Below are 274,882 nucleotides of genomic sequence, written 5' to 3'. Positions count from 1 at the left end.
TAAAATGCTGCTTTCCCTTCCATATAGCTCTACAAATCCTCTTTTCCTTCCATATTTCTAATACATCTTGTGTAAGAACGTATTTAAAGTTTAAAAATAGTCTGCCTGGCCTCTCAAGCCAGAAACAGGCTGTCAGCTAAGACTTCTTGTACCTTATCTCCTATGTTTAAAATAGTAGCTTTAGAACCAGGTCTGGACTCTGTCACTAGCTAGATGAGGATAGTCTATCCGCACTAAGCTTTTCAGTTTGTAGCTCATAGTAGTACATCATGGAGTTACCATGAACACTTAAATGTGAAGGTGTACCTAGCAGTGTTTCCAGTACACAGAAAACCTAAAATCAGAAAAGAAAGTTTGATATTATGTAACCACTCAAACTGAAGTAATTGCAGGCATACCTAAACTGAGTTGTTCCTAGTCCCATAATTAAGTTCCTCTAACTGTCCTCCCTCTCAGTGAGTGGCCTGCATTTCCCATCCAGTTCCCCAGGCCAGACACCCAGGGACCATCCTTGGCCTCCCTCTCCCTGATAATTCTGAAATCTACTTTGCTTTTCCTCTAGGACACATCTGGAACACACACGTCCCTTTTCTGATTATCAGAAAGAGGTACTTTAGAATAATAGGCCCATGGGGCACCTGGGTGGCTCAGTCGGTTAAGCATCTGCCTTGGGCTCAGGTCATGATCCCGGGGTCCTGGGATCGAGCCCCTCATTGGGCTCCCTGCTCAGCAGGGAGTCTGCTTTTCTCTCTCTCCCTCTGCAGTTCCCCCTGCTTGTGCTCTCTCTCTGTCAAATAAATAAAAATAAAATCTTTTTTAAAAAATAGAGTAATAGGCTCTGCAGCCAGAATTCTTGAGTTTATATCCAAGGGCTGCTACTTACTGTGTGACCTTGAACTAGTTTCATACTTTGTAACTAGGCAGTACTTTTGTTGTAATGATGTAAATAATATATGCCTAGGACATGCCTGAAACATAGTAAAAGTTGAGTACATTTACTTTTTGTTCAACTCAATTCAACAATATTTATTGAGAACCTACTACTATACTCCAAGCACTATTCTAGGCACTCTGGGGATACAGTAGTGAACAGAACAGACAGAAAGCCCCATCTTTGTGGAGGTTGTATTCCAACGGGGGAAGAGAGAATCATATAGTGAGTAGATTTTACAGTGTGTTGGAAGATGATATGTCCTAAGGTGAAAAAAGGGCAAGGTAAAGGAGACTGAGAATATGAGGGAGGTACAAGGAAAGTTATCACGATTTAGTATCATTACCACATTATCTAATAATTATATTCATTAATTGTGCATGTTTCTTATTAATAACATTGTTACTATTTATAATTACTATGCCAAATATTATGCAGTATAATCAATAATTATTTTTTATTATTACCATTTTTATCATTGCCTTAATTCAGGCCTCATCATCTCTTACCTGCCACCAAAGAGCTGGATCTAAAATTAAATATAAGCACATCACATCAATAGTCTTTCCTCACTTAAGGAATAGAGGCCAAGCTCCCTAATTTAGCACAAAGTCCCCCCTGACCCCTCAACCTTGGACCTATGTGACCTGCTGGGCTCACCAGCTCCATCTCTTAGCCCTCCCACTGGAAGTACCCAAGCTGCTTCAGCTCATCCTCACAGCACATTATTTCCTGTGATGTGATAGAGTGAGAGGACAAGGTCACTGTGATCTCATCTGAAATGAGAGAGAAGGATGCTCTGCAACGACAAAAATAACAAAACATTGAGGTACAGGGTAATGACTGTTCTAGCTTCAGGTACTCAAAGTAAAGATAAGAACTGTTTCAGTGTTGATAAACATAATAGATTACATTTAGAAAATAAAGGAACATTTTAGAGTCCATTTTAGTCACCAAAGTTTCTTGAAACATGCAGATAATGTTCAGTGTGAAAATTAATCATGACTCATAATTGTTTGCCTGACAGAAAGGATCTTCCACTTCCTAAGATAGGGTGTCAAGGTCATTAGTTCACTTGGTCAACTTCCTACTTTCTATCCTCATATGTCCCCAGTGGAAGCGTTCTCTCTGGGGACAAAGATCTTCAAATCAGCAGAGTTCAAAGTTTCCAGGAAAGTAAGGAAAAATTCTGCCAGTTATTGGGTGTAACAATGAGAGGAGCCACTCCTCCTTCCACTCTTTGATTCCCAGCTCCATGTATTTGGCTATGGGGGAGACAGCACCATATGATGGTCTCTGAGTCAAAGCATATACTAAATCCTGTGAAAACAGAACTCCATCTTTCCAGGTTGTTGACTCCCAACTGGCGCCATAACTGAGTCTTCAGTAAGTTATTCCACCTTTCAATTGGGCTAGCTGGTGCCAGATGATAGGGTATGTAGTTAGACCAAGTAATTCCACAGGCATGAAACTATTATTGAACTTCCTTTGCTGTGAAATGACTTCTTTGACCAGCTTCAGTGCTGTAAAGAATGTCATGATGGCGAATAAAGCATTCTGTGAGTCCACCTATAATGGCTCCAGCACAAGCATTATGGGCAGGAAAGGCAAGTCCTTTTCCAGAATATAGGTCTATTCTCATGAGGATAAATCTCTGCCCAACTAACCTGCCACCAAGTGTACAGGAGAATGATTAGCTGCAGAAGATGACATAATTGGCTCCAAAATTCTAGAACTCTGCTTTGTGATTCTCCTGCTGGTGCTTACCAGAGCCTCCGATGGTCCCTACAGGGAAGATTCCTTATCAGGGACACTATGTCGGTGTCTTTTGTTAGCAGATTAAGCACTTGGCATTTAACTGGTTAGTATTAACCAGGTCAGCCCTGATGAGGGAGGTCCACATTGCTGAGCCTATGCATAACTTCCATCCATGCCACCATGACCACTTTGTTCATGGGCCCATTAAGAAAGCACTGGCTGGCTGGGGAAAGAAGGCTGACATCCACAGAATGTGTCATTTTTGTCTACCTGATTATTAAGAATCTCCCTCTGCAGTGGGTGTTCTTTAGTGGGCATTCATATGGAAGTCCTCCTTGAAAGCCTGTGCTCATCAGAGAGCTCAATGAATATACCTCTTCTCCAGAATTCCTTGTCACCAATTTCCCAATATTGTTACTTCCGAGTCCCTGACCAACACTAGCAACTGCCCACAAAACCATGCAGAGTCATACTTCTGGCTATCTCTCTAAGCCAGCCAAATGAGAAAAGCCAAATATATTGTTCAAAGTCCTCCCCACTGGAAGGAATCATTCTTCACCATTGTCCTTCAGGATTACCTCTGAGTAGTGTTGTAATGCCATAGCTATCAACTTCTCAGGCGGCACCATATCATGCAGACCCGTCTGTTTTCCAGGCTCATGTTTTTACCTCCTCAGTCAGCCCATTGTAAGGAACATTCCATGTGACCGTAGGCATGGAGGAGTCAATGCCATAGGAGTTGGTGCCGTATGGATCTGAGCCACCTGTTTGTGCAGCTCACTGGTACCTTTTGTACGTGCCAAGTTTGGTCTCTTCTGTACCATTCTTTTTTTTTTTTTTTTTTAAGATTTTATTTATTTATTTATTTGAGAGAGAGAGAGAGAAACAGCATGAGAGGGGATAGGGTCAGAGGGAGAAGCAGACTCCCCGCCGAGCAGGGAGCCCGATGCGGGACTCGATCCCGGGACTCCAGGATCATGACCTGAGCCGAAGGCAGTTGCTTAACCAGCTGAGCCACCCAGGCGCCCCTATTCTTCTGTACCATTCTTATCTGATGATAGATTACTGCTGCTCACACCCAACCTCATGGCCAGATGGGTCAGACAACACACAGCTTATGATGGAAAGCTCAGGCTGAATGGTCACCTCACGCCCCACAGTCAGGGTTTCAGTCTCTACCAAGGCCCAGTAGCAAGACAAAAGCAGTTTCTCAAAAGGAGAATGATTAGCTGCAGAAGATGACATAACTGGCTCCAAAATTCTAGAGGTCTGCTTTGTGATTCTCCTGCTGGTGTTTACCAGAGCCTCCGTACAGCATCCCTACTTACCATAAACACTCAAGTACTTCGGGATCCTCTGGATCATAAGGCCAAGTGGTCGAATGGCTTGTACTGCAGCCTCAACTTTCCACAGAGCCTTCTCTTGTTCTGATCGCCACTAGAAACTTGCAGTCCTAAGTGTGACTATAAGCACATTCCAATGTCATATATGTTGCCTCCACAATCCAAAGACCTGCCAAACTTTGTGCCTCTTTGTTCATTGTAGGTGATGTACTTTGGAGGAGATATGTTGACATCCTCCAGACCACGGAACCCAAGAAATTTCACTGAAGTTATGGCCCCTGATTTTCGGGGAGTTTGTTTCTTACCCTCTTATGTATATGTTTTACTGAGGTATGTAAAGCCCTTCCTACTTCCTGCTTCTCAGATCCAGTCAGCATAATGTCACCAATGTAGTGCACCAGGATGATCTTCTGATCAAGATTTCTGCAAACTGGGCGCCTGGGTGGCTCAGTTGGTTAAGCCACTGCCTTCGGCTCAGGTCATGATCCCGGAGTCCCTGGATCGAGTCCCGCCTCGGGCTCCCTGCTCGGCAGGGAGTCTGCTTCTCCCTCTGACCCTCCTCCCTCTCGTGCTCTCTGTCTCTCATTCTCTCTCTCAAATAAATAAATAAAATCTTAAAAAAAAAAAAAAGATTTCTGCAAACTGCTTTATGTCAAAGAACAGCAGAGCTGACATAACCCTGAGGCAACACCGTGAAGGTACACAGGTAAAAGAAAATTGCTTCTGGTACTTCTTCCAAATTGGTATCGAGAAAAAGGCATTGGCCAGGTCGGTAGCTGCAGCCCAGGTACCTGGGGATATGTTGATCTTTTCTAGTAGAAGTACTACATATGGGACAGGAGCTGCAATGGGAGCCACCATCAGGTTAACTTTACAATAGTGCAGCCAAACTGGTGAATTAAATAAAGGCATCAATTTATCAAGTAATTACTTTCTGCAATTCCTTCAAGGATGCAATATTGCTTGCTATTTACTGTCTTTGAAGGGAAAAGAAGTTTCAGGAACTTCCATTCAGCCCTTCCTAGAATAATGGCCTTCATCTACCAAGGGTCGAGATACAAGGCTCAGCCTTTTTGTCCACAGGCAGCTCTTGTAGGGCCAGCCCATCCCAGTTCCACAGCTTCCAGTGGGTTGACAAAGGCGTGTTGCTGTTGCTTTGCAGCCGGACTTCTGCCCCCAACCAGCTCTGCTGCCTTCAGTCTCCCAACAGATGCTGATTCCGTAGCACCACCTGTCAAACATCCTGAATGCAGACCTCTTAGAGTCTGCTTCCTGTGGACCTTGAGCCTTTCTAATATTTTCAGAGCAAGAGAAAGATCAAAGTTCTCAGCTCAATATTTTAATTGTGCTATGAGTGTTAATGAAGAAGTCTTATTTTTATTGTATTTAATTATATCTGGCATGACAAGATATCAGTCAATATTCTTATTTTATTTTGGTATATTTAATGAAGTATATAATTTTTCAGGGACAAATCAACTGTGATAAATTAGGAACTCTACCTCTCAGTGATAAGACTGTATCTTATCAAATCTAGACTATTATTTGATAACAACCCAGCATCCCAATTCTTGTAAATATAAGCAATTTTTTTTAGGCACTTAAGTCTGGCATGGAATTGATAGTCTATTTCCTTAAAGCACTAGTACTTCACGCTGTACAATACTTTCCACTAATGTTATGTATCAGGCAAGATACGTAAACCTCCTTTATGGAGGTTTAACTGTATTTAAGTTTAACTTTATATGCACAAGACCGAATACACTAATAGGATTGGGAAGAGACACTGTTAATCAGTATACATTAAACTGGCAAATTTGTAAAAGGAATTACAAGTGATGGACCTACAAGCATGACCAGAAAACCCAGGGGAGCTATTAAATTGTTGGAAGAATTGTAGGAACAATTCTTCATATAACAAAGCTCTGGCACTCAAAGAGATTCTTCTGAATCTCATTAAGTGGCTTCGAAAATGCAGCAAGAATTGTTTAAATAAAGCTCATCAAAGAACTGATTATTTATTTATTTATTTATTTATTTATTTTTATTTTTTTAGATTTTTTATTTCTTTATTTGAGAGAGAGACACAGCGAGAGTGGGAACACAAGCAGGGGGAGTGGGAGAAGGAGAAGCAGGCTTCCCGCAGAGCAGGGAGCCCGACATGGGGCTCGATCCCAGGACCCTGGGACCATGACCTGAGCTGAAGGCAGACGCTTAACGACCGAGCCACCCAGGGGCCCCACTTCTTCATTTCTATGACCCACCCTCCGCAAACTTGCTTCATCTACACTCCCACTCACTTTTCCCCCATGATGGGTTTCAAATCAAACCAAGACATCCTATCATTTCATCCATAAATACTAAAAGTTGCATCTTTAAGTGACAACTCCCTATTACCCCTAAACAATTAACATTAATTCATTAAAACAATACAATATCCAGTGTTCGCATTTACTTGTTGGGTCATATACATATTTATATATTTTTTTTGTTCAAAACATACGCACATTGTCTGTTCAAATCAGGACCAATATTATTGAATGAATCTGCTGATTTCAGGAATTAATTATTCTTTTATGACTGAGAAGGCTGAGTATATTTTGGGGGTATTGTCATGTTTTTGGGGGGTGCTGGGTCTTGCTTTTGTTTTTTTATATACACATAATATTTCCCTGGAAGGATACACAAGATACAGATAACATGGAATTGTTCCCCTGGAGTCTTCAGGGGAATAAGACTTCTCTCCCTATTCACACTTATGAATTTTATTTTTAAATTCAGTTAAATTTAATTTAAATTCAATTAATTAACATATAGTGTATTATTGTTTCAGAGGCAGAGTTCAGTGATTCATCAGTTGTATGTAACACTCAGGGCTCATTACATCACATGTCCTCAATGTCCATCACCCCGTTACCCCATCCCTCCACCCCCTCTCCTCCAGCAACCCTCAGTTTGTTTCCTATGGTTAAGAGTCTCTTATGGTTTGTCTCCCTCTCCGATTTCGTCCTGTTTTCTTTTTCCCTCCCTTCCCCTAGGCCGCTCTGTTTTATTTCTTAAATTCCACATATGAGTGAAATCATATGATAATTGTCTTTCTCTGATTGACTTATTTTGCTTAGCATAATACCCTCTAATTCCATCCATGTCATTGCAAATGGCAAGATTTCATTTTTTGGATGGCTAATATTCCATTGTATATACATCTTTTTTTTTTTAAGATTTTATTCATTTATCTGACAGAGAAAGAGAGAGCACAAGCAGGGGGAGCAGCAGAGGGAAAGGGGGGAGCAGGCTCTCTGCTGAGTAGGGAGCTGGATGTGGGGCTTGATCCCAGGACCCTGGGATCATGACCTGAGCCGCAGGCAGACGCTTAAAGACTGAGCCACCCAGGCGCCCCAGAATTCAAAAGTTTTAAAAATCAAGTCCTAGGGGGAGGTCTGGGTGGCTCAGTTGGTTGAGCCTCTGGCTCTTGATTTCAGTTCAGGTCATGATCTCAGAGTTGTGAGATCGAGCCCTCAGTCGGGCTCCACGCTCAGCATGGTGTCTGCTTGAGATTCTCTTCCTCTCCCTCTGCCCCTTCCCCTGCTTGTGTGCTCTTTTTCTCTCTCAAAATAAATAAATAAAATCTTAAAAAAAAATCAAGTCCTTGGGGTGCCTGGGTGGCTCGGTTGGTTGAGTGTAGGACCCTTGATTTCAGCTGGGGTCATGATCTCAGGGTCCTGGGATGGAGCCGGGCATTGGGCTCCATACTCAGCGGCGAGTAAGCTTGAGGACTCTCTCCCTCTCCCTCTGCCCCTCCTCCCACTCTCTCTCTAAAATAAATCTTTAAAAAATCAAAATCAAAATCAAATCCTAAAACATTATGGAACAGGATCAGTGTGGAAGGTCCAGGTGGGAGGGGTGACTGTTCTAGGCCTGCCACAAGATGGCAGCAGAGCGACACCAAAGCTTGGTTCTGGACCCTGGAAGGGTGTCTGAGTCAGTCTCCCTCCCCACCCACAACGGGCAAATCCTGGGGGGTTCCTGCCCACTTTTGCCCTGAGTTGTTGACTGTGGCTGGGCTAAACCATCCCCAGATTCCTTTTTTTTTTTTTTTTAAGATTTTATTTATTAGAGAGAGAGCCCATGAGTGGGGGGAAGGGCAAAGGGACAGGGAGGACAAGCAGACACCCTGCTGAATGGGTTAGCCCAAGGCAGGGCTCCATCCCAGGACCCTGAGATCATGACCTGAGCCAAAGTCAGATGTGTAACCCACTAAGCCACCCAGGCATCCGCATCCCCAGATTCCTGATCCACAAAAACTGTATAAGATAATAAGATGTTTGAAGCTGCTACATTTTGGGGTAATCTATTAACTGGCAGTAATTAATACACTGGACATCATACCAAAAAATATTTAGGTATGTGGGGTGTGCGTCTTACGACTTTTATTTTGGTGGGGGGCAGCTGGGTGGCTCAGTTGGTTAAGCATCTGACTTTGGCTCAGCTCATGATCTCAAGGTCCTGGGGTCAAGCCCCATGGTGGGCTCCCCGCTGAGCGGAGAGTCTGCTTCTCCCTCTCTCTCCCTCTACCCCTCCTCTGGTTCGTGCTCTCTTTGTCTCTCTCTCTCAAATAAATAAAATCTTTAAAAAATTATTTTTTTAAAGTAATTCTACATATAGCCTGGGGCTTAAACTCTTAACCCCAAGGCCAAGAGTTGCAGGCTCCACAAACGGAGCCAGCCAGGCTCCCCTAAGTATGAATTTCTAAAATATAGATTTTTTTTAAACACAACCACCAAAGCCATGTCACATATAAAAATTTCAAATTATTTTGAATATTTTGTATAATATATATATTTTTTATATTTTATATATATATATTTTATATATATATATAATATATAATGAAATATTCAGGCATTTGGGGGAAGTATCTAGAGGAAGAATATGGATATCTGCATATAAAAAAAGATATAGATTGACAGAGATATAGATGGCTAGTTATATGATAAAGCAAATACAGCAAATGTTTATGGTAAAATAAAATCTAGGTGTTAGGTATATGAGTGTTCACTCTAAGATGCCTTCACCTTCTCTGTACCTTTGAAAATTTTTTTTGTACTAAAATGTTGAAGGAAAAGTCCATCATTGTTCAAGTTTCCAATTGTCTCAAAAATGTCACAATTTTTCCTTTGACTGTTTGTTCCTATCAAGATCCAAAAAAGGTCTACATATTGACATTGGTTGGTATAGAAGTTGCATGGTCTTTAGACCACAGTATTTTGTCGCCTATTTGTTACAGCAACAGGGTCTTCAAGCTAGCTAATACAGGGCAGCATAGTTTATAACCCCCAGCTGGCTCTTAATCCAGAGTTTGAGCTCTTTTGTCCTGCAAGCCGACAAAACCATTTCTAAAAGAGATCTGAGCAATGACAGCAGCAGCTTCTTGATTCAGGCTTCCTGACTCCAGGTCAGTGCCACAGGGGGGTGTGTTCTCCACCTCATCCCTGCAGGCGCCACTTCAGAGCAAACGGCTTTCTTTCTTTCTTTTTTTTTTTTTAAAGATTTTATTTATTTATTTGAGACAGAGAGAATGAGAGACAGAGAGCACGAGAGGGAAGAGGGCAGAGGGAGAAGCAGACCCCCTGCTGAGCAGGGAGCCCGATGCGGGACTCGATCCCGGGACTCCAGGATCATGACCTGAGCCGAAGGCAGTCGCGTAACCAACTGAGCCACCCAGGCGCCCGCAAACGGCTTTCTGAGGTCAGCTTTTAGATGTTTCCAGTCATTCCGGGATCGCGAGCCTGGAAGCAAGATATGTGTTGGGAGCCTGATATTGGACTCAAACAGGACCCGAGAGGAAGGGAGAGGCTTAACCGACAGAGCCACCCAGGCACCCCTCCCTGAGGCAAGCTCTTGGCTGCCTGTTCTGCCTCCCTGGGGCCTGGGACCTGTGCAAGGGCATTGGGAGGGTCAAGGTCCAATACGCGTCCATTGTCTATGACCTCTGAGGGCAGGGCGGGGTGCCAGCCCCCCCTTCAGTCACCATGCCATGGCACATTCAACAGGTAACCCAGCAGGAAAGAATGTTTTGCTCACCTTTGATCCCTGGCTCTTCTCGGCACTTGAGTTGCATTACCCCAGGCACCAAGCCCATGGGAAGGGCAGATGCCTGGTTCGACTTCTCCACCTCTGGCCAGAACACAAGGAGTTGGTGCAGTGGCCAGTGGGGAGAGGGGAAGCCGGCAGCCAGGGGGCAGTCTAGTTAATGACACATGCTGTCATGAGGCACATTTGTGGGCATACACAAAGTTGCAGGGCAGGTGCCCCAGATGCCTGTCCCTGCTCACCCCAGAAGTTATCCATTGCCCGAGGGAGCACAGGATTAAATAGCAGATTCAAAACACTACAACAGGTTGAGAGAGATAACAGAAAAAAAGGAAAAAGCTTTATATTTTAGTATTCTTAAATAGATTCTTTCAAAAGATTTTATTTATTTATTTGACAGAGAGAGAGAGAGAGAGACAGCAAGAGAGGGAACACAAGCAGGGGGAGTGGGAGAGGGAGAAGCAGGCTTCTCGCTGAGCAGGGAGCCCAATATGGGGCTTGATCCCAGGACCCAGAAATCATGACCTGAGCTGAAGGCAGATGCTTAACCATCTGAGCCACCCAAACACCAAGACTCACTTTAGACCCAAAGACACATATAGTTTCAAAGTGAAATAACGGAAAATTACATTTAGGCAATTGGTAACTCAAAGAGATCTGAGATGGCTATAATAGCATAAAAAAGTAGACTTTAAATGAGAAAAGGTGGGTGCCTGGGGGGCTCAGTTGGTTAAGTGACTGCCTTTGGCTCAGGTCATGATCCTGGAGTTTCAGGATCGAGTCCCGCATCGGGCTCCCTGCTCAGCAGGGAGTCTGCTTCTCCCTCTGACCCTCTTCCCTCTCATGCTCTCTATCTCTCATTCTCTCTCTCTCAAATAAATAAATAAAATCTTTAAAAAAAAATGTGTGGGAGTGAGCAAATGAGAGAACATTTGGGATTACATTTCCTTCAACAAATATTTATCAAATCCACCCATGTGCCAGTTGCTAGGGATGCAATGGAGTCTAAGTCAACAGATGGATAAATAGAAAAGCTACACTGTTTTCCAGGGTGACAAACTGAGCACAGAGGTGGGGTGAAGACAGGAAGCAGTGAAGACAGTTGCTTATGCAGCCGAGTCATTTTGTATGCATGTTTAACAAATGCAGAGTCAAATATGGATTCACAATAAACCAAGACATCACACACACACACACACACAAATACCCATTCAAACAAGGAAAATTATGCTGACCTCCATTCCACTCAAGGAGTGAACAACATATGCTCCCGAGGGAGTATGAGATATGGGAATAATCTACTACTTCCTTGGTTCCCATGTCTCACCTGGATGAATGTGTGTTGAGTGTATTTTTCATACAACATGTCCCTAAATCCAAACCTAACATCAATGGTTAGCGAAAGCCACAGCAATCTGTTTCAACAGGGGAGGAAAAAGGACTGTGCTCGACATTATGAAAGATGGAAAAAAAAAAAAAAAAAAGATGGTATCTTACCTTCCAATATGGTGTCATCTTAAGGTATTTTCTTTCTTTTTTTTAATTACTTATTTATTTATTTGACAGAGAGAGCACAAGCAGGGGGAGCGGCAGGCAGAGGGAGGAGGAGAAGCAGTTTCCCTGCTCAGCAGGGAGCCAGATGTGGGACTTGATCCCAGGATCCTAAGATCCTGACCTGAGCCGAAGGCAGATGCTTAACAAACTGAGCCACCCAGGTACTACCCTTAAGGTATTTTCTTTCTTTCTTTCTTTTTTTTAAAGACTTTATTTATTTATTTGACAGAGAGAGAGAGACAGTGAGAGAGGGAACACAAGCAGGGGGAGTGGGAGAGGGAGAAGCAGGCTTCCCGCGGAGCAGGGAGCCCGATGCGGGGCTCGATCCCAGGACCCTGGGATCATGACCTGAGCCGAAGGCAGACGCTTAACGACTGAGCCACCCAGGCGCCCCTCCCCCACTAAGGTATTTTCAAGGGAAGTTTTAACTATACACTATTTTCACCTCAGGCGCTGACTTGAAGGAATCCAGGTACAAGGAGATTCCACTGTGCCCAGGAGCCAATCATTGCTGGCTTTGTCCTGACCCCCCCCTCCTGTCCCCCTACCTTTCCTGCTGCCTAGTAGTTGAGACATCCTGTCAATGCTGACTGGACTTCACCTTTCATGCCTAAGCTGCCAGAGACCGAGGACATGGCCTAGCACAGAAACAATCAGGTCCTCTTTCTCAGCATTTTGAACAAAAACTATAGAAAAGGTTGGTCAGGAGACTATTTTCATTTGAAATTTAAAGATCATGCTGTAAGAGTCACCAAAGAGATCACTGCAAGCCAATGTTATAAGGGAGCAGAAATTATAAATAAGCAGACATCGTTGGTCTCAGAACAGAAAGAAATAGACAATGTGGAATGTGACTGAATCACATTTTTTTTTTTAAGATTTTATTTATTTATTTGACAGAGAGAGACACATCGAGAGAGAGAACACAAGCAGGGGGAGTGGGAGAGGGAGAAGCAGGCTTCCCACTGAGCAGGGAGCCCGATGCAGGGCTCGATCCCAGGACCCTGGGATCATGACCTGAGCCGAAGGCAGACGCCTAACGACTGAGCCACCCAGGCACCCCATATTGTTGGTTTTTTTAACATTCATCTTTATTAATTTAATAATGTGAACATGCACGTGAGGTATAATGGATTAGAGACAGATTTCTTTCTTTTCTTTTTTTATTTGAGAGAGTGAGAGTGAGTGAGAGGGAGAGAGAATCTAAAGTAGACTCCGCACTGAGCACAGAGCCTAACACGGGGCTCGATCCCACAACAGCGAGATCATGACCTGAGCCGAAACCAAGAGTTGGATGCTTAACCAACTGAACCACCCGGGCGCCCCTAGAGACATTATTCTTATTAAATACCTCAAAGTAAGGGGCGCCCGGGTGGCTCAGTTGGTTAAGCCTCTGGTCATGATCCTAGGGTCCTGGGATCGAGTCCTGCGTCGGGCTCCCTGGTCAGCAGGGAGTCTGCTCCGTCTCCCTCTGCTCCTCCCCCTACTTGTGTGGTCTATCTCTCTCTCAAATAAATAAATAAAATCTTAAAAAAAAAAAAAACCTCAAAGTAAGTAAGTGCATCAGCTCCCTCTGCCCTAGTCCTTACTCTTAGGGCGATGTGATGAAAGCCAGGTCAGTAGTCCTGTGTGAGTAGCCGGGTGGCCCATGGGCAAGAGACAATGAAAAATAATTTTTCTCTGCTTAACAATGAGAAGGAGGCAGCTCTGTGCCTACAGATCTATGTGGGAAGAGAAGAGACACTGGTGCAGTGAACCAGGAGGGAGAAGACAGGGTGGCCTGGACCAGGGTGAAGGAGCTGGGGAAAAGAGGTGAACGGAAGTGAGAGACCCAGGATCCCTCCTCAGGAATTAGGAATGGGGAAGTAGGGAACAATGCTGAAAATTGGAAGCAGCTGGCCATACCAAGCCCTGTCCCATGAAAGGCCAACTCAAATGCCTACCAGGACAGGGCAAGGAATATTAATAAGTGAAATAGGTGTAAGATATTAGGGGTTGGTGGGGACTTGGGTGAAGTGGAAATGCATGTCCCTATGTCAGTAGCAAACTACCCCAAATTTAGTGACTTCAAATAATAAGCATCTATTAATTTCCCCTGATTTGGTGGGTTGGCTGGGCAGTTCTGATCCGACTCAGCTGGGGCTGGGTGGTCTAGGATGCCCTCACTCATGCCATGTCTTGGTCTCAGCTGGAGCAATGGGGAGTGCCGGTCCCAGTGCCTCTTGTCAGCCAGCAGGCTAGCCTGGGCTTGCCCACACGGCGGTGGTCACAGAGTTCAGAAGAGTAGTAAAAGAGGGCAAGTCTCCGTGCACAAACATTTTTCAATCCTGTTCGTGTCAAAACGGCTAATGTACTACTGCTTTTGGCCAAAGCAACATAGACATTCCCTTATCAAGGCTGACTTGGCTACTGTTAAAGAAAAAATTTATTCTGACACTTATTAAAATGCCAAATGTCCTTTACTCAGGACAGTTGCAATATAGGGACTACTGCAAGGGAGTTTTTTTGCAGTGGAGTAGAGAGATTGGGCTCAACTCTGAATACAAGGAAAAGTGGGATTTAGAGCCAAAGGGGTGGGGTCAGTGGATGGAAAATTACTAAGAGGGTAGGGTAATTCTTTGCTAAATAGACCTAACAGAATTCTTGCTGAAGGCCGGTCAGGGTGACCAAATATTGCCTGGGGGTTGGCATGGGGGGGGGCAGGGGGAATGAAGAATTTGGTCAGGTGTCAAGGATGATCAGGTGTAGGGTTTCAGGAGGTTCTGGTTAAACTGACTTAGCAGGATTCTTGCTAAAACTGGACTCTATAAGCATAGACAGAGAAGCTCAAGGTCAGGCCGAGTCAAGCAAAGGGCTCAGAGGTGTAATAGATAACTGACAGTCTACCTCTTTGCCTGCTCAGCTTCCCTAAGCACCCATCTAAACACATTTGATCTGTCTTAAAATAACAATAAAACTCTGTATTTTTACCTATCCCTGTTCCAGGTGAAGGAGTTGTACTTTCCCCCAGAATGAGAAGAACCACAGTTTCAACAGTCATTGTATCCATCACAGCCTATATTAATCACTCCTCAAATTCTGTCACAAAACTTATAGTAATTATTGAGCAGATTCATCTGTTAAATTAGCCTACTGTAGCGTTTAAATGGAAAAGTGTAAGGTATTAAATTTACAAGCATAGTTTGAAAGTGTTAGTTTAATTGTTATAAAAGCCCTCTTTAGAAAGAGATTGTTAAACCCTTTTAGACTATGTCACAATCATGACTAAAATCATTAGGGCAACTGTACTTAACCCTGGCGGCACATCAGGATCAAATAGTATGAATATAGAGGTGCCTGGGTGGCTCAGTCACTAAGCGTCTGCCTTCGGCTCAGGTCATGGTCTCAGGGTCCTGGGATCGAGCCCCACATCTGGCTCCCTGCTCCACGGGAAGCCTGCTTCTCCCTCTCCCACACCCCCTGCTTGTGTTCCCTTCCTCGCTGTCTCTCTGTCAAATAAATAAAATCTTTAAAAAAATAGATATGAATATAGATATATAATTTGTTTCTTAATCATCTCAAGGTAATAAGTTACAGATACAATACCTTTTACTTCCAAATACTTCAGCCTGTATTTCCTAAAAACAAGGACATCCTATTACATAACCACTGCACAATCATCAAAATCAGGAAATTAACACTGATACAATGTTATTGTCTAATCCACAGACCTTTTTTTAAAATTCACCCACTGGGGCACCTGGGTGGCTCAGTCGTTAAGCGTCTGCCTTCGGCTCAGGTCAGGATCCCAGGGTCCTGGGATCAAGCCCCGCATCAGGCTCCCTGCTCGGTGGGAAGCCTGCTTCTCCCTTTCCCACTCCCCCTGCTTGTGTTCCCTCTCTTGCTGTCTCCCTCTCTGTCAAAAAATAAATAAAATCTTTAAAAAAAATTTTTTTTAATAAATAAATAAATAAATAAAATTCACCCACTGTCCCACAAATAAAAAGTTTTAAATGATTTTTCCTAATCCAAGATTCAATCTATAAATTGTGGATCATCAGGTTTTTCCTTTTTTTAAGCCCTGATCTGTTAGCGATACATACGTAAATATGAAATATGATGTTGGCATTTGCTTTAAAATACTTCAATAAAGGGGAAAAAGAGTTGAATGGGGCAAATACATGAAAAACACTGTAATGGTGATCATTGTTGAAGCAGGTGATGGGTCCTTTCTCCCTGCTTTTTCTGTTTTGAAATCTTCTATAGTAAAAGGAAAATTAACTAAGTATAAAAATACTTTTTTTTTTTTAAGATTTTATTTATTTATTTGAGACAGAATGAGAGAGAGAGAGCACATGAGAGGGGGGAGGGTCAGAGGGAGAAGCAGGCTCCCTGCCAAGCAGGGAGCCCGACGCGGGACTCGATCCCGGGACTCCAGGATCATGACCTGAGCCGAAGGCAGTCGCTTAACCAACTGAGCCACCCAGGTGCCCTAAGTATAAAAATACTTGATATAGAACTCTGTTAAAAAGAAAAATCACAGGCCCAAGATAGTCACTTGTGCTAAGGCCCCACTTCAGTAAACCAAGACTTAATACCTAACCTAACTGTAGTTTCCATGCCCCAAGGAATGTAAGGGGAATTTACTGGTCAACACTAGGAGGTAACCCCATAAACCTCAATCATTCCGCTTAGGAGGGAGACCTAGCCTAAAACAATGCATTCTTTGCTGATTCCTACCCCCAGCCCCACCCCCGGGAGGCCTTTCAAGGCTTTTTCTTTTTTTTTTTTTCTCGACAGAGAGAGACTCAGCGAGAGAGGGAACACAAGCGGGGGGAGTGGGAGAGGGAGAAGCAGGCTTCCCGCTGAGCAGGGAGCCCGATGCGGGACTGGATCCCAGGACCCTAGGATCCTGACCTGAGCCGAAGGCAGACGCTTAACTGCTGAGCCACCCAGGCGCCCCCCGAGAGGCTTTTCAAAACCTTTCCCTTTCTGTAGCTTCAGGTGCTCCCTAACATTCACTGGATGAAATGCTGCCCAATTCATGAATCATTTAATGAAATCTTTCAGATCTTCACATTTACTCAGTTAAATTTGTTTTTTAACAAGCCTACCGCTAGAAAGCAGTAAAAATAAGGGCTCTTGTTTCTGTGTAGTTGTTATTAGCTCAGTTATGCAGTAATTTTGCAAGTTATTACCATGATTGTAACTGTTAGCTCAGTTATGCTGTTCTATGAGCTCTTTAATGCTCTCAACACACCTCTGAAGAAGATCCTGACTTAGCCCCCACGTTACAGATACGGTAACTAAGGCTCGGAGGTGCAATCACCCCGTCTATGTAGATAGAACAGAAGTTGGAACCCGTTTATCTGCTCCCTCACTCGCTCTCCAATACGAACTCCGGTAAGGATAGATCTGAGAGACCCCGGGAGAGGAACTGCACTTGCCGCAGACGAGTATCTCCGCAGAAACAAACCAAAAAATGTATTCCCTGGGGCGCCTGGGTGGCTCAGTTGGTTAAGCGTCTGCCTTCAGCTCAGGTCATGATCCCAGGGTCCTGGGATCAAGCCCTGCATCAGGCTCCCTGCTCCGAGGGAAGCCTGCTTCTCCCTCTCCCACTCGCCCTGCTTGTGTTCCCTCTCCCGCTGTGTCCGTCAAATAAATAAATGAAATCTTAAAAAAAAAAAAAAAAGGCTATCAAGGGTATTAAGACCTACTGGTAAAATACAAATAAGATTTGTAGATATAGGTGGCGCCTGGGTGGCTCAGTCGTTAAGCGTCTGCCTTCGGCTCAGGTCATGATCCCAGGGTCCTGGGTTCGAGTCCCGCACCGGGCTCCCTGCTCTGCGGGGAGCCTGCTTCTCCCTCTCACACTCCCCCTGCTTGTGTTCCCTCTCTCGCTGTGTCTCTCTCTGTCAAATAAATAAATAAAATCTAAAAAAAAAAAAAAAATGTATTCCCTGGTTCCACTTACCTCTCTCCACTTGGACCAGCAGAAATTCCGAGTAACAGATGGATGCTTCGGACCTTTTGGCGCGGAGGGCGGGATTGGAGCGTCCCCTCGGCGCGCCTATTGCACGAATCCGAATCTGGCAGCCGGATTTGCCCCGCTTCCCCCACACCCCGCCCGCCACCACAGACCCCGGGACGGGGCTGTCACGCGGCGCGCCGAGGGCGTGGCCTGGGATTCCCGGGGAGGGGAGGGCGCTGTGTGTCCTTGGGCCGAGAGGGGAGGTGACTCCGGCCGAGGAGGACGCAGAATGAGGGCCCTGCGGGTGAGGGCCCCCAAGGGCCGGGCTGGGGAACCTAACCCGAAGCCCTCGCCCCAATACGAGACTCACTAAACATCCCGAGATCTGGGGCCTTGGAACGTGAGCCCCCCTCAGGGTTTGGGACTCCCTCCTAAACAGCCTGGGACCCTCAACCCCCGCCTCCTAACCCAAGGGCTTCTGAGACAGCTGGGGACCCCTAACATGGCCCAGCGCCCCAGTGTGAGCTTCTTCCCTTCATCCAGGGCCCCTTTAACATCTCGGGACGTAGGCCCTGGGAACTTAACACCGCTTCCCCTCCCCCGGACTTCTTAGGCAGTATGGAAACCCCACTAGGCACCCGGATCCAGGAGTGGATCATTCCCGGGACTTGGGCTCCTCCCGTTAATCTAGGAAACCCTCCCCATCAAAAAACAAAAAAACCCCACCGTCTCGGGACTTGGACCCGCAGAACAAGTGCCCCTTCTGGGTCTGCTCCTCTTCCAGGACCCTCTAGACAACCAGGAAACCTCTAAGCCAGACTCTCTAGGCGCGAGTCTCCTTTTTCTGGGCCTTTCTTGGCAGAAGCCCTTCTCGCCCTCGCACTGGCAGTTCGGATCTTGCCTTTGAGACATACGCAAGGAATAGGGCAGTCCCGGTGTCCGGGCGTCAGAGAGCCCGTACCCTCTTCCCACCCCCCACAGCCAGGCCCTTTGGGGACACCCTTTCAGGTGTCTCCGATACCCATCCACTCCCTCCCCGCCAGGTCTCCCAGGCGCTGGTTCGCTCTTTCAGCTCAACTGCCCGGAACCGCTTCCAGAACCGAGTGGCTGAGAAACAGAAACTCTTCCAGGTAGGCGGAGCAGGGGTGGGGCGAGGGGGAAGAACCCAGACCCCAGGCTCGGTCCTGGAGCAGAGTAGGGGGAGACGGGATATAGGGATATAGTCCACAGAGCAACCTGTACCCGTTTCTCATCGGATGCCTCCACCACCCAGGCGGACAATGACCTTCCAGTGCACTTGAAGGGCGGGGGAATCGACAACATCCTGTACCGAGTGACCATGGGGCTCTGTCTCGGGGGTGAGTACCGGACAGCCACCGCCTGAGCTGTTGGGGGAGGTGGCAAGGCTCGAGCTGGAGTGAGGAAGGGGCTGGTTCTCAGGCTGAGGTTTGGGGAGAGGGCTAGGGGCTGGGCAGGGGGCTTAGGGGACTGAATTCTGAGCTGGCCAGGTTTGGGGATGGTCCAGGAGTCCGGGCTAGCAGATAGGGAGGGAGCACCTAGGGCTTGGGCTTCTGTCTCAGGAGGGGGTGTGGGGCCCAGGCAGGAATTGTGGAGAAAGCTGGCAGCCTGGTTTGGATCAAGGCTAGGGGATTCTCCACCTGAAGTGCAGTTTGGGACGGGAGCTGGAGCCTGAACTGGAGCTGGGATCCAGACTGATGATTGAGGAGCCTGCAGAGGGGCTTAAAAGCTGAGATGGGGTCCAGGGAGGCGATTAGGATCTCACGCTGTCACCTTCCTCCCTCCCTAGGTACCGCCTACAGCCTGTACTGCCTTGCTTGGGCCTCCTTCCCTCACAAGAAGTGAGACCAGGAAGCTTGCAGAACCTGAACAAGCATCAATAAATGTGCTGGCTTCTTGGGGAACCCAGTCCAGCTGTGGCCTCCATTTGTTTGTACCCCCGCCCATCCTCCCACCACCAAGGAATTGCCACACTAGGACAGCCCATTGCCCTAGCCCTGAGTCCCTCATGCTGGAGGATTACTGATACTACAAGGCTACTCATGGGATATTGCTGCCTCTCAGCCCTCCTGAGGGGCTGGGGAGCCCAAACAGTACCCCTGGGCTGCCTCGCAGGGCCTGGGGATCTGGGATCATGTCCTGGAATTCGAGAGGGGCTCTATTCTGGGATCAGGCAGCCCCTCTCCCTGCGGAGGCTCGAGGGCGGGAAGGAAGATACTGAGCATGGTCCATGACACAACAGAGGCAGAGGTAAGTGAGGACAGACTCACTCAGGACAGAGCCAAGAGGAAGCAAGCATGGCCTTGGGGAACAGAGCGGGAAGAGGGGGTGCAGTACTGAGACCTCCCAAGGGCCTGGCTCTTGCAGCAGAAGCAGAGATTGCCCAGGCTTCTGGGTCCCAGTTTCAGCCTCCACAGGATCTGTAAGGGATCTCAGCAAGAATGTGCAGCTCAACTGGAATCCAGTAGGAGAAAAAGGACAAAGACAAGAAGAGGACTAGGGAACACGCAGATCCAGGCCTGGGGATAGACATGAGACAGACCAAACCACCCCCATCCTCTAGGACCTAGACTTCCCTCTGCCCCTGACAGAGACAGAGCCACCCCTCAACGCTCAGAACAGGAAGCAGATCTCAGAGCAGCAACTGGGGTGCTTTTATTTCCTCCTGGGCCTGGCAGGCTGAGAGCCGAGTACAGACAAAGGCACAGGGGCGCCTGGGCCTGTTAGGGCCTAGAGTTTGGCTGCCAGGGTGGTAAGTGTGAACAGGTGTGCCAGAGTGTGGAGGGACTGGAGTGACCCTCCTGGAACTGAGAGAAGGGCCCTTGGGGTGCGGAAACAACGTAACTGTTGGGTTTGGCACAGGTGCATGAGGCGGGTTGTGGAGAGAGTGTGGGATGGGTGTGCCGGGGGTGGGGTGACCCTCGGGACAGGGTGTGTTGGAGTGTCTCAGAGCCACGGGTAACTCGGGGCATGGCATGTCAGGCATGTTGGGCCCTGGCTGTTGACTGAGAAGCTGAGTGCCAAGGGCTGGGGGAACCAAAAGACCTGTGGGTCAGTAGGGCCCATGAAGACGAGACTGCAGCCTGGCTCAGCCCTGGGAGAGATGGAAGAATCCAAGGTGACTCCTACAGTGAGGTGATGAGGGGGCAGGTCTGGGGTTCCCATTCAGGAATACATCGTCAGCTGCAGCCACTGGGGAGAGGAAGGGCACAGGGTGAGGAGCAGGGAACCAAATAGCAGACACCTTTCTCTGCTCTCCCCCAGGGGTTGTTAGTATATATGGGAAAATAGGAGGGAGGGAGCCCAAGCTCTGAGTTGGTACAAGGAGCTGAGGGGAGGGGCTCCCCTGCTGGGCACCCACATCCCAGAACGGGAGTTCTTACCTCCTGGATGTTCACCTGAATTTGTCCAGTGCCATCCTTGTCAAGAGATTTGAAGGCACCTAGAGAGGGAAAGGGTTGGGGGGATTTGGCTTTTAGGATAAAAATATACAGGGGCACCTGGCTGGCGCAGTCCGTAGAGCATGCGACTCCTGATCGCAGGGTTGTTTGAGCCCCATGTCAGGTGTGGAGATAACTTAAAAACAAAATCTTAAAAAGAAAAAGAAAGATAAAAATATACTAACATATGGGATGATGGTAAATAGTGGCTAGTAGCACGTGGGGCACCTGTCTCGTTCAGTTGGTGGAGCACGCAACTCTTGATCTCCGGGTCATGAGTTAAAGCCCCACATTGCATGTAGAGTTCACTTAATTAAAAACAAAATCTATCTATCTATGTATCTATATGAAAAAAAAAAATAAGGGCACCCACTTCCTGCTCCTACTGTAGTCCCCACTCATGTCCTGAAACCCGACTCCATGTTCCCCACCCAAAGCCAAACCTAGGCAAACCAGGGTCTACACTGTCTTTGCTCCCTCTCTAACAACTCGGTTACCGCCCTCAAGTATCCACACACGTGGTGTCCCGGACGCTGCACTCACTGCAGTTCCTCCTGGCCCTCTTGCTGGTAAATCTAATGGCCATTTCTTGGGCCTTCTCATAAGTGACTTTTGGAATCATCTGCCCTTATTGTCCATTCCCCCTTCCCTTCATGTCCCTGACATACCTGCCCCTTTTTCTTTACCCATGGTTTAAATGCTTTGCCCTCCCTGGGCTCTTCCGGAGGCTAAGATCTTCCTAAAGCCAAACCTGACCCCATCCCTCCTCTGCCTAGAACCTGCTATGGCTCTCCATTGCCCCCAATAATGTCAGAGCACCCCTGAACATGGCACTCACAGCCCTGCATGGCCTGACTGTGCCCATTGCTCCTGCTTCCTTTTACTCAGTTCTCTCAGATCCAAGTTCAAAATCTGGCTTTGCAACTTCCTAGCTGAGTGGCTGGGGGCAAGCAGTTTTGCCTCCTTGAACCCTAAGTTCCTCCTCCAGAAAATGGGGACAATAATTCCCACTTGACAGTGGTCTTAAAGATTCAGTGCATTCATGTTCATAAGAGCCCTCACAATCCAGCCCCTACTAACCCCTTCCAGCCTTATGTCTCTGCATCCCAACCCCTCTCCAGCATTCAGAATTGAGTTCAACAAAAAACACCAAAAGCACCGCCTTCTCTTTCCCTTCGCTCAGGCTGTTCCCACAGCAACAGTTGTCTCCACTCTCTCCCTGGGGTCACTCCTCTTCATCCCTCAATTCACATCTGTCCTCCTCCAGGAAGCCCTTCTTGATCTCGGAGTCTGCATCGAGTGCCTCCTAGGTTGAGATAGCTCACTGGGCTTTCCCATTCACAAATCTAAACCCACTCGGCCCTGAGCTTCTCCTCCCAGGCCTGATCACTGCCCTGAGCTTCCCGTAGCCCAACTGTAACCATTCTGAGCAGTCACTGTCTGGTGATGTGCATCTCCTCCAGTGGACTGTGAGTGACATGAGGGCAGGAACTGGGCTGTTGCTGTCCCTGGAATTGCTCGCCTCGGGGTCAGGCTCAGAGGAGACCCTGGCCAAAGGAGGTGGGACAAATTCCCACCCAGGAAGAGAGCTAGGGTGTCACTCACGGAACATGGCATCCAGCCTGACCAGGCAGCTGATGAAGTTGTCAAAATCCATGTTCCCTCCTTCATCCGCGTAGCGTCGGATGATCATGTTGTAGAGATGTTCATTCAGGTGGAACCCTGAGAATGGTTTCCTTTCTCAGGTGTGGGGGCCACAAGGCCCAACCCACTCCCACCCCTAGGATTCAGGCTCACGGGGGGCTGCCTTACCAATGCCACCCCCAGTCAAACCATATCCCTGCCAGCCATACCTGCTGCCTCAAAGGCCCCTGGGAGTTCACTGCTGCAGATGGTACCTGAACGGTCAACATCAAACTGTTTGTATATGGCCTGTGGGGACAGGGAGGTAAGGATTCAGTTGAACATCGTGGGGCGTGGCATCTTCATGGCTTGAGGTCTTTTGAGTTTGAGGTCACCACGCACCTGCCACTTTTTGATGTTGTTCCACAAGTACTTGAATTCTTGGAAGCCCAGCTTGCCAGTGGTGTCACTCTGGTGGAAGGGTGTTAAGAATAGTGTAATGACCGTACCGAGATGCATGTGCTGTATGCACTGTGATCATGACCAAGCAGGGGAATCTAGGCTAAAACCTTGGATATGGTTTGACTTTTCTTTTTATCCATACATAATTTAGTTCATGTTTCTTTTTTTTTAAGATTTGGGGGGCTCCTGGCTGGCTCAGTTGGAAGAGCATGCAACTCTTGATCTCAGGGTCGTGAGTTCGAGACCCACATTTGGTGTAGAGACTACTAAATAAATATATATTTTATTTTTAAGTAAAATAAATTAAAAATAAATAAGCATAACTATAACTTCTCTAAACTATAAATTCCTCACCTGAAAATAGTAACTAACTCCTCATTTATAAAAAATTTTTTTAAGTTCCAGCATTTTTTTAAATTTTTTTAAAAGATTTTATTTATCTGAGCGAGAGAGAGAGAGAGAAGGATAGAGAGAGAGAGAAGGAGCAGGGGGAGGGGCAGAGGAAGAGGGAGAAGCAGACTGCCCACTGAGCAGGGAGCCCGCCGTGGGGCTTGATTCCGGGACTCCAGGATCATGACCTGAGTGAAAAGCAGACGCTTAACTGACTGAGCCACCTGGTGCCCTCATTTATAAAATTCCTTTTTTTTAAAAAAGATTTTATTTATTTGACAGAGAGAGACACAGCGAGAGAGGGAACACAAGCAGGGGGAGTGGGAGAGGGACAAGCAGGCCTCCTGCAGAGCAGGGAGCCCGATGCGGGGCTCGATCCCAGGACCTGAGCCCGAGGCAGACGCTTAACAACTGAGCCACCCAGGTGCTCCGCCCTTAAAATTCTTAATAGCAATTCAGTTTCATGAATGTCAGGACACATGAAAAACAAGGGTATCTTAAAACTCTAAGGAAATCAGGTGATGATAGTACACACCTGCTGGGTTTGTGATATAAGCAGAATGAGATAAAGCCCTTAGCTCAGGGGCTAATGTTTGATAAACTCTCAGTAATAATGATGGCCAAGATTTACCAAGTTACCTAGTACATGCCAGGCAGTGCTAAGCTTCTCAGGAACATCACTTTTCTCACTAAATCCGTAAGACATCAGCCTCACCAGTATTATTCCCCAGTCACAGCAAAAGAGACCAATTCATAGATGAAAATCTACCTAAGATCATAGTAGCAGCTAATTCGTACAGACCTCTTACCATGTGCTACGCGCTGTGCTAAATAAACCTTTTGCATGTAGCTCCAATTCAGTTTCACCATTATCATTCACTTCATTTTATAGACAGGCAAAATGAGGCACAAAGAGGCTCAGTAACCTTGCTAAGCGGCACAGCCAAGCTTGTAGAACTCTGTGCAACGTATGTATGTGATCACATGACAACACACGTGTCTACATTTTCTCTATGTGCTGAGCATGCACGTATCCAAGGTCAGCTAATGACCGGCCCATGTGCAAACATGCACGTGTGTTCCTGTGAACATGCCTCACTTATCTTCACCTGTACGGTGTGCCCTCGTATATATGTGCATGTATTTGGTCACACCTACAGCAGTTATAAGCTTGGGTTCTTGGGGCACCTGGCTGGCTCAGTCAGTAGAGCATGCGACTCTTGATCTCCCTGTCATGAGTTCAAGCCCCACGTTGGGTGTAGTACTTACTTAAAAAAAAAAAAAGAAAGAAAGAAAGAAAGAAAACAAGCTTGGGCTCTCAAGCCTAAAAGACCTGAGTCCAAATTCCTGTCCTGGCACTTACTCTTTTCATATACCTTCAGACAAATGATTGCCTCTCTCTGAGTCTCAATTTCTTTGCCTACAAAATGGACTCTAACAATTCTGCCTTTTTGGGATGCCTGGGTGGCTCAGGAGGTTAAGTGTCTGTCTTCGGCTCAGGTCATGATCCCAGGGTCCTGGGATCGAGTCCCACATTGGGCTCCTTGCTTGGCAAGGAGCCTGCTTCTCCCTCTGCCTGGCTCTCCCCCTGCTTGTGCTCTCTCTCTGTCAAATAGATAAAATCTTAAAAAAAAAAAAAAATCTGCCTGTTTAACACCATGGCTGTGACGTGCCAGCTGATGTTACTATTTATTGCCACAAGTCTCTGGGTGTGTGGTAGTGGGTGTGTGTTCTGATATATGCCTGTCCACGTTTGTGGGTATGCAAGCTATACCCTGGCTGTCCCAACTGTGCTCTCACAAAACTCCTTCTTCACCCAGGGCTCCAGTCAGATTGCCCCCAAGGATACATCCATCACGGCCACCATGCTGCGACATGTGTCAATGCCAAAGCCATCAGTTTTCAGATCAGGGTCTGCGGGGGACAGGTTGAAAGTCAGAGGCCAGAGGTCACAGCTACCCCAGCGCCCATGGTTCTAAACCTGCCCTATATGTTGAGCCCAGTAACTCACGTCGGGTCACGACCTTGTTGAGAATGTTCATGAGTTCTGTGGCACTGACCTCCATGTCCTGTGGGGAAAAGTCAGGGATGGTTAAAAGGGAAGAGCGTCATGCGGGAGAATGGGGATTCTTTGGCGATTTCCATTGTTGAGTGTGTGTACAAGGGCAGCCCAAAGGAAGGAATGGAAAAATGAGGACAAGGATGGGGGCCCAGGGTTACTTACATCTCCAGCCAGCTGGGCAAACAGCCTCCGGAACTGCCGGACCTCCTCGCTCTCATTGGCCTCAATGTTGGAGTAATGGCTGCGTGGAGGCTGCAGAGGGAGAGGATCTCAGAGCAAGTGGGGGAGGGGTGCCCTGGCCAGGACAGCCCTAGGTGGGAAAGTCAGAGTGGGCTGGGTGGCTGGGTGATCAAAGGAATGAGAGATGGTCAGTGGACAGTGGCTATAGCTAAGATCCATGACTAAGGTTGGGGACATGGCAAGGGAGAGACTTAATGAGAGGAATTTCATAAGAGGGACAAAGGGACAATGATGGATGCTGAAAAAGGAGTGAGCAGCAGGGTCTCTGATTCTGGAGGGTGGCTTACCGGAGGCTCTGGGTTGTACTGTGCAGCTGCCTCACTGAGGGGAGACAAATACGGGAGTTAGCGCCAGTGGGCGGGGCCTCCAAAGACCGCGGCAGCCCCCGCGCCCCAACCCCCCAAACCCCAGCCCACCACCCTCCCTACCTCTCCCTCTGCTTGACTTATCTGTCCTCGTCCTCACCTGTTCCTATCTTTGCTGCTCTGGTTGCACCTGGCAGGGAACTCTGAGCCCCAACCCCACAGCAGGCGCCACTCCTGCCAGGGCACACCTGCCCAATGGCAGATTCCTCAACAGATCCAGCCCCTTCGACAGCTCAGCTTCATAGAAGCTCTGACCCAGCTTCCTGGGCTCCACCCTCCTCAGGTCCCTTCTGTCTAGGAACCTACTCCATCCCATGGCTTCCTAAACGCCTGTGTCTTCCCAACATTCCACCCCAGCTCCATGAGTTCCCACCCCTTCGAGGGGTGGCCATGGTTGATTAGGCCCCTAACGACAACCTGCTCCACCTCCACCAGGTCATATTTCTATTTTAATCCAGACGGTTCCCAGACAGACCCAGCCCCTTCAAGATCATTTCCCCTAGCGCATTAGGCCTAGGCCTCTTCTGGGTCCGCCCCCTCACCGACCCACTACGACGGCCGTGCGGGTGCCCATAAGACAAGTCTTGCCCGCATGAAGAGACCCGAAGCCTCATTGGCTCCGCCCCCTAACGTTCGTCGCCCGGGTAGCTGGAAGCAGGCCGCCCCAGCCCCATTAAGCCCCACCTCCCGAAACCCCAGCCGCGCCCCATCAGATCGTCCCCTCAACAGTCAGACTCCGCCCATGTCAAGCCCCGCCTCCTGAACTGCCATCAGCCTCCTCACGGTCCGCCCCCTCGAGCCGGGTCCCGCAGCCCACGCCCAGCCCAGCCTAATTAAGACTGCAGGTCAGCCTCCAGGTTACCTCAATCTATGCAGGCGGGACATCCTCCTCCGCCAGGCCCCTCCCCTATTCGGGCCCCGCCTTACCTGATGGCACTAATGACCCCGCCCAGGATGCGCATGGCAGTTCCGCCACCGCCGCCGCCGCCGCCTCCTCCGCCGCCGCCGCTGCCGCCGCCACCGCCTCCTCCTGCTCCGCTGATCAGGCCTCCGATCATATTCCCCAGGCCTCCGCCCAGGCCCCCGCCTCCCCCGCCGCCGCCGCCTCCCTTCAAGAACGAGTTAACCAGGAACATGGCTGCAAATTAAGATTCCTGAGGGGGAAAAAAGGGGTCAAAAGGCCGTATCGCCATTGAGCCCGCGCCCTCCACATAAAAATACGCATTTCTGGCAGCTGGACTTGGGGGGAATAATATGAGGCCTCCGCGCGGGGACTTATCCTCCGGCTGGGGCTTGAGGGTCCATTTGGGATGGGGTCGGGGCTTCTGGAGGAGGGTAGTTCTCGGATGGGTGGGATAGGGACGGAAGATCGGATTTGAAATCCCCTCTGGGTCCAAAGGATCCCCCAGAGGGACCCTGGACTCCGTCTATGCATAGGCATCATTAAAGGGTCCCGGTCTGGTGGGGTTCTCAAGATGGGGGACCCAAGTTGGTGTAAGGCATCTTTGACGTGTCTGGGCACACGAATCTGAGATCGAGCCCCAGAACTGGACCTTGGGATCTTGGGCGGGTCAGGGGCGCCGATAAGAGATTCTCCGCCTGGAGGCCTCTGGGGCAGGGTTTAGGAAATCCCAGAATGTGAGCCTGAGGGTTTCGAGTACTCCCAGCAGCGGGATTACTGTCACCGCTGGTTCTGTGGGCTCGGGTCTAAGATTGTTGTTATGAATTCCGGGGCCCGGGATAACGGGGTTCCCATTATAATTGAGAAAACGGATCTAAGGATCGTGGTTCTGGGGACCCCACCCTGGGCAGAAATTTGTGGGATCTCTCAAATCCATGGGCTCTTATTTTAGATCCTGAGGTAGAGGGTAGAGGAGTCCCCGGGGCGGGATAACGGGGTGCCGGCAGACTGGGGCTTCAAATCTGAGATCATGGGTCTGGGGGACCCCTGAGATCAGGACTTAAGGGTTTCGTGGGCTATGAGGGCCGCAAGGGCCGGGATTACGGAGTACGGGGTAATCCAGATCGGGCGCTCACCGCCTCGTTCACACGTCCTCTGGTCGGTTCGTCCGCGCCGCTCCCGGGCCTCTGGCCGCGTCCGGCTCCGTAGGGCGGGGCCCGTGACTCAGGCTGCCCGGACCGGGTCAGGCACAGCGGGGCGGCCCACCAAGCATCCGCGCGGTCCTAGAGCCGGCATTGAAGCTGCGCCTGCGTGCGCCGGGCCCGCCTCACGTAACGAGATGCGGCCGCCGCGGCTCCGCCCCGCTCGCCTCCTGAGCTGTGGGTTCCGACCCTGCCCTGACGCCGAGGTCTGAGTTCGTTCACTGTTCTCCGCTCAGGTGAATTAATCCACCGGGGAAGTTCAGTCGCCGCGCCCGAGGTCACCCCCTACTGCTGCAGTGTGGATTCGCTTCCATGCGGCCACGGGTGCGGTTTTCGGCCCGCTGGAAAAGGGACTCCTGGCACGCGGCCCCTGTCCTAGCCTTGTCGCGACAAAGCATCTGGACACCCCGAGTTTTGTTTGGCCCACGGCCCGGGGACAAGCGCCCGCATTTGGGGCAGGGGCTAAGGCTAGACTAGATTTCCCGGGACCCTGCAGCAACCCGCATGGCGGTCAAACTGCGGGAGGCACTTTGTCGCCTACAAAAGTTGCCTCTGCCTCCTCCACCCGCACCTTTTTACCCCGAGTCAGGGTCGCCAATGTCGCCTCCTTCCCATCTCTATAGAGGGGCCTGGGCACTAGAAGAGTCCCTCTGGCCACGGCCTGGTTTCTGAGGCTAGATGTTCCCGAGATCCGGTGGAGGAGTCGGGGGCGGGGAACGCAGAAGCGGGCAGGAAAAATGGCGACTGAAACCTCCTTTGGAGACCTTTCGCTCTCGGGCTCCAGCCTCCAGACTTCACGGCTCCGCAGAGGGAGTTAAATCTGGTTCCCAGGCATTCTGGATGTCTGGCCCTTAGAATCTCCCCTGGAGGCTGGCTTAGCTTGAGTCTGAATCCTGGCTCTGCCGTTTCATAAGTGGGATCCTTTGGGCTCTGAGCAAGGCTGTTTTTTGTTTTGTTTTGTTTAAGCAAGGACTTATTAATCTGTAAAATGAGAACAGGGGTTCCCATTCCCCTTCAGAATTAAGTGGTAAACGCTTAGTAAAGAAGAATCATTTTGGGCGCCTGGGTGGCTCAGTTGTTTGAGTGACTGCCTTCAGCTCGGGTCATGATCCTGGAGTCTCGGGATCGAGTCCCGCATCGGGCTCCCTGCTCATCGGGGAGTCTGCTTCTCCCTCTGACTCTACCCCCTCTCATGCTATCATTATCTCTCTCAATAAATAAATTAAAAAAAAGAAGAAGAATCATTTTGTGTGCCTGTACCCATGTTCCCTCCTGCAGCCCACCTGGATTCCTCAGGTGGTTGACTGACTCACCCTTAGGTACTACTAATAAAAATAACTGCTAAGCCCTCTCCTGAGCACTTTACATATAACCTCATATGCCCTTATAACAGTCCTATGGAATGGATGTATGCAGCATTTCCATTCTGCAAGTAAATAAACTGACTCTGAGGGTAAACTCCCTAGCCTGTAACCTTAACCACTACCCTAATGCACTGACTTTTCAATAATATAATTAGTATTGGGGCACCTGGCTAGCTGAGTGGGAAGAGCATGAAACTCTTGATCTCAGGATCATGAGTTCGAGCCCCACATTGGGTGTAGAGATTACTACAAACAATGAACTTAAAAAATAATATAATTAATATGATAATAGTTCATTTAACAAGATCACCACAGACAAAACTGCGTTAGCAGCCAGGCCAAGGAATTGCTACACAAGCCTTGCCTATGAGGCAGGAACTTACAGGAGAGAAAACTGGAGGCCGGGTCACTTGCCTGAGGTCACAGAGGATGGCAGAACCAGGTGTGAACCTGGGCATGGCTGATGCCAAAACTTTTGGTGATGACTCATCCAAATTCCCTTCTCACCACACCCTTCCCTGCCACACTGGAAAGCTTCCACTGTCTGCCCTCTCCAGGACTCACCTGCTGCCAGGCCTTTCATGGGCTGTGCCCTCAACCTAGAACACTCCTGACTTTTTTATCTGGTGATATAGGTACTCAGGCTTGGGTGTCAGCTCAGGAGTCACCTCTTCTAGGAAGCGCTCCCTGTCTCCACCCCAACCCGAGACTGGGTGAGGCTTGCAGTAGCTTGCTTGTAACTTACACTCTCTCATAACACACACTGCCATCTCATGCCACTTACAGTCACCTAGATCAGTCTCCCTGGCCAGTTCCAAGCCTCAGGTCTTGGTCCTCCTCTGTATCCCACTCATGCCATATCTCTCTGTGTGTCAAATAAATAAATAAAATCTTTAAAAAAAAAAAAAAGTCAAAGTCCTCACCATGGTCACCAAGCTAGGGATCTGTCCTGTCACCTCTTTGACCTCAGCTCCTCCCTCTTAAGAAAGTGAGAAGAAACCCTACTGGCAGCTTAACCTGGATGTTCCCAGCTGAACACTGACAAGGAGGCTCTGCAAGTGCAGCAATACCCAACCAGCCCATCTCCTGGTGCCTTGAGGGCTGCTACCCCATTACCAAGGCCCTCTCTAGCCACGCCTTAGTGCCTCCCCTCTTAGTGCCTCAAGTCTGCACATTAGTCGTCTCAGGAAGGTCCTTTCAGATCTTTGATTTAATGCCCACACTCCCCACCCCACCCCACCCTTACACTGCTTTATCATTTATCACCTATTTTTTTTTTTTTAAGATTTTATTTATTGGGCGCCTGGGTGGCTCAGTTGGTTAAGCGACTGCCTTCGGCTCAGGTCATGATCCTAGAGTCCCTGGATTGAGTCCCGCATCGGGCTCCCTGCTCGGCAGGGAGTCTGCTTCTCCCTCTGACCCCCCCCCCCTCATGTGTTCTCTCTCATTTTCTCTCAAATAAATAAATAAAATCTTTTAAAAAAAAAGATTTTATTTATTTATTTGACAGAGAGAGACACAGCAAGAGAGGGAACACAAGCAAGGGGGGTGGGAGAGGGAGAAGCAGGCTTCCCGCCGAGCAGGGAGCCTGATGCGGGGCTCGATCCCAGTAACCTGGGATCATGACCTGAGCCGAAGGCAGACAGACGCCTAACGACTGAGCCACCCAGGCGCCCCTATCATTTATCACCTATTAACATAATGTATAGTTTATCCAGTTCTTTGTTTTTCTCCCCCACTAGAATATGAGCTTCTCAAGGGACTGCTGTCTGTCTTGTTCACTGCTGTGTACCTACTTCCTGGAACAGTGCCTGGCACATCTTAGGTACTCAGTAAATATTTGTTGAATGAATAAAATGTTCTGTGTGAATTTTCTCATGTATTTCAGCACCATTGATGAGATAGTGCAGCAAGCCTTACTAAAGCCCTCCACCATCTTCCAGATTCCTTTGAACTCAGGCTTGGTTATGTGACTTGTTTTGGCCAATCAAATGTGAACAGAAATATTGGGAGTGTCACTTTTAATATTTTAAATTTTATTATTTATTTAGTTTTTTAAAGATTTTATTTTTAAGTAATCTCTACACTCAATGTGGGGCTCGAACTTACGACCTGAAGATCAAGAGTTACATGCTACACCAACTGAGCCAGGTAAGTGCCCCTTATATTATTTTATTTTTAAGTAATCTTTATGCCCAATGTGGAGCTTATACTCACAACCCAGAGATCAAGAGTTGTATGCTCTACAGACTAAGCCAGCCAGGTGCTGGTGGGAGTGTCACGTTTTTTAAAAAGATTTTATTTGTTTATTTAAGAGAGAGAAAGAACAAGTTGGAGGAGGGCAGAGGGAGAAGCAGACTCCCCACTGAGCAGGGAGCCCGATGCAGGGCTTGATCCCAGGACCCTGTGATCATGACCTGAGCTGAAGGCAGATACTTAACCGACTGAGCCACCCAGGCACTCCCAGAGCATCACTTTTAAATGTAGCATTCAAAAGCCAGTGCAGGATGCACTATGCTTTCATCCCCTGCCTAGGCAGCTTTGGGAGCCAGACAAACAAAAAAGGTGCCACATGAAGGAAGCTACCTGGAGCCATGGCATGGAGGACATCTGGTTGTTTCTATGAGCAAGAAATAAAATTTGAGGAATTAGTCTACTAAGGTCTAGGGCTCATTTGTTACTACAGCATAACCTAGCGTATTCTGACTGATGCAGGTAGAAGTTATTACTATCATGCCAATGAGAAGAGAGATGGGATTACTTGTCCAAGATCACACAGCTGGTAAGTACCAGAGTCAAGATTTAAACTCAGTGGGGGGCCTGGCTGGCTCACTTGGTAGAGAATGTGACTCTTGATCTCGGGGTTGTGAGTTCGAGCCCCACATGGGGCGTAAAACCTATTTAATTTAATTTTTTTAAAGATTTTATTTATTTGAGGGGCGCCTGGGTGGCTCAGTCGTTAAGCATCTGCCTTCGGCTCAGGTCATGATCCCAGGGTCCTGGGATCGAGCCCCACGTCGGGCTCCCTGCTCTGCGGGAGGCCTGCTTCTCCCTCTCCCACTCCCCCTGCTTCTGTTCCCTCTCTCACTGTGTCTCTCTCTGTCAAATAAATAAAATCTTTAAAAAAAAAAAGATTTTATTTATTTGAGAGAGCATGAGCAGGGGGGAGAGGGAAAAACAGGCTCCCTGCCGAGCAGGGAGCCCGATGCAGGGCTTGATCCCAGGACACCGGGATCATGACCTGCGCTGAAGGCAGATACTTAACCAACTTAGCCACCCGGGCATCCCAATCTTTGAGTATTCTTAACACTTCCTGAAATGTTGTTAAATTCTGCTTGGACATTTGGGCCTTCCTTTCTCAATCCCTCCTTCCCTCCCTCCCTCCCTCCCTCCTTTCCTTTTTTTTTTTTTTTAAGATTTTATTTATTTATTTGACAGAGAGAGATAGTGAGAGAGGGAACACAAGCAGGGGAAGTGGGAGAGGGAGAAGCAGGCTTCCCGCTGATCAGGGAGCCCAATGCAGGGCTCAATCCCAGGACCCTGGGATCATGACCTGAGCCGAAGGCAGACGCTTAACCGACTGAGCCACACAGGCGCCCTCCTTTTTTTTATAATAAAAAAAATGGTGTCATGAAAATCCTTTTAGTAAAATATTTACCCACTTCCCTGATTATTTCCAGGGGCTAAATTCCTAGCAATGTCAGTGATGGATCAATAGATGGGCATATTTTCAGGCTTTGGACTCAAGCTACAGAGTCATTCTCCAGAAAGGTCATTGCCATTCACATCCCAACTGTGGTGGATGGAGACTCTCATTGCCCTGAACTGTCCTCAGCCTTGGGGTACCATAGTTTAAGATCTTTGCTGATTTGCCAGACAAAAGGAGGTGTCCCAGTATTTTAAGTAACATTCTTGGGTGAGTGCTTGCTTCGGCAGCACATATACATTCTTGGGTGAATGTGGCTTTCATGATTTTTTTAGCCATTGATATTTCTTCTACAAATTGTTTTTTCATATTCTATGCCCATTTTTATTTGTTGGTTTTTCATGTTAATTTCACATTATTTTGTTAATATCTTCATTCATTGAGGGTGTTAACCAATTGTCTATCATTTTTGTTGCAAATATACTTCTCTAATGCATATTTACTTCAATTTTGCCTATGCCCTTTTTGGACATATAAAATATTCAGCTCTGAGGTGCCTGGGTGGCTCAGTCGGTTAAGTGTCTGCCTGGGGCTCAGGTCATGATCCCAGGGATGGAGCCCCACATCAGCCTTCCCTGTTCAGCGAAGAGTCTCTTTCTCCCTCTCCCTCTGCCCCTCCCCCCCCTCTCATAAATATAATCTTTAAAAAAACCCAGAAGATTCAGCTCTTTGTACATCCTAATTCATCAGTCTTTTCCTTGATGGTTTGTTCCCCTCACTGTGTTGAAGTTCAGAATGTCTTTCCCCATCCAGAAGTTATTCAATATTTGTTGGTAAAAACCTCCATTAGATTTTTTTTTTTAAGATTTATTTATTTATTTGAGAGAGAGATTGAGATAGAGAGCATGAGACGGGGGAGAGTCAGAGGGAGAAGCAGACTCCCTGCTGAGCAGGGAGCCCGATGCGGGACTCGATCCTGGGACTCCAGGATCATGACCTGAGCCGAAGGCAGTCACTTAACCAACTGAGCCACCCAGGCGCCCCTCCATTAGATTTTCACTGTGCAATTCTCCCACACACATATTATTCAAATCCAACTGGAATTTATTTTGTTTTATCATGTAAGATGGTATTCCAAACTGATATTTTTCTCCAAATAAATGAGAGATCAATCCAACTGATGCGACACAATGCTTCTATCTTATAAATTCATCTTTTTTTGAAGATTTTATTTATTTATTTGACAGAGACATAGTGAGAGAGGGAACACAAGCAGGGGTAAATGGAAGAGGGAGAAGCAGGCTTCCCTCCGAGCAGGGAGCCCGATGCGGGGCTCAATCCCAGGACCCTGGGACCATGACCTGAGCTGAAGGCAGACGCTTAACGACTGAGCCACTATTTGACAGAGACATAGCGAGAGAGGAAACACAAGCAGGGGGAGTGGGAGAAGCAGGCTTCCCGCAGAACAGGGAGCCTGATGTGGGGCTCGATCCCAGGACCCTGGGATCATGACCTGAGCTGAAGGCAGACGCTTAATGACTGAGCCACCCAGGTGCCCCTATCTTATAAACTCTTATGTTCTCTAGTCTGGCCAACCATTCTGTTACATTATCCAGTACATTGTTCTTACACTAACACCACATTTTAGATTGTGTGAACTCCATGAGGACAGGGACTTTGTTACTGCAGTAGCAACAGTACCTGGTAAGGTTCCTGGGACATGGCAGAATCTCAATAAATATCTATGGGATGAATGAGTAAATGAACACGTGATTGAATGAGTGGATGGATGGGTGAATGAATACAATATGCCAGGCCCTGTGCTGGCATTGTGATTATTTATGTTGTGAAAAACATATAGTCCCTTCTGCAAAGCCCGTAGGTAGCCAGAAAACATTTCCTTAATCCTGTATCAGAATTTCAATCCTGTATCAAGCTTTCACTGCATAACAAACTATCCCAAAATTAGTAGCTTAAAGCAACAATAATTTTTATTATTCTTCATGATTTTGTGGTTCAGAAATTTAAATTGGCACAGCCTGGTTTTTGAGGTATCTAAGCAACACCTAAGGCAGGAGCAGGGAGCTGTCCTCTTGGCAACCACTCTAAATCGGGAAAGGATCTAGGCTAGAGATAGACCTGGGAATTGCAGGTAGATGGCAATTAAAGTCACAAGAATAGATCAGAGGAGAATGTGTAGAATGGGGAGAATAAAAGGACCCAAACTAGTGCTTTAAGGAACGTTCTGTATTGGGGCGCCTGGCTGACTCAGTCGGAAGAGCGTGTGACTCTTAAATCTCAGGGTTGTGAGCTCAAGCCCCATGTTGGGTGTAGACATTACTTAAAAAAAAAAAGAGGGGTGCCTGGGTGGCTCAGTCAGTTGAGCGTCTGCCTTCGGCTCAGGTCATGATCCCAGGGTCCTGGGATCAAGCCCCGCATCGGGCTCCCTGCTCAGCAAGAAGCCTGCTTCTCCCTCTCTCCCTCCCCCTGCTTGTGTTCTCTCTCTTCTCTCTCTGTCAAATAAATAAAATCTTAAAAAAAAAAATAATAAGTCCCTTGGGTGCCTGGATGGCTCAGTCGTTAAGCATCTGCCTTTGGCTCAGGTCATGATCCCAAGGTCCTGGGATCGAGTCCCACATCGGGCTCCCTGCTCGGCAAGAAGCCTGCTTTTCCCTCTCCTACTCCTCCTGCTTGTGTTCCTGCTCTCGCTGTGTCTCTCTCTGTCAAATAAATAAATAAAATCTTAAAAAAATAATAAGTCCCGCTACCCTGAGACTGCAATGCTGGAAGGCCATGTAGAGGTGCTCTGGTTTTAGTTTCTGCTGAGCTCCCAGCCAACAGCCAACATCACTTGCCGCCAAGTTACTCAGTCACTTTGACAACCAGCCTAGTCGATTGGACTAGGGATTGGACTCCAATCCCAGCCAACTTCTGACTCAGACACATGAGAGATCCCAAGCTAAACCCTTCCTAAATTCTTGATCTACAAAAATGCGGGAAAAACAAAATGTCTGATTTAAGTTGCGGAGGTTTCGATCATACTTAATCCAGCAATAGGTAACTGGAACACAGGTACATTAAGTTCTGTTGCTGCTAACAAATTAAGACCAAAATTTAACAGCTCGAAGTTCACTCATTTATTTAAGTAATCTCTACACCCAACATGGGGCTCGAACTCCTGACCCTGAGATCAAGAGACACATGCAATTCTGACCGAGTCAGCCAGGCACCCGGAAAATGTAACTGCTTAAAACATTTATTATCTCATTTTCTTTGGGTCAGGAATTCAGGAGTGACGTAACTGGGTGGTGTGGCTCAGGAGCTCTCATGCGGATGCAGTTGGGTTGTTGGTCAGGACTGCATTTATCACAGGGCTTGACAAGGGTGGAGGATCAGCTTCCAAGCGGGCGCACTCTCAGGACTGCTGACAGGGGGCCTCAATTCCTTGCAGACTCTTTGCAGACCTCAGTTTCTCACTACATGGACTTCCCTATAGGGCTGTTTGAGTGTCATCACAATATGGGCAGCTGGCCTCTCCCCAGGCAAGTGATCCCGATACAATGCCTTTTATGACTTGGTCTTAGAAGTCAACACTGTTACTTCTGCCATGCTCTATTCCTTAGAAGCGAGGCACTAAGTCCAGCCTACCACACTCAAGGGAAGGGCTGTTAAAAAGAGAAGTGTCAAAGAACATGGAACTTTTTTTTTTTTTAAGATTTATTTGAGAGAGAGAGAGAGCACAAGTGAGGGCAGGGGTAGAGGGAGAGGGAGGAGCAGACTTGCCACCGAGCACAGAGCCCAACACGGTGGTCCAGGCAGGGCTCGATTCCAGGACCCCGAGACCATAACCCAAGCTGAAGTCAGATACTTAACTGACTGAGCCACCCAGGCGCCCCCTAACTTGGAACATATTTTAAAACCACCACAACAGGGGTTGCAAACTCAAGAGGCACATATGTACCTCTTCATGGAAGAATTCAAACAACACCCATAAATTATATGTACCCGAAAATTGAACCTGCATCCGACCTAGTTTCTGAATGTACCAGTTTATAGAATATACAGGAGTAGAAAAATATAGTAAAGGATACCAAGAGGTACAAACAGCCAAATCAGACTGTAAGAAATCCCACAGGAAGCTTGAGAGGGAGGAGGAATGTGGTAGAATAAAAGACTTATATATCAATCAAAAACAGTGTGTGAACCCTGTCTGTGATAAAATTTGGAAGTTTTTGGGTTTGCGAGTGAGCAGGTAAGAAAGAATTCTTGAGATGTTTTTGGTGCAAAAAGGTGATTTTATTACAGCATAGGGACAGGACCCATGGACAAAAAGAACTGCACTGGGATTGTCTGATTATATACTTCTTATTTATTTTTTTAAAAGATTTTATTTATTTACTTGACAGAGAGAGAGCACAAGCAGGGGGAGCAGCAGAGGCAGAGGGATAATCAGGCTCCCTGCTGAGGGAGCCTGATGCGGGACTCCATCTCAGGACCCTGGGATCATGACCTGAGCCCACGAAGGCAGACGCTTAACTGACTGAGCTGCCCAGGCACCCTAATTATATACTTTTTAATTAGTGGGGGTTAGGGATAGCGTAGGTCTCTAAGGAATTTGGAAGCAACGCTTTCAGGGCCTTGAGGGGCTAGCTGCTAAGATAAGGTTACCTTTAGGCTTTAATAAAACATAAACATTAAGGCATTAAGGCAGTATGACTTTCTTGAGGAAGGTCATGCTCTGCATGTTTCAGGTATCTATCAGTGGGCTACAAGCTGTAAGGAGACTTAATTTAATCTACATTTCTCTTACCTTTGTTTCCCTCATCATCTGGATTGTGATCTGAACAAACCAACAGGAAAAAGACATTTATGAGGGGTGCTTGGGTGGCTCAGTCCGTTAAGTGACCAACTCTTGATTTTGGCTCAGGTCATGCTCTCAGGGTCATGAGATCCAGCCTTGAGTCCAGCTCCATGTGGAATCTGCTTGGGATTCTCTCTCTCTCCCTCTGCCTTTGCCCCTGCTCCCTGCTCATGCTCTCTCTCAAAACAAATAAAATCTTGGACACCTGGGTGGCTCAGCTGGTTAAGTGTCTGCCTTCAGCTCAGGTCTTGATCCCAGTCCTGCATGGGCCTCCCTGCTCAGTGGGGAGTCTCTTCTCCCTCTGCCCCTGGCTTGTGCTCTCTCTCACTCACATTGTCTCTCTCAAATAAATAAAATCTTTAAAAAAAGACATTTATGAAACACCCGGAGACTTCTGAATACTGACCTATATTAGATGTTAAAGAATTATTGCATTTTTTTAGGTGTGATTGAAACTATCTTTTAGAGATAGGTACAGAAACATTTCCAAATGAGACGATATATTGCCCGAGATTTGCTTTAAAATAATGGAAGAGGAGAAGAGGAAGCGGAATAAATAAAACACGACTGGCCGTATGTTTGACAGCTACAGAAGCTGGGTGATGGGTCCTTGGGAAATCCCTAACTATTCTAATTTAAAATTATCTTAATACGTTGGGGAAAAAAGATTTAACTGTTTAGAAGACAGAGAAGAGGGAAAGGGGGATATTTTGTCATTTAAGATGTGAGCGCCTTAATAAGTCAAACAGAGAAAGACATGTATCATATGATCTCACTGATATGAGGAATTCTTAATCGCAGGAAACAAACTGAGGGTTGCTGGAGTGGGGGGTGGGGTGGGAGGGATGGGGTGACTGGGTGATAGACACTGGGGAGGGTATGTGCTCTGGTAAGCGCTGTGAATTGTGCAAGACTGTTGAATCTCAGATCTGTACCTCTGAAACAAATAATGCAATATATGTTAAGAAAAAAAAGAAGAAGAAGGTAGCAGGAGGGGAAGAATGAAGCAGGGGAAGTCGGAGGGGTAGACGAACCATGAGAGACGATGGACTCTGAAAAACAAACTGAGGGTTCTAGAGGGGAGGGGGGTGGGAGGATGGGTTGGCCTGGTGGTGGGTATTGAGGAGGGCACGTTCTGCATGGAGCACTGGGTGTTATGCACAATGAATCATGGAACACTTCATCTAAAACTAATGATGTGATGTATGGGGATTAACATAAGAATAATTAAAAATAAATAAATAAATATATAAATAATTGATTAATTAATTAATAGTGGGGAAAAAAAAAAAGATGTGAGCGCCTTCACCCGGCTTGATTGCCGACCACAAGCCTAGAGAGTGAATGACCGGTGGAGATGCAGGAAAGCCGAAAGGAGGGAAGACGGCCCAGCCAGCTCCAGGCCACAGAGTGACCTCGTCTGGGTTCTTCCAAAAGGCCACAAGGGCCGCTCTGGCGCCCCCGCCAGGACGTCGGTTCCCACCCTCTATTAAATCCGACGGCGGACCTGCAGCCGTCCACGCCTGCGCAACACCGCCCTCCGCGGAGGAGCCCACGTCCCTTCACCCCAGAATTCCCCGCGACCTCCGCTTGAGCTTCCGCTGAACAAAACGAGGCTGAGGTTATCGCATGGTTTTCTGGGAAATGCAGTTCGCATGCCAGGCTGGAACCACCGCCCAGCGCCAGCGAGAATCCACGCTTCACGAGGCCCTGGCGCGCGGTTCGCTGAGCAGTGCGCGGCTGCCCCCACGTGGCGGCTGGTGGTTATTGCACGCGTCTGGGCCGCCTGAGGTTGCAGAGACGGGAAACTAGCGTCGATCTTGGAATCTCTTCCGGAGACGGACTCACCCCAGATGTGCAAAGGTGGGGCGAGCTAAGAAATTAGGGTGAAGAAATTAGGGGCAGGTCCCTCTGTGAAGCTTAAATAAAGCCAGCATTACTATTGTTGGCTGTGAGTAGTCGTTATTTATTTTTTTTTAAAGATTTTATATATTTGAGAGAGAATGAGACAGAGAGAGCGAGCATGAGAGGGGGGAGGATCAGAGGGAGAAGCAGACCCCCCGCCGAGCAGGGAGCCCGATGTGGGACTCGATCCCGGGACTCCAGGATCATGACCTGAGCCGAAGGCAGTCGCTTAACCAACTGAGCCACCCAGGCGCCCAGTCGTTATTATACCTACTGGTAATATCTACTGAGTAGGCATTTACCTATGTGCCTGGAGCTGATTTAAGCGCTTACTACGTAGTAGCTCACTTAATGCTTACAACAGTCGTTTGGGGGGGAAGTGCTGTCATTACCCCCGATTTATAGGAATGAAGCTGAAACCTGGAGAGAAGGAATACTTGTTCAGTCCCCCAGGGGCCGCATGACAGAGCTGGGGTTTGAACCCAGGCTGCCTGGCTTCCCAGTCTGTGCTTTTCCTCAGTAAAGTTACACTACCTCTCTTAACCTACTGAATAATCCCAAGTTTCTAATTGGTACATGAATCAACTCCAGCAAGCCATTAAGCATGTTCAGTAACTGATTTAGCTCAGCTCCAAGACAAAGGTTGCATTCAGCCTAAGTTTGTGTTTAACAAAGGGATCAAGTTCCTGATGGGCATGAATCACCAAAGGGATGATTTCAGGCCTACAGAGCCCTGTCCCTTCTTGTTCAGGTGATTCCTATTCAAATGTCCCTATCCCAGCACCACTAGCCGATTTAGTGATTTTGTTCTCCTTCCCCCACTGCCAGCAACCTGATTCGTAATTATCACAGTGGGAAAAAAAAAGAGAGAGAGAGGGACAATCTGTCTGCCTTTACCTCCCAGGCAAGGACTGTTTCCACTTCATGAACATGTCCCCAATATGAGGCCTGACATACAGTGGGGGGCTCAAAAACTGTAGACAGTGTTGGATATTTACTGTCTTCCATCTGCAATGACCTGAGGACTTACGAAATCAAGGTTCATGGACTCTGGCTGAACTTAAATTGGTAGGTGCTGGTTGGGAAGTTGGGGGACCTCCCCTCTAAGGCTCCTCACTCTGACAACTCCCTGACACTGTAGAGGCCTAAGCCTTGGGATCTTTTTCTAAAGTAACCAGTTATTTTGGTTTGGGTTTTTATACATTTGACAGTTTCAGTAGATGTACAGGTACGTATCTATCACTGTGGGTGTCTGATGTGAATCTCAGTGTTTCCTGTGTATATGTGTGGCTTCCCCGTGTGTGAATCTGTGAGTCACCCCAGGAAAAACTTCAAGGAGTTAACGAGGGGCTTCTGCACATTCAGACACATGCACAGTGTGACCCAAGTTCCCCAGAATGCAGGGACTGCATGCGTACAAGTCATACCTGAGGGCACAATGTGCTTTGCCCAGCTTGACAATGCTATGAGGGGCTCCATGCTACTTCCATTTTTTTTTTTAAGATTTTATTTATCTGACAGAGAGAGACACAGCAAGAGAGGGAACACAAGCAGGGGGAGTGGGAGAGGGAGAAGCAGGCTTCCCACTGAGCAGGGAGCCCGACGCGGGGCTCGATCCCAGAACCCTGGGATCATGACCTGAGCCAAAGGCAGACGCTTAACGACTGAGCCACCCAGGCGCCCCTATTTCTAGTCTTTTGATTTCTTTCTTTTTAAAAGTATTATTAAATGAACAGGTAAGGTCTCCCACCCACAGGAACTGTGGTGGAACAACTTACTGACCCCCAATATCCCTTCTCCCCAGCTTCTGTAGTATAGGAACTTCTGATATTTGGCTAGGAACATGGTTGCCCAGAATAAAAACTACATTTCCCAGTCTCCTTTGCAACTACAAGTGGCCATGAGACAAAATACTGGTCAATGAAATAGAAACAAGTTTTGAGTTGCACATATTCCTTAAAGGCAAGAGGTATCCTTCCCCTTCCCCTCTCCCTGGTGCCTGGAGCTGATGATGTGGAAATCATGAGAAGGGAGAGCAATAAGATATATGTATGGAGACTGGCCTCTGACACAGAGGGATCACCAGCTCTTGGTGATTACATGAGACTTTACATGAGAAATAAACTACCTTGTTTAAGCCACTATTATTTTGGGCCCCTCTGTTATAGCAGGAAAAACATTACAGTAACTAATAAAGGACAAAGAACAGTCTCATGGGCCCCCAGCTATCAGCTAAGGAATAAAGCCTCATCCTGCCCAACCTCTTCTTTACCCAGCCTCCTATTTCACCCTCACCTACCCAGCCATCGCCCACCCCTCTGGTAATCATCAAGTCCTCCAACACCTCCCAGGTTTCCAGCAAATTTATTGCATGAGTCTCAAAAGTCAATGGCAAGGTAAATAAAATAAAAATGGGCTCAGGGAAGAGGGCCATGGGCACACACAGGGAGGGGCAATGAGTAGGCGAATTAGTTGGAGCAGGGGGATGCCTTTCCTTGGGTGTCACATCTCATCCAACCCATAGTCTTCCTCGGGAAAGTCCCCCACTGTCACAACCGAGGGCTTGACGAAGGCGCCATACTTGGCCTGGCATTCGAAGTAGCGTTTCCCATTCACGCTGCAGGGCATGATGGGGGAGGCAGTGGTCAGAAAGGGCCCCAACATGGCTCCCACCCCAGATGCTCACCCACACGCACTTATGCGTATAAGGACACATATGCACACACAGATGCCCAAACGGGATTGCTTATTACCTGCCATCGTTTTTCCCTAGTGGCTCATCATAGCGGACGCCAACCCAGTAGCCAGGCTTGAAATCTGTGAGTCCTGCCCAGGGAGGAAAACCCAATGAAACCTCTGGATGCAGCTCACCCCAGATTCATTCCCACCGAGTACAAAGCCTATCCTGGCAAAAACCTCTCCTTGCTACCACCCAGGGCTACCTCCATCTCCTGCCCAGACTAATATCGTAGCCCCCTTCACTGGTCTCACTGTTCCTAACCCGGATGCCCTATTTACTCAACACCCCCAGTTGGAGGAGTCTGTAAAAATTTAAAGTAAACAGCACCACTACCTTGCCCCAAATTCCTCAAAGGCCGCCCATCCCACTTGGCATAAAATCCACACTGCTTATGATCAAATGACAAGGGTGCTAAGACTATACAAGGAGGAAAGAATAGTCTTTTCAACAAATAGTTCCGGGACAACTAGATATCCACACACAAGAGAAGTAAGTTGGACTATCTCACATCACACACACAAATTAACTCAAAATGGGCCTAAGACCATTATGCAAAACGTAACGCTATAAAACTCTTAGAAGAAAATATAGGAGTAAACCTTTATATTGGGCACTGGTTTCTTAGATATAATACCAAAAACATAGGCAACAACAACAAAAAATAAATTGGATTTCATAAAAATTTTAAGATGTTCTGCTTCAAAGGACACTATCAAGAAAGTAAAAAGACAACCAACCTACAGAATGGAAGGAGAAAAAAAAGAATGGGAGAAAATATTTGCGAATCATATATTTGATAAGAGAATTGTATCCAGAATATATAAAGAATTCTTACAACTTATGGGCTGCATTGTGCCTGCCAAAATTCACATGATGATGTCCTAACCCTCAATACTTCAGAATGTGACTGTGTTTGGAGACAGGGCCTTTAAAAAGGTGATTAAGTTAAAGTGAAGCCATTAGGGTGGGATATAATCCAATCTGATTGGTGTCTCTGTAAGAGGAGGAAATCTGGACACCCAAAGAGACACCGGGGATGTGCCCCCACACAGAGGGAAGACCACGTGAGGCCCCAGCAAGAAGGCAGCCATCTCAAGCCAAGCAGGCCTCAGAAGAAACTAAACCCGCCAAGGCCTTGATCTTGGGACTGCCAACTTCCAAAACGCAGAGAAATACATTTTTGTCATTTAGGCCATCCGGTGTGTGATTCCTTGGTTAAGGTGGCCCCAGAAAACTAATACACAACTCAACAACAACAACTAAACAACCCAGTTAAAAAATGGGCGAAGGATCTGAATAGACAGTTCTCTAAGTAAGATACACAAATGGCTCGTGGAAAGATGGTCAATCTCATTAGCCATCAGGAATGCAAATCAAACCCACGATGCTGTCCCACGTCGTACCTACTAAAATGGCTGTAATTAAAAAGACAGATAATAAGTGTGTTGGCGAGGATGTGGGGAAGCTGGAGCCTTCATACACCGCTGGTGTGCCCATGACATGGCACGGCTTCTCCAAAGTTAAACAGAGTGACCATGTGGCCCAGCAAGGCCACTCCTACGTGCAAAAACATGAAAACCCGTGTCTACACAAAAACTCATACAAGAATGTCCACAGCAGTATTATTCGTAACAGACAAGAAGTGGAAAGACCCAAACGTCCATCAACTGATGAACGAGTCCGTAAAATGGGGTGTGGCCAGTCAACGCGGCATCAGTCGGCCATAAAGAGAAACAAAGCACCGACTCGTATTACAACACAGATGAACCTCGAGAACTCAGTGAAACGAGCCAGTCACGGAAGACCACGTCTTACAGGACTCCAGTTATACGAAACGTCCAAAACAGTCTCTGTCTACAGAGACAACATTGATTAGTGGCTGCCCAGGACTGGGGGGGTCGAGGTTTCAGAAATGGGGAGTGGCTGCTAATGCTTACGGAGTTTCTTTCTGGGGAGACGAGAATGTTCTCAAATTGACTGTGGTGATGGCTGCACAATTCTGTGAACATACTTAAGGCCAATGAACTGTATGCTTGAAGTTTTATGGTATCTGAATTAATAGCTCAATAAAGCTGTTATAAAAAAACAACCCAGGCACCTGGGTGGCTCAGTCATTAAGCGTCTGCCTTCGGCTCAGGTCATGATCCCGGGGTCCTGGGATCAAGTCCCATGTTCGGGCTCCTGCTCAGCGCGAAGCCTGCTTCTCCCTCTGCCCCTCCCCCTGCTCATGCTCGCTCGCTCTAATAAATAAGTAAAATCTTTAAAACAACAACAACAACAACACCCAACTGCTCTCCACTGTCTTTGAGGCCCTGCATGGTCCGGCCTCACTCCTGCCCGGACCTTACCTCTTACCCCTCCCCTCATTTCCTTCCCAAGAGCCATGAGCCTCCCTCACTAGCTTCCTTCCTGGGCCTCAGACAGGCCCAGCCTGTTCTCGCTCCCGGCCTTTGCACTCCCCGTGCCCTCTGGCTGGAGCACCCTTTCCTTCATGCAGTCCTTCCCCCAGGAAGCCTCTGGGATCCCTCTCGAGGACGGGTCTGGTGCTGCCTCTCAGCTCCCACAGGCCCCTGAAGCTTCCCTCCTCCCCGCCCCCATCACCTTGGCCCGTGCCTTCCCCATCTCAGCTCTGACACGGCACCCTGTGCATTCACCTCTGAACTGACCTCTCCGGCCTCCGTCTCCTCCATCACAACACACGCTGTTCTGCCTCTGCATCCCACTGCCCTGCATGAACACTCTGGGCTGTCACTGTCATTGCTGGGTCTGTCTCTCCTGCTGGACTGGGATCTCCCTGAGGGCTGGGTCGCCAGCACTGCCCACCTCCAGGCCGAGCAGAAAGCCTCCATGGGCCACATACCTACATACATGACGGTGCCCCGGCGAGGGAGCTGCCCCGGCACCTGCACTTCACAGCGGCTGCCCACGGGGATGGCGCTGGCCTGGCTCTTCTCCTCGTTCAGGCGCTGGCTGGTCTCGGCCTCCTGCTGTGCCCGCTCCTCTTCGTTGTAACGGCCTAGCTTGCTGCGCTTCAGGAAGGAGCGGACTGAGTCTGAGGGTAGGGTGGGGGACAAGGCTTAGACATGGTTTCCCTGGTGTGGCCTCTGGCCTAAGGGGATCACCTTCCACCCGTACAGGGCCAACATGCAGAGAGAAACTCTTCTGGGAGTTGGAGGGCCCCGAGTCTCCCACTACAGCCCTGGCTTCTCCCCAGGACTCCTGGGGCCTCTCCACAATCCAGAAACTAAAAAGAAGGTGCCTGCCTCCAGTCTTCCCATTACCCCATCTTCCTACATCCCTTCAGTATCATATTCCCTCCATCCAGCCTCTCTTCATCTTACTCATACACATTCGGATCTGTTTTGCTCATGCCCCCAGGGCAGTAGCAAAACTACCCTCCCCACCCCAGACTTCCCTCTCATGCCCCCGTCTGCTGGCCCACGCTCCCTCACACCTCCCAGCCCCAACTCACACCCCACACCCTGTGCCCCTCCAAGCCCTATCTGTCCACACACCAACTTCATCCTACGCCCTCCACTTGCCATGTCTGTCTGTCCCCACTGCCCACACCACCAACCTCCCCACAGTGTCCCTGTCTGCCCCCAACCTCTATCCACCCACACAGATGCCTTCTGGCCCCCACAGGCCCCCATCCATCCCTCTGTGTCTGTACCTTGCCTCTGGTCATAGGCTTCTTGTGAGATCTGGTATTTCTCCACCTTGGACACATCCTCATACTCCCCAAGGTGGGCACCACTGTGGTCAATGACCTGTAGTGAGGGGAGGGAGGTCAGTGGGGAGCAGGGCCTGGCCTGGGAGGGTTGGGATGCTGGGGGCTGCACGTTACAGCATTCCCTGGATTTAAGTCTCTCCATCTAGGAAAGGCCACATTCCTCTACCCTCACCTTTACCCAGGCCTTCTCTCCTCTCCTGAGCCTAGCAGAAGGGATGAGGACAGGTGGCCACACTGGCCATCTCCCCTTCCTCACCCCCATCCAAGCCCTCAGAGGCTGGATCTGCCCCCAGGCAATCGCCACATGCTGCCACCATCACCACTGATGGTCCCCAAGTCACTGGAACTGAAGGGTAGAGCTCAGGTCTTGCTCATGAGACTTTTGGGCAGCACATCTGCCCTCTTTGGCTATCTGGGACCCTCCTAAGCTGGTCCCAACCTCCAGACCCGGAAGCATCTCTTCCTGTCCCACCCCACAATATTCATTCACTCATTGTTACTAAGCTCTTCCACGGCACCCAGCTGGGCTGGGTGCTGGGTGCTAGGGACACAAAGAGTGCTTATTCTGCTGGGAGACCAACCCTAAACAAACACATCTATTAAACACCAGACGAGGGGCACCTGGGTGGCTCAGTCGGTTAAGCGACTGCCTTCGTCTCAGGTCATGATCCTGGAGTCTCGGGATCGAGTCCCGCATCGGGCTCCCTGCTCAGCAGGGAGTCTGCTTCTCCCTCTGACCGTCCCCTCTCTCATGTGTGCTCTCTCTCACTCATTCTCTCTCTCTCAAATAAATAAAATCTTAAAAAAAAATAAACACCAGACGATGACAAGGTTCTACATATATAAGTACCACAAAGAGGCTTAGGAGCATGAAGAGTGGTCAGAGAAGGTTTCTTTTTTTTTCTTTTTAAGATTTTTAAAATTTATTTGACAGACAGAGACAGCGAGAGAGGGAACACAAGCACGGGGAGTGGGAGAGGGAGAAGCAGGCTTCCCGCTGAGCAGGGAGCCCGATGGGGGACTCGATCCCAGGACCCTGGGATCATGACCTGAGCCGAAGGCAGACGCTTAATGACTGAGCCACCCAGGTGCCCCCAGAGAAGGTTTCTGAAAGGAGGGGATGCCTGAGCCAAGGTCTAAAGGCTGAGAAGGAACGACAGGCACCAAATCTCGGGTGCAGAAATGTCCTTAGCCCTTTTCAGGAACAGCAAGGATGCCATGGCGGCTGGAGTGGAGACCCAGGGGAGGCTGGGAGACACAACAGATCACTGCAGACTTTGGCTTTTATCCAGACTGAGCTGCAGCCAGGGAGGCTCTGAGCCAGGAGCACCCTGACCTGACTCAGGGCCTCACAGCCTCCTTCTGGCTGCAGGTGGGGAGCATACTGCAGGCCCCCCCTCCCCCAGGAAGGGCTGCTGTGGAGTCCAGGAGTGAGATGGAGGTTGGGACAGGGCAGGCGCAGTGCGGGAGAAGAGCGTAGACTCCAGATAGATTCCGGAGGTGGAGTCCACAGGGTTTGCAGACAGACTGGATACAGATGAGAGGGAAAGACAGGGGTCAGCAAAGACCCTTAGGTGTTTGGCCTGAGCCACTGGGCTAACACAGCAAAACAGAAACGGCCCTTTTCTCTGGCCAGGATCACTAAGAATTTCTACTTTCTGTATTAAGGATCTTGTAAATTTGAGGTGGCTATTATTTAAGGCAACAAATACAGGTTAATATATTTTATATACATACTTAAAAATTTTTAATAATCTCTGTGCCTAACATGGGGCTTGAACTCACGACCCTGAGAGCAAGAGTCACATGTTCTACCGACTAAGCCAGTCAGGCGCTTCAAATACAGGGAATATTTATAAACAGGAAAAGAATTTAAAACAAAAAAAAATTCCCCAGAGGTTCCACCTCTAGGAAACCTTCCTCAACTGACCTGAGGAGTGAGAGGCCTGTCTACAGCTGAATCCATGTGTGAAAACCTCCTGTTTGAGGATGCCATGACCCGTGCCGGGCCCACCAGCATCCGGGGCTGAGGCTGCCCACTTGTCAGCCCGAAGTCTCAGTCCTGGGGGCCCAGCACTATCCTGACCCACGCCCACTATGATCCAGGCCCCACTGCACCACCTGGACTATGGAAGAAGCCGCCTCCCTGGTCTCCCTACTCCTCTGGTCTTCTGCAGTCTGCTCCCCACACACAGTCAAAGGGAGCCTGTGAACACCTGAGCCAGACCAGGACTCTCCTGGCTCAGAGGCCTCCCCTGGCTCCCACTTCTGTCCACCAGAGGAGAGGCCACTCCTCAGTCCTTGTACTTAACTGTGCTCCCTTCCACCTCAGTGTCTGCACATGCTGTGCCCTTCTCCTGGAGTATTCTTTTCCTTTCCTCAGTTAACTCTTCCTATTTTCCAGGTCTCTGCTCAGGCATCACCTCTTCCAGGAAGTCCTCCCAGACCTCACTGATAGGTCAGGTTCCCCCAGTGTCAGCTCTCCCAGCTCTGTGAGCTCTTCCTATATGGCTCTCGTGTCTCTGACATTTCATATTTGTTCCTGTGAATGTTTAGCTAACATCTACCTCGCACACTGGACAGAGCTAAAACAGAGACCTCGTCACACGTGGCTCACAGCTATAGCCCCGGCATAACACGGATGCTCAATGAACACTTAAGAGGTAACAAAGAACCAGTTCTCTGAGCACAGTGACTTCCAGGGTCATGCAGATTGAGGCGAAAATTCTAACTATAGTTCATCCTTAGGAAAATAAATTCCATCCTGAAGCTAAGTTTTATCTTGTGCAAAATGGGGTTAATCACACCATCTTCCAAGTCTTATTTTACGGATTCAGGTCAGTATCCAACAATGATTCACTGAGCATCTTCTCTGTACTAGGCATTATTCCAGGTGCTGGGGGAAATGCACAGTATGTCACTGGGTGCTAGGAGCTAAGGACAAAAACCAAGTAAAGTGGCAAAGAGAGGAGATTTAAATTTTATACTGAGGTCAGTGAAGGCTTCACACCCTCCAAGTGTGTGAGGAAGGGTGGAGTGAGCCATGTGAAGCCATATAAAAAAGAACCATGCAGGCTTAGGGTATATAGCACTTGCAAAAGCCCTGAGGTGGAGGTCACCTGGGATGCTGGGATATCTGAAGAGTAAGGGGCGCCGGGGGGAGGGCGGGGACAGAAAGGATGATGTGAGTTGATGCATGCAGAGGTCCTCTGTGTTCCAACTTCTCCCAACGCATCCAAGTCTCATCACTCACCCTGACCCACCTCAAACTATGCCTCTGTACCCTGTTCCCTCCACCTGGCATGCTCCTCCTACCCCTTATCCTAAGTTGCCCTTTCCTCATCCTTCGGGTCTCAGCTCAGGCATCCCACCTCTCAGGAAGCCTCTTCTGATACTTCCAGGAGTCAGGTACCTCTCTGAGGGCCCCCAATTCCCTGGGCTTTTCCCAGCCCAGTTCAGACTACTCTGGCTGTCACTGTCCAGTGATGGCTCTGTCTCTCTCCCTGCTGAACTGGGGGCTCCATGAGAGGAGGGCCTATCTTGGTTATCACACAGAACAACGTACAGCAAGTATTTGTTCAACAAATAAATGAATGGAAGGGACGTCTCACGTGGATGCGGCAGCCGTCGTCTACGGGGTACGAGCCCAGCAGTGCATCCTCCTGATCCAGCTTGCTGTAGAACTTGTCGTCAGGTCCATACAGCTCCAGTTCCATGCAAGAAGCAGGACTGCCCACCACCAGCTCTAGTTTACACTGCGCAGGGAGCAGCCGGTGGAAGGCTGTTAGCGGCCCCACCTCCGCCCTGAGGCTCCACCCCTTTTCTTTTTTTAAGGTATGTACTTGCAAATTTATATATTTTTATATTTTTTAAAGTAAACCCTACGCCCAACGCGGTACTCGAACTCACGAACGGAGATCAAGAATCGCAAGCTCTACCAGGGGAGCCAGCCAGGCGCCCCTAAGCTCCACCCCTTGTAACAACCATCATCCCATCCTTGCTCCTCCAAGAAACCCACCATTTAGGACCCACCTGGTTATCCCTGGCCACGCCCTATGCAACCTGTGATTTCCCCTGGCTTCGCCCCCAATTTCTGGAACCTCAGGTTCCCTCTAGCCCCGCCCCTCCGAGGCCCAGTCCCCAATCTGTTCAACCTCGGTTGATCCCCGCCCCTCCCCGCGTTCGGGAAGCCCCTCCATTTCTCCTTTGCCCCGCCCCCTCAAACCCTACGCCCCGCCCTCCGGACCCCGCCCCCACGGCCACACCTTGAACTCAGCGATGGTGAGGCTGCGACTGTACCGCTTTTCAGAGCGGAAGCTGTTGAGAGAGCTGCTGATGAAAACGGTCACTGTGGGCGCCGACAAGCCCGTCACCTCCATCTCGCCACACCCTGCCGGGGTCCGCAGCCCGGTCAGTCGCCTCACACCAGCTCCGCAGCCGCCGCCGCCGCTTCTGGGATATCAGCCCCTCCCTCTGCTCCCGACCTGGCCAATCCATGCTCTCCCGCAAACAGGGTCCGCCAATCGTCGCCGTCTCTTTTCCACGCCAGGAAGCGGGCTCTCCCGTACTCGTGGGTAGGCCCAGCCAATCCTGAGAGGTCTTCCATGGTGCCTAGTTCTTCCAATAGCCGCCCGGGAAACTGCCCGGGCGAGAGAAGGCTGAAGCCCACAGGAAGGACTGGCAAGAGTTACCTCGTCCGCGCATGTGCAGCCAGCAAAAAGCAATAGCTTCATTTATGCTCCCGGCCTTGCATATTACGTAAAGCATCGTATTCCTGGCTCTCGTACCATGCTATTCTACAAACGGGGGAAGCGAGGCTCAGAAGTTGGAGCCAATTACCGCAGGATATCAAAAAACTGAAGCAAGTTACTAATCGAACCTCGGCGCAGAGCCAAGCACAAAGCCCAGGGGGACAGTATGTGTTCGTAGCTCCGCCCCTCCCTTGGCGAAGCAACTAGGCTTGACCCTTCCCGCGACCGGTCGCGCGGCGGAGCAAGTGCGGAAGGCTTGCTTGGCGGGCAGTGCGTAGCTATGGAGCCAGACGGTACTTACGAGCCGGGTTTCGTGGGTATTCGATTCTGCCAGGAATGGTGAGCCTGGGCCTGCGAGTGTGTAAGGGAAGCAAGTAATGGCCCCAGGACTGACCTCTGACCTCTCCCTCCCACAGTAACAACATGCTTTACCCCAAGGAGGACAAGGAGAACCGCATTCTGCTCTACGCGGTGAGCACGAGTCTGCGCAGTGCCCGGGTCTTCCCAGAACGGTCCACCTGTTCCCAGTGTGCCCCCAACCTACTCCACGTGACCCTTACTCCTTTTTACGCCTCCTACGCCTTTTGGTCTCGCCTCCTATCCCCCGAGTGAACCCTACTCTCTTGTATTGCCCATCCCCGAAGTGATTCTCAATATACCCCGTTCTCCCAACTTCGAGACTCCATGCTCTAGTCATTCCCTCCGGGGAAGACCCAGCCTTCCCTTCCAGTCGCTTCCCGGATCTCTCCATGACCCCCTCCCCGCCACACTCGCCCTCTCGTAGTGCCGGAATTGTGATTACCAGCAGGAAGCCGACAACAGCTGCATCTACGTCAACAAGATCACGCACGAAGTGGAGTGAGTGGCAGCACTAGAGCCGGGGGACGGGGTTGTTGGCTTGGGAAAGGCCTGGTCTGGGCATAATTATTCACCTTCTATTCCCTCAGCGAACTGACCCAGATCATCGCTGACGTGTCCCAGGACCCCACGTTGCCGCGGACCGAGGACCACCCGTGCCAAAAGTGAGAGCGCGCTGTTGGTATTGGGGATGGAGAGTGGCTCGTCCTCACTGGGTGAAGGGAGGAGGGAAGGGTATGGTTGGCTGAGTGGCTGACTGTCCTCCCAGGTGTGGCCACAAGGAGGCGGTGTTCTTCCAGTCACATAGTGCCCGGGCCGAGGTGAGCGACAGGAGGAAGGCTTTCTGCGTGTCCCAGGGTTGGTCCTCCCCGGGGGCAGGGATACCAGTATTGGGGGGGACCCTTACCAGTGGGGAAGGCCCCTTTGCCTATTATCTTGGGGTGCGGTTCTGCTGGATGGAGGTGGTGTGTCGTACACATCCATGGGGTGCAGGCCCTTCCTAACCGTGCACCCTTTCTGGCAGGACGCCATGCGCTTGTACTACGTGTGCACGGCCCCACACTGTGGCCACCGCTGGACCGAGTGAACTGTTCTCTCCTATGTGTAATAAATTCTGTGTTTTGTGCGTGCATTTCCTGCGTTTATTTGCCTCCCGTGGGTTGTGTGAGATGCACATTCTCAAGCAGCGCGATGTAGGGCGCGGTGCTGCACGTAGGCGTCCGGCCTCGAGCAGGTGAAGCCGCAGTCCTCGCACACATGCAGCTTCTCACGGCGCTCACGATAAGCGTAGCTGGCCGGCTGCCTGTGCACCTTGGCAAGATGAGCTTCCAGTGAGCAGCGCTGTGTAAATGCTTTTCCGCAAGCTCCACAGCGGAATGGCCGGATCCCTGTGCAGAAGGGCGGCGGGGGGGAGGGGAGGAGGACAGACAGGGCAATGGCCTCCAAACCAAAGCCTCTCCACCTTGCCCTCCATGAGCATTCCTGCATTCCTGCTCCGAGGTGTCCAGACTCTGCCTGTGTCCCACCATGTGCTACCTCCACCCAGTGCAAATGTGGGCCAGACGCCTGTGTTCCCCACCTGCTCATCAGGATATTCCTTCCCCAGGAGGAGGAGGGAGGCTTTTCCTTGCACCCTTCCGTCTAGGACCTGAATCCTGTAGCCACTACTGTCTTCACGCTGCACCCCTCAGCAGGCCTCCACCCTGGCACCACCTTAGCACCCAGTGGCTGGGGGCCTAAGTAGGAGGTGTTCCAAGCCGCCTGATGGCTGAGTCTTCACCCCATGAACACAAACGCTGGAACATCCTGGGCACCTCTCTCCCATTTCATTCCAGACTTCCCTGGGGCCCAGCCGCCCTGCCCCGCCCCTGCCCCTCCTCACCGGTGTGAGTCCTCATGTGGTGCTTGAGGTCGAAGGCATCGTGAAAGCCCTTACCACAACAGTGGCCCACGTGACGGCGCGCGGGGCTGTGGCACTTGAGGTGTCGCGTCAGCATGCGCTGCAGAGGGAAGGCCTTGAGGCAGAGCAGGCAGCCAAGTGTCCCCAGGCCCCCGGGAGCGGAGGCCAGCCTGCCCTGCATGGGCTGTGGGAGGGACATGGGAGTTAGACCCCCCGGCCGGAGCAAATGGAATACCTAGAACCAGGAACCAAGGAGGGCTGGGAAGGCTGCTATTCGTGTGTGCAAAGGCCTTCCCTGACCCTTCCCCGTTGCCTTTACCTTGCTTTATATTTCTCCATAGCACGTCTTCCAACGTAACATAGTTACGTAACATAGTGGATGGCGATTTCCTTTTTTTTTTTTTTAAGATTTTATTTATTTATTTGACAGAGAGAGAGCGAGAGCAGGAACACAAGCAAAGGGAGCGGGAGATGGAGAAGCAGGCCTCCCGTGGAGCAGGGAGCCCGATGCAGGGCTCGATCCCAGGACCCTGGGATCATGACCTGAGCCGAAGGCAGACGCGTAATGACTGAGCCACCCAGGCACCCCGTAACTAGATTTTTCTAATTTTATTGTCTATCCCTGTAGCCCCCACCAGATTATAAGCTCCAGGAAGGATGGAATTTTTGTCTTATTCCTGGTAAATCTCCATTGCCTAGAACACTTCCTGGCTTTGAACAAATACTGAAATAATTGCAGTCACATTTCTATTCTGGCTAGTGCTTTCCTTCTTCCAGGGCATGCACAGCTGAATATCCCTTCTGAGAACCCCCAGTCTTCCCATCCTGCTCCTGTCACCTTTTCTGGTCTGACATAGAGCAAATCGCCAGGGGCGCCTGGGTGGCTCAGTCGTTAAGCGGCTGCCTTTGGCTCAGGTCATGGTCCCAGGGTCATGAGATTGAGGCTGTGTCGGGCGGGCTCCATGCTCAGCGGGAAGCCTGCTTCTCCCTCTCCTACTCCCCCTGCTTGTGTTCCCTCTCTCACTGTGTCTCTCTCTGTCAAATAAATAAATAAATAAAACCTTAAAAAAAAAAAAAAGGAAATCGCCATCCACTTGGCTTGAATCTTGTTCTGCCCCACTGGACGGAGGGATCTTGGGATAGGAAATGTGACTGCCCACGCTAGGGAAATGGTGCCTGGGATGAAGCCGAACGGTGAGCTCTACTAAGAAAGGAAAGGCATTCCCAGCAGAGAGAACAATAAGTGGAAAGGTCCTGAGGCTGGAGGGGCATGTGCAATGGGCTTGGGAAGTAAGGGGCAGTCAGGTTATGTTGAGGCTGAGAGTGGGCAGGGATGAAACTGAGCAGGGTTTTGTGGTCCAGCTGCAGACTTACCGCTACCCAAGGGTCTCCGAGGCCAGAAGACTGGTGTGCTGGAGGGCCCTGCTGGTTGCTGCAGTCTGAGGAGAGAAGCCAGACGGTGATGCTTTGTGTCTCACCTACCCCTCACCTCCAGGCCCAGTGAGGGGCCCACCTGGGACATAGGCATCTCCCTGGAGCTGATCAGGCAGGTGGCCCCAGTTGGGTGGCTGTGGATGCCGACTCCTGACCAGGAAGGCACGGGGCATCACCTCCAGGAATGGTGAGATGGCCCCACACAGACGACTGCTTCTTCCACCTACAGTCACACCTCAGCCCCAGGATGACTGGAGGGGGAAGGGAGGGAGGGAGGGGGGAGCCCTGGAGGAGACTCATTCTCTCCATGCAAATTTTGTGACCAGCCCAGGGAGCCGACTTAGCTGGCTCCAGTTACCTTTGCCTCGGGACCCACCATTCCTCCCCCTTCTCCTACACCAGGTTCCTGAGGGCACTCTCCAGCCACCAGGGGCGGCCAAGCGCTAGGACCCCCGAGAACACCAAGCAAGGGCAAGATTGAAGCTTAGCTCCTGGGAGTGGGAAAAAGGAAAGACTGCAGGGAGGCTGTCCTCTTAAAGTAGCAGGGCTAAGGACCTGAGGGTCTGTTTGCCAGGCAAATCAGTTACCAACCGGACATCCAACAGCCTGTTTGGTTATTCAAATCACAGCAGCTGTCTGAGGAAGCGGGGGTGAGGAGTGGCTGTGATTGCTTGCTCCAGAGGGTGGAGAGACAGCACAGTGCAGTAGGGAAGGACAAGGGGAGGATATAGGCTATGCATCTTACAACAGGAAGCTCTACCTCTCTGATTTTCAGATGCCCAGAGCTGATGTTCAGCCAGAAACACTGTTCAGTTGTAGCAGGTATTAGAATATTGGTGTGTTAATAGTCCAGCTCCTAGTGATTGCCTGGGACACCACTTCCCCACTCTCCCACAGTCCAGGAGCCAAAGGGGGTCACCTGACACAGCCAGGGGCTCCCAGAACCCCACCCCTACATTCAAGCGAGTCTGTGTTCTAGATTGATCATTGTCTGACCTCTTAACCCCTGGTTAAGGATTTTGAATAATCTCTGTGCAGTTACTTCCTCTCATTTATCCAGTCAGCGACTTCCTGAGCTCCAACTATGGGCCAGGCCTAGCTCAGCACTAAAAATGAACATATAACTTAGCCCATGAGGGAGACACGCCAGTAACAGTGCAGAATGACCAAAGCTATGATGGGGGATGCACAGGCAAAGTGATCCCAACTGCAACAGAGAAAACCCAGGGGGCTCAAAGGAGCCCAGAAGAGGCTCCTGATCCAGCCTAAAGGTTCAGAGATGACTGCTGGGTGTAGCCCTGAAGGAAGATGAGGTTTCAGGTGAAAGGGGAGGGTGTTCCAGGCAGAGGGAACAGTCTACACAAAGGCTTGGTGGTGAGAGAAGCATTATTTCTTCATTTCTTCACACTCCCTGAGAGTCAGTCCTGCTGATTCATTTGGGGCAGCAAGGGAGGCGGGACTGAGAGTCTGTTAGCCCAGAGCTTTGCCACTTTATCTCTGCAGAACCCAGGCAAGTCACTTCTTGCTTAGCCTCAGTTTCTTCATCTGGAAAATGGGACTAATGTGTCTCCCTATCACTGGTTTGTGTCAAAGATCCATGTAGATCATGTGGGGAGAGCGCTTAGCATGCAGCATATAAACAGGGTGGTTGTTAGGAAGTCTTGAGGGGTGGCTAGGCAAGCATGTGAGTTTCAGTCGGTCCATCTGTAAGTGGTAAGTGTCAGGACACCTGGGTGGCTCAGTCAGTTAAGCATGTGTCTTTGGCTCAGGTAATGATCCCAGGGTCCTGGGATGGAGCCCCACATTGGGCTCCTTGCTCAGCAGGGAGCCTGCTTCTTCCTCTGCCTGCCACTCCCCTAGCTTGTGCGCTCACTCTCTCTCTCTCTAGCAAATAAAATCTTTAAAAAATAAAGTTCTTTAAAAAGTGTTTGAAGTGTCTCCATCTCACAATTGTTGGATTTCATGCACCTGTGACTGGTGTGTGCAGCACAGGTCTGGCAGCCCAGTATCTAGGATCGGTCCAGCGGGGGAGTACAGGGCGGAAGTTGCACTGAAGAATGAGCTGGCAAACGGTTAGCGGGAGCCATCTTGTCTCTTTCCCCGTGCCCAGTTCTCCCTGCCCAGCACCATGTCTCTTGGGGCAAGTGGTTCCTGTGTTACTGAAAACACATTAGGGAAGAAATTCAGGGCTGGGGGTCTTTGTCCCCATACCCTTTCTGTCCCACTCCTCCCGTACCCCCTCGCTCCCAATAGGATTTCGACAATGGGGAGCCCCACAGAAGATGGGGGAGAGGATTTCTCCAACTCTCTCCCTATGAAGTTGCCAGGCACACAGCTCCCCTCACGGCAGCCCTCTCTCCAGGATTGGCTCTTCTGGGTCCCACTTTGCTCCCTTGTATCTACAGCTCAAGGCTAGGGTGGGAGTAACAGCTCTTCTCTGGGACCAGTCCAGGATACCGTAGGGGCCCTAGGATTTCCCTATCCCCTGCCCACTTCTTTGTAAAAGATCCCTTCACTGAACTCTCTTTGAAACATCCTGTGTGAGCATTCTGTCCTCTTCCTGCTGGGGCCCTGTGGGTCCACAACCCGCATGCGCACACATTCATCAGCAGTGGTTTCTTAACCAGCCAGTTTGTCGGAGGAGAGATTCTGGTCTTTCCAGGGCAGAAGAGCTTAGCATTAAGAAGTGGAGAGTGGCAGACACACTGGGTCCTCTCTACCAGCCCACCCTCTTGTGCTGAGAGAACCCAATTTTGTTTGAACAGCGATATGGTCAGGACAGGAAAGATGGTTGGTCCAAGTGAATCAAAGCCATCTCCATTCTTGCCTACAACTGCTCTGAAAGAAGCGTCTAGGAAGGCTGAGCACCTTTCTTACTACCCTGGCAGCTGCCCTCCTTCGGGCCTTTGCTCCTGGTTAGCTGAGAGCATACTGCCCAAGTGCCGGTATGGCAGCCATGTTGCAGCTCTGAGGGCCTAAGCTGGGGGGTGGAACTCAGCCTCAGAAGGTAACGGGGCCAGGAACATAAGCAAGAGTAATAAATGTCCCTGCAGCGTGGGCCCCCACAAGCCAGCCATTTGCTACTTGTGCGTTGAAGACTTTTTAAAAGTTTATTTGAGAGAGAGGGAGCAGAAGCAGGGTTAGGGGCAGAGGGAGAAGCAGACTCCCCACTGAGCAGGGAGCCCAACGTGGGACTCGATCCCAGGACCCCGAGATCATGACCTGAGCCAAAGGCAGACGCTTAACCGACTGAGCCACCCAGGCGCCCCTGAAGGCTTAATTATGATACAGGGTGGGAGGAGGGGTACATTCCACTAGGGAAAGGCTCAATATGGTCCTCTGGGTATTCAGGGGCCTGGATGCCAAGCCTTGCCTCAAGGATCTTCGGTGGCCAGGCAAGGCAGGGGCAAGGAGAGAGGGTCCCCAGGGGTCTGTAACCTGTGGGGCAGGGCAGGGGCAGGGCCTCTGAGAAATAAACAATACTGGGCATCTCCTTAGCTACCAAGATCAGGCATCTTATTTAGGGGGGAAAATTGTGTTGTGAATATTTCTTGGATTTAAATGTCATGAAGCAACAAGGCCCTGCCCCCTTGAACCCCATTCTTCCATCTTCTCTCTTACCCTTTCTCCTAGCTCACTCCATTCCTTCCATATATGTTTGATCCCCCCAGCGGGGTGTTCGCACTGGCTGCTCTGTCTGCCCGGATATCTTCCCAAGATGTCCACATGGCCTGTGCCTTCTCTCCGGCCTCAGCTCAAATGTCACCCCAGAAAGGCCTTCCCTGGCTCATCAACCAGCACAATGAACTCCCTTAGCTTACCTACAGTTCCACAGATACTGCTTCAGTTCCTGTTTTGCTCTCTAGAAGGCTAATGCCACGAGGGCAGATGCTTTGCTGGTCTTGTTCCTCCCACTACCCCCAGCATGTACGACAGACAGGAACCCCGCGGGACTTTTTGAACAGCACCATTGGTTGTGATGTGTGTTAGTGTTTCAAGAGACAGCAGAGGGCCATGGCCTTATGCTGAATGGTCTGGCTCTGCCACGAGGCAAGCCTGGGTTTGAGTCCCAGCTGTGTGGGATCCGGAGCAAGGCTGGATCTCTCTGGGCTTGTTTCTGGTGGGCCGTGACCATCCGACGGAGCAGAGAGGGACTCAGGCAAGTGGTGGTTGAGGCCACAGCAAGCCACACGGTGGGGCTGTGGTTCAGGGGAAGGCCCTCCCTTGCCGGCTTCCTTTTTATAGAGAATTGGGACAGTGGGGGCTTTTGTGGTCACAAGAGTGGCCTTCTTGGCAGACATGCCACATGGCTAGATGCCGGCTGCCTGGGGAAGCTGCTACCACAGCTGGGAGCTCATGGGATGAATCTGGATAGAATCTTCCTGCTGGGGAGAGAATTACTTGTCCCAGCTGCTGGATGGCCTGGGCATGCTGCCCGATTGTCCAGTCACTGAGTTGCTGGTCTCTCCTCAATTTCCCCTGCTGTAGGTGGGGACAAAAGCCTGGACCTCATAGGATCCAACCTGGGCTTGGCCTGGGGGCCCCGAACCAGTGGGGTGGCAGTGTTTGTCCTGGGAGCCAGGGTCTGGCACATGGTGATGGCAGTGGCTCCAGTGGGTTCTTGGGCACCAGTAAGGGGGCAGGGAGGAAGGGTTGGCCCCTCCTTGGGGAACAGCTGGGCCCCACTGGGCCAGGACCCCAACTGACCCCATAGCAGCTCAGGGGGGATGGACGACATGGCATCCAGGTGTTGGGATCATCATTATTGCAGGTCCCTAATTTCTTGGGAATGTTGGTCCCATTGACGGAGTCCTGCACTGGGGCTGATGTCCCCCAGGTGAGACAGGAAGAGGAAGAGCAGGTGAGGGTACAATGCTACGTGGCCAAAACCTGCTGCATACAAATTTCATCCCTTGCAAAGTTCATCCACCCACGTTCCCCAGGCTGGTCCAACACAACACTGCTGTCCACCCTACCCTCCTTCCCCGCATCCACCTGAGGGAGCTTCGTGCATACGCCCCGACAGGCACCAGGAACCATTCCTCTAAGCTGTCAGTTTATTTGCTTAAGACACCGATCTCTTCAGAAGCAGCAGGGCTGGCGTGGAGAGGAGGCTGCTGGCCCTCAGTCCCCCCGCACCTTCCTCTGCACGGCCTGCACCAGCAGCTCCGAGTAGTGTTCCAGCAGGGCATGCAAATCTGGGCTGGCCAGGGGGCACAGTGTAGTCGGGGAGGGGGAACCCGGGCTGCCCTGGGCCTGGGCCACGTCAGTCCCAACCAGCCAGTCATTGGCCTCTAACTGGTTATGGATCCAAAGAAAGGTGGAGGCCAGCTCAGTCCGTGCCTGCCACTGCTGCTCAGTGCTCACCTGGTCGCTGGAGACCATCTGCAAGGGGTACAAACCTTGTCAGGGGCCACCCAGCCCCGGCAGTCCCGGGGAGCCACCCAGCCCTCTCCCCTGGCCCCGGGGCTGGGCTCACCAGGCGGTAAAGGTCCAGGGCTTCTTGGAAGGTGGTCTGCAGTCTGTGCACGACAGTGCTCAGTTCACGGGGAGCTGGGGGCAGGACCCTGGCCGGCACCCCAGGCTCCTCCCAGTGTCCAGGGCTGCTCTGGACCAGACTGAGAGCATCTGGGGTGAGAGGGGAGGGAATGAGAAAGACACCTCCACTTTCTAACTGGTCTGAGAGAGGCTGGGGTGGCTGGGCTGATCCCTCTGCCTGGGATGCTTCCCTCAGTCCCCTAAGGCTCACTTCCCTCCCGCTCTGCTCAAATGCCCCCTTCTCCTTGAAGCCTTTTCTCATTATCTGGCTGAAAACTCTAGCCACTGTCCCCCCCCTTCTCACTCCCTAAACCCTTTTATTTCTGTCCTTAGCACATACTCCTTCAGGATACTCTTAACACTTTGCTTTACATTTAGTCTGGCCATCTCCCCAGTGAGGGTGCCCATTCTTTGTAGTCTTGTTGACCACCAAGCCCCATGTGCCCAGGGTCTAGAACAAAGCCCAACACATATGAAGTGCTTACTAAATATCTAAGTGAAAGAACGAACGAACGACCAAATGAATGGCGCAGCTCCTGAGCTGGGTCAAGTGCCCAGCTTCAGAGCTAAGCCAGCTGTACAGGGGATGAGCTCGGGGTACAATCCCTTGCCCCAAGAGTGGTACTTACCAGGGGTGGGCTCCAGGAGAGAGGTGACGCTGCCAGGAACCCGAGGCCTGGCCTCCGGAAGTAGGGCACTGCTGGGGTGGGCAGGGGCTTTGAGGGGCTCGGGGGCCAGGAGCCTTGGGAGAAAGGTGGAATTGTGGAGCCTCAGGGAGCTTGCATCCATGGGGCTGGGGACTGGGAAGGTGGCTGTTGTGACGGTGACACTGGGCTGGGTGGCTGCAGGTTCCAACGGGGGAGGGGGCAGCAAGAGCCGGTCAGAGATGCTCGACAGGGTCAGCTTCAGGCTGGCCCGGGCCTCGTGGTTGCCCCAGGAGGACAAGGCAGGTTCTCGGCCCTCGCTGTTAGAGCTGGGTGCTGCCGTGGTGGGGATGGCCTGGAGCTCCTGGCCCAGGGATGCCATCTCCCCCGGGGAGGAGGGCCTGTGGAGGGGCCTGGCCAGCTCAGCCAGCACAGGGTCCTCACTGTCCTCGGGGGAGGTGCTGCGTGACATCTTGGCCCGGGAGCTGGCAGTGGCCTCCATGTAGGGGTGGGTGGAGGAGCCGTGGACAGCCTGAGGCAGGCGTGGAGTGGGTAGGGCCGTGGGCGTCGGAGGCTTCCTGTCAGTGGGCAGCACTGAGGAGGGGGCACAGGGCACCAGGCCGGGGAGGCGGGGGGCTGTAAAGGAAGAAGTTGGCTCAGTCTCACACCCCAGCCGCAGAGCCGAGGGAGAGGGGCCCACCCCAGATGGCTTTCGGGCCTGAGTGGACCCTGCCCATCCCCACTGCCCCATGGTTCGGATGGGCATCCAGGACCGTTTGCTGAGAAGCCCAGGGCTGTTTGTCTGCGGATAGGGGCACTCACTCAGTGGGCGCCAGGCTTCCGGGGTCTCAAGGGGCTCCTCAGCCTTTTTCCCAGCGAGGACCTACAAGCACAGCATGCGGTGAGGACAAGGCCTCCAGGCTCGCAGCCCTAAGTCCGGAGGGAGGCGGCCCCAGTACTCACGTTGGTCCTGCCTGGGGACGTGTAGCCAGGGCCTGCTCTCAGGGGCTCTGCTCTGAACTGGCTGCCCCCAAGCTCCGGGAATTTGACCTCTGGGGACTTCACCAGGTGCAGGGGCAGCCGGGGAGGGAAGCTGTGGGTGAACCTGTGGGAAGGAAACCAGGCGGTTGTGGCTGTCCTGGGGGTCCCTGAGGGGACACAGCCCCCCCCGGGGGGGGATAGAGAGATGGGGGCAGGGTGGGGGTTCACCAGCTTCTACCTGGATGTCTTCTGGAGGCGTGAGAGGAACTGGGCTGAAATGCTCAGCCGGGGATTGAAGAAGTCCTCAGCCTCAGGGGCCTCCAAGTCTCTCAGGGATCCATGGAAGAGCTCTAGGGGAAGACACCAAAGGAGTCTTCAGAATCCCTCCAGCCACTCAGCCCTGGGCCCAGGAAGGCCCGCAGACCAGCAGGTGGATCCCCAGAAACGCCATCAATAGACCACCCACATGCCTGGGGGAGCAAACACAGCAGGGAGAAGAGCCTGCACGGCTCAGTCCTTGAGAGAAAACGCAAGCCCTCTTACCACCCCTGCCAGCTCTGCAGGGAAGCCCTACCCGAGACACCCACGCTGTGCCCAGCACTGGAAGGCCTGCCCGGGCAGGGCCCTACCCTCGGGGTGAGCGTCAGTAAGCGTCTCGAAGTGGTGGCGGAGGAACTTCTCCTGCTCAGGGGTCTGGGGCAGGGAGCCGTTGGATATGCCCAGCACCTCGGGCTGGGATAACTCTTCTGCAGAACCTGGGCATCCTGGGGAGAGGCGAAGGGGAGGCCAAGGGGGTGGGCAGGAGAGAATCGTCAACACCATGAGTCACGGCAGACGCCCAAAGACGCCAGACGCTTAACAATGGAGAAAGCTGGACTCGCCCATCACACACCCTGTTGCCACTAGACCGAGGAGAGGCTAATGGCTCTGCTTCCTAGACAAGGAAATGGGGGCTTAGTGGGCACCAAGTGCAGGGCTGATGTGGGGAAAGTGATTATATATCATGACCAACCCCGAGCAAGTCCCATGCACCGTCTTCCCCACATCTGGCCTCTGCTCACCCAGCGTGGGGGGCATCATCATGTCAAACCGAGGGGCCGGGGCCGGCCGTGGAGGGGGCGCATGGTTGGTGGTGAAGCTGCACTCCAAGTCAGCCTCTGACTCCCCCGAGTCTGGAGGGGCAGAGCGGGAGTCAGGAGCCCAAAGCCAGGCCCTCACTGGGTGAGTCAGGTAAGTGGCTCAGGTTCCCAGGGCTTTGGTTTTCCAATCTGAAGAGTGGGGGGTAATAATACCCACTCTCTGTTTTTATGGACCAGCAAGTTTACACTTCAAGGAAGTGGCAGAGCTGGGCTCCTGCCAGTCAGCAGTTGGGCTCGAGAATCCTCAGGGAACAGCAGGGACCATGTCTGCCTCCGTGATAGACTCTGAGCTTCAGAAAGACTGAGTCAAGGTCGCCATTAATACCCAAAAAGGGGCCTGGCTGGACAGATTACTGCAGGGTCTCCGCCTGCCACCACTCACCATCAGGTGGTCTCTGATCCTTCGGGCAGAATGAGGAAACTCTGAGGTAGGAGTCACCTTGCTGGTCTCTGGACTCCCCCTTGATGTCCTTTGTGCAGTACTCGCTGCAGTGCCGGGGGTGGGGCAAGGGAATGAGAACATACTGGTAGTAAACAGCTAGCCCCCACCCTGACCCCCTAGACATCTGTGCCCTGCTCCTACAGAGCACTGCCTCGCCTCTCCTGCCTCCTGCAAAGGCTCCCTGCACCTCCACCTGGAACCAGGGCAACTGAGGCTGCAGGGCCGGGCTCCCGTCCCACCCGGGCCTTACTGCTCTGCCCCATTCCCACAGGCCCATGGGGAGAGCGGAGAGCAATTCTTCCAACGCGTGCCTATCAGCTGAGGCCTCCTCTCTCCAATGCCTTAAGGCTTCCCTGGGTGCACAGGACACTCACCTGTCTGTCCCTGTGACTGTCACCTCCGCCTCCAGGGAGTAGATGATGAGCTCGCTGTCCTCAGAGGACTCCCTCTGTATGGGCAGGAAGGAGGGATGCCCCCCGCCGACCTTCTGGGGGCTCTCCGACTGCAGGGTGGAGAGGACACAGCCATCTGAGGCGATCCTGGCAGCCAGGGCCCTTTGCAGGCCGCCAGGCGTACCACCAACACCCACGATAACAGGGAAGACGTGCTGGAGCATCCCGCTGAGCCAGGGCCTGGGCCTGGTGAGGTGCTCATCCTGAGCTCCCTCTGCGCTCCTCCTGCTGGTCGGCAGCCCCTCTACAGGCAAGGCTCCAACCCTCCAGAAGCCGATTTGGGTGACGTTCAAGGACAAACTAATCCTCGGTGAGAGGTTAAAAGGCTGTGCCTCGGGTGGGGGTACCGATTAGGAGGGGCACAAGGCGGTCTTCCAGGAGGTAGAAGATACTCTCTATCTTAGGGCCTGGGTGGTAGATACATAGGTGCATACATAGGCAATAACTTGTCAAGCTGTGTACCTAGGATTTGTACACACAAGTGTATGTGTATCATTTCACAATAAAAAAGACGGTTTATACAACAGAATAAAAGATAATTTTGTTTGGAAAATAACAGAACAAGAGTTAAAGTTGCTTCAGCACTTCTGAGGGCCCAGGCCCTATTGGTGCTGGATTCCTATCAAAGCCCTCTGAGGGCTTTCTTTTTATGACCATTTTTAAGAAATCTTTCTTTCTTGGTTATCTTTTTTTTAATGACCATTTTTTTTTTTTTGAAAGCAGAAACCTAGAGAAGCCAGCCTCACAGCAAGTGGTCACACAGCAAGGAAGGGGTAAGGTCAGGGCTCTACCTGCTCAAATGACCCCCTTCCCCCCCACCGTCCCCAGCCAGCCACAGGCCTGCTCTCAGGCCCAAGCTCTTCACCCCCAAGGGACCCACCTCCCAGACTCCTGGTCTGCCTGGGAAGTCTCACTTGCACTAGGCCCAGGGCCTCACCCTCCTGCCCTCCACCACATCATGTAATCATCTTGCACCCCTAGAGTGGGAAAATCAGCCTGATTTTCAAAATGATACTGCCGAGGCCCCAGGTCCCGGGTGGGCAGTCACAGTGCAGGGACCGTGGGCCGGGCTGGGGTGGTCTGTACCTCACTCAGCAGGGCCGCCAGGCTCTGGGGCTCCACTGTATCCACAATAGAGTCCTCCAGGCTCTCGGGCTTCGTGGGGGTGAAGTAGCAATCCAGGTCCTGGGCATCCAGGATGGTCTTGAGGGGCTCCTGGTCAGCACGCTCCGCCCAGCGTCCATGGGGCTTGTAGCTGCGCTGGGCATGGAAGGCTGAGCCATCTGCCACATCATCATCTCCTAGCTGAGGGTGACAGGAGATGGTCAGACAGCTAGCCAAGAGATCATCAACTCCAGTGGGAGCCAGGGACTCTGCATGGACTCCATCCAGTCTCGGCTTTAAACACCACTCAGCAACGGCCTCCAGAGAAACATCTCCAGCCTGAATCTGTTAAATTTCAGAAGCGCACGTGCAATTGCTCTCCATCTATATGGATATTTCAGAGCGAACACATGTTGAAAGCAACTCTTGATCTTCCCCCTCTGATTGACTCCTCCTAAAGCCTTCCTTATCTTATTCTTGCCTGCTGCTTAGGCCCCAAACCTTGAGGTCATCCTTCATTCTTGTACTGTCCCTCATACTCTCCACCTTGTATTTCTTCAGCAAATTCTGTTAGCTCTGCCATCCAAACACATATGGCCACCTCTCCCACCCTGGTCCTGCCCAGCACTGCCTGCAAATAGGACTGTGGCCTGAGAGACAGTGGAGGGTGGGTACTTGAGAACTCAGCTCTGGAGCAGCCCATGTCCTCGAATTCCCAGCTGTGTGACCCTGGACAAGTCACTTAACCTCTCTGGGCCTCAGTTTCTCCATCTGTGAAATAGGGATATGAAAAGGTCCTATACTTCAGTGGGGATTAAATGAGATAATACATACAAAATCCTTAGAACAGCCTGTACAGAGTAAGTGTGCTATCCATGTTTGTTGAATGTAATTCCACTCGTAGCATTTACGGATAAGGGGAAGCTTGGGGTCTTGAGAGACCTGGTCTGCAGGGGAGGGGATGGCAGGGAGGATTTCCCTGAGGAGCTGACAGTTAGGTTTTGACTGAGGACTGACATTGTTACTGAAATAAATCATCCCACCTCGGGTGTAGGATTCTGCCGCCAGCTCCTAACCCACTGGCTCCTAGCCTGCGCCTCCCCTAAGTAACATTCATGCAATCCTAACATCATCTTCTTTCTCTCACAACCAGTCATTTGGTTCCACCTTCGGAATCTATCCAGCCTCCCACCTCTCCTGCCTGGATGATCCCAAGTCTCCTCCCTGGCCCTCTGCTTGCCCCTCATGTTCACACTTGGCGCCACCTCGTGGCCTTCCTCAGCTCAGAGCCCCCCTTTGCCTCCATCTCACTCGGTGCCAGGGATGAAAATAAGTGGGGAGGACAACGAGAACTATTCAGGGAACGCACCACAGCCCACACGGTGCCACACCATCTGGCCCCCATCATCTCCGTGAGCCCTTCTCCCCCCAACCCTCATTCACCCTCAACCCAGGCAGTTGGGCCTCCCCGTACCTCTTCGAACATGCTAATAAGCATAATCCTGCCTCATGGCCTTTGTCCTACATACTGTTCTCTCTGCCTGGAACATTCTTTCCCATGAACTGCATTTCTCCCTTGCTTCAACTCTGTTCAAATATCACCTTCCCAGTAAGGCCTTTCTGTTCATCATAAAATTGTTGCCCCCTCCCCCCAATACTTGTTATTTTCTTTCTCAATTTTTTTCCTCCACAGCACTTATCAGCTCCCAAAATACTATACAACTCATTGGTTTGATGTGGATACTGCCCATCTCCCACACTAGAAAATAAGCCTGTGAAGGCCGACGTTTTGTCTGCCCTGCTCCCTGCCGTCCGGATAGTCAGAACAAGACTGGCACAGGGAAGGTGGTCACTATACGTGTTATAAGCATGAAGGACTGTCTAAGCTGAGACTGGAAGGATGACAGAGTTCTCTAGGGAAAAGAGAGACACAGAGAGGGAAACGCGCTCCCAGAAGAAAGAAGAGCATGAAGGAGAGCACACCCACTTTGCCAGCCCTAGGCGTCCCGATCTCTGGGCAGACTCACCAGCCGCTTTGCCCAGAGTGGCAGTTTGCCATTGGTCAGCAGACACCGAGGATCTAGAGAGACACATGGAATCCATCAGGAGAGAATAAACAACCCAACAGACAAACGGGCAACATACGTAAATAGGCAATTCTCCAAAGAGACAATACAAGAAACAACAGACATATTACTCATTGTCAGGAAAAGGCAAATTTATACAATGGACCAAAACTAAAATGCTTCATATGATCAAGTGTTGGCCAAAGTGTGGGCCTGCTAGGTGGGGCAGTAACTGGATGTGGAGGGCCCTTGGGGTTCTCTTTTGAAATAAAAAGTGTACTAACCCCAGAGCCGGCAGCGCCAGCCCTCACCTCCGTCCTGGAGAACCACCCTCACATACGCCAGAGGAGGCCTAGGAGTGGTCAGTACGGCCTTATCCACCAAGGGGTACAGTTAGAAAACCCTAAATGTCCAGCCAGAGGCAAATACCTTAAAATATCCCACCATGCTGTTGGTTAAAAGAGGGAGGCCTGCGGCGCACCTAAGTGGCTCAGTCGGTCGAGCATCTGACTTGATTTTGGCTCAGGCTCAGGTCATGATCTCAGGGTGGTGAGATCCAGTTCTGCGCCGGGCTCCCCGCTCAGCATGGAGTCTGCTTGAGATTCTCTCTCTCTCCCCCTCTGCCCCTCCCCCGACTCATACTCATTCTCTCTAAATAAATAAAATCTTAAAAAAAAAAAAGAGGCCTCTGTTTTGTATCCACCAATAGGTGGCTATTTCTTTCTTCTTTTTTTTTTTAAGATTTTATTTGAGAGGTTGATATTTCTTCTCTCTTTTTTTAAAGATTTTATTTATTTATTTGACAGGGAGAGAGAGAGCACAGCAGGGGGAGCGGCAGGTGGAGGGAGAGGGAGAAGCAGGCTCCCCACTGAGCAGGGAGCCCGATGTGGGGCTTGATCCCAGGACCCTGGAATCACGACCTGAGCCGAAGGCAGACGCTTAACGACTGAGCCACCCAGGCGCCCCATTTCTTCTTTTTTAAAAACAATTTTATTTATTTATCTGAACAAGAGAGAGCTCGAGAAAGTGCAAGCGCGAGGAGGAGCAGAGGTGAAGGGAGAGGAAGAGGGAAAAAAATCCCAAGCAGACTTCACAATGAGTGCAGAGCCTGATGCAGGGCTTGATCTCACGACCCTGAGATCACAACCTGAGCCGAAACCAAGAGTCGGACTGACTGAGCCACCCAGGCGCCCTGATAAGATACTTCTGAGAGGAAAAAAGTACTGAATGTCTACAGTAGAATACAATTTATGTACATAAATATGACATGTTCTGATGACTGTGTACATATATATATTAATGTTCAGGAAATGGCCTATAAGGATTCATAAGAAACTGACAGAAGTGGCCACCCTGGAGAGAACATGGGGTTGGGTGTGAGGGTGGCAACAAAGAAAATTTGCTTACTCTGATTTTTTCCAAGGCTGAATTCTTATATTACTGTTGCCTACTGTCTAGTCAGCCCCTGTTGGTAGAGGCCCCCGCCCCACACTGAAAGCTCCCAGCCTCTCTTAGTTGGAGCAACCATGGCCAATGGGACCTGAGAGAAGCCTGCCGGGAGCTTGTGGGCAAGTTTCCTCTCCAAAGGAGGTTGGAAGAGTGACTGTCCTATGCAAACAGCAGCCATCTTGCAACCATGAGGGCCTAAGCCAAGGCAACACGCAGAAGGGCAGAAATTTAGAGAAAGCCTGGCCTCCTATAAAGTCATTGAGCTACTATTCTCCCTTTTGCCTGAACAACAGAATCTGTTGTCTCTGGTTAACAGCACCTTGTTTTCCCCCGGGACATCCCCTGCACCCCTTCCCACCCTCTTTTGTCAGGTGGCTCCAGTGGAGCTGGGTCAAGCCTCCCCCTTCAGGGATGACATGACTCAGGCCTGGCCAATCACAGCTACTGGCTACATGACGCACACCAGAAACAGGAGTCACGAACCCAGGATTTTGCTTGAGCTACTGGGAAAGAGATGTTCTCTTCTCTAGAGTTCGATTACCTAGAGCTGCTGGGAGAATCTCTGCCATCAGGAAAGGGAGAGTCTGCCTGACAGCAAAACCAACATGGAGAAAAGCAGAGCCAAAAGACGGAGGAAAATTATATTCCTTTAACATCACCTGACTACAGGGATCCAGCGATTGCCTGAAGCCAAATTCTCTGATTTTCAGGTATATGAACCAAGAAATTCTCTTTCCCGCTGAAGCCAGTGAGAGTCTGGATGCTATTACACTGAGGGAGTCCTGACTGATGGGATTACTGAGCTTCATTTCCAGGTAGTGGGCGAAACCCAGCAATGATCCCTACATGGAGAGTTCAAAATAGGGCCCCTTTGAATGAACCCCTTTCCCAACCTGGGTCCAAGCTCTCTTTGGATGGTGTCTTCAGCAACTCTTCCGGCTCACACTGTTCCTCCAGCTCATCCTCCGTCTGCTCTCCAGGGCTTAAGGAGCAAATCTCGCTGGGCACGGATGTATAGGTCTCCTGCCTGAGGCCAGGAATGAGAACGGCAAGGAGAGAAATAGGTAAATGGGGTGGTGGCGGGAGGCACAGGGATCTCCCTAGGGCTGGGCCCTGTGCTAGCTTCCATAGGAACATATTGCTGACTTCCAGTCAAGATGGTGCCGGGAGAGCTCCCTGCTGCACCTGCTCTGCTGGAAATATCACCACAATAAATGAGATATAACAAAGACTGCACTCAAAAAATACAACAAACTCTCTAAAGGCCACAGCAATGGGACAGAAAGCAAAGCAGATAGTGGGGCTTGAGTACTAAGCTGCTGCACTCCATTCTGGGGAGTGTGTGTGTGGCGGGGGCAGTGTGTGGGGGTGGGTAGCAATAAGGTTTTATCTCCTTTGGAGTACAGGAGCCTAAAACACGCCTGACACAAGGTGGGCACTGGAGGGCACCTGGGGCAGTGTGTAAGCCTCAAAACCAGGAGCCAAGAGGAGCTGCCCATTCCCTTGGTACCTAGATCTGCAAGACATCCAATACTACGCAGGACGGGAGACTCATGTTCAGGCCTGGTCCCCGTGGGGAGGCAATGGCAAAGCCTCAAGGCAGAGAAAGGCAAGGACAGCTCCAGAGGCAGGAGAGGGAATAAACCCCCAAATCTCCCACGCAACTGAGACCTCCAAACTAAAATTCCCTAGCCAGAAATTAGAATATGACCTTACTCCAAATGAAACTGGTCTTGCAGCATAAAAACTTTGAAGAATAAGGGTCCTCCACTGGAGCCTTCTCTGACTACGTCCCTCCCCACTGCTTGCTGGGGCAGGGGCCTCCCCTGGTCCCCACAGTGCCCCGGAGCTTCTTCTCCCAAAACAGTGCTCACAGGCTCTCCACTTCACTTTTCCACTTCAAAACCCTTCTCCTATATACTATCATAAATTTGTACTCAAAATCTGTCTCCCCGACAGGGCCACGGGTGCACAAAGGGCAGGGCCTAGGGCTGTCCTGGCCATGGCTGTCTCCAGCATCACTCCTCACGGGGCCCCGGGCGGGAAGATGTTTCTCTGGCAGACAGACAGACGGATGGGGGATGGCCGGGTCACTGCCAGGACCTGGGCTGGCTGCTCCACTTCCCATCCTGCATGTTCTGCTGCTGTGGCTGCTCCCGGTGGTCAATCTCCAGCAAGTGCTGCTTCATGCAGTTCGTGATCTCTGGGCCCAGGTGCCAGATGAACACGCAGCTGCAGAGGCCAAAGAGAGATGTGGAAGGGGAAGGAACAGTAAACATGGAAGCCATCTGACTCTGGAGCCCCCTAGGTCACCACAGCCAAGACCCCATTCCCTGGCCCCTCCCAGAAAACACCCCCCTTCCGCTTAGGGCCCGGGGTGGGGGCTCCAGGCCACGTGGGCTCTACACCCTGGGCGCGGTTCAGAGCATCCCAGCAAACCAGGACCTGTTCTGAAGTCCTCAAGACCCAAGGAAGGGGGCTGCGGAAGGACTGTAATAAACTGGAGGGAGCGACAAAAGGGACTTCTTTGGGCACCAACCACATGCTAAGGACTTTATATGCCATCTCATTTGATTCTCACTGTACAGTTGTCCAGGACGTTGGGGTCATCTGTCTTTTACAAAGGAGCAAACTGAGGCTTAGAGATGGGAAATGACCGGCTCAAGGTGCCAAGTAAGTGGCAGATCTGGGATTTGAACTCAGGGCTGGGTGTGACACCAAGGTCCATGCCGTTAAAGGAGAGAGCAGTAAGCTGGAACCCTCAGCAGGGCTCTCTGCGTGGGCAGGGCAGGCCGGGAGCATGGTGTTCCCGCTGTCTGAGCCCCTGTGCCCCCCACAGTACCAGTCTTACCCACTCCCAGAGGGAGGCCAGCCAGGGGCGGCCTCCAGGCCTTTCCCACCTGTCTCCGGATACTGTGATCAAGTGACGACAGTCATAGGTGAACTTCATGCCGGTAACGATTTCTGAAAGCAGAGCAGAGAAGCTGTACTGACCTCCTGAGTCACAAGGCAGTGTGGGGGCGCGTGGGGAGGCGTCCACGTAGGGAGGCACACCCACCTGAGTGACCAAACATCTTGGCAACGCACTCGCCTGAGTAAAAGTCAATCACTGAGATGCTTTTGTCTGAGCAGCTCGTGGCCAGGAAGGTGCCTGAGGGGTCCACGTGGACCTGGGGAGAAGAGGACCCACATGACAGCGGGGCTGCCTGCTTCTTCCCTGTGGCGAGGCCAGGTCAAACCCCACAGCCTCCATGGATGGAGGACCCTCTCGTGCGGGACACTGGCACGCTGACTCGTCCCAGGTAGCCCGCAGGACATAGACCCTGGTTAGGATCGAACTCCTGCTCCCATTTCACAGGTGAAAAAATTACCAACCAGGCCCTGTGCAAAGCACTGTATGCGTGCAAACTGATTTCTTCCAGAGAAGAACTCTATGATAGAGGTTCTTTCTATCTGCATTTTACAGGTGATGAAATGGGCTTCAGAGGAGATGACACTTGCCCATTTGCTTCAGAGGAGATGACCGAGGTCATAGCCCGAGGCAGAGCTGAGAGAGTCTGACCTTGAACCCTGAACTCGTTACAACTCCCCTACTCCAGAGGCTCTGAGAAGGTCCCCCAAACTTGTCCTGATAACACAGCAGGGGGCAAGCCTGGTAAAGGAGCCCAGGCCTCTTTGATTGTTCTCACCACACCATGGCCACTCAAAATAGAAACCACTTAAATGTCCCGGTTTGGAAAAGGGCTCATAAAGGTAAAATAGTCTGTGACACCCCCAGCTCCCAAGCAACCTCCTTGGTCAGCCAGGCCAGAGTGGATGCTGGCCAGCTTGTGATCTTTGATCAGGTGCCCAGGAGGCCACAGGTCTCAGGTGGCCCATCAGGGCAGCAGACGGACAGGGGGGAATGTGTGTACTTTTCACACGGGGGTTCCAGCTACTCACCTTCAGCAGGGACCCTTCGTCACCCTGAGAGCCCTTGTAGCACTTCTTCTGCTTCCCGTTCATGGTGTTGTAGACTCTGCGGAGGTGGGGGCACAACGTGGCCAACGTGGCCCTGCCCGCCTGCCCCCTCCTGCATTCTGGTTTCAGCCTTACCGGACCATCTTCCTCGCCCCTGAAAGCCCCTTGCCACCTCTCATCCCCCATCTGATGCCTGGACTGAGATCGCCCCTCAGGAAATGAGATGCCATCGCAGGCTGAGGTCATGCACGGGGGTTATGCACTGGGGTGTCCATGGAGTTAGCGTCTGCTGAGTTCATGTCTGTCTTCCCTGCTACCGAGCAAGCAGAGTGCCTGGCACTCCATCTGAACGAGCAGATGAAAGAGGTGGAGAACCTCTTTGCACAAGCCCTCCCCTCCCCTGGCTCATTCCTCCACATCCTTCCCAGTCTCAGTTCAGATGTTCCTTCCATCAAGCCCCGCCTGATCCCCACGTAGGATCAGGTGTCTCGCCGGGCCCCCCAAGTCCCCCGGGCTCTCCCAGCCCTGACGGCTCCATGCTGTCACTGTCTAGTGAGGTGTCCATCTCGCCTCCCTTGGACTGAGTTCCGTGAAGGCAAGGCCTGGGGCTGCCCTGCTCACTGCTGTGTCTCCGGCACTGTCCAACCCAGCTTGGGTGCTCAGGAAATGTAGGTGAACGAACGAATTTATGAGCCACACCAGCACCTCTTAGTCACCCCACAGGCTTCTGGAGAGCCAGAAGGAACCCCCTTGCTGACCTGGAGGCTAGACCTGGGTGAGCCCAGCTCCTGAGAAACACGCACTGGGTCCCTCCACGCAACCCAGTTCCCGAGGGACCAGATGAGCAGGGGGAAGAAAACAGACGGCTCACGAGCAGACAGACCCGACAAGGTCTCATTCAGGCCCTACTCAGAAACCAGGGGCCAGGCCGACTCAGAGCCCAGGGCAGCTCCTCACCTCACGTTGCGGTCCTGGCAGGCCACGGCCACGTACTTTTGGGTGATGTCAATGTCCATGTCATACAAGGTGGTCTTCTCTGCCACGTGGTGGGTGCGGACAAAGTGTAGTCCATCCGAGGTCTGGCAGGGCAGGCAGGGCCTTCAGAGGACGCCCCTGACAAGCTGCCCACCCCAGCCCCCAAGGAGGCCAACCCACTCTACCCGCTGGGCACTGCGAAAGTAGATGCTCTTGTCAGCCCCACAGCTGATCATCTGGATGTCTCTATTGCCTGGAGGAGAAGGAGGTGGTACATTAGGTGAGGCTGGGCCACTGCCGAGCCTGCCTGGGGCCAGGGATCCTAGCTAGGGAACTCTCTGCAAGGGAACTCTGCTGGGGGTTAGGGAGGGATTCCTGGAGGAGGGCAGTGGGTGCTGGGTGCAGGTGGTATTCTAAGATGTGAGCTGTGTGCATGAGGTGGGACAGCTAGAGCAGTGGCTTGGCAGGCCTCTGCAGAGCAAGGGCGGATAGGGAACAGGCCAGGGACACCGAATGGGCACCATGTCTGATCTGGGATTTGGAAAGATGATCTGGGCAACCGAGTGGAAGCGGGACCAAAGCAGGGGGCAAGCGGAGACAGGCAGACTGTTGGGAGGTCCATGCCATCCTGAGCAATCAGAGCATCCACATGCACCTCAGGCCAGGGCCCGAGCCACCGGTGCCTCCCCTCCTGACTGCTCACCGGCCACTCCCCTGTACAAATGTGAGCCCGGGGCTTAGAGTCACACAGTCTTTGGCCCAGGGTGTGCAGAGAGTCAGGACAGGGCCAGGATTAGACTCAGGCATTTTCTGGCTAAACACTGTGCTCTGAGCCCTGGCTTTCTCTCCATACCTGTTTCCTGTCTGTACAATGGGCCTATGAGAGCCCCTGCCCCACGGCGTTCTGTGAAGCCTGTGGAACAGTGGCTGCAACCTGGTAAGCACTCTACATATTCTTGCCTTTCTTCTTTCTTTATAGACTTAGAATGATAACAGCACAAATACCTCAGAGTTGTGGTGACGATGCAGAGACGGAATAGCTATAAAACACTGAGGATAAATAAATATGAAGCCCGGGCACCACAAACCTGCTGCTTCGTGGCAGGACATCGGAGAGAGCTAGGGCCTGATACACAAGTTGTTACTCAAGCAGGAGTCACTGGCCCACAGAAGGGAGTGAGTCCTGTGTGGGAGAGGGAGTGTGACCTGGGAGGGACCCAGAGAGGCCTGCAAGTTACTGGTAATGTTCTGCTTCTGAATGTGGGGTGGGGAGCCCAAGTACTTAGCAATGTTAGAACACAAGCAATCAGAACAGTCACTGGTTATAAACAATGGGTGTGTCTGTTCTAGTTCATACCCACTGATTATGAACCTTGATGGGAAGTTCATTGTATTATTCTGTAAACTACACATATTGTATTCATTTGTTCGGATATGTTTCAGATAAAACTGTTAAAGACAGAATCCTTCGTTAGCAGGGCAGCTGCTGTTAGGTTTCGACTGGCTGGAGCCCAGTTTATACTAAAATTGTCAATGTTTTGAGCAAAGATCAGCCGGAACGGGAGTTGGGTTGAGGATTTACGTCTTATCAGACTGGCTGGGGGCTCTGATGAAAACCCATACCCTGCAGAAGGTGGCCTTAAGGACCAATTCCTGGGCCACCCCTTGGACTGTCATCACCGCTCTTGGATCCATACCATTCATGAAAGCTGAGGTCACTGGTGGCCAAACGGCTAGACTCACTGATTTATTCTAATTAACTCTATCCCATGAAATGAATAGGTTTTTAAAGATGTCTGAGAAATTTTAGCTGATCAGCTTTGGAGGTCTTCATCAAGACACGTCAAACATTGTTAACTTTTGTCCATTGTTAACGTGTTTTAGCTACAGAGAGGTAGGGCCGGAAGTAGGGAGGATCAAGGGACATTAATACCTTTTCAGTCACAAGATTACATGTAAAAAAAATTCTTCATAGTCAAGAACTTAGAATGAGTACGTGGATATATTCTCTCCATGAACAACTTTCTTCTGGAATATAGTTTTGAATATGCTCTTGGGTTCTGATCAGTTAAACCCTACGGGACCCACCTCCCCTCCCCTCAGAATCCTTTAGGGCCCAGGATCTCCATGCTGAATCTTTCAAGTCTAGAGGAAATCCCTTTGATTTCCTCGTTGAGTGTGGGCTTTGCAGGGCATCCCGAGGCAAGATCCTAAGCCTGCACCTCCTGGCTGTGTGACTCTAGCTGTAAGTGGGGTAAGGAAGGGGCAAATTGCAGTGCAAGGATCCTTGCCAGCACAGAATTAGCTTCCAGCAATTTTCACGGTCACCTATTTTTCTGTCAAGGTCATCAGTGTCCATCCTGCCCTCTCGCAGGACTGGCACCCCGATTTCCTTTTGGGGAACAACATTCACCTAATTTCAGTCCTCCTGGATCAAAGGCAGAGGGAGGTGTGGGCTGGGGGCACATGAGTCAGACCTGGCCCAAGAAAACACCCCAAAGCCCTGGCACCCATAACCGTTCTGAAAAGGGCAGGTGCCTCAAACCAGCACAAGGGAAGTCAGCACTCGATTTCTGCCAAAACTGACAGAAAGAGGGGAAATCTCCTTCCAGTGGCACAATGATAACCAAGATGCCGCCCACCGCAGAAAGGTGCAGCTGACAGAGGGAGTCTTGATAAGGGGGAAAAAAAAATCATCAACCTTGGGATCCAGCTGGGCCTGAATCCACAACTTGCTTTTCCCTTTTTTGTTTAAGCTAAAGGGAGTTTTGCTGTTACTTGTAGCCAAAGGAGCGCGCACCAAACAAGGTGGAGCAAGCAGGAAGGGGCTCACCAGCAAACTTGATGGCCGTGATGGAGGAGGAGTGGTCGTCCAGGGTCTGCTCCAGGTTGTAGTTCTTCTCCACGTTCAGCACGTGGATCAGTCGGTCCCGACTGGCCGAGGCCAGCAAGGTCAGCCCTGTGAGTGGACAGAGTAGCCCTGGGTTCCCAGGAGGCCGCTTGATGACTTGGCCTCCCAGATGGCAACATGACTGAGCTTTCCAGGCCTTGAAGAAGGGGTCTTTGGTTCTATACCTGCAGCCAACTTGCCCCAAACCCAGAAAGGGGCCATTCCCTCAGCTCTCTGTAGTCTTTCCCCAGAGCCCCCCAAACCCTGGCATTTCCCACCCCATGCCACCAATTCAGTGGATGAACCTTGAGGTGCACACGGGCACTCTGCCACCTGTGCCCAAAGCAGCCGTCCTAGCAGAGCCCAGCACTCCTTCCTGCCAAGTCCGACTCTTAGGCATGCCACGAAGCCCTACCAACTTCCCAGCCTCCCCGGAACACCGTTCCCTCACTCTCTGAGCTCTGGCTGGGGTCTCAACCGGGTCCTACCGGCGGCTCGCTGCCGCACCTCCTTCTGCCAGGGCGTCCCCTCAGACAGCGCTTACCCTGGTCGCCTGGCATGTCTGAGGGCGAACACATGACCTGAGGCAGACGGGAGCTCAGGAAGGATGGACTGAACGAAGAGAGATCTCAAGAAAAACTGGTGGGCCAGAGGGTGCGGGGAAACGAAGGAGGAGGAAAGAGCATGGGAAAGATTGCTTACCTATCAGGACATGACTCCACCTAAGTTCTATTCCTGCCAAAAATGTATCAGGGGCATGAAATCATGAGGAAAACAGACAAACTCAAATGGAAGGAAATTCTATAAAATGACTGGTCTATACTCTGCAGAAAGCCAAGTCATAAAGACAAATTAAGGCTGTGGAAATGTTCCAGAAAAAAGGTGATTTAAAGAGTTGAGTTTCTGGACTGGAAAAACAAAGGTGCTACAGAGGACAACATTGGGACAGCTGGCAAAATGGGAATAAGGACCACAAAAAAGAGAGGACAGTACAAGAAAAAGTGAAACTTCCACATGGTCATGTAAATGGATGTCCTCACAGACCCAATGAAGAGTGAAAGGTCATACCGTCGACTTATTCTCTAACAAGTCAGCAAAAGAAATGTATATGCTAGGGGCACCTGGGTGGCTCAGTCGTTAAGTGTCTGCCTTCGGCTCAGGTCATGATCCCAGGGTCCTGGGATCGAGCCCCGCATCGGGCTCCCTGCTCCACAAGAGGCCTGCTTCTCCCTCTCCTACTCCCCCCTGCTTGTGTTCCCTCTCTCGCTGTGTCTCTGTCAAATAAATAAATAAAATCTTTAAAAAAAAAAGTTTACAAAAATTACTAAAAAAAACCTGTATATGCTAGTATTTTATTAATGCGAGCATATGTACACATGCGTGCACAAACATGGAGACAGAAGTGGAGATGCGGAAGCAGATAAAGTCATACACACAGTCATAGGGTCAGAAAGAATTCAAAAGAAAAAAACCTGAGGAATCTGGGTGAAGAGAACGCAATGTTTCTGTAGGCATCAAACTTTTTCAAAATAATATGTTTGATATTATTTGATATACGATACGATATTTAACTGTTGATCTATCTATACATTCTCTCATTCCACACTCACCTTTTTAACCTGAGTGCTTTTCAGGACACTGGGAACCAGAGCAAGTCCAGCCCAGTCCTGCTGCCAGTCTTGCATTCTAGAGTCCCAGATACGCTGGTCTCAGGGCCCAGGGACAGGGGCACTTACTAAACATAGGACTTGCAGCTGTCACTCACAGCCCCACCAGACATCAACTCCCCGTCTCTGTGGCTCTGCCAGGGGGGCTGCTCCCCTGCCTTCCCCCGGCCACCCCGCATAGGTCTACCTGTCTCAGGCTTGGAGTACTCCAGGCACAGCACCTCAGCATCATGGGCCTCCACCTTGACCAGCTCATCCATGAAGTGCAGCTCGTGGATCCTGGGAGACACACACTGTCCACTGGACCCTGCCCGTGCCCCCAGCCCTCAGCTCTGGGTGCCCTGCCAGCGAGGCAACATGGGGAACTTCCTGCCCTGGCCAACTAGTCCAGAGATGCCCAACCAGTCTGCTCACCTAGAAACCTGCTACCTTCAAGGCGGCAGTGCCAAGCATGGGCCATCCAAGTGGGCACCCAGCCCCTTAAGGCTCCATGGAGCAGGTCTAGGACAGTCCTCTGGGGGAGCAGGAGTTAGGGCAGGGCTGTGTCAGAGGAGATCCCTGGGGGTGGGGGAGGGACCAAGGGCCAGAGGTCATACTCAAGGATAGGACCTATGGGTGAGGAGTACTTGATTCCAACCTCCCATTCTTAAAGACTCTCAAATCTAAATTTCCTCATTCTCTCCAAATAAAATCAACCAACCAACAGGCCATCTAGGATGATATAAGAGACAGTCATCTCAGGTCCTCCACTCTTCCTGTGTGATCTTAGCTTAGCCACTGGCCTCTCCTGCCTCAGTTAACCCATCTGGAAATGGAGCTAATACCAGCATTCCCATCAGAGGGTGGGGGAAAGGGCTAAGTCGGTCGGTGTGCACGGCGGCAGGCGGGTGGCCAGCCGGGGACGGGTGCTATACCCGAGTTAGCTCGTGACTGGTCTCACCTCGCACAACAGAACGCTGTCAGTGTGCGCAGCCCACGGACACATCGGGCTGCCTCACACAGTGACTGGTGTCAAAACAGTTGCCACCATTTTAAAACCATAGAATTTCACGAAAAACCATGCACTTCACTCTTCTTGGACAATGGGGACATCGGACAGTGGAGCCTGTGATCCCGCTACTGTGTGGGAGCTGCCCCTTTAAGATGGAGCCCATGCTCCCCCCATCCCTTCTCTTCCTCAACAGCCTCAGCACCCAGGTGGTCACAGCTGTCATTTGTCAACGTAAACCTGGTCCCTGTGAGAGCGCTCATATTCTGTCAGCACCTACTGCACCAGAAACATCTTAAAAAAACTTCCGTAGTGTGGGTAAACAGCCTACGCCCTCAAATGTCCCATCCTCCCAGCCCCCCTCCCAGTGCCACCAGGGCCCCCCATGCTCCAGCTGGCAACCTGACTATTCAGCACTGGTGTCACCTGGGACTAGAGTCCCAGATACGCTGGTCTGGGACTGTGGTAAAAGTGTCACCCTACCCTAGAATGCAAGCTTGCCTGTCTACCACGCAGGCACGGTTCACAAGCCCCAGCTGCTGAGGTCCTGGGACCTCCCCTATCTCAGCCCTCTGGAAGATACTTCTCAGCTTCGGTTCTCAGGGATGGCTGTTTTCCAGACTGCCATTCACAGTCCCTCATTCCCAATGGGGAAGTGGAGGTGCCCAGGCCAGGGCTCCTTCCCACCACCCTCAGGACCCAAGCCTGAGCTGGGAAGCGTACATTAGTCACCCGCCAGACCTCACTTGCCTCAGATTTCCACTTCGGTCGCCTGAAGCCAAGTGTTGGCCATCAGGACTGACCTGCATGACTCGCACCCCAGCCTTCACGTCCATAGGTGTCCCATTCTCATTGCCCCGGTCTGGGAAGTGGGACATGTCCTGCAGGTGCTGGATGTCATTCTCTACATATACTACCTTCAGCAGGGTCTGCAGGAAGGAGAGGGCTGAGGTCAGTGCTCTGGGAAGGTGTGAAGCACCTCTGCAGTTCTGTCTCCCAATAGCCCACCTCCCATTCTTCATTAGTAACAGAACTCCAGATTTAACCTTCCCTACTCAGAATAACTGTTTCCTAGCCTCCCTTGCAGCTAGGTGAGGCTCTGGGAATAAATTCTGGTCAATGAGATGTAAAACAAATGAGAACCCTTCTGCTCCCTTTTCCTTTGTCCTGCTCCCTGGAGCTCCAGCACCCATATTGGATGACAAGGACAAGAGCTACTCCAAAAGGGCAGAGTGGAGAGCTGAAGGCTCTTGGGTCTCTAAGGGCCTCCTGCAGCTACCAAAACAGCTTGGACTGGTTATCTCCAGACTATTTTCATGAGTCAGAAAACCAAATTTTCATCTCTTGTTTTGGGTTTTTCTATTCTATGCAGCCAAATATAACATGTATATCACAGGTGTGGAAGAGAAGATGGTAGTACTGGGTTGGGGGGGCGGGGGGAAGGGGCACCTGCTATACACACCCTGCATTAAGGGCCTTTTCTGCTCCAGCCACACTGACTGCTCAGGTTTTCCAACTCACCGAACTCTTTCCTACCTCAGGGACTTTGCACAGGCTATTCCCTTGGCATAGGACACTCTCCCCTCCCCTTTTTACTCATTCCAATCCTCCATATCTCAGCTCAGTTGTCTCCTCCTCTAGGAAGCTGCCCCTGACACCACAGATAAAATCAGATGACTGTTATATATCCTACCAGCACTTCCAATTTTCTTTCATGGTGCTTATCATGCTTATGATTCTATCATAGGGGCGCCTGGGTGGCTCAGTTGGTTAAGCATCCAGCTCTTGATTTCGGCTCAGGTCATGATCTCAGGGTTGTGAGATTGAGCCCTGCATTGGGCTGCACACTCAGCCCCTCTCCCCACTCCTTCCCTCTCTCAAATAAATAAATCTTTAAAAAAATTATTATTTATGGGGTGTCTGTGTGGTTCAGTTGGTTGAGCGTCTGCCTTCGGCTCAGGTCATGATCCCAGGCTCCTGGGATCGAGCCCCATGTCAGGCTCCCTGCTCAGTGGGAGTCTGTTTCTCCCTCTGCCCCTTCCCTGCCTGTTCTTTCTCTCTCTCCCAAATAAATAAATAAAATCTTTAAAAATGATTCTATCATAATTTGTATAGTTACTGGTTCACTGCCTGTCTGCCTCTCCTTACTAGACTGTGGGAGCCACAAGAGCAGGAGGAGGGTCTGTCTTAGGCATTGATGTGTCCCCAGCAGGTAGCACAGCACCTAGCAGAGATCTTAATAAGCATCTGCAGGTTAAATGAATGCATGAGTCACGTCTCAGCTCCTAAGAGACGCTCCCTCACTGACCTAGCATTAGCAACCATTTCTTCAGCAAGGTATTTTCTCCCTACCCTCCCATCACGGCTCCCTTTGGGTCCTGCCAGCACCCTCACCCAAGACTTCACAGTGTGGCAGCGAGCTAGACAGGGGAAGCCCCTCCCTGGTTTGGTCCTTCCAGGGAGCTCTGACTCAAGACTTAGGGAACTTCATTTCTTTTGAATGTGTCAGGTTGCCCGGAGTAGCTCTGTTGACACATACCCAGAGAGCAGGAGTTGACTGGCAGAGAGAAGCAGGAAGGATAGGCCATGCTACCTCAGAAAGAAAAAGAAGGAAAAGAGAGAAGCAAGAGAGAGGGAGACACAGAGTGCTTCCTGGTTCCTGCCCCCAGTGAAGCTTAATACCAAGGTCCACAAGACTCTCTCTTGCCCCTATATCCTAGATTAAAGGACGCCTCTGTTCCTCCTAAAATATGGTTCACAAGCCACTCACGTTACTGAAGATATTTTTCTGCCAGTGAGAGTCAGGGCTGTTATCCACATTCCAAAAGCGGATGGTATTGTCTGAGGAACAAGTAAGAAAAGTTCCTGATGGCAGACAAGCTCTCTGATCTTCAAACTCAGGATACACCTACAGTTCCCAGAGAATAAGGCAAAGGGCAATTCATTACAACCATTTCAATGACAGCATTATGATATTCTATTGCATTTTGGTGAAAAAAAAAAAAAAATATGTTGCAGATAAATAGGCATAATGTAATGTCTTCTATGTTAAAAATAAATAAGAAAAAAAGGACCCCAAATGCTACTATATATTGTCCATGCACCGTCTTCAGCCCAGGTCACGAAACATCCCCAAACATCAATTTCCAAGGCAAATGGTTCAGCTCAGTCAAAAATCACTAAGCACAAAAGGAAACAAGGTACCATGAGCAAGAAGCAGCAGAAACAATAGTCCAGCTTCAAACACTGACATTATTAGACAGAATATAAAATAACTATGTTTAATATGTTTAAAGAAATAGAAGAACTTTGACAAAAGTAAAAGTATGAGTGGCCAGCCATAAACTATAAAGAATAACCAAGCAAAGCTGAAAAAGAACAAAATAGAACTATTTCTAGAAACAAAATGCATCTCAGAGAGTGAAAGAGATAACATATAAAGGGATTTCAAAATACAAAACACTGGGTTCTGAGAAGATGATAATAGCAACAGCATAGATTTTTAATCTAAAAATCCTATCTTATGAGTAATTACTTTAAATGTAGCTGGATTAAACTCTCTAATCAAAAGGAAATTACTGGCAAAATGTATAAAAAAAAAATCCACTACGGGGCGCCTGGGTGGCTCAATCAGTTGAGTGTCCCACTCCTGATTTTGGCTCAGGTCATGATCTCAGGGTTATGAGATCGAGCCCTGCATCGGGCTCTGTGCTTGGTATGAAGTTGGCCTGAGATTCTCCCTCTTCCCCTTCCCCTGCTTGAGCTCTCTCCCTGAACAAATAAATAAATAAATAAATACAATCTTAAAAAAAAAAAAAAAGATCCATTATCTGTTGTCCATTAGAGGGTACTTTGTATCCAGACACATACAGAGTGAAAGTGAAGGTATAGAAAAATATATTCCATACAATTAGTAACTAGAAGAGAACGTTGTATGTATATAGTACTATCAGACAAAATAGATTTTAAATCAAAAACTGTTACAAGTGACAAAGTAGGGCATTATATATTGATAAGGGGTCAATCATCAAGAATATGTAACAAAGGGCGCTTGGGTGGCTCAGTTGGATAAGCATCTGCCGTCAGCTCAGGGTCCTGGGATCGAGTCCCACATTGGGCTCCCTGCTCAGCAGGGAGTCTGCTTCTCCTCTGCCTCTGCCCCTCCCCCTGCTCGTGCCCCCCCAAATAAATAAATAAAATCTTTAAAAAAAAGAACATATAACAAATACAAACATACACATAACAACAAAGAACCAAAATACATGAAGCAAAAACTGATAGAATTGGAAATACACAGTTTCGTAACAGTTGGAGACTTCAACATTCCATTTTCAATAAAAGACAGATCTAGAGAGATTATCAATAAGGAAACAGAGGACTGGAAAAACACCATAAACCAAACAGACTAACAGATTTATAAGGAATATGCCACTCAATTAACAGCAAAATCCACATTCTTCTCAAGTGAACATGGAGCTTTCTCCAGAATAGACCACACATTAGGTAACAAAACAAGTCAATGCATTTTTAAAGACTGTTATCATACAATCTTCTCCAACCACAATTGGAATGAAATTACAAATAACACAAGGAAATTTGGAGAATTAACAAATACATGAATATTAAACCATACACTCTTACACAATCAATGGGTTAAAGAAGAAATCAAAGAGAAATTAGAAAATACTCTGAGACAAATGAAAATGAAAACACAATAGACAAAATTATGGCATGCAGCAAAAGCAATGCTTGGAGGGAAATTTATAGCTATAAATGCCTACATTAAAAAAAGAAGACTGAGGTGCCTGGGTGGCTCAGTTGGTTAAGTGTCTACATTCGGCTCAGGTCATGATCCCAGGGTTCTGGGATGGAGCCCCAAGTCGGGCTCTCTGGTCAGCAGGGAGTCTGCTTCTCTTTCTGCCCCTCCCCCTGCTCATGCTCTCTCTCAAATAAATTAAAAAAAAAAAATTAGAAAAAAAAGATCTCAGGGGTGTCTGGGTGGTACAGTTGGTTAAGTGTCTAACTCTTGGTTTTGGCTCAGGTTGTGATCTTGGAGTCATGGGATGGAGCCCCACGTGAGCTCTGCAATCAGCGCAGTCTGCTTGGGATTCTCTCTCCTTCTGCCCCCACCCACCGCACTCACTCTCTCTCTCTCAAAATAAAAAAAATAAATCTTAAAGAAAAAAAAAGATCTCAAATCAATAAGGTCTCACCCTAAGGAACTAGAAACAAGAGCAAACTAAACCAAAAGCTGGCAGGAAGAAGAAAATAAAGATTACAATGGAGATGAACAGTCTTTCCCCTCGCCCCAGAAATGGAAAAGGCGATCCTAAAATTCATATGAATTGTAAGGGACCCCAAGTAGTCAAACGAATATTGATAAAGAAGAACAAAGTTGTAGGAAACATACTTCCTAATTTCAAAATTTACTACAAAGCTACAGTAATCAAAAAAATGTGCTCCTGGCATAAAGATAGACCTACATCAATGGAATATAATTGAGAGTACAAAACTAAACCCATACATCTATGGTGAATTGATTTTCAACAAGTGTGCCAAGGTTATCCAATGGGGAATGAATAGTTTGTTCAATAAATGGTGCTTGAACTATATATTCACATGCAAAATAATGAAGTTGGACCCCTGCTTCAAGTATATACAAAAATTAAGAGAGATCAAAGACCTAAATGAAAGAGCTAAAACAATAAAACTTTTTTTTTTAAGTAGGCTCCACACCCATTGTGGAGCCCAACACGGGGCCTGACCTCATGACCCTGACATCAAGACTTGTGCTAAGATCAAGAGTTGGACACACTTAACTAACTGAGCCACCAGGCGCCCCTAAAACAATAAAACTCTTAAAATAAAAGTAAATCTTCATGATTGTGGATTTGGCAATGGTTTGTTAGCTATGACACCAAAGATACAAGCAACAAAAGAAAAACAGATAAATCAGACTTCATCAAAATTAAAAACCTTTGCACATCAAAGGATACCATCCAAAAAAAAAGTGAAAAGATAACAAAGAATGAGAGAAAATATCTGCAAAGCATATATCTAATAAGGGTGTAGTATCCAGAATACATAAAGAATTCTTACAATTCAACAGCAAAAAGACAAACAACCAAAGTAAAAAATGGGCAAAAAATTTGAATAGGCATTTCTCCAAAGATATACAAATTACCAACTGGTACATGAAAAGATGCTCAACAACATCATTAACCATTAGCGAAATGCAAGTCAAAACCACAACACAGTACCACGTCACAAACACTAAGATGGCTATAATTTAAAGGCAAAAAACAAAAAACTAGTGTTGATAAGGATGCAGAGAAATTGGAATCCTCATACATCACTGGTGGGAATGTAAAATGGTGAGGGGCGCCTGGCTGGCTCAGTTGGAAGTGTGCGACTCTTGATTCAAGGTCGTGAGTTCAAGCCCCACATTGGGGTGCAGAAATTGCTTACAAAGAAAAAAAGAGGAATGTAAAATGGTACAGCTTTGGAAAAGTTTAGTGGCTCCTCGAAAGGCTAAACAGAATTACCATTATGACCCAGCAATCCTGCTCATGGGTATATACCCGAAAGAACTGAACACAGATATTCAAACAAAGCTCATACATGAACATTCAGAGCAGCACTATTCCTAATAGCCAAAAGGTGGAAACAACACAAATGTCCATCAACTGATGAACATATGAATAAAATGTGGTATATCCACACAATGGAATATTAATCAACCTTAAAAAGGAAAGAAGAACTGAAACATGTTACAACATGGATAAACCTTGAAAATATACTAAGAGAAAGAAGCCAGACACAAAGTCCACATATTCTATTTTTCCATTTGTATGAAATATTCAGGACAGGCAAATCCAGTGATAGAAAGCAGATTAGGGCTGAGAGAGTGGGAGTAGGGAGTGATTGCTTAACGGGTACAGAGTTTCCTTTTGGGGTGATGAAAAAGTTCCAGAACTATATAGTAGGGATGGTTGTGCAGCATTATGAAGGTACTAAATGCCACTGAGTTGTACGTTTTAAAATGATTTAGGGGCATGCCTGGGTGGCTCAGTCAGTGAAGTGTCTGACTCTTGATTTCAGCTCAGGTCATGCTCTCAGGGTCGTGAGATGGAGCCCTGAGTCAGGCTCTGCACTGAGCTTGGAGTCTGCTTAAGATTCTCGCTCTTCCTCTCCCTCTGCCCCTTCCCCCCAACCTGCGCATGTATGTGTGCGCGCACACACTCTCAAAAAAAAAATAAATAAAATGGTTTAAATGGCAAATTTTATGCTATATGTATTTTACCATAATATGTATGTACACTTACATCCGCCTAAATAAATGGGGTCATAAGGGAGAGAATATGGTATATAACAGCTACATGACTAGATCACGTAGATGTAGTATAATTATTTTAAAAAACTGAGGGAGAATGGAAAGAACATATGCAAAAAAACTGTTTTAACTCTTTTCAAAATTGAGTAATGGTCATTCTTAGACTGTTGTACCTATAATGTGGGAATAAGTAAATGATTAACGGGGATATTCTAATTCCATCATCCCCCACATCTTTAGCTTTCCAAAAGCATCAATCCAATACCTATGAGCATCCCCAGCACTTAGACTGTGAATTTGAAACACCAATTCAAGCTGAAAACAGAACTCTGGGCTTCTTTAAGAAATGGCCTCAGTCTGGGATAGGAAATGTACAAGATGAGGCTGGAACATCTTGTCATCTCAAATAGCAAGGTAGCTCCCAAAGAAAGACTACTAGGGTCATGTCCAAAGGACTCAGGAGCCAACTTGGAGAGGCTCCTAATAGTCAAAGATGGGACAATCTGAGCTTCAATAATGTTAATAATTGCAATGGATTAAAATATATCCAATATATTTACATATATGAATATATAATGATATTAAATAAAAACAACTAGTTACCTTTAGAGGACAGGGAACCAATTCATTATCTTGAAAACTGGTAAATAAAGGGAAAGAATCAAGCATTTATCCTGCCTTTCCTATATGAAGTGTACCACTGGGTGACCAAATGGTAGATGAGGGGAAGTGTTTCTTCATATAAGTAGTCCAACTAATAAAAAGAAATGATAGAATTAGAATATCACCATACTGCAACCCCCAAGGAATAAATGGATCTAGGCATTGAGCATCAACAGCTGCTAACAATAATCAATAAACTGTACATTTCCTTCGTGTGGTTTTCTAGATCTGTGTTATTTAAAAAAAAAAAATATGAAGGATAGAGAGTTAGGACATTGGGAGTTGCAGAAGAAGAGAAAGAATCAGGTAGAGGCAATTTTTAAATTGTACTGGCTGTTCTTTCCAGAACTGATAAAATGATGCACCCACAGATATTTTTGTTGAGGAGACAGATATATATATAAATAACAGGCAGATGCAAAGGAAATGAACTGAAAGAACACATAATAAACTAATAACAAAGGTGAGGGTGAGAAAGAGCAGGATTGGGGGGGTGGGGAGGTGATCAAAATAGACTTTAGCTTTATAATATTTCACCTTTTTTTTTCCCAAAGAGAATATATTTATATATAAAATTTTAAAGTTATTTCAAAAACATTCTTGTTAAGTGAGTAAAGTGCTATCAGCAGAAACGTCAGATCCATGAAAGCAGATGGATTCAAGCAGTCAAAGGGCTGAATAATGCTCATTCAAAAGGATCAAGTTATTTCTCCCAATTCTGAATTGGGCCACTGAAAACATAATTTCTCCAGGACAAATGCTCCTAGCAGTAAGAAATTTTCAGGGGCAGGGGGAGGTAGAATACAATTATTTCCCCCACCAGTTGTCTTATTTGCAAGGAAAACAGAACAGCTTTAGAGAATGAAAACACCCCAAAGACTCATTCTCCGAAAACCTCAACACTTGACAAAGCACTCAGCTACACAAGCAGCCCTCCACAGCTAGTTCTCCGAGGTCCACACGCCCCTGCCGCCGTTCTCCCCAGTGGCTGCCTGCCTCTGCCCCTCACCTCCTGCAGGTCTCTGCTTCACTCTCACGTCCTCAGAGAGGCCTTCCCTGATCAGTCTCCTCTCAAGAACAGCACCCTTGGTCCCCTTTCCCCTACACTGTTTTGTCTCTGCAGAGGTAGTGTCGCTTGGCTGTTACTGATGATGTGTGTGAGTTTACTCTCCCACCCAAATGTGAGCTCCAGCAGGGCAGGACTTTTGTCAGTTTCCTTCCCAGCTGTGTCCCCAGCACCTAGAACAGCATCCGGTACCAAGCTGGGGCCATGAGTATCTTGTGAAGGAAGGGCTGAATGGGTTCCCCAAACTGCAGAAGCTTTTCCCAGCTGAGCCCCGGATGGGAGCTGAGCAGGGGCAGAGGTAGGAAAAGAGGGACTCACCTCCACGTTCCAGACGTAGGAGCTGTGGAAGAGCTCCGACCATATCTTGCCTACTTTGTTGATGTCTTTGACATCCCAGATGTAGATGCTGTGGTCCTTATACACGCAAGACAGCCACTGATGGATGGGGTCGAAGGTCAGTGCCACTGTATCCGGGTAGACTGCTTCTGCCTTCCTGCGGAAGAGGAAGCTAACAAGGCCACATGGTCATCAGTCACCATCAATGTCAGTGTGAGCAGTGACAGCTGTCTCTGGTGACACTCGAGCTGCCTCTTGCCTGGCAATGCCATCCCTTATGGTAACTGGGGTGGTTCATCTCCCACTCCAACTCTACTCTCTTCCTCCTTCTTCCTTTGCTTTTGCTTCTAGTACAGAGGTTGTAAACTGGAAGCTTCTGCCTGGCCCCTGAGAACATCTGAATTTTCACCTCCCCTCATTTCACCCACCCAAGCTCCATCCTCTCTTTGAGCATGGAAGAATGATGGGCACGTACCTTAGTTCTTTCTCATTAGCCCCATCAGCACATGACCAAAAATCCCTATGCCAGGGGGACTGGGGAGTTGTCACCTGGCCTGGGGCCTCCCTGCAAAGGCTACAGTTTACTGAGCACTTACTACGGGCCGATCTGAGAGCTTTAGCTACGCTGAATTCCCACAGTCTCCACGAGCAGTAGGTACTATATTTCACAGATGAGGAAACTAAAGCACACACAGCGAAGGTGGCAGAGCTGGGTGGCCTGGCCACCGCAACACAGCACTGTGGGTCACTCGGAAAATGTACCCAGGAGGTAGTGTCTGGCGGTCTACAAAGAGGCAACCCCAGGCACCCAGCACCCCCTGGTTAGGTGGCCCCTCCCCCCAACAGCCTTACACCATAGCTCAGCCCTTCCACCCACTCTCAACATGACAGCCAGAGGGCTCTAATGCTTAAGGCCGACCGTATAACTAACTCCAATGCCTGAAATCTCCAGTGGCTACCCACTGACCTCAGAAAAGACTACAAAGCTCCCCCTGCCAGCCTCCATCAATGTTCAGAACTGTCTAACATCCTCCCCTGGCGCACTCCAGCCATGCAGCCCCTAGCTGTTCACGCAACATGCCAAGCCCAGGGCGTTTTGCCCATCAGGTCTTTATACTTGCTGTTAGGACCCACCTCTCCACATAGCTGGCTCCTCCTCACCAGAGACACCTCCTCTGGCTCCCAAGCAACACAGCCCCACCGCCAGGCACTTTCCTTCCTGAGTTCCTGGTTTATGTCACCAGAGCACTTAGGGCTATCTGAAACGACCTTGTTTGTATACTTGTTTATCATCAAGCTCCCTCACTAGACCGCAGACTTCATGGTGGCAGAGATTTTGCTGCCTCGCTCTAACTCTATCCTTCCAGCCCAGGGCTGGCCAGGTGGGTACGTTAAGCTGGAAGCACGAACGGATGTCAGCAGACAGACTCTGGGTGGGCCCCTCTCCCACCCTCTGCAGGGCAGTACCTGGGCTCCAGGCCCTGGGCCACGTCCACCCCAAGGTAGTGTGGTTTGGGCAGGTTCGCGAGGTACTGTAGGCTGTGGGCCTGGAAGATGCGGACTATCCCATCTGTGCAGCCGCAGAAGATGAGCTCTTGGCTGACACAGAGGCAGGAAGATAAGGAGACCTGTGGGGGCAAAGGGGACCCAAGTGGACTTGATGCTCCATGTAACCCAGTGCAGAGACATAGGGACTAACAGAGCAGACGTCAGCCTCCAGAGAAGCCTTAGAGTTCCTTGGGTCTAAGAAGCCCATTTCAGCAAATTGTAAACTTCTGGAATCAGGAATATTAGCAGTCACTACTGAAGGAAACGTGCCAGCAGGCAGGCAGAGGCACAAACAGCAAAAGAACTGTCATCACTGTCTATAGAGAAACTCAGCTGTGTGTGGAAAATCATCTGCTCAGCAGACTATGACCTTGGAGAGGTAACATGCAGAAGCACGGTGGAATTGGGGGCTTATGTTTTATTCCCTATTGTTTAAAAACAACTTCAGAGAGATTAGACTTCAGAGCAACACGGAAAAATGTGACTGTATACAGAAAAGGCTCTCGGACCCGCTATCCCACCAGGATACCCAGATAGAAGGGGCAGGAAGTGCCAGACCTCTGGATGCTGATTAGAGGAGCTTTTCCAAATCTAGAGGGACTTAATTTATAAGTCATTTAAGACAACTGCTCAGGGGCTAATCATCCATCTGTCGAAAGCTTTGGACTTGCTTAACCTGCTGAAGTTCTAGAAAGAGGATTCAAACGAGAAAAAAACAAATGATGTTTAACCATCTAGGAAAAACAGATGAAACTCCCAATTCTTCCACAGGCCTGATGCCATTAGCCCTAAAGGTGAGTTCTAGAGGGGAGCCACAGGAGCAGGGCTAGGAAAAGGAGGTAAAACCATGATGCTCCTGCTGAGAGCCATCCAGTCTCAGAACAGGAAAACGGTTTGGATTCAAACCCTCAGAACCTGAAGAAAAGTGGTTCTGCAATTTATAAGTATGTCATCCTTTAATTTAAAATGTTACGTATTTCGGGGCATCTGGGTGGCTCAGTTGGTTAAGCGACTGCCTTCGGCTCAGGTCATGATCTCAGGGTCCTGGGATCGAGCCCCGCATCGGGCTCCTTACTCGGCGGGAAGCCTGCTTCTCCCTCTCCCACTCCCCCTGCTTGTGTTCCCCCTCTCGCTGTCTCTCTCTCTGTCAAAAGAATCTTAAAAAATAAATAAAATAAAACGTTATGTATTTTTAAAATAGTCCTTTTTTGACTGAAAAACAAAGTGAATAATACCTTAGATTAAAAAAAAAAAAAAAGATGCAGTCTTCCCACCAGCTACGAGTACTCAGTGAAGAAGAGAAATGGGGACTGGGTCAAACAGTGATGGGAGAGAATTGTAACCTTGAGCCCATGACAGGGAACCAGGAACTGTGCTGCCTGCCTTCTATTTATTATCTCATGGGACTCCCTGATCAACTCTGTGAGGTAGGCAGCAGGATTTCCATTTTACAGATGAGGAAACTGAGGTTCAGAGAGGGAGAGTCACTCACCCAGAGTCTCACAAGCAGAACTTCTGAGGAGTCAGACCCAGAGTGAGTGGGATCAACTACCAGGCAGGGATATTACTGAGTATCCTGGGAAGAGTGTTTTTCCCCTTGTTGGCAGGGAGGAGGGGTGGGGTACCTTCAGGTTGATCCACTTCTCCAGCACCCTCTTCTCGTTGAACTGGCAAAGGAGGCCCGAGTAGGACACACAGAAGGTACTGCCTGCCATCTGGCCCCGGCCGCAAGCCACGCCGCAGAAGATGTTGTTGTGCAGCTCACCCAGGATGCCTGAACGCCCTACAAGGGGCACCGTGCCCGTCACCTGGAGGCATAGAAGGGCACGGTAAGACACTGTCCACATGGCCTAGATCCCAGCAAGGTCACAATGGGACTCTTACGGCCAGAGACTATGACACAGAGCTCAACAGAAGGACTCTAAGACATTCCTCCAAATGGAGAAGGGAAGAAAAAAACAGAATACACACTTCCAGGCAGAGGGGCTGGAAGGCAGCAGTCCAGGAAAGAGATCTGGCCCCAGGGTCAGTGGGTGGGGAGGAGATTTCCCAGCAGGGCCTGACACCACCTACAGAGCAGGCCCAGAAGCAGAAGTTGAACCAGAGGCCAGACAACCTTTGAGGCCATTGCCTCCAAATCTCAGGTAAAAACAGTAGTCCATACTGCTCCTAAGGTTACTCCCCCAGCCTGGCTAAGGGGGCAGGGTAAGAAACCTACCTTTGCTTCTGTGGAGACTTCCAAGAACCAGAACCTCACGTGCCGGTTCCCTACAGTGACAAAATAGCTGCTGTCCTCTGAGAAGGAGAGGGCGATGACCCTGCACGATACCTTGTTGGAAGCCACCACAATGTCTTTCTGGAAAAAATCAATGCAGACAAATTTATGCCAGCACCCATCCATTGGATCATTTGTGCCTTTGCTCTCAGCCCTATATCTCCTCACCCTCCCCTGCTCCAAGTCGGTTTTCTTTGGGTCCTCCAGTGAGCTGCTTTATGGAAAAACCTATGTGTGGCACTCTTATCTTTCCCAATACAGAGGAGACTTGAGGCTTGGAAAGGTTTCCACATGTAAGTTCCAGAGCTCTCCCCAAGAGTCCATGCTCTACAGCTCACACACGGCTGAGCCTGCACAGCATGAAATCCTCTCGATAGTCCTATGTGGAAGGTGCTTCTCCCCACCTCTGCCAGGCACAGAGAGGTAGTGTCATGTGCTTAAGGTCACACAGCAGGTAATGAACAGAGCCAGGATTTGATACCCACCTCTGCCACCTCCAAGTCCTCCCCTAGCTGTTCCAAAGTCCAGCCTTCCGGCACATAACTCATTGAATTCTCACAACTCAATGAGGTAGATGCTAGCATATCCATCTTACAGATGAGGAAAGACTCACAGAGAAATAAAGTCACTTGCTCAAGGTCACAGCTGGTCTATATGAAAATAATTATGTAGGGGCACCTGGGTGGCTCAGTTGGTTAAGCAACTGCCTTCAGCTCAGGTCATGATCCTGGAGTTCCAGGATCGAGTTCCGCATCGGGCTCTCTGCTCAGCAGGGAGTCTGCTTCTCCCTCTGACCCTCCCCTCTCTCATGTGCTCTCTCTCTCAAATAAATAAATAAATAAAATCTTAAAAAAAAAAGAAAAGAAAATAATTATGTAATTCCACTAGTTGAGAGCTTGTCATATGCCTCACAGTAAGTGTCTAGAACGGGGATCAGCATGCAATAGGTGCTCAATAAATATTTTTTTTGATAAATGAACACTTTCACCAAATTATTTCATTTAGTTCGCTCAACGCCTGAGCCTCAGAGTGCTCTGGCAGCTGGCTGCCGGCCCACACCCCCACCGGTCATCTCACCTTCCAGTTCCAGACGTTGAGTACCATGTCGTGCTGGTAGCCCATGGACACAATGTGCTTCATATTGGGGGAGAAGGCCACACAGGCCACGCCGTACTTGTGGCCCACCATCTCTGCCACCTGACTCTTCTCATCCACGTCCCAGATGCGCACAGCAGGCCTGTGCCCGTTCTGGGGAAGGTGGGGCCGTTACTGCGGATAGGTTCTGCGCCAGGCAGGGCTAGAAGGGCTATTAGGGCTGAAATTGGCATTGCCCCAGGATGTGTCCAAAAGCCGCCTCCCCCATCTGCCATGGGACTTTCTGGTCTGGGGAGAAGCTATTCTAGGGACTTCCCAGGCCTACTGGGGGGTAGAAGGAATGGCCCCAGATCCCTCCCCACCCAGTCACCATCACAACTCACCTCCCCCGTCACTATGTACTTCCCATCAGGGGAGAAGGCCAGAGCACTCAGAGACTTCCTGGGGGTAAGGAAAGGGGCTGGTCACTGGTTCCAAGGTGGGGTAGGCAGCCGGACCCCTGTCTGGCTGTGCTCACAGAACTCTGCCCACTCTCTGCTTCCAAGCCTTGAGAGAGGCCAGGAGAGGGGAGTGCCAGCAGGTCCCACAGAGCCACAGCTGCCTATGGGCCCAGCACAGCACACAGGGCGTCCCTTGCATTCCCTGCTGCCAGAAGGGGGTCAGTGGCACAGGGAAATGGGAGTCAAAGCAAAGGCTGCAAACCCAGATGGGGGCGTCACTGGACAGGGACCTTCCTTTCCTCTCCCTCAGGAGGGGTGGGCTCCCTAAGACCCCACCCACCCTGTAACCCCGAGAAATTCAGGTACAGGAAATGGCACAGATCTGGCCTAACTATGGGGGGTGGTACTGAAGGGCAGATCCTGGCAGACCGCACCCAGACACAAGCCTGCAGCATGCGCTCCACAGCTAAACACGCATGGTGTTCTGGAAAACCCATGAACAATTAACACCTTTCTCTCCAGCCTGCACAAGGACGGAGTCACCAGACTCGTCTGCGTGTTTTCTTGGCAGCAAGTTTCAGGGTTCCCGGACTACACTGTTGTTTTCTTCTCCCCTCTCTTTTTTATCTGTGCTCCTTAATAGTCTAGTAATTGCCTCCCTCACCTGAGTTAATTGGTGTGCAAATCTGTAAGTAAGTCCTGCGTTCTGACAATCTCACAGAGCATTTATCATCATCACCTCAAGTCTGGTGGCCTCCCATCACTCCTACAGCAGCAGACAAGGCAAGCCGCCTGTCCGATGGCCACTTGCCCCTGCTTCCTCACCGACAGAATCCGAGTTTTAATTAGGATGGCTGCACCCCCAGCGCGAGCGCAGTCCCTCACGTCTCTTGCAGCCACACGGGCACAGCTGCAGTTCACTCTGGCCAACGAGACGTAAGCTGAAATGCTGTGTGTGGTTTCCAGAAGGGCTTCTCAAAGGGAACTCTTTGCCCTGATCGCCAGTCACGCTCCTTCCGAATCAAGGACATGACAGCCAGAACTCATCTCGGACCATGAGACGGCCTCGAGAACAGGAGCCGCCCAACAGGCATGGTGGAACAGAAAGCCAGGCAGCCAGGGGTTCCTGATGCTCGCAGAGACACCAGCCGCCTGGGTGCCCACCTCCAGACCGCATCCGCGCAAGAAGGGTACGTGCCCTTGCGTTTGAAGCCAAGCTTGCTGTGGCTTTCTGTTGTCTGTAGCCACTGCTGACCTGTCGCCTGCCTTGAGCCTGGGCCCGGCTCTCTGCAAAATGCTATACGGACATCACTGCACTCATTCCTCAAGGGCACTCTCTGGAGTCAGGACTCTCAGCCAGTTCTGAGATGAGGAGACCTCAACACAGGGAAGTCCTGCCCATGTGACCTAACCTGACAGCGCAGGGCCCCGGCCGCACATCAGAATGCCCTGCAGAGCCTTTGTAAAATGTCAAAGCCATGCTAAGACTAGTGAAGGAAAGTCTGATGAGGAACAGGGTAATATCTGCAATTTCAGAGAAGCTCCCCGCAAGATACTCACTAATCGCCAGAGGAAAAGAGGCTTCACAGCGGGAAAGCCTGGCAGACACCACCTTCACCAAGGGCCCGAGCGAACACCACCAGTCATAGGAGAGATCAATATCTAGCCTCTTGCCAGAATGCAGAGGCGAAAGCAGCATTCCTTCTGCTACAGAACCTCAGTCTATGAGGAAACATCAGACAAGCCCAAAGGCTGGGGCATTCTACAAAACACCTGGCCTGTAATCCTCAAGTGTCAAGGTCATCGAAGTCAAGAACAGATGAAGAAACCCTTCAGACTGAAAAAGCCTGAAGAGACAACTAAATGCAACGTGTGATACTGGACAGAACCCTTTCGCTCTAAAGAACATTCTTGGGATAAATGCTAAAACTTGAAAGAGGCTTAAATAGTAGTGATGTACCAATTTTAATTTCCTGCCTTTGCTGATCGTATTGTGGTTTTGAAGGCTAATGCTCCCCCCACTGGAAATACACACTGAAATAATCAGAGGTACAGGGGTGTCATGTCTGCAGCTTGCTCTCAAATGGTTCAGAAAAAAAAATTACCACATATATAGACCAAGAATGATAAAGCAAATGTGGCAAAAGGTTAACATTTGGGGAAAATGGGTGAAAGGTATACAGGCATTTCTTTCTACTGTTCTTTAAAGTCTAAAATTATTTCAATATAAAAAGTTTAAAAATTGCCAGTACCCAGAAGTGGCTTCTGTCTCCGCCTCATCTCGCCCTCACTCACTTCTTTATTCCAGGCACAGGACTCCCTGGCTGCTCCTCAAAAACTCCAAGATTCTTAACCACTGCAGGGCCTTTGTGCTTGGGGCTCCCTCTACCTGGAACACTCTCCCCACACTTTCACAGGGGTCACCCCCTTACTTCTCAGCCTCCAGGAGGCCTTCCCTGGGCCCTCTGATATGGTTCCCCTGTCCCCCACCATTCTCTGCCTGCACACCCACCCTAACACGTCCTCATTCTTTCCTCCACAGCAATGGTCAGAGTTGCCTAGTAATTTGCCAACTGGTTTAGTCGTCCCCCGCTGCTGAGCTATCAGCTCTACAAGAGCAGAGATTCTCACTGTCCTCAGCACCTGGAATACTACCTAGCACAAAGCAGCAGAATGTAGCTGAACCAGTGGGTAAGTGAATGAGTTAGTCACCCACCTACAAGCTTCCAAGCAATGTGGGGAAGGGGGTAGGTGCCAGGACCCTGGTCCCACCCCTACCCAATGCCCAGGGCCCAGCCTACCTGGCAGTGTTAAAAACGTGCTGCTGCTTGTTTTCCTTGGGATTCAAAATCACCACCACACAGCTGGGGAGAAAGAGGAAAATGTGCCCAAACTAAAGGACGTACTAGGGTCCAAGGATGATTCCATTCCCGATAGAAGAGCCCACACATAAATAAGGCTCCCTCTGAACAGAAGAGTCTCTCCTCCGCCTCCAGGTATCTACGCTGAGAATTCTAGGGCACTGCACATTATTAAATAATATATTCTTAAACAAAAACCAACACTTCCTCTGTGGTAACTATTCTGTCAGACCTTCGGCTAATAAAGACCTTATGGGCATAAGCTCTTTAAATCCTCATAATTGCCAGGTGAAGTTGGACATCTTAGCCCCCTTTTAGAGATGAGGCAACTTGCAGCCCAGAGAGGGAAAAATCCTTTGCCCAGGGCCACCCAGCTGGTCAGGGACAGAGTGGGGATATGAATCCATACACTGTCAGATTCAAGAGCCCACCGCTGTCCTCTATCCTGGACTGCATCCCAAAGACTGAATAACGGGTATAGTTCATTAAGAAAGACTACAGGTCTGGCTTGCCCTATAGGCATGAAAGGGTCCCTTCAGTGCCTAGAACAGTGCCAGGCTAGATCAGTATCTGTGTAATCAACAGCAGGAGGATATCTTTCGGTCCTCTCAACTACCCAAGAGGAGGATATCACTAGTTCTGTTTTATGGATGAAAAATGAGGTGCTCACAGAGGACCTCACGTGGTGGATCACGTGGTGGAGCTGGGCCATAAATCCAGTTGTCTGACACCACGCCTTGGGTCTTTCCCAGGATTGCTGCCACCTCCCACCTGCAGTCACAATAAGGCTTTCATAGTGCTCACCACAGGCCAGGTACTATTCTAGACACGGATGGGCCCAGGGAATCCTCTCTGCAGCCCTCAGGGGCAGGTAGCTTGTCTGCAGTCTACATATGGAAAAGCCTCCATTCACTCACCCTGCTAGGTAGGCCACGTGGCCTGTGCCGGGGTCACAGGTTAGGCCACTGCTGTTCTGGGCTGTGATGCCAAGTACCTTCTCCAGTGACACCTGTGGAGAAAACATCCAAGTCAGAAGGACCTGTCCCAGGAGGTCCTTCGTGGCACCAGTGCTTCAGCCACCCATTCAGTCCCTGTGACCTCCAACACCAAGCTTCTACAGACAGGCTACCAACAGCTGACATTTGTTCTTCTCAACATGGCTTTGAAGGACACAGAATGGTGAGGAAGACAGACAAAATCCCTGCCCTCCTGGAGCTCACATTCTAGTGGTGATGGGATGGAGGACATAAAAAACAACAAATATGTAAAATAGATGTCAGGTGATGATAGGAGCAAAGAGAACAATAAAGCAGAGAAGGAGACTAGGAGTATAGGGGAAGGAGAGAAGGCCTCACTGAGAAGGTGACCTCTGAATAAGTTTCTTTCTAAGTATTTTATATGGATGAAAGGTTTGAAACCCTACAACAACGCAAGGAAGAAGGCGCAATTGTCACCCCTATTTTTTTTAAGATTTTTTTTTTTAATTTATTTGACAGAGAGAGACACAGCGAGAGAGGGAACACAAGCAGGGGGAGTGGGAGAGGGAGAAGCAGGCTTCCCGCTGAGCAGGGAGCCCAATGTGGGACTCGATCCCAGAACCCTGGGACCATGACCTGAGCCAAAGGCAGACGCTTAATGACTGAGCCACCCAGGCGCCTGTCACCCCTATTTTACAGATGAGGTCATTGAGACTCAAAATCCCACACCTGTGGAGTGGCAAGGTTGGGCTACAAACCCAGCTAGTCTTTGGCTCCAAAGCCAGTACCCTGGGCCCTGCAGGAGGGACAGCAGTGAGCAAGAGTGGACACCATCTGTTCCCTCAGCAAATTCACAGTCTAGAGGTTCAACAAGTAAAGAAACAAGTGAACAGTCACATTTAAAATTTAAAAATTCTCTAAGCAAAGCAATTTAAATGGGCGAGTCTCCATCACGGTTGATTAAAACTATTTAGAATATGGACTATTAGAACTGTGGTACTTTCATATCCTGAATATACTAGCTTCCAATTATTACAAAGTAAAGCATTCTCAAGCAAGTCCTTGGCCTCAGAAATGAGAGGCAAACATAGGATAATAATAGCTCACACTTCTTGAGCATTTACCAAGAGCCAGGCACTGTTTAAATACCTATAGCTGTACTGACTTATCTAATGTTCACAATAACCCTGTGATGTAGGCATTATCATCATCATCATCATCTCCATCTTACAGATGAGGATATAAAGGGGCCCAGAGAGGTAACCCATCCAGGAAGGAGCAGCACCAGAACTCTAACCCAAGCAATCAGGCAATGGCACTCACATCGTTTTTTATATCTGTCAATCAGCATTACTGGGTATTAATATAATGGTCATTTTTTAAAAAGATTTTATCTATTTATTCGACAGAGAAAAAGAGAGGGATCACAAGTAGGCAGAGCGGCAGGCAGAGGCAGAGGGAGAAGCAGGCTCCCCCCTGAGCAGAGAGCCTGACACAGGGTTAGATCCCAATGCGGGGCTCGATCCCAGAACCCCGGGATCATGACCTGAGCCAAAGGCAGATGCTTAACCAACTGAGCCACCCAGGCACCCCATAATGGTAATTTTTAAAGTAGATCTTATGTTAGCCAGAGGGACTCTGTGCCACCAAACAAGAAAAATAAATAAATGACACCAATTACCCAAAATACAGAATCAAAGCAGTAGTAGCTACCACTAATAGAGTAATTGCAATGTGCCAGGTATTGTTCTAATGCTTAAGATATGTGAGCTCACTTAATCCTCACAAATACCCTACAAGGGAATCTTTATATTATATTTATAAATATGTATTTACATTATTATTCTCATTATTCTCATTTATATTATATCCGTATTTCCTCAGATGAGGAAATTGAGGCACAGAACAGCTCATAACAAGAACAGAATTAAGGGGGCACTTGCGTGGCTAAGCATCTGCCTTTGGCTCAGGTCGTGATCTCAGGGTCCTGGGATAGAGCCCTGCATCGGGCTCCCTGCTCCACGGGGAGTATGCTTCTCTCTTTCCCTCTGCGCCCGGCTCACGCTTACTCTCTCTCACTCTCTCAAAATAAATAAATAAAATCTTAAACAAAACAAAACAGAATTAAGGTTTAAGCCCAGGCAGTCTGGGTCCAGAGGCTGCTTAACCACATTGCTTACTGCCTCTCTGAAATTGCTATTGCTATTCCTCTATTTTATACACAGGTTAGAGCTCACAAGGCACTTTCAGGAACATACAAGATAAGGGCTATGAAGTACAGGATGCTAGGTAAAAGATTAAAGTAGATGTCTGTCTTAGGCTGGGGTTCAAGAAGACCTCTCAGGGTAGGGATATTCAGGCTGAGAATTGAGGGATGAAGAGCCAGCCAGGTGGACTGCAGCGAAAAGCCCAGAGGACTCAGCAAACACTTAGGAGGTGGTAAAGATCTTGGAGCCCCAGGAAAACAGAAAGCAGGCTAGGGTGACTGACCATTGGTAAAAGAGAGGACAATGGAGGTATGGCCAGAGAGGTGGGCAGGGTCCACTTGCCCAGGCCTTGCAGCCAGGAATGGGTGATATAATCAGAGTGCAGCAGGAATCTTTGTGGCAGGAACAAGATCCACCAGCATCTACCATGTTTGCATCCTCTACCTGGACTCCGCCAAGCAGGTCATAGTCACAATTTCATTTCTGCTCCCTGCAACTCCATGGTATGGTTATTGTAACTTCTATTTTATAAAAACAGACTTTGTAGCTCAGAGAGTTGGAGAACAATTTTTTAAATTGCTGCTGTGCTAATGGAATTCCTTCTACCTACTCTAAAATCTTTGTTTCTCTAAGGACTCAGGGAACTGTTCTGTACGCCACCCCTCCCCCCCCCGGAAGCGGTGCTGAGATTTTACAATCACTCAAATGGTCTCCATAATTTGGGGTGGCAATATGTAATAATTCCACACTGGTAAGGGAGAAGGAAAGAGAAGGCAGGTAAGGCGAGAAGGTGGAGCGAACTGAGGGACAGACGAGGTAGGTAGGATTGGGGACTGAACACTGGTAGATACCCTAAAGATCCAGCGAAGAGAGAGGTCAACAAAAACGGAAGGGCCCAGAGAGACCTCTAAAGGTGACTGAAAGGATACGCAGGAAGGAGGGAGCCGATGGTGATTAGAACTAAAATACACTCGGAGGGAGGGGAGAAATGAGCTGGGAAAGGTGGGCACTGCCCGAGAGAGAAGGAAACGGGGGAGTGGGAGGAGCCCTGGCTAACGGGGCGGGACCTTGAAACGAAGCCGGCCAGAGAGGAGCCTGAGGGGACGAGCCGAGGGCTGATAGGCGGGGCCAACGATCTAAGGGCGGGACCAGGGGAGGCCCAGGGACCCCGGACCTGGGGTGGGCAGGGCAAACAGCTCCTCACCCGGTTCTGCACCGTGTCCTCCAGCGCCGCCGAGAATCGTGTCCGCCGCCGGAGACAGAGCGGCGGAGCGGGGGGCGGAGAGCCCTGGCCCCTCCGCGCCGGAACTCCCACCGTGACGGATGGCAGCTTCTCGACTGCATCGTTCCGCGCGTAGCCTCCGGGCCCCAAGGCTGCCATCGTCGTGCCGGAGCCCGGCGACCGTTACGCTCTTCAACCGCCGCCGCCGCCTCCGCGACCCACTAGAAGAGCAAACGGCCGCGGGAAAAGCCGCCGCCGCCGCCGCCGCTTCCTCCGCGACCCACTAGAAGAGCAAACGGCCGCGGGAAAAGCCGCCGCCGCCGCCCATTGGACGCGGCGGCCCGGGTCTGGCCAATGTCAGGGCTGCCGGGCGGCAGTTTAGACCAATGAGGGCTGAGAGGCGGAGCGAAGTATATGGCAGGGTGGAGCCATAGCTAGTTTACTTGATGTCTGATCAAGGGAAGTGGCGTTTTTTATGCGGTTTGTGTTTATCATTAACAGACATTAAGGTTTTAACTTTTACGTAGCTAAGACCAAAGCCTCCAGTTCGCTTTTTACTGCACTCCCCATCCCCGAGCAACTACCCACGCAATGGCAGTCACCCGGATGTAAGCGTAGGGTGGAGCCGAACGAGACGGACCACTTGGCGCAGGCTCAGAAAAGCCGTGACGCCACCTCTCCCCCAACACGTGGTAAGGTCAGGGTGGCTAGGAACCGGCTTTGCGCCGAAGGCGTCGCCTCTCCCCATTTGCCACGTGACCAGGGCGTAACGGGTAACACAGCTGGGCGCGTAGCGCGCAGGCGCTCTCTTCCCTCCCCCGCACGTGATGAGGCACAAGGGCCCATCACGTGAGTCAGGCGGAGAGCGGCGAGGACCAAAGCACGACTGCAGACTGGGCAGGACTCAATGGGGTCGAACAGCCATGCCCAAGTACTGCCGGGCTCCGAACTGCTCCAACATTTCGGGCCGACTGGGCGCTGACAACCGCCCTGTGAGGTTCTACAAGTGAGCGCAAGGGCGGGGCGGGGCTTCTGGGGGCGGGGCCCAAGGGTAACTGCAGCTGTGCCGGGCGCCTGGTCCAGCTTGCAGGTGTCTAGAAGTAAGGCTAGCAAAGTGAAGAGACGGTCTTCTTAGCACTAAATACGGCACAGGCGAAGGTGCAGATGTGTTAAAGCGCAGGGGTAGACGATTAACTACAGGTAGTGAAAGGGGCGAGCGTGAGAAGTGGGACTGTGGAGGGAGGAGCCTAAAACTGCCCACTCGTTATCTCCACGAATTTGAGGTCTCTCAAACGTAAAACATCCGAAACTGAGCTCTTGATCTGATCTTGTCTCCCAAACCTTCCACAACCTTTCCTATTTCAGTTAAGAGCTTCCTCCCAACCTTACAGTCATCCCTACCTCTTTTCTTTCCTCGCACTTGAGAAAGTAAAAATTAGCTTGAACTGTTTAAAAAAAAAAAAATCTGTCTTCCCATTTATTCCCCGGCTGGACTAAAAGACACGGGAAAATCTGGCTGAAGAGTTAATAGGAAAATATTTCTGTATTTTTCTCAGGACATGCTGCAGATGTAAAGTGAAAAAAAAAATTCCCCTTTGAGTGACTGCTGCTTTTTTACTAGGAAACTTTGTTCTCTAAAATCATAGGCTGTCCTAAACTTCGCCATTTGGAGTTACATCAGGAAAAATGAAACATCTCACTTAATGCCTGGAGGAGTTGTCACTTTGACACTGAGAAGCAACCTCAGTCGCTTCTGTCCAGGTGCAGAGCTTCAGGTAAGGCATTTCTGGACACAGTTTTCCACATCTACCTAAACTTTATTACTTTCAAGGAGACAGGACCCTGGACTCACTTCACAATCCAGACCTAATATCTATCCACACAGTTCTGCTTTGCTTTAAGCTTATACAAACAATTTCATTTACATTTCACCTAAAACTCACCCTTCTCTCAAATCCAAATAATAACCGGTTTTTTCCTTTGTTGGGTGGGACTCCTCATAGTACCTCCAGTGTGCAGTTTCCCTCATTGCCATAGTAAATAAACCTGACTCTGTTGGACTACAGGTGTGTCCCTGGTGGCCTTAGTCTAAATGGGCCGGGACGCATTCCTCATCCAGTCCATCAGCAGATCCTGTTGGCTCTCCCTTTAAAATATATCCAGAATTGACCACTTCTGACCCTCTTCTCTGTATTCTGGTTCTGACCATCACCATCTCCTGACTGCACTATTTTAGTAGCCTCTTCGTTGGTCAGCCCACTCCCACACTCTGATCCCCACACACAGTCACAGGGAACCTGTGTACCCCTGAGTCAGATCAGAGTCCTCCTCTGTTCAGATCCTCCCCTGGCTCCCACCTTGCTCTATAAAAGACAAAATGGTGAGACTGGAGCAGACAGAAAGCCCTACAAAACCCTACAGGAGCTGGATCCCCAATATCTGTATGACCTCATTTCCTTCCTCCTCCACCTTACCACTGTGCTCTAGTGTCACTGGTAACTCTGTGTCCCCCTAGCACGCCAGGCACACTGTTGCCCCAGGGACTTTGCTTGTGCTTTTCCTTCTGCCTGGAAAGGTCTTACCTTTATGGTCACCACTCAAGGTAAAATGATAACCCTCTCCTGCTTTATTTTTCCTTTTAATGCTTATCGCTATCTGGCATATCACATATTTGATGTATTCATTTATTGACTCCCCCACTAGAATGTCAGCTCCATGAAGGCAGAGATTTTTCTTGTCTTGTTCTCTGTTATTTCCCCAGCCCTCAAACAGGACCTGGCATAGGGGCGCCTAGGTGGCTCAGTCATTAAGTGTCTGCCTTCGGCTCAGGTCATGGTCCCAGGGTCCTGGGATCGAGCCCCGCAGCGGGCTCCCTGCTCAGCGGGAAGCCTGCTTCTCCCTCTCCCACTCCCCCAGCTTGTGTTCCCTCCCTCGCTATGTCTCTCTCTGTCAAATAAATAATAAAATCTTTAAAAAAAAAAAATTCCTGGCACATAGTGGGTGCTCAGTAAATATTTGTTGGATGAATTTCATTAATGCCTTTCAGATGGCCTCCCCGAGGAAACCCAGCAATCCGTGTCCCTTGAGGGACCCTGGTGCAGAATAGGAGTAATGCAGAGGGGTCTTTAAACCTAAATCAGTGCGTCCAGATTTGCTTTTTAATTTTTTATTTTATTTTTTTTAAAGATTTTATTTATTTATTTGAGAGAGAGAGACTGAGAGAGAGAGCACATGAGAGGGGGGAGGGTCGGGAGGGTCAGAGGGAGAAGCAGACTCCCTGCCGAGCAGGGAGCCCGATGCAGGACTCGATCCAGGGACTCCAGGATCATGACCTGAGCCAAAGGCAGTCGCTTAACCAACTGAGCCACCCAGGCGCCCAGATCTGCTTTTTTAGATATGTCACTCTGGTACTGTTTATTAATTCAGCAACTCTGAGTGTCTCCTGGAGTAAGGAAGCCCCTGCTGGACACAGAGGATCCTGACAGATCTTGTTCCTATCCGGACAGAGCTCATGGATAGGTGAAGGGTCCAACATTGAAGAACTGAACACCCAACCTGGGAGTAACTCCCCATCCTTTCTTCAGCACTGCTGTCCCCCGTCCAGTCCATCAACCCATCCTTTGACTTACCCTCCAAACACATACCCACCCTGCATCAATCACAACAAAACCCCTAACACCTTGGCAACACAGTTATAAATGCAAATGGGAAAATCCTAATTGAAGTATTAGGAAATAACAGAAAACCCTACATTTCCAGCCTGATCACTTCTCATGACCTCTGCTCTCACAGTTAGTTCAGACTGCCATCCTCTGCTAATGAGACATTGAGATGGCTGCTTGCTGGCCTCCCTGCCTATACTTCTGCGTCCCTTACAAAAACAACAATAACTTATTTGGAGAGCACTTATTGTATGCCAGGCACTGTTCTAAGTGCTTCACATATAATAACGAGGAGAACAATGACAATCGTACAGAGCAACCAGATGACTTTATAAAAATCAGTTCACGTCTATGCTTAAATCTCATCAATGGCTGCCCATTTCCACTTCAAGGCTCACCCCCGAGTCAGTCTTGCAGAAGTCACATGGTTAAGAGTTTGGTGAGGAGCTGTTTCCTAAGGAGATTCAGGAGAAGGCATGGATGGCAGGAAGGAACAAGGTGAAACCTATCGAAGGAAGTGGCTGCCAGGGAATAACATAAAGAGCCTGCCAGGCAGCCAGAGGAAACATTTATTAGTTCTGTTTTCAGCCCTTTCGGAACATACGAGAGTCCTTTCTGATGGGAAGCCTATGAGTCAGGCATTGCATTTGGGTGGCAGTAAGAAAGTTGTGAAATATCATTGGCTTAAAAAAAATTATGGAGGTGATAGGATACAGCATGGTTAAGTTATGCTGCAATAACAGACACAAAATCTCTTACTATAACAAAGGTTTATTTCTCATTCACGCTATGTCTTTTGCAGACCATTTGTGGACCTACTGTACAATATCCTAACCTGGGACTCAGGCCGAAGGAGCCTCCCCTGCTTAGAATATTGCTGGTCTTGCAGGAGGGGGAAAAGAGAAAGTAGGAAGAATCACCCAATGGCTCCTCATAAATGTTATATTTAGAAGTGGCTCATGTCACTGTCAGTCCTTTGGCCAAAGCAAGTCTATGTCAAGCCTCAGGTCACTGCAGTAGAGGTATGTAATCCTCATGTGGGGAAGGGCAGCAAATATTTTGAACAATAGTAGAATCCACCAAGGGTTTATTTTTCTCTCAAATAAAACAAATACAGAGGTTGACAGACCAGCACTTGTGTGGCAGGTTCACAATCATTAGGGCTGAGGTTCCTATCTTTCTGTGCTGTCATCCTTAGCATGCAGCTTCCTTGCAAGATGGCTGCCAAGTGCCCCAGCCATCATCACCTGGTAAGAAAAGAGAAGGAAGAGCAAAAGGCTCCAACTGTAAACTGAGTTAGCCCCCTTTATACAGCCTTCCCAGAAATCCCACCCAATGGTGAGTTCTTCATCATTGGTCACCCCCAACTACAAGGAAGACTGGGAAATGTAGTAATTTAGCTGGGCATTTAACCATCCGGAAAACATTTTGAATTGATTTTAACTTTTTTTTTTTTTTAAAGAAGGACTTCTAGCAGCGTATGCCACTACATGATCTAGAAAGATGAGCAACGAGACTACACTATTCTGTAGAAAAGGAAGACACTGGCTGTCCACTTAAAGTCGATTTTTTTTTAAATTTTTATTTTTTAAAAGATTTATTTATTTATTTGACAGAGGGAGCAAGAGAGCACAGGCAGGGGGAGCAGTAGAGGGAGAGGGAGAAGCAGGCTCCCCACTGAGCAGGGAGCCTGATCTGGGGCTTGATCCCAGGACCCTGGGATCATGACCTGAGCCAAAGGCAGACGCTTAACTGACTGAGCCACCCAGGTGCCCCTAAAGTAGATTTTTAGATTGCCCATTATAAAAGTGTTGCTATCCAGAGGAACAAAGGAGAATAAGAAAAAGACCAAGTGAGGAAGAGGGTTTTCATGATACTTTCCTCCTTTGCCCCTTGAACCGCCCTGATCCATTTGAGGACCCTTTGCATTTAAGGTACCATCCCAGATTTCTCGCACAACACGAAAGCGTTCACTGGCCAGAACATGGCCCCACCTACACAAAGGAACCTGGTGTTCTTTCAGCACAGCACATGCTGACCTCAACTAAAGTTGGAGTTTTGTTAGTAAGGAAGAAGAAAAGGAGGTGTGGAGTAGTCACTTGTCAGTCTCTGCCAAGGAGGAGGGGGTGGGGAGTGCTGCTGTAAGAGATTTCTTGTGTGTGTCCAGGCAGAATGGGGTTGATGGGAGGATTTGGATCCCAAACAGGCGAAAAGGACTGTGGCAGCCAGAGTTCCTGGCTGGGTGCCCTGGGGTTCTGCTCTTTGGGTGCCACAGCTCAGATTCTGAGTCAGCCCCTCTGTTCTCTTTCACCAGCTGCAGCCCCACCCGCCCTGTCCGTCGGCCCTTTGGCTGGGAAGTCTTGCTCCCATGCCCATCTCTGTTCATCCTGCCCACCTCCTTTCTAATGTGTCTTTTCCAGTTTCTTTATGCAATACAAGCAAATCTGAAAACGTGTTCTAATTTCCCCCTTTATCACTGTATTGGTTTCCTGTGGATACTGAAACAAATTTGATGGCTTAAAACAGCAGAAATTATCCTCTCACAGTTCTGGAGACCAGAAGTGCAAGTCAGTTTTACTGGGCCAGAATCAAGGTGTTGGCAGGGTTGCCCTCCCAGCGAGGCTGGCTGTAGGAGAGAATCTGTTTCTTGCCTCTTCCGATTTCTGGTGGCCACGTCACTCCAATCTCTGCCTTTGTGGTCACATCACCTTCTCCTCTTTCATCTGTCATAATATCCGCTCGGCCATCCTCTTACAAGGACCCTTGCGATTGCATGTTGGGCCCAAATGAACGATCTAAGATGACTTCCTCATCTCAGGATCCTTAACTTAATCACATCTTTTGTCGTGCAGCGTAGTATTCACAGGTTCCAGGGATTAGAACATGGATATCTTTTGGGGGCTGTTACCGAGCCTGACACAATTACTAAAAGCAGATATGCTCTGTTTAGAACTTTGCTTTTTTTCATGGAATGTATATGCCTGAAAATAGCATGTCAGTGCAGAGTGCCTCCACATTCTGTTTTAGGGCTGTGTGGTATTCCTTTGTGTGTTTGTGCCTGAATTTGTTACCTTGACTCCTATAGATGGTGGTGTCCCCCACTGTCTGTCACCCCGACTCTGCCCTTTTAACAAAGAGAGGGCCTCGGAGCCCTCAGCAGATGAAGGTATCCAGCTATATTTCTGGTCAACGTCTGTTCATGGAATTGATACTGGTCTTCCATTTTCAGTTGTAGTATAAAGTTTTTCTTTGAGGTATCTTTGTTTCATTTTTTTTTTTAATTTATTAGAGAGAGAGAGAGAGTGAGAGAGAGAGCACAAGAGGGGGAAGGGTTAGAGGGAGAAGCAGACTCCCCGCCGAGCAGGGAGCCCGATGTGGGACTCGATCCTGGGACTCTGGGATCATGACCTGAGCCAAAGGCAGTCGCTTAACCAACTGAGCCACCCAGGCGCCCCTCTTTGTTTCATTTTTAAAGTTGGTCAATTTTAAGAAAAATATTAAGTAATGTGACAGATATGGAAGGTATTGCACAGGTGGAATGTGAATGACTGACTATTTAGTTATCTAATGCCACATAACAAACTATCTCAAAATTTAACTGCTTAAAATAAACATTTAATGTGTCACAGGTGCTGACAGTCGCCACAGGACAGACTGGCCAGAACTCAATTATGTGGCCACCCCTGGCTGCATATGAAGCTGGAAAATGAGATCTTCATCTTGGACAGTCTTGAGTCTCAGATGATTCCCACCCACTCCCACAGGGAAAGCTTTTATTTAGTTCATTTTTTAAGCTTTAATTTTTTAATTTGTATTTTTAATTGTAAAATACATATAAAATCTACCATCTTGGCCATTTTTGAATATACAGCTCAGTAATATTAAGGATATTCTCATTATTTTGCAATCTTCAGAACTTTGTCATCTTGCAAAACTGAAACTCTATACCTGTTGAACAACAGATCCCAATTTCCTACTCCCCCCAATCTCTGGAAACCACTGTTCTATTTCTTTTTCTATGAATTTGACTACTCTAGATACCTCATATATTTTGTGTGTGTGACTGGCTTATTTCACTTACCATAATGTCCTCAAGGTTCACCATATTATAGCATGTGTCAGAATTTCCTTTTTAGGGGCACCTGGGTGACTCAGTCGTTAAGTGTCTGCCTTCGACTCAGGTCATGGTCCCAAGGTCCTGGGATCGAGCCCCGCATCAGGAAGCCTGCTTCTCCCTCTCCCATTCCCCCTGCTGGTGTTCCCTCTTTCGCTGTGTCTCTCTCTGTCAAATAAAATCTTTTTTTTTTTTTTTTTTTTTTAAAGATTTTATTTATTTATTTGCGAGAGAGAGAATGAGAGACAGAGAGCAGGAGAGGGAGGAGGGTCAGAGGGAGAAGCAGACTCCCTGCTGAGCAGGGAGCCCGATGCGGGACTCGATCCCGGGACTCCAGGATCACGACCTGAGCCGAAGGCAGTCGCTTAACCAACTGAGCCACCCAGGCGCCCCACTGTCAAATAAAATCTTAAAAAAAAAAATTTCCTTTTTAAGAATAATACTCTGTTGTATGCATATACCACATTTTCTTTATCCATTCATCCATTGATGGATATTGGGTTTCTTCTAGCTTTTGGCAATTGTGAATAATGCTGTTATGAACATGAGTGTGCAAATATCTCTTCGAGACCCCACTTAACGATACTTTTAGGTATATACCTAGAAGTAGAATTGCTGGATCATATGGTAATTCTATTTTTACTTTTTTTGAGGAGGTACCATACTGTTTTCCATAGTGGCTGCACCATATTACATTTCCCACCAGCAGTGCACAGGATTCCAGTTTCTGCACATCCTCACCAACACTTGTTTTAATTTTTATTTATTTTTTTAAAAGATTTATTTATTTATTTGAGAGAGAGAGGGCGCACACACACGAGTGCAAAGAGGGGCAGGAGAGGGAGAGAGAAACTTTTAGCAGACTCCTCACTGAGCTCAGAACCCAACGTGGGGCTTGATTTCATGACCCTGAGATCATGACCTGAGCAGAAACCAAGAGCCGGACACTTAACTGACTGCGCCACCCAGGAGCCCCTCAGTTTTTATTATTATTTTTTAAGATTTTATTTATTTGAGAGAGAGTGCGTGAGCACGAGCAGGGGTGGAGAGGGTGAGGGACAAGCAGACTCCCTGCTGAGTATGGAGCCCAATCCCAGGACCCGGAGATCATAACCTGACCTGAAGATGCTTAACCGATTGAGCCACCCAGGCACCCCCCCCGTTTTGATTCTTTTATAGTATCCATTCTAATGGTTATGAGGTGATATCTGATGGTTTTGAGTTACATTTCCCTAATGATTAGTGATATTGAGCATCTTTTCATATGCTTGTTGCCCATCTGTATATCTTCTTTGGAGAAATACCTGTTCAAGTCTTTTGCCCATTTTTAATGGGGTTAATTTTTGTTGTTGAGTTGTTTAAAAACCTTTTAACAGGTGTTTTCAAGCATACACAAAAAATAGTTATATGAATGGATTCTCATGCATCTGTCACTCAGATTCACCAGTTGTCAACATTTTGCTGATCTTTTCCATCTTCCCCCACCCACTTATACCTTTAATGCATGATTTTAAAGTAAATCCCAGATGTTACTTCTTTTACCTGTAAATATTTCAGAATGTTTTTCCAACAGATGACTATTTTAGAAGCATAAACCAATGCAATTATCATACCTAGCAAAATTAATTTCTTACAACTATCCAATACCCCATTCATGTTAAATTTTCCCCAACTGTGTTAAAATGTCTTTTTATGGAATGATTGTCGCAGACGAGGTCCACAACCTGCAATTGGATGTTTCTTAAATCTCTTTTAATCTATCACCCCACCCCACCCCCACCCGCATGAATGTGGACACATTCTAGATTTGTCCAGTTTCATAAACTCTCTCTCAGACTCATGTGGAGGAACAGATTGTGGGGGAGGGCAGAGTGGCCACGGGTGGGGAGATCCGGAAGGAGGCTGCTGCAGAAGTCCAGCCAGGAGAGGATGAAGGCTGGATGGGAGGGGCAGCAGAGGTGGGAGGGGTGGGCTGATGTTGGGTGTTTAAAAGGTGGAGCTGAAGTAGGGGATGCGGTTTGGTGGTAGAGAGAGCCTGGGAAGGAGGCAGGGCCAGCTTCTGGCCTGGGGAGACTGAGGTTTGGAGCCCAGGGATCTCTGGGTGTACATATCCTCAGAGAGGGCTGGGACTGCACCTGATATTGCTGACCCCGTAACCCCACGGTCCCTGGCAGGTTCCCACTGAACCTGCTCAGGGTCATGGGATCAGGGACTGGCTGCGGCACATGGGCCATGAAGACTGGGTGCCCAGCTGCCGCCAGCACCTGTGCAGTGAGCACTTCACACCATCCTGCTTCCAGTGGCGCCGGGCTGTGTGCTCCCTGCAGCCTGATGCAGTGCTGTCCATTTTCTCCCCGGCACCCCCCTGCTAAGGTGAGCAAAAGGAGGTCCCACTGCTGGAGTCTGACCCCCAGTCTTCCCCACCTGGAAATAATCCGTGGAGTCTGATCCCCAGCCCTCCTCTCCTGAGAGAAGTTCCTCCTTGAGGTCTGGCCTTATCTGAGGGCAGTACCCCTCGGAGTCTGGCCCTGATGCCCCCACGCCTGCCCCCCCCCCCAATCCCATGCCTTGTCTTCCAGAGGCAGCAGAGTTCCCGAAGCACTGAGAAGCCAGGCGTGCCTCCCTCCCCACCGGAGGCCACGCCCCTATCCCCAGGGCCAGCTGCGTGGCCCCTGGTCCCTTGCACCTCGTGGTACTGGGGTCAGCATCCGGAGGCCCTGAGGCCACGACCACCGTGTTCCTGACCCCCCTGCCCCCTGCTCCTGCCGGGCCACAGCCTGGAGTCCGGGCCCAGCACCCCCTGGCCAGGCTGGGCACAGTCCTGGAAGCGCTGCAGCGGCGGGTGCGGAGACTGCAGCGGCGCCAGGAGCAGCCCCAGGGGCAGCTGCGGGCTATGGAACAGCTGGGGCAGCAGGTGTGCAAGGAGGGCCTGCCACCTAGGGGCATCGGGGCCTGCCGCGCCTGGTGAGTGGGGCCACCTGGCCCCCATAGCATATGTATTTTCTTTTTTTTTTTTTAAGATTTTATTTATTTTTTGAGAGAGAGACAGCGAGAGCGGGAATACAAGCAGGGGGAGTGGGAGAGGGAGAAGCAGGCTTCCCGCTGAGCAGGGAGCCCGATTTCGGGGCTCCATCCCAGGACCCCGGGACCATGACCTGAGCTGAAGGCAGACACTTAACCGACTGAGCCACCCAGGCACCCCCATATGTATTTTCGTTTAAACTAGAGTCCAGTATTTAAAAGTCAGAACATTTCACTCATGTTTCCAAGTTTCTAGCTTGTCTTGAAAAGAGTCCATCTGGCAACGCCTACCAACTATTGGTCAGAGCAGGGTAATGGCTGCTCTATTTATTAATAATATTTAAGGAGCCCTTACTCTCTGCCAGGCAGCATTAATAACTTACTGAAAACTCACTATGACCTTGATGCGGCTCTGGTCCCCATTTTTCAGATGAAAAAACAGGTGCCAGGATGCTACAGTCACTTGCCCAAAGTCAGGCAGCCAGGAAATTGCAGAACCAGGATTTGAACCAGGTATCTGACTGCACAGGAGGCTAGCTCTCTCCTGTTGGAGAGCTCCTTGCCTGGCTCCTAATAGAGCTTGAGTTTGCAACCTATCTCCTAGAGGCTCCCCGACCCCATCTAAAGGCCCTTTTACTCCTGTATCTTACTACTGAGTATTGGAGGAGGGTATCCTGTCTTGAAGAATCAGTTTGACCAGGACTTTTCCCTGCTTAAAACCCCCAGAGCCAAGTTTGAGGTCCCAGGGCTCTCAGCCCTGGCTGGACAAGAGAAGTGGGAAGGGGTTTCAGAAAGGAGCCCCTCCGGAATGCCTGGGTGGCTCAGTGGGTTAAACAATCTGCCTTTGGCTCAGGTCATGATCCCTCAGTCTCAGGATTGAGCCCCTCATTGGACTCCTTGCTCAGCAGGGACCCTGCTTCCCCTTCTGCCCCTCACCCCACTCATGTTCTCTCTCTCTCACTCTCTCTCTGTCTCTCTTTCAAATAAATAAAATCTTAAAAAAGAAAAGGGTCTTTAAACAAAAAGGAGCCCCCCAAAGTAGCCCTGTAGCTAAGGTGTCTCAGCCTGACAGCCAATGGGTTGGACATGGCTCACAGATAGGATTTTTTCTGGCCTCAACAACAGTGTTTTAAAATAATTTTTGGTCTTTCCTGAAGGCTCAGCAGATGTAGCAGCACTGGGTTCGTATTCGCAGCTAGTAGCAGTCAGCCGGAACTGCAATGTGCCTGCCCCTGGACGCTCTGTGTTTGAGACAATGGCCTGACCATGCTGGGGCATAAAGGAGACATACAGAAGAGCAGGGACAGAGCTCCAACTCAGGCCTGGGACTCTTCATGAAGCCTGCCAGGGCCCCTGGGCTGACAGTGTCTCTCTGCCTCCGCTGCCCCCATTCAATCCTATTTTTCCATGTCCTTCTCTCTTCCCACATTCATCTTTATGTTTTTGCTGCCCCATCTCTCTGCCCTCCTATCTGTCTCCCCATTTCCCCACTGCTCTCTTCACCTGCATCTTTCTGTGTCCCTCATATCACTGTCCCTCTCTGTCTTCCTCTTTGTTTGGCCTACCTCCATATCTGTCTCTCCATGTCCCCCACATTTTCCTCTGTCCCCATACTTCTTTATTCCCCCCACGAATGTCTCTCTGGCCTCACATCTCTTCCCGTCTCCCCACAAATCTCTCTGCCCACATCTCTCTGTGTTCCCTGACATCCCCCTCCCACCTTGGCCTCCCTATTCTTCATCATTTCTTCCCCCGTCCTCTCTGCCCTCTCTCCTGCCCTCCCCTCTTTCCCCTATGTTCTCCATCTCTATCACTTCTTTGTCTGGGACTGCCCAGCTCCCTGGACCTGAGAATCCCATCATCTGTGGAGGGCCTGACATAGCTGTGGTCATTGCCCAGAGTCCTGCACCTCCCACACTGGATGCCAAGCCTGAGCTCCTGGACACTGAGACCCCCAGTGCATAAGGACCAGGACAGATAATGTTGTGGGACAGATGACAGAAAACAAAGGAAGAGGGGCGCCTGGCTGGCTCAGTCGGTAGGCGGCTGCCTTCGGCTCAGGTCATGGTCCCGGGGTCCCGGGATCAAGCCCCACATCGGGCTCCCTGCTCGGTGGGAGGCCTGCTTCTCCCTCTCCCACTCCCCCTGCTTGTGTTCCCTCTCTCACTGTGTCTTTCTCTGTCAAATAAAATCTTAACAAAACAAAACAAAACAAAGGAAGAGATAGTCCTCATACATGGGCCTACCTAGCCCCACCACCCATGCCTGGGCCATTGTAGGACCTCCTTCAAGGGCCTGGCTCCAAGCACCCCCTTCTACGGACCCCTTGAACCTTGGGGCTGACCTGAGCCCAAGCCCCATCAATCCTTATTCCCCTTGGTGCCAGGTTCCTGCTACCCCTAGCTTGAACCTTTGCAGTCAGTAAAACAGTCTCAAAGCAGAACAAGGATTGTTTATTTGGGAAGAATGGTACCTGGTTCTGAAGAGCCCCTCATATCCTTTGCCAAGTATGGTGCTGAGCTGGGTATATAGCAGTGAACACAGCCAATAAAATCCTGCCCTCATAGTGCTCCTATTCTGCTTGAGTGGAAGTCAAACTAGTAAACTAATAAACAAAATAATTTCAGATTGTGATAAGCGCTGTAAAGACTAAATGAAAATGTAATGGGGTGGGGGTGGCAGATGGATGGATGAAGAGGACTGTCTAAGGAGACAGTGTTTGAGCAGACACCTGGATGAGAAGACCTGGTGTGGAGGCATACGGGCTGGATGCTCCAGGGAGAAGAACAGCCCCTGGAAATGCCCAACATCCAGGGGGTCAGCTGGAGGAAGGCGGTGTTGCTATGGCAAAAACTGAAGCAGGGGAGGGAGTGTATGTGTGGGGGGGTGCAATTTTAGAGCAGAGAAGGTGCCAATAAGTAAAATCCTAAACGAGGGGAGAGAGGGAACCAAGTGTCTGGGGGAGGAGCATTCTGGGCAGAAGGAAAGGTCAGTGCAAAAGTCCTGCACTGAGGAGGAGAAAGGAAGCCAGTGTAGTGCAGTAGATTCGGGGGAAAGTGAGAGATGTTGGAGAGATGATGGGGGAAATTTCACCTAGGGCCTTGTGGGCTGCGGTTGAGAACATTGGTTTTTAATCTAGAATGAGGTGCAGCAAGCAGATGTCTCCGAGTCAAGGAGGGCCCTGATGGGGGTGTGTTAGGTCCCTGTGGCTGCATTATAGGGAGCAAGTTGCGGGGGGGAGAACAGGGAAGAGGCTGCTGTCATAGTCCAGGTGGGAGAGGATGACGGAAAGACCAGGATGAGGGCCTGCGTGTGGGGTGAGGGGGTGAGGGACAAAATTCTGGAAGGAATATTTTGGAGATGGAACTTACCAGCCCTGACCATTAGAAGGATGAAGGGTGGAAGGCAAAGTCACCCAGTCCTCTTTGGGCTGGGGTTGTGGGCAGTGCAGGCCACAGCCAGGCAGGCGTGACAGCCAAACCAAGATGAAGGAGCCAGGAAGGCCTGGACCCTGGGCTGGCTCCAGGTCTTCTTGGGGGATATTCAGGTTTGGAGAGGTTCATTGGCAGCTCTGCCCCTAGACACTGCTACAGCCATGTAGCATGGTGATTAAAAACCCAGACTCTGCAGCCAGGCTGTCTGGTTTCAAGTCTTAGCTCCATTACCTATTTGCTGTGTGCCCTTGGGCAACTGGCTTAACCTCTCTGAGCCTGGTAAGTTCTCTGTGAGCACTCTGTGATGATAACCACGATGACTGATGACCAAAGAGGATGAAAGGAGTCTACAAAATCATCCCTCTGAGACACCCTTTATATGCGGTGAGCATGGAGAAGGGGTTAGGTCTGAGACCTCAGAGAGAGAAAACATCATCACCACCACACCAAGACCCCTGCCCTAACTGGCCTGGTTTGCGGGCCTGCGGGAAGCCTCCATCCCAGGGGTATGCACAAAATAGAACTGGGCCCGCTTTCCCATTCCTCTCCTTTTGCCCTTGTTTCTGCTTCATCTCTCTCTGTTTTGATGCCTCACATCCTTTTTCGTGACCATCTCTTCTTTCTCTCCCCATCCTCCGTGTCTCTCCCCTTCCCGACGCTGCCTCAAGTCTTTTCATCAAAGCGAGGAGCCTCCCAGTATCTCCGCCCCCGCGCCTGGTTGGGGGTAACATTGCGCATGCGCCGTCTGCGCCCCTCCCTCTCCACCCCCATCCCCTGTCGGCGTCTGGGCCTCGTCCCCTTCTGTCTCTCTCTGCTCCCCCATCACTTCCCCGGACACTGACACCCCATTACTCCAGTCTCTCCAGTCTCAGCTTTGGTCTTCAGCCCCATCCGCCCCAGGTAAGATGGGTAGAGGGGAGGCCCGCGGAGAAGGGGAGGGGCGAAGCATCCTGCCTCCCGAGATAAACAAACCCGGGGAGGGGGCGGCCTAGACTGAGGAGCCTGACGCGGGAGGAGAAGAATGGGGGGCTGGACCTGGGGGAAGTGCTAGGCGCTGGGCCCACATACCAGGGTCCTCTGAGGGGTAATGGTCGTCGCTATGATTGCCCAAAATCCAGAGCTGGGGGCGTGGGAGCCACTGGGGGCCTTGGAGCTTCTGGGAGCTTTTGGGGGCTTAGACCCTGGACCCTGTGAGGCGCTCTCTATAACTGACCGCTGTCTCCAGGATTTGCCTGAAAGCCGCCCCCAACTCTGCACCCACCCCCCGGAGGGCCATTGAAGACTATGACTAAGACAGATCCCGCTCCGATGGCCCCTCCACTCCGGGGGGAGGAAGAAGAAGAGGAGGAGGAGGAGGAGCTGGTCCCCGAGGCCCCCAGCCCCACCCAGGAGCGCCGGCAGAAGCCTGTTGTGCACCCCTCAGCACCTGCCCCCCTCCCCAAGGACTACGGTAACCACCCTCCCCACCCTGCAATTTGGTCTGGAGCCTTGGGTGGCCAGGGAGGTTGGGCTGAGCTCTGCTGGTGATTCTGGGGGCTTTGAAAGTGGTCCAGGGGAGTCTTGGCCCTTGGACCCCCCCTTCATTAATTTATTCATTCATCCGTTGGAGAATGCAATTGGAATATCCTAATCTTTGATTCATGACACATCATTCAGTCATTCAACAAACATTTGCTGAAAGCCTGTCATGGACCTGGCTCTATGCTAGGAGCTTGGAGCAAAGCATGGAGCCACACAGACCCAGTCTTTGCCCTGAGAGAACTTACAGGCCTCAATGACAACTTACACAGATATAATATAAATATATAATTACAAGACATGATGAGAATTGTGTTTGCCAAGAATCGGATGCTGCAGGAGCTTTTTAAGACATGGTTTCCATGAGGAGGTAGCATTTGAGGAAGACCCAAGAATGAATTGGGGTTTAACGAGGGAAAGGGCCAGGGGAAGGGAATACCCAGAGAGATAACTGCAGGAGTAAAGGCTCTGAGGTAGGAAGTTGTGGAGCAGGGAGGATGGCCTCTTGGAGAACCTGAAAGTGTCTAATCATTCACCAAGCATATTTATCCATTGCTACTACTCTGTGGCAAGCCTTATTCTGGGTGACAGATTTAATGGTGAGTGATCCAAGCATGATCCCTGTTCTCAGGAGGGAGCAAGTAATAGTTAAATCTGAAAAGTTCAGATGGAGTGAATGCTATGGAAGAAATAAAAGAAATAAAAGAGGGACATATAATAGGGGGGCAGCACCTTGAGATGGAGTGGTCAGAGTGGGTCTTTCTGATTATGGTGGCATTTAGGCTGAAGCCCAGAGCATGAGGAGGAATCAGCTGTAGGAGAGCTGGAGAAAGATAGTTCCTGGCTGTGAGCACCAAGTGCAAAAGCCTGAGGCAGGAACAGAAGACCATCCTGGAGCTGTAGTTAGGGAGTGATGGGAGTTGAGGTGAGGGTTTGGCAATGACTAGATCTTGGAGGGCCTTAGGGGCTACTGTGAGGACGTTGAATAAGTGTGATGAAGAGAGAGCAGTTGGTAGGGAGATACTTAAAAGCAGTGGAGTGGTGGATCTGATTTATATTTTTGATTTATATATATATATTTTAAAGATTTTATTTATTTACTTGAGAGAGAGAATGAGAGACAGCACGAGAGGGAAGAGGGTCAGAGGGAGAAGCAGACCCCCCGCTGAGCAGGGAGCCCGATGTGGGACTCGATCCAGGGACTCCAGGATCCATGACCTGAGCCGAAGGCAGTCGCTTAACCAACTGAGCCACCCAGGCGCCCTTGATTTATATTTTTAAAAGTTCCCTCTGGCTACTGGATACAGAGGGTGGAGGGGGCTTTTAGAAGATGTTGGCTGGGAATCCCCAGCAGCTGTAAGTTCAGAAACTAGACACCAGGTTCAAAGAGCTGGCATCGCTAGGATAGGGCAGGAGGGATGGCCTCTGTGGCCATATCACCCGCTAGAGGTGGGTCAGAGAGGCTCCAAGTTGAGCTCAGTCTGATAGAAAAATAAGAACGTTATCTGGGTGTCAGGTGCAGGGAATCCATGCCAGGAAACTGGAAATCTCATTTGGAAATGTAGCTATATGTGGCTGGGGCCTGTGGCCTGGTGGGAAGTCAGAGGGTGTAGGCTGCTCCCTGTGCCCCACCCCCACCTCCCTCAGAATCTTGCTTGTAGAACAAGGAGGGTTTGGTCACAGAACATGAAGGAATCTGGAAATGTGGTCTAGGAGAGAGAGACAGCTAAGGTGGACTCGTTGAAGAATTTGTGTATTTGTGTATTAAATGTGTGCAATTAATTCAGCAAACATTGATTGAGCACCTACTGCATGCCAGCCGCGACGGTGGGCCTTGGGGGGCAGGGAGTGAGCAGACAGCACGGAAGCATAGTCCTTACATCCTAGTGAGGGAGACACGTGAGAGAGGAAAAGAGGAAAAAAGAGGGAAGAAGAGAAACAGGAAAAGAGGAAGGGAGAACGGGAAGGAAGGAGCAAACAAGTTAATGTTAAGTAGTGGGATATGCTGTGATTAAAGAAAGAATAAAGGGCCCGGGATGGAGAAGGGCACAGGCACTGATTTACACAGGGTAGTCTGGGGAGGCCTCCCTGAAGAGGTGACATTGGAGTAAAGCCTGCAAAGCCCCGAGAAGGCTTGGGGAAAACACTGTCCCAGGCAAGCAAAACAGCAAGTGCAAAGCCACTGAGACAGGAATTTGCCTGGTGTGTTGGGAGGACAGAAGGAGTCAGTGTGGCTGGGTGAGAGGGAGAGGGCAGAGAACAGACAAGGCCAGTTTGTGCAGGGCTTGTGGGCTGCGGGGAGGACAGTGGTCAGTACTTGGGAGTGTGTCGGGGGAAGCCAGGGCCAGGTCCTGAGCCAAGGAGGGCTGTGACGTGACTGGGGTTCCAAAAGGAGCACACAGGCTGATTTCTGGAAACGCGGTGTCTGTGGCCCTTTCCCGGGCTGTGTGACATCCAGGTGTTCATTTCCTCGTTCATTCATTACGCGCAGAGCTCCTGCCTCGGGCCAGGCCCTGTGCCGAGTGTTGACAATACTACAGAGAGCACCAGTCATCAGAGCCTGGTCGGGGGAGATGCAAGTTCCTCTAGACTCCCACCCTGGCTGGCTGCAGGTTGGATCCTGCGCATGGGTACATTTTAATGTGTACTGCACGGTATTTGAAAAATGGAGATTTTTCTTAAAAACCAGGTTTTTCTGGCCTTTTTACTTGGGATTTAGCCAAACTGTGCCCATTCTGAGCCAGGGTCGTAGTGCGCTAGAGCAGTGACCCCCCCCCCAGGGCCCAACCCCCCGGGTGGGGGGCACGTGCAGACTCAAAATACCGCACTCCTTCCACACTCTTGTTTCAAGGAGTGGAGTTTGCTGCTCTGTAGGATTGTTGGATCTTCCAACTTTGCAAGACACCTGAGGCATCCAGAGTTTGATGTGAAACCTCCTGATCTTGAAGCCTCATGCTGGCCACAGAGAAAATGTCTGTGGCTCATGCACCATATGGTTTGAGACCATGCATTAGAGGATCTTAAAGGCAAAGGCCTAGAGCTGCCCTGCCTCAGGATGGAAAGAGGGGGTCAGCTTGCCTGGGGTGACTTTGGACCTCTTACTACCCTAGCCTTCACATTCTTCGATCCCAATGACCCGGCGTGCCAGGAGATTCTCTTTGACCCCCAGACCACCATCCCTGAACTGTTCGCCATTGTGCGCCAGTGGGTGCCCCAAGTCCAACACAAGATCGACGTCATCGGCAATGAGGTAAGATACTTGGGAAGCCAGGGAGGGAGAGGATAGGGTCCCTCACATGTTTGGGTAAACCTCTCTGGACCCCGGTTCTCCCAGATTCTGCGTCGAGGCTGCCACGTGAATGATCGTGATGGGCTGACCGACATGACACTGCTCCACTATGCGTGCAAGGCTGGGGCCCACGGAGTTGGTAAGGTCCAAACCCCCAAAGCATGAGCCCCTGCACCTAGGCCCCCAGACTGGACACCCTCAAAACCACTCAGAATCCCGGCCTTCAGACCGCCACCCTGAATCCACAGCCTAAGATGCCAAAGCGCGGTCCCTGAGGCCCAGGGCCTTCCCCATGCCTTGGGCCCAGGCTCTGGAGGAGGGGACGCAAGTTGAGCTGGGCTGTTGCGCAGGGGACCCCGCTGCGGCCGTGCGCCTTTCACAGCAGCTGCTGACGTTGGGCGCTGATGTAACGCTGCGCAGCCGCTGGACCAACATGAACGCGCTTCATTACGCTGCCTACTTCGATGTGCCCGACCTGGTGCGCGTGCTGCTGAAGGGCGCACGGCCAAGAGGTGAGTGGGAGGGTCTGGGCTGGGAGGGGATGGGACCCAGGCTAAGGAGGAGGCTGGAAGCAGGAGGAGGGTGTGTTTGGGGGAGGAGGTGGGGGAAGGGTGAGGGGACCGGGATCCGAGGAGATAGTGGTAGGTTGGAGGCAAGAGGTGTGGGAGACGGGGCCCAGACATCCGTGACCCATCCCCAGGGCTGAGCAGGAACTGGTTGGGAGGGGCGGGGCTCTGCATGCGAGGCTATGGGAGGCACTGGGGCCTGTGGGTTGTGAGATGGACTTGGGGAGGCTGTAAGGTGGTGTTGGGGGGCCAGGCGGGGTGCTGAGGCCACTCATCCGGAACCCTCCTCTCGCCCACAACCCAGTGGTGAACTCCACGTGCAGTGACTTCAACCACGGCTCAGCCCTGCACATCGCTGCCTCCAACCTGTGCCTGGGTGCAGCCAAATGTTTGCTGGAGCATGGTGCCAACCCGGCGCTGCGGGTACTACACCCCTGGCCCAGCCCCCAGTGTCTCCCTTCTCCTTCCTTCCCCACCCTTTCCAGCCAGCAGAGGATGAGGGGGGCCAGGACCATTTGCGTTTCTGGAAGCTCATTACAAAAATCATTTGTACATTCAACAAATGAAGTGATAGCTGGTATTTACCATCACATGGTCTCATTGCAGGCTTGGGATCTCCCAGGGCACGGCTTCCCTAAGATCATGACCCAGAGACTGAAGTGTGACCTTCATTCCCTTGGCTCCACCCCTAGTTCCACCCTCAATTACTTGGGATCCCTAGCCTTAGGTTGAGGGTGGATTTCCTGGGGGACATGGTCTATACCTCAGTGCCTCACCCCTTCTTATTCCCATGTTGGCCTAGGGTCTGACCTAGTTCTACCATGGCTTTACCTAGACTGGGGTCTCTGGGAGCATGGGCTCAGCGGAGGTTCAGCCTGTGCCCCGAGTCCTCACTTCCTTTCTTCCCATTGGCCCCCAGAACCGAAAGGGACAGGTGCCAGCGGAGGTGGTCCCAGACCCCATGGACATGTCCCTGGATAAGGCAGAGGCAGCATTGGTGGCCAAGGAGCTGCGAACCCTGCTGGAGGAGGCTGTGCCGCTCTCCTGTGCCCTCCCCAAGGTCACGCTACCCAACTATGACAACGTCCCGGGCAATCTCATGCTCAGTGCACTGGGCCTGCGCCTGGGAGACCGCGTGCTGCTGGATGGCCAGAAGGTCAGAGACTGGGGAAAGGTGGGGAGGGCAGGCCTCCATGCCTCAGGGCTGGGTCCTTGGACAGAGTGTAGACCCTCTCCTTTGGCCACCCACCCTCCCAATCATTCCCACAGTTGTTCTGTGAGTGCTTCCTTTGTGCCCCACCCTGGGCTGAGCTCTCGGTCCAGGGAGGGAAGACAGATCTGTCACCTGACAGGGACAGCCCATAATAGTCATGGCTGTCACCAGGAAGCACAAGCAGAGTGATCAGTGCAGCTCTGCACCTGTGAGTTCCCCTGGGCCTTGTGGGCCCCAGTCAGGGCCCACCTCTGCTCCCAGAGTGGTCAGTACTTTGGGGAAAAAAAGGACAGGTCAGAATGATCAGGGGTATGATGGGACGAATGCACCCCCTTGAAGATAAGGAGGGATGAGCCAGGAAAAGAAAAGGAGAAGGGGGGGTCCCACGTAGGAGGAGCAGGTACAAATGCCCAGAGGGCAGAGAGAATCTTTATTCATCCAGGTATTCCAGCTTTGATTTCTTTATCTGGTGTCCCTCAGGCTCCATGCTGGACCCAGGCTGCCCTTGGAAATTAAGGGCTGTGTGAGCCCAGACCCACTCTTGTGGAGCTTTTTCTCTGATGAAGGAGACGCAGCCAGTCAAGTAAACCCATCGTTAAAATAATTTCTGGTAGCAGCAAGGGCTTTGAAAACCATTAAATGCTTGAATTTAGGGGCGCCTGGCTGGCTCAGTCAGTAGAGCATGTGACTCTCGATCTCAAGGTCGTGAATCTGAGTTGGACGTTGAGATTACTTTAAAAAAATTTTTTTTAGCTTAAAAAAATGTTTGGATTTAGTAAATTGCCTCTGGCTGAGGACATGTGCAGTCAGTTTTGGAGCTGGGGTGTTCCAAAGGCTTCTGTGAGGAGCTGATGTCTGAGCTGAGCTGAGAGGGGAAGGAGCTCACCTGCAACAACATGGAGGCAGAGGAAACAGCAGGTACAGAGGCCAAGAGGAGGTAAGGGGTAGCGTGACAGGAAGGTGAAGTGGAAAGGTCAGCAGGAGCTGGATCACACCCGACCTGCAAGCCACTGGAAGGAATCTGAATTTCGTTGCTTGTACAGTGAGAAATCGTAAAAGTCACATTGTGTTTCCTGATCAAGGGTTCTGCACGCATCAGCCCCACCTGTAACACCTTCTGTACCTGAACTAATCCATGTGACAATTCTGAAAGCAAAATGGGTTGACTCTCCCCATTTTACAACCCAGAAGACTATAAGAGGCTCAGAGAGGTGAAACCTTTTGTTTGAAGATAAGAACAATAATAACAGTCTTCCCCTTAGAGAAACAGCATAACACAGTGGTCACACGCTCAGGCAGATCTCAGCTTTGCTGCTTTCCAGCTGCAGGGCCTGGGGCCACTGATTCTACCTCTCGGGGTATCAGTTTCTTCATCTCTAAAATGGAGCTAATAACAGTACCCACCTCAGGTAGTTGTATGATGCTCAAATTAATTAAAATCCGGAAAACCCTTAGAATAGGGCTTAGTGCATCTCAAGAGCTCTGTGTATCGCAGGTCCTATTCTGATCCCAACACCAATCCTCCAAAGCAGGCACTATTAATTCACCCATTTTATAGACAAGGAACTGGGGCTTGGAGAGTGAAGCAGCCTCACACGATGATCATAGCCATAACCACTGAGGGCTCACAGCAACTAAGTGAATTTACATATATTGCAGATGTTTCAACCAGCCAACCAGCCTATGAAGTGCTTTGCTATCTCCATTTTACAGGTGAAACTGAGGCCTAAGAGGTCATTGGACCCAAGCCGCAAGACCATAATAATCAACACTCACTGATCCCTCACTCAGCACCAGGCCCTGTTCTGAGGCTCTGACAGCCCTGTCCAATAGCCCTTTCCATCTGTGAGGATGGAAATACTCTGTGTCTGTATTGCCCAATAAAATACCCGTAAGTCACGTGTGGCTATTGAGCACTTGAAATGTGGTGAGTGCAACCAGGGAAATTAAATTTTAATTTAATTTCAGTTCATTTAAATTGTTATATGTGGCTAATGCCTGTTTACTGCACTGAACAGGGCAGTTCTATAACCATCCTATAAGGTAGGTGTGACTTCTGTTCCCATATCATAGATGAGGACACAGAGGCACAGTGAAGTTAAGTCATACAGCCAGTAAATGGTGATGTCCAAACCGATTTGAGCTTAGGGCTCCCTCATCCACTCTCCATGCTGCTTGTGTGCCAGTGATCTATCGTGGTCTCTCAAGGACCGCCCCCCCCCCCCCCCCCCCCGCCTCCAAACCATATCCTCCCTTGTTTCCTCAGACGGGCACACTTCGGTTCTGCGGGACCACGGAGTTCGCCAGTGGCCAGTGGGTGGGCGTGGAGCTGGATGAACCTGAGGGCAAGAATGATGGCAGTGTTGGGGGTGTCCGGTATTTCATCTGCCCCCCCAAGCAGGGTCAGTCCCACCTGGGGCTCAAAAGGGGTGGTGGTGGGGTCCCCTCAGTAGTTCTGATGCTGGTGATGGGGGTGGGCAGAGGGCAGAGGCTTGGACCACTCCCAGAGCAGGCTCTGTCCCCCCAGGTCTCTTTGCCTCTGTGTCCAAGATCTCCAAGGTAGTGGATGCACCCCCCTCATCCGTCACCTCCACACCTCGGACTCCTCGGATGGACTTTTCCCGTGTCACTGGCAAAGGCCGCAGGGAACACAAAGGTCAGAGGGGGAGCCTTCTGGGTGAGGAAGGTGAGGCAAGCCAATTTGAGATATTCAGTGGGTAACCCAGCTTCAGTGACTCAGTTTCTCCTCAGGCCCAAACTCCTGTGTCAGAGGACAATCTTTGAGTTCTTCACTTCTATGACTCCGTTTCTCCTTTGACTTAGTACTGGCCCCACACCCAGTTCTTCAAAGGATCTGTAGGTTCTCTGCCTTCTATGACTTAGTCTCCCCTCAGGTCAAAGGTTTTCCCCCAGTTTTAGGGAAGCATCTGTGGGGTTCCTGGCTTTAGTGACTTGATTTACCTTCACACCCAACTCCTTCCTTCATTTTAAAAGGATAATTTCTGGGCTTCTGACTTCTGTGACTCAGTTTTTCCTTTGGCCCAAATAACCTCAGCTTTGAGAAAGGATTTTGGGGTTCTCCAGGTTCTTGACTCAGTTTCCCCTCAGGCCTAACACCCCCCCCCCCCCCCGTTTTCTGGCAGTTGAGATTGTTTCAAGCCCAAAGCCCTCTTGGTTCTGGGGAAGGCTCTAGAGTTCCTGATTGGAGTTAGGACAGAATTTCTATCTTGGGTCTTTCTGGGTGGCATGGGGTCCCCAGGGCTGGCATCTGGGGACCCCACTCCCTTCTCCTGTACCCTTTACTCCAGGCAAAAAGAAGCCCCCGTCATCCCCATCTCTGGGCAGCCTGCAACAGCGGGAGGGAGCCAAGGCTGAGGTTGGAGACCAAGTCCTTGTTGCGGGCCAGAAGCAAGGGATTGTGCGCTTCTATGGGAAGACAGACTTTGCCCCCGGTGAGGACAGTGATCTGGCGGGGCGGGGGGGGGGAGGGGGGGCGCAGGCAAGACCTTGAGACAGCCTGACACCCCGCTGCTGCAGGTTACTGGTATGGCATTGAGCTAGACCAGCCCACTGGCAAGCATGATGGCTCTGTCTTCGGTGTCCGGTACTTCACCTGCCCCCCACGGCATGGAGTCTTTGCACCAGCATCCCGAATTCAGAGGTGAGCCCAAACACCAACCCCAACCCAGGGCACCTCCCAGAACCCTGACTGCCCACCCCTCTCAGGTGTCTCTTCCTCTTGGACCAGGAGGACAGTGTGGCTACCCACCTCCACACTCTAGCTCTTTCTGTGTAGGTCCTGTGGGTTCAGCTCTCCTGGCCTCTCATGACTCTGACCCCTCCACTCTTCTCATGTCTCCCCAGGATTGGTGGATCCACTGACCCCCCTGGGGACAATGTCGGAGCCAAAAAAGTGCATCAAGTGACAAGTGAGCTGGGGCTGGGGTGTAGGAGGTAGAGGAGGGGTGAGGGTTTGGGGATAGGAGGAAGGGTCATGGGTTCTCAGGTATATGCTGGTGACAGAATCTCCAGTACTTAACAGGAGACACAGGGTCCAGGAAAATGATGAGACAGGATCCCAAAGAGGATAAGTGCTATGGGGGGTAGGGTATGGGGATGTTAACGACAAGGCTCTGGGCAGGCACCGGGGACATACATAGGTATGGGGGGATACAGGGAATATTACTGACATGAAATCCAGATGGGTATTGAAATGTGGGGTCCAGGTGGGTATTGGGGACATGGATAAGTATCAATGACAAGGAGTCTGGTTGGGTATTGAGGGTCTGTCATCCCCTCACCCAAACCTTGCGCCCCCTTCAGTGACACAACCCAAACGCACTTTCACGACAGTCCGGACCCCAAAGGACATCGCATCAGAGAACTCCATCTCCAGGTGGGTAGCCAACCCTTGGCCCACCTCCTGTGGGATGTTCAGGAGAGGTTGCACAAGGCCATTGGACATAGGGATCTGGACTTCTGGTTGGGGCTGGAAATAGAGGTTAGGAAAACTTGTGACTAGTCAGCTTACCCAGAAATGGTTTTTAGGGAGTGAGGTCCCACACTGAATTCTGGTGTCTTCCACTCTTACGGGGAAGGTAGAGGAGGCAGAACACTTTCCACTTCACAGGAGCCTGAGAAGGCATAGGCCAGGCAGGTAGAGACAGAATCCAGAAAGGCCGAATCCCAGACACTTGGGGAGGAGCAGGGGTGGGGGTGGGGTGGGGTGATTAATCCAGATGTTCCCGTATCCTGCATCAAGGTGTGACAGATGTGATTCTCCTTTCCAGGTTGCTCTTCTGCTGCTGGTTTCCCTGGATGCTGAGGGCGGAGATGCAGTCTTAGAGGCCTGGCTACCTGATAGAGCATCAAAGAGTCCCCTCTAGCATCTCCTGACACAAGGAGCCCCCGAGTCACCCTGAGATAGAGATTCCCAGTAACACATCCAGAATAGAGACCCCCATTAGCCAGCCCTCGATCACTGAGGCCCCATTAACAGAGTCCCTCATGATAACCCCCAAATACAGACCCCATGGTACCCAGAAAGAGATTCCCTGAGTGTAGCACCTTCAGGCTAGTCCCTGTCCCCAACCCCCAGAGCAGACCCCCCAGTAACGTATTTCCACATCACCTCAAATGATGGTGACCTCTACATCATGCTCCAGAGCAGAACATTCCTGAGTCATTCATCACTGGATCAGAACCCTCCCCCATAACAAAGACCCCCCACCCCCCATCAAATCCCTTTGAAATAAACACAGGTCATACCTCCAGAGCAACAGAGTAACAACTACATTTAACATCAGTTCCCTCAAGATGTTGTGACCCCCATGGTCACCCCAAAAGCTTACACTGCAATCAAAGACACCCTACATTAATAAATCCCTGCTCTTACCCCTCAAGAAGAGACCCACATTAACTAGCCCACTCTCACCCCCAATTTACAGACACCAAAACAGTCCTGGAAGTGCTAATTACAGGACCCCTAAGTCTTCCTACCCTCTGCGCCCTCAAGAAACCCCCAGTGCCTTGTATGAAGCCCACCCCACACGGCCCACAGCCCCTGTGCTGGCCAGGCTCCCAGAAAATTCTCTATTTTTTAAGTAATGACTTCCCCCTTTGGGGGACCCCAAAATTTGGAGGCCCCATTCTGGGACTCTGGGGATCCCAAATCCCAGAGTACATGTCCCAAATTCCCCTGTGCCCCCAAGTCCTACAGCCCCTAGAGGACCCTAAGGCCCTAACTCCCAGGATCCTCAAATCATGGAATCCCCAAATCCCCAGGGAATCCCAAATTTAAAAATTCAATCCCAAGCCCCCAGGAAACCCCAATCATGGAGGTCCTTGTGCCTGGGATGGAGGAGACTGCAGTCAGGATATGCATCCCGGGCTCCCAGGGCACCTCAAGCCCTATTCATAGGCACCAGGAGACCCCAAACAGGAATTCTCATCCCTGGAAACCAGAGCACTTCAATGCCGAGTCGATGGATCTCAAGATACCCAAATGCAAAGAGTCCCAGCCCCCAGGGAACCCCAAATCCTAAAGCCTCCATCTCTAATACATGAAGGGCCCCAAGGCCTTGAGGGGATCCCAAATCCTGGACCCCCTATTTCAATCTACGTTCTGGTCACAGGTCCAAAACACCAAATGAGTCACTGGCCCCAAAGGACCTCACAGCACCCGGGCCAGACCAGCAGCCTGAGGGAGAACCTAAAGGCCCAGGGGGTCTAGGGTGGACCTGGGGCCCTGACCAGCAAGGACAGCTCACGACTGCCCCTTCACTGCATGTCCCCAAACTCAGCATGACCCCTATCCCCTTCAATAAAGACGTTTCTATGGCTTGTCTGCGTCAGGTCAGTGTTTGGGGAGTTGTGGGCTTGCCTCTGGACCCTTGCCGGGGGAGGACGAGAGAGGAAGTCCTTCCTTCAGTCTAGCTTCCCTGTGGAATGGGCACGGAATGATTTAGCCTGCGGGAAGTCGTTCTAACAGTCTTGTCTCCTTCCGGCGGCCTCCCTTCCCATCTGGCCCCTTCCAAGGCTACCCCTCCCATCTGCGGCCCGTTCCGCAATGAGAACTGGCAGGGTCCTGGAGCCTGATTGGCCGGTGCCTGATGAAGACCCGTCTCCGAAGGATCCCCAGTGGCTCAGGGGCCAGGAGGTGCAGCCTATCACTGAAAGAGGGCGAAGGGGCGGGGCAATATTGGGTGAGAGCGCCGATTGGGTGGAAGGCGGACGCTTAGAACCTTTGAGAGTTCCCGTTGGTCTGAGGAATCCTGCGTCGGGAACGTGGGGCGGAAGTGGCTGGGACGGGAATGGGGGTGTTTAACTCGGGTGCTGGAGGGGACACTGGTGGACGGTCAGTTTTGGGGTGGCTGGGGATGGAGATGGGGGTCCGAGAGGGCTGAGAATGGGGACCTGAGGAAGCTCAGATGGGAGTCCAGGGAAGCTCAGTGTGGAATTCTAGGAGACTCGGGGTTGGGAGTCTAAGGGGTTCAGGTAGGGAAGAAGGTTGGAGAGGAGTCAGGCTCCGGACTGAAGGCCCAAGGTTGCTGCGGGGAAGGGGCTCTCGGGAGGAGAAGTGGGAAAGGGGCCGGAATGGGGAGATCTGAGGAGACTCAGATTGGGGGCACATGGGTGTTGAGAATGGGGCATCTGAAAGGGTTTGAGGCGGGAAGAGGGTGCGTGGTGACTTTGAATATTGTTAGACAGCCAGACTCATGGTTGCTTGGTAACCTGATGTTGTTAGGATGGGATCTCAAACTGTTTGAAGGGGCTTTGGGTGCAGCCATGGAAGCTATGCGTGGAGCTCTTGAGAATGGCTCCCAGTGAGGTCAGAGGATGTTCTCTGTGAGAGCCTTAAGAGGGCAAAAATGTGTGTAGTTTGATGGGCCGTTGTGGATGGAGTTTGGGGCAGTGGGTCAGCGTTCTGGGTGCACTGTGCCGGGTGGCTTTTGAGATGCTGAGGACTCGGGTTTTAGAAACCAAGTAAGTTTCCCTGTAGGGCTGAGGTGAGGCCCTGGCCCTTGATAAAGCAGAAAATAGGATCATAGCCTGAGGGTGGGAGGCTTGGTGACTTCAGAGTGTCCTCCCCTCTCCCACAGGACTGGGTGCATGGAGTTGGTGTCGATGGAGGATCAGGACGCCAGGGTTCCAGCCCTGGAACCATTCAGGGTGGAGCAGGTTGTCAGGACTGGGGGTGCAGAGGGTGAAGGTGGGGACTAGAGGGTGGGAGATAAGAGTGGGGATAATGACTCCTGCGTCTGTGGGCTGGGACTGCTCCCTCCCTCCAAATTCCTTCTTACCCTCAGGATATAGCCCCACCCTCATCCCCACTTCCCACCCCCAAAACGGACATTAGTCCTTTGAGGTCAGGCCCTGGCCTGTCTGGGAACATCCGGAGCCTCTTTCAGAGTCTGCTCAGTGATACTAGGGCTCCTGTGTAGGTCTAAGGGCTGCACGTTCAGGGGGCTCTCTATCCTAGGCACCACCTATAATCTACTATGTCCCTGACTTCATCTCCAAGGAAGAGGAAGAGTATTTGCTTCGACAGGTAACCCCAGCACCTTTCTGGTTTGTTTTTCCCTCCTTCCCAGATCCCTCCCCAAACCCTCGGTTCTGTGTGAGAGAGCCTAAGGCTGCAGTGAAGATCCTGGCAGGAAGGAGAGTGCCACCCAGCACCCATCCCTCATCTTCCCTATTTCTCTCGCAGGACCTGCTGGGGCCTGTCAGAAAGAGCCTTTCCCAGGAGGCTTAGGGGAAACCAAAGTGATTCTTAGAAAGGTAGTTATTACGCAGCTCAGACTCCCTGTGCCCAGTCCAGCCTCCCAAACAGATGAAATTGCTAGAAACAGATTCCTTATGCTAGAAACAAGGAAGTTACAAACCTCCTGCCCTCTGTGCTGAGGTAGCTCAATCCTGCTATCATAGAGAAAAGGGGGTTATAAACATAGGCTGAGATAGCCCAGTTTGGGCCCTTGAGGTTGGGGGAATTAAGAATTTGCAGTTTCAGATTTCTTTGCTGACATAACCCAGGCATGAGAATGCTACAGGGTAAATTCTTCCCTCTGCTGAGATAGCTCAGCATAGACCCAGCCAGAGTCTTGGTAACAAGGTCACCAAGCACGGATCATCTGTGCTGAGATGGCCCAGTATTCTGTATTCTATTCTTAAGGTTTGGGGAAAAAAGAATTTACAAAGCTCAGAGCTTTTGCAGCCTCAGACTTTAATTACAGAGCACAGATCTTCCTTATGCCATCCCAAGTAGTCTTGTCAAGTTGAGTTCCAGGAGTAAGTTAGCAACAGAACACAGACTCTTTTTTTTTTTTTTTTTTAAGAGAGAGGGAGAGAGAGAATCTCAAGCAGACTCCCCGCTGAGCGTGGAGACTGACGCAGGACTCCATCTCAGGACCCTGAGATCGTGACCTGAGCCAAGATCAAGAGTCAGATGCTTAACCGACTGAGCCACCCAGGCACCCCACAGAACACAGACTCTTGTGCTGAGGTAGCCCATTCCAGCCCCATAACTGTGAAAGGAATGAGGAGATTATCGAGTAGATTACAGACTTCTTGGAGATTGCCCATTCTAGACTCTTGGGATCTTGGCAGCGGAGAATTTTCAAAGTACTCTCTTTGCTATGCTGAGATAGCCCAGCCTAGCACATTTCCTCCCCCAGGTGATAGGAACAAAGAGGTTCCAGAAGTCAGGCTGTGCCGAGATAGCCCACGATTCAGGAAATTACAGAGGGCACACTATTTGCTGGGTTAAAAGAGTCCAGTCCATGGAGGGTATTATGTTGAGTGAAATAAGTCAAACAGAGAAAGACATGTGTCATATGATCTCACTGATACGAGGAATTCTTAATTGCAGGAAACAAACTGAGGGTTGCTGGAGTGGGGGGTGGGGTGGGAGGGATGGGGTGACTGGGTGATAGACACTGGGGAGGGTATGTGCTCTGGTAAGCGCTGTGAATTGTGCAAGACTGTTGAATCTCAGATCTGTACCTCTGAAACAAATAATGCAATATATGTTAAGAAAAAAAAAAGAAGAAGAAGGTAGCGGGAGGGGAAGAATGAAGCAGGGAAATTTGGAGGGGTAGACGAACCATGAGAGACGATGGACTCTGAAAAACAAACTGAGGGTTCTAGAGGGGAGGGGGGTGGGAGGATGGGTTAGCCTGGTGATGGGTATTGAGGAGGGCACATTCTGCATGGAGCTCTGGGTGTTATGCACAAACAATGAATCATGGAACACTTCATCTAAAACTAATGATGTAATGTATGGGGATTAACATAAGAATAAAAAAAAAAAAAGTCCAGTCCAGCCCAGAGCTCTGAGTAGATTCAGACCACGATTGTGTAGCTCTGGTTCCTTTCCTTGATCCTGGTAGACACAGGGGCGAGGGCAAACAACAAAATCCTGGGAACACTGTCTGAGAGAATAGTCCCACAGACTTTGAGATGACCCATTCCCATCCCAGGTAGAGGGCCTTATGTTGACCTGGGTGGGAGAATCAGAGTGGTCCTGAAAAAGGACTGACCCCTCCCCACCTCCTAGGTCTTCAATGCCCCAAAGCCAAAGTGGACCCAGCTCTCTGGGAGGAAGTTACAGAACTGGGGTAAGTGTCCCTGCCTGGGGGCATGGGCAATTTGGGGTGTAGGCTGGGGCAGGTGGCTCAGGTTGGTGACACTGGGTGGGTCCTTGAGGGTTCAAGGGGTTCCAAGGGCCAGGAGGATTCTGAGGGGTGAGCAGAGGTTCTGAGAGATGAGGGATTTCCTGATGAGTTGGGGGATATCTCAAAGTGTCCAGGGGTTTGAAGAAGTCAGGACGCCTTGGAAGCGTCGGATGGTGGTCTCCAGAGTCAGAGGTTCCCCAGGGTCAAGAGTGCTCCCAGCCACTGGGATATCCCTAATGGGGGCTGCAGGTGCCAGGGCTCCTCGGTTGGGCGTCCTCAGGACCCCATTGCCCTCTCCCAGGTGGGCTCCCCCATCCCCGGGGGATGGTTCCTGAGCGGCTTCCTCTGTGGCTCCAGCGCTACGTGGACAAAGTATCTGACCTCAGCCTTTTTGGGGGTCTCCCAGCCAACCACGTCCTTGTGAACCAGTATCTGCCTGGGGAGGGCATCATGGTAAGCACACACCTTCGCCCCGACCCTCAGACCTCTGACCCACCATGGGGCAGGGCATTGTGTTGACCCACCTCTACTCATTAAGCAGCCACATACTCCAACCAGGCATTCACCCTCCATCCCAAGCAGGGGCACCCTCCTTGAGCCCCAGAGGGTGGGGGGTGGGGACTCCTGCCCTGTCCAGCCTTGGTGCCCACTCCCTAGCCCCACGAGGACGGGCCACTCTACTACCCGACCGTCAGCACCATCAGCCTGGGCTCCCACACCATGCTGGACCTCTACGAGCCGCGGCAGCCAAAGGATGATGACCCTGCAGAGCAGGTGGGCCCCGAGACACTGTCCCAGCCACTCGTGGGCATCCCGACATCCCACCTCCTCCAAGAGGCCCCAGGGTACCCCTGATACTCTTCCAGACACCTTTCCCCCGTCCCCTCATGGAATGCACCCACATCCTCCCAGACTCCAGCCCCATCCATTTGCAGGGTGCCCTAGAAATGATATCTGTAGACACCCCAGTGCCCTCACCTGCTAAATCGGTGCCCCGATGCCCTACGGATCCCCTGGTCCCACATGTTCAGAGTGCTCCAATAGCCCAAGGTCCATATTCCCTAAGCAGGACTCCCCAGTACTCCAACAGACACTGGTATCCTCAGATACCCCAATACCATTTACTCGCGAGTGTCCCTGACGTCCTCTTAGACATCCTCTCTTTGCCCACTGCACAGGGCAGCCCAACACAGACCTCTCTGCCACTCCAGTAGTGTAGATCTGCCTTGTAGGACAACCTCACATTCTCCTTGGGGCCTCAACCCGTGACTCGCTGCTCACGGACCCCCCAGATACAGCGACTCCCTTCTGTGAGGGCTGCGTGTAATAGCAGCTTCCCTGACCTTTTTCTGAGGAATGCGCTTCGATGCCTCAGGGTTCACAGAAACTCCCCTGGACACCCTGATCCCAGCTGCTCCTTTTTCGCCCTACATGCTCCTGGATAGGCTGACACCCCCTTCTACTGTGGGTGTCCTCAAACATCCTGATGTTTGTAGACAGGCCCAGACCACACCGGCTCCTCCCCACCTCACTGCGGCCCCTTCTTCGCTTCAGCCAAGCCCTCAGTCCAGTTCCATCCAGTTTCCTAGGACTACTGAGCCCTGGGTCCAAGCTGCAGCCAAGGGACTGCTGGCCCTTGCCCCCCACCTGCGCCCACTAACCGAGTCCCGTAGGATTTCCACTCCAGAGCTTCTCCCAGGGAGCACGCTTGCCCCTCAGCCTTGGCCCCTGGGAACTCGCTGACCTACTCACCGCCCCCACCTCACCTTTAAAGTCCCCTGATCACTCTGAGCCCCTGACTTCTGGGGACCCGCTGACCTTCAGCCCGCCCCGCAGCCCCGGTCCCCGCCCCGGCCAGCTACCTCGCTGCTGCTGGAACCGCGCAGCCTGCTGGTGCTCCGAGGCACCGCCTACACGCGCCTCCTCCACGGCATCGCGGCTGCCCGCGTGGACGCGCTGGACGCCACCTCCCTGCCGCCCAATGCCGCCGCCTGCCCGTCGGCGCGGCCCGGAGCCAGCCTGGTGCGGGGCACGCGCGTCTCGCTGACCATCCGCCGCGTGCCCCGCGTGCTGCGCACCGGCCTCCTGCTCGGCAAGTGAAGCCAGGCGCCCGGCCCGCTCGCATTCCCCGGCTCTGCGCCTCTTCCCTCCAGGCAGCTGCGACCCTGTGACCTTGGAACCCTTGGGCCGAGGCGGGAGACCCCCCTTCCCCCGCCGCGGGTTATTTATTTTCCCTGTAACTTGGTGGAAACTAAAGGAAGAGGTTGCATTTCAAATAAACCAATAAAAATCTCTCTTTGGTCTCGGATTGGTGGGGGGGGGGGCAGATGCATGGGTTCCTGAGGGGCAGTGTCTGGGACCTTGGATGGTGTGGGCCCTGGGGTCAGATGTATGGGCCCTGAGTGGGGTTAGAATCCAGGACTCTTGGGTCAGGGTTCTATCTGGAAACCCCTTAGGTGGGATGAATGGGGTGAGCCTAGGTTCAGCTAACTGGCCTGCTCGGGAGGAAGGAGTTAAATGGCACTGCTGTCACCTGAGCTGGGCATCAGGTTACCTGTGTCCAGGTTCTGCTTGTTAGAAGGTAGAGCTGAGCCTGCTCCTGGGCCTCTGGCTGCCCAGGAGCCAGGGAAAGGACTCTCACTGGGGATCCTCACTGACTCTGTCCCCAGGCTCCCAGGTATGGCCCTGCCCCCACCTCTGGGCCCTAGACTCCCCTCAGAGCCCCTCAACCACCCCCCTGGAGCCCCTAGGGAACTGGACATTGCTGGATGTACCATCTGCCCTGCATCTGGAGAGGAGAGAATCAGGTAGGGGCTGGGGCTTTTGAAACTTGGGTCCCAAAAGGGTGGGGGCAGTAGCGGGCGCATTTTGAGGGTGAGAGGTACTGTGGCTATGATCACCTAGGGACGTGGCAGAGGGAGCTGCAGACAGGGGTGAGGTAGGGTGGATAATAGGCATCTAGGCACCCAGAGGCCTGTCAATGCTTCATACCACCCAGACCGGACCAGGCCCAGAAACTGGGGCAAGACGCCTTGGACCCTCCCCAACACTTCCAGGGTGGGTTGAGGGGCACTGAGCCTGCTGCTGGTCCCCTCAGATTGCCAACACCCTCTTCCAGTGAGGACCCAGCTGGGGGCAAACCGTGTGAGGTAAGCTGAGGTGATCCAGGCCCCCTGTGGCAGCCCCCACTTCCTCTCCCCTAGATTCTGGGGATGAGATGATGATTCTGGAAAAGCGCTGGGTATCTGTGGGGGGGGGCAGGGGATGCTCTAGAAAATGACTTACCAATCACAATAGAAGATTTTCATTATTTTACCAACTGGGAGAGAATTATTTCATCATTGACTCTGGTACAGTCCCATTCCTTGTGGGGATATCCAGCTCCATCACCCCTCCCTGTCCAGGCCCCCAGGCCCCATATGTCCATGTTTCTAGGAGCCTTGAAAACCTGGAGGCTTTGAACTAGAAGTCTTCAGGCCTGGGTCCCCCAGGAAGGACTCCAGGTGGCAGCCACCCTGGTGCAGACCCAGAGATGGACGCTGCGACAGGAGGAGCAGCAGAGGGGTGGCCCACCGGCCCTAACTCAGTCCCCTGTATTCCCCAGCACCTCAGCTCCGGCCAGGAGGTATTGGAGGCCGAGCAGGACAGCCTAGCCCTATGCCTGTTGGGGCTGGGCCTCCGGCTGCAGGACCAAGAGCAAGGCCTGGGGCCCTGGGCATCAGCCCAGAGCAGGATGGGCCAGCTGCAGGTGGGCAGCGGGAGGCCAAGATGTGGGAGGGTGAGCAGGGCCTCAGGAGTGGGTGCCAGGTTCCTGGGCTGGGAAATGGGTCTATTCCACGTGCCAGGTGTCTGGGTAGGAAAGACAAGAAGGGATGTAACTCCAGGTCCCAGACCTCTGGTGCTACTGGTGTGTGGGGGTACGGGTGGGGGGTGGCGGGTGGTGTCTGACCTTGTATCCCCAGGCCCTCCAGGCAGACCTGCGTGGGGCAGCTGAGCGTGTAGATGCCCTGCTGGCGTTCAGTGAGGGGCTGGCACAGCGGAGTGGGCCTCGGGCCCAGGCATCGCTGGAGCAGGTCCTGAGGGCCCTCAGAGCCCACCGAGGCAGCATCTTCCGGCGACTGTGGTGGCTGGAGGCCCAGCTGGTCAGCTCTAGCCTGGTATGGCCCACCCTGGCAGGCCCCGCCCCAGGTACCAATTCCACATCCCCCATGACTCTGTCCTCTGACCAGGTATTTGAGGAGGCCAGCCCACTGGATCAGGACTTGGAAGTCGAGGGGGACTTGGACGGGCCAGGACCTGGTGGGGTCTGGGGGCCCTGGGCACCCAGTAGCTACCCCACTCCCGCAGAGTTGGAGTGGGACCCGGCAGGGGATGTTGGAGGCCTCAGGCCCTTGGGGCAAAAGACAGCCTGGACACCAGGAGCTCCCTGTGAGCTGTGTGGCCACAGAGGCCCCCAGGGCAGGGGACAAGGCCTTGAGGTGAGAGCAGGTGGGGGATACCCCCTCCCGCACAGGTACCCTTGGGACACCTCTGTGTGTCTCTTATTAGGGTACTTCTTGGTGGCTCTGTCTCTCCCTCAATCTCTCTGTGTCTCTTTCTCTCTTGCCGTCTCAATGTTGTCCTCCCTCCCTCCCTACCCCCCCTGCCTCTCTTGGTCTCTGTGTCTTCTCTTTTCCCTCTTGTGGTCTCTGTCTGCACTTCCCCATTGCCCCCGCTCTCCCTCACTCTCCCCTCTGCAGCCACGTTAGCCTCCTTGTTCTTCATTCCAAAGTCACTCCTATCTCAAAGCCCCCAGACTCATGCCCCTTCAACTCCTCACTTCATTCCAGTCTCTCCCCAAATGTCACAAAAAATTTTTTTAACTGAGTTTTATGCCCAACGTGGGTCTTGAACTCACAACCCTGAGATCAAGAGTCACATGCTCTACCAACCAAGCCAGCCAGGCGCCCCTCCCAAATGTCACCTCTTCAGAGAGGCCTGCCCTGACTTCCAAACATGATCACTCCTTAACCTCTTTATTTCCTAACAGTACTTACCACATCTTGTCATTGTACATTTATTTATGTGTAGTCTCTCTCTGCTAGAATATAAGCTCTGTGGACACTAGGACTTTGCCTGTGTATAGATTCTAGAACAATGCCTGGCATGTAATAGACACTCATTAAATATTTGTTGAATGAATGAATAAGTAATGTCTCTTTTCTCTTGGTTTCTTCGGCTCTGCCCCCTCTCTTTCTCTCTCCCTGAGATCTTTTTCTTCCCCCAGAATCTCATCTCTGTGACAAGCCCGTCTTGGCCCTTGCCCAACTTTGTGTCTGTCCCTAGTTCTCCAAGGACCCCACACCTCTCTTTCCCCACAGGACATGCTCATGTTGGGCTTCAACCACCGGAAACACTTGGCAGGTCACCAAAGATGTTCCCTGCTCCAGAAGTCTCAGGTGAGCAGGTCCTCAGCCAGGGCTATCACTCGGGTATCTTGATGGCAAGTGACAGAAACCTAGCCCAAATTGAATTACACAAAAGAAAGGGATGCTATTTTTTCATGTAAGTGAAAAGTCCGGGTGCTGCTGAAAAGATCTCAGGTGCTATCAGGGCTCAGTCCTTCCCTCTCTCGGGCTCTTCTTCTCCAAGGTAGTTTCCTTCTCAGCAAATGGCGGCCCCAGCAGCTAAACACTCACATCCCACTGGTTCACCCACCCAAGGAGAAGCAGAGCGCCACCAACCTACTGGCAGCAAAGTCCCAGGGCTGACTCCCACTTGGCCAGCTTGGGTCATGACCTACACCCTGAACCAATCACGGCGGCCAAGCTGATGGAGTGCTCTCATTGGCCAGATCGGGCTCACATGCCCAGTCATGGAAGTGGGGAGAGCCTGAAGGCCTGAGGGTGGGGAGGCAGGATGCCCTCCACCCCCTGCACACATCGAGCCACCGTTATCAGGAAAAGGAAGATTGGATGGAGGGCAGGCACAGATATCCACCCCACTTGAAGATATTCCAAGCCCATGTGGGTTGGGTCCTGAGGGTTCAGGGGGCGCCAGGAAAGGAGGAAAAATAAACTCAGCCCTGTAGGTCTGTAGTAGTAAGGAAGAGTCCAGACTAAGTGTTACTTCCATCCATTCTGCTGCTGGCTGCTGTCTCCCCTTAGGACAAGAAGCAAGCATCTCCCAATCTCCAGGACTTGATGTTGGAGGTAGACCCCGGGTGAGATGCCTGGGAGATGGGTCTGGGGTGGGGGTGGGGGGGAGCAGGGCATGATCATGGTGGCAGCGCACCACGCACTTAACACTGCATTTCCCTTCACAGAGCCCCTCCTCCTGCATCCGGGCCCTCCCTGACCTTCCTCCTCCTCCTCCTCTTCCTTCTCCTGGTGGGTGCCATGTTGCTCCTGCCACCTTCAGGGAGCTCCTGCTGCTGTCCTGCCCGACTGACCAGGACACCTTACCTGGTGCTCAGCTATGTCAATGGTCCCCCCCCAATCTGAGTATGTAGCCCAGACATATGTAATAAACGGTCACTGTCAAATGATGTGTCTTAGTCCGTGTGGTCTACGGTAATAAAGTCACAGACTGGGTGGCTTAGAAACAATAGAAGTTTGTTTCTCACAGTTCTGGAGGCTGGGAAGTCCAAGATCAAGGTGCCAGCAGATTGGGTAGCCGATGAGGGCTGCTTCCTGCTTCACAGATGGTCGCCTTCTCGCTGTCTCCTTACATGACAGAAGGGGCAGGGAGCTTTCATACGGTCTCTAAATCCCTTCCATGAGGGCTCCACCATCATGACCTAATCCCTCCCTAAAGGCGTCACCTCCTAATATTATCACATTGGGGGTTAGGATTTCAGCATATGAATTTTGAGGGGGCACATTCAGACCATAGCAGAATGTGCGAAGATATTGGGTGTCTGAGTTCAGAATTTGGGATACAGCTCTGATGTCTGGACGGCCCGCTCCACAGATCCCTTTGCTTTGAGTGTACAACACAGAACGAAATCACCCCATCTTGGATCAGGGTCCCCCAGCCCCTGAAACAAAGATTCAAGCACAAGTAGTTTATTGGGGAGGTGACCCCCTAAGCAGACTGATTAGGGGCGTGGGGGAAGTGAGCCAGGGAAGGCAGTTAATGAGCTGGTTGCTGGGCATCTGGGGCTCCATCCCACTAGGGACCTCTGGGAGAGTCAATGGAACACACTCAAAGTGGTTCCACCCAAAGGGTGAAGAAGTTGTGGCATTTATGTACCAGCTTCTGTGTCTCATTGGTTAGGGACTGTTCCTGGAGATGCCAACTCCCCAGCACATCCCGCCTCTCCTGCCTGTCCAGGCTCCACAGGCAGAGAGGCACAGGTGCTTGCCCCAGGAAGCTCAAAGTGTGTGCGGGAAGGATGCAGGTGACGTGGGCCAGCTGCCGACACCTGCTACAGCCCCTGTCCGGCATCCATACAGGTGCTCTGTTCAAATATTCTACATGGGGGTGGGGGCGCCATGTTGTTTGAGCATCTGCCTTCGGCTCGGGTCATGGTCTCAGGGTCCTGGGATCCAGCCCCGCATTGTGCTTCCTGCTTCACGGGGAGCCTGCTTCTCCCTCTCCCTCTACCTGCTGCTCCCCCAGCTTCTCTCTCTCTCTCCCTCTGTCAAATGAATAAATAAAATCTTAAAAAATTCTACATGGCGGTCTCCCAGACTGGGCCATCCCTGGCGTAGGACTATGAAATCCCACTTTCCCGGGGTCTTGACGACACCAAGCTGAATTGTGAGGGCTTGGTCCCGGAGTCCAGTCCTCAGCCTCAGGTGTCTGAGCTCATCCTCTCCTCAGAGTTTATGCAGTCAGGACAAGAGGAACAGGACCAGACTCAAGAACAGAGGCAGGAGCCCTGTGCCAGGCTCCTGGATGTGCACTAAACACACGTCCCTTCTTTAATGCTCACAACCACCCAATGGTGTGTCCCCACTTAACAGAACATGAAACTGAGGCTCTTGGGGGAAGAGAGGAAGCCTCTAGCTCAAGACCACACAGGGAGCAAGTGGCTGAACCCAATCCCCACTGATGTAAGCAGAAATGGGAACTAATTTGTGGGTAACTGAAAAGTTCAGGCCGCAAGTACCGTTGGGTCCAGGGGCACACATGGTATTTCCATCTCTCAGTTCTTTCCACTGGTTTGGCTTCCCTAGTGGTAGCCAGAGTGCCCCTCAAAGCCTCCAAGCACACATCCCACCAATTTAGCAGCCAATAGGACTTCACTCTTCCCTTACAGCTCCAACCAGAGTCCCAAAGCTGGCTCCCCTGGCCAGTGTCACCTGCTCCCCTGGCAGCTGCAGTCAGCCCTCCTAAACCATGTGTACTGAAAATGGGGGGGAGCGGGTTTACAAAGAAAACTGGGGGGCTGTCACCACAAGGTGGAATGGACACCGAGGGAGGGAGGCAGGGAGCAGCAGATTCCAAGAGACTCCAGGTTCAGGGAAAAACCAGAATGCAAACCAGGGTCTGTCTTGTTTCCACACCAAGTCTCTGTCCCCAGTCAAGGAAGAGCCATGTCTCCCTAGAGTCACCACACACAGTGTGGGCAGAGTCTTGGTAATACTGACCCAACTGACTGGGTAATGGAACAAGTCTGTGCCATTCATTTATTCATTCACTCAAAACTAAGTGTCTGCTTTGAGTCAGTCAGTTCCTGGTCAAAGAGCAGGACTACCACAGTGAACAAGACAAGTGAAAATCCTTGTCCCTGTGGGGCCAACATTCTTTTTTTTTTTTTTTTAAAGATTTTATTTATTTATTTGTGAGAGAGAGAATGAGATAGAGAGCACATGAGAGGGGGGAGGGTCAGAGGGAGAAGCAGACTCCCTGCCGAGCAGGGAGCCCGATGCGGGACTCGATCCGGGGACTCCAGGATCATGACCTGAGCCGAAGGCAGTCACTTAACCAACTGAGCCACCCAGGCGCCCTGGGGCCAACATTCTAATGGAGGCAATCATCAGTCAATAAAAGGACTAGGTAAAATATGTAACAGGTCAGGTGGTGATTAAGTGTTAAGGAGAAAACTAAAGTAGGCAAAGGGAAAGAGGATAATTTAATTAGGGCAGTTGAGGAAGGCCTCAGGGAGACAATTATGTCATTATGTTGTAATTATGTGATTAGGGTAAATTGTAGTGAGGAAAGAAGCCACAGGACTCCTAGAGCAGTGCTGTCCCAGACAGATAATGTGAGGCACAAATATAATTTTATTATTACTTTTTAAAGGAGATAGAAGTTTACTGAATACACCACAATGGAGCAGTGAGCAGGACAGCAAAGGAGAGACTCTGCTAAGAGGCGGTGGTGAGGGGCTATAGTTACAGGGTGGAGTGAGAAAGTATGGGAATGTATGGAATTTTCCCCTTTTTGGTAATTGTGCCTGCTTGAGGTAGCCCATTGGTCAGTGAGGGCCTATGATTATTTCCAGGTGGGTCGCTTAATGAGACTTTTTTGCATTCAGCTTGGTGGCCGCTGTGGGCCCTGTTGCCTTGCTCAACTTTCCATCACTCAAGGCTGTTGCCTAAAAGTGGCCTCTACATACCACCCTCCCCCACCCCGGGGCCCCCAGCCCCCAGATCTGGCATTTGCATGGAGGGCCCATCTCCATGGGGCACCTGGGTGGGTCAGTCAGTTAAGCATCTGCCTTTGGCTCAGGTCATGATCTCAGGGTCCTGGGATCGAGCCCCGCATAGGGCTCCCAGCGTCTCCCGCTCCCTCTCCCTTTGCCCTTCCCCTCCTGCTTGTGCTCGCTCGCTCAAATAAATAAATCTTTAAAAAAAATAACTTTTGGGCGCCTGGGTGGCTCAGTTGGTTAAGCGACTGCCTTCGGCTCAGGTCATGATCCTGGAGTCCCGGGATCGAGTCCCGCGTCGGGCTCCCTGCTCAGCAGGGAGTCTGCCTCTCTCTCTGACCCTTCCCCCTCTCATGCTCTCTATCTCATTCTCTCTCTAATATAAATAAATAAAATCTTTAAAAAAATAAAAAATAAAAAAAATTAAAAAATAACTTTTCTAGTAAACAGTAGAAACAGGTAAAATTAATTTTAATAATTTTTACTCTATTTAACCCTGTATACCCAAAATATTATCACTTCAATATGTAATCAATCTAAAAGTGTGATATTTTACAATTCTTTTTTCTTACCAAGTCTTTGAAATCTCGTGTGTATTTTATTTTATTTTTTTAAAGATTTATTTATTTGAAAGAGAGTATGAGCGGGAGGGGCAGGGGGAGAGGGAGAGAGAATCTCAAGTGGACTCCATGCTGAGCATGGAGCCCGACACAGCCTCAATCTCACGACCCTGAGATCATGACCTGAGCTGAAACCATGAGTTGGACGCTTAACCGACTGAGCCACCCAGGCACCCCTGGTGTGTATTTTATACTTTAGAGCACATCTCAATTCGGACACTTTTCAACAGATAAAATGAAATGTAATCCTACCAAAACAACAAAGTTGTGTTTAATGGAAAAAAACATTTTACGCTGCTTGTTTTAAAATTTAAATTACTGGGGCGCCTGGGTGGCTCAGTCATTAAGCGTCTGCCTTCGGCTCAGATCGTGATCCCAGGGTCCTGGGATCGAGCCCCACGTCCTGGGATCGAGCCCCACGTTGGGCTCCCTGCTCAGCGGGAGGCCTGCTTCCCCTCTCCCACTCCCCCTGCTTGCGTTCCCTCTCTCGCTGTGTCTCTGTCAAATAAATAAATAAAATGTTTAAAAAATTTTTAAATTACTTAAAATTTATAAAATTTTGGGGGCTCCTGGGTGGCTCAGTCAGTTGAGCACCCGCCTCTCGGTTTCGGCTTAGGTCATGATCTTGGGGTTGTGGGATCGACCCCAGGTTGGGCTCTGTGCTCAGTGCAGAGTCTGCTTCAGATTCTCTCTCCCCGTCTCTCCCGCTCACTCTCTCTCTTTAAAAAACATTTATAAAATTTTTTTTAATTCCTCAGTCCCAAATCATATTTTTTAAAAGTTTATTTAAGTAATCTCTACACCAGACATGGGGCTTGAACTCATGACCCCAAGATCAAGAGTCGCATCTTCCAACTGAGCCAGCCAGGTGGCCCTCAATCACATTTCAAATCGTCAAATCTCAGGTTGCTCCCTGTTATATTGGACAGTGCAGACCTGGAGGAAGAGTGTTCCAGGTAGAGGGAAAAAGTGCAAAGGCCCCAGAGGTAGAAGTGTGCCTGGCAAGGGGGAAGGCCAATGTAGTTGGAGCATGAGTGGTAGAGGGAGAAAGTAGAAGGAGGTGAGGTGAGAGAGGTGATGGGGCCAGATCAGATGAGGCCTTGTGGACCACAGTGAGGACCTCTGAGTTAGGCTGGGGACCAACAGAGTTTGTTTTGTTTTCCCAACTTCAATTCGGATACTTTGAGAACTTGTACAAAAGAAGGGACAGCATTACAAGTCTTCGTGGACTCATCACCAGCTCCAGTCATTATCAGTTCAGAGCCAATCCTATTTAATCCTCCCAGGCACCCACTCCCCTCTCCCTAGACTACTCTGAAGCCAATCCTAGACATCATATCCTTTTACTCATGAGCAATTCATGGAACATCTCCAGATCAGGATTGCTTTAAAATCGAATCACACTGGGGTGCCTGGGTGGCTCAGTTGGTTAAGCGACTGCCTTCGGCTCAGGTCATGATCCTGGAGTCCCGGGATCGAGTCCCGCATCGGGCTCCCTGCTCAGCAGGGAGTCTGCTTCTCCCTCTGACCCTCTTCCCTCTCGTGCTCTCTGTCTCTCATTCTCTCTCTCTCAAATAAATAAATAAAATCTTAAAAAAAAAAATTAAAAAAAAAATCGAATCACACTACTTTTATGCTGTCAAGAAAATCCTAGTCATTCCTCCACATCATTCATATCCAGGATTGTCCAATGCTGTCTGAGGGAGGGAGCTGAGCAAGAGTGGTGGTAACATGGAGCACCTGGCTGGCTCAGTCGGTAGAGCATGTGACTCTTGATTTTGGGGTTGGAAGTTTGAGCCCCATGTTGGGTGTAGAGATTACTTAAAAATAAAATCTTAAAAAAAAAAAAAAAGAGTGGTGTAACTTGTTGGTGTGGCTAGTGGTTCCTCATCAGGTACTCTGAGTTTCCCAGACGTCCCCAAGGCCCCACTAGATCACCTCACGCACCTGGTCACTGGGTTGGCCCCTTGGGACAGCTGTTCAGGGCAGGAAGCTGGCTGTCTCCTGGAAACCCTCTTCTTCAGTTCCAAGTGGACCCAAGTAGGCAAGAGGGTCATGGAGTTGGGGCACCATCTGGTGCCACAGCACATATTTAATCCATTGTATCCTAACAGCCATATAAGGGAGGCCCTATTATGATGCCCATTTCACAGATAAGGATATTGAGGAACAAAGAGGTTAAATCACAGGCCCATGATCATATAATTAGTAAATGTTGGAGTTAGGATCCGAAACCGGGCACTGCAGTTCCCGAGTCCATGCTCTTAATTACCAATGACCTACAACCTCCTCCCTCGTATCAGGCACTCCCCTCCCTCATTCTCTCTACCACACAATCTCTATTCATCTGTAATACCTGGATGGAATGTCTCCCCTCCTGACCCAGGTCACCCAGCCCCAGTGGGAAGTTGCTCACTGCCTACAGCCCTGCCAGAAACTCCCATCCTGGAGCTTCTTAGCACTCAAATTCTTGGAGCCAGGAGTGAGCAAGAGGGAGAGGTGAGTGCTACTGGGCCATTAGCCACTTTCAAGACTTTGGCTTTTATGGGGATGGAGTCAGGCCAGGATTAACAGAAACACCCTGGGGCGCCTGGGTGGCTCAGTCGTTAAGCGTCTGCCCTCGGCTCAGGTCATGATCTCAGGGTCCTGGGATCGAGCCCTGCATCGGGCTCCCTGCTCTGCGGGAAGCCTGCTTCTCCTGCTTCTACTCCCCCTGCTTGTGCTCCCTCTCTCGCTGTGTCTGTCTCTGTCAAATAAATAAATAAAATCTTAAAAAAAAAAACAAAACAAAACAGAAACACCCTGATGAAAACAAAACAAAACTGAGGCTGAAGAGAGATGAGCAAGCCGAGACAACTGAAATAGAAGCCATGTGTTCAAGCCACACAGCCTGAGCTCTGGGGCAATCCAGGCCCCAGCTGGAATCCTGCATTTCTCCCCTTTGTCCCCTCCAGACCTTTGCCCACACTGGTCCTCCCACTTAGAAGCCTAACTCTACCATCTGGGAAACTCCTTATAATTCTTCAAATATCAACTCCACTTTATAACTCTTTGTGCACCTGTGTCCCCCATGGGGATTAGAGCAGAGTCACGTTTCTCTTCTGTCTATCCTCTCTTTGGTCAGAAGTCTGAGTTCCTTTCCTAAGGCTCTCCTCCTCTTCCCAACAGCATTTGCTAAGAATTCATCTGCTTTCCACTTATGTAACCGACGTGGGCGCAAACAGAATTCAGTGCTGCAAAATGCAGTACCCAGAGAATGTCTAGGGAAGATCAACACAGGAATACAGGAGGAGGTATGCCTGGGCCTTGCGGACAAAAATCCTCGCTTCTAGCTGAGGCTGGACTCTTTAGCCATGTTTGGGGTTACCACCCAAGCCGCCTCAGCTCCACCGTTTTCTCTCCTACCTCACTACCTTCTATGAAGGAGTCAACTAGGGTTTCTTTGGGGTCAAATCAGGGTGGGTCCCAAGGATCTGCCCAGGAGCAAGAACTAGGCTGCTTTCAACCAATCTGCTAGTCTAGAGGACTCCAGCATGGAAGAGACAGCTCTTCTCTATCCCTCCCAGGGGGTCACTTCTTGGTGTGAGGGTGCTTTCAAAAATCCCCAAACATGTGAAATCTTTAAGACCACCAAAAGGGAAGTAATCACATCCCCGATTTTATTCCTTTTGTTCAAGAGTCTTGGGAGAAGGGCGCAGGAGTCAGGGTTCCCCCTTAGAATTACCAAGTATAGGTCCTGAGGGGTCTTTACTTGATCAGATGGGGTAAGATAACCCAGCCCCTTCTTTCCAGGTCCTAGTATGCCGCAACTAATGGGAAGAAAGTTTTCCAAAGGGGGGTTCGGGGCTTCTCACCATCCATCAGGGTATCTTCCCAAACTTCTCTGCAAAAAGTCTGCTCTTCTCAGAGTTAAATACAAGAGAGGGGAGCCCAGGGTCAAGAGAAGGGTGTCTCTTCTGTCCGACGGCGGGCGTCCTGGCTCCCCAACCTTTCCGGTCAATAGCTCTCAGCTGGTCACAGTTCAGCCAGCCAGCAACCAAGCCGCCCGAAACCCTCATGGGGAGAGTAGACCCGTCATCATGGATTGGGCAAGGTCGGGCATCTCTCAGCATCCATCATAGGGATCTCTAGGACTCCACGTCGCTTGGAGGGCTCTCCGATTCCCCCAATCCAGACAGCCGGTCTTCTCAGGACATGTCTTCTCAAGACATCTCACCCTCCATCAGGCGGGTTCCCCGGTTTCCCCACGCAGTCAGGCGGGCCCTCGGTTCCCTGTGCTACCGGGTGAGCTCCTCGGCCTGTCATCGCCCATCGGGAGGGGGCTCTGGTGACTCCATGATGCCGAGGGGGTTCCTCGGACAAGCACCATTGTCAGGCTGGGTCCCTGGAGCCCCCGCGCCGCTGGACTCCTCGGCTGGACCCCGCGGGCGCACGAAGGCACCCATGGCCGTGGCGTGGCCGGAGCGTAGCAGCTGCAGCTGGCGCCGCCCGCGGCGGTACAGGTACTCGATACGCAGCACGTCGGAGCGTGGCAAGCAGGCGTGCTGCCGGAACTCGGCCCGCACCCGCGCCTCGGCGCCCGGCTTCCCGCGCCCGGCGCGCAGCAGCTCGCGGTACAAGCTCAAAACTTGCCTCTGCAGCCGGCTGGGCCGGCTCATGGTAGCAGCCGGGCCGCCGGCGCTCGCGGGCAATGCCCCACGAACACTGGCGCCGCGGCACCTTTGGGAGAAGCGGCTCTGCAGGGCAACGGACACTTCCGGCCCGGGCACTCCAAAACTTCCGCCTCCTGCTTTGTTGTCCCATTGGCTGTCGATGCAGTTACGTCACAATGTTGCGGCTCAGGGGCGGAGCTGCTGATTCACAGGAGGCCTGCCCCACGAGGAATCTGTGTCCTTGAGAGGTTACTGCGGGTCTGGGAACGCGGAGGAGGAGGGGGCCCAGGCGCTCCCACTCAGATTTTTGGGTCTGAAGGGGACAAGATCCCGACCTAACTCTTGGGGTCCTGGGAGACGGGGGAACTAGAGGTTGGGACCTTTGTGGGTTTTTTTAAGATTTTTTTTATTTGACAGAGAAAGAGACGGCGAGAGAGGGAACACAAGCAGGGGGAGTGGGAGAGGGAGAAGCAGGCCTCCCGCTGAGCAGGGAGCCCGATGCGGGACTCGATCCCAGGACCCTGGGATCGCGACCTGAGCTGAAGGCAGACGCTCAACGACTGAGCCACCCAGGCGCCCCAGGTTGGGACCTTTGTGTCTCCCGGGGCGCAGGGGCATTGGGAAGAAGATAGAGGCACAAGCAGGTTTGGTCAGAAGTTATTTATTAAAACAATCTCGGGGAGGTCCGTGGGTTCCCATCCCCAGGGCAGGTGTGCGTCGGGAGGTCCCAGCCATGGAGACACACAGAGGGACGGCGTCAGGCGGTGAAGTGTTGTGTCACGGCTGGCATGGCAAGCTTCTCCGTGCTGCGGGAAGACCGTCAGAGACGGCGTGTGAGCTCCCAAGTGCCCAAAGGCAGCCTGGGGCGCAGGGAGTTGCGTTGATCGCGCCCTCTGCCGATGTGAGTCAAGTACCGCGGCAGGAGAAGGGAAGGTCCTCACCAGTTGCTGAAGCCCCGAGCTCGGCACGCCTGGAACACGTCGGTTAGGCTGGCACCCTGGAGTCCTCCTGGGAGTATCAGGTCGTCGGCTGCAATTCCATTATAGTCTCCGCAGGCTGCTCGGAGGCGTCCTCGGAGCGCGGGGGAGGCCCGTAAGGCCACGGCCCCCTCGGGCCCCACCAGCACCCGCAGCGTGGGGGACCGCTCGATGACAACCCGGGAGCCCTCCGCCCAGCGTGCGACCACGCCCGTGCACACTTGGGCGGGGAGCCGCGCGGGTTGTCCGTTCACCTGCAGATTGGGGAGGCGGGCCGGGGAGGAGATTAGGGTTTGAGTCCCAACGTGGGGTCAGAAGCCACTGTGAATCCTGCTGCGTGTCTCTATCAGAAACGCATATGCAGGTCTTCGCTAGAGGAATAAGGTCTGGGATTTGCTTTAAAATCCTCCAGCACGAACAAAGCAAAAAGAGTGGGAGGAAAAGATGAAAGCAAGAATGGCAAAATATTTGTAACTGTAACAGGGTTTCATAACACCACTCTCTTGTGATACTTGAAATTTTCCATAATAAACTCCTTCCTAAAAGGGAGCTTTAGAGAACAAAAAGCCTTTGGAACCTGTCACATCTCTCTCACCTGTGTCTTCATAATCTAATACTGTTTACACACACTCTGTGCCAGGCACTAGTCCAAGTGCTCTAATATTTGGTTATAAGATAATGTATGACAGTATATTGCAGTATATGATGCAATTGATATTTTTATATATTGTCACCTAACTTGTTTTATGTCATTAATGATATTAAAGTATTTAAGTGATATTAAATCCTCACTAACACTCTGACAAGGTAGATCAGTACTTTAGGCCTATCTGCCTCTTGCCTTTTACTGATTAGGAAACTGAGGCCCAGAGGGCGCCTGGGTGACTCAGCCTTTGGCTCAGGTCATGATCCTGGAGTCCCAGGATCAAGGCTCACTGCTCAGCAGGGAGTCTGCTTCTCCCCCAGACCCTCCCCCCTCTCATGCTCTCTCTCTCTCAAATAAATAAATAAAATAAGAAAGAAAGAAAGAAAGAAGGAAGGAAGGAAGGAAGGAAGGAAGGAAGGAAAGGAAAGAGAGAGAGAGAGAAAAGAAAGAAAGAAAGAAAGAAAGAAAGAGAAAGAAAGAAAGAAAGAAAGAAAGAAAAGAAAAGAAAAGAAAGAAAGAAAGAAGAAAGAAAAGAAAAGAAAACAGGCCCAGCAGTGAGCCTGCTTCTCCCTCGGACCCTCCCCCCCTCTCATGCTCTCTCTCTCTCAAATAAATAAATAAAATCAGAAAGAAAGAAAGGGAGGGAGGGAAGGAAGGGGGGAAGGGGAGGGAAGGGGAAGGGAGGAAAGGGAAAGAGGGAAAGGGAAAGGGAAAGAGGGAGAGGGAAAGGGGGAAAGGGGGGGAAGGGAAAGGGGGAGGGAAAGGGAAAGGGAAAGGGAGAAAGAAAGAAAGAAAAGAAAGAAAGAAAGAAGGAAGGAAGGAACTGAGGCCCAGAGAAGTAACATAGCTTGCCCAGGTTCACATAGCTGGTAAGTGGCAGAGCCAGTTTTGAACCAAAGGGGTCCAATTTCAGGACCTGTGTTCTTAACCATTCTGCTATATGTACTGTCTCTCCATTAATAACATAAAAGCGGTTGCAAGAGCAATCACAGCTTTAAAAAAAAGTTTTTTTTAAGTTTATTTACTTTTAAGTAATCTCTACACCCAACGTGGGGCTCAAACTCATGACCCCAAGATCAAGAGTTTCAAGCTCTTCTGACTGAGCCTGCCAGGTGCCCCAAAGAGCAGTTACAGCTTCTACTTACTGAGCCCTCAGTATATGCCACACACTTTGCAGGAATCCTCACAGCTACCCTAGATAGTGAGTACTATTCTTACCACCACTTTTTGCGGCAGAGCAAACTGAGGTATAGAGAGGTTGAGTCACTTACTTGCCCATAGTTACATTAGAAGTTTAGGAGACACACAGTCAGGGTCTCTTGACCCTTTAACCAAAGGCTCTGGCTTAGCTTATCTGCCGGCTTGTGGCAGATACCCCAACTGTTCTCTTGCTGGACCGTCCACCCACTCTTAAAATTAGTCTCCACCGCACAGCTGTATTCTGTTTCTCAGCATGGGGTTTCAGGCTTGTTTTCCTCTTATAAATACTATCCAGTCTGCCTGCCCAGATTCCAATTCTGCTGCTCCCCTGCTTCCATGTTCCTTAGGAGAGGCAGGTGCCCTCTACCCTGGCATCTCTCTCTGCTGGATTTCCAACCTCTGTCTGGCTTCTTCCCATCAGCACGTGAACATCCCTGAGTGTCTCCCATCATAAAATCCTAATTGTAAATCAGTTCTAACATACCCTTGCCCTCTGCCTCTTCCTAGCTTAGCTCTATTCTCGTCTGTTTGACAAGGGGAGTTTGCAACTTGTCAAGAGAGGTGTCTATTCCTGCTAGTCCTCAAACCTGCAATCCAGGAGCTGCCCCCCTGTTGTGATTCCTTTTTTTTTTTTTAAGATTTTATTTATTTATTCATTAGAGACAGAGAGAGAGGCAGAGATTGAGGGAGAAGCAGGCTCCCCGGGAGCCTGATGTGGGACTCGATCCCAGGACCCTGGGATCATGACCTGAGCCGAAGGCAGATGCTTAACTGACTGAGCTACCCAGGCGTCCCCCTACTGTGATTTCTTTTTTTATTATTAAAATATTTTATTTATTTGAGACAGCAAGCGAGCACGAGCTGGGTGAGCGGCAGAGGGAGAAGCAGACTCCACGCTGAGCAGGGAGCCCGACACAGAACTCGATCCCAGGACCCCGGAATCATGACCTGAGCCAAAGGCAGCAGCTTAACCGACTGAGCCACCCAGGCACCCTCCCTGCTGTGATTTCTTAAGTCGCTAACAACCTCCTTGGCCCTAAGTCCACAGACATTTACTGGGCTATTTTAAACTCAATAGTTGATTTTTGCCACTATTCCCCAAATATGGTCCCTCCTTTTCCCTGGCCTTGTTCGGCAACACTCCTCCCTGCTCTCTTCCCCAGCCCAAGATCAGGTCCCAGCTCATCTGTCACCTTCTCCAGAAAGTCTTCACTGGTCTCCTAAACTGAGGGTACCTCCTCTGGGCTCCCACTGTTTCCCCATTCCAGCCCTGATCACTCTGCCTGGGCTCTCCCCCATTAGAGCTCTGATCACTCAGTCAGTAGTTCCCAGGAGTTCAGCAGGACCTGAGTCAAGGTGGAGTCAGTGGGTCCTGAGAAGTCCAAGGTGTAGTTTATGTGGGGTCTAATGGGTCATGGGACATCAGGACAAGGACATTTAGCCAATGAAGGTCAATGTGCGATCAGGGTGATGGGACAGTCCTATGTTAGAAGGCTACGGAAGGCCAATGAGGGATCAAAAGGCCCCAGGGATCAGTTCCAGGTTATGAAAGAGTCTTGGCTAGAATTGAGGAAGTCCCTTACCCATATTTCCTGATTGGTTCCCACAGCTGCACAGCCATCCCTGAAGCCGATGATCACTCGTGGTTTGTGAGCAGTGCAGCCAGGACAGGGCAGGAAGTCAACAATGACATGAAACCAGTCAGGATCCTCAGGCCTGGAACCCACCAATGTGGCTAGCTCATAGGCACAGGACGTAACAGGCATGGGTGTGAGCCCACTGAAGCCATCAAAGGTGATGAAGAGGCCCCCTGGCTCTAGGCGGCATGTAGCACCCTCCCCAGCCTCACAGCACCGCACACCCCCATCCAGGATGCAGCCTGTGCCCTGTGGGCAGGAAAAGGGCTGGCACTGGAGGCCTTGACCACGCAAGCACATACAGCGTTCCTGGCAGCCAGGTAGGACCAGTGCCTCCCCAACCTGCAGAGACAGACAGACTCAAAATTGGATTAAAAAAACCATTATGAATATCAACAAAGCATATGTGTAAAACATATATCATGAAGGACTAAATTCCCTCATATATAAAGAGTTCCTAGAAATCAAAAAAAGACCAATGAGTCAGCATAAAAACATGGGCAGAGGCTATTGAGAAAGTTAATAGAAAAGGAAATACAAATGTTTCTTAGGCATTTGAAAAAATGCTCAACCTCCTAATAAGACAAATACAAGTTAAAAATCCATTGAGCTATTTTTTTTCTCTATGAGATGGGCAAAAATAAAAAAGTTTGATGAGTTTCTCCAGTTGTCTCTCCAAATATCTATAAACGATATTTTTTGAATTAGGATCTAATCAAGCTTTGCATACTGCATTTGACTATTGTGGTCTTTTAGTCTCTTTTAATCCCGGACAACCCTCCTGCTTTTCATTGGTGTGTGAAAAGCCTTAAGAGCTCTCTGCAAATTCTGATGTGGGGCTAGCGTCAGTGCTGGTGTGGAGTGGACAAGCAATGGCTGAGGTATCAGCTCTTATGCCCTGTTCCTCCCGGTGTGGGCATCTCTTCATTTCCAGGGTGGTCTGGGGTTTAAACATTCATGTTTTTTCCTATCCAGTGGCCCCTAATCTCTAAGACAACTATGTCAGCCATCCTGGGGGTCCTTTCTTTATTTCTGAATGGACTCCCAAGAGCTGCAAAACCTTAAAGGGAGCACTTTGCCTGCTGAGGGTCCATCCACGGTCTTTTGGAAACAGGCTTCCACTTTCTTTGGGGAACTGGCCCCACTCTCAGTCTGTGGGGTTTCCTAGGTGGTATACCTACTCTCTGGCTTAGCTCTAGGCACATGCCCCAGGCCTGGCCAGTCAGAGACAAATCAGAGTACCCCATCTCCCGGCTTCTGTGACTGGCTTAGGGATAGAGGCAAATGACCTACACTGAGATAAGAGGAGTCAGCACTGGGACTTCTGCTGTAACTATTGAGAGAGAAGCCTGTCTCTCCACTGGGATGGCTAAATGTACATCATACGCTTGGAGCAGGAGGAGACAGCCGTGCCCTACATACAGGTGCGGTTGGAGAATGAGGCCAGGCATGTCTTCAAATATCCATTCTCCATTTCTTCCCCAGAATTAGTATTTATAGCTGCATTCAGGACCACCCAGCACAAGATGTCTTCCAGCCTCCTCTGCAGCCAGATGGGGCCCTTCTGTGAAGTTCTGGCCAATGGGATGTGAACAGAAGTGGTATGTCCTACTTCTGGGTTATGCCCTCAAAGAGAGGAGGCCTGACCTCCCTGTCCCCTCTTTTTTCCTGGCCAACTTGCATGAATGTAGATGTGGTCGGGAGCAGATGATTGCAATACTACAGGGGAGGCAGAACCACATGATAGAAGGAGTTTGTGTCCCTGACTTGAAGGAACGAAACTGGTTATTCTTGGACTGTTCATGAGAGAGAAATAAGCTGCTATCGAGTTTAAGTCACTGCAATTTTGAACCTCTGTTGTAGTATTTGGACCTAGAGCCTACTTCATATAGAAGCCAACATAGAAAAAGGAAAAGGCAGGAATGAAAGACAGAAAGAAACTTGAGTCCTAGTGACATCATTTGAGGCCCTGAATCCAGCCATGCCTGAAGGCCTCAAATTTAAACAATTAAAGGTAGATATATCCTTGTTGTATTTAAGATACTTGGCATCATTTTCTGTTATTTACAACTGCAAATGCTGACTGATACAGTGTGGTCCAGGGAACATCTTATGACGAGATATGGGAAACTCTGCACCCACCCGCCCATGCCTAGGGACCTCTCTTACAGGGATGTAGCGTCCACTGTGAAAGCAGCCGCAGTGGTCCTGAGACACACAGTCTGTGCCATCAAAAATGAGTCCAGGGTCACACTGGCAGCCCTCATAGCATTGGGTAGAACAGTGTGCAGGGCTGGTAGGCTGGACACAGCCCCCATCACAGGTCCGTGCGCAGATGCTGTAGCGGCTTCGGGGTGGACAAGCCATGGCTGCAGGTGGATGGCAAAGGCCCGTGCTTAGGATACAAGTTTCCCTCTCCAATCCTGTTGCCTCCTGCTCTGGTCAGGCTAGCTTCCCATTGATATTTTCCAACCTTCACACCTTTGCAATTACAGTTCTCTTTCCCTTGGATGCCCTCCCCCCCCACACTCTACTTAGCCAACTCCATCTATGTCTGGGCACATCTGATCCCCATCAGGAGGGGCTCTTCCTGCTGCCTGCAACCTGCCCCAGATACATTCCAGACCCAGCCAGAGCACTCACGGCAAAGCTTGGGTCCCCTCCAGAGCTTCACAGGGATGCCAGCTTCCTGACAGGCTGCAGTAAAGGCGGTGAGGGCATCACAGAGACCAAGATGCTGGCCATGGGTATGACATATGTCTTGCAGGCATATCCTGAGGAAAGGCTTGGGGCTGATATGGCCCAGGCAGCGGCCAAAGGGACCATCTGGTGCCTGCAGAAGTCTACACAGTTTGGGAGCATTGATGATCTGGGCAAGTTGCGTGGGGCAGCTGATGCTAAAGTCAAGATTGGGCTGGGGCAGCGGGCAGGGGTTAGTGACCAGGCCTTTGGGCCAGGATCTTTTGTCTAGAGGCAGGTCAAGGGGGCCAACTTTGCCACCAAAGGCCCCACAGATCCCCACCAGCTGGCCGTGGAAGGTGGAAGGCACAGTTAGGCGCACCTGGCTGCCCCAGTCATACATGAGATGTAGCCCACAGGCCGTGTATACCACCACATGGCGGCCCTCCAACGTGGCCCAGGCCCTGCCCTCTGCCAATACCCAGGGCAGCCGGCAGTGCTCACCATCCACCTGTGGATGAGGAAAGGGGTCAGGATTGGGGCTGTGAAGGCTGAGCCTGCTTCCACGCCATTTCCCTGAACTTTGCACTTTGCGTTCCCTCTGCCTGGTTTGCCCCTTCCCAGATGTCCACATGGACCCCTCCCTCACCTCCTTCAGATCTTGACTCAAATGTTACTTTCTCAGTGGGGTCTTCCTCATCACCTTATTTAAATGCTAAACCTCGGGGCGCCTGGGTGGCTCAGATGGTTAAGCATCTGCCTTCGGCTCAGGTCATGATCCCAGGGTCCTGGGATCGAGCCCCACATTGGGCTCCTGGCTCAGCAGGGAGCCTGCTTCTCCTTCTCCCTCTGCCCCCTGCTCGTGCTTTCTCTGTGTCTCAAATGAATAAATAAAATCTTAAAAAAAAAAATGCTAAACCTCTTTACTCTGTTCGTACACTCTCTCTCTTCCTTGTTTTATTTTTCTTCATAGTTCTTATACCCATCATCAGATGTACTACTTATTTTACTTATTTATTTACTTATCATCTGTTTCCCTGGAGGTATGTGAGCTCTCCCAGGACTTGCTCCCCATCAAATCCTCCAGGGCTTTCCCGGACCACAGGGAGACTCTCCATACAATTTACTGAAATAATCCTGAATGATTGATTTTCTCCAATCCCGGGTAGGAGGTGATAATGCATACCTAACAGCTATGCTTTAATGAGTCATTACTGTGTTCCAGGTAATGCTTTTCTACCTTGTCACATACTTGCACCATCTCGTAAGCCTTGAGGGACAGAGATGCCCCTTTTTTTTTTTTTATACACGGTGGGGGAAACTGAGGCGCTTCCAGGAGGGAGAGGGCGGGGCGTGGGCGCAGCCCAGTGGACGCATACCGTGATGACGCCGACAAGGGTGCGGTCTAGCTGCAGGCGGTGCTCGGAGAGGTTGAGGTGCAGGCTGCGCAGCCCGGCCCCGTCGCGGGCCACGTCTAGGCTGAAGGGACAGGGCCCCTGGCTTGCAGTGCGGGCCAGCACGTGCAGGCAGCGCTCAGAAGGGGAGGGCGCCGGCGGGGGCAGCGTGAGCACGCGGCCATCGAAGGCGAGCACGTGCGCGCGCCCGGCGAGGGCGCAGCTGCTTCGGCCTTCGGGCAGACACCGGCGCTCGCCTCCGCGCAGGCCGCACACCCGCCCGCGCCGGCACGGCCGCGGCGCGCACGTCACCGCGCCGCCGGGCCCGCAGCGGCAGCGGCGCGCGCAGCGGGGCCCGGGGTACCACGCGGCCCCCAGAGCTCGGTAGCGGCCGGCGCGGAAGCAGCCGCACTTGGCCTCCGGCACGCAGGCGGCGCCGCTAAGCACGAAGCCCGCGTCGCACACGCAGCCCTCACAGCAGCGGCTGCCGCTGGCGCCGCGGCCGGAGCAGCTCTCTCCGCCCGCGCACGTGGCTGGACAGCACGGGCCGCACAGCTCGTAGTGCGAGTGCGGCGGACACCGCCAGGCTGGGGAGAGGCGCGGCGGTGGGAGGGTCAGAGCGAGGGGAGGGAGATGGGGAGACGCGGGGAAGACATAGCGAGGGACAGAGAAAGGGGTAAGCCGGTTGAGAGGAACAGACCGTTAGACGGAGACGGAGGATGGGGGGCCGGGGCGGGGGGCGTGGAGAGCAACACCGCGGGGAGAGAGAACGAGGAACAGAGAATGGGAACGCGAGGTAGAGACAGTGAGGCACAGAGAAGCACCGGGGAGACAGACAGTGACAATGAGACAGGCACAAAAGACAGGAAGATCTCGTTAATTAAACTGCTGCCCCTCCAGGTCTAACTCCTCTGCAAGTCCCACCCTTCTGCGCCTGGCTCCACCCACCCAGGCCTGAACTTCCCCATTGGTCCTCTCGCGTCCGGCCCCTGGCGTCCCAGATCCTAGCTCTTCCGAGCTTCACCCGCTATCTCTGCCAACCCCCGCGCACTCACGACAGAAGTCAGGCGTCCTCCAGGGCCGCAGGTGCACGCCCAGAGCCTGACAGGCGACAGTGAAGGCGGCCAGGGCTCGGCAGACGATGTGACGAGCGCCGTAGTGGCGACACACGTCGTCCAGGCAGTTGTCCGTGAAAGGGAGCGGGTCCAGCGCGGCGTGGCATGGCCCGAAGGGACCCTCGGCCGCCGCCAGCAGCCCGCAGTACGCGTCTCCAGCGAATTGAGGGCGCTTGGTCACTGGGCACGGGCTGGGACAGAGGGACCCGCAGAATGGGCCACAGCCCGGCACTTCTGCCACCTTCCAGGTGTCGGGCACCGGCACGGTGGAGCTGCTCGGGCCGTGCTGGCCACAGAGTCCGCACAGGTAGGGTCCATAGGGCCCCGGCAGCGTTACACGTGCCAGGCTGTCCCAATCGTAGGTCAGGGAGAGGCCGAAGTCCGTGTCTACGCAGAGTTGGCGGCCTTGGTAGTAGGCACGGAGGCAGTGGCCGTGAAAGAAAGGCAGCGATTCCAGAATTCCATCCACCTACAGGGAGGGCATGCAGGTGGCGAAAACAGCGGGAGAAGGATGTAGGAGATTTCAGTAGAAATCTTGGAAATGTCAATAAAAGATCAGAGAAGGATCAAGGGGAACATTGGTTAATAGGGGTAGTCATTAGGTATCATAAGGAGATCCAATGGACCATCAGTGGAGGCTAACTGGAGGGTAAGTAAAGGATTCCATGGGGCAGGGGGTTCAATGGTAGAGTGATTAGATAAGAGTTCATGAGGGGTCCGTGGGAGATCAACGAAGGGTAAAAAGAATAAATAGGGAGTCAGTAGGGAGGAGTCAGTAAGGGATCAATGGGAGGATCAAGAAGAGGGATAATGGGGACGCCTGGGTGGTTCAGTCGGTTAAGCATCTGCCTTCGGCTCGGGTCACGATCCCAGGGTCCTGGGATCGAGTCCCGCATCGGGCTCCCTGCTCCGCGGGGAGCCTGCTTCTCCCTCTGCCTCTGCCTCTCTCTCTCTTTATCTCTCATGAATAAATAAATAAAATCTTAAAAAAAAAAGAGGGATAATAGCGATGTGGACAGACAAATATAAGGGGTATGAGGATCAAGAGAATGCTTAAGGTGGCTTTGGGTGGCAATGGGGAGGCTCAGCTGGTGGGTAAAAGGGGGTGGAGTCAATGAATTTTAATGGAACAGTCTAAGGAAGGCTCAATGGGTGAGACTAAGAATCAAAGACAGGCACAATTGGGATAATAGAAACCCTTAAAATTCAATGGCAATAGGAAGCTCAATGGGAAGATCCATAAACATGTAAATGGTATCAATGGTCCAGTCGGTGGATTACTAGGAAGGTTAACTGATAGCTCAGTACATATCTATGGTGTTTGGGGTGAGATCAAGAGGACAGTAAATAGGGTTAATGGGCAAGTCAATATAACAGTAGTAGGATCAGTTGGGGAGGGGCAATGAATGGGTTCATGGGATATTCGATGGGGGAGAAAGGGAAGGTCAATGGGAAGATCAAGGCTGAGTCTATGGTTAAAGGGGAGTCAACTGAGGACTCAGTGGAGGGTTAATGGGAAGGTGATAGGAGACTCAAGGGAATAGGAGTCTTAAATAGAGAGTCTGTGGGAAGGGGTCAACAGGCAAGTCAATGGGCCACTAAGAAATTGGAGGACATCTTTGAGGACCAGTGAGAGAGTCAATAAAGGGGGCATCAGTAGGAAAAGAGGGGTCACTACAGGTTACCTGTGGGTAGTGGGGATGGTAAGAGATAATAGGCTGATCTGGAGCCTTTGAAAACTCACCCGGATGCGGTTGAGATCTTTTGGACTCATGTCCAGCCTCAGGCCACAGGCTAAGAGGGTCAGGGCCTTGGTCCAGCCACGTGGCCACAGCAGTGGGGTCAAATCCAGGCTGAAGTGCTGAAGGTGGGCAGGGGCTGTGCCACAGAGACCCGCCAGGCGGTAGACACAGGAGCCAGGGAATTCATAGTAGGTTCCTCCAAATGTGTGGAAGTGGAAGTCTCCAGTGGCCATGCAGACCAGTGACTTCTCCAGGACAGTGGGACTGGGTGGGGACTGGGCTAACAGGCAGTGGTACCAGCCACCTGTAGAGGCCTTGCAGTGACCATGGCACTTGTCAGGCCAACACTGGGGAAGCTTGCTCACCGGGGCACCAAGGGTCGGGCAGTGGCATTGCTGAGTACAGTTGTCTCTCCAGAAAGTCCGGCCTTGGTGCAGGAAGCAGGAGCAGTGGTCACGGGGCACACATCGGCCCCCTAGCAGCAGGTAGCCAGGTAGGCACTGGCAGGCCGGAGCACAGGGGTGGCTACAGTGATCTGGGGCAGCGGGGTTGGCACACGTGGCTGGGCACGCGGAGCCACATGGAACAAAACGGGAGTTTTCTGGGCACTGGGGACTGGGGCTGGGGAGCAGGGATGGGAAAGGTGAGGAAACCAGTGGTGGGGCCACAGAGCTCGGGGCAGGGGCCAAGGTGGCTGTGGGGGAGAGAGAGAAGAGCAGGCACATATGAGTCCCAGGAGTCTGGGTCACCAGTCCTCTCCTTCCCAGGACTTAGGAGCCATGCCCCAATCTCTGACCCCTCAGACCACAGCCCCGGGCACCTGGCAATCGACAGCCTAGGACTCCATCTGTGATGCCACAGACCTCCTCCATAGGGCAGCTGAAGGGCACACAGGCCACGCCCTCCCCTAGTTGGCAGGTACAGGAGGAGGAGCAGTTCTGGATGAGGACAGTCTGGCCAGGCTGTGGAGGAGGGGAGGGAGGGTGAAGAGGGAGGTAGCATTGAAGGGAGGGTGCAGCCAGAGGTTCTGAGATGAGACCCATACAAGGAAGTGCGTGGAGATCTGAGGCAAAGTGGGAGGACCCAAGTGAAGCTCTGACAAGGACCCAAGTGAAGCTCTGACAAGAACCCGAGGGGATGCTCACAGGGAAGTACTGGCCATTGTGGAAGCAAGGACAGTGGTCCGCGGGGACGCAGTCACGCCCGGCTGGGAAGAATCCATCCTCACACTCACAGCCCTCAGCGCAGGGAGTGGGGAGCCGCACCACTTCCTGAACACCCGGACAGGCCGCAGGGCAGGGGTTCGCACACAGACTGTAGTGGCTGTTGGGGGGGCACCACATGGCTGTGGAGAGGGGGCTTGTCAGATGCAGGCAAGCCAGGGGCCTACCCTCCGCTGACCCAGCACCCTCAGAATGCAGACCTCCCCCTCGGATTAACCTCGACGGCAATAACAACCAGCAGAGACTGAGCAGTGTCTGCATGCTATGCGGGGTGCTGGCTCCTTGAATGCATCCCAGATAGGACTAACACGGCTTCCCTGCTCTTTGTCTTTTCTGGGGTTTTCCCCCCAATCCCAGCCCCAGCTGAAGGGGTTGACTATTACTTGAACCACCAAGTGACCCCACCTTTTATCCTGCTTATTTGGGTCCATTGGGAACCTGTCAGTGGATTCTAGTGGTGGATGTCTTTTCTTGCCCTCTCTACCCTTCTAACAATAATACTCCCACTTGCTTTTTGACAACTACCCATCCTTACTTTCAACATGTGGACTGAGGTGATTTCACATCCAGGTTCCAGGGATGTGTACAGAACCCAGAGCTGGCTAATCAGATTATTCTTCCCTCCTCTGGATCACAATAACTGGACAGGCAAAACCTGTGGGTGGGGGACCCTGGGACTTTTGCTGGGGCCACTGGGAAAAGGGTGTTACATTTTTGCAAAGGCTTTGAAGCTGATCGAATGGTCAGCCTGAAGTTGCCAAAGCCTTGCTGTTACCACCAGAGGAGAATCTGCTTGAGAATAAAGCTAGCACAGAGAGAGGATGGAAGGGATGAACAAGATGGATAAGGAGAAAAATTGACTTTTTTTTTTTAACTGCAGTTGAAAATTCTTAATCCCGCCAAGCCTGAGGATAGGAACACCCCCAGTCTTCGCAGTTATATATGCCTCAGATTGTTTGGTCTTTCTTCCTTCGGTTTGAGTTGGGACTCTGACATTGCCATTAGGAGTCCTGCTTGACATAGTGGCCACATTGTGTATCCATGACCAGCTAGTTGGGCCAGGGCTGGGAAAATGACCATGACAGACAGAGGTGGAGGTGTCCATCAGTCTGTAAGTAAAGAGCAACCCATACAGATTTCCTCCACGAACATTTGAACCTAGGGGCAGAAAGAGGTCAGAAGGAGATAGATACTGATACCACAATGATAAGTCAAGGTGGGGCCCAGAGTCCATGAGGATTATGGAGGATACATGTGGACAGAGAAATTGGAAGTTGATGAGAATTTGTTAAATGAACAAAATATTCAGGTGCCAGCTAATAAGTCATTTTCTAGGTGTGTGACTCTGGGCAAATTCCTTAACCATCTATGCCTTGGTTTCCCTCACCCATAAAATGTACTTGCCTGATGGGGCTGTTGGGAGAATTGAGAGCTTAGCACTGAGCATGTACACAGTAAGGTCAGCTGTTGTTTTCATGTTACTACTGGAACTATTTTTACATTATTGTTGGGAGTGAAACCATAGCATAGCATAGGGTGTCAGAGAATTTGACTGGCGCAGTGGGAAGTACAGGGTGTCAGAGAGAGGATTCTGGAGCCAGGTGACAAGCCAGTTCTGCCCCCTGCTGGCTGTGAGATCTGGAAAATTCTCTGTGCCTCTGTCCCCGACTATAGGAGGCAGACAATTTGTCCCTCTCTCCTAGAGCAGTTCACAGATGGAGTGAGCTGACTTAAAGCAGGTAAAACAGGTTCTCAGACCCAGCCTGTGTCCAGGTCTCCTGGAGGGCTTGTTAAAACAGGTTGCTGGGTGCCACTCCAGAGTTTCTGACTCAGTAAGTCTGGGACAGGGCAAGAATTTGCATTGTAAACAAGCCCTGAATATTGCTGCTGCAGCTGCTGGTCCAGGGGGAACAATTTTAACACAGCACCTGATACTGAATGAGTGCTTTGTAAATGTTAGCTAAGGGATAAAATCAAATCTGTTTTCCCAACCATAGGGTGTGCAGGACGCGTCCTTTTTGGTGCTGTATCATTAGCGTGGGCCCGACACATAGTAGGTCCTCAACTAACACCTGTGTTATGAATGAAGCCCAGACCGCGGTCTCCCGCCGCGGACCCCACCCGGCCGGAAAGCCCTCTGGCTGGGGACGTACGGCAAAAGCTGGGAGCCCTCCAGGGCCTCATATCCGCACCAGCCGTCTGGCAGGCAGCCACGTAGGCTTGCAGGAAGGCACAGAGCACTCTGCGGTTCCCGCGGGCGCGGCCCATGTCGGCCACGCAGGCCTGGAAGAAGGGCTCGGGCGGCAGGAGTGCGTGGCAGGGTGCCAGCGGGCCGCTGGGCTCGCGCAGGAGGTCGCAAGAGCCACGCCACGCTGCATCTGCGCCCGCGTCCTCGGCGGCCGGTGGACAGCCCGAACCCGGGCAGGGACGTGGCGCGGCGCAGGGCCCGGGCCTCGGCAGCTGCAGGTCATCCGACGCCTTGCCGTTGAAGTTGCCGCAGAGGCCGCGAGTGAGGCCGCGGTAGGCCGCAGGCAGCTCCACGCTCAGGTGGCCACCGAGCCCGAAAAGCAGGCGCGGGCCCCCTCGCACCGCGAGCACCACCGAGGCGCCCCGCGCGAAGGCGCGCACCCTGCCCCTGGTCAGCGCGAAGGGCAGGCAGCGCCGCACGCCGTCCACCTGCGGGCAGGGGTGGGGCAGCCTGGAGTGAGGGGGGAGGGCCGGGTCTGGGGAGAACTGGGAGGAGTCTGGGAGGAGGGGTGGTGCGGGCAGTGTGTGCAAGGAGGAAGAGAGGTGGTGTACCAGAACGGGGGAAGAGTGGACAGGGACTGCTGGGGTGATAAGAGGGACAGGGGGTGAAGGAGAGGACTCAAGGGGTAGGGACATTCGGGGCAGTGCTTGGGAGTGGGTATTGTGGGAAGGTGTGTGGAGACCTGGAGAGAGGAAGTTGAGTGAGGGGAGGGAGGATGGTGAGGTGGGCCTGGAGTTCAGGGAGAGAGGGGAAACTCCTTACTCAGAGACCGGAGATGGACCTGAGGGCATCCGTGGACCTGGGGGCTGGGAGGCAGCAGAGGACGGTAGAGCGGCGAAAGAGGAGGGAGGGGATGTGGGGACAGGAGGAGGAGAGAGGGGAGGGACCACTTTGGAGAGAAAAAGAGGGGGAGGCCTCGAGAGGAAGGGCAGTGGAGAGGCAGGGGCACCAGAGAAGGGGTTGGGCCAGCAGGGAGCAGGGGTCAAGGAAGGCTGGGTGGGCTTCGTGGCGAAGAGGTGATGGTAGTCGTGGAGCAGGAGAGGGCACATGGAGACCCCGATGGAGGAGGAAAAGAGGCCGAGATGAAGATTGGGGGTGGGGGAGATAGGCGGGGTGGGCGTGGGGGGTGAAGAGAGAGAGGAAGGAAGTGGGAGAGACAGAGAGCCTGAGCAGCATGGAACGGGGATGTGCAGACCCAACTATTGAGAGAGGGATTGAAAGGAGAAGGGGCAGGAGGAGAGGGTGGGGGAAGTGGAGAAGGGAGAAGGAGGAGGAGAGTGGAAATGAAGTTGTTGGAGAGAGGCGGGCATCAGGCGGCGGTACTCAGAGATCCCACCCGGCAGAACAGAGACTGCCAGGCAGCTGAAAGGAGGAAGAGCACAGGGCGGGGGCTCACCGTGATGTAGCCCCAGTCCTCCCAGTCTAGGCCGAAGCGGTGGCCATGCACGCAGAGCAGCGCGCGGCGGACCTCGGGCGTCCGTGGGCTTTTCTCCAGCACCACCTCGAAGGGCCACACACCCCGAAGGCGGCCCGTGCCCGTGCTCACCAACGAATAGGTGCAGGCGCCCGGGAGGTGGAAGGTGGTGCCGTCGAAGGTGCGGTAACGGAGGCCGTCTGAGGCGAGGCAGAGGCCTGGGCCGCCCGCGGCTGCGCGGCAGGGTTTGCAGACCACCTGGCCGCCAGGGCGGCAGCGGCAGCAGCGGCCGGTCGCGGGGTGCGGGGACGACAGCGGCGCGCCGGGTTCCAAGTAGCGGCCGGCGCTCAGGCAGCCGCACTGAGCCGCGGGCACGCAGTCGGAGCCACTCAACAGAAAGCCCGCGTCGCACACGCAGCCCTCGCGGCAGAGCCCAGGGCCGTCGCAGCCAGGCGGTGGCTTCAGCCCCGCGCAAGTGGCTGAGCAATCCGGAGCGCACAGCGTGTAGCGCGAGTGTGCGGGGCACAGCGGGCCTGCGGGAGCAAGTAGGGTTGGAGGATTACTTCGAGGCATGTGGCTGTTGGGAATCTCATCCTCCCCCTTGGGCCTAGGATGGGGCATCTGGGGCCCTGCAGGGGTGAAGCTCTACTTGGGCAGAGCTGCGGGAACCTTCAGATAGCAAAAGACCAGGTGGTGTGGATCAGAGGCAAAGCTAATCTGTAGGACTTGGACGGGTAAGGGCTCGGGGGCTGGACCATGAACAGGTCTGAGTCCCTGAGAGGTAAGGGCCGAAGGGCTGGACCATAATCAGGGCTAAGAAGGAGGAAGAATGAGAGCTGGGGGCTGGACTTTCATCAGGGTAGGCCGGACACTTTGGATGGGCCAGTCTCTGGTGGGGAGTGGAGGGATGGGTGGAGGCTGGCACAGTGGGAAGTACAGGGTCTCAGGGATACATTGTGCAGGGATGAGCTGGCACCCTGGGATGGGCAACAGCCAAGGGGCTGAACCTCTGTCAGGAGTGGGACCAGGTTCCCCAGATGAGCAAAGATGGAGAGGCTGACCGAAGCCCTAGGCACTCACTGCACAGACTCGACTTCCGCCAGGGGAAGACTTGGCCACCCAGCAGCTGGCAAGTTTCACAGTAGAGGCTGAGCATGGGGCAGGGTCCAATGCCTAGACATACATCCACCATGCAATCTTGGACATAGGGACCTGGTGCCAGCATCTCATGGCACAGCTGGAAGGGCCCCAGGGGGTCCAAGAGGATGTCACAGATGTGGGCAAAGTGGGCTGGGGTGCTGGTGGCCGGCAGTGTGACACAGGATGGTGGCAGTGGCGGCATCTTGTCAGCAACATTCAGGCACCCGGTCGGGGAGCCCACCACATAGCTATGGCCGAAGGCCCAAACCAGTGCATCCTCAGGTAGCTTGGTGTCCAGCACAATTCCAGGCACCTGGAGGTCATCCATGGGATCCCCATTGTAGTCAGCACACAGCCCCACCACATGGCCCATATATGCTGCTGGAAGATCCACTACCACGCGGATCCTGGGGGCATAGGTCACCCGCAGGCCAAAGCGGCAGCTGACCACGGTGTCCCAGCCATGGCGAAAGATGAGGGTACTGTTGCTCAGAGCCTGGAATGGTAGATTCTGCCAGTCTCCATTCACCTGTGTGAAGAAGGTATGTCAAGCTGGGGCTCTAGGGACCCAGTATCAGTACCAAGGATGCCTATGTCCCTAGGTAAGAGCAGGGCCTCCAGAAGGCCTTTTTGAGGCACTAGGGGTCTGTCTACAATGACCGGGGGGGGGGGGGGGGGGGGGGGGGGGGAGACAGCTTGGGATGCTGTCCATGGTACTGCTATTTTTTCCAACAAATACTTGGATGGTGAGAACTGTGGATTCTGGGATTTGGGCCTGTAGTATTCCTGGATCAGATTTGGGGATTTGAAAGTGACAGCCTCTGAAAGTGACACATGTGCAGTGTCTGGCACTTAGTCTGTATTAAATAAATATTTGTTGAACTAATGCATAGATGAATGAATGAGGCTCCTTGGCTTGGTCAGGCTGTAGAGTCCTAGGGATGCTGGGATTTCTAGATAATGGCAGGGGCTCCAGGGTGCTATGCAAATGGCTCAGGGCGGGGAGGTTATCCACAACATATACAAATGTTGAAGCTGCTATCCGTGGTCTAACCATATTTGCCCAGAACAGCTGGGGCTGGGGCTATAAGAATTGGGGATGAGGGTTTGTAAGCTTTGGGAATTGGGGATTTGGAATTCCTGGATTGGGTCTGGGGATGCCACTTGGACTGAAATTGGGTCTGAAATTCAGTTAACACATATAACCTATGTTACAGTGCCTGCAATACAGTAGGTATTCAATAAGTGATTGTGATTGTTGAATGAATAAATGGGATCCTTGGGTCAGGACTGGGGTTTCAAGAGCCCAGAATCAGGACTAAAAGCTCTGTTATACTGGGGCCCACAATAAAGGCTCTAGGATTCTTGAGTCCAAGCTAGGAGTTTTGTCCCAGACACTCCAGGCCAGGAGTAATTGTCTTTTATTACACTTAGGTTGAACTATATGAAACTGCCACATTTGTAGGGAAAAAAAAATCAAATATTGGCAGCTTCATATGGTCCAATTTTAATAACTACATGTGTCAGGACAGTGAACTGTGGTAATTAAGAGTCCTTTGACTTTGGAGTCAAGTTATCTGGGTTCAAATCTTGGCTTCTGGTTTGTTTAGCTGTCTCACTTTGGCAATTTATTTAACTTCTCTGTAAAATGAGAAAAATAATAATATTCACTGAGAAAAAGTTGTTGTAAGGATAAAGTAAGGATTTGTAATTGTGGGGCAGTGTTCCTTGGGGCAGCAGAGGGATCTTAGGTTCTGGGATTAGGGTCCCTTAGGGCCCCCTAGGGCTAGACCCCTGGTCCCAGGAAAAGCATGAAACCCGGTCCTAAATCACATGCCTCCAGGGGCCAGACAAATAACTAAATGAGTGAAGTGGAGAGTGTGGGATTGATGGGGACTGTGGCAAACTGGAGAGAAAGTATGTGCCCCTGGCTAGAGAGGAAAGTCCCAACCATGAGTGGCCATTAGAATAGGAGACCGGTTGCCAGGGCTTCTCGTTTCTCAAGAGATACTATACATCCAGCCTTCCTCATTTAAAAGTGGTAATTCAAATTAACAAGTCAGGAAACAGCAAATGTTGACAAGGACGCAGAGGAAAGGGAACCCTCTTACACTGCTGGTGGGAATGCAAGCTGGAAAACAGTATGGAGGTTCCTCAGAAAGTTAAAAATAGAGCTACCCTACTACCCAGCAATTGCACTACTGGGTATTTACCCCAAAGGTAAAAATGTAGTGATCCGAAGGGGCACCTGCACCCCAATGTTTATAGCAGCAACGTCCACAATAGCCAAACTATGGAAAGGGCCCAGAGGCCCATCGACAGATGAATGGATAAAGAAGATGTGGTATATATATATACAGTGGAATATTACTCAGCCATCAAAAAGAATGAAATCTTGCCATTTGCAATGACGTAGATGGAACTAGAGGGTATTACACTAAGTGAAATAAGTCAATCAGAGAAAGACAATTATATGATTTCACACATATGTGCAATTTAAGAAACAAAACAGAGGAGCATAGAGGAAGGGAGGGAAAAATAAGACAAAATCAGAGAGGGAGACAAACCATAAGAGGCTCTTAACTATAGGAAATAAACTTAAGGTTGCTGGAGGGGAGGAGGGTGGAGGAGGGGGTAACTGGGTGATGGGCATTAAAGAGGGCACGTGATATAATGAGCACTGGGTGTTATATGCAACTAATGAATCACTGAACTCTACCTCGGAAACTAATAATACACTATATGTTAATTAATTAATTTAAATAAAGTAAAATAAAATAAAAGACTTATAAAAACAAAAATATACCATGTTGGTGGGCTGGCAAACTCAACAGTCTCCCCATTTGGAGTTTTAGATTCAATGCAATCCCAATAAAAAAAATCCACCCAAAAAGAAAAAAGTGGTAATTCAGTAATAAATTAAAAATATTGCCAAGGCAAACTCCTGATGCAAAATAACTGTCGGTGTCTGGGTCCTGTCCTCTGTGGTCAGTGAATATTCAGCCCCACGGCCCCACAGCTCCTCTCCCAGTGTCTCTTCCCAGGGCCCTTCCTACCTTGATGAGAAAATTTGCCATGTTGAAGTGGTGTCAGAATCATTGGGGACTCTGAATTATATTTCACAAAGGAGGTAGTTGAGGTCATGTTTTTTTGTTTTGTTTTGTTTTGTTTTTATTTGCAGAGACAGCATAATAGACCCTGGAGCCAAAATGCCAAGGTTTAAATACCAGCTCTGCTATTTATCAGCTGTGTGACCTTGGGCAAATGGCCTCACCTCTCTGGGCCACAGTTTCCTCATCTGGAAAATGGCAATGCCAATTGTATCTACCTTAAGAGGACTCTTGTGCATTATGTGTTATTATATTGGCACCTAGTGAGCGCCTTCCATGTAGCCTTTCCAACAACACTACAACCTCTTTTCCTTTGCCACAAGAAGTTATGGGGGACTGGGTAAAGGGCTTCTGGACTTAGGGTTTGGTCCTAAAGAGTTAAGGTTTGAGTTCTGATTTGGGGGTTAGTTTTGGGGGGTTAAAGTTAAGCAGCTGCATCAGAGATCATGGGGCAAGAGCAAGGAGGTGGGAGTCCTAGATTGAGGGCCCAGTATCATAGGACAAAAACTCAAGGTGTGATCCTAGGGTGAGGTTAGGGGGATCTTGGGATCAGGGTTCAGAGTCTTGAGGTGAGGACCCTGGGTCAGAGGTCATAACGTGGGATCCCTGGGTGCATGTGTGGGCAGGGTTGGATTTTCTCACCAGGACACGACCGGGTTCCTTGGGGTCCAGCCTTAGGTGACACCCAGACACGAGCACTTCGAGGCTACCCGGGAGGCCATCAGGTCCGGTGCCCAGGAGCACACGGAAGTCCGCCAGTTCCTGCGGCGCCGGAGAACTAAGGCCGCTCAGCAGGTACACGCAAGAGCCAGGAAAGCGAAACCGGCGCCCATCGAAGGTGATATAGTGGCCTCCGCCGGCCGCCACGCATGTCGCCATGCTCCAGGGCACACACGTGCGCAGGCCGAGTGACAGAACGCAGCGCTCGCCTGGCCTGCAACCGGCCTGGGTGCAGATCACACTCCCTCCTGAAGCTGGGCAGACGCAGCGGCGTGTGCAGCCCACGCCCTCCCATAAAGTCTCGCCTGGTCCCAGCAGACGTCCCTGGTGCGTGCAGCCACAGCCACCAGGCCCGGGGCGCCGCAGGACGCAGGCAGGGCCGCTGTGAACGTAGCCAGCATCACAGGCGCACGTTTCCCCGCAGGGCAGTGGGCACGACGCTCGCAACCGACCCATGCACGTCTCTGGGCAGGAGGAGCCACACGGCTCGTAGTGGCTGTTGTGGGGGCACTCGATGGCTGGGGGCAGAGGAGGAAGGTGGAGGGGAGAGAGTGTTCACATCAGGATCTCCTAGTCTGGTTCCAGAGACCTAAGTATTCAGCTACCCCTGGAATGGAGACGTTCGCGCCCTCCGCTTCCAAGAGTCGTGCCCGGGATCCTGGGGATCCTCCTCCCCTAGAATGGAGGCTTTTCAGCAAACTCCATCTCAGAGTAAAGAAGTTTCTATAATCAGAAACCAGAAGTCCCCTTTCCAGAACATAAAAGTCTGGCCCTGGGACACAGAACTCTCACCCCAGAGCCTGGAGTCCTCGTTGCCTAGAGGACTTTTCCATCTACCAAATCCAGGAAACCTGCCTTTTAGAATGAACTAATTCTGGACCCCAGGGTCCGGAAGCCTTCGTCCTAAGACCCAAAGACCCCAGACCCCAAGACCTAGGTGTTCCAGGTCCCAGAAACCAGAAATCCCACCCCTAGGGTGGAGAAGTCTCCATCCCCAAACCCAACGAACTCTGCCTCTGGGGCCTCCGCAGTCCCACCCCAGGAATCAACTCCAGCATCAAGGAGTACCACCCCCTAAGTCCCAGAACCCCCTTCCCCAGTAACCCATAGCCTTTTCCATCTTAAGGCTCACTCACGGCAGCCAGTCTGGAATCTCCAGGAGTCGATGCTGACACCCAGGCGCTGACACGCGTGCGCGTAGGCCTGGAGGGTCAAGCAAAGCGCAGGTCGGTAGTTGGGCAGGGGGCAGATCCAAGCACTGCAGCTGGTCTCGAAGGGCGCAGGCAGCAGCACGTCGTGGCAGGGGCTAAAGGGCCCCTTCGGAGCTGCCAGGATGGCGCAGGGCCCCGGGGTCTCCGGTGGGGACGCTGGCTTGGCGCAGGGAGCAGCCCAGAGGGCGTGGCACGGGGCATCCGGCGGCTGCAGGGCCCAAGTGCGCAAGAAAGCGCGCGCGTCCGGACCGCCCACATCGTCCGTCGGGTCGCTGTTGAAGTTGCCGCACAGGCCCACCACGTGCGCACGGTAGCCGTCGGTCACTTGCAGAGACAGCGCGTACTGCCAGTCGTACACCAGGCGCAGCGCGGGCGGCTCATGCTCCAGACCTGCCTCTGCCCAGAGTTCTGAGCTGCGGAAATGCAACCTCAGCCTCCCGTCGTGCAGCGTCGCCGGCAGCCGGAGCCACTGCTGGTTCACCTGCAGGGGTGACCCAAGAAAGGGTGCATTCCTGAGCATTTGAGGAGACGTGGAGGATGGAAGCTGAGGGGGTTGGATTTGGGGATACTGAGGGAGTGGGGACTTTGGGGCGGTAAGGTGGGAATGAGTTAATATGTGAAAAGCACTTGGAACAGAGTCCACCTGGCGGTTCATATGAGGAAGGTTTTCGATGTCTATTGTCTGCTAACACTAGCATGTGGAACCTCCAAATTCTGTGAGCTTTGGACCTATCCTAGGACCGCATGCAGCCTGGGATGTCTGAAATTTCTCCTCAGGGAATGTTTAGAGGCACTGTTCTGGTTGGAAGGTCACTCCATGCACTAACCCAGAGTCTTTTTATTTTTAAATTATTTTGTATTTATTTATTTTAGCCAGGAGTCTTGTTACCAATACCCAGATGCGACCTCATGCAAAATTCAGAAATCTTCCTCTCAGGAATCTAGATAAGTGATTCTACTAAGGAACCTCCAGTTCATTAGAGAGCCTTCAGCTAGGACCCCAGTGTCCTTTCCCCAATTACCAAGAGCCTCCACAAAGAGCTTCCGGATCATATGATATCTCTCCTCCCAATCCATGACTTCCATTTTTTTTTGCGTCCACCCACCAAGAAGGTTACCAACCCACCTTTTACTCTAATTCACCACCTCCACCCTGGTCCAATCATCATCTCCTGCCCGGACAATGGCAGTGACCTCCTCACTGGTCTCCTGGTGCATCCTTCACAAGCCCCATAGTCTGTTCCCCACATGGCAGCCACAGGGATCCTGTTAAGACCCAAGTGATATTTCATCCCTCCTCTGTACCACAATCCCTCCTCTTCAGCCTGGCTTCTTGCTATTCCTCGAACATGCCTGTGAGATTCCCCCCTTAGGCATTTGCTGTTCCCTCTGCCTGAAATGCTCTTCTCTCAGATGTACACATTGCTCTCTCCCTCATCTCTTTTAAGACTTGGCTCAAGTTTCATCTTCTCAGAGAGGTGCTCCTACTTAAAACTATGCTCTCAGACATCCTGATGCCACTTTCGTGATCCATTTTTTCCTCCTTAGCATGTATCACCTTCGAACATAATCCATTTTTTCCTCCTTAGCATGTATCACCTTTGAACATACTACGTAATAACTTCTATTTATTGCTGATCTTTCTCCACTAGAACATAAGTACTGTGAGAACAAGGATTTTGTCTGTCTTGATCACTGATGTGTCCTCAGTGCCTTAAGCAAGGTCTGGTACATAATAATAAAACATTCCTTAATCGATGAAGAAACTCAGGAGTGTCAGGTCCTTTGGAGATGGGGGCTCATTTGATGAGAGAGTATAAATCTGGCGCCCTGTGGATGTGAAGGTGCTAGATACCTGGGTTGGGGTGCTGGTTGCTGGGGAGCCATAAGAGCACTTGGGGAACTCCTGACTCCTGAGTGACAGTGTGAGTTCCCAAAAGGTGTGTGGAGGGGAGTATGGAGCATCTTGGGCTCATGCATCAGGTCCTAGCATCCTGTACTTCTGTGCTTTCCATATATTAGCCTATTTGATCCTCCCTACAGTCTGATGAGTTCAATCTTTTTGTCATCCTGATTTCACAGATGAAGAAACTAAGGCCCAGAGAGTTTAAATAATTTGCCTAAGGTCATACACATAACAGGTGGTCAACCTGGGACTTGAACTCAGGCCATCAGTTTCCAGAGTCCATTGTCTCTCTATAGTGGTGCTGAGGAGTGGCTTAGTATATCCATAACCTCATAGGTTTGCTCCCTCTAGTAACCCTGATTAAACATATTCTAGTCCCCACAACCTTCCAGAGTAATGCCTCCAAACCTTCCCTGAGGAGAAATTTCACACATGCCGGTGGCTGCATGTGGTCCAAGGATAAGTCCAAAGCTCACAGAATGTAGAGGTTCCAGTTGTCAGTGTTAGGGAACAATAAACATGGCAAACTCCTCAGATGACACTTACCATGAGGTGGACTCTGTTCCGAGTGCTTTTTGTATGTTAACTCATTCCCACTTCACAGGAACCTGTTAACATAGGTGCTAGAAATCCATGGTCCCTTAGCCACAATCCCCAAATGCAAAAGTGGCCTGAAGACTAAGATGTTTTGTGTATTTGATGTCAAAAATGCAATTGGCAGCAAAAGCTGACCTGAACTCATGGTATGGCTGCTTAAAGTCTTATTTATCCCACTTAGTGTGAATATTCAGACATTTCACTGCAGAGATATTAATGCTTGTAATTATGTAACACCTATGGGGATTATTATATGACATATGGCATTTGCATGGGATGACCACTTGAAATTCTAAAATCTGAAATGCACCGGGCCCCAAGCATTTTGGATAAGGGACTGTGGACCTATATAATTGCCTCCACTGTAGAGTTGACAAAAATGAGGGATGGAGAAGGATAGAGTTTCCCAGGATTCCATACATAGTGATTCTTACCTGGACAAAGCCGAACTCATGCTTAACAGCAGTGATGGTGACACCAAAGATGCGCATCATGACAAAGTGCATGGGCTGCCTCTCTCCAGAGCTGGCGATCCACAGCTGGAAGGCAGGGAGGCCACTGGGGAGGGCCTGAGGGCAATGGCTCAGCATGTAGGTACAGCCTCCAGACACAGGGAAAGAGTAGCCATCGAAAGTGTAGATGTATGGTAGCCCGGAAGCCCAGCAGGTACCCCCTGTGATGCCCCCCTGCCCCTTACGAGAGACGCCCACTGTCTCCGACTTGGCCTCAGACACCATTTTGGACCCAGCCACAGTTCCAAGTTCTTGCTTTGCCATAGTCACAGCCTCCAAGCCTGGTTCAGTCACTGCCACCACCTTGAGCCCCAGCTTGGCCACTGAGATGGTTTCTGACCCAGCCTTAGACACTGTCTTGGGTTTGGACTCTCGTTCAGCCATGGGCACTGGCAGGGGGAAAGGTGCAGCTGCTGGTTCAGCCACAACCAGGGTCTCAGGAATTGGTTCTTTTAGAGCCAAAGGTTCAAGTTCTGGTTTAACCAAAGCTAACGATTGAGGCTCAAGTTCATTCATGGCCACAGATACAAGCCCTGGTTCTGCTTCAGGTGTGCTCTCTGATCCCGGTTTGGCCACTGCCGTGGTTTTAGAGCTGGAGAAGGACACTGTATTAGAGTCCTTCAGAGATATTGTCTTGGGACTGAACATGATCTCGGTGGCCTGGGTGCTGGCCACACACTCAGGTTTGTGCTTCACAAGGTGACATGTGGTCCCACTGGAGCATACATGGTCCTTACAGGATCCTGGGAACTGGAGTGGCATCACCAGGGAAGATTCTAGGAGGGGATAGAATTCTGTAGGAGGGTTCAGATCTTCCTCAGTCAGAATATCTGGAGATGAGATGAGATGAAATGATGCAACAGAACTAGATCCTGGCATTTGGTCCCATCCCTTTCCTGCCTTCATGCCCTAGGCCTCCAGGGTTGATGGAGACTCAAAATTCATAAGCTAGCAGGGTTCCCAATCTAAAATGAAGTGGGCCTATATCGTCAGAAAGAAAAAGGTGGGGCTGAAGGACAATACAGAAATGGTCAGCACAGTGTGGGTATACATAGGGTTGTGATGAGCTGGAGAGCAGACTCCATCTAAGGACACCAATCAGTTATTAACAAAATCTATGTGCCAGTAAGTCTAAACACATCTGTGAGTTGATTTTGGCCAGTGAGGACTTCCAGCTTGCCATGTTAAGCAGCCTTAAAAATGTGGGGGGGGGGGGGGGGCGCCTGGGTGGCTCAGTCGTTAAGCGTCTGCCTTCAGCTCAGGTCATGATCCCAGGGTCCTGGGATCGAGTTCCACATCGGGCTCCCTCCTCGGGGGGAAGCCTGTTTCTCCCTCTCCCACTCCCACTGCTTGTGTTCCTGCTCTCGCTATCTCTGTCTCTGTCAAATAAATAAATAAAATCTTAAAAAAAAAAATGTGTGTGTGTGTGTGTATGTATTGTGTATTGTGTATGTGTGTGTGTGTGTGTTCTGTTGGGATCTAGCCACCCCATTTCCCAGGGAGGGGAGTTATTTTTTTCATAGCTATTGATGCATGATACTAGACACCTACAAAGTGAACTTTTAAGAAATAACTTTGTTCTGTAAGGGTTTGCATATTTTCCATCAAAACATAATACAGACTTCTGGTATGGATTAGAATATGAACTAAAGTATCAGCTCCTTTCAGTAGGAATGTTTCTATGTTGTACATTGTTGCATCTCCAGTACCCAGAACAGGCCTAGCCTGAAGTAAATCTAAAATAAATCGTTGAAAATTAATGATAGCAAATGTTTACTGCATGCCAGGCACTCTTCAACCTTCAACTGCTTCCTCTATAAAATGGGGATAACAAGGGCTCCTGGGTGGCTCAGTCAGTTGAGCATCCGGCTCTTGGTTTCAGCTCAGGTCATGACCTCATGGGTCCTAGGATCTAGCCCCACGGTGGGCTCCGCTTGGCAGGGAGTCTGCTTGAAGATTCTCTCCCTCTGCCCTTCCCCCCACTCTCTCTCCCTCTCTCAAATAAATAAATAAATAAATCTTTTTTTTTTAATGGGGATAATAAAGAGACCTGCCTCCAGAGTGGCTGTGAGGAATACATTGTATAATGTACATACATTATATATAAGAGCACTTACCGCTTAGCTCATAAGTCTAGACTATAAGTCTGTGTGAAGCAGTACAAAATAAAACAACACAAAAAGGTGGTTAAAAACTTGTGCTCTGGAAGCAAGTAGACTTGGGTTCAAATCCTGGCTCTGCCACTTTCTAGCTGTGCAAACTTGCCAAAAGGTTTAACCTCTAGCCCTTCCCCTCCCCAGAAAAAAAGGAATTATTACAATACTGTTCTACAGTCAACCTCAAAGACTAGCGGGAAGGTCAAGCACCCATTATTTTATCCCTTCCCCTGACCCCAATGTTTACAATTTACACTGTAGTAAAGAAAAAGAACATGTGACCTTCAACAATAACTTCCTTTTTGAGCCCCGTGCCTGGCATATGATTTGGTGCACATTTAACAACTTATAACCATTATTATTCATTCCACAAATATTTACTAGGGGTTGGACACTGTCCTACCTAAAAATCGTACAATTAACTGTGTATCTTAGAACTTACTTAATTTTTTTTTTTAAAGCATGGACTTCAAGGAACTGATGGGAGACAGAGAAAGATAATAAGTAAGTATATAGAAAGTGATATGAGCTGGAAAAAAATCAGGGAAGGGCTGGAGTTTGCCAGGGATGGGGAATTGCGATTTTAAATTGAGTGGTCAATTTGGCCTCGGTAAGAAGGTGGCATTTGAGCAAAGACTTGAAGGAGATGAGGGTGAGATCTATAAAGATATCATGGGGACAGTCAGTGTTAAAGGCTCTGAGCAGGGAGAAGAAAGTAAGGTGGCTTGTGTGGCTGGACTGGAGTGAGTGAAGGACAAGAGTAACAGATGAGATCAGAGAGGTAATGGGAACAGATTGTATGGGGCCTCATAAAACACTGTAAGTACTGGGGCGCCTGGATGGCTCAGTTGGTTAAGCATCTGCCTTCTGCTCAGGTCATGATCCCAGAGTCCTGGGATTGAGCCCCACATAGGGCTCTCTGCTCGGTGGGGAGTCTGCTTCTCCCTCTGCTCCTGTTCTCTCTCTCAAATAATGAAATCTTAAACACACACACACACACACACAACACTGTAAGTACTGTGCTTTTGCTGGGTGTAATAATAATCGCATGGAAAGATTTTGAGTGGAGGAGGGAGTGATTTGCATGAAAAAAAAACCCTGCCCCTCGGGCTGCTATGTGAACAATTGAAGGTAGTGTTATGATTTTCCCCGTCCCTGATCTCCTGGAATCCCATCGTCTGCTCAACTTCCCACTGTCCTGGGCCCCAGTGCTGCTCACCCACGCTTGGCTGCCCCATGGCCTGGGTCCCGAAGCCCGCGCCAGGGGCGGTGCCGAAGCTGAGCACGCCCACGGGCGGCCCGCGAGTCTCCAGGAAGTGCACCACTCCGGGCTCAGGTCCATATGCCACCTCGGTCCAGACGAAACCCGGAGCGGTGGCGTGGCTTTCACCAGAATGCTGCCCGTGACCCGGTTCTGGGCCGCCGGGGATTAGGCGCCAGTGCAGGTTGGGCAGCGGCTGCTGATCAAGGAGCACCGGGGTGGGCTCGCGCGCCAGCAGCACCGCCACGTTGGAAAAGCCCGGCTGCGCTGTGAGCGCAAAGCTGCGGCTGAACGCGTCCACCGGAGGCAAGAGAGCGAAGAAGGGATTGTAGGCGACGCCCCCGCGGGCCGCAGCTGCGGCCAGGAAAAGCACCTGCAGGCGGGCAGAGGAGCGCAGCACCAGGGGGCGCACTGGGTCCACGGCGAAGTGCAGCACGACTCCACCGCGCAGAGCCTGGGCCCCTTCGGCGCCGCCCCCCCAGAAGCTCAGACTGCCCAGGCTGTCCGCCACCACGTACACGTGGTCTTTGGGTCCGGGAGCCGCGGGCGCGAACGGGGGTACGGCGTAGACGCGGCCCCAGTAATCCTGCGGCAGGAGTTGCTCGGACACGTGGCCACAGGCCTTATTTCTCGCTTGCAGGCAACTGTGGCCAGCCAGCAGCGCGACGGGATGAGTGGCCACGACGCGGGTGCCCGACAGGTCGCCTGCGCTCTGCACCTGCAGCGCCTGGAAGGGCTCAAGGCGCACGAGGAGGGGCCGGCCGGCAGCATGCTCGACGCCATCCAGCAGGACGGGCACCGGAGGCGTGAGGCGCAGGCGCGTGGGCCAAGCGCCGGCCACCACCGCAAACTCCTTGTGCCGGTCGTGGGGCTGCAGCGACGGCGTCACCACCACGTAGCGCGTACCCAGCAGGCGGCGCGGAAGCGCTAGTGCCGTGTCCAGGGAGGTGCGCCCACGCGCGTTCACCACGGTCACTCCCACCGGTCGCGACGCGGCTAAGCGCACCGCGCCCCCCGCCGCCCGCCGCGAGCCCCGCAGCTCCACAGCGCTGGGCAGGCGCACCAAGGCAGTGGTGCCTGGCTGCAGGCTCAGCGCGCGCCGAAGGGGCGGTCCCCCCACCGGGTGCGCCCTCACTTGCACCGCCGTCGGGGGCCCCTTGGGCGGTGGCGACACGTACAGGCGGAAGTTGGGCTTCTCAGCGCCCCCATTCTCCAAGAAAGCCGTGATGAAGTAACGGCCCTGGAAATCCACAAATGCAACCGTTGGGCCTGAGGGAACCCAAGGGGAAAGGAGGGAGTCAGCGGAATCTGTTGGATTTTGAGGTCAAATACATCAGGTTTTAATCCTGACCGCCATGCTCTAGCCATGTCAACGTGGTCAAGGTACCACCTCCGGGCCTCAGTTTCTTCATCTGTCAAAAGGGGGTGTTGGCAGAGCTATGAGAATATTAGATGAGATAATATATGTAAAGGCCATGGAACAATATCTGGTAAATATTAACTTTAAAAAAAGCTGTTTTCTGGGCGCCTGGGTGGCTCAGATGGTTAAGCGACTGCCTTCAGCTCAGGTCATGATCCTGGAGTCCCTGGATCGAGTCCCGCATCGGGCTCCCTGCTCGGCAGGGAGTCTGCTTCTCCCTCTGACCCTCCCCCCTCTCATGTGCTCTCTCTCATTCTCTCTCAAATAAATAAATAAAATCTTTAAAAAAAAAAAAAAAGCTGTTTCCTTTGAACCATCTGTCCCAGAAAGGCCTGCTCAGCCCCCTTCCCACAACCGGTTTGGCCAATTCTCCGCCACAGAGTCTACCCAAACAGTCCCTGGACCCAGCGGGCCAGGGCCCTGTCCCAAGAAGCTCCACCGCGGCTAATCCCCTGTTACAGAACCATGCCAGGCAGCCCCAAACCCCAGCCAGCACAACCAGTCCCCTGCTGCAGATCCAGAGCAGCTCACCAGTCTTCTGCATCCCCCATGGATCACTCACCCCACAGGCAGCCCAGGGCACCAAGGCACAGCAGGGCAGAGGAAAGGGCAGCCATGGCCGGGGAGAGGGTGGACAGTTATGGGCTGGAGCAGTCTCTCAGTGCCAGTCTGCTTCAGCCCTTGCACCGCAGGAGCAGAAGGGGGCACAGGGGGAATCCCAGAGAAGGGCTCAGGCCTCGGAGCCCAGGCAAAAAGGCAAGGCTGCAGGTCTCACCTGCAGGAGCTGGGCTGAGGCCACAGTGCGGGGGTATTTATAGTCCCAGATGCCTGAGCCCAGACCTCCCATCAGCACACCGGATGTCCCCATTAGCACTGGTTCCAGTCTGACCTGGTGCCATTGATTGTAATGAGGCCCAATTATGTGGGTGGGGGCAGGGAGATGGGAGAGATGGAGAGACAGAGGGGGAGCATCACAGAGAGAAGGGAGGGACAGATATGGGGAAGTGAATTAAGAGATCAAAGGGGGCAGGGCAAGAATTCCATGGTTTCCAAGAAAAGCGAGACAGGACTCCTGAGCCTGCCAAGGGCAGAGAGCCTTCAGGCTTGAGTTTTAGGTGTCCTGGGAAGCGGGAGCCTGGACTCCTGGATTCTGAGGAAGGAGAGAAATAGACACTGGACTTCTGTGTCTCAGGGAGGAGGGGACTGGGGACCTGAACTCCTAGGTCGTGGAAGTGACAGAGGCAGGAGAGGACATGATGTGCTGGATGTGCAGGTCTGGAGGCTATGGGGCGGAGTTGCCCAAGGAAAGACAATGGCTTCCACATGACTCCCCTCCTTCCAGAACGTCCTGAGCTGGAGAACAATGGGGTTGCACCCTATGTGGAGGATCCGGGACGAAGGACAGGCTGGCTCTCCAGACAAGGAAAGGCCTTGGATTCAGTTTCCAGCCCCTTCTTTCCCAGGTCCTAGGAACCTGCACCCCTAGCCCCTTTCTCCCCCCAGAACCCTTGCCTTTGGTAGGGAGGGTAGAGGGAGAATTCAAGAAGGAATTCTTTCAAAGCTTCATTTCTCACCTGCTTAAGATCCTTCCTCTGCTCTTCAACACAAGCAGAGGAAGTGAAGGAAGGCTCCCCCCAGGGCACAGGAACAACGTGGGGGTGTAAAAGGGTGGGCTTTTCAGGGAGTACTTCCTTCCTTCCAGCCTGAGGTGGGGAACATATATGCTAGAGGTGGAGCTGAGGGCAGGTGGGGGAGGGGCAAGGCCTGTACTGCCAGACTGAGTAGCTAGAACTTTGTCCCAGGAACCTAGGAGAGCCATGGAGGGTTTTAAGCAGAGGAGGGTCAGGTTTGGCTTTACGAAGATTCCCTGGACCAGAGTGGGAGACTGAGGCCAGGACTCCAGGGGGAGGAGATGCAGGGACCCAGGTGGGTGAGGCAGGAGCTAGAACAAGGTGGAGCCAGAGAAGGGAGGAAGGCTAGGTGGGAGGGCTGCCAGGAGGCTGAGTGGAGGGTCGCCCTGAGAGGACCTGGGGAAGAGGGGCAGGTTTGGGAGGAAGCTAAGGCCAGTGTGGCACCCGGTGGATGTGAGAGGCCTGGGGGCTGTCCAGGAAGCCGAGGGAAGCCAGGTTTAGAGGAGGGGCCAGCGCTGGGGACAGAGATGTGGGGGTCTTCGGCAGAGAAGGAAAACAGGAGCATGGGGGCGTGTGGAGAGGGGCCACCCCAGAAGGAGGTGAGTGGAGAAGCAGGAAGGGGGTCAGTTCCCAGCCCCGGGGGGTGGGGGTGGGGGTAGAGGGCCCACAGCGTTTAGGGCTATGGATGAAGAGGAAGTTCCGAAAGATCTGATGTTTTATCTGGAGGACCGGGGAGAGGGAATCGCCCTCCAGGGGTTCCACAGAGTTGAAGCCAGAATATACCCAGAATAAAGTCCTTTGAAGTCTTACATTTTATACTCTAAATTCTTGTAAATTTTGTATTCACTTTCATCAGTCTATCCATGTGAGTTCTCATATAAAGATTTTCAAGTACCTACCGGTGACACCCATTAACCCACCCTTGTGCACCCCACTCCCCAACAGTGAAAATCTTCAAGTGAAAATGAAGCTCTGGATTCAGCCTGTGGCTTTGGGTCTCCCTGGCCAGTCTCCTGGTGCATTGGGTGACTGTCACCCAAGTATTCAAGGCTCTTCATGAGCCTGCATCACAGTGACCGGACACTCTGACCCTTTCCACAGGCAGCCCAGCCTCCCACCCGGACCTTGTTCTTTGTCCTGTGGCACTAGCCACCCTCCCCACCACAGACAGATGGATCTTTCTGAAGTCCAAGCCTGACCCCGACCCTCCGCCATGGTTCCTTAGTGCCTCTGGAATGGTGTCACTGATCGCCAGCCTGGCAGCTGACATCCACCTGCTTCCTGAGCTCACCCCTCCCTATCCCCCATCCTCCGCTCCGTGCTCCAGCGACACAGAACTTCAGCCAGCTCTTCAAGAGTACAATCCTCTCTTCCTTTTGTGTTTTGCACACAGTGTTCTCTATCCTTGGAAGACCCTCTCCTCTCCTGGCTCTTTTTGTATATCCCACAAGTATGCAGGGCCCAGTGTGAAATGAAAATGTGGAGTCCTTTGTTCAAAAATTATTAAGAATTTCATGAGGGCGACAGCAGGGCATTCAACCATGCACAGGGCCCTTCCAAACGTGAGGTGCTGTGGTGGGACGCTACAGGTCACACTGCCATGAAGCTGGCCCCACATTCAGGCCACCTCCCAAGCCAGGCTCAGTGAGGAGCCCATTCTGGGCTCCCAAAGTCCCTTGCGCTTAGACAGGCCCTAATCAGTCTTCCCTGCGCTTCCCCTATCCCAGCCCTCTCCACTTTGGGGTGCCATTGTTTAGGGAACATGTATTTCCCCCATGGGCCTGGAGCTCTGTGAAGGCGGGGTCTGGGGCTGGGTTGGTCCCCCTCTGCCCCTCCGGGTTCCCAGCATCGCTCTGCCGGGTCATGGCAGCAACCAAGCACAGATGCCCATCCTTGTTTTTGTGAAGCATATAGGGGGACAGGCACCAGGGAAGAATCAAAGGCAGAGGCCACGCTCAGGTTCAACCTGGAAGAGAAACATCCCTTTTCGGAGGACCCCTTTATCGGACTCCCCCCAACACGTGCCCACAGAACGAGCTGTGAAAGCTTGGCATTAGCTGAGGCCTGGCAGGGAAGGGACCCCAGACACGGAGACACTCGGGGCCTTTGTTATCTTTGCCGCTAAACCCAGACACAGGTTGGATGTGGCAGCATGCAGACAGGAGAGCATCCTGGTATGAGGACTATAGTTACTTCGAGAAAACGCTCCAGGAGCCTGGAACTTTGGTTCCAGGAAACCTGGTCTCAAAAATATGCAAGGCATTCTCAAAGCCACACAGGGGATGGGCCATGGGAGGAGGAGGAGCATTCCCTGGGCTCAGGAAATTGGTGGACTCAGCTGGGCAGTGTTGGACAAGCTACATTTTAACTTTAAATTCTAGATACATGTGATCATTTGTCCATAGTAGTATTGTTCCTGCATGGGGGTGGGGAATGATCCAGGCACTCTGTTGGGAAGGCAGAGGGGAGCCATGCTAGAGGAACTAGCCTGCCCCCATCTCTCTCCTCCCACACTCTTTGCTTCTAAATGTATAATCAGCTACCGCTGGGTGTGTGTCCCCCTTCCAGGCCTGCATTTCCTGGAAGGAAACTCCCCCCAACCAGTCATGGTCTCTGCCTTGCAGAGCCAACGTCCACGGTCTGCCTGGTACTTGAGCCTGGAAAAAGTTCTTAATTCTTATGCTACAGACAGGTGAGCTTCCTCATCTGAGGGACGTATCCTTGGATATCACACACCTGGGTCCCACAGCTCTTTTTTCCAGTCTCTGCAACCTTGCCTGAGAGCCAGATCATTGGATAGTCCACACTGTCCTCCTTTGCATAGGGGACAGAGGCCCCTGGCGAGGTAGTCTCAAATCTCTCTCCAGTCCATCCACTTCAGGCCCCAACCTCGTTTGGGTCAGCGTTCTGCCTGGACCATTGCAGTAGCCCCTTCCTCGGTCTCCCTTCTCCAGTTCTGTCCCCTACATGCAAACAGACCTACCACTGGAGCTTCCTGAAGAAAGAAGCTTCTCCTCCTTGTTCAAAACCTCCAATGGCTTCTCATGCCACTTATAATAAAACCCAGATTCTTCCCGGCAGCCTACAGTGTCCTGCATTATCTGCCCCCTTCCCACTTTCCAGCCTCAACACAGCATCCTTCCCTCACCCTGCCTCAGCAGCCCCCTTCAGGCCCTGTTACTCATCATGCACCCCCCAGCCCCTACACTTCTGCACGTGCTGTTCCATTTGCATGGGATGCCCTTTCCACCCCCGGGGCAGTTAACTCCAACCTGAGCATCCTTCAGATCTCAGCTGAGTAGTCACTGCCTCCAGGAAGCCTCTCTCAACCTCAATTCCTGGGTCAGGTCTCCTGGTTATAGGGTCTCATGATTCCATGGATCTCTCCTGCATGCCCCGCCCCTCCCCTCGCCGTCACCACAGATGCTTTACACTGGCTTGTGTGATGATTTCACATGTTTCCCCACCAAATGGTGAGATATGTGAGGGCAGGACCTGCGCCTGAATTTGCTCAGTACTGAATTCCCAGTATGCTGCACAAGTAGGCACACAATAAATTATTCAAATTTAAAAAGAAGGGTTGAGGGGGGCGCCTGGGTGGCTCAGTCGTTAAGCGTCTGCCTTCCGCTCAGGTCATGATCCCAGGGTCCTGGAATCGAGCCCCGCATCGGGCTTCCTGCTCCACGGGAAGCCTCCTTCTCCCTCTCCACTCCCCCTGCTTGTGTTCCCTCTCTTGCTGTGTCTCTCTCTGTCCAATAAATAAATAAAAGTTTAAAAAATAATAAAATACTATGAATCTTTAAAAAAAAAAAAAGGGTTGAGGAATGGTGCACTCTGGCTCCCCCTCGTGGCAGCAACTGGGTATTTTGTAGTTGGCACTAGACCTCCAATCTTCCCACTCCCTAGGCCCCCTTGGCCAAGACACCTCACTCACCGATAGCTTCACCTGACCTCAGCCACCAAGGGTAACAAACAAGAAGGACCTCATTATGCTTCTGGGGGACTCAGGAGTCAGACCAGGTCCCTGGGACTCAGATTGTTCCCATGGCTGGTGGAAGATCATTTTCAAAGCCTACACCCACCAAGAAAACTGTTGCAGAATCTAGGATGTTATCCCACGAGGACAGGGTCATGTGCACCAGGTCTTGAGAATGGCCAGTCCAGTCTTGGGCCCTCTTCACCATGCTCCTCACATCAGCATCACTCCAGAAAACACTCACAGCACTTCAGTCCCTCTCCCCTACCTCCATCTTCTCTGCCTCTGGACCCACCACCAGAGGAGGCCTGGGGTTAAGGAACACTATTCCTCTTACTGCCTATCCCATTCCTGGCTCTCCAACGAGGCATGGTGTTACCAAAACCCAGGGTTTGGTCTTCCAAACCTCCAGGTCTGGTGTCTGAGGGGGGCCCAAGGCAGTCCAAGACAGAATGAGGACCAGCCTTGCGGAGACACAGGGCTGATAGGTCCAGATCAACCTGAACCAGGTCCGAGGTCCACAGAATCACAGGGTTTATGCTCCCTAACTACACTTTTTACTCCTACTCTCAAATCAGCTGAATCTGGCACCTGCCCAACCAATCCCCTAACACCGCTCTCACTGAGGTCACCATGGCCTGATATCATTAAACACAATAGTCACTTGGGTCTGACTTGCCTGGTTTGCTTCACTCTGTCCCTCCATCTGCTGTTCCTATTTAGTCTTTGTTAGGTTTTTCTTTGCCTGTCCCTTAAATATGGAAAGTCCCAGAGGCTGTCTCATCACCCCAGTGGCCTCATTCTCCATCTCTGCTGACATAGCCTTCTTTTCGGTCCCCAGCTCCAGCCTCAGACCAGGGTCCTGAGACCTCCTGGCCACCACCCCCTTGAAAAGTCTTCTGGGGCCTCCCACATTCACCAAGTCCCCCCATTGGCCTCAGCATATTCCCCAAACCTGTACCTTCTTCCTGATTCTGTATCAGGTGGCTCCACTGTCCCCTCCCTTGGCCAGAGCCCTGGGCCTCACCCTGGACGCTTCCCTCCCCCACAGCCCTTCAGCTCCACAATCTGTCCATTCAGCTTCCTCTCTCACCTATCCCCTACTCCTTTCCCCCAGCCCTGCCCGGTCCAGTCTTGTCCTTAGCCACCTGGGTCCCTGCCTTGGCTTCCCCCAGGCTCCCAGCTTCAGTCTTCCCCTCTGGTCCATCCTCTTCATGACAGCTAGAAAGAGCTCCCTAAAGCCCATTCCTGACCCTGTCCCTCCCTTGCATAGAATCCTCCATGGCTCCCGAGTACTATCAGACCAGAGCTGAGTTCCTCAGCCTGGAGATCCTGGACCCTGCCTACCCCTCCTGCCTTACCTCTACCACAGTACCCCCAATGTCTGGCATTTCCTAAATCCTTGCTTGTGCTGGGCCCTCTGCCTGGGACAGCTCTCCCTTTGCTCTTTGCCCAATTATCTCCTTCTGATGTCATGCTCAGATCTCATCTTTCCTCCAGGAAGCCTCCCTGACCACACCCTAGGCTGAGTCAGGCACCTTTCCTGGGCTCCCGCAATATCTTAGGCTTCCCTCATCACCACATCTCTGCTAACTCTGAACTATTGCTCTCTGAGCAGGGATTGGGGCCGTTCTGGGTCATGGCAGCATCACCCAGCACAGGGCACACCCAGGGGGCATGCTCACGGAATTCTGTCGACTGAATGGATGACCGTCCTCAGTCTCATCCAGGAACCTCAGACAGAATGGAGTGGGGTGGGGGTCTCTCCCCAGAGGAGGCATTCCCAACTCCAGACCCCTGCATGATCCCCCCCAACCCCCACAGACAGAGACAAGGGCAAGGGCCTAGGCCCAAGCTTAGAAAAATAGGACTTTCTTGTTGTGCCCCGGTGCCCCCGACACCCTCCCCATCAGAGTTTTAAAAACCGTGAGCAATTTGGTGAGTCTGAGGCCAGGTCCCATGGGGTGCCTGGGTCCTCCCACCCCTGGGGCCAGAACGGCCGTAGAGGTGGGCGAGAGGCTAGGGTCCCATGGGTTCGTGGCTGGGCCTCCAGGGCTCACAGTCCAGCTGGACCACAGTGTGGGCCCTGGGCGCCGCGGGCTCAGGGGCGGGCGGGGCCGGTGTGGGGCCCAGGGCGCCGTTGGTCTGCGAACAAACGCTGCTGACGGGTGCGGGTGCCTTGGCCTTGCCGGGGGGCTGGCCGCCGTGCACCTTGTAGCGCATAAGCAGCACGAAGATGAAGACCAGTACCGAGGCCACGATGACTCCACCAAGGGCGATGATCATGGTGCCACCCAGGAAGGGTGCGTGCGGGGCCCCGCAGGGCCGCAGCGCCGGTTCGGTGGAGAAGCGGGCGCAGCCCACGGGCCGCGTGGCCGTCAGCCCTGTGGCGCCGTCCTCGTACACCGCCAGCACGCACAGATCGTAGGTGCGGCCCGACGCCAGGTCCGACAACAAGAAAGAGCGGCTGTCGGCAGGGATCATCCTGGAGGGACAGGCAGGTGGGGTGTCAGGTCTCTGGCTGCCCAGCACCCACCCTGCACTGTGCCCCAACCCTCCAGTCCGATTTCCCCCCAGCCCGCTGTTAGCCCAAGTCCCTTCCCACCGCGGCTCAAATTCCCTTTGGTCTAATACCGGGCCAGCCTCCTGACTGATAACCCATGGATCGTCTTAGGTTGCTGGCGCCTGCCACTCAAATCCCCCAGTTTAATCTCCCTCTAGCCCCAGTGCCCAGATTCCCTCCTGGGCAGGCTGTTCACTGCTCCTCTGTTTGGGCTCTTCACCATGGCCTCAGGGCCCAGCTACCCTGCAGTGCAACTTTCCCTCCAACCCCAGCTCTAGACCCTTGCCCAACTCCCCAGGTTCCCCTCCCTGCCTCTCCTCCAGTTGGGGCCTGATTTCCCTTTTCCAGCCGCCCCACGCTCCTCCAGCGTACAGCTAGAATTCTCTCATCTGCCTGCCTGATTCCCCCATACTGCTGCCTGATTTCCTTCTAACCTGCCAGTGAATGTCCCCCTAGCCCCATTGCCTTATTATCATTATTGTATCTACAGCGCGCTTTCCATTGAGCTGGTCTCTGTTCTCGTGAAACTGATGTGCCTCAGCCATCACAGCTGATTTCTTTTTCTCCCTGTTGCCTTATTTCTTCCAGCTCCGGCTCTCGATTCCCTTTTTATCTCTGTTGCCTGTTTTTTATCCTTACCTTTCCCATTTCCTTTTATCCTTAGCACCCAGTTCTACTCTATTTCCTTTTGTAGCAGAGCACCCTGTTGGAGATTTAACTTGTTTTATAATCTGTTTTATTCCTAAACTGCTTTAATGTGGGAGTTACAGGGAACCCCGTGATTGTCTCTGAGAGGGTGACTATCTAGGAGAGCATTTGTCTCATCCCCTGCCAGGCAAGGTGGGCAGGATTTGTGGGATTTCTGGGTGTGGGCCCTCCATGGAGCCGACTCCCCCTCCAGGGACTACGGCCATCTGAGAAAGGGAACAGAATAAGCTCGCTAGATTTCCAGGACTGAAAAGGAAATCAATTGATGACCTCTTGAGATGTGGGCCCCTGGGGAAGGAGAGGGACCCAGGTACTGGGTTTATAAGGCGCACACTCCAGGCGTTGGGAGGCCTGACTCTCTGCAGCCAGGCCTCGGGGACCGCACCCTTGGCCCAGCCTGGCAGTGAGAAGAGGGAACCATCCACAGCCACCCATGCAAGGTTAGACTCGGGTGAGAAGTGTCAGCAGCCTCTAGGTCGGAGCCACCACTCCTGACCACATGTGGCCGGCCACAGCAGATGTTCCAAATGCTCTCCAGCTCGGGGGCGGAAGATGTCCTGATCCACCTCTTGGAGGGTAGAAGCCCCAGATTTTCTTCTATCGCTTGCAACAATTAAATAGAGAAGGGGATCCCCAACAGTGGGCAAAGCGAATGTTCCCGTTCACCTAGCAGGTGGAGCATGAACTAGGTTGAATTTGATTTAGAAAATCACAAATTGAGATGTCACCGTATTAGAACTCTAAACATCTGGAACAGTTCACACTGCATAGGCCCAAAGCCTGATCTCTGTTTTGCCTCCTCCCTCATTTCATTTTCCCCATGAACGCTGTACCTTCCTGTTTGATCTCCTTTTCTTCTTGCAACTTGGCTTATATCTAGTCCTGTCCTCTGGAAACACCTGGTTCCTCTCCACCTTTATATTCCGTTTGTTTGTACTCCTCCAACCTTGCTCCTCCCCTCCCCCCCGCCCCCGTTAACTTTTTATTCTTCTGGCCTGATTACTTTCTACTCTTGCTGCCTGATTTCTTTTTTATATCTGTTACTATTGACTTTTGCTGCCTTATTTCTTTTTATCACTACTGCCAGATTTCTTTTGCCTTCTCTGCCTGATTTCTTTTACCTTTGCCATCTGATTTCCTTTGTAACCATTTCAGCCTCATTTCTCAGCTGCGCTGCAGCCTGGGGTGTCAACAGATGTAGCTCCAGCCCTCCCTCCACCTCAGTCTGCCACCCACTCTGCCCACTGCCTGGGCCCTGCACCTGTAGACGAGGATGTCGTCGGCTGAGCTGTTGTACTGGATCTGGTACATGCGGATGCCTGGGATAGGCCTCTGATCTGGCCACTGGACAAGAGCAGCTGTGGCGCCATGCTCAGTCACCTGGACACCACGGTCGGTAGGGGGCCCAGTGTCAGCTGCCTTGGCGGAGGCGGAGGCGGAGGCAGCAGAGGGCGGGGTGAGGGCATCAGGATCCCCGTCCCGCGGGGGGTCACAGCTGGTGCTGTTGGCTAGCTGGGGAGGTGGGGGGGGACCCACGGTCAGCTCAACAGCCGCGGTGGCCTCACCAGCCGCATTGGCCGCAATGCAGGTGAAAGTGCCACCATCGCCCGGCTCGGTGACCAGCAGCTCCAACGTCCCGTTAGGGAAGGCACGAGCACGGCTCGAATTGCCCACCAGCCGGCCCTGGGGTGACACCCAACGCACGTGAGGCTCGGGGTCCCCCACTGCCCGGCAGCGCAGGGCAGCTGGCCGGCCCGCAGGCACCGCCAGTGGCGGCGAGCGGTGAGTCACCACGGGGGGCTCGCACACAAATTCCTCCTCGCCCACGGCCCAGAAGTAGCGGCCGCCCAGAGCGGGTGGGGAGGCGCAGGCCTCCAGGTCGTCCTCCCGGGCCAGCCGCCGCAGCCACACCAGCTCGCAGTTGCAGTGCAGGGGGTTGCCGCCGAAGGCCAGCACCAGGGCGGAGGCAGGGGAGCCGCGGGGCCTGGCCAGCAGCGGCAGGCGGGAGAAGAGCGGGTCGGGCGGGATGGTGGTCAGGCGATTGGAGGTCATGTCCAGCCGTGCCAACTTGTGCAGGCGGGAAAAGGCACCAGCAGGCACGGAGGCCAGCAGGTTGTGGTCGAGGCCCAACGTATTGACGTTGCCCAGGCGGCCCAAGGCCTCCCAGGGCAGCTGCTCCAGGTTGTTGTAGGACAGGTCGAGATCCTCGAGTGTCTCGGCGCAGTCGTCCAGGGCGCCGGCCGCCAGGGCCGCCAGCTGGTTGTTGCTCAGGATGAGGTGGCGCAAGTTGACCAGGCCACGCAGCTGACCCTCGCCCAGCGAGGTCAGCCGGTTTCCGTCCAGGTGCAGGGCCCGCAAGGCGCGCAGGTCAGCAAAGGCGCCGGCTGCCACATGGCGGATGGTGTTACGTGACAGGCTCAGATGCAGCAGGCCGGTCATGTTGGCCAGGTCGCGGCGGCGCACGGCCGCGATGAAGTTGTCCGCCAGGCGCAGCTCGGCTGCCCGGCGGTCCAGCGAGGGGGGCACGAACAGGAGGCCTGCCCCCGGGCAGAGCACGCTGAGGGGCAGGGACTGTGTCTGGCAGCGGCAGCGGCGGGGACACGGGCTGGGAGTGGCTGGCTGCGCCGGAGACGAGGCAGGGGCCAGCGGCAGCAGGCAGAGGAGCAGAGGGAGGACGGCCATTGCGGGCAGGGGCGGCCTACAGGGAAGAAGAGAGGCATTAGGGCAGGCTGAGGCCAGAAGGGGGTGTGCCAGAGGGCATCAGGGTGGTTCAGGACCGGGAGAGAAGGTCTCAGTGGGCTGGGAGCAAAATATTGGGTCAAAGATGGTCAGCCAGAGGAGTGAGAGTGGTCAGACGGATCAAAAGCCAGAGGAGCTGGTCAAAGACTCAGAGGGATGTGTCAGAGGGAGCAGACATGAACAAAGACAGTCAGAGGAGAGGGAGGTAATTAGAGATGGTCAGAGAGAGAGAACGGGAGGGTTGATCAGAGTGGGTAGAGGGAAGCCAGAGGGCTTGAAACATGGTCAAAGACATGGTCAAAGACGGCCAGAGAGAAGAGACAGTCAAGGTGGTGGGAATGATTAGAAGTAGTCAAACATGACCAGAGAAGGGAGATGGTTAGAGATGGCCAAGAAGATGAGAGGTGGAAAAGGAAGGGACGTGGTCAGGGGTGCTTAGATCTAGGAGACATGGTCAAAGATGGTCCAAAATGGTCAAGAGCCAGAAAGGTAGTCAGATAGAGGAGACAGCTGGAGATGAGGACAGCAGGGTAGGATGGTGGGTGCGGGGAGAGGTCATCAGAGAGAGGAAAGGCAGCCAGAGATACTAGAGATGATGGGAGAACTCCAGTGCTCAAGAGAGACAGAGAGAAGAGAGGTGGTCAGTAAGGGTCGCAGACTGGCAGTTGGGACAGGCGGCAGGAGGAGGGCGAGAACAATGGCAAAAGATGGTCAGAGACAGCCAAGGCTCAGAGTCAGGGGTGGACAAGAGCAAGAGAGCTGGTGAAAGATGATTCGAGAGAGGCACGGTGGACAGAGATGCCAAAGGTGGTCACTTGAGTGAAGCAGCAGACAGAGGTGGCCTGAGAGAGCAGCGGTGGATGGAAGTATCAAAGATGATTAGAGCGAGGAGTGGTGAGCGGAGATGGTCAGTGAGGGGGGCGGTGGCCAGGAGAGGCGTCTGGAGACGGTCAGATGAGACAGATGGTGGGAAGAAACTGGAGAACAGAGTGCGAGATCAGAGACCTGGAGGTGCCATAAACTGGGGAAGAGGAGGTCAGAGAGGGGCAGTGCTGGTCAAATAAATACCCAGAGAGTATCTGAGGCACAGCGGGAGCTAGAGGCAAACCCCTGGAGGAGGGGGGCAGATATTTGTTTCCTGGGAAAACCCCAAGGGTGCCCAGGGGGACCTAGTCCTCACTTACCTCCACCCCCAGGCACAAAGTTCCTCCCAGGTCCCTCCCCACCATGGGGGTCCCCCAAGAGCCTTACCTGAGCTGGAAGCCGCCCCAGGGAGCAGAGTCCTCAGGCTCCAAGGGGTCAGGGGTCAGGGCTCTGGACGGGGGGCCTGGTCATGCCTTCTCTGTCCCCAAGGCCTCTGTAGAGGGACTGTGTTGTATCTCAGCCCAGATCTGTGGCCATGGAGTCTCTAGACCTTGATACTTAGGGTCCTAGATCTCTAAATATAAGGCCTCTAGGGGCCAATTTTAGAGACCCAGGCTCCAGTTTGGGTTGGTCAGAGCCAGTGTCTCCTAGTTCTGGTCTTGGGAAGCTAAACAGCCAAATGGAGAGTTTAGGGTCTGAGTCTCAAGCCCAGTCCTGGGATCCGATACTGGGGTGCTGGGTTCAGATATTGGGGTGCCGAATCAAGATTTGGAGGTCTCTAGCCCTCAATTTCAGCATTCGGGTTTGCAGCAAGGACTTCAGGCTCAAACTCAGGTTTAGGCCCCTTGGAATGCCAGGGTTCAGATCTTGGAATTTGAGGCCTAAATCTCAGGGTTTGGGTCCCAAATAGTGGGTTCCAGAGTATAGATATGAGAATCTGGTCCCAGATTTCAAGGTCCCAGGCACAGCGTTCAGAGTTCAGTTCCAGATTTGGGGCTTTAGATGCGAAATCTTGAGGTTCGGGCTCCAAATTTGGGGGTCCATATTCCAAGTCTTGGGGTTCCAGAGACTGATGTTGAGATTCCAGCCCCAGATACTAGGTGTTCGGGCTCCAGGTCTTGGGGTCCCAGCCCCAGATAAGGGTCTCAGGTTTTCCAGATCTCTGGATCCAATCTTGGGGTGCAGGCCACCGATGTCGGGGTGCGGGCCCTGGGTTTGGGGCGGCGTGGTCCCGGCTTGCTTCCCCGGCTGCGGCGGGGACTGGCCCGGAGGGATGAGGGGGATGCGGTCGGGGGAGGGGGGCGGCAAGGCAGCCCCGGGAGCCGGGGTGGGGCGAGGCCTGGGCGAGGACAGACGGACAGACTGGGACACTCTGGGGTGGAGACACCGCAGCGCAGGTCGGGGCGCAGGGGGGAGGGGCCGCGCTCAGAGACCCCTCCCCCGCCGGGGCCGGGGCGGGGGCCGGGCGGGGGCCGGGCAGGCGGGCTGGGTCCGGGCGCTCCCGCGGCCTCCTCGCAGGGAACCCAGGGCCGCGCGCGCGCCCGCGCTTAAAGGCGCAGGCCCCGCGCGTGCCCGCGCTTAAAGGTGTAGGCAGCCCCCCTCTCTCAAAGGCGCGCGTCCGACCCCATCTCCTTTGGAGTCGCCCTGGCGTTGCTTGGGAGTGAGAAAAAATCCTTGGATACAGAGAGACATAGAGAGAGACACAGAGACTGAGACAAAGAGACACACAGATTGGGAGAGACAGAGACAAAAAGATGGGCAGGTTTAGATGGAGAGACAGAAGTAGAATGAGAGAGGCAGATAGAAAAACACATATTCAAGGAGAGATGAAAATACACAGAGACAGTGGGAGACCCAGAGAGAAATAGACAAGGACATGACAGAGATAGACAATGACAGAGACACAGAGAAAGTCAAAGAGACAGAGACACGGGTGGGCCGGGGGTGGGGATGGCAGAGACTGCACGGGGGCAACTCAGCTATGAGGATGGGTATGTGTATTTGTGTGTGTTTCCAGTTCCTCTTCACAGCTTTGAATATGGCCTTCCATCGCAGAGTCTCGGGCCCCCAAGCCTGTCTCCTCTCCTTTGTCTTAGCACCATCTCCCTGGGATGTCCTTCCCTAGGTGGGGTTTCCTTACATGGACCCTGCCCAGCAACAGGCCTGATCTTTGAGGCCAGAGAGGAGACTCTGCTCCTTCCCAAGTCTCCTTGCCCTGGCTGCAAGGGGGAAACTGGCTCCCAGACCCTGTGCCCTCTGGAATTACAGCTAGACCTCAAGAAACACTGGACAGATAACCCATAAAGGATGGAAAAGATAGGAAATGGGACAGAGGCAGAGGACTGGACACGATAGGAAATGGGACAGAGGCAGGGAGCTGTACAGGTTGACCCAGAGAAGTGTGTCCACTGCCTTTCCCTCTCCCTGACTCAGGCCCATTGCCCCACAGAGGACTCTGCTAGAATTGTACTAACACATGACTCACCAGGAGTGGGGGCTGCCTGTCCTGACCATTGTAAGAGGGTAGTGGAGGGGAGGGTGGGGAGTTCCACATGTCTCCTGGCACATGGTATCGCAGGAAGAGGGATGTGGGTAGTGGTTTTACAAGCCTGCCCTGGGAACTTGGTTATAGCAATATGGGGGACCTGATCTTTGGGACCCCTGGTCTGAAGGGAACACAGTCTTGGCCTTTGGTCATAGCCCTAACCCTGGGGGAACCTGAATGGTCACATACCACCCCCAGGGATGCCACCCTCCCTTCTGAGTAGAGGAGTAAAGCCACCTGGGGGTAGGAACATGGATGCACATCACCCTGCATCCCTATCTCTGCTGAAGATTTCTGAACAGACTTTTGGCTCCTTCCACACATGTGTATTGAAAAATTGCAGCTAAAATTAACTCAGTTCTAAGGCCTGCTTTTCCAGATCATTAGCAAAGTTCATCAGTGCCCTGGCCCAGCATAGTGGATACCGGTTACTCAGACACTCAGAAAAAGGATGCAGAAGTCTCAGAGACACTACAGAAGTGGTGGAGGTGGGCAGATAGACAGAAATACCTGGAGACAGTCCAAGAGCAGAGTGGGATTAGAATTCAGTGGAACTGGCTGATTTGGGGGTGACCCCAGGTAATGGGCAAGAGATTGGGGGAGAAAGAGGCAGAGGAGGAAGAAAGTTAATAGAGGGTGCAGGTGAAGAGCAGATTACCCCTCTGGGCAACTGGGGCTCAGTTCAGCTGGGGAACATTAAGGAACTTGTAGAACACATCAGAATTATGGTTCCTCCCCTTTCTTCCCCCCTGCAAAATTTCTTCCCCCTGCCCCTGCATTTATACACTAGTCCTTACCCCTTTGGGTGATGGTCATCTCTTTGGTGGAGGGAGAGGGTGGTACTGACAGCCATCTGAGATCTGAGGCAGAAAAGCAGAGAGGGATGCCTTGCATGAAGTAAACCAGTTGTCCTCACACTTTAGTTATGTTGGGATAACCTTAACAATAGATCTCTAGGCCCCAGTCCCAGAGTTTCTGATTCAGTACTTCTAGGTGAGGCCCAAACATTTGCATTTCTAACGAGTTCGCAGGGGATGCTAATGCTGCGGGTCCAGGGACCACACTTTGAGAACCACTGGGCTAAACCAGGAACATCTGCGACTTCCATGGAACTGTCCACTACAGCTGTGCTGAAAGCTGGGGGATTGAGGGGATTTAGCATTTTAAGCATGTGCCAGAGAAAACGACATATTTAGAGACATAAAGCGGGGCTCGGAAACAGAGAGGGGCAGAAGCAAAGATGCTAGTTCGACATTTACTGTGGCTGTCTGGCCATGGTTGTGTGCTAAATGACTGCAGCAGAAGTGTCACCAAGGCAGTGTCAGGTCCTGCTTTCACTGAGCTCAAATTTCAAAAGCAAAAAAGACACCTCTCTAGACAGCCCAGAGTGATCAGGGCTGGGCTGGGAGAAGCTTGGGCTGCAGAGACTGGGACTGTCACGACAGAGGCCCGGCCACAGTGGCCAGGGTGTGACAGGGGATGCACTGGGCAAAGTAATTAAGGGCTTTGACGGCAAAGCACAGGCCAGAGTGGTCAGGGCTCTGATGGAGGAAGCAGAGGGGTGTGGGGTCCCAGAGGCAGAGTCCAACCCTTTAGGCGCCCCCGCCCCCAGTGAGGGAGGCTTCCTGGAGGAGGGGACCTTTATGCTGAGACCTGAAGGATGAGTACAAACAAAGCAGGTGAGCAAAGGGACTCTCTGTGTTGTTTGTGTGCCCTTATGCTATAGCATGTGCAGTCTGGGGGGTCCCTGTGGTGCCTGAATAATACCGTGCACGTGTCTGCATGTGCTGTAATCCCTCATTAGCTCCTGCAAGGGGATCCTGGTGGGATGGTGGTTTGGGGGGTTCTGCTTAATTGCCACATTTACTTAATTACAACATCTGGAGAAGGGGACAAAAGCAGCGGAAAGAGCCACAGCAGGAAGAATGAGGTTAAACTGCCTGAGAGCTGAGGGGGCCTTGGGGGGAAGGGGATTGCTCGTATACACACAGAATCTGCCTGAATATACAAATACACACGGGGGACACTTCCATGTTCATACATGCACATCACGGACTCTGAGGCTCACCAGAACACAGACACAGCAGGCGCATGGAACACGTATACACCTGGCTTCATGTTCAAATACAGAGGACATACACAAGTGCACACCTAGTCACACAGCTCCGGCATACACACACACACACTCACACTCAGACATGTGAGAGATCATATGTGTGGAAACACACTCTGCCCAGATTCCCTCTTGCATGCATGTGTGAGCCACATTCCCCCACATATACACAAGAAACATATTCAGAAAGCCATATCAAACACCTACAAGGGATGGGTACACACACACATGTGCACATGGACATTCAAATCAACGAAATCAGTCTGTCTGTCAAAAAAAGACTTTATAAACTTAGGCCCCTTTCAAGTTGGGGGTTGTTTGAGCAATGATGGATGGAGGTGGTGTCCCTTTATCCTCAACTAGTACCCACCAACCCAAGTCCAGCCAGTGGGGTTCACTGGAATTAGCTCAGCTTTGTAATTAGCACATGAATTGGTACTGGGGACTAAGGAGTCACTTTATTTTTTTGTTTTATTTTTTTAAGATTTTATTTATTTATTTGACAGAGAGAGAGAGAGAAAGACCACAAGCAGGGGGAGCGGGAGAGGGAGAAGCAGGCTTCCCACTGAGCAGGGAGCCCGATGCGGGGCTCGATCCCAGGACCCTGGGTTCATGACCTGAGCCGAAGGCAGATGCTTAACCAACTGAGCCACCCAGGCGCCCCAAGGAACTCACTTTAAAGGTTAGGTCTGAAGGTGCATTCCCATATGGATGGGTCAAAAGAGATGGGCAGGAAGATGAGTACATCCTCCCACCCTCCCAAACATATACACTCACCACCCTAAATCAGACTGATGGATTTCTGGCAAGCACTGACTTCTACAGGGCAACCACAAGATCCTGTGCATGAGGCTCTGCTTAACTATGGTAGAAGACCTAATGCAATGTTCAGGATTCTGCTTTAATGACTCCCAACTGTCAACCTGGAGGAGAACTTCCATAAGAACACGGGGGAAAGTTTACATTTGTGCAAAGAATGGAGGGGAATATACTGATAACTTTTAATTAGTAAACATAGAGCCTTTGGGCCACTGTATGAAAGTGCTATGTGAAAGCCTGAACATCACAACTGGGGATTAGAGGCTCATTTCACCGAATGACAGGGGGGTGCCCAAGGTTTACTGCTATCAGGGGACCACAGAGAGGAAGGGTCGGAGTATCAGTGCATATGATGTCAGCTACTGTAACAAAAAACTCTCTTGATTTCAGTGACTTCATACAATAGTTGATTTCTTGCCACAGGTGTCCTGCTTGGTTGGCAGCTGTCCTCCATCTGGTGACTCACAGAGCAGACTTGTTAATTTTATGCCTCCATTATTTCCTGGGGCTCAGAATTATCTGCTTCCACCTGGCAAATGGGAGGAAACAGGGTGGAGAAGGTTTACTGGCTTCTTAAGAAACTTGGCCCAGAAGTGACCTTTGATAAACCTCCCTTCTGCCCATATTATATTGGAAAGAACTAGTCACGTGGCCACCCCGGATGCAAGGAGGGTTGAGAACTTATTCCCAGGTTGGGCAGCTTCCTCCCAGTCACAATTATGCAGAGTGTATGGATTATAATGGACCCAACATCAACCACCACCAGATTTGCAACCTCAGGGGAGGCAGCAGGAAGAGGAGGTGGGATCTCCTTCCAACCAAGATACCAAATCCTGCTGCAGGGAGATGTCTCGGCCCCACCCTGACCACCCACCCACCCACCTACCCTGGGTCCCTGCCTTTGGGCTGGGTGACCACAAATTTTACTCTTTTGAGGGCAAAGTGAATCTGGCTTGATTTGATCGATCTTTAGGTCGATGCATAAAGATGATGGTGAGCATCCAACATTCTTTTTCCAAGCATTTATTGAGCCCTCACTATGTGCTAGGCCCGATGCTGGGAACACACCTGTCAATCAGGTACAGTCCAGGCTTTGGAATTTTGTCTCCTCATAAGGCAGAAAGAGAACAGGTAATTTCTGAACTGTGGTTGTCGCTGTGATATTCCGTTATGAACAAGATGGGGGAGAGAGGAGGGACAAGGAAATCACCAAGGCTACCTGCCGGTGCATGATCATGGGGTTGGGGGTGGGGAGGTTCAGTGAAGGGATGAGGGCAACTTTTAAGGAGGAGGTCACCTGGCCCAGAAGCGGGTAGGGCTTTCTAGGTGTAAATGTAATCCCTGTGTGCACAGATCTGTGTGCTAATCAGAAACTAATGATTCCAGCTTCTAACACAAACGACTGTTGATTCAAGTGCTAATCAGAAATCTGATCTCTGTGAACATAAACCCGTTCTGATTCATGTGCTAATTATAAATCTATGCTGATTGTAAACTCTGTCCTGGAGCAGGGCTAAATCACAAACTTGGGCAGAAACACATAATCACCAACTCAGAAATCCACATACTAATGGCCATTTTGAGTTGATTCATGTGCTAATTACAATCTTGGGCTAATTTAACAGAGTGATCAGAGGGTGTTACAGTCTTAGTGAAGAAAAGCACTGACAGGGAATCCTGACAGCCTAGGTTCATATCCCAGCTCTGCCACTGACGAGCTGAATTGACTTTGGGCAAATCATTCCCTTCTTTGGGCCTCAACTTCATTCTTGTAAAGCGGGGGCTGATAGTACCTCAACTGGTTGTTGAGAGGATTAAATGAGGTAGTTCATGTAAAAAGCTGGGAGCAGTGCCTCACACGTAAGCACTTACTCTGTAAGTACTAGCTGTAATGATAACCATAATAATTTCATTTAATCTTCATAGTGGGCCCTACCTCCAACTTCTTCACCACCACCACTCTTCCTTGGTCCAGGGCCGGGGCCCTCCCCTCTGGAAAGCCCTCCCAGAAGTTCCCAGGGCAACCCTCAACGTCCCCCAGTCCGGTCCCAGCTCGCGCCCCTCTCAGCACTAGTCCCCGGTTTAGACATAACCTCTCATCTGCCACGTGGGGGTAGCAACACACCGCTCAGCCGCTGCGCGCGCGGTGTATTGTGGGGCACGTAGTCTCGTGCGTGGGTTAAGCGGTGGGTCTAGCCTAGCAAGCAAACTGCATTTCCCAGAAGGCTATGCGACACCCCTGCCCCGCCTTGCTCAAATATGGTGGCTGAGGCCTCGCCCCCTCAGGGAGTGCGCCTCCAGAGAGGCGCGGGGGGTTGTGGGGTGTCGGAACTGAGCCTGCGGCCCTGGCGGGGGGGGGGAGGATGCTGCGCAGGCGCGGGCGGTTGGTCAAGCCAGATGGACCTTAGCGGGTGGGTAGGGGCCTCTGTTCTGTCCCAGGAGTCACAGCCGCTTTGAGACAGCGGGGGGGAATGGGGTGGGGGTGGGGGCTGCGCAGTCCCTTAAGAACCAGCGAGACCCCCCCCAGCCCCCCCCCCCCCCCCCCCCCCACGGTGTATACTACTCTGGAGCCAGCTCAGCCGCCTGTGGCTCTCCTGAATCTCCACTATCCCTTGTCAGCTCTCGAGCCTGTTCATGGCGCTTTAGTCTTAAAAGAAGAAAAATCCCTTCCCCTTCTTTTCTCTCTTTTCCTTCACAGCTACCCCTCTACCCCCTTTAAAAAACAAAACAAAACAACAAAAAACTCCACCTTATTATGGTAATGTTCAACCATGCATAAAAACAGAATAGTGTAATGATCCCCCAGGCACCCATCACCTTTCTTCAACAATTACCAACATATGGCCAATCTTGTTATATTTTTTCTGCCTCCCTCCCTGCAGAATTAGTTTAAAGCAAATCCCAGACATCATATGATTTCATCCACAAATACTTTTATATGTATCTCTAAAATACAAGTTTCTTTAAAAAAAACCCCACAAACTTTCATCACACTTAACAACAAATAATTTCTTAATTTTATTTAATACCCAACTTGTATCCAAATTTCCCTGATCGTCTTATAAATGTCTTAACTGTTGACTGGTTCATATCAGACTGCAAACAGGATATATGCGTTGCGTTTTGTTGGCAGCTGTTTTAAGTCTTTTATTCTAGCGCAGTTCACCCTCCCTCTCATTCATCTCATAGTCTGACTTGGCTAGTTCCTTCTGTGTCCTGTATGTCCTGCAAAATGGTAGATCTAGAGTCTGGGTCAATTTCAGGTTTAATTTAGGGGTAAGTATACTTCATGGGTGATGGTGAGTTCTTCAATCAGGAGGCACATAATAATGTTGGATGTTTCTTTTGTGTTTGTGTTGTTAATATCCAATGATGGGTGTAAGTGTTGTCAGCCTTATCCATCCATTACGGTAACACAGCCAAACTTCAGGAGAGAAGTGTCTACATGCCCTCCCCTCCATCTCTCTCTCTGTTTCACAAAAAACCCCGATACTTTTGTGTTGCTAAAGCTCTTCCCTGTAGCTAAACTCAAGAGGCAATTCTCTGTCCTTAACACTGGTCCTACAATAACAGGCCTATCCTATGCTGTCCAGTGTGGTAGGCACTAGCCACACAGGGTGTTGAAGGTTTAATTAGTCCTAATTAAGATGTGCTATAAGTATAAATACACACTGGGATTTCAAAGACTTGTTGCAAAAGAGAAAGAAAGAAAGAAAGAATGTAAAATATCTCAAGAATTTTTAAAACATTAGTAACATGTAGGGGCGCCTGGTGGCACAGTCGGTTAAGCGTCTGACTTTTGGTTTTGGCTCAGGTCGTGATCTCTGGGTGGTGAGACGGAGCCCTGCAGGGTTCCATGCTGAGCCTGGAGTCTGCTTCAGGTTCTCTCTTCTTCTCCCTCTGCTCCTCCTGTTCATTCTTTCTCTCTCTCAAATAAATAAATAAATCTTTAAAAAAATTTTAAAACATGGGTAACTTGTTGAAATGATAGTATTTGGGGTATATTAATAATAACATATATGACTGAAATATTTTATTAACATACTTTCACCTTTTTGTCTTTTTAGCTGTGGCTACTAGAAAATTTTATTTTATTTTAAAATGTATTTAAGTAATCTCTACACCCAACATGGGGCTCGAACTCATGACCCCGCGATCAAGAGTCGTGTGCTCGTCCGACTGAGCCAGCCAGGTGCCCCTAGAAATTTTTAAATAACACACGTGGCTTGCATTATATTTCTATTAGAAAGCATTGTTGTAGACTTAGTGGTTTTCAAAGTGTGATCTCTGGGTCTGCAGCAACAAGAGTAATATCATATGACAACTTGTTAGAAATGCAAATTCTCTGTTGCCCTAGACCCATGGAACTGTAATCTCTGGGGACAGGACCCAGCAGTCTGCGTTTTAACAAGTCCTCCAGACCAGTCCCGTCTGAAAACTCCCCTTCTGGTTTCTGTGACACAGCTCCCCCAAACCCACCCACTTCTCACTGCTATACTGTTTTTTTTTGTTGTTGTTGTTTTTTTAAAGATTTTATTTATTTATTTGTCAGAGAGAGAGACAGAATACAAGCAGGGGGAGAGGCAGGCAGAGGGAGAAGCAGGCTCCCTGCCGAGCAAGGAGCCCGATGTGGGACTCGATCCCAGGACCCTGGGATCATGACCTGAGCCGAAGGCAGCGGCTCAACCAACTGAGCCACCCAGGTGTCCCTCACTGCTATACTGTTAACACCCCGGCCCGAGCCCCATTCAGCACCACCTTAATTGCTACAGACTACCGCAATTGCTTACAGACTGGTTTCCCAGCCTCTAATCTTGTGTCCTACTTGGCGTCCTCATACTATACCTTTGGGGGGAGGTGTCTCTCAAAAACATAAACCAGATCATATTACTTCCCTTCTTAAAACCTTCCAACGGCTTCTCATTGTGCTTAAACAGTAAAATCCAAGCTCCTTCCTGTGGCCATGGCAGTCTCCCCAACCCCACATAGTCCTTCAACTTGCCTTTCACTCCTTCTGCCCCAGCCATCCCTTCTCGCTGTTTCTCACACACTTCCAGCTCTTTCCTCCTGGATCCAGGACTTTGTGACGGCCACTCCCTCTTCTGGGAACAGGGTTCTCCCAGATCTTTGTAGGCCTGGCTCTCTTGTCCTTGAGGTCTCTCAGCTCAGATGCCCCATCTTGATGCTGCCGTTGTGTCATCCCAACTAAAGCCTGACTCCCCCACACCCACATTCACACAATATCACCCACCTTTCCTTCTGCATGGTGTGTTCCACACGCTGTTCTTCCTCTCCTGCATTCGTTTGTCTGTCTCCCCTACTATAAGGTAAGCCTACAGGGCAGGGACTCACCTCTCTTACTTACCACTTTGTCCCCAGCTCCTCACACAGTACCTGCACACAGTCGGTGCTCATTAAAGGTCTGTTCACTGACCTAGTAAGTTCTCCTCCTCAGTCTCTCCTGCGGCTTCTACCTACTCTGAAGTAAGAGGACCACTGGCATCCACAGCGTTTGAAAAATCGGAACACCCCCATGACACTCTTGATTTCTGGCTTCTGCCATGTTGGGGTATCTGACAACATGGAGCCCACTTTTCTTCTGCGCACAGTAGGGCTACAGATGCTATACCTGTGAGGGCCTGGTGCAGATACAGATATTAGAAGAGAGGGACGTTGACACATGGAGGTGGTTATGCACCAGGTGGAGGAGCTGGGGGGCCAAGCAGGAGCCAGTGACGCAATCAGAAATTAGCAGCACTGTCACCCCAGGCTGGAGCAACAAAGGGAGGAGGTGGTATCAGCAGATCCCCGAGACAAAGTCACCTAAAAAAAGCTGGAGACCCAGTGGGATTGTCAAGCTGGCTAGAGCTTCGAGGCGGCACAACGACAGGGAGAGGGATGACTTGTCATGGCCTCTTGCTCCCACTCTAGAGGCTCCTGCCACTGCTTCCCACTGGCAGAACCCCAGATAAATCCAGATAAATGGGGAGACTGGGAACTGAGGCTGGGATGCAGGCAGAAAGGGGAGGATGAGGGACAGATCTGGGGGCAAATACAGCCTAGAGCAGCACAGCATGGGTTCCCTGGTAAATCAGGGTCCCCACCATGCCCTGTTGTCCCACACCAGGCCCCGCTCACTGGCTTACATGTCTGGCTGCTGTAGGATGAGGGTCAGGGTAGACTCTGCAACCCCAGTGTTTCAATTATCTTTTGCTGCATAACAAATTATCTGAAAATTAAGCAGCTTAAACCAACCATTTTCTTTTTCCTCTGACTGTATGGATCAGTTATTCAAGAAGGGCTCAGTGGGGCTGGGCTGGGCTTCCTTCAGTTGAAGTCAGATGCTGGGTGGGGCTGGAGTCATTTAAAAACTCGATTGGCCTCGGTGGCCAAGGTGGCTCTCTCACGTAGCTGGCAGTGTTGCTGACTGTCAGATGAAAGGTCAGTGGGCTGTCGACCAGAGCAAATACGCCTGGCCACTCCAGCATGGTGATCTTCCATGGTGGCTGGCTTCTCCCAGCACGTGTGTCCCAAAAGATCCAGGACATTTTTTTTTTTTCCTGAATTTATTTGGTCAGGGAGTTAGCTATGGTTGGCAACCGTCACGCCATTCCCTTCTTCCACATTCTGTTGACCGCATCTATTCCCAACACCTGCTCAGATTCAAGGCCGGGGGGTGGGGGTGAGGAATAGACTCCACCCTTTGAAGGAAGTTGCTGGGAAGTCAGATGGCAAAAGGCAGGGAGACAGAGAGGTGAAAAATTGGAGTCATTTTTGTAGTCTTCCAGAATCTTTGCTTCATGGAGTGTATTAGGTAAGGTAAATTACTAGCTACTGTTAACCAAAGAACCCCCAAATTTCAGTGGCTTAATTCAATCTATTTCCTTCACACCATACTGTAATGCAGTCAGTAGGGTGGATCTGCCCCTGAGTCACCCAGGGACTCAGGCTCCTTCCATCTAGTGGCTCTGGGTGACTTTAGTTGGCTTGCCCCTCCCTGTCCCCAGTCCTCTCTATCAGTGGATGTTGAAAGAGGTGAGGGCCACAAGTGGGAGGTTTTTAGGTCATGCCTGGAGGTCCAACACAACACATTTGCTCTCCTGCTGTTGGCTCACATACCTGACTGCAAGGAATGATGGGAAATGTGGTCCAGCTGTGTGCAAAGGAGCAAAGGGAAGCCATTTTAGTGACAAATTAGCCAGTCTCTGCCACACATTTTGGAACGTGGTATCTCCGAAAATAGAAAAGTTTTACTTATTTAGTTTTCTTGTTTATTGCCTTCTCCCTCCACTTAGGATGTAAGCTCTATGAGGGCAGTTTTGTTCATCATTACATATCTATCACCCATCCAGGGACCTGCACAAATATGTGTTGGGTAAATCAATACGAGTATGAGTGAATAAAAATTCAATAACTTCAAACTTATATTTCTTTTTTTTTTTTAAGATTTTATTTATCTGTCGGAGAGAGAGAGAGAGCAGAAGCAGGGGGAGCTGCAGGCAGGGGGTGAAGCAGGCTCCCCACTGAGCAGGGAGCCCGGTGCAGGACTCAATCCCGGGACCCTGGGATCATGACCTGAGCCGAAGGCAGATGCTTAACCGACTGAGCCACCCAGGCGCCCCAAGACTGATATTTCTAAGGGGATTTTAGAAACATGAGAAATTGCTCATGTATAACGAGCACTTAGATAGGACATAGGTTAGTAGGATATGAGCCCCATAACAGAACTCCATATAACAGTGGCTTAAGCAAAGTAGAACTTTCTCTCTCACCAATAGACCAAGTATAGACAGTTCAGGGCTTCATGGTATCAGAGATCCAGACTGCTTTAACCTATGGCTTTGCCATCCCTTGGGGGCGCCCTGACCTGCGTGGTCCAAGATGGTTCCCACCACATCCACATTCCAGGCAGTGGGAGGAAGAAAGGAGAAACGGAGACTCACCCCACAGCTCTTTCCTAGCATAGGTGAACTGAGAAATGAAATCTTAGCTTTGGTGTCTAATTTATTTTGCCCTCTGTAGTGTGAGGGTTGTCTCCTTAGTCACTTTCCAGGGCAAAGAGCAGAGGTCTAACAGTAAGGTCAGGTCACAGATGAACAAAGGGAATATAGCTGCTCGTTCCAGGTTCATACAAATAATTTACAAAAAGGGACAGGACGAAAATTTGCATATATGATATGGTCAGAAATCTGAAGTATTTGTGTGTACATTGTCGTATCTGTTGATTCTGCTCATTCTTGTTCCATGCTGTCTTAGACTTGCCGGAAGAATCTGAAGACCTAGTATGGTTGTATGTTACTGCAGAGGGGCATTAACCTAGGACAAGACCTAGTTTTACCTGACTTAGCGGGTACAAGGATAAGCTGTTCGTTCACATGAAGGCTAAGTGACTTCGAGCTCGCTCCTACCTTGAGTGTGACGGCCTTCAGATCCCAATTTAAAAAGAAGAGCTGACATTCAGACTCTCCGGTCAGGGTGGACCTGGGCCTTTACTTTTGCCTCTCTAGTCCCAAACTGTCTTCTGGATTGGAAAATGCCTTTAGAACAACATGAAGGCATTTGTTCTGAAGGCATTTGAGTTCTGGGTTCCCCTCTTGTTTTATTTTGGGTTTGGGGTGCTATTTCCTTACCCTCTTACTAGTGCTTTGCTACTTATAGTAACTTTCCCCATGTATTTCCCCCTGCATTTTCATTTGTTCTTCAGTGAGAGGGTGCTTTCTGATTTCTTAGACCACCATTATTGGCAGCAGAAGTCCTGTATTTTTTCCCCCTGCAAATTTGCCTTTATGTATTTGTTGTGTTTTCTGAAATTAAAATGTTTTTATTTTTAATGATTATATAAGTTAAAAATACTCACTGTAAAAACACAAATTTTAAAAATAAAGAAAATATAAGCGACCTAAATCTCACCACCCGGAGATACCACTGTTGATATTCTCTTGAATGTCATTCAGTTTTTGCTGTGCAGATATACACAATTTTACATGTATAATTTGATATAAAAGGCATCTTGTTATACACATTATTGTTATCATCTATTTCTTTCACTTGCAGCCCTGCTTTGCTCTTACACTTCCCGATTTCCTATCCTGACCCAGGTCACCAATATTACCAATGGTGGCAGCCTGAGGTGTCTCCTTCCACAGTTTTCTCCACCACCTCTCAATATGCAAACATATAGACACATATTTACAAGGGATTCTTTTGGTCACTGTTTGACATCATGTTATAGTCACTTCTCTCTACCTTACTTTTCTCGGTTAAAATCCCTTCAAATAAGCTTGAAGAATTCTAATTCATTTATAATGACTACATTTATGATGTAGATGAACCACAATTGATAAATCTATGGAACATTGTTTTAGTTATATTTTATTTTATTTTATTATTATTTCTTTTAAGATTTTATTTATTTATTTGAGACAGAGAGAATGAGAGACAGAGAGCATGAGAAGGAGGAGGGTCAGAGGGAGAAGCAGACCCCCCGCCGAGCAGGGAGCCCGATGCGGGACTCGATCCCGGGACTCCAGGATCATGACCTGAGCCGAAGGCAGCCGCTTAACCGACTGAGCCACCCAGGCGCCCCTTAGTTATATTTTCAAGGCCTTCATTTCACAAATAAAAAGTCAGTTGTGGTGGTCCAGGATGTCTGTCCACCCCCAGCGTCGGGGTCACATTCCTGCCAAGAGGAAGAACAGAGAAAGGGAGGCCACATCTTTGCCTTTAGGGACGCAACTTGGAAGTTGGTTCTTCCCACGTTCCATTGGCCAGAAGACAGCTGCAAGCCCTTACCTGGCTCCGAAGAGGCTGAGAAGCATAGCCTTGGCTGGGAGACCAGATGCCCAATTACAAATTCTATTTTAATAGAAGGGGACTCTGAGGAAGACGCGGTCGTAGCTACAGCGGAGGTTTGGACGCCCCGCTCCTGCGCCTGACTCACCGCTGTTCGCTCTCACCGAGGAACAAGTCGGTCAGGAAGCCGCGCCGCAGCCATGGCTTTTAAAGACACCGGAAAGACACCCGTGGAACCGGAGGTGGCGATTCACCGAATTAGAATTGCTCTCACCAGCCGCAACGTAAAATCTTTGGAAAAGGTATGTGCTGACTTGATCAGGGGCGCAAAGGAAAAGAATCTCAAAGTGAAAGGACCAGTTCGGATGCCTACCAAGACTCTGAGAATCACTACAAGAAAAACTCCTTGTGGTGAAGGTTCTAAGACCTGGGATCGTTTTCAGATGAGGATCCACAAGCGACTCATTGATTTGCACAGTCCTTCTGAGATTGTTAAGCAGATTACTTCCATCAGTATTGAGCCAGGAGTTGAGGTTGAAGTCACCATTGCAGATGCTTAAATCAACCTTTTTAATAAATTGATTATCGGTGGTTTAAAAAAAAAATAGAAGGGGAGAAAACAATGTTTGCTGATCTCTGGCATCCTGCTTCGCTCACCTTGCAAGTCAGCATTTGCTAGCATTTTCCCACAAGTCAAAGTGGGAAACAGCTGTTTAGTTGTCAACATTGCCACTGGTAGGAAATACAGACATCGTGGAACCTCTTTACCAGTTCCTTCGGTAATTTTCATCTCTTTAAAACAATTTTTTATTCAGGTAGAATTTATATAGACTAAAATACATCCTTTTTAGTGTATTGTTTTATGAGTTTTGACAAGTGCATACAGCCATGTAAACTTCACCACAAGAAAAATAGAGAATTCTTTTTTTTTCAATTTTTATTTATTTATTTGAGAGAGAGAGAGCACAGAGGAAGAGGGAGAGAGAGAAGCAGACTCCCCGCTGAGCAGAGAGCCCTGGCGGGCATGGGGGCTCGATCCCAGGACCCCAAGATCATGTCCTGAGCTGAAGGCAGACATTCAACTTAATGAACCACCCAGGCGCACCCCCCCTTTTTAAAAAAAAGACTTTATTTATTATTTATTTGAGAGAGAACACAGAGGGAGGGTGAGAGAGAGAAGCAGACACCCTGCCGAGCAGGGAACCCAGGACCCTGGAATCATGACCTGAGCCAAAGGCAGATGATTAACCGACTGAGCCACCCATGTGGCCCTCAATAAATTTTTAATTTAGAAAATTTTGAAAAGATGAAAAACAAAAGAGTATGAGGAGCCCTCAACAGTCTATCTACCCCTGGCAGCCATCCAACTAGGGCCCATCCTTTCCCACTCATTCTCCTCCCCTGTGTGGTTATGTAGCATCATATTTTATCTGGAAATATTTTGATATTCACATCAGAATTTTATCTGAAAGAGTGAGAAGAAGGAGGGGGCAACCTGGAAAATCAATTCCCCAGTGTGAATAGCGGCTGAGAATCCTGGGTGGTATTAGGACTTGTGTAGACCCAGGACTGATCTCTGGCCCTCCTAGAGATTCGGTGGTCTCCCTAACATCCTTGAACACATCCGCTTTGCTGTTTAAACTAGTCAGTGGCTTCTACTGTATGCAACAAAGAACCGTGACTGCTACATCTGGGTCAAGTGGTTTAATGACTAGAGTCAGGAGGTGGGTGTAGGTAGCTCCTACTTGCAGAAAAAGCCCGAAGACAGTCACAGTGCAGGCAGCTGTAAAGCAGGTGGCGTGCCCAGAAATGGCACATGCTGAGGGACTATGGTTGAGGTGCCAATGGCATCCCCTGCTTAGGGACGCTGCTTAGGGACTGTTCCTCCGTCCTTCTCCAAACCAGAGTTCTTATGGATCCTGCCATTTTCTTACAGACTTTGCCTCCCACCCCAGCCACATGGTTTGTGGGGAGAGGGGCAGGGAATTCATAGCCAAACTTAGCCCTTTCCCAGGATTCTTTTCTTTTTATTTTTTTTTAAAGATTTTTTTTTTTTTATTTGACAGAGAGAGAGACAGCGAGAGCAGGAACACAAGCAGGGGGAGTGGGAGAGGGAGAAGCAGGCTTCCTGCCGAGCAGGGAGCCCGATGTGGAACTCGATCCCAGGACCCTGGGATCCTGACCTGAGCCGAAGGCAGACGCTTAACGACTGAGCCACTCAGGCGCCCTCTTTTTATTTTTTTAAAGATTGTATTTATTTATTTATTTGAGAGAGTGAGAGAGAGAGAGAGCACGAGCAAGGGGTAGGGGGGCAGAGGGAAGGGGGAAGCAGACTCCCCACTGAGCAGGGAGCTGAACCTGTCCCAGGGCTCCATCCCAGGACCCCAAGACCATGACCTGAGCCGAGTCAGACACTTAACAGACTGAACCACTCAGGCGTCCCTCTTTTCTTTTTTAAATCATGGACTCAGCAAGAGTGAGCTATTGATGGCAGAAACTCTGCAGTACCACAATGAACAGAGAGGGCTGAACAAAGCTGGTCCAGAGAGAAGCGAAAGCAAGTGATGGAGAGTCTCCGAGTCAGTCTCGATCTGTCCAAAGTTCCATCATCCCCTTTCCTCTGATGGTCAGTCGCTCAGCTTTCCCTTAGAGCACATGTGCACTAACCTCCAAATCTTCACAAACTTCATCCTCTAATCTCAGCTAGTTCAACCCGGACATTTGAAACTATGTCCAGTAGAATATAGATTTGGCTGTAGTAACAAAGTCCCCAAAATAACAATGCTGTTTCCATTGTCTATTGCTTTGGGGTGCTGGGTGGCTCAGTCGGTTAAACAACTGACTCTCTTTTTTTTTTTTAAAGATTTTATTTATTTATTTGAGAGAGAGAGAATGAGAGAGAGCACATGAGAAGGGGGAAGGTCAGAGGGAGAAGCAGACTCCCTGCCGAGCAGGGAGCCCGATGCGGGACTCGATCCCGGGACTCCAGGATCATGACCTGAGCCGAAGGCAGTCACTTAACCAACTGAGCCACCCAGGCGCCCTAAACGACTGATTCTTGATTTCAGCTCAGGTCATGATCTCGGGGTCCTGGGATTGAGCCCTGCATCGGGCTCCTTGCTCAGCGGGGAATCTGTTTCTCCCCCTGCCTCTCCCCCTCTGCCTGCTTGTGCTTTCTCTCTCTCAAATAAATAAATAAAATCTTTTTAAAAATTAAAAAAAATCAATCTGTCATTGTCTGTTGCTTTGTAACAGACTATCCAAAAACGTAGTGGCTTAAAACAACAACCATTTATTATTTCTCGCCATTCTTTGACCTGACTGGATGGTTCTTCTGCTCCACATGGTGTTACCTGGGGTCATTCAAGTGGCTGCATTTGGCTGGTGGCTGGCATGGCATGAAAGATCCAGATGACTTCTTTGATGTGCCTGGGGCCTTGGCACTTGCTATTGGCTGGGGTGCCTTGGTTTTTCTCCACATGGCCTTTTCCCACATGCTATCTCATCCTCTAGGGCCTCTTTGTATAGCCTCACTCTCCAGGAAGGGAGCTTGGACTTCCTTACAGCATGGCAGCTAGATTTCAAGAGAGTAAAACCAGAAGCTATAAGACTTCTTAAGACCTATGCTCAGAACTGGCACAGTTCTAAACATCCCTTCCACCACGTTCTTTGTCAAAGCAAGTCACAAGGTCAGCTCAGATGCAAGAGCAGGAAAAATGGACTCTCTGCCTCCTGATGAAAGGGATGCATATAGGGAGGAAGAAATTCTTGGTGACCAAACCCCCAATTTGGAGACTACCTACCATGAGTGTCTTTAAACAAGGCAGATGTTTCTCTGTCACCTAACAGTCTAGGGTTGGTGTGGCTCCTCCAAGATGATGGGCATTGAGGCTTCTTCTGTCTTCTCGTTCTTTCATTTTGATGATGTTGTCCTCATCCACTTGTTCCAAGATTCCCACATTCAAATTCCAGCAAGTGAGAAAATCAAGAAGAGGAGTAGAGTGCATCCCTCCACAAAGGCTGAGACCTCTAAATTGCTCATTTACTTCCCACACTGCCCATCAGCCAGAACAAAGTTCTATGGCTACTCTACATGCAAATGAGGCCAGAAAATACAGTCTGTAGTTTGATGGGCAGATGCCCTGCTAAAAATTTCCTGGAAGAAGGAGCAGGAGGATATTGGAGGACACTAGCATTCTTATCTGCCAAGTGACTAATTGAAGAAGAAATAGTGGGCATAGGGGCACCTGGGTGGCTCAGTCGGTTAAGCGTCTGCCTTTGGCTCAGGTCATGATCCCAGGGTCCTGGGATCAAGCCCCACATCGGGCTCCCTGCTCGGCAGGAAGCCTGCTCCCCCTGCTTGTGTTCCCTCTCTCGCTGTCTCTCTCTCTCTGTCAAATAAATAAATAAAATCTTAAAAAAAAAAAAAAGGAAATAGTGGGCATGTCTGGGATACCCTTAGGCCTCTGCAGAGATCAAGAGCCATGTTTCAACCAACCTGTTACTGGTGGCCATTTAGTGCAATATTGAAAGAGTATTTACTGAGCATCTACTATATGTGCTGGGGATATAACAGTGAACGAGGCAGGAAGGTTCCTGTTCTCCATTCTAGAGGAAGTAGCAGACAGTAAAAATGAGAACACACAATTTCAGAGAATTTCAGGTATGATAAATACAGGAAGAAAATGAAATTGGTGGTGGGAGGTGACTTGAGCAGTGGTGGTCAGGGGAGTCCTCTGTGAGGGTATGACATTTGAGCTGAGATCTGGAGGGTGAGAAGGGGCCAGCTCTACACAAACTTTGAGAAAAGCATCACAGGCAAGGGGAACAGCAGGTGCAAAGGCCCTGGGGTGAGAATGAACTTGACTTAAACAAGAAACAACAAGAAGGCCAGTGTAGTTGGAGTAGGGGAAGCGAGGGAAAGAGGGATAGGAGGGGAGGACAGAAAGATGGGCAGGTCTTTATGTAAATATATGCTTTTATTTCTCTTGGGTAGATGCCTGCTTCTGTGGAATTGCTGGATCTCTGCGTAGGTGAATATTTACCTTTATAAGAAACTACCAAACTCTTTTCCAAAGTGGTGGTTCTATTCTTCATTTCCACTAGCAGCGTGAGATTTCCAATTGCTCCACATCTCTGCTGACACTTGAGAGGGTCAGTCTTTTTAATTTTAGTCATTCCAGTGGGTGTGTAGTGGTATTTCATTGTGGTTTTAATTCGTATTTCCCTAATGACTAATGATGTTGAACACTTTTGCACATGCTTATTGGCCATTCGCGTCTCTTCTTTTGTGACGTTATCTGTTCACTTTTTTTGGCCACTTACAAAATTGGCTCTCTGACTTTTCCAAAAGCTTCTTCTGGCCACTGTGGGGAGGATGGGCTGTAGGGGGCAAAAGTAGAAGCAGGGGGAGTAGGGAGGGGCTGTAGCTTCCACAGAGACAAGCCTGTCACAGGCTCAACACATTGCATGCTTTCTGGCGAGGTCAGCCTTGGGTCTTGCCCAACTCTTGGGCTGCTTGCCAGGAGAGATTGAGACACTTTACAGATCTCATGGGAGGTGAAGCAGCCCTACTTCCTGGAGTCTGGCCCTGGGTGTGGGATGGCTCCCAGTCAGTTGGGTGCCCTCCATCTCAGCCTTCTTTCACCCAATGACCCATCCCCCCATGGAGAGCCCAGGCCGACCAGCCCAGGCCAGCAGTCTGGGGTCTCTACCAGCACAGTCATACCAGTCGCTAAAATATTTAAATACTTCATTTTTGGTTGGTAAAGAGCCCCTACCCCACCTCCCACAGATATCTGCCACCACCCCAGTCTGTTCCCTTGGGATACCTTGGACTTCCCCACATCTCAGCCACTAAAAGGGGGGCTCCAGGACTCAGACAGGGCCCTATGGCCACAGCTGCTTGATTGGTTGGTGCATGAGTGTGCTGGCTATGAGACCGAATTCTGGGGACAGCTCGGGCCTGGCTGGAGTCAGGAGGATCAGACCGGGGGCCTGAGTCTGAGGGGTTCAGGGAAGATGTTTATCAAGGCGAGCCCAGAACTGGAGACTTGCAGTACTAATAACAATAACTGTAATGAGGAGGATGGTGATTAAGATTCACTGAGCAGGGGCGCCTGGGTGGCTCAGTCTTTAGGCGTCTGCCTTCGGCTCGAGTCGTGGTCCCAGGGTCCTGGGATCAAGCCCCGCATCGGGCTCCCTGCTCTGTGGGAGGCCTGCTTCTCCCTCTCCCACTCTCCCTGCTTGTGTTCCCTCTCTCGCTGTGTCTCTCTCTGTCAAATAAATAAATAAAATCTTAAAAAAAAAAAGATTCACTGAGCAGCTACAACGTGCCAGGCAGATGTTACAAACACAATAAAACTGGACCCCAGAAGCCCTGCCCCCCACAGTGTGCGCCCCCAGCCCGGCCAGAGGGAGCCCAGGAGCACCAGCACCAGAGTCAGATCAAGACCCTCCAGGCTCAGAGCTTCCTCTGCTCTCTGACTGCCCTGTGGCTCACTCAGCTTCAGCCACCTTGAGGCCCTCCGGAGCCAGTTCTCTCCGCGCTCACTGCAGGCCTGGTGGGGGGGGGGGGGTGGTTCTTTAGCAACTGGACTGGGCCAGGCCTGGGTGATGGCGGCTGTTGGTAGGCAGTGCTACCCCCGACTGGGCCCTGACCCTCCTCTGGCTTCCAAATCCCCCCACCACGAAGGGCCACTCAGAGTCTGTCCCATGACGGGCATCCAGTTTCCCCTTTTCTCTCCTGAGACCAGGCCCAGGGAGCTGTGGGGTGTGACGCCTGGATGGGGGAAGGGGGCTTCCTGCCACGGGCCCATCCCCCCAGTGCCCTAACCTCAGGTTCCTCCTAATGAGCCCCAGCTCAGGCTCTGGTCGGGGGGATTAGAAGTCCCTGTCTCCTCCTGGGTGCCTTCCCTCCGTCCTCACTTCCAGCTGCTTCCTCATTTGGTGGTGCAGCCCAGCCCAGTGGTCAGCATGTCATCCCCCACTCGCCTCACCCCAAACCCCCAGTCCTGTGTCTGTGCTGTGCATATCTGTGTCACTGTCTATCCCTCTCTCTTTTTTCTTGGCCTCGCCGCCCCTTTCTCCTTCCCTATCTTTCATCTTGGTTCTTTTTTCTTTCTCTCTAAGGGTCAAATATCTGTCCTTGGGTCCTGTGTTTCCTTCTCAGCTTTATTTGCTGTGTGACCTTGCACGAGTGTCTGTACCTTTCTGTACAATGGGGATGACGAGAGAGCATCTACCTCCAATGGGTGTTGTGGGGGTTAAAAGAGTTAACACCTTAGGACCGAACGCCTGCTGCTCATTAGTGCCCATATCCTGATGGCTCTCTTTTAATATCCTATAAACATCACAAAGTTCTGATTATCAGATAATTATAGCTGGTGCTTATAAAAAGCTGACGAGTGTCGGACGCTGTTCTAGAGACATTAATCCATTTGCTCCCCCAAACCCCTACAAAATAGGCGCTATTTTACTCCTCATTTTACAGATAAGGAAACTGAGGCCCAGAGAGGTTGAATGACTTGTTTAAGTTTGCCCAGCCAGGAAGAGGCAAAACTCGCTTCAGTAATAGCCACTGACTCTTCCTGATACACTGAGGGCTGACCCCTGATCGGGGGTGGATGGGCACATGTACCCTTTTTCCTCTTATGTCCAGTGGTTAGGGGCCACAGCATGGCCCCCAGGGCGTCTTGGTCTAATTCTTCCTGGCATTATCTGTCTCCGTCCCTCCTCCTGTATTGTCCCCTCCTCCCTCCTGCCACCACCCACCGCAGACTTCCTCCTTCACTTGGTTGGACGCTACACCACATCCCACCAGCCCTTGGACTCCGGTGTCCAGCAGTGTCGCCTGCGTCATGGGGGTCCTTGGACCTTCCAACAGGCTCCTGTTCCTGCCTCTCCTTCTGACTGTGGGTGGTGAGTTGGGGGCTTCTACAGCTGCCTCCTGAGTCCCTGGGCTCAGCTTGGGGCAGAGCAGGGAGCGGGGTAGAAAGAGAACCAAAAGGGAGGTGGGGGAAAGCAGATCCCCAGTTCCCCAAAACTTATGGCTGTCTCCCAGAGCCTGAGACCCCAAGATGTGGCCGCTGGTAACAGCAGGGGGAGGGGACTCTATGGATGTTGCAACAGGACAAGTCGGGGTAGAAGTAACTTAGTCCAGTGACCTTGATGCCGGCCCACAGGTCCCACCAGACATCGCTTTCCACTCTTAATCTCCTAGCTATCAGGACCCACCCTCCCCAGCTCCTGTGCCCACCCTCCAATCACAGCCCCATGCCTCAATTTACCTTCTTTTTCTCTCCTCAGGTTTCAGCCCTGTCCAGGCACAGAACGGTAGGCCTGGACTCTGAAGTTCCCCTCCCTACCTCCTAAAGACCTCCCCATCTCTGTCTGTTCCCCAGTCTCTCCACACCTTCCCCTGCTGACACCTCCCGCCAGTTCCCATCTCCCAATGACCACCCCCAACCCCTGTGCCACATTCTCAGGATGCAACTGCTCCGTGGTAAGTCCTGGGGTGCTGGCAGGGATCGTGCTGGGGGACCTGGTGCTGACCCTCCTCATCGCCTTGGCTGTGTACTCCTTGGGCCGGCTGTTCCCTCGGGGGCGAGGGGCTGTGGAGGGTGAGTGAGGCTGGCAGGGGATAGCCTGGGACCCTCTGAGGGAGGGGTAAGCTCCCAAGTCACAACCATCCAAAGGGACAATGATGGAGGGGCTGATTTTGTAGCAGCAAAATGGTCCCAATTCACCACCTTAACTATCTCTGCACTCTGCGCTACTCCCCATCCCCCAGCAGTGACCAGGAAACCTCGCATCACTGAGACAGAGTCGCCTTATCAGGTGAGAAAACCAGCTTCTCTTCCTCACATCTCACTCTTACCCTGTGGGTGTCTGTCCTAAACATTTCCCCAGTCCTTCTAGAACCTAGACCCTAAAGCCACTTTCTCAGCAACATTTCAAACCCTCAAAGACTCATGGGGCATCTGTCCAAAGCTGCCTTCAGTGATCAATCATGACCTTATGCTCAGCTTAAAATGTGTGAGAAAACATAGGGAGGGCTTTACCTTCGCAAGAGCAAATGTAGGCCATAGTGAGAAGGCAGGCACGGAATTGTTCAGGACAGGATGATTTCTGGGAGAAGCTCTCAGAAGGGCAGAGGACATAATTCAGCCCTAATTTGGTAACTCCGAAGAGAGGAGTTTTAGAATTTTTTGGAAGATCCTATATCCCTTTGAGAAGCTGATGAAAGCTAGAGACTCCTCAGAAAAATCCACATAAAAATTTATAAAATTGTGCATATAATCTAGGGTTGGCACAGGTATCTTGAAACCCTTCTTAAGAACCACCATGCAGGGGCGCCTGGGTGGCTCAGTCAGTTAAGCATCTGACTCTTGATTTTGGCTCAGGTCATGATCTCAGGGTTGTGGGATCAAGCCCCGTCTGGCTTCGTGCTCAGTGGGGGTCTGCTTGGGATTCTCTCTCTCCCTTTCCCTTTTCCCCTCCACTCCCACTCGTTCTCTCTCTCTCTCAAATAAATAAATCTAAAACGAGAAATGATTCCCCTTCCACGTGCGCATGCGCGCGCTCTCTCTCTAAAAAAAAGAGCCACCACTTAGATAGAGGCATCTTTCCATTGCTTGCCTCTCTATCAGTGCCCTTTAGGGGGTCATGGGCTCCTGTGAGAATCTAATGGGAGCCAAACAGATCCCTTCCCATAAAGGTGCACACCCAGACATTTGCTTATGATTTCAGGGATTCAGTCTGAGGGCCTCTTGAGGCCATAGACCCCACCCCCCAAAATTGTAAGCCTTGTTCTGTGAAGTCTCTTACTTATCTGCAGCCAGGTTTGCTTTGCCTCACTTGTGGATAAAAAGTCTCTTTGTAAAGTGTAAGCATCTCGAGTTTGGCTTTGTGAGGTCCAGAAGAATGAGGGAATTTTCAGTTACCGGGGGTAGTGAAATTTTAGGGCAAAGCAATATTCTAATTTATTCATCCTTCAGTGGAATTTGTTGAGCACCTACATAGCAAGAGAGTTGACATCCCAGTTGGGGAGATGGACTTGAAGCAAATTAAGAGATAAGAAAATTTGGGGAGGTATCATGGGGAAATAAAACTGGTGTGACGGTGACTGGAGTGTGTGTCTGGTGGGGAGAAGTTAGATGGCAAAATCAAGAAATGCTTCTCTGAGGAAGTGACATGAGCTGAGACTTGAAGGGGGAGAAGGAACCATCCCTGGGAATATCTAGGAAACCCGTGTTCCAGGCAGAGAGAACAGCTTATGCAAAGGCCCTGAGGCTGGGGCGAAATGATGAGGCAGAGGAGACAGGGAAACACTAAATGCACTTGATTAAGAGCCAGATCTTTTCCATGGCTACAAGGTTGAAGAAGCTGCTAGGAGCCTTATAGGCCACTGGGAGAAGGCTGAATTTTGTTATAAGTTTATTCAGTGGACCTCACCCACTAATGGTTCCCACCCTGTCCCTCCCATTAGGAGCTTCAAGGTCAGAGGTCAGATGTCTATAGTGACCTGAAAACACAGAGGCCTTATTACAAATGAGCCCAAACCACAGCAGTCAGCAACCTGATGCCTGGATCCAGTCATTCCTGATGCCTCCCTAGCACCCTATTCCTACTCCCACCAAGACACAGGTCCACAGAGTGCCCTCCCTGAGGGGTCAGACTTCTTTCCACTACTGTTCCCAAATAAACATGGCACACAAAAACACTGTTGAGTTATTCCAGATCTCTCGGCTGAGGGGGCAGGGATATGTGGGGTTCTGGGGGATCATGGACCCAGAAACAGCTAAATGGGAGGGAGGTTTGGGGACCTTGGGGTTCTTTGAGGAAGAATCAGAACCAGAGGTAGTTTAATTGCTTTATTCCACCCCAAAGTGGGGAGTGCGTTTCCTGTGTGGCCACACACAATGTGGGATGAGAGGGTCAGAAGTCAAAGGTCTCACAAGGGGGTCAGCCCCTGCCCAGCATGTTGATGTAGACTTTGTCATTTTCTGGGGGTGGGGGAGAGAAAGCATGAGGCCTGACCACCTACCACCCACCCACATCTCCACCTTCCTGGGGACCCCCTGCCTCAGGGGTTTCCTCCGGAGTTCCCCCCTGCACCGCCTCCAGGGTTTCCCCAGCATCTCCTCCAGGGCTTCCCTGGGGGGCCCCTCCCTTGGGGACCCCCTCTCTAGGGACACCTCTCCCTCCGGGCCCCACCCTGTCTCTGCCCTCACCTAGGGGGGGCCTGTGGCGTGGGCAGGCACACACAAACACCACGGCAATGATGAGCAGCGACACCACCGCGTCGGCAGCCATGAGCCCTGCCAGGATTGGCAGAGAGAGGGGCCCACATCCAGAACAGGAACCTGGAGGGTGCGGCAGAGACAAGAAGGAGCTTGAGGGAGGTTCCAAACCCTGAGGGCTGCACTCGGGGCCTATGGGGCCCGAGGAAGTCCCTGGGGGGAGGCAGGAGTGTCTGAGATTCCCTGAGGTTGACTTGCGGGATGAAAAGGGAGGTGGGGGTCTGGAGAGAAGCCTGGGGCGGGGGGGCGGGCGGGGGCGGGGGTGTCCCAGCATAGAGAGACATATGTGGTTCTTTGGGCATAGTGGGTACTCCCAAAGAAGGCTGGGGGGTGGCCGAGTCCCTGGGGCTTCAATTTGGTGATGAGGCAGTGATCTGGGGACCCAGAAAGGACTGCAGTTCCCCTGGGGGCTCTGATTTGGGGCTGAGAGGTGAGCTGGTGACCTAGAGAGCCACCGGGGGTGTTCCAGGACCCTCAGGCCACACTTCAGGGATAGAAGCAGTACCACGGCAAAAGGGAAGGGGTGCTGATTTCTCACCTGGGGTCACCCCAGCTGCAGCCACTGTGAAAAGAGAGGGAAAGTGGATTAGCAGGGAGAGGTGCTGTCCTGAGAAGTAACCTCCATTCCGGAGAGAGCAAATGAGAAAGAGGCCAGAGAGACAGAAAATCAGAAGTCGAAGTAGAGACAGACCCAGCAGTGAGAAGCGGAGATTGACAGGCAGCTACCCCCAGACTGAGCTTCTCTCCCCAAAGAACCAGGCTCTGAAGCCAGAACAGATCTCCAGGAAGGAAGGGGTCCTGGGAGGACGTGCCCTTAGCACTCCTCCCTTCAGAGGCCACCCAAGCCACCCCTCTCATAAGGACTCTGCCTGCCGCCCCCCATAACCACTGGCTTTACCTGGGAGCAAAAGCAGGAGCAGGATGACACCTGAAGGAGCCATGGTGGGCTGGGGGCAAGAAGCGGTCTGGCAAAAGGCTTTGGTCCAGAGAAGTCCTGAGGAACAGTGGGGGAGTAAAGGAGGAGCAATAGCGGATGTTGCCCTGCTGGTGGCAAGGTCACCTGCTTCCTGTGTGAGGGTGTAGAGGGGGAGAAGTGGTGGGTCCCTGTGACTGCCTTTGGGGATGAACTGGGGGTAGGGTCAGAGACCAGGGAGGCTGCTATGATTGTCCCAGGTGGGAGGTGACAGATGGACCAGGTTGTGGGCATTGAGGAGATTCTGAAGAGATTTTGGAGGTAGAACCAACAAAACTTGCTGATCCACTAGGTATGGGTGTGTATGAGAGAGAGGGATTCAGGATGAACAAAGCTTCTGGACTAACCAGCTGAAAAGACTGAGTATCTTTTGACAGAGATGGAGAAGGAGGGGAGCAGGTTTAGGGGGAAAGTGCCAAGGTCTGGGGACACTGAGTTGGAAATGCCTGATAGATCTCCCTGCAGAACTGGATGACCACAGCTGCATCTGTGAATTCAGGGATAAGTCTCTGGTCTGGAGATGTAAATTTTGGGGTTGATGGCTTATGGATGGTATTTAAAGCCACGGGACTGGATGAGATCACCAAGGAAGTGAGTTCAGACAGAGGAGTGCCCCTGGCCCCCAAGAATGGGTGAAGAGGTGGAAACAGCCGGGGAAACTGGGAAGGAACAACATGTGAGGGAGGAGAGCCAGGAGAGCAGAAGTCTTGAAGGCCTGGGAGAAATGATTAACATGGCCACCCACGTGGGAGCTGAGAATGAGCCTCCCCTGGGAATGTCAGTTGGCTCGAGGGGCCGGGAGTTCCTGTCCTCTTAGCTCACAGCTATACCACAGCACCCAGCAAAGTACCTCCCTTGCAGTAATAAATTATTTTTAAAGACGAATGAATAAACGAGAACTGACCTCTGAAAAAGAAGGTGATGTGGCGAAGAGGGAGAAAAAATTTGAGTCCACCAATGTCACTCTTACCTACAGCCTTCCCTCCCTTGGGACCAGGAAGTCCTGAACCCCAGCATCCTCTTACCCCAGGACTCAGTAATGCTGTCCCCTCCCAGCCCAGGCCCCAGAAATCAAAGACTCCGGCAACCCCTTGGACAGAGACCCAGAAGTCCAGGTCCCTAGTGCCCTCCTCCTTCAGGTGTCTAACCCCAGCCGCTTCTCCCTCAGACCAAAGATGGGGTCCACCAGCTCCCTCTTTCCAGGGAGGCTCAGGAGTCTGGCCCTCAATGTCAGCCCCGCCCATTCAGACTGGGCTTGTTCAAGCGCGACCCGGGGACTCCCGGGCCTGTGGGCGGGGCCCTGCCCTTGACTGGGCGGGGCCAGAACCCCAGTTTAAAAACTCGCGGGGCACCGACCCTAGATCGGGGACCCGGCGGCGGCTTCGCGGGGGAAGAGCGAGGCTGGCGCAGCGCCGAGGCCGCGGCCCTGGGGGCCCGCAATCCGCGCCACGGAATCCGCGAGGTAATGGAGGGGCTGGGGAGGTGAGGCACCCTCGGCCTCTTGAGAGAGCGAGGGCTGGAGGCCGGCTCTTGCGAACCTGAGGGACGGGGCTGGAGCATCAAGCCTGGGTGCTGAGAGTGAGCGTACTCGGTGTTTGGAGGGGGCAGGGGGCCAGGACTTCTGGGTGGTGGTGGAGGAGCGGCTGGGATTCTGGGCTCCTGGGTCCTGGGGTGGGGGGAGGGTAAGGGACCGGGGATTCAGAATCCTGGGTCCGGGGGCGACAGGGCTGGGAGCCCCGACCCCTGGGTCCTGCGGGAGGAAGGGGCTGGCGGCCCCGACTCCTTGCTCTAGACAGGGGGAGATGGAGTCCTGGGGGCGTGGTTGTTTAAAAATCAGCCACGAGGGGTGTGGGTCAGGTCCGGCGCCCGGCCCCAGGGGTCCACGCTGGCCTTGACCCTGCCCGGGCCCCGGGAATTCCCGAGTCCCCACCCACCCCAGGTCCCCGGGCTGAGCAGGAATTCCCCACGTGCGGGGATTCCGAGAGCTCCACGCCTGGCCGCGCGCCCCGCCTCTAAGCGGGACACCTGCGGCGCGCCGCCGGGAGAGGAAGGGGTGGATGGAAGATTCCCTTGCGTGAGCGCCGTGACGTCAGCACGTCGTGTCTGGGCTGTTTCCGAGTTCGCTCTCCCTCCTCCGCTTAACCCTTCCTCCGCCGGAACCAGGGCTCAGAAGGGTGAGGGTTGAGGGTCCGGATTTCCGGGGTGGTGCGGACCAGGCTTCTGGAAACTGGGACTGCCAGGTGCAAGGGAGGGCGAAGCTGAGGGCCCGGACTCCTGGGTCCTGGGAAAAGGGGGACTAGGCTCTCGGAGTCCCGCAGAATGGGGCCTGGACTCTTAGGTCTGAAGGGGGGATGGGGTCTGGACTTCTGGAGCCCCGGTGAGCTCGGGGCTCTTGATTCGTGGTTCCTTGGGGAGAGGGGCTGGGGACTCGGACGCCTGGTTTCCCGAGGAAAGTGTGTCAGGTCAGCTTCTAGGGCAGAGAGATGTTGGGAACCTGGATGTGCATCTCCAGGGAGTGATTCCCAGCGACCCCCGCCCCCCCGCCCCAGGCCTGGGGACTGGGAGATCTGGGGGCTGGGATTTTTCTCGGAAGTTGAGGGGGGGAGGTGCCGCAGAGGAGCGCCCTCCTCCCCCTTCCTCAGTTTCCACGACGCTGGTGGAAAGTTGGGTCAGAGGGGAAAGTGCGGAGCAAAGGGAAGGAAACGGCGGAGGCGGAAGCTGCACCTGAAAGCTAAGATTGGCTTTGGAGTTCTCAGGCGGCGTCAGTGTGCCAGTTTTTCCGCGCAGGAGGGCGAGGGAGGGTGCCTGAATCCACTCCCCCGCGAAGTTGGGTGGCTTAAGGACCTCTGATTGCTTCCCCCCCGCCTCCCCCGCCGCGTAGTGAGCCGGAGTGAACGCAGCCACTGCCCATCACAGACCGTGAAGAAGCTCCTGGAAGAACAGAGGCGCCGTCAGCAGCAGCCGGACGCTGGTGGGGTACCGGTAAGGTCCATGAAGCCCCGCAAACTATAATTCGTGAGGCTATGTCCTGTTGGGCAGAGACTTGGTGGCTTGCGGGCCCTCGGAGCAGATGAGAGGTGTAGTCCTGACTTAGATGCTCTGTGGGTGGGGATTGGATGCTGAGGGATCCGTCAGATAAATTCCCCCTTGTTCCTTTTTTTTGTTTATCCCCCTACAGGGACAGTTTCCGCCTCCCCTGGCCCAGTCCCTGACCCCATCTGTGAATGAGAGTGAGGCTGGTAAGTCTGGAAACTCATCTGGTTCCCTCAGCTTGCAGCCCCAGCTTTCTTCAGGGACTCAAACATTCCAAATCTTAGAACTTTGGGGAACTTAGGAGTCAGACCCTCTTTCTTGCTTGGACCCGGTAGCAGTTTGAGCTCCCAGATTCTCTGGAGCCCACGGGTCTATGTACACAGTCCTTGGGTGTTCCAGGGGCCCAGGCTCCCAGCCTTTTGCTGCTCTCTGGGTCTAGGCCCTCCACCCTCAGTGTCCCTAGGGTCCAGCCACCAGAAGTCCAAGCTTTCAACCCCTTGGTGTCCTGGCTTCTGAGTCCCAGCCCTTTGGTGTCCCACAAGTACTAGCTGTCAGTACCTTGGGAGATTCCAGGCCCTCACACCCGTCCTCCAGCCTTGGTCGTGACTTCCCCAACTCTGGTAACCAGGCCTGCCCCTGCTCCTCCTCTCACACACAGGCCATTCTCGCTTCCCAGTACACCAAGAGACTGTGGGTTCTGGACTTGGCAGCCTGGCTCCCACCACAGGCTTTCCAGACTGGGACCCCAACACGCATGCTGCCTACACAGACAGCCCCTACTCTTACCCTGCTTCTGCTGCTGAAGGCTTCCCGACTCCTGACTTCTACCCGCCCTCCGACCCAGGGTGGCAGTGTTCATTTTCTGTGGGGATGGAGGTGAGATACAGACTGGGAACAGGAGGATGCTGAAGGGCCCCTAAAATTCCCAGTTGCCCTCATGCTAGATTAAGATCCCATTCTTCAGATGGGCAAAGCTGAGGCCCCACGGTCCAAGGTTACTTGGTACAGAGGGGTCACCCAGCCACTCTACCTGGCACTCTGTCTGTGTACGTGTGTATGTTAGGAAGAGGGAATTCTCAGCTGACTGGCTCTGCCCACCACATGTATCCTTCAGGACTCCCTGGATACCCGGCTTTATGCAGAACCTTCCCTGCCACAGGCAGGATCCTGGAGAGGTTCCGGACTCCCCCTAGGACCCCCACAGTTACCCCCTATGGCCACTGGACCATCCCTGGACACAGCCCGTGCTCACATGCTGGCTTTGGGGCCACAACAGCTGCTGGCCCAGGACGAGGAGGGAGACACGTGAGTATAGGGGATTGCCGTCTGCCTGTTCCTGGCTTCGCTGGGGTGCTGTGCTCACTGCTTGTCCCCTACCTGTCCTCAGGCTCCTGCATCTGTTCGCGGCTCGGGGGCTGCGCTGGGCAGCATATGCCGCAGCTGAGATGCTCCAAGTGTACAAACATCTGGACATCCGTGAGCATAAGGGCAAGGTGAGGGCCAGGGGCCTGGACTCCTGGCTTTGAAGGGAAAAGGTCTGGGGGCCTGGGTTGTTGGCTTTCAGAGGGGACGAGCCTGGGGGCCCAGACTGACCTTCTTATCCCCTGCAGACCCCTCTCCTGGTGGCTGCTGCCGCCAACCAGCCCCTGATTGTGGAGGATCTACTGAACCTCGGAGCAGAGCCCAATGCCACTGATCATCAGGGACGTTCTGTCTTGCATGTGGCTGCTACCTATGGGCTTCCAGGCGTCCTCTCGGTACGGCCAGCTGGCCGGTGGGGTAATGGGATGGACTGGTTCCTCAGATCCTGGCTTCCAGGGCTAGGAGGCCTGGGGAGACTCTAATCCAGCACTGTGCCTTGTCCTCCTCAGGCTGTGATTAACTCGGGGGTTCAGGTTGACCTAGAAGCCAGAGACTTCGAGGGTAAGTTGGGTGGCGGGCAGGGTGGGTATGGCAGGTGGGGCTGGGGTGGGGTGAGCACTCTGGATGCAGAGCCCTCACCGTCTCCATCCTGCAGGCCTCACCCCTCTCCACACAGCCATCCTGGCCCTCAACGTTGCTATGCACCCACCTGACCTATGTCCCCGGGTGCTGAGCACCCAGGCCCGAGACAGGCTGGCTTGTGTCCAGATGTTGCTGCACATGGGTGCTGATCACACCAGCCAGGTGAGTGGAGCAGTGGGCAGCCGGCCCCTAGAAGGGTGTGTGGGATGGGTCACCTGGATGTCCAGGGCTCCAACAAACGCTGATTTTGCCCCTTGCCAGCCATGTGAACTTGAGTACGTGGCTTCATTTTTCTGTGCCCCAGAGGATAAGATTACTGATCTTAGCTTATATTTATCAAGCACTTACCATTCATCAAGCACTGAGTGTCACAGATTAGCTAATCGAATCCTCACCAACCCCTTTTGACATGTGCACTGTTATTACTTTTCCTGCTTTATGGATAGAGAAACTGAGGCACAGGAATCAAAATCTTACAGCTTGTAAGAGTCAGATAGGGGATTAGAATAAGGTGGCCTCATGCCAGACCCCACACCTTCACGGTTATGTTCTCCTCCTCCCTCTGGTGGTAGCTCCTTCACGGGCTGGCTGAGAGAATTAAGCATCCACTTATTGTTTTGTTTCGTTTTTTAGTTAAAGAATTTTGAACACAGATAAAATACAGAAAATAGTATAGTGACCTCCCTGTCCCCAACATCAATAATCAGCAACTTGTACCCAGTCCTGCCCCATCCATTCCTCGACCTTCCTATAGTATTTTAAAGCAAACCCAAGCATGTATTTTTATCCACAAAAATTTGTGTCTTTAAAGTTAAGAACTCTTTTAACCTTAATACCATCATTTCACCTTAAAAAAAAATTAATCTCATGATATCAAATATCCTGGCTGTGTTCAAATTTCTGATTGACTCTAAAGCGATATATATTGTTTTTTCATTAAAAAAACCTCGGATCCAAATAAAGCCCACATGTTGCCATTATAAGACTTTTAAAGTCGTTCTTAATCTAGAGCTTCCTGCTCTATCTCCTTGTCTCCTCTTTATTATTTATCTGGTGAGCCAACTAGGTTGTTTTGCCTTGTATAAGCACATCATATTTTTAATGTCCATTATCATTCCAAACTCTTGAAAGGCACATAATAAAGCTTTATTGTGGAAAATGTCTTTTTATTTGCTCCAAAATATGAAGAGAACAACTCAGTATGGAAGCGCATCTGGGCTTAGTGAGTCCCCTGATTAATGCTGCTCAAGTCCCCTCCTTACAGATAAAGTACAGTCCATGTGGGATGTGGATACATTTTACTGTGCTTAATAGAATGTCGGGTGGCCAGGGCAGCTGCTAGCCCAGAACTCTTTTGGAGGATTAGATAAGAATGTTTTTCTCAAAGACACTCGGGCTAGAAAATTGTCAAAATAAACATACAGTCCTGTGATGTGTATGATGTGAATGGCTCCCCCTTAAAGGTGGTACTCTTGTATAGTGCACAACATAGATAACTGTGTAAGGCACCCCTGGGTGCTTGCAAAGGAGAGACAAGGTGTCTAAAGGCTCTTGGGTTTTGTGGGAGGGGCTCTGGGTGTGAGGACTGGCCTGACCTCCGCCGTTTCTTTCTCTACAGGAGATCAAGAGCAATAAGACAGTTCTGCATCTGGCTGTGCAGGCCGCCAATCCTACCCTGGTTCAGCTGCTCCTTGAGCTGCCCCAGGGAGACTTGCGGGCCTTTGTCAACATGAAGGTGGGGGCCTAGGTTAGAATGTACGAGTGTGTGAGATGTGATGGAGAAGGGCAGGGGGATGTTGGGAGGCCTGTGGGCTGTGGCTATGGCAGGGACAATGTAGGGAACAAAGGTGGGGACCGTATAGGATGTGGCTGTAGATTGTAGGAATGTATAGGACATAGACCGAGGGGTGTGTGGAATGTGATTGTAGAGGGGATTCTGGGATGTGAGTAGGGGCACATGGATGTGGCTGTGAAGGCGGGAGTGTGGGACTTGGCTGTGGCAGACTCTGAAGCGTTGATGGCCCAGGCCAGCTGAGTCCAAATCCTTAGCAGTCTTCCCTTCACTGTCCCCAGGCCCATGGGAACACAGCCCTCCACATGGCGGCCGCCCTGCCCCCTGGGCCCCCCCAGGAGGCTATCGTGCGGCGCCTGCTGGCAGCTGGGGCAGATCCAACACTGCGAAACCTGGAGAATGAGCAGCCCGTCCACCTGCTGCGGCCTGGGCCGGGCCCTGAGGGGGTGAGCATGGAGCCCACCCTGACTGCAGAGTGGCCTTTGACCTAACGGGGTGAACCCCTGACCCTACCCATTTATGACTTTAGAGGGTGACTTTTAATCTCAGAAGGTGACCTTGATCCCTATCCAAACCTGACTTGAAAATGTGACCTCTGACCCCAGTGTTTTATTTTTGACCTGGTATTGGTGACTCCTCCTGACCTCTACTTCAACCCTGACCTCTACTTCTAACCCTGAATCCTGACCTCAAGGTGTGACCTTGGATTCCCAAGTATGGCCTCCAAGCCCCTGCCCCAGCCCTGAGTTCTGACCTCTCAAAGTGGGACTTCTGACCCCTAAATGTGACCTCTGACCCCTTGCCTCTACCGTTCGACTCCTAGTGCTCAATGTTAACCCCAAAGTGGGAATCCCCAACCAGCAACACCTTCCCCCTTCATCCCTTCTGGCTCCTGAACCTTTTCTCAGTGTGTGAACCATCATCCCTAACCCCAGATCTTGACTCTGAACCTCTGACCTGCAAACCCAATTGATCCTACGCTGCTTCTCCACCTTCCCCTCCAACTTCACAGGGTTTGTGGCCCTGACCTCTCTTTCCAGCCTCCTTAACTTCTCTTCCCCTGTCTTGTCTGCAGCTCCGGCAGCTATTGAAGAGGAGCCGTGTGGCACCCCCAGGCTTGTCCTCTTAGGACTCAAACCCAGAACCTGGACTGATTTTCCAGTCCCCACCGTCCTGTGGGACAGCCAGCGTATGCTAATGTTGCAAATCCATGATAATGTATGTGGAATGTCCTGCCATCGGGGTCTTACATTAAAACCCCAACATGGCTGCTGGGGGTAAACAATCCCCAATATTTGGGGTGGCGTAATACCCCTCCCCCACCCACAAGGAGCCCTCTTGATGATTTCTGTGAAATCGAGGCCCCTTGATTGTTTCTGTGAAACACCCTAGACCCCTAACCCTTTCTCCATTGGGATCTTTTGGGACCCCTTCCCTACTCAACTCTAGTTCAACTCACCTAGAACCCCAGATGGGATTTCCCTACACAGTACTTGGGGTACCCCCAGAATAGCTCCTAGTGTCATCCAGTAGAGCTCCTAAGATGACCCCCCAAACCTCCGCAGGACCCACACCATTCAGGTCCTTACCCCTGAGACATAGGAAGGACTCTCCTAGATTGGAGTCCCCTAGGTCCTATGCTTTCTAATTCAGAACTCAGATCTCCGCATTTCCAGTGAATCCCTCCCCTATCTGAAACTTCTTATTAAACTCAGTTTGGACTGCACTGTCATTGTCTCAGTCTCTGGGGGTGTTGGTGCAGGGGAGCGGCCGTGGTGCTTGGCTGAGGAGGCATGTTCGGATGACTGTGTGGGGTGGGGTGTGTAGCAGACTGGAGGTGCCAAGTCTGCATCGTGTCACCTTTACCCTGTCAGCACCTGGTGGTCTGCCTGCCTGTGGCAGGCAGTGTTCCCATGGGCCTGGGGACCCGCGAGACCACTGGTGCCCACTCTACCCTGGGTATGAGCCTGGTAGCCTTAACTGCCAATGAGTTTATGCCACTTCCTATCTAACAGCCCTCAAAGCAGAGACTGAAAGGAGATGGTACAGAAAGACTCCAGATCCCCCACCTCTCTATGAGGATAATGTGGAAGTGTGTGTTCTACACAGGCTCCCAGAGCTCCCCAACAGAATTACGCTCCTGTTCCCCACGCTAGCTCTGGCTTGATGACATACCCTTTCCTGACTGCTTTCCCTTTTCTGTGTCCTGTCCCACCTCCTGAGATCCATACCCGAGCCGAAGGCAGGTGCCCAACCATCTGAGCCACCCAGGCGCCCCAAGAGGAAGTGTTCTAAGAGAACAAGTCCTAGCTTGCATCATGCTTGTTGACATCACACTGGTCAAAGTTATTCACATGGCCAAGCCCAGAATTTGGGGAGGGGGCACTACACCAGGGCTTGAATATTGGGAGGTGGAGTTTCAGGAGCTTCCTGTGTTAGTCTTCCACATGAGCAGCCCTGTACCAGCACACATTGCTCTTCTGTGTATGCACATGGTGGCAGGTGACCCATGAAGAATTCATGGGAATATTACTCCATAGATTCTAAGAACTTAACTGGAATTGCTCTTACAGTCATTGTGTGGCATAGTTTAATTTCTGTATTTTTTCCTTTGTGGTACATAAAGGTATTTTATCTATCTATCTATCATCTATCATCTCTCTATCATCTATCATCTTAGAGAGAGAGTGTGTGAGTGGGGGGTAGGGCAGAGGGGGAGGGAGAGGGACGAGCAGACTCCGTGCTGAGCTTGGAGCCCAACGTGGAGCTCAATCCCAGTACTCATGATCAGTCCGGAGCCAAAACCAAGAGTTGGATGCTCAAAAGACTGAGCCACCCGGGCGCCCCCATAGGGATATTTCTTATCATTGATGGCATCTTAGAGTCGACTGACATATAAGATTTATATCCCATCATGTATCAACAAACACATGCACACACATATTAAAATGACAGAATGATAAAATGTCTTTTTAAAAACTATTACTAAAAGACAAATTAATAAATTGTTTTCAATGGGAAAAGAAGAGCAGTTTAGTGGCACAAGAGCATCAAATGAACAACGGCAATCCCCTGCTGGAATTTCAGTAATAAATGTTTTAAAATTAATTACCCCAAGTATTGCCATCAATATGTAAACATTATTAAGGAATCACACACTGAGCATAGTGAGCAAAATGGCCTTTCACTTCCTGTTCCACCAGCTTGGAGCTCCTTACTCATTGTTAGCCTGTTGATCACCCTTGACTGTGAAAACTCAAAGGCAGCATTTCCCCCTAGTCATAGATTTCTGCTAGGTACAGTACAATACAACTAAAGGTATAACCAGTATCAGAATGATGTTGGAAATTGGGTTCTCCAATGATTGTATCCAACTTGCATCATGTAAACATCTTCCTCCCAGTGTCTACCACGTCTATATTTAATATACATGACTTGTATTTACATGTATATATTATGATGAGACACTCTGAGCTCATAGGCTCTTTGGGAGAAAATCTAATTCTAGGTGCTTCCTCCCTAAGCCATCTGTCAGAAAATTGTGTACTAAGCTGACCTTAGAGTGTGACACATTACTGCCACCTGCTGGGAAGTTGTGGTAAAAATGCAAATCTACAGTGTCTAGAAAATGAATGCTATCACTTTCTATCACTAGGAATTTTGCAGTGCACACCCTGAACAGCATATGGGACAGCCTCGAATTACTAGACAGCAGGTTAGCAAAATAATAAGAGTATGGATGCTGGACCCAGGTTGCCCGGGTTGAATCCCTAACTCTGGCCATTCCTAGGTGGTGACCAAGGGCATGTGATGTAACTTCTTATCTCCATTTCTTAACCTATAAACAGGAATAGTCATAGTACTTGCTTCATGGGATAGAAGTAATTAAGTGTGTCACTCTGTAAAAAGCTCTGGGAGCAGTGCCTGGCATAGAGTGAGTGCTTTATGAGTATTTGCTGCCATACTGTTTTTGTTTGTTTGTTTTTAGATTTTATTTATTTGAGAGAGAGAGCATGAGCGGGGGAGAGAGGTAGATGGAGAGGGAGAGGCAGACTTCCCCGCTGAACAGGGAGCCTGATGCGGGGCTTGTTCCCAGGACCCCGGGATCAAGACTCGAGCCGAAGACAAATGCTTAACTGACTGAGCCACCCAGGTCCCCCTGCTGCCATACTGTTTTAAAATTTATTTAACAAATACTTGTGAAGTAACAGGCACAGTTCTAACATCTCCACAAATACTAACCCTTTTAATCTCCATAACAACCCTCTTGGGGCAGGGAACAGCATATGCAGAGGATTAACCCCAACGTCACAAGCTGGGGTGTATGAAGGTTTAAGTTCCAATAGGCATTTGCAGACATCACATTCCCCTCTCTGGGACACGTAACTGGAATTTCCATGCCTCAGGGGGGATTCCTATTGCCTCCCAAAGAAGGGATGAAAACTTGTGAATGGGAAGAGGGGTTCAAGATTCTCAGTCCCTCCTTGGGGTCGCAGGTTGGGGGTGGACGCTGTGTGTGATTGGGTGTGAGGGTGAATAGAAGGCAGGAGAAACTGCCAGAACACAGCTTCCTCAGAGTCTGTTCTGGGATTCAGCAAATAGAGGTCTGGAAGTAACAAAGCGTTCAGCACCACGGAAAGCTCCTGAGTGGGCGGGAGAGCCTAGCCAGCCTTTGGGCCCCGCCCCCTGCACGCCAACCCCAGCCCTTCCTACAGGCTCCCCTCAGATCATACTGTTTGAAGAGGTGAAGGAGGCCTGGGCAGGGATCCACACCAGCGTCCAGAGCTGTGATTACACCCTGATTCCCCCACAGAGACGCAGGATGGCATGGTGGGGAAAAGGATTTTATTGGGTTGTTAGTGGAGAGCACATGGGAGGGTGACTTCTAGGGAACAACAGACACTGGGACCAAGCTAGTGGTCACCTTAAGGAACAATAAATTAACTTAACAAAATAAATTAAGGTGAGGAAGTCCCAAGCAGGGAGGTAGCTGGGAATACCTGGGGATTTCTTGGGAATGGAATTTGGAATTCGAAAGGGGAAATAAGAATTTCCAGCCCCCTCACAAAGAGTGTGAAATGAACATTTTTGAGACCCCCTCCCCGGGCTGGGAGTTGGGGTTCTGGGACTCCAGGAAGAGGGAAGGTCTGGGCTCAGCCAAAGGAGGTGAAGGGGGCTGGTTCAGGGTCGTTCCTCCAGGAAGCGGTAGGTGGGGTTCTCATAGCCATGACGCTGCAGTTCCCGAAGCTGTTGCTCCTCCAGGGTCAGCATAGGGTCCACCTGCAGGAGGGCCGGCAGGAGCAGAGGGGCATAGGGACCTGACCGCAGATCTCAGAGTTCCTCTGCGTCCAGGCTCTGGAATGCCTCCCCCATCCCATGTGTCTGTGTCTCTCACCTCCACCACTCCATGGCTGATAGCCCCATAGGGCTTCTTCCTGCGCAAGAGCAGCAGGGAGAGGACGATCAGGGAGCCCCCACCTGCTCCCATGATCAGCAGACCAGACACGGCCTCTCGGGACACACCTGTCCCTGCTGGTGCCTGCGTGGAGAGGACATGGGGCAGGGACCATCTTTGAGGCTCACCAAGGCCCTGTGTGGCTTTGGGAGTCACATAGCCTAGCCACTGACTTCTGACCTCTCCCCCTAGGTACCCAGAACAGTCCTCCTCTTACCAGCTCATCTCTCTGAATCTCCGAAGAGTGGAAAGGAAAACCCCTTGGAACAGACACATTCACCTGGGGAAGCAGCAGGTGTAAGGGACTCAGGAGTCTGGGCCCCAAGAGGGCATCCCCCAGCCTTCTTCTTCCCTAGGACCCCAAAGTCCATGTCCTCAATCCCTTCTTCCCTCAGGCCAAGGAATCCAAACCCCTAACACCCTCCTCCTTCAGACCCTGGAGTCCAGGACCCCTCTCCCATCCACCCTCAGGCACCCACAGGTCTGACTTACCTTTCGCTCATACTGCTCCAGGGGGGACATCTTCTCTTTCCCAGAGGATGCAGCATCTTGTTCTGCAGACCCTAACCCCAAGTCCTATCTTATTCCTGAGAGTCGAGAATGGTGCTACCCCTGCCTGAGGAGGCGGTCAGAAGGCGCACCGGACTCTACCCCAGCAGGTCTGGAGTTCCCAATGTATGGACCCTTTCCCATTCTGGGCTCAGGGACTAGCGGGATTTGGTGGCTGGGGTCTATTCTGGGAGATACTCACCTTTGGGAAGGGCCATGGGAGTGTCTGCTGGCAGCCAGAGGAGGCAAGACAGGCGGAACAGTGAAGAAAGGAGGGCATCATCGAGGAAAGGGTGGAGACACACCCTCCCAGGGGCCAACGCCGGAGGATCAAGGATCCTACGGAGGCCTCCACAACCTTAGACATCCGTTCCTATCGTCTCCCACTTACTGTGGTGGCTCAGATACCCCCAGACTTTAGGGGATTAGAGTGGAGGTTGGGTACCTGTCCCCCAAAGTCTGGGGTTATCTATATTGGGGATAACTCACCATCCTTGGAATCCAGAGGCTGCAGCCCACTCTTGTCCTCACTGCTGCCCCCTGGGGCGGGGGCTTCCAACTCATTGGGACCCAGGTGCTCAGAGTGGAGGAGCTCCTCTGAGGGGAACATGCAGAAAGGGGGTCAAGATCATGAGCACAGGGATGCCTCAAAACAAAACTGGGGGAATAAACAGCACCCTAGCAATAGAGTGATTGGGCATAGCCACAGGTGTGATCTGGGAACGTGGGGAGCTAGATGGAGACACCCCTGGCAAGGAGAATGGAGGCTGAAGTCTCAAGAGAATGGCTTCTTTAAAGAGCAGGGTCAGGTATGGGATATCCAGTAGGAAGTCACAGCAGATCTGAGGGCTGCGGTAGGTCACACTTTCTGGTGTTTGTTCTCTCGTGGGGGGCTCTTCCTTTGAATCTGGACTGGGTTTGTCACTTATTTCAACCAATAGAAGGTGGGCGCCTGCCTTAAGAAGCCCTAGAATGGGAACCAGGGGTCACAGGCACTCACGGATCTGGGGCCGCAGCTCCTGAGCCAGGCGGGGGTTCTGGTCAAGCAGCCCCAGGCTCTGATTCATCCTTTCTTCAATGACTTGAAGGTGGGTCTGCACCTGTGTGGGAGTGAGCATGAAGGATGAAAGGGGCAGTAGGGAAAGATGGGGAAACTGAGGCAGGGTGAAGCAGGAAGGTCAACAGGGTCCAAGGAAAAGTAACATATACTATGGACAGGAAGTAGGGTCCAAAGTCCAGGAATTGGGCCACAGGAGGAAGAAAACTGGAGGAGGAGAAGCAGAATAAAAAGAAAAGGAAAAGATGTACAGCAGACAGGAAGTGAGGGGCTTAGAAAAGGAAGTAAGGCAGAAGGGAAAGGAGTAGTCCACTAGGAAAAGTGCGCCAGAGACAATGTAAGTACAGGATACAAGGAATATGGCATAGAAGACAGGAAGTGGATGTGAGAGAGTAGGAGAAGCAGAAAGTAGGGTCTGAGGAATAGAAAGTGAAGTTTCAGGGGTTACACAGAAGGGAGTGGGATTAGAGGGTCCTATGGAAATGATGTGGTTCAAGGGCAAGTTTGGGACAGGAAGAGAACACCCAGGAAATAGGAATGGGGATGTGAGGGCACAGAACAAGGGCTGCACGGTGAACAAGTGGGTTGAGGGAGAAAGGAGAGTGGAAGGACAGGAACAGGGTGCAAGGCCCAGGAGTGGGATTCTGGGAAAGGACGTAGGAAACCAAGGGACAAGAAGGGGGTCAGAGGCACAGGGGTGGGGGCGAGGGGTGTGGGGGTGAGGGCAGCATTCCAGGGTCAGGGAGTGGGGATCCAAGGGGCTGGAAAGGGTCCCAAGGCACAGGGGTGGGGGACTGCCAGGGACAGGAAGGGGGTCCAAGGGACGGGAAGAGTGTCTGAGGGATGGGGTCCCAGACACTGGGGTCGGAGGGAGGACGGGGCCTGAGCACCTGGAAACGCATCTGCTGGGCCTTCTCGGGGTCCACAGCGGCCACATGCTGGTAATGCCTCAGTGCGTGCCTTTGCTCCTTCTGCTCGGCGCGCAGGTAACGCCGCAGGGCCGGCAGGATGCGCTCGGCCTGTGGAAGGGACAAAGGCTGCCGGGCCTGCCCCAGATCTTTGCACCCTTTGCCCTCTGCCCCCACAGCTCCCACACCTGAGGCGGGTCCCCCTGCAGTGCCTCCAGGAAACCTTCCAGGGCAGCCCGGCGCTGGTCGTTGATAAGGGCGATGACTCGGGTGGCGTGGGTCTCCACCAGGCGCTGTCGCTCACCAGACACCTGCTCCTCCAGGGTCTGCAGAATGGACTGGAAGTGCTGGTGAGGGAGGGGAGCACAGGGCCCGCAAAGGTGAAGATGGGTGAGAGTCCGGGCCAAAGGCAGTCTGGAAAGACGGGGCTCTAGGGCCAGGTGGTGGAGGGGGTGGTGCCATGGGTCCAGGCATGGGTAGAATCAACCCTAGGGTGGGACTAGATCACAGGACACTTGACTGGAAGCTGGGCTACAGGGCCAGGCAGAGTGCAGGCAGGACCAGGCCAACTGGGAGCCGATCTGAAGGGGGAAACTGTACTGGGTGGCGCCAATCTAGGAACTGAGCTGGCTCGCAATCAGGAGAAATAACTTTCCAAGTATTATAGGCCAGGGAAGGCTCTAGGCCTGGGCGGGGCCAACTGGAGATGGTCGGTGCTGGAATAGGACGTAGAGGAGCTGAGTGAGGGTCAGGGAATGGGGCTAACCTGAGCAAGGCCTAGAGGTGACTGGTGAGTCATGGGGCTGGCCCTACTGAGGAGGGACTGAGTAAAAGTGAGATTAGAGGGGTGGGACCAGACTCAGGGGACAGGGCCTCAGAGGCCCTGGCTGCACCTGCAGGCGCTTAGCTGGGGAGAGGACCACAGAGCCGGCCCTCAGAGGCAAGGGTCAGGTTAAGACGAGGCAAAACATGGCCAGTCTGAGGAGGAGAGAAATGTCAGGTCAGACCTAGGCCTAGAGATGTGGGGCCAAATGGAGGGGTGGGGCCGGGAGAGACCAAGATAACTCGGAAGGGGTAGAACTGAGCGAGGCCTGAACCAGGCTGAGACCAGGTGTGTTCCAGGTAGTGGATTCCATGAGTAAGACCCGCTGGAGGGTGTCCTACCTCGTTCAGGGCCTGTCTGTCGGCCTTCGGCAGGTTCTTGGACTGGTTGTCTGCCATGGCCCATTCACGCATCACCTAGGGTCAAGGGGAGCTTCAGGATCATGGAATCTACCCTGCTCTACCCAGTGAGTCCCCCAAACCCTCTTCAAGACTTTGGAGGCTCCAGATTCCTTAGGTCCCACTGGCTCTTGGGTTCATGAGAGGTTAAGGCTCCGAAGGAATTTAAAGTAGAAGAATACAATGTACCAGAGTTTCCATAGAATCTTGGTGGCATCTCAGTGGGATTCTAGGTGGGTCAAGAATCCCTGATCATCTTAGAGGTGGTGTTGAGGGCTAGGGGTTTTGGGGGGCTTGGGGAGTCTTTGGAGGCAGCCTCAATGTGCGCCTGAGGAAATTCTGTGTTGATTTAGGGAGTTCTGTGTTGTGGGAAATCCTGGGGCTCCCAGGATCATCACCTCATTAATCTGGCGCATCCTACGTTCCTCCAGGTCCATCTTGGCCCGCAGGAACCCCTCATGCTCGCTGATTTCTCCAGGCATGCCGAAGTACACATCCACACCATCTGTGGGCCTTGGGGTGGTGGTCACTGTAACAAGGCCAGGAATCAGGGAATCAGCGTGAAGCCCATCTCCAGGTCACCTTCCCTTCCTGGAGAACTACATCTCCTAGAGCACACTGGAGGCCACGATGTGTCCACATAACCATAGCTGCTGTGGGGCATCATGAGAGATCTAGCTCTGAGCCGGGCCTGTTCTTGCAAAGCTTAGGAATCCATTACACCATCCTTCAGGCTTTCCCCAAATAACCATTAGGAACAACCAGATGGCTCCTCCACCTCCAGGTACCCCCAAAACACCCTCACCCTTTGCATTCTTCACAGGACAGCCCTTCCACCTCTTCTTTATCCCAAGTTACTCCCATCCCTTCCATTCCCCCCAGCTGGGTCTCTCCCCAACACGTCCCTCCTAAAGATGCCTCTATACCAAGGCTCCCTCAAATCATCCTCCCTCCAGGGTAGAGAGAACTAAGGGTCCAGAGACCGTCTCACCTTTGCTGACCCCTGCAGGGCTGTGGGAGCTTGATGGTAGAATTCTTTCCTCCTCTTCTTCCTCTTCAGCCCGTGGGGGCTCCACGAAGTAATCGTCTACTGGCTGTAGGAAGGATTCCTCTTCTTCCTCATCCTCACGCCCCTCTACTCTGCCCCCTAGGGGCCAGGACCGGGTGGAGGGGTCACTGAGGGAACAGAAGACTCAAGGCAATGAGAATCTAACCCGTGCCCCCAGGCTTCCCATTTCCTGCCTCAGGAGACTTGGGATGGGCATGGAGGGTTCCCTCCCACTCACCCAACTGCTGTCCCAGATGGATCGGGGGTCACTGGAGGGGGGCAGCACACATACTCCACACCTCGGAACCGATCTGTGCCACAGGGCAAAAGCATGCCCGAGCCATGCAGGATGAGGCCCTGGGAGCTGCAGGCCTGTGGAAAGAGTAGGCCCAGGTGCCAGGATTGTGAGTTAGGAGAGGGTAGAGGGGAGCCTGGATGCCTAGGTCTTGGGGGTTGATGGGGCTGGAGCCTGGATTCCTGATTCTGTCCCAGTGGGAAAAGGGGGCTGAGGCCCAGACTCAGGCCCAGACAGACAGGCCCTGAACGAGGGGACGGGGTGTTAGGGGACTGGACTCCTGGGTTCTGGGGGGTGAGGATGGATGGGCCAGGGTTCTGACCTCCTGTGCCTCCTGATGCCTCCAGGTTGAACTCTCGCACTGGTCCATGCGCTCCTGATGCAAGAACCGGCAGCCTTCAGGCACCAGCAGGGCCTCGCTCACGAATTCACCTGCTGAGGAATGGGGGCACCAGAGTGAGACCTTCCCCCAGACACTAGCTCCGCCCTCCTCAGAATCCAGGCATTTTATCCTCAGAGGTTTCTCTGCCCCACTCTGGCACCATACATCCAGATCCCTAATGTGAACCTGAGCCCAGGGCCCAGAATCTCACCCCTGGGAGACCCCCCACTTCTAATTCCCCCCGCCCCCAGCCTGTGACTCACGCAGGCAGCGGAAAGGCACAACCTGGTGGTGGGGGTGGGCACAGCGGCCACTCCGGGCACCCCCACACCAGCGCTCCATGGGGATGGCCTGTGTCGCCTGTTCCACACGCGCAATCTGCAGCTCCGGGTATATCTGGGGGCACCGGGTAGGGGCGATCAACTCACAGCCTCGCCCCTGCCAGCCGTGCTTCTCCACCAGCCATGTCCCTTTTCAAGGCTCTAATGATCTCCCTGGCCTCTGCTTCTCCGTAGAATCGGTCTTACATATCTAAGCCAGCAGGCCCCCTGGCCACGACCCCAGTAGCTCTCCCTCAGAAGCCCCGCCAACCACCCAGAAACTTAATCCCGTAAACCCGCCTCTCTCCGGGTCACCTCTGTCCCCTTCCCCAATAGGTCTGGCCCTCCTTTAAGCCTCACCTCTTCCTCGGTTTGGCTTCTCAGGAAGCATCCCTTCTTTTTGTATTAGAACTGCCTTTTCGTAGCCATGCCTCCTAGCTTTCTACTCTCATTGGGCTCCAGCCCTTTTCCTATCTTGCCGGTCCAAAAGGTCTTTTTTCTTAGCCCCGCCTCTCCCCTGGCCACGCCCACGATACCCTACTCTTTAAGGAGCCCACCACAGATTGCTAAACTCTGTCTCCTCACTGGCTACCGTCCTTAGCTGGCCCTCTTTGCACAGTTCTCTTTTCTTGACCTAGTTTCTCAAAAACAGGTCCTGCCCTATCCTAAATTCGCCTCTTTCTTGGCCACGCCCCCCAGCTTCCCCCGCCTACTTAGATCCCTCATTCTCCCTGGACCATGCCTTTTGTACCACCAGCTTCTTTTGGGCGTCGCGGCCCAGTCTCGGAACTTTCCCGCTAACCACGCGCCTCCCAGTAGGTCCCGCCCACCTGTCTGCAGTATTCCAGCACGCGTTGCGGGTCCCGGAGACAGCGTCGCGAGCGCTGCGGGTCTGGTTCCCAGCGGCCGGTGCGCAGGTCCCGGTGAAGGGTTAGGTGCCCGCATAGTCCAGCAACCTGGGCCGACCCCGGGGCCTGAGGGTCGGGTCGGAGGGGTCAGCGAGGGCCCCGGGACGCTGGCACGTGGGTCCCCCGGACCTTTGCTCCTTAGGACCCAGAGGTTCAGACCCCCAGCACCAGCCCCCTCCACAAAGCATCGCGCACCCGCCTCGTAAGAGGTTCTGTTCCCCGGGAAACAGCTCCCACAGGGCGGGGGCGCCCCAGCTCTCCCGTTGCTATGGCGACCCGGGTCCCCCGGGAGTCTCGCTGCCTTGTTGCCGTGGAGACAGGCTCCGCCCCCACCCCGGCGCAGCCGCACTGGAGCCCGAAGGGGTTAAAACTGAGTCGCGGGGGAGGAGGCCAGAACCCAGGCGTTCTGGCCCCTCCTCCCTCATCCCTAGCTCAGGGTCCCATTCTCCAGTGCAAAGACGACAAGGCCTGGCTTCAGGGCCCTGCAGGCCTGGACATCAATCCTTTGAGGGCTGGAGAGCTGCATCCTGGGTCGGGGGTCGGTGACTGAAGACCTAGACTCCTGGGTTCTGGGAGGCTGCGGGGGCCCTCAAATGGGTCCAGAGGATGCAAGGGGCCAACATTCTTGGATTCAGGTGTCTTACTGTCTGGTGGGTCCCATGTTCAGGTGGGAAGGGGTTGGGGCTGAGTCACCTAGGTCAAGAGGGTCTGAGGGGGCTAGACTTTTGGGACCAGGGGCTCTGGAACAGTCAGTTCCTAAGCTAGGGGCGGGAGGCGGCTGGGAGGACAGAAGATGGGGGAGCTGGGACCAGAACTCCTGGGTTCATGAATGCCTAGTGCCGTTAGGGGCGTATGGGGGCCGGCCACTTAGCTAGAAAGACTGCGCTTTCTGCCCTGGACGTGTCCGCATCCCGACCCAAGGCCCGGTCCCGCCCCTTCCCCCATCCCCCAGGACCCGGCCGGGCCTCACCTCGGCCGCGCCGGGGCTCCCACCGGCCAGGCTCCCGACGGCGAGCTGCGCGCGCAGAAGGAGCAGCAACAGCGGCAGCAACAGCGGCAGCGGCGGCGGGCCCCGGTGGCGGCCCGGACCGCGAGCGGCGGGGCTGGTGGGCCCCATGTCCCGGCCCTCGCTCCCTCACGTCCCCTGCACTCCCGCCCGGCCCGGCCCCAGCGGTGACAGGAGCTCCCAGCGCCAAGGCCGCCGCCGCCTCCTCCTCCCGCCGCCCCCGGGCTGCGCCGGCGCCGCCAGCCCCGCCCCACGCCGGCCCCGCCTTCCTAGCCAGGACAATAGCGTGGCAGCTCTGCGCAGACTGGAGCGGCTCGGGAACCCCCGGGGGGGAGCCAGCGCCGGGCCCCCGCCTCCTAGAGGTTCCGGGAGTCCCACCCCGTGCGAGGGCCTAGCCAGGAGTCTGGGTCATAGGCTCCGCCGTGTTGAGCCCTTCCTCAGGACCCTCACCCCCAGCTTTCTCTTCCCTCCCACCCATACACTCACAAATCAGTCTTCTCTTCCAGGCATGCCGGCATTGGAGACCTCTCCCCTCGGCAAATTCCTCTCTTGAGGTCCCAGGAATACAGGCCCCCGAAATTTCCCTAATCAAGGACACAGCTGCTGAGACCCAGTCCCCTTCTCCCTCAGATTCAGGAGTCCGGGCTGCAGGCACCTTCATTTTCAGGACCAGAGACCAAGCCCCTGCCCTTTCTCCCTAAGACTCAGGAGTCTTGGCCTTCCGCTCTGCTTTCCAAGGATCCCAGGTGTCTGGACCTTTAATTCCTATCTCAAGGATTCATAAACCAAAGCCTCCAGGCCCTTTCTTTAAGGATGACCTGAGTCAGGTGCCCAGCACCACAGGACTCAACCCATCCTCGCTTTAAGGACCACAGCACTTCTATTCTCTCTAGCCCCTCTAGCTTCTCCCTCCCCTCCTCTTCAGGGCTCACTGCTTTGTCTCCTCAAATAACCAGAATTCTGTCTTCCCCAAGCCAACTGGAGTAGCCCTGTCATGCATGTGCATCTGTGCATGCATGTTTGTGTAGATGTATATCAAAAGAGCCTGGAGTGCTAAATGGGTAGCAAAGGGCTGGGAGGTGGCTCATGGTTTTGTTCCAGAGCCACTTCATTGCCTAGGGTAGAGGAAGGAACTTGGGGCAGATTTAATGGACCCCTTCCTTGTGGAGGGTGATAATGCTAGGAGAATGCCCAAGACACATTCACTTCTCAACTTTTTTTTTTATTATTAAACATAAATATTCTCATCTCCAGATCCCCACCCCCACCCTCCCCACTCTACTCCCCTCTCCTCATGACATTTCTCACCCTATCCTCACTCCTTGGATTCAATTCTTCCAGGGCCTCGAAGGAAGTTGGAAGGAATCAGGATAGTGGCCATCTTGGGTTCCCAGAGAGTGAACAGCCATCTGGCTGTACTTCCATTGGCCAAGAAAAGTGCCCCTCAGGGAGAACCAGGACAGGACCTGGTCTGGCTTCCCTATAAATCTGTCCTATGTTGCCTGTCTTCTTAGTACAGGTGATCATTTTGAAATCTCTTCTTTCAATGTCTGGAAATAACTTCCATCCCTGCCCCTAACTCCTATCACCCCCTGTCCCCATCCCTCAACAAAGAGCCCATCTGCCATCTTGAATCCCTTTTACACAGGGGAATAATTGGTCAAATGGCCATCTTGCTCCCACTTGGGGCAACCCCTTTGGCTGACCTCACTGTACACCAGTGATCCAGATAACTGTAATGATCTCTCTCTCCCATCAATGTTCAGTTTTGGAGGAGGAAGGTCACCAACTTGTTCTGATTCCTCAGAAATCAGCACAATCCATTATGGCGTCGAAGATTCCAGGACTCTTCATTTGGAGAGGTGTCATACATGAGTCTGGAGACGCGGGTGGCTGGGTATGGGGAAGGCAGCATATGGGAAGGGTGGAGTCCTGGGGGCCAGATCTGGGGGTCCAGTGGATGTAGGTTTGCTGTAGCTGGTAAAAGCTCGAGGGTGGGGTGTGGTGAGATAACCTGCCCGAGCTCTATACAGTCTGCAGGGGGGGACCATGCCTAGGTGTGGGTTGAAGTCATAGAAGGTAGGGGTCCCTGGAGGTCCAAGGGGGGAGGGGGGCGGCAGGAAGAGGCCTCCTCCAGGGCCTTCACCAAGACTCAGGCTCACACTGACTCCTCGGACCTTGTAGTAACCATTGGTTGGATCCTGAGGGGACAAATGGGATTTGTTAAGTTATATAAGGATATAAGCCGGGGGGGGGGGGGGGGGGAGGTGAGGATCCCTAATGGAAAGACACACTTAAAGCATGACTTAGAAATAGGAGCAAGCTGAGACCCAGAGACAGAGATAGACATATAGACTGATAGGAAGACAAAGTGGGACAGAAAAACAGTGACAAGAGACAGACAGAAGGAGATGGGCAGAGAAAGGCAGCAACAGAAGGATATAGGCCTGCTAAGGCCTGGTCGTGTGGAAGGAGATGCAGCGGGGAACAGAGACATTGAGACCAAGACATTCATTCATCTGCCCACCAGCCCCAAGGCTTTGATTCTGTGTCATGCTTTATGCTGTTGCTGGAGGTGACTATGATGGGGAGAGACTGGGGTCCCCTGCCTTCATGGAGATCCCAGGCCAAAGAGGACATGGCAAATCCCCAGAGTCCAGAGGGGTCAGCATAGTGATGGGGAAAGGACAGGCAGAGTGATAAGGCTCGATGGGGAAGCAGAAGCAGGGTTTCAGGATGGGGACAGGAAGCCAGGACACAGTGGTCCCAGTTGTGACAGGCAGAACACAGTATGACCAGGGCTGTGAGGAGGGAAGCATGGGCTTTCTAGAACAAGAAATGTTTGAGCCGACACCAGAGGAATGAAGGACAGAATTAGGTAGGTATGGGAAGGAAAGCGGTGTTTTAGGCCAATAGAGTGGCATGTGCTACATACAGAGGAGACACAGAAGGGCTCTGGATTGGGGACTGAGATCAGTGGAGCTCAAAAGAGGGGACTCCAAAGGAGGGGCAGGTTTGGGGAAATGTGAGGCCAGTGTGGGACCTGGTAGGTAGAAGGGCCCTGGCAGAGGCATCCAGGAGGCCTGAGGTGGGACTGTGATGGGAAAGCTCAAGGGGGAAGCCAAGGCTGGACAGATTTGTGGGCATAATCAGTGGTGAGTGAAGTGGCCAGGAGGCAGGAAGAAAGGGTGAAGGGGGCCAAGTCCCAGGTCTGGGGTCAACAGAGTGAAAAAGGAGGGGGACCAAGCAGGGAGAGAGCTGGAGACTCAGTGAAGGGAACCCCTCCCTTCCCAACACTCACCTTGGTCTCCAGAGCCCCCTCCTCATCCAGAACGAGGTCACTGTGGTCCGTGTGCACAATGGGGCCCTGGGGTAGGGTGCTTAGTGAGAGGGAGTGTTCAGAGGATCCTCCTGGCCCAGTGCCAGACCCTGACAACCCTCAGTTGGACAGTGGAGGCAGGGCAGGAGGGACCAAGAGCACCTGGAGCTGGGGTCTGGACTCAAGACAAAGGGCCCTGGGGACATATCTGTCTAGGGAATAACTGGGTCAGGGGCATATTTGGACTTGGGGGACCTTTGAGCCTGGGGTCATTTGTTGGGACTCAGACCCTCTTTGAGTTGGGGGGCCCAGCTGGGACTGGGAGAACATTTGGGACTGGGTTACTAATTGTTCTAGAGGTAGAGTTGGGTCTGGGCACCCTGGCATCCTACCCGGTCCTCGCCGCTGCCTGTCTCCTCCTCGGGGCCCCGAGAACTGGAGCCATCTCTGCTGCCTGGGATTCGCACCAGGTTCTTTTGCTTGGAGAAAGAGGCTGAGGCCAGGGACAGTGGGGCAGCAGAGATAAGGGATGGGGCAGGGTCACAGTTTGTGGAGACCAACGAGCAGGAAGAAGGAGGACTGGGTTGGGTCAGGAGGCTGGGAAACGAGAACCTGGGTGGCTAAGGAGCGGGATCCTGAGAAGATGGACATAGGGCTTGAGGGAGGAATCAGGGCCCGAAGGTGAGCCAAGACCAGAGAGGTGGGACTGGGGCCAGGTCAAGGCCAGGTCAGCCGGTGGGGAGGGGAGGGCTGGGGGAAGGTACCGAGGTGGGGCTCAGTCACTGACCCTTGCCATGGCGCCAGCAGCAGAGGGTCACCCCAACGATGACCATAAGAAGAGTCATGGCTGCAGCGGCCACTCCAGCCGCAATCCGCACAGTGGGCAGCAAGTCTGTGGTGAGGAGAGGGGGTGTTCTGAGGAGGCTAAGTGTGAGGTCCCGGAGGAACTGGGGAACAGGGACTCAGGGCTTGCTTGGGGTGGAGTCTCTGGGTTCAAAAGGTCACCAAGTTTGGGGATACCCAAGTTTGTAGTCCCTAGCTCGGGGTCCTTCAGGTTTAAGGGCTCTTGAGTTTGGGGTTCCACAAATTTAAACTCTCTGGCTTTAGGGAGTCCTAGATTTAGAGCATTTTTTAACTTTGCAATTCCCCATATTTGGAGCTTCCCTTCTTTGAGGTATCTAAGTGTGAGGGGTTTAGAATTCCATACTTAAAGGAATTTAATTTGGGGGTGTCAGGATTCAAAGGACTTGTAGTTTTGAGGCTTTCAAGGTTCGAGGCTGTCTGCATTTGGAGGTCCTCGGTTTAGAGATTGTGGCGTTTTGGGGGTTTGGGATCCTCAGATTTGGAGTCTTTAGGCCCAGGATCTCACCTCGACGGCCCAGGCTGACCTGGGTGCCTCCCTCACCCAACCGGTTCCTGGCACTGCAGTTGAAACCCCGGCTAAAGTCGGATTCCTGGGTCCCCGAGATGTGTAGCACAGAGATCAGGGCTGGGCCCTGTTCCTGGCGGCCCTCTGGGGCTGGGAACGTCTCCACCAAGAACCGGCCCTGAGACCCCGCTGCGAGAAAGCCCCCATCCCAAGACCAGACCTGGGGGCACAAAAAAAGGGAAGTCATTAAGGACATTGGAAGGGGAGGGAAGGGCGGGCAGGGTGTCGGTCATAGCAGTTTTGGAGGTCCAGCTGGGAGGTCAGGGATCACGGCTGGGCCGGTCATGACAGCGGGGACATTTCCTTACCACGGCATCTGGGGCTGGGGATGCGAAGACTAGACACTGGAGGCGGGCGGGGCCCCTCAAGAAGGCGGGCGCAGAATGCAGGGCGGTCACAACTGGGGGAGCTGGTTTGGAGATTGTGGACCAGTCAAATAGAGGCCCTGCCCTCGGAAACTCCAATTCTCAATAAGCCGGGGCCAGGTCTTGGCCCCCTCCACTAACGCCAGTCAAGCAGGCCACGCCCCTCAACAAACTCAGAACCTCTCAGAGGCTCGCCTTCATTAGGCCCGGCTCCCACCCCAGGCCCCGCGGTCTACCAAGCTCGCCTTTTCAAGGCCACGCCCACTCCCGTTTAGAGCTCGCCCGCTCTGCCCGCTCCCGGTCCCAGGCTCTGCCCGGTCTTCTAGGAAGCGCCACTTTCTCACCGTTCACAGTCAACCTAGCCTCCGCAGCGCCGCCCCCCAGGCCTGAGAGCCCCGGCTCAGCTCTGCACACGTAGTCGCCTGCATCCTCGGGCCCCACCGACGGAAGACGCAGCGTGGGCCCGGAGCTCAGCACCTGGGATGGGGTAGGGGCGTCAGGGGCAGGACCTTGAGGGGAAGCCCCGTCCACCGCCAGCCGCGGCCACAGGCCCCAGATCGTGTCTCACCTGCGTGTCCCCGCTGCGGGTCCAAGTTACCCGTGGGAGCGGGTTCCCGCGCCAGGCACAGCTGAAGGAAGCGTCTTCCCCTACGTCTACTGACATGGGCTCTGGCCTTGCCTGCAGAATTGGCCCGACTGGAGGGGAGAGAGGAGGCGTCGCATGGCCGGGGAGGGATGCAACTTCTGACCCGGGATCAGCCACTCAGAAACGACAGCCCCAAGGGCCCGAGTATAGGCGGCCAGTCCACAGCCACTCGGCTCACGCTCCCGGCTCACACGCCCGGGCCCCGCCCGCGCCCCGCCCGCGCCCCGCCCCTGCTCCTCCTTGGCGCTGACGCAGCACAGCCAATCCCCGCCTACATCCTATTCCGGCTCCACCTCCTCTCGAGGCCCGTCGCAGCCACGCCCCACTCTAGCCCCTGGCCCTTTACCGTCGGCCCCACTTTGGCCCCACCCCGGCTCACACTGCACGTCCAGCGCGGTGCTGCGGTTGGCGCTACCCACAGCGTTGCTGACCTCGCAGGACACCGGCTCAGTCAGGAATGAGGAGTCTGCCACGACCTCCAACATTGGCCCGCGGGCCCCGAGCACCGGGGAGCCTCCCTTTGCCCACCTGCGGAGGGAGTGGGGCTGTTCGTGTTGTCCCTGCTCCCCAGGCACAGCCACTCATGTCCCAATCGCAGTCCTCCCCAAACCCGTGCTCTGGGCTGAGGAGAGGTGACCTTCGTCCTCACCTATAGCCAGTGACAGGAGGTTGTGCTGTGGCCTGGCACAGAAAAGTGACCTTCTCTCCCTCCAGCACAGTCTGTGGTTCTGCAGACAGAGTCACCACAGGGGGGTCTGTGGAGGTGGGTCATGGTCAGCGGTGGGCAAGGACCTGGAACACCTCCACGGAGCACCTGAGTCCAATGCCCAGCCTCTCACGGGCTGGGTCCCCAGGCTCCTCTTCCTTTTGAGCTAGGAGCCCAGGACTCCAGTTCCCAATTCCCCCAGGGCCCCAGGTCCACAACCTCCTCCTTCTTCATACCCTGGAGTCTAGCCCCAGGTCCCTCTTTTCCCCAGGGCAGCTGGCTTAAGGGCCACTAACTGCACTCACACTGCAAGCTCAGTGTGATAGCTGTATCCTTCCCCGACGGCAGGGCCTGGCTCCGGGCCCGACAGACCAAGGTGGCTCCATCATCATGACTGGAAGGAGTCAAGGATAAGATGCTCTCCACTGATCCAGTGGTTCCTTCCTTCAGCAGGGTCTGGAGGTTATGAATAATAATACTGATTTCATCTACCCCTTATATAGTGTTTACTACGTGTCACTTCTAAGCACTTTATTTAATCTTCACAATTACCCTATGAAGTGACTATAATTGTCCCTATTGTACAGATAAGGAAACTGAGGGACAGAGGGGTTAAGCTACTTGAACTTAAGACCAATCAACTAGCAAGTGGCTGAGCCAGGATTTGAACCTAGGTAGTCTGGCTCTGGAGTCCTTACCCTTAATCACATACCAAGGGTCCCAATATTTGAACCTCTTCCCTCCCATGCCCCTCTCTCTGGATAAACCTATGATCTGAGTGGGCCCCAAATTTCCCTGAATGGGCAAGGGCTGCAGAGGGATTTGGACCTGACCTGGTGGAAGGTGGTCCCATCCAGCCGGATCCCATCTCGGAACCACAGCAGCTCAGGGGTGGGGCGGGCATCCCCACGGCTCCGACAGGTCAGATTCGCAGGAACACCAGCCACCAGAGACACAAAGGGGCCACCCAGCACCTGGGGGGCTTTTGGGGGCACTGTGGGGTGGATTGGGGGTCAGAGCTGGATCCTGGGCCCCAAAACCCCAATCTTTTTTTTTTTTTTTAATGTTTATTTATTCATGAGAGTCAGAGAGACAGAGAGGCAGAGGCAGAGGGAGAAGCAGGCTCCCCGCCTAGCAGGGAGCCCGATGCGGGACTCAATCCCAGGACCCTGGGATCATGACCTGAGCCGAAGGCAGACACTAACCATCTGAGCCACCCAGGCGCCCTCAAAACCCCAATTTTCCCAGCCCTAACTGACCACCCCTCTGGGCTCCCTGGACTCTGATACTCAGCTAGCACTGGCTGTCCCCTGGGCTTCCCAGGGACAAGTGAGCTGGGTCCTCACCCAACACAAGCAGTTGGGCTGGTCGAGAGCGGAGGCCTGCTTGTGTAGCCTGACATTCATATGAAGCTTGATCCTCTAGCTCCACGGGCCTAATGTAAAGATCGTGCTGGCCACTGGCTGCATTCCCTGATATCCAGTACCGGGACCACCCTGCAGTTAAGGAAGAGGCGGTCACACCATGGTTCTGAGTTCCTGGCCCCAGCCTCCCTCCCCAGACATCCCACACCAGAAAGACACCCAAAAGTGGGTGCTGGGCCAGAGAGATTCTAACCCCCTCCCAATCCAGAGTCATGGCAAACTGGGGGTGGGTGAAAAAGTCAGAAAAAAGCAAGAGAACAATTGCCATAGAAGTCAGATTAGATACTACCTCTGGGGTGAGCAGAGGGCTATGATAGGAGAATGGAGTAGCAAAGGCTTCTGGGGAGCTGACAATGGGCGTGAGTAGTAGTTACATGAGTGTCTACTTTAGAACTATTTGGCAAATCTTCCCTTTATGTTTTAGGTGCGTTTCTGCATTTATGTAATATTTTATAATGCAAATAAAAATCCCCTACTCCCCAAAGAAGAAGCTAAGACTTTAGTTCTCCCAGATGTTCATCTGAGCCCAAGAATTTCCCAAATTTGAAAACATCAAAATAGAAACTTCAGATGACAGACCAAGCCACCTGAAGCCAACCTCTCCTGAGTAGAGAGAACAGTCTCACCTGGCAGGTCCCTTTCACCCCCTAGAGCCAGTCCATCCTTAGTCCACTGAACCAGCCCCCAGTATTCACCCAGGGCACAGGGCAGCCGGGCCTCATCCCCCAGCAGTGCCACAAGGTCATCTGGTTGTTGCAGGAAATGGGGCGATAGACCTAGGAGGATCGGGGGAGAGGAGCAGGGTTGAGTTTAGCAATGAGCTTAGCTCCTTCATTCAGGACCCAGGAGTCCAGCCTCCCAGAGTTCTCCCCCTGCAGACTTAGGAGTCTGAGCACACACCTCCCCCCGCCCCGTTCCATCTACCCCAATAAAGAGGCAGCTGGCAAACAGTCCTCCCCCCAATTTCCCCACCCCTCGAGGTACCTGCATTCCCTCGGAGGCAGAAGAGGAGGACGAGGAGGGTGGGAACCAGCATTCTGAATGTGTGTCCCCCAAGATCCCGTAGACTTGCTGTTGCACTGGCTTCCTTGCTAAGCCCGTCCTCAACGGCACACCTCTCACCACCCTGGTCGGGGCTCCTTTCGCGCCCGGGTCTTCGCCCCAGGCTAGGAGCCACCCCGTTTCTGGCCTGGAGTTCCCCAAGTCTGCTCAGCCGCAGGCTCCAACACTCAGAAACACAAGCGGTTTCCGCGCCCTCGGGCGCTGAGAGACCGGGGAGGGCCTGATCCCACTCGCCCCGCCCCCTGGGAGACCCGCCCCTTCCCATTGAGTAACTCCCGCGGCCGAGACGTGGATGAATGGGGGCACCGCAGGGCGGGGTCTCCCGCGGGCGGGCGCCCCAGCCAAGTTGGGGTCTGGGAGCCGGAACACCTGGGTCGAAGGAGGGCGAACCGGCTGGGTTGGACACCTGCACCCTGCCAGGCTTGTTGGGGGCATGGCGGGGGAGAGAGTGGAAGAAACTTGCTCAGCCTGGGTCCTGGAGGGAACTCGCCGAGTGGAAACGGAGCTATAAATGGCAGCCCCTGGGGCTTCGCTAGTTTCCGCGGCTTGGAGAGGCGGGGCCCAGGGCTCCCCTGGGCCTGCGGGTCAGGAAGAGGACACCGGGTGCCTGGGGGCAACTGGGACCCCTGAGAAGAGGAGGGGATTCAGTTCTTCTCGCCTCAAAACCCCAGCTCAAAATATCCCTCTGCCTGCCTTGTGACCGCTGCAAACCATAGCACGTCCAAGGATCCAGGAATCCAGGCCCCAGCCCCTCCTTTCCCGAGACCCCGCAGTCCCGGCTCAGCCCCTCATCCCACGCGACTGTGGTTGCTGGGCGACGGCTGGGCGGCGGCGGTGCCCGAGCTGGACCAGGCGGGGAGGCTGGGAACCGCGCAGCTTGTCCTGACGGCTGCATGCCGCCCAGCTGGGGCGTTCCCACGCTGCAGGCGGGCCGGTGCGCTGCGCAGCTGGCGGGGCAGGTGGGCGGGACCCTGAGCCCACCGAGTGGGGCCTGGGGGCCTGGGACTCGCGGTCTGACGTTCCTGAGCCTGCAGGGACTGGGGGTCCACACTCAGGTTCTCTGTTGTTCCTGAGCTCAGATTCTTGCGTCTCCAAATGGCAGAGGCTTGGACTCCGGATCTGAGACCGGGTATTCAGACCTCTGTTGACTGAGAAGCTAATGGCCTCAACTGCGAGTTTCTGGGGGAGTTGGGGACTCAACTAGGTCCCCTGCCTGCAGCATGGTGCAGTTGGGAGAGGATGAAAGGGGGTCAGAAAATCTGGTTTTAAGTCTTAAGAGTCAGTGGATTAACCACCAATCTCTCCCACCCCCACACAGGCCCAGGAGGATTTGTAAATCACAGACAGTGAACATCTGCCCTAAGTCCTGTGTGTGGTGGGGGGAAGGGTTGGAGGCCTGAACTCCTGGGTCCTTGGGGAGAAGCAGCAGCAGGCCTGGACTCCTGAGTCTGAGAGCGGTGGGTCCTCGGGACCCAGACTTCTAGGTCTGGGGGCCTGAGCCGGCTTCTGTTTGGGGAATCCAGCGCCTGGATTTTGACAGAGGATGAGCTTGGAGCCAGGACTCCTGAGTCTTGGGGAGGAAGTCACCTAGTAAGGCTGTTTTTCCAGACACCTGACTTTGCTGCCCCTTCCTGGCTCTCTTGGGCCGCAGGCATGGAAAAATGGAGAGTGGGAGGTCCCAGGAGCATCCAGAGAAGGAAAACAGCCAAGGTGGAGGGTGGAAGGTTTGTCCTAATTAAAGGCCCCAGCAACTGACAGCTCTACACCCCGGCCCTGAGGGACACCATCTGGTGAGAGCCCCTATTGACAGAACCTCCAGCTCTGCATCCAGACCATTCCCCAGGAGGTGTGGGGGGCAGTTGGGAGAGAGAATGTGCGGGAGGGTGGGGAGTCAGTAATGGGAGGGAAGAAGAAAGACTAGAGGGAATATCAAGGATGGAGCTGTGGGGGTTCAGGCCAGATGCCTCATCTTATTCCTGGAGGAGGACCAGAGAAGGGAGTGGGGGTGGGGGCGGGGGGAGGAAACGGGCAGTTCCAATTCCTGCGGGAGATAAGCAGGCAGAAGCAGCTTATACCATGTTTCATATGTGTGCACGCTGGGGTGGGGAGGGCAGGCCAAGCAGCATAGGGTTATAAAATTCAAAGGTGTGACAACCGGGAGGGCTCAGCGATGGAGAAACAAAAGAAAGAGGTGTAGTCAAATGCTGACCGAGAACAAATATTTTTAAAAGATTTTTATTTATTTGTCAGTGAGAGAGAGAGCAAGCACACAAGCAGGGGGAGCAGCAGAGGGAGAAGCAGACTCCCTGCCAAGCAAGGACCCCAACGCGGAACTCGACCCCAGGACCCTGGGATCATGACCTGAGCTGAAGGCAGACACTTAACCGACTGAGCCACCTAGGCATCCCGAGAACAAATACTTATTGGTCGTCTGGTGTGTGAGAGAGAGCATGGGGAGTGAGGGATAGAGAGGAGAACAAAGACAGAAAGGCAGAAAAGCAGAGACATGTAGAGGCATAAACAGTGACATAGGTAAAGGTTGCCTGAGATGTAACCACCTAATGGAGGGAGGGAGTGGGAGAGAGAGAGAGACAGAGGGAAGCTTCATGAACTAGAACTCACATGGCCACAGGGTTCCCAAGCTGGGCTCACTCCTGTAGCCATTTAGTGCAGGTGGTCTTGGACCTGCCTTTCACTCCACCCACTTGGACAGCCCCGCACACTTACATACCTTAGACACTCTTTCACACACTCATACTCTTGCGTATACTTTGACAGATCACATTTCACTCTCACCTTCCCGATGCTCACACGCATGATCATGCCTTCACACACACATATGCACACAGATATCTGCACTTTTGCAGTCTCTCAAACACACTCTTGCACACTCTCCAGCAGAGACCCCTGATGGCAATGAGGAGATGTCTACTCTGGGAAGGCAGAGACTTGCCAAGGTCGCGTGCCACGGCAGGGAAGAGCTGGGGAGTCCTAACCCCACGCTGGGTCCAGCTCTCCACCCGGGTCTGACCGGCTGCCCCTTATCCCCGGCCCAAGCCAGGCCCTTGGGGTCATGGGGCCTGGGGAGGCACCGTGGAATGTTCCTGGCATGTGCTGACAGGGGATTTCATGCTCTGGCTGGGCCGGGAGGAGCCTGCTGGGCAGAGGCCTGAAGCTGGAGACTCAGGAGGGCACCCGGGGGAGGCAGCAATGTGAGGACGGCATCGGACTGGTTCTCTGCCACTGACCACATCAGCCTCACTGCTCTCCTGGGCTCCTGGAGCCTGCTGGACTCTGAGCAGCTGTCCTCCCTGAGGGGCTGTGAATAGTGAGAAGAGAGCAGGGTTGGGGGTGGCAGGAAAGAAGAAGGGTGAGACTGAAGAGGAGGAAAGGTGAGAGAGACAGAGACTGACTCATGGGAAGAGAGGAAAACAGAGAAAGAGAAGGAGACAAATGGACGAAGAGAGACAATAAGAAAAGCCAGAGACATAGGGAGACGGACCCAGCGAAAGACAGAAACAGAGAGAGGAGGCAGGCAGTGGACACTGCGGGAGTCACGGGCAGAGGACCCAGGATGGCTCTGAGGACCCCCATCAGGGCTCCCCTGCTCTTCATGGGGCTGCTGACAGCAGGTGAGTGGGATCCTGGCCTTGTGACCCAGCACCAAGCGGCCCTCATTTCCCATTCATGTTCTCCAGACAGACCCTCTGCCCTCTCCTGCTGACAGCCCTGTGTCCCCAGGCCTGGCCCAGTTGCCGCTCCCTGCCTCAGCCCTGCGAGGCTTCTGGGCTCTGCCTGAAAACTTGACGGTGGTGGAGGGGGCCACTGCTGAGCTGCAGTGTGGGGTCAGCGCCCCTGGCAGTGTGGTCCAATGGGCCAAGGATGGGCTACTCCTGGGCCCGGATCCTAGGATCTCCAGCTTCCCGAGGTACCGCCTGGAAGGGGACCCTACTAGAGGTAAGGGATCGGGACCTAAGACGCTGAACCACGAGCAGGGGCTGCCTGGGGTCCTGACCTGGGACCCCTGGTCTCGCCTGCAGGTGAATTCCACCTGCATATTGAAGCGTGTGACCTGAGTGACGATGCAGAGTATGAGTGCCAGGTCGGCCGCTCAGAGACAGGCCCTGAGCTTGTGTCTCCCAGAGTGATCCTCTCCATCCTGGGTATGGGTGAGAGACCCCCAGGACACAGGAGTCCAGATTTCCAGCCCTCTCCTACCCCAGGGCCCGGGATTCCAAGCCCCCAGTCTCAGGCCCGGGATTGCACATCTGATGAGCAACGAGATGCCAAACCCAAATCCTCATATTTTTCTCAGTGGTGGCAGCTCACCCCAGACCTTTTCTCACCAGTGCCCCCCAAGGTGCTTCAGCTGACCCCCGAAGCAGGGAGCACAGTCACGTGGGTAGCTGGGCAAGAGTATGTGGTCAGCTGTGTATCTGGGGATGCAAAGCCAGCACCTGACATCACCTTCTTCCAGAGTGAGTGTGGATGAACTGGCGGGAGCCCCTGGAGTGGGGAGGGGGTGTGTCCTCCTAGAGGTCCCAGAAAATAGGACATTCCTGAGTGAGGGGGATGCAGGAACAGACTTGGGGAGATGTTGAAGCCAGTGTGAGACCCTGTGAATGGGAGGAAACATCCAGGGAAAGGCACCAAAGTGATGGCAGGACTGCCAGTCTGGGACTCAGGGAAAAGGTTGAGGCTCCAGATGGAGATATGGGTGTCATCTTTGGTACAGAAGCAAGAAGCTGGGTTATGGTGGTGGGTGACACAACCCAGTGAGGTGGTAAGGGCAGGGGTGAGGCCCATGACCTCCAGGATTCAGGGAGGCCTGAATGTGTGGAGGAACCGAGCTGGAGCTTTTCCTCCAGAACAGGAGGGAGGGGGCACCATGTCCACCCTGAGGATTTCCAGGCCATTCTCCCCAGGATCTGCCTTGTGGGGAACCTGGCATCCCTCTAGCCCTCTTGTTGCCTCAAGGTGGACAAACAATTTCTGACATCTCTGCTAATGTAAATGCGGGGTCCCAGGAGAAACTCTTCACCACAGAGGCCACAGCCAGGTAAGAAATTTGGGATGCCCTCCCCTCAGCCTGACCTCCAAATTTCTCTGTGAAAACTCTAAGCATGGAGACTAGAATCAGGCATGAACATCTGGGACCTAATTCTTCTCCCCGACCCTCCAAAACATCTTCATGGGAACCCTAGTTCCAGAGTCTCAAGTACAAGGATTTTGGCCTGGTGTGGGCCTCTGGGATCCCAATTTTCACTGCTGACCTCCCCCCAGATCTCTTCCATGGAACTCTAGATCCTAGAAGATATCAGCAGAGAGACTTAGAAGACCAGATGTGGGAACCTGGGATCCCCACCTCTTCACCCTGACTCCCCAAATTTCAGATGATGACTCTGACTCTAGAACCCCAACTTCCACCCCAGGGTGACACCCCAGAGCTCAGATAATGGGCAGCTCCTGGTCTGTGAGGGGTCCAGCCCAGCCTTGGACACTCCCATCCGGGTCTCAGTCACCATGAATGTTCTGTGTAAGTGGGGAACTGAGTCAGATGTGGGCATGGGAGATGGGAAGCAGGAATTGGGGGTCCTGGGGGAGTTCAGGGATTATGGAAGGTTCAGGTTCTCAAGGAGAAACACGGGGGTTCAGAGGCAGGTTGTGGGGCCTGGAAAGAATGGATGGGCTCCCCAGGCCCACTGAGCGACTGCTGCTTCCCAGTCCCCCCAGGACCCCCTGTCATTGAGTGGCCAGGCCTGGACGAGGGGCATGTGCGGGCAGGACAGAGCTTGGAGCTGTTGTGTGTGGCCCGAGGGGGGAATCCGCCAGCCACACTGCAGTGGCTGAAGGTGAGGGCAGAGCCCGGCATGGGGGTGGAAGGGGAAGCGGCGGGTGGAGGGGAGCTGGCCCTGAGCCGGCCCAGCTCTGGCTCTGGCTCTGTCTCCAGAATGGCCAGTCCATGTCCACAGCATGGGGCACAGAGCATGCTGAGGCAGTGGCCCGAAGCACGCTAGTGATGATTGTGCGACCAGAAGACCATGGGGCGAGGCTCAGCTGTGAGGCCCACAACAGCGTATCTACAGGGATCCAGGAACGCGGGGTCACGCTGCAGGTCACCTGTGAGTCCTGATGCTAGCTGCCCATCTGTCAGTCCGTGCCCCAGAGAACCATCTGTTTGTGCCCCCAAATCATGCCTGTCTGATGCCAAAGACCTTGTCATCTGTCCCCAGTCCTTTGTCGGGGCCGGTCTGTGATGCATCCAGCCTAGTTTCGTGTCTCTCCTCTGTCTGTCGTCCCTGCAGTTCCCCCCAGTGCCATTACCATCTTGGGATCTGCATCCCAGTCCGAGAACAAGAACGTTACACTCTCCTGCATCACCAAGTCCAGTCGCCCACGGGTCCTGTTACGATGGTGGCTGGGTTGGCGGCAGCTGGTGCCTACAGAAGAGATGGTCATGGATGTGAGGCAGTGGCCAGGCTCCTGGGTCTGAGGGAGGAGGGAGCCGGGGGCATGACTCCTGGATCTGGGAGAGGACCGGCCTGGCGGCCTGGGCCTCACAGAGGAGGGGGTGGAGATGCTTTCCACGTCCCTGCTAGGGTCTGGGGGGAACCCAGACATCGGGTACCGGGGATGGGAGTGCTCTCATTGCCAAGTCTAAAGCTTGCTCCTTGGCAGGGCCTGCATGGTGGCCACGTCTCCTTGTCCAACCTGACGTTCCTGGTCCGGCGAGAGGACAATGGTCTGACTCTCACGTGTGAGGCCTTCAGTGAGGCCTTTGCCAAGGAGACTTTCAAGAAGTCACTCACGCTGAATGTGAAATGTGAGCCCCCACCCTTTGCCCAGGGGTGTCCCATCCCTTTGAGACTCCCCACCCACACCCTCAGGCCCAGCCCAGAGAGAAAAGCCACTCTTCCTGGCTTTCCTCACAGATCCTGCCCAGAAGTTGTGGATAGAGGGCCCCCCAGAGGGAAAACGGCTCCGGGCTGGGACTCAAGTGAGGCTCCTGTGTTTGGCCATTGGGGGCAACCCAGACCCCTCTCTTACCTGGCTCAAGGTTGGTGCCAAACAAGGGCTTATGGGGGTGGCCAGAAATGGGGGGAGATGGAGCCCTTTCTCTCCTCCAGAGTCTTGGGAAATGTTGGAAGAACGTGAATTTCTTGAAAAATACTGGAAAGTTTGAGTTTTGGTAGGGAATTGGAAAAGACACAAATACCATGAGGATGAAATGGAATCCTAGGAAAATTCTGGGAAAACAGTGAGAATTCTAGGAAAAAAAGGAATTCTAGATGAGGACAGGGAATTCTAGAGAAAAGGCAATTAGTTTCATTTAAAGTAAAGGATATTCTGGTGAAATCTTAGGGATTCAGATGAAATGACAGGGATTTTACGGAAAGACTCCACGTGCAAGGACAATGATGGGCAAAGGCTAGAAATTTGGGGGAGAGACTAGTTATTCCACAGAACATTTGAAAATCTATTAATATTAAATTGCATTCATAGGATTTGGAGGTAAGAAAGTGAAATTCCATTAAAATTAAAAGAAATTCCGACAGAATTCTGAGAAAATCCTGGGGAGTTGGGGGGCTAGTGAAAATTCTGGGGGAAAGGCTAGGAATTATGGGAATGAAATTTAATTGGATGGAATTCTGGGAAAATGCCAAGAATTTGGGCAAAGAAAGGATTCTAGTAAAAGTCTAGTGTAATAAGAGAATATTGGGGGAGGATTCAGAAATCTGTGGAAAGACAATGGAATTAAGGGAACGATCAAAGGAAATCTTTGGGGAAAGTGGGAATTTTAAGAAAAAGAACTAAGGATAGGAAAAAATGAAGAAATTCTGGGAAAGGTTTGGGGATTCCATGGGACTTTCCTGACATGTGTTGTTTGCTAAGTGTAGCTGGAATGGATTTTGAGGAGTGGGGCTGAGGGTCGGCAGGGGGCACCAACCATTGCTGGCCTCCAGAGAGCCGAGGAGGCGGGGCAGAGGGGTGGGGCATGGGACTGGAGGCCAGATCCCACGGCAAAACTGTGGGGCTCTGCGGCCCCAGGTAGGCGGGAGAGACTCTGGGTGGGAGTGCTCGATTCCAGTCCTCATTCCTCTAACTTAGCTGGGTGCCAGGGTAAGGAGGACCCTTTTTCCTCATCACATGAAGGTTTTATCTGTGCTGGCGGCAGCCAACCCAATGGGCTGTTTCAGGGGTGGGGGGGAAATGGCAGGGCTACACGGTCCCCCCCAGTCAGTCTTTGCCCTCAGGACTCCCGGATGGTAACGGAACCGCGGCCACCCCAGGAGCCGCGGCGGGTGCAGCTGGGAAGTCTGGAGAAGTCAGGGAGCACGTTCTCCCGAGAGCTTGTACTGATCATGGGTCCATCAGACAACCAGGCCAAGTTCACGTGCAAGGCGGGTCAGCTCAGCGCATCCACGCAGCTTGTGGTGCAGTGTGAGGGCGCACTCGGCCAGGGCCTGGGGCAGGGCTTGGTGGTGGTGGGGAACTAAGCCAGAGCCAGGCTGGGGGACAGTGGATATGGAGAGCCAGGAGGCGTGTGGCAGAGCCTGGGGTCTAGGCAAAGCGGAAGTAGGCTCTGAGCCTCGCTCTTCTGCCCCGTTCTTGAAGTTCCCCCAACAAACGTGACGATCCTGGCCAATGCGACGGCTCTGCGCCCAGGGGATGCATTAAACTTGACTTGCATCAGCGTTAGCAGCAACCCTCCTGTCAACTTGTCGTGGGACAAGGAGGGGGAGAGGTGAGAGTGCCAGTGGCCCCTCCACTCTCTGGTTCTGGTCACGCCCCTTACAATTTGAGACCCCCACCCCCACCCCTGGTGTCCTGCCCTGTACCTAGTACCCCTCTGGCTCTGGTTCCATCCCTGAGCTAGCCCTGAACTGACCCTACCACCCCTGCGTGGGCCACAGGCTGGAAAGCGTGGCCACACCACCCCGTAGTGCCCCATTCAAAGGCTCTGCAGCAGCCAGGAGCGTCCTTCTGAGAATGTCATCCCGAGACCATGGCCACCAAGTGACCTGCCGAGCCCACAGCCCTGAGCTCCGGGAAACCATGAGCGCCTTCTACCGCCTCAATGTGCTGTGTATGTGGAACCCCGCTGGGATTCCCTCCTGACCCTATACTATCTAGGTCTTCACCTTGACACTGTCCTTTATATCCATTCTAAAGCTTGAAACTTTATCCTTGACCCCTGGCTCTACACCAACTCCTATCCTCCCTCTATTCTAACCCCTGACTGTGAACCCTCCTGAACCCTCTCTCCATCTTTTAACCTGCCTCTGGCCTTTACCCTTTTCCTAAACTAGATCCTAACCTCTATCCTGAACCTAATTGCCAAGCTCAGCTCTGAACTTGTTACCTTGTCCACAACCTTAAATCTAGTCATGACTCCAACTTTAACCCTTATACCAGTACCTGATCTCAAATCCTTCCCAGACCCCAACCTTAACAACAGTCTTGACTCCGGGTGGCGCCCCTTCCACAGACCCTCCAGAGTTCCTAGGGGAGCAGGTGCTTGTGGTGACCGCCGTGGAGCAGGGTGAGGCACTGCTGCCAGTGTCTGTATCTGCCAACCCTGCCCCGGAGGCCTTCAACTGGACCTTCCGCGGCTACCGCCTCAGCCCAGGTGCGTGGAGTGGTCACAGAGGGGTGCAGGTCTCCCAGACTCGAGGGTCTGGCAAGCTCCTCACCCTGACCTCCCCCAGCTGGCGGCCCTCGGCATCGCATCCTGTCTGGTGGAGCCCTGCAGCTATGGAATGTGACCCGCGCTGACGATGGCCTCTATCAGCTGCATTGCCAGAACTCAGAGGGCACCGCTGAAACTCTAGTACGGCTGGATGTACACTGTGAGCCCCCATCATCACCCTAGGAAATTAGGGAGTTCTGGGAGCCCCGCCCCCCCGTAACCACACCCACTCAGGGAATCTTGCCCACTGTGGAGTCTCCTATTGTGGAAGCTCCGCCCACCCTGGGATGTTCCCCCATCCTGAAAGCCTCCCACTCTGGGAGACTCCACTGTGATGGAGTCACTTCCACTTTGGGAACCCTGCCCACTAGAGAGACCCTACGTGGAATCTGCTCAGACAGGGGGCCACCTACATGGGAGTTACTCTCATCAAGAAGCCTTGGGGCGCCTGGGTGGCTCAGTTGGTGGAGCGTCTTGACTTTTGATTTCAGCTCAGATCATGATCTCAGGGTCCTGAGATTGAGCCCTGGCTCCTCTGTGCTCAGGGTGGAGCCGGCTTAAGATTCTCTCTCTCCCCCTACCTCTGCACACATGCACGTGTACAGGAGCTCTCTCTCTCTCTCTCAAAAAAAAAAAAAAAAAGTAGGAAGCCAAGCCCACTGTGGAAGATCCACTTCCATACAATCCTGGAAGTCCACCAGGCCTATTCCTGTCACCACAGAGGCACAATACAGTAGAGGTGGAGAATGCCTCACTAACCCTGAGAACTTTACTCCATGTGCTCTGCATAAAGGGCAGAATGTATCATACCTGTTCATACCTGTAACTTTCCTGAGCACCTCTAAGACACCTCTCCCACCTGGGGCCTCTCCCATCATCATCTGTATGGGCACAAATGCCTTCCCCAACCCCTTGTTTCCCCCAGATGCTCCCACTATCCGAGCTCTCCAGGACCCAACTGAGGTGAATATTGGGGGTTCTGTGGACATAGTCTGCACTGTTGATGCCAATCCCATCCTTCCAGGGATGTTCAACTGGGAGAGGCTGGTAAGGATCTGACCTTTGGTAAATGGAGGTAGGGGCTGGGGGATGTGGTTTCTTGACTGTGAGCTCCTTGGGAGGAGGGATCACAGCTATATGATCTTATATAACTACATATTTGTTGGGACATCCTCCAAGAGCTAACTAACTGCTGAATGAAGATGGATGGGTGCATGAGTGGATACATAATCAAGTGAGTGGGCAGGCAGGTGGATGGATAGGTAGGTGGATGGATGAATAAATGGATGAAAGAACAGATGGACAGACAAGTAAATACATGGATAAATGATGAATAGATGAGTGACTAAATGGTTGAATGAGAGAAATGAATAGATAAATTGATTAGATTAGAGGGTAGATGGATGAATAAATACACCATTAGTGGAAAGATGTCTGTGGAAGAATGATGGATGAATGGATGGATAGATGGATGGATGGATGAGTGCATGGGTCAATGGAGAGATGGAGAGATGGATGAACAGGTAGTTGGATGAATTGATGAACAGCTCCATGTATTTATGGGTATGTGCAGGTATGAGTAAATAGAAGGGGTAGATGGGTGAAGAGATGGAAGGGTGGATAGGTGGATGGGTAGAAGGAAGATGAATGAATGGGTGAATGCACAAATGGATGAAAGAGAGGTAGATGGATAGATAAATGAATAAATTGATGCAGAGATGGATGGTTAAAAAGATAGGTGGATGGGTAGATAGATCGTTCTGAGCATGAATGACTGGATAAATGGATGGGTGAATAGTTTTCTGGATTGGTGGATGAATGGATGGGCCCAAGAATAAATGATTGGATGCATGGATAGATGGATGGATGACTCGGGGAATGGACAGATGGATGGGGGAATTTTTTCTTTGTTAGATCTGTGGAGGGTGACTGTGTCTGGGAGAATAAAGCTACAGGAGAGACCCAGTTTGGGGGATAATGGGACTGGGGCCAGACTTGGGGGCCATCTCATGTATCTTGTGCCTCAAGGGAGAAGAGGAGGAGGACCAGAGCCTGGATGACATGGAAAAGATGTCAAAGGGAGCCACAGGGCGTCTTCGAATTCACCATGCCAAACTGGCCCAGGCTGGTGCTTACCAGTGCATTGTGGACAATGGAGTGGCACCTCCAGCCCGAGGACTGGTCCGACTTGTTGTCAGATGTGAGTAACACCCAAACTCCTGATTTTAAGGCCTGCCACTAAACTCACATCTCTCATGTCCTTCCACATACCTCATGTTGACCAACAACTCCTCTTAGTTGCCCCCCAGGTGGAGCACCCCACTCCCCTAACTAAGGTGGCTGCAGCTGGAGATAGCACCAGTTCTGCCACCCTCCACTGTCGTGCCCGAGGTGTCCCCAACATCGTGTTCACTTGGACTAAAAATGGAGTCCCTCTGGATCTCCAGGATCCCAGGTGAGTCAAGGCCTAGCCAGGCAGCACTCTAGTCCCAGCTTTGGTCCCCCAACCCCAGTTACCTTTCCTGAATTCCTGCCACACCTCCTCCCCAGGTACACAGAGCACACATACCACCAGGGTGGGGTCCACAGCAGTCTCCTGACCATTGCCAACGTGTCTGCAGCCCAGGATTACGCCCTCTTCACATGCACAGCCACCAACCCCCTTGGCTCAGATCACACCAACATTCAACTCGTCAGCATCAGTATGGTGGGAGTGGGCTGTGAGGGTGTTGGGAGGATGCTCTTGGGTCAATCCTCAAGTCTCTGGTTGGCCCAGAATGGCAGTGTTCCCAAAACCTGAGAAGTGTTTATGAGCAGGGATGGAGTTTCTGCCTGCCCTGAAAATCCTAATGGAGACTGGATCTTCAGGGAAATCCACAGCAAGGAAAAGAAGGGGGGGAATTACTGGCCCAAGTAATTGCAAAGTAGAAAGTCAGGAGTTGCTGATGACAGGTTCAGCTGTCATCAAGAACTCTCTGACTCTCAGGTCTGCTTTTCTCTGTGTTGGCTTTATTCTAAGGCTCCTCATAGAGGCTGTTAGACTTTCCAGGGGAAATGGAATTTTTTCTCTTCCTAACAGTGGTATGAAAGTACTAGACTTACGATTCATTGGCTCTACTCAGCTCTCATCCCACCTCTGAACCAAACTTGTGGTCAGGGAAGGCGACACCCTGGTTGGCTTGGCTCGGTCATAGATCTCTCCTCAAGGAGTGGAGTCATTTCCATCAGAAGCACCTGGCCTGAGAATGTGGATGAATGGTTTTCCAAAGGATACTCAGGGCTCTGCAACCAGAAGAAACAAGGAATGAATGTAACATAGGCACCAAAAAATCCAAGCAAGGAACATATGTCATACACAGCCAATGCTCATATTTGCCAATTCTATTTGCAAATTTGCCTACTTGCTAAAATTTATTTGTAACCTCGAAATCAATACTCATGCTGCTTTCTTGGTCATTCAGGAACATGTACAGAGCAGGTAAAAAAATTGAGTCACCCAATGAGCACATTCTCAGTTGGGGTAGAACAAGGTGACACTATGCTTTCTTGTTTCAGCTTTCATACTATAAGGAAATGTCCTCTTTGCAGCCTATTTAGTCCCATATTTTTTGCACTTTTGTGCTTTTTGTTAGTGATTTTGTTATTTAAAGTGGCCCCTAGCCATAGTGCTGACGTGCTGTCTGGAGTTCCTAAGGATAGGGAGAAAACACTTCTGTTGGATAAGCTTCATTCAAACACAAATTATAACACTGTTGGCTGTGAGTTCAATGTTAATGAATCTTTTTTTTTTTTAAGATTTTATTTATTTATTTGAGAGAGAGAGAGTGAGAGAGAGCAAGCACATGAGAGAGAGGAGGGTCAGAGGGAGAAGCAGACTCCCTGCCGAGCAGGGAGTCCGATGCGGGACTCGATCCCGGGACTCCAGGATCATGACCTGAGCCGAAGGCAGTCGCCTAACCAACTGAGCCACCCAGGCACCCCAATGTTAATGAATCAATAAGATACATTAAATAAGGTGTTTTGAAACAGAAACAGAAAAAACAAGGTCATGTATTGATTGGTTGATGAAAATGTTGTGACAGGAGGTTCACAGGAATCTAACTGCATTCCCCCAGAAGCAATGATTTGATGTTCTGTAATTCAGTGTTCACAGCAATGTTATAGGACATAACCACCACTACTCACGAGAATCAACTATATATTTAAAATCATTCTTAGAAAAACCTGGAAGGAATCTTCTAGAACCCTTCTGTATCCTCTGACTACTCCCCTCATCCTTTTCCTCAAAGGTCGCCCGGATCCCCCATCAGGATTAAAGGTTGTGAGCATGACTCCGTATTCGGTGGGGTTGGAATGGAAACCTGGCTTTGATGGGGGTTTGCCACAGAGGTTCCAAATCAGGTGGGTCCCTGTCAGGGCAGGAAGGGATGGCAGCCAACAGGGCTGGGGCACCTCCCTGAATGACTGCCCTCCCTCTCATGCAGATATGAGGCACTGGGGACACCAGGGTTCTTCTACGTGGATGTCCTACCACCTGAAGCCACCACCTTCACACTGACTGGGCTGCAGCCCTCTACACGATACAGAGTCTGGCTGCTGGCCAGCAATGCCCTGGGGGACAGCGGACTAACTCACAAGGGGTCCCAGATCCCTATCACTACCCCAGGTGGGAAGGGACAATCTTGAGCAGGTTGCAGAGCTCCTCAGGGGATTTATGGGGTGATATAGTGAAGTAGATATTATTACCTTTTTATAGATGAAGAAACTGAAGACCAGAGAGGCTAAGCAAACTGTTGAAGTTCACACAGCTAGAAGGAGGTAGAGATGAGACTGGAACTCAGGCAGATGAACTTCAGGAACCAGTTTTTAGCCACTATTCTGTCTGAATGTGATTAATGACACAAGGGAAATTAGAAAAACGTTTGTATTGAATGGAAAGAAAACATGGAAATTGTGGGGTGCAGCTAAAGCAGTGTGAGCGGGATATTTACAATATTAAGTACTCATTTAGATTTTAAAAAAGGCTTCAGATTGATGCTTAGTTTCCACATCTTAAGAAATTAGAAAAAGAAGAGCAAATTAAACCCAAAGTAAACAGAAGGGAGGAAATAATAAAGAGCAAAAATCAATGAACTAGAAAACAGAAAAACCACAGAGAAAAATCAATGAAACCAAAAGCTGCTGCTTTGAAAAGGTCAATAACCTTTATAAAGCGAATCAAGGCAAAAAAGAGAGAAGACACAACTACATCCATATCGGGAATGACAGGAGACATTACTACTAACCCTACAGACATTAAGGGGAAGTTAGGGAATAATATGGGCAACTTGATGCCAATAAATTCAGCAACTTTGATGAAAGGGACAAATTCCTTCATATGACTACTGAGAATGCTGGACTCTAGCAGGCACGGCAGTGTAGCGGCTCATCACACAGAGCCTCATTTAGACAAGCTTGGATTCAGGTCCCAGCTCTGCCACTTCCCAGTCGTGAGACCTTGGGCAAGTTACTTAACATTTTTGAGCCTCAGGGTCTAAAAATAAGGTATCTCAGATCTCTGTGCCTGTTACTGAAAGTAAGGTCTCTCTCAGACATTTGTGAGGATTAAATTAATTTACTCGAAGTGCTTAGAACAGGGATCTGTATAAAGGAAGTGCTATGTAAATACTGATTTAGAGAAATGTCCCCTGCTCAACTTCTATTTACTTTGTCCCATTAAAGCTCCGTCTCTCCCTTCCTGACAGAGCAGCCTTCTTCCCTATGGAAGTAAGGAACTTCTCCCATTCCTCCTCTTTCTTTCCCCCATTAGTCTTCCAAGTACTAAAGCATAAAGTACTTTGTACCTCACTTTGCTTGCTCTAGAACTAATACCTCTATTAAGTCATTCTGAGCGCCCATCATTTTTTTGGTTAACCCTCCAACACTGATAATATGGGTTAAAAGGACCTTCCATACCATAAAGCACTCATCAACAACAATAATAATTATCATCATTACTATTATTACTGGCATTAGAATGGCTATTAATAGTATTGCCATTACTATCAGCAATTTGCAGCTCTATTTGAAATACTCCTGAGAAGCCATAAATCAGTTCCTCAAAATGGGTTGAAAAGCTTAATAGGAAACCGCAAAAATATTTAAGGCTTACCCAGATTCTTGGTGTTAATTCACAACCTCTATATCCACCCCCCAGGTCTAGACCAGCCTTCTGGAGAACCTGACTACCAGCTGCCCACAGAGCAGCCTGCAGGTAAGTTTTTAATCCCTTGAATATCCCTCTCTCCCCTGAGAATAGAGCCTTCTGGTTTCCAACCCCACCACCTCTGTTTTGTGGCCACAGCCCCTTAAGACTTAGCTCTGCCCCTATGCACATCCTAAGCTCTTGCTCTTTCTTGGATGTGACACATTTTCTCTCTGCCTAATTCAGTTTAATTCTGAAAGAATTAGCTGATTCCATGCCCTGTGCAGAGCCTGTATCAGTTGGCTTTTTTTTTTTTTAAGATTCATTTATTTATATTAGAGACAGCGCGCGCGGGGGAGAGGGAGAATCAGAGACTCTTTTTTTTAATGTTTTATTTATTTATTCATGAGAGTCAGAGAGAGAGAGAGAGAGAGGCAGAGGCAGAGGGAGAAGCAGGCTCCCCGCCTAGCAGGGAGCCCGATGCGGCACTCGATCCCAGGACCCTGGGATCATGACCTGAGCCGAAGGCAGATGCTTAACCATCTGAGCCACCCAGGCACCCCTAGAATCAGAGACTCTTAAGCAGATTCCCCACTAAAGTGGAGCCGGAGGTGGGGGCCTAAGGCAGAACCCCACACGGGGCTGAGACAGGCCTGGACATGGGCCCTCATGGAGCCCCACATGGTGCTTGATCTCACGACCCTGAGATCAGCACCTGAGCTGAAACCAAGAGTCAGATGCTTAACTGACTGCACCACCCAGGTGTCCCCATATCAGTTGGCTTTTGATGCAAAATAAACCACTTCAAACATGGGCACTTATAGCAACAACCATTGTTTCTATTGATTCTGAGTGGCTGAACAGTTCTGGTCTGGGCTACAGGCAGCTGGAGACCCTCCTGGGACTGGTTGATCTAGGATGGGCTCCTCCTCACATATCTGACAATCTGGTTTTTGGTTGGGACAATGGAGATAACTGGGCCACATGTCTCTCCCTCTCCTTGACTTGTTCACACAGAGGTGGTCACAGGAGTCCCAAGAGCAGCAGGACCAGCCAAGCACTTTCGAGCTTCTGATTCTGTCACACTTGATATTGTCTCATGGGCTGAAGCAAGTGACATGTCTCAACTCTGAGTCAGTGTGGAAGGGGACTACTCAAGAGTGTAGTTACAGGGGGGGAATTATGACCATTTTGCTAACAATCCCCCTTCAAAACCTGAGAAGAAGGTTGCAAGTGACAGAAATTCAGCTGTTGTGGGCAGTAAAAAGAATTGCTTGTCTTGTGAAGTTGAAAACTCCAATAGGTGCTCATGATTTTCATGAAGGACCTATTTCTCTCTCTCAACTTTGCCTTCATCTCTGATGGCTTCCTTCTCAGGTTCTTTCATCAAGAGGGCAAAGAAGTACCTGCCCCCCTCCACATACCTCCAGCTTTGTTCCACTTCTCAGCAGCCAGCAGAGGAGTGTCCTAAATGTTCTGGCAAAAGTCTACCTTGGGTCAAATGCTGGATGGGTCTGAACTGGTCACTGTGGAAAGAGGGATGGGTGCTCTTATCGGCCAGGGAGGTCCACATGTCCTCCATGGAGATCTGTGGGAACATACAGCCTAAGAGTGAGGGAGTGGCTATTTCCTCAAAGGAAAATGAGTGCTGTTAGCAGAAGATGGGGAGATAGATGCTGAGCAGATGCTTACTTAGAGGGATTTAGTCTTGTCCTTAGAGATATAGCAAAGGACTCCGATATTACCTGGAACGGAAGTTTGTGTGAAGAGGAAGTCATTTGGGGTGCCTGGGTGGCTCAGTCTGTTGGGCGTCTGCCTTCAGCTGGGGTCATAATACTGGAGTCCTGGGATTGAGCCCCGCACTGGGCATTCTTCTCGGTGGGGAGTCTGCTTCTCCCTCTCCCTCTGTCCCTTCACCCTGCTTGTGCTCTCTCACCTCTCTGTCAAATAAATAAAATCTTAAAAATAAAAAAAAGAGGAAGTCATTTGAGAAGAAAATCAGTTGAGCAGAAAGGACATTTAAGGACAGACATTGGGAGTCTTCCAAGGCTTAGGGGTTTGGCTCTGCCTCAGTGATTCTGGAAACAGCTCTAGTGGTTTGTGTGGCTGGAGGGTCCAATACCAGGGTCTGTGGTTGGTGGGCAAGGCTGAATACATGGGAAGAGGTCTTGAATGCCCAGCTGGAGCTACCACCTGAGTCTACACCACAGGGCTCAGGTAGGACCCACTGTTAGTGGCTTGACTTGAGAAAGGAGCCACCTGCCCTGAGGTGGCAAGAAGGAGTGGACCTGGAAATCCCTGCCCATCTGCTTCCCTGACCTAGGAAGAGGGGCTATGCTTAGTCAGAAATGGGCTTTCTCAGAGAATGCTGCTCTGGGCCTAGAGCCAGTTCTTTTGGGTTCATTGAGGGGTACCTTCTTCCCCTAGAACCCACAGGGCTGCCCCTGCTGCCTGTGCTGTTTGCTGCTGGGGGTCTTTTGCTGCTTTCTAACATCTCCTGTGTTGGGGGATTCCTCTGGCAGCGGAGACTGAGGCGTCTTGCTAAAGGTGAGGAGAGACCATTCTTCCCCTGCGGGGATGGAGGCCCAGGGGTGACAGGGAGCCCTGGGGCTGCTCCATATTGAGTCTCCTAGGGCCTGTCTGGTCAGAGAAGGGGTGTCTCTGATCCCTTTCTCCCTACTTCCCTCAGGCATCACAGAGAAGACAGAAGCAGGGTAAGTGGGAATATTTTTCTGTAAGAAAGGCTCTGAGGAAGGAGGTTTGGGGATGAGAGGTGTCTGAGTCAACACCAAGATGCCCTCCCTACCTCTGTCCTGGAAGGTCGGAGGAGGACCGAGTCAAGAATGAGTATGAGGACAGCCAGTGGACTGGAGACAGAGACACTCAAAGCTCCACGGTGAGTGGGGGTGCTCCCGGAAACTCTGCTGACAGGGAACTGGCAGACTAAAATTCTGTCATTAACTTCAGGTTAATCACTGTCCTTTCTGGGAACTATGGAGCCAGAGGATAGAAAAGATTTTATCTTTTTTTTTTTTTGCGGGGGGGGGGGGCGGGGTGTTGACAGGTTAGCACAACGGGTGTAGAACCATATTACCACTCCATGAAGAACTTCAGCCCCCAGCTGCCACCAACACTGGAGGAGGTGTCTTATCCCGGAGGTGAGTCGTGACCACATCAGAGCTCCCTCTGCTCATAGATACCCCTGACATCTGGACAGGTGCCCTGATCATCCCTTCCTTCCACTCCAACTCCAGGTTTCACACATCTTGAAGAGGAGGATATGGCTTTTCCTGGACACCTGTATGCTGAGATGGAAAGACTGTATGCCCCACCTGGAGCCTGGGGACCCCTCTACGATGAAGTACCGATGGTGAGGAGATTTGTATCAGCAGAAGTTTTTCCTGGCTAGAGCCAGAAACCCACCTCCTACTGTTTATGTTAGTTAGGGTAAGCTAGACGCCATAGCACAAAGGCCTGGCTACGATCCTATTTCCTTCTCACATAGCAATCAGAGGTGAGTGACCCTATTACAGATGGTTATTTCAGAACTCAAGTTCTTTCCATTGTGTTCCTCTGCCATCCTCTAGTGCATTGTTCAAGTTTGCATAGATAGGCTAGTTCACCGTGGGTTTCAACTGGTGGGAGAGGGAAAAAGAGAGTGTGGTGGAGGCACAACCCTGCATTATGGCCTAGGCCCAGAAATGGTACACTCTACTCATTCCCTGATGAGAACACAGTCACATGGTCACACCTAACTATGAAGGAGACTGAGAAATATAGTCCAGCTTGGCATCTATATGCTTCACTATACTTCTATTACCATGGAAGAAGGAAGCTATGCATTCTACTGGATAATTAGCCTTCTCCACTATGCTGGTTAAACAGAGAGGTATAGAGAAATAAACTTTTGGCCCACTTAATTGAAAAGTCAAGGGACAGAATAGTCTTCAGGCCCCACCCAGGTGGACCCAGAGTTTCCTCCCTAGAGATGTCCCCAGAAAATGCAGGTTTGTATCCTATTAGATTGGTAACCTTCAGAGAAAGAGAGTGTCTCTTTTCCAATACCTCTAAAGTCCCAGAGCTGACACTTTATTAGTCTAGCTTTGGTCACATACTTATTGCTGAACCACCAAGGCAGGGGAAAAACTATGCTAATTGAACAGGTCTGGACTGGTACCCAGCCGTGGCATCAGAGAGTAGGGGCCACCCACTGGACTGAGTGAGAGAGGAACAGAGAGCCCAGAGAGAAGTGAAGATGGTGACTGGGCAGGCAAGAACAGCAGACCCTTTTGACTATCAACTACGCCCACCTCCTGTAAGGGAGGTGGCACAGAACCCTTGACTTTCCGTGTGGCCTTGGCTAATGCTCTGGCACCTCTGGGCCAAGGATTTCCCTCTGTAACTTTGTCCCAGATGGGGCACTGTTCTCACCAGCGTGGAAATCATGTTCATTAAAATGCTGTCCGTGGTGCTGAACCATATGTACCCTCTAAAGCACAGAGGCAATTGGCACACTTTTTCTGTAAAGGTCCAGATAGTAAAAACTTTGGGCTTGCTGTCCTTTCCAAAACTACTCAGCTCTGCTTCTGTAGTATAAAAGCAGCCACAGACAATACATAAATGAACAAGTGTGGCTAAGTTCCAGTAAAACTTTATTTTTGGACACTGAAATTTGAACTTCATATAATTTTTACATGTCATAAATATTCTCCTTTTGATATTTTCCCATCAATTAAAATATGTAAAATCATCCTTAGCCCCAGGCAGTACAAAAACAAGCAGCAGGCTGTATTTGGGCCATGGGCAAATCGGCTCTAAAGTTTGCCGAGCTAAAACCACCATTTGCTCCCAATCCTAGGGGAAAGCACATCTCCGGTAACAACCACTCTACATGGTCTTTTTTTGTCTTCTATTTTGATGAAAACTTAGAAATTTATAGGCTAACAGAATCATGACTCACATTCCACTCCAATTCTCTATATCATGCACTTTTAAAAGTTTCATATTTCTGACATTTAAATTATTTTTCTGACAGAAATCATGAGATATCTTAGACTTGCTTAAAAATAACCCAGTTAGTGAGGTTAGGAGATGAAAAGATGGAGATATAGATAAATCAAGATCGACTAAGGGTTGCTAATGTTGAAGTTAGGTGATGGGTACATGGAGGTTCATGATGGAGGCTCATTATAATCGCTCTCCTCTTTGTGTATGTTGGATTTTTCCCCCATAATTAGAAACTAAAACATTTTTTTTCTGGGAAGTTGAGTAGGAGTGTGTATCCCTCCTAGAGCTGTAATGATGACCCATAGGGCATCTTTCTATGGTTCTAACTCCACTTTTGCTTGTCAGGGCCCCTGTGACCCCTGCTGGCCTGAGGAGACATATGAGGATACAAGAGGAATCTACGATCGGGTGGCAGGAGACTTGGACCCTATGGAACCTGATTTTCTACCCTTTGAGCTGAGGGGACATCTGGTGTGAGAGCCTTCTCAACACCCTTTTCCTACACCTGCAGGACATAATATTCTAATGGCCCTTTTTATTCCAACATGGGCTGAGCGTGTTAAGTGAGCTCCATAAGACACAATGGGACAGGACTATTTTCAAGAGAGGTGTGTGTAAGTGACAGGAGATGATTCAAGCTGGTGCCAACAAGGCTTGTATGAATAAGACTGCTCTGGGAGCTGACTTTAGAAACTAAACTTCTCCAAAGGGAAACAGTGAATTGTAAAAGACATCTTAATAATGAAAACCTCTTCCAGGGTCTTTATACTTTTTAAAAAGTAAAATTTTCAGAAGTTGGAAAAGACATATTAAAAATAGTTCATTTTGAGTTCAACTACATCTGAAATGGCTAATAAGTGGAATTTGTGAACCACTGTTATATCCTATTTTATTATTTTCCACAGGTATCTAAAATATGATGTATAAACTATGACACACATGTAAACGTAAACAGACTATAGAAAACAAAAAGACAATAAAACCAGCCAGACACAAAAGAATACATATTGTATGATTTCACTTATAGAAATTCTAAAGCAGGCAAAGCTAATCTAAGGGGATGGAGCATGGTTGCCTGGGGCCATGAGAAGGGAATTGACTGCAAAAGGGCACAACAGAACTATTTGGGGGTGAAGGAAATGTTCTATATCATGATTGTGGCAGTGGTTTCATGGGAGTATAGATTTGTCAAAGCTCACTGAACTGTACACTTATGATGGGTGCATTTTATGGTACATAAGTTATACCTCAGTAAGGGTGATTTGTAAAACAGTCTCCATAATAAAGCAGCCCAGCAAGAGAATTCTTGTTGTTTATATTGAATCGCAGAAAAACTGAGAAGTCAGCCTATTTTCATGGAGAACAGAGTTATAGCTAAGTATAATCTTCATTTAGGCCTCCACTTCTACTTGATTACTCATATTATCAAAACTGTAGGTTCAAATGCTCATCAACATATTATTTTATCAGTGCAGACTAAAACAAGCTTTTACACTACAGCACTTGAATACACAAATGCACTGGGGTCCAAACAATTCCCCTTTAATTTAAAAGATGATTTGAGGGGTGCCTGGGTGGCTCAGTCGTTGGGCATCTGCCTTCGGCTCAGGTCATGGTCCCAGGGTCCTGGGATTGGGCCCCGCATCGGGCTCCCTGCTCAGCCAGGAGGCTGCTTCTCCCTCTCCCACTCCCCCTGCTTGTGTTCCCTCTCTAGCTGTCTTTCTTTCTCTGTCAAATAAATAAAATCTAAAAAAAATAAAAATTAAAAATTAAAGATGATTTGATTCCTAAAAGCAGAACTTTTCTAATTGTGTATTTTTCTTTTTCGAAGAAGAGACCTACAGCATTCTGTTTCCACACTGGCTAAGCAGGAAAGTGAATTTATTGGCTGTTCTAGCTGACAATGTCAGGGGAATGCTGGTTTCAAGCACTGCTGGATCCAGTATTGGAACAAAGCCAGGAAGGGTCTATTTTTCTATGTCTCTTGGCTCTGCTTTTCTCTGTGTTGGTTTCACCCTCAGGTAGACTCTTCATTTAAGAAAGATGACCCCTTACAGCTCTAGGCTGGCACTCCACAAGCTCAGCAGCCACGGTGCCTCTTTGGCCAGTAGTTCTGGAAAGTCCTGGGGCTGTTTTTCCCTCAGCCCAGCTTGGGTCTTAAGCCCATCCCTGAACCAATCATTGTGGCCAGGGAAGAGAATATACTAATATTCTTGGATCTGGGTTGCTGGGTACCACTTGAACAGCTTGGGTAAGGCTCCCCAAAGGAACTCCATCCTGTGGTTGGATCTCTTCGTGCACTTCCTATTTTCTCTTTGCCACTGTTTGAATCAAGGTAGCAAATATCTATCGCTTCTGTCTGCCCAGAATCTAGTCCCTTTTAATTTACATAAATAACTATGAATGAGACAAGTTCCTGATTACAGCAAGCTCCTGGATCCAGATGTGCCTGAAGTTAGAGCTGCTTCAGGACCATAAATTCCCCTTTCCCCTTAGGCCAATCTGAATGGTGGCTTTAGTTAGTTGCAACCATAAATTACCCTCTTTCTTAAGCCAGTTTGAATGGGGGTCTTTAGTTAATGGATACAAAAGATGGATAATTTGCAAGGGGCAGAAACTCACTCAAGCTTACGTAGAGCTAAAAAAGCATTTGTTTTACTAGTTACTAAGCGGAAAATAATAATTTCATAGTTGAGAAAACATGATTGATGCCACCCTAACCAAACGATCAAAGCTAACATTACCAGTCATGGGACAAAATGGCATCACAGGCCCCCTGGTATGAAATACTGAGAATATGACAGAATGTCAATGATATTCCGGAGTAAAATGCATAATATGAATCTAATAACGACGAAGACAGATAGGAATTGAAGGATATTCTTTTTTTTTTTAAGATTTTATTTATTTATTTGATACAGAGAGAGACAGTGAGAGAGGGAACACAAGCAGGGGGAGTGGGAGAGGGAGAAGCAGGCTTCCCACAGAGCTGGGAGCCCGATGTGGGGCTCGATCCCAGGACCCTGGGATCATGACCTGAGCCAAAGGCAGCCGCTTAACCGACTGAGCCACCCAGGTGCCCCAAGAATTGAAGGATATTCTATAAAATAACTGGCCTGTAATCTTCATATATGCCAAGGTCATGCAACACAGAAGAAGATTGGGAAAAAAAAAAAAAGAACACTGAGGGGCACCTGGGTGGCTCAGTTGGTTAAGCATCTGCCTTCGGCTCAGGTCATGATCTCAGGGTCCTGGGACTGGGCTCCCTGTTCAGCGGGGACTCTGCTTCTCCCTCTCCCTCTCCTTTTGTGATCTCTCTCACTCTCTCTCTCAAATAAATAAAAATCTTAAAAAGAAAAAAAGAACACTGAGGAATTGTTTCAGATTAAAGGAGACTAAAGAGACATCAGAACTGAGGGTAACACATAATTTCCATAAAGACTATTATGGGGCCAATTGGCAAAACTAGATAAGGATTGTAGATTAGATAACAATATTGTATCAATGTTAGTTCTATTATACTATGGTTGTGTGAAAGAATGCCTTATTCTTACGAAATGTACACTTACGCATTTAGGGTAAAAGGGTGTGGTCTCTTCAGTTTACTCTCAAACAGCTGAGGGGGAAAAAGTGTATATACACACTGATAGAAAAGGATAAAACAAATGTGGTAAAATGTTGACTGCTGGGGAATGTGAGTGAAGTGTACTGGGATTCTTGGTACTATTCTTATATCTGAATCTATATATTTGTATATCTGAAATTAGGTTAAAATTTTAAAAATATATTGTAAAGGTGCATGACAATGTCACAGAAGTCAAAAGTAGGAAGTGCAACTGGGTCTCATGGGTTGTATAAATCTATCCAGTTCTTTTCATCTTGCACTGGTGCATTCATCCTTTGTCTGTATCCCTCAGCAGATTTCCTCCATTCTCTCCTTGTAGGTATTTAGCTTCCCTCCTTGTCCATAATGATTGCTTGTTGAGGAATTGGCTGCTCCCGTTCTAAAGCACCATGAAGCCCAACACCACACAGCTGCTTGACTCTGAAATGTAGTCCTTTATTCCAAATTTCAGACAGGTCAAATCTAATTGGCCCAAGTTGGATTAAGAAAAAGAAATCATAGGAGGAATAAAGAATATCAAGAACTGGATAAAAAAATGAAGATACTACCTATCAAAATCTGTTGAATACATCAAAAGAAGTGTTTTGGAGAAAATTTATATCCTTTAACACTTACACTAGAAAAGAAGAAAGCTCCAGAGTCATGAACTAAGTGACTATCTTAAGAAACTAGAAAATGACATTTCTCCAAAGAAGACATACAGATGGCCAACACACGAAAAGATGCTCAACATCATTCATCATCAGGGAAATGCAAATCAAAACGACAATGAGGAATCACCTCACACTTGTCAGAATGGCTAGAATAAAAAACACAAGAAACAATAAGCGTTGGCAAGGATGTGGAAAGAAAGGAACCTTCTTGCACTGCTGGTGAGAATGCAAACTGGCGCAGCCACTGTGGAAAACAGTATGGCGGTTCCTCCGAAATTTAAAAATGGAACTACCCTATGATCCAGTAATTGCACTACTGAGTATTTACCCCCAAAATGCAAAAACACTAATTCAAAGGGATACATGCACCCCTATGTTTATTGCAGCGTTATTTACAATAGCCAAATTATGGAAGCAACCCAAATGTCTGCTGATAGATGGATAAAGAAGATGTGGTATAAACACACAACAGAATATTATTCAGCCATAAAAAAGAATGAAATCTTCCATTTACAACAACATGGATGGAGCTAGAGAATATAATGCTAAGCGAAATAAATCCGTTAGAGAAAGACAAATACCATATGATTTCTTTTTTTTATTTTTATTTTATTTTATTTTTTTTAAAGATTTTATTTATTTATTTGACAGAGAGAGACACAGTGAGAGAGGGAACACAAGCAGGGGGAGTGGGAGAGGGAGAAGCAGGCCTCCTGCGGAGCAGGGAGCCCGATGTGGGGCTCGATCCCAGGACCCTGAGATCATGACCTGAGCTGAAGGCAGACGCTTAACGACTGAGCCACCCAGGCGCCCCTGATTTCTTTTTTTTAAATACCATATAATTTCACTTGTATGTGGAACATAAGAAACAAAACAAATGAACAAAAGGGAAAAAAAAGAGAGTGACAAACCAAGAAACAGATTCTTAACTATAGAGAACAAACTGATGGTTACCAGAGGGGAGCCGGGGATGGGGTATGGATGAAATAGGTGAAGGGGATCAAGAGCACACTTATCATGGTGAGCACTGAGTAATGTACAGAATTGTTGAATCACTATATTGTACACCTGAAACTAATATAACATTATATGTTAATTATACTGGAATTAAAATTAAAAACTTAACAAAATTTAAAATAATAATAATGTTGGGAAAATTCTGTTTCGTTTTGGGGAAAAATTTTTAAAAAGGAAAAAAAACTAGAAAATGAACTATAGAATAAACTCAAAGAAAATAGAGTATTTCTTCTACTTTTAAGAAAATTAAAATAGGGCGCCTGGGTGGCTCAGATGGTTAAGCGTCTGTCTTCGGCTCAGGTCATGATCCCAGGGTGCTGGGATCGAGTCCCATGTCGGGCTCTCTGCTCCTTGGGAGCCTGCTTCTCCCTCTGCCTCTCTCTCTCTCTGTCTCTCATGAATAAATAAATAAAAATCTTAAAAAAAAAAAAGAAAATTAAAATAGTGTTTGCTTCACAGCATATATACTAAAATTGGAACAATACAGAGAAGATAGCATGGCCCCCGTGCACGGATGACACACAAATTGAAAAGTATTCCGTATTTTAAAAAAATAAAAAAATAAAAAAATAAAAAAAAGTTAATGAAAAAGTAAAATGGAGATTCTTTTTTTATTTTTTATTTTTATTTATTTATTTTTTAAAGATTTTATTTATTATTTGACAGAGAGAGAGGCAGTGAGAGAGGGAACACAAGCAAGGGGAGTGTGAGAGGGAGAAGCAGGCTTCCCGCAGAGCAGGGACCCCGATGCGGGGCTCCATCCCAGGACCCTGGGATCGTGACCTGAGCCGAAGGCAGACGCTTAACGACTGAGCCACCCAGGCGCCCAGATTTTTTTTTATTTTAAAAGATTTTATTTATTTATTTGAGAGATAGAGTGAGCAAGAGAAAGAGCACACAGGCAGAGGGAGAGGGGGAAGCCAGGCTCCCTTGCTGAGCAAGGAGCCCGATGTGGGCCTTGATCCCAGGCAAAACTAATTTGTGGCATTAGAAGTCAAGAGTGGGGGCGCCTGGGTGGCTCAGTTGGTTAAGCGACTGCCTTCGGCTCAGGTCATGATCCTGGAGTCCCGGGATCGAGTCCCGCATCGGGCTCCCTACTCTGCAGGGAGTCTGCTTCTCCCTCTGACCCTCCTCCCTCTCATGCTGTCTCTCATTCTCTCTGCCTCGAATAAATAAATAAAATCTTTAAAAAAAAAAAAAAAAAAAGAAGTCAAGAGTGGTCCTTTTTTTTTTTTTTAAGATTTTATTTATTTATTTGAGAGAGAGAAAGAGAGAGCAAGCACATGAGAGGGGGGAGGGTCAGAGGGAGAAGCAGACTCCCTGCCGAGAAGGGAGCCCGATGCGGGACTCGATCCTGGGACTCCAGGATCATGACCCGAGCCGAAGGCAGTCGCTTAACCAACTGAGCCACCCAGGCGCCCCAAGAGTGGTCTTCTTTAGGGCAGAGAGAAATTGGACTTGAATGTGATACAAGGAGAGCTTCCAGAGGGATCAGAACGTTCTCTGACCAGGGTGCTAGTTACACAGGTGGTGTCACTTCCTGCAAATTTATCATATTGAACACTTGTAATATGGGCACATTTCTTTATGTGTGTTTTACACCGTTAAAATTTTACATTATATCTCATTAATAAACCTTTTAAACGCCTTTAAGGAAGGTTTCAATTTGTTTAGGGCACGGAAGGAGGGTCTAGCATTCCTGGTTCTTCCCCTGTAAAAGTCTGTAGCGCCCTCCAGTGTGGCAACTAAAAACAATTGCGCAAGTTTCCAAAACTCCCACTTGGGGGCGGTACCGCCCCGTCTGAGAAGAACAAATCTAGCCCAGATTCTTTTTTTTTTTTTAATTTTTTTTTTAAAGATTTTATTTATTTATTTGAGAGAGAGAATGAGATAGAGAGAGCATGAGACAGGGAAGGGTCAGAGGGAGAAGCAGACTCCCTGCCGAGCAGGGAGCCCAATGCAGGACTCGATCCTGGGACTCCAGGATCACGACCTGAGCCGAAAGCAGTCACTTAACCAACTGAGCCACCCAGGCACCCTCTAGCCCAGATTCTAAGTAAGTGGTTTGTATATTGGGATCTGGAGCTCAGGGGAGAGGTCTGTGCTGGAGATAAAAACTTGGTGGTGGTAATGGGAGTGTCCTCTGATGTTAAGTGGTCCCCGAGCCCTGATATTAAAGGCTGAGTAGGTGTGCAGGGCATTGAGACAGAGAATCGCAAGAGTACTGGGGGGGGAGAGATTTTCCTAAAATTGTTGCTGGAGA

At 51.4% G+C, this 274,882-nt stretch overlaps 18 protein-coding genes and 1 non-coding gene across 61 annotated transcripts; 10 read left to right on the top strand and 9 right to left on the bottom strand.

Annotated features, from left to right (window-relative positions):
- The first annotated feature begins 17,794 nt into the window (after positions 1-17,794).
- LOC123855586 (cytochrome c oxidase subunit 7A1, mitochondrial) lies at positions 17,795-19,555 on the top strand. The gene is made up of 4 exons (XM_045891340.3): positions 17,795-17,933; positions 18,673-18,759; positions 18,903-18,987; positions 19,437-19,555. The coding sequence occupies exons 1-4, from the start codon at positions 17,919-17,921 to the stop codon at positions 19,490-19,492; spliced, it is 243 nt and encodes an 80-aa protein (XP_045747296.1). The 5' UTR covers positions 17,795-17,918; the 3' UTR covers positions 19,493-19,555.
- A 724-nt stretch (positions 19,556-20,279) lies between these two features.
- Positions 20,280-28,418, bottom strand: CAPNS1 (calpain small subunit 1). The gene is made up of 11 exons (XM_045891339.3): positions 28,267-28,418; positions 27,157-27,383; positions 26,152-26,185; positions 25,787-25,876; positions 25,574-25,631; positions 25,412-25,476; positions 23,113-23,181; positions 22,941-23,019; positions 22,693-22,809; positions 21,031-21,089; positions 20,280-20,839 (listed from the first exon to the last, which is right to left on the bottom strand). The coding sequence occupies exons 2-11, from the start codon at positions 27,363-27,365 to the stop codon at positions 20,813-20,815; spliced, it is 807 nt and encodes a 268-aa protein (XP_045747295.1). The 5' UTR covers positions 27,366-27,383; positions 28,267-28,418; the 3' UTR covers positions 20,280-20,812.
- Positions 28,419-42,455: 14,037 nt separating this feature from the next.
- Positions 42,456-51,091, bottom strand: TBCB (tubulin folding cofactor B). The gene is made up of 6 exons (XM_045891335.3): positions 50,847-51,091; positions 50,193-50,336; positions 46,522-46,618; positions 45,709-45,900; positions 42,862-42,934; positions 42,456-42,725 (listed from the first exon to the last, which is right to left on the bottom strand). Exons 1-6 carry the CDS (start codon positions 50,958-50,960, stop codon positions 42,611-42,613), a joined length of 735 nt encoding a protein of 244 aa, XP_045747291.1. The 5' UTR covers positions 50,961-51,091; the 3' UTR covers positions 42,456-42,610.
- A 239-nt stretch (positions 51,092-51,330) lies between these two features.
- On the top strand, positions 51,331-52,901 carry POLR2I (RNA polymerase II subunit I). Of its 3 annotated transcripts, none has more exons than XM_064581435.1 (6): positions 51,331-51,625; positions 51,749-51,803; positions 52,117-52,190; positions 52,280-52,354; positions 52,459-52,547; positions 52,714-52,901. In XM_064581435.1, the coding sequence occupies exons 2-6, from the start codon at positions 51,756-51,758 to the stop codon at positions 52,884-52,886; spliced, it is 459 nt and encodes a 152-aa protein (XP_064437505.1). In that variant the 5' UTR covers positions 51,331-51,625; positions 51,749-51,755; the 3' UTR covers positions 52,887-52,901. The 3 variants fall into 3 exon arrangements, with proteins under 3 accessions (XP_064437505.1, XP_064437504.1, XP_045747292.1); XM_064581434.1 differs by having other exon boundaries at positions 51,341-51,671; XM_045891336.3 differs by having other exon boundaries at positions 51,359-51,671; positions 52,459-52,510; positions 52,714-52,815.
- On the bottom strand, positions 52,869-56,168 carry OVOL3 (ovo like zinc finger 3). The gene is given in 4 exon segments (XM_064581439.1): positions 52,869-53,077; positions 53,572-53,773; positions 54,964-55,068; positions 55,071-56,168. Coding segments are annotated over 4 exon segments (642 nt in total). The 5' UTR covers positions 55,197-56,168.
- Positions 56,169-60,062: 3,894 nt separating this feature from the next.
- WDR62 (WD repeat domain 62) lies at positions 60,063-101,635 on the bottom strand. 2 transcript variants are annotated; one of them, XM_045891334.3, is made up of 32 exons: positions 101,324-101,635; positions 97,853-97,944; positions 96,876-96,938; positions 94,018-94,075; positions 93,617-93,787; positions 92,483-92,620; positions 91,890-92,072; positions 90,184-90,344; positions 88,699-88,888; positions 82,089-82,226; positions 80,069-80,247; positions 78,518-78,609; positions 76,607-76,732; positions 73,959-74,026; positions 73,756-73,877; positions 72,781-72,856; positions 71,897-72,008; positions 71,739-71,802; positions 70,942-71,070; positions 69,732-69,865; positions 67,351-67,403; positions 65,306-65,524; positions 64,142-64,269; positions 63,708-63,811; positions 63,248-63,358; positions 62,816-62,950; positions 62,425-62,536; positions 62,169-62,310; positions 62,028-62,088; positions 61,191-61,841; positions 60,503-60,651; positions 60,063-60,408 (listed from the first exon to the last, which is right to left on the bottom strand). In XM_045891334.3, exons 1-32 carry the CDS (start codon positions 101,498-101,500, stop codon positions 60,148-60,150), a joined length of 4,599 nt encoding a protein of 1,532 aa, XP_045747290.1. In that variant the 5' UTR covers positions 101,501-101,635; the 3' UTR covers positions 60,063-60,147. The 2 variants fall into 2 exon arrangements, with proteins under 2 accessions (XP_045747290.1, XP_064437377.1); XM_064581307.1 differs by lacking the exon at positions 63,248-63,358.
- Positions 101,636-102,168: 533 nt separating this feature from the next.
- Positions 102,169-128,500, top strand: CLIP3 (CAP-Gly domain containing linker protein 3). 2 transcript variants are annotated; one of them, XM_045891333.3, is made up of 16 exons: positions 102,169-102,333; positions 102,988-103,116; positions 116,241-116,472; positions 116,798-117,022; positions 120,201-120,340; positions 120,425-120,518; positions 120,730-120,891; positions 121,250-121,368; positions 121,865-122,101; positions 124,425-124,560; positions 124,686-124,814; positions 125,467-125,610; positions 125,696-125,819; positions 126,023-126,087; positions 126,482-126,554; positions 126,949-128,500. In XM_045891333.3, the coding sequence occupies exons 4-16, from the start codon at positions 116,857-116,859 to the stop codon at positions 127,001-127,003; spliced, it is 1,644 nt and encodes a 547-aa protein (XP_045747289.2). In that variant the 5' UTR covers positions 102,169-102,333; positions 102,988-103,116; positions 116,241-116,472; positions 116,798-116,856; the 3' UTR covers positions 127,004-128,500. The 2 variants fall into 2 exon arrangements, with proteins under 2 accessions (XP_045747289.2, XP_064437446.1); XM_064581376.1 differs by lacking the exon at positions 116,241-116,472.
- A 407-nt stretch (positions 128,501-128,907) lies between these two features.
- On the top strand, positions 128,908-134,626 carry ALKBH6 (alkB homolog 6). Of its 22 annotated transcripts, XM_064581428.1 has the most exons (9): positions 129,259-129,643; positions 129,760-129,838; positions 130,140-130,208; positions 130,368-130,438; positions 130,993-131,159; positions 132,213-132,273; positions 132,611-132,783; positions 132,988-133,104; positions 134,167-134,626. In XM_064581428.1, the coding sequence occupies exons 5-9, from the start codon at positions 131,103-131,105 to the stop codon at positions 134,428-134,430; spliced, it is 672 nt and encodes a 223-aa protein (XP_064437498.1). In that variant the 5' UTR covers positions 129,259-129,643; positions 129,760-129,838; positions 130,140-130,208; positions 130,368-130,438; positions 130,993-131,102; the 3' UTR covers positions 134,431-134,626. The 22 variants fall into 22 exon arrangements, with proteins under 22 accessions (XP_064437492.1, XP_064437494.1, XP_064437490.1 ...); XM_064581429.1 differs by lacking the exon at positions 130,368-130,438 and having other exon boundaries at positions 130,182-130,208; XM_064581426.1 differs by lacking the exon at positions 130,368-130,438.
- Positions 134,627-134,742: 116 nt separating this feature from the next.
- Positions 134,743-138,847, top strand: SYNE4 (spectrin repeat containing nuclear envelope family member 4). Its single transcript, XM_064581438.1, has 7 exons — positions 134,743-135,137; positions 135,329-135,479; positions 135,935-136,078; positions 136,293-136,808; positions 137,691-137,768; positions 138,477-138,532; positions 138,635-138,847. The coding sequence occupies exons 1-7, from the start codon at positions 134,848-134,850 to the stop codon at positions 138,810-138,812; spliced, it is 1,413 nt and encodes a 470-aa protein (XP_064437508.1). The 5' UTR covers positions 134,743-134,847; the 3' UTR covers positions 138,813-138,847.
- Positions 138,848-146,165: 7,318 nt separating this feature from the next.
- Positions 146,166-147,285, bottom strand: SDHAF1 (succinate dehydrogenase complex assembly factor 1). Its single transcript, XM_045890362.2, has one exon. The coding sequence runs from the start codon at positions 147,183-147,185 to the stop codon at positions 146,829-146,831; it is 357 nt and encodes a 118-aa protein (XP_045746318.1). The 5' UTR covers positions 147,186-147,285; the 3' UTR covers positions 146,166-146,828.
- A 30,477-nt stretch (positions 147,286-177,762) lies between these two features.
- On the bottom strand, positions 177,763-190,435 carry LRFN3 (leucine rich repeat and fibronectin type III domain containing 3). The gene is made up of 3 exons (XM_045891324.3): positions 190,356-190,435; positions 187,627-189,063; positions 177,763-185,579 (listed from the first exon to the last, which is right to left on the bottom strand). Exons 2-3 carry the CDS (start codon positions 189,045-189,047, stop codon positions 185,114-185,116), a joined length of 1,887 nt encoding a protein of 628 aa, XP_045747280.1. The 5' UTR covers positions 189,048-189,063; positions 190,356-190,435; the 3' UTR covers positions 177,763-185,113.
- Positions 190,436-205,320: 14,885 nt separating this feature from the next.
- Positions 205,321-205,847, top strand: LOC129046312 (small ribosomal subunit protein uS10-like). The gene has a single exon (XM_054511550.2). The coding sequence runs from the start codon at positions 205,438-205,440 to the stop codon at positions 205,795-205,797; it is 360 nt and encodes a 119-aa protein (XP_054367525.2). The 5' UTR covers positions 205,321-205,437; the 3' UTR covers positions 205,798-205,847.
- A 7,158-nt stretch (positions 205,848-213,005) lies between these two features.
- TYROBP (transmembrane immune signaling adaptor TYROBP) lies at positions 213,006-215,958 on the top strand. 2 transcript variants are annotated; one of them, XM_045890361.2, is made up of 5 exons: positions 213,006-213,157; positions 213,545-213,571; positions 213,724-213,858; positions 214,032-214,075; positions 215,727-215,958. In XM_045890361.2, the coding sequence occupies exons 1-5, from the start codon at positions 213,097-213,099 to the stop codon at positions 215,790-215,792; spliced, it is 333 nt and encodes a 110-aa protein (XP_045746317.1). In that variant the 5' UTR covers positions 213,006-213,096; the 3' UTR covers positions 215,793-215,958. The 2 variants fall into 2 exon arrangements, with proteins under 2 accessions (XP_045746317.1, XP_045746316.1); XM_045890360.2 differs by having other exon boundaries at positions 214,029-214,075.
- Positions 215,959-216,102: 144 nt separating this feature from the next.
- On the bottom strand, positions 216,103-220,676 carry HCST (hematopoietic cell signal transducer). 2 transcript variants are annotated; one of them, XM_045891323.3, is made up of 5 exons: positions 220,432-220,676; positions 217,439-217,534; positions 217,079-217,102; positions 216,472-216,603; positions 216,103-216,243 (listed from the first exon to the last, which is right to left on the bottom strand). In XM_045891323.3, the coding sequence occupies exons 2-5, from the start codon at positions 217,479-217,481 to the stop codon at positions 216,203-216,205; spliced, it is 240 nt and encodes a 79-aa protein (XP_045747279.1). In that variant the 5' UTR covers positions 217,482-217,534; positions 220,432-220,676; the 3' UTR covers positions 216,103-216,202. The 2 variants fall into 2 exon arrangements, with proteins under 2 accessions (XP_045747279.1, XP_064437790.1); XM_064581720.1 differs by lacking the exon at positions 220,432-220,676 and adding an exon at positions 218,418-218,757.
- NFKBID (NFKB inhibitor delta) lies at positions 218,741-226,640 on the top strand. Of its 7 annotated transcripts, none has more exons than XM_064581715.1 (12): positions 218,741-218,975; positions 220,395-220,495; positions 220,692-220,752; positions 221,205-221,422; positions 221,661-221,851; positions 221,934-222,039; positions 222,157-222,303; positions 222,418-222,469; positions 222,564-222,712; positions 224,169-224,285; positions 224,624-224,788; positions 225,418-226,635. In XM_064581715.1, exons 1-12 carry the CDS (start codon positions 218,741-218,743, stop codon positions 225,469-225,471), a joined length of 1,596 nt encoding a protein of 531 aa, XP_064437785.1. In that variant the 3' UTR covers positions 225,472-226,635. The 7 variants fall into 7 exon arrangements, with proteins under 7 accessions (XP_064437785.1, XP_064437787.1, XP_064437786.1 ...); XM_045891321.3 differs by lacking the exon at positions 218,741-218,975 and adding an exon at positions 219,800-219,890 and having other exon boundaries at positions 225,418-226,634; XM_064581718.1 differs by lacking the exon at positions 221,205-221,422 and having other exon boundaries at positions 218,885-218,975; positions 220,301-220,495; positions 225,418-226,633.
- Positions 226,641-229,172: 2,532 nt separating this feature from the next.
- Positions 229,173-237,711, bottom strand: APLP1 (amyloid beta precursor like protein 1). Of its 8 annotated transcripts, none has more exons than XR_010408284.1 (17): positions 237,456-237,711; positions 236,408-236,551; positions 235,521-235,653; positions 235,198-235,310; positions 234,819-234,952; positions 234,524-234,708; positions 233,931-234,061; positions 233,476-233,550; positions 232,500-232,658; positions 232,294-232,422; positions 231,347-231,446; positions 230,836-230,943; positions 230,549-230,685; positions 230,290-230,360; positions 230,015-230,077; positions 229,738-229,881; positions 229,173-229,622 (listed from the first exon to the last, which is right to left on the bottom strand). XR_010408284.1 is itself a non-coding variant. In XM_045891317.3 (17 exons), the coding sequence occupies exons 1-17, from the start codon at positions 237,600-237,602 to the stop codon at positions 229,524-229,526; spliced, it is 1,959 nt and encodes a 652-aa protein (XP_045747273.1). In that variant the 5' UTR covers positions 237,603-237,711; the 3' UTR covers positions 229,173-229,523. The 8 variants fall into 8 exon arrangements, 6 of the variants coding, with proteins under 6 accessions (XP_045747273.1, XP_045747271.1, XP_045747272.1 ...); XM_045891317.3 differs by having other exon boundaries at positions 230,549-230,575; positions 235,198-235,307; XM_045891315.3 differs by having other exon boundaries at positions 230,549-230,575; positions 237,456-237,710.
- Positions 237,712-238,001: 290 nt separating this feature from the next.
- Positions 238,002-248,280, bottom strand: KIRREL2 (kirre like nephrin family adhesion molecule 2). 3 transcript variants are annotated; one of them, XM_064581713.1, is made up of 16 exons: positions 246,365-248,280; positions 246,007-246,156; positions 245,303-245,452; positions 244,790-244,950; positions 244,262-244,412; positions 243,900-244,005; positions 243,630-243,778; positions 243,173-243,300; positions 242,949-243,081; positions 242,548-242,648; positions 242,180-242,399; positions 241,598-241,702; positions 241,203-241,303; positions 240,793-240,858; positions 239,654-239,692; positions 238,002-239,384 (listed from the first exon to the last, which is right to left on the bottom strand). In XM_064581713.1, exons 1-16 carry the CDS (start codon positions 246,705-246,707, stop codon positions 239,295-239,297), a joined length of 2,193 nt encoding a protein of 730 aa, XP_064437783.1. In that variant the 5' UTR covers positions 246,708-248,280; the 3' UTR covers positions 238,002-239,294. The 3 variants fall into 3 exon arrangements, with proteins under 3 accessions (XP_064437783.1, XP_064437781.1, XP_064437782.1); XM_064581711.1 differs by having other exon boundaries at positions 238,002-239,692; XM_064581712.1 differs by lacking the exons at positions 238,002-239,384; positions 241,203-241,303 and having other exon boundaries at positions 239,554-239,692.
- Positions 248,281-248,566: 286 nt separating this feature from the next.
- On the top strand, positions 248,567-273,399 carry NPHS1 (NPHS1 adhesion molecule, nephrin). The gene is made up of 29 exons (XM_064581721.1): positions 248,567-250,074; positions 250,184-250,399; positions 250,483-250,920; positions 251,420-251,501; positions 251,875-251,978; positions 252,167-252,294; positions 252,393-252,564; positions 252,748-252,905; positions 253,121-253,265; positions 253,375-253,499; positions 254,698-254,884; positions 255,059-255,188; positions 255,358-255,530; positions 255,933-256,073; positions 256,153-256,293; positions 257,059-257,180; positions 258,162-258,333; positions 258,432-258,588; positions 258,684-258,835; positions 260,423-260,534; positions 260,618-260,799; positions 262,330-262,386; positions 264,745-264,864; positions 265,007-265,031; positions 265,138-265,213; positions 265,382-265,475; positions 265,572-265,687; positions 267,670-267,938; positions 271,269-273,399. The coding sequence occupies exons 1-28, from the start codon at positions 249,858-249,860 to the stop codon at positions 267,799-267,801; spliced, it is 4,074 nt and encodes a 1,357-aa protein (XP_064437791.1). The 5' UTR covers positions 248,567-249,857; the 3' UTR covers positions 267,802-267,938; positions 271,269-273,399.
- On the top strand, positions 273,064-273,167 carry LOC123856290 (U6 spliceosomal RNA). The gene has a single exon (XR_006793694.1). It is a non-coding gene; the product is annotated as a U6 spliceosomal RNA (small nuclear RNA).
- Positions 273,400-274,882: the final 1,483 nt, after the last annotated feature.

The sequence above is a fragment of the Mirounga angustirostris genome, unplaced genomic scaffold, assembly GCF_029215605.1.
Source record: "Mirounga angustirostris isolate CCGP_5_RB_7025 unplaced genomic scaffold, mMirAng1.0.hap1 SCAF_16, whole genome shotgun sequence".
Classification (NCBI taxonomy): Eukaryota; Metazoa; Chordata; class Mammalia; order Carnivora; family Phocidae; genus Mirounga; species Mirounga angustirostris.
This window is presented reverse-complemented; position numbering and strand designations above follow the sequence as displayed.

Excerpts from the sequence above, each read along its gene's own strand:
- LOC123855586 (XM_045891340.3), top strand. Across the intron at positions 18,760-18,902 it reads AGAAACAGAAACTCTTCCAG|GCGGACAATGACCTTCCAGT; the intron begins GTAGGCGGAGCA and ends TCCACCACCCAG. Across the intron at positions 18,988-19,436 it reads CATGGGGCTCTGTCTCGGGG|GTACCGCCTACAGCCTGTAC; the intron begins GTGAGTACCGGA and ends CTCCCTCCCTAG.
- CAPNS1 (XM_045891339.3), bottom strand. The coding sequence starts at position 27,365 with ATGTTCCTGGTTAACTCGTTCTTGAAGGGAGGCGGCGGCGGCGGGGGA. Across the intron at positions 25,632-25,786 it reads TTGCCCAGCTGGCTGGAGAT|GACATGGAGGTCAGTGCCAC; the intron begins GTAAGTAACCCT and ends TTTTCCCCACAG. Across the intron at positions 21,090-22,692 it reads CAGGCTGGATGCCATGTTCC|GTGCCTTCAAATCTCTTGAC; the intron begins GTGAGTGACACC and ends TTCCCTCTCTAG.
- TBCB (XM_045891335.3), bottom strand. The coding sequence starts at position 50,960 with ATGGAGGTGACGGGCTTGTCGGCGCCCACAGTGACCGTTTTCATCAGC. Across the intron at positions 45,901-46,521 it reads AGCCTATGACCAGAGGCAAG|ACTCAGTCCGCTCCTTCCTG; the intron begins GTACAGACACAG and ends CCCTACCCTCAG. Across the intron at positions 42,935-45,708 it reads GGGCACCGTCATGTATGTAG|GACTCACAGATTTCAAGCCT; the intron begins GTATGTGGCCCA and ends CTCCCTGGGCAG.
- POLR2I (XM_064581434.1), top strand. The coding sequence starts at position 51,613 with ATGGAGCCAGACGGTACTTACGAGCCGGGTTTCGTGGGTATTCGATTC. Across the intron at positions 51,672-51,748 it reads ATTCGATTCTGCCAGGAATG|TAACAACATGCTTTACCCCA; the intron begins GTGAGCCTGGGC and ends TCCCTCCCACAG. Across the intron at positions 52,548-52,713 it reads GGCTTTCTGCGTGTCCCAGG|GACGCCATGCGCTTGTACTA; the intron begins GTTGGTCCTCCC and ends CCTTTCTGGCAG.
- WDR62 (XM_045891334.3), bottom strand. The coding sequence starts at position 101,500 with ATGGCAGCCTTGGGGCCCGGAGGCTACGCGCGGAACGATGCAGTCGAG. Across the intron at positions 78,610-80,068 it reads GACCGAAGTGGAAATCTGAG|GATCCACGAGCTGCACTTCA; the intron begins GCAAGTGAGGTC and ends TGTGTCTCCCAG. Across the intron at positions 76,733-78,517 it reads GTACTCCAAGCCTGAGACAG|GGCTGACCTTGCTGGCCTCG; the intron begins GTAGACCTATGC and ends GTCCACTCACAG.
- CLIP3 (XM_064581376.1), top strand. The coding sequence starts at position 116,857 with ATGACTAAGACAGATCCCGCTCCGATGGCCCCTCCACTCCGGGGGGAG. Across the intron at positions 120,341-120,424 it reads TCGACGTCATCGGCAATGAG|ATTCTGCGTCGAGGCTGCCA; the intron begins GTAAGATACTTG and ends CGGTTCTCCCAG. Across the intron at positions 120,892-121,249 it reads GAAGGGCGCACGGCCAAGAG|TGGTGAACTCCACGTGCAGT; the intron begins GTGAGTGGGAGG and ends CCCACAACCCAG.
- ALKBH6 (XM_064581413.1), top strand. The coding sequence starts at position 129,088 with ATGGGAGTCCAGGGAAGCTCAGTGTGGAATTCTAGGAGACTCGGGGTT. Across the intron at positions 132,274-132,610 it reads GAGGAAGTTACAGAACTGGG|GACCCCATTGCCCTCTCCCA; the intron begins GTAAGTGTCCCT and ends GGGCGTCCTCAG. Across the intron at positions 133,105-134,166 it reads ATGATGACCCTGCAGAGCAG|CCCCGGTCCCCGCCCCGGCC; the intron begins GTGGGCCCCGAG and ends CCCGCCCCGCAG.
- SYNE4 (XM_064581438.1), top strand. The coding sequence starts at position 134,848 with ATGGCACTGCTGTCACCTGAGCTGGGCATCAGGTTACCTGTGTCCAGG. Across the intron at positions 136,809-137,690 it reads GCAGGGGACAAGGCCTTGAG|GACATGCTCATGTTGGGCTT; the intron begins GTGAGAGCAGGT and ends CTTTCCCCACAG. Across the intron at positions 138,533-138,634 it reads ATGTTGGAGGTAGACCCCGG|AGCCCCTCCTCCTGCATCCG; the intron begins GTGAGATGCCTG and ends TTCCCTTCACAG.
- SDHAF1 (XM_045890362.2), bottom strand. The coding sequence starts at position 147,185 with ATGAGCCGGCCCAGCCGGCTGCAGAGGCAAGTTTTGAGCTTGTACCGC.
- LRFN3 (XM_045891324.3), bottom strand. The coding sequence starts at position 189,047 with ATGGCCGTCCTCCCTCTGCTCCTCTGCCTGCTGCCGCTGGCCCCTGCC. Across the intron at positions 185,580-187,626 it reads GACGACATCCTCGTCTACAG|GATGATCCCTGCCGACAGCC; the intron begins GTGCAGGGCCCA and ends CTGTCCCTCCAG.
- LOC129046312 (XM_054511550.2), top strand. The coding sequence starts at position 205,438 with ATGGCTTTTAAAGACACCGGAAAGACACCCGTGGAACCGGAGGTGGCG.
- TYROBP (XM_045890360.2), top strand. The coding sequence starts at position 213,097 with ATGGGGGTCCTTGGACCTTCCAACAGGCTCCTGTTCCTGCCTCTCCTT. Across the intron at positions 213,572-213,723 it reads CCCTGTCCAGGCACAGAACG|GATGCAACTGCTCCGTGGTA; the intron begins GTAGGCCTGGAC and ends CCACATTCTCAG. Across the intron at positions 213,859-214,028 it reads GGGGCGAGGGGCTGTGGAGG|CAGTGACCAGGAAACCTCGC; the intron begins GTGAGTGAGGCT and ends CCCATCCCCCAG.
- NFKBID (XM_064581715.1), top strand. The coding sequence starts at position 218,741 with ATGTCAGCCCCGCCCATTCAGACTGGGCTTGTTCAAGCGCGACCCGGG. Across the intron at positions 221,852-221,933 it reads CAGGACGAGGAGGGAGACAC|GCTCCTGCATCTGTTCGCGG; the intron begins GTGAGTATAGGG and ends ACCTGTCCTCAG. Across the intron at positions 222,040-222,156 it reads TCCGTGAGCATAAGGGCAAG|ACCCCTCTCCTGGTGGCTGC; the intron begins GTGAGGGCCAGG and ends TATCCCCTGCAG.
- HCST (XM_064581720.1), bottom strand. The coding sequence starts at position 218,757 with ATGGGCGGGGCTGACATTGAGGGCCAGACTCCTGAGCCTCCCTGGAAA. Across the intron at positions 217,535-218,417 it reads CATCACCTTCTTTTTCAGAG|GACTTCTCTGGACCAAAGCC; the intron begins GTCAGTTCTCGT and ends ACTGTTCCTCAG. Across the intron at positions 216,604-217,078 it reads TGCAGCTGGGGTGACCCCAG|GTTCCTGTTCTGGATGTGGG; the intron begins GTGAGAAATCAG and ends CGCACCCTCCAG.
- APLP1 (XM_045891315.3), bottom strand. The coding sequence starts at position 237,602 with ATGGGGCCCACCAGCCCCGCCGCTCGCGGTCCGGGCCGCCACCGGGGC. Across the intron at positions 234,709-234,818 it reads CCATCTGGGACAGCAGTTGG|TGACCCCTCCACCCGGTCCT; the intron begins GTGAGTGGGAGG and ends CTGTTCCCTCAG. Across the intron at positions 233,551-233,930 it reads GGATGCGCCAGATTAATGAG|GTGATGCGTGAATGGGCCAT; the intron begins GTGATGATCCTG and ends CCTTGACCCTAG.
- KIRREL2 (XM_064581711.1), bottom strand. The coding sequence starts at position 246,707 with ATGGGAAGGGGCGGGTCTCCCAGGGGGCGGGGCGAGTGGGATCAGGCC. Across the intron at positions 246,157-246,364 it reads CTGCCTCCGAGGGAATGCAG|GTCTATCGCCCCATTTCCTG; the intron begins GTACCTCGAGGG and ends CGATCCTCCTAG. Across the intron at positions 241,304-241,597 it reads CTGCTGGCGCCATGGCAAGG|CCTCTTTCTCCAAGCAAAAG; the intron begins GTCAGTGACTGA and ends CCCTGGCCTCAG.
- NPHS1 (XM_064581721.1), top strand. The coding sequence starts at position 249,858 with ATGGGAAGAGAGGAAAACAGAGAAAGAGAAGGAGACAAATGGACGAAG. Across the intron at positions 257,181-258,161 it reads TGTTCAACTGGGAGAGGCTG|GGAGAAGAGGAGGAGGACCA; the intron begins GTAAGGATCTGA and ends TTGTGCCTCAAG. Across the intron at positions 258,836-260,422 it reads CATTCAACTCGTCAGCATCA|GTCGCCCGGATCCCCCATCA; the intron begins GTATGGTGGGAG and ends TTTTCCTCAAAG.